Source organism: Perognathus longimembris, chromosome 22 (assembly GCF_023159225.1).
Source record: "Perognathus longimembris pacificus isolate PPM17 chromosome 22, ASM2315922v1, whole genome shotgun sequence".
In the NCBI taxonomy this organism is placed as follows: domain Eukaryota; kingdom Metazoa; phylum Chordata; class Mammalia; order Rodentia; family Heteromyidae; genus Perognathus; species Perognathus longimembris.
This window is the reverse complement of record NC_063182.1, coordinates 30,943,807-31,232,164: the sequence shown is the minus strand read 5'-3', so window position 1 is coordinate 31,232,164 and position 288,358 is coordinate 30,943,807. Positions and strand designations below refer to the sequence as shown.

Here is a 288,358-nt window from a genome sequence, read left to right as displayed (position 1 = left end):
GGTACATTATAATATGATTATATAACCCTACAAATCTGCCATATCTTATAGTGACTTTGGTTAGTCTCTATTACAGTACTACCTTTTTCACTGACATTTACATTATAAAAAATCAAGCAACAGTAAGAAAATTTATAGTTAAAAGTGTATGCTATAATCTATAAATTGTCCAATTTTCAAATATAATTTTAAAACTTTTTCCTGTATCCTGTATGTATAGGAAAATATTACTTACCTAATTGTCTAACTTTAATGGCTCTTAATGTCCTGGTATATTTTTTTTCCTCCTTTAGGAATGTAGATGCAGAAAATTATAAACAGATGAAAATTGTCAGCATATTCAAACTCACAAATAATGGAAACCATTTATTTCCTATTTACAACACAAAAAGACAAAGAATGGTACTTTTATGAGCTGTTGGTTTTAAATCTAATTTTCATTTTTTCTTTCAAGGAACAAATCAATAAACACACATTATGAAACAGAGTATAATTTCCCAAAAGTATTGGTTAGACAATAAAAAAAGAGCAAATCAGACACAAAGCTTCTAAACCAGCTACTCACTTAACTATGCTCTTATTTAAATATAACTATGATAGACTTGTTAATTGAATTAATCCTAAAATAGGTCACATGTGTACAGTTTCTTTGACTGGTATGTATATGTGATGCTGAATTAAACATGAAATCTTCTCTGTATAATATTTTAGAAAAGGAGACAAAGAAAGTCACTTAATTTTGCAGTAAATTCGATAATGAATATTTATTTCTTTTTTAGAAACATTTCCAGAAAAAATAGTTTTAAATAGCCCAATTTTGTATTTTCAATTTGAGATCTTCACTATTTACTCATTATAGATCATATATGAAAGCTATAAAATTTGTGACCATTTCTATTATTCCAGTTTTAGGGAGAATAGACCTCAGTAAATTTACTATGAAATTGTCTTGGAATACACTCTACATTGTCAAGACCTCTCATACTGATGCTGCTAGAATTTTCATGCATCTGTAGGCTACCTATTTTATCTCAGGGAAGCCACAAAAAATCTTTTTCATAACCCAATACCTTGTCTGGGAATTACAAAGAGAGTCTGGAAGCAGCTATAAAATACACCCAGAAAGTACAATGATAGCATTATGTCCATTGATTTTATTTGATCTTCTCACCATCACTTTTGGATTATCATAAATGTGACAGTATAATCTCAAAAGCTTATTACATTAGTACTGACGTGAAGTAGAAGCTGTGTATCTTTTTGGTGAATGTTAAATAGTTACTTTCAAGTTACACACTATATTTCCCCCCCAAAAATTTGGCCAAAGCTATAGACATTTGAGATATAAAATTGCTGAGATTAAATCAATTTCATCAAATTTTTTTATTACCTAACACAGTATAAGGAGTCCATTGAGAAGTGATGGAAGAAATGCCTTACAAATATATTTCTACTATTATATTTGAGTTAACTGAGCAAAAGTACTGGTGGTGTAGTTTAAAAATCATAAAATTTAAACTATTCTATTTCCTAATATATTTAAGAATTTGTCGATTATTTGTACTGGACACACAAATCTTTCTTTATAACCACTATACATGCATAGAAGACATGCAGGTACATGAACATATGTCTGAGCATGTAGAAATGTGTGCATGTACATATATATCTTATGTTTACTTGTATCTAACCATGAAAACATTTCAATATCTGTATAGTATACTGACATCCAAAATACAGTGAATTGATTGTATACTTCTTGGTATTATGTGATTGATAAATGGTAATTCTTCCATGTTTATTCATTGGCTCATAAAATGATAATTCGGGTATCCTTGTGCCTATTCAAAGTAGATCTGTCAAAAATAATTTTGATTATATTATAAGTGATAACATCACAGCTAAACAGCTGTTGTGAACAGTTTGGAATCAGAAAACTTAACTGTTCACTTAAGTATTTATTCATCACCAGCATCAAGAAAATTACTCAACTTTGTGTTTAAGATAGCTTGTGGACACACAGACTATGATAGTCACAGAAAGATGAAGCTTCAGAAAATTTCTAAGTCGTTGTTGAAAGGATACCCTTATGGAAATCAACAATCAGAACAGAATATTATAGCTCTCGAAGGAGTGATTGTCCTTTATTTACAGTTATTTTTCACTCTCTCACTGCAAGGAAAGAATGTATTATTTCTATGGCTATCCCTGACTTGCATATAGGCATACACAACATTCAAAGGGACAGAAATATATAAAAATATTCTGATTTCAAGGAAATATGTAAAATCTGTATTTATTTAAGTAATTATTTGTATTGAGAATAGCTTTCAGGTTAAGAAAAAAATGTGCTAATAGTGAATCCAAAGATACAATAGCAAGAATGGACATCAGCATGTCACATGTGTGTGCTAAAAATACAATGCAAACCACTTATTACTCAGGCATATCTCTATGTTTTCTTTGATACATTCCTAGGAAATAAAAATGTAAAAATCTCTTGATGGGTTGTATGGTCATTTCTTCATTGTTTACTCCAACACCGGCTGGGGAATACATGATGTTATAAGAAAATGCTCAAATTTATACTTTTAGACTCATTCAGCTGATAAGTTTTGTGCCAAAGGCTTAGAAAATGAAGTATTAATAGTTGACCAGTGCCTAAGTATTTCTCAGATTGATTCCTTTTGTAGAGCTGAATGCTTATCAGTAGATATAAAATTGGTGAGTCTATCCTCAAATTTTTTTTGTCTTTTCCAGGCTTGAAAGTGAGTGTATGACTGATTTTTACCAATTGAGTTTCCTGCTCTTTATGAATCTAAATCTTACACAAAAACAAAACAAAAAAGCCTCAATATGTACATTATCAAGAAATCTAATAACGACAGGTGCTGGCATGGATGGGGTCAAAAGGGAATGCTACTACAAGTTGCTGGGAGTGTAAACTTGTTCAACCTTTCTGGAAAGCAGTATGGAGTTTCCTTTAAAGACTAAACATAGTACGTCCCTGTGATCCAGCAGCCCCACTTCCGAGCATTTTGCCAGAGGATCATAAATAAAGCTGTACTAAAGCTATCAGCACCACCATGATCATTGCATTGTTATTAATGATAATAATAACTATTATTATTATTACCAGTCCTGGAGCTTGGACTCAGGGCCAGAGCACTGCCCCTGGCTTCCTTTTTTCTCACTCTACCTCTTGAGCCACAGCTTTGCTTCTGGCCTTTTCAGTTTATGTGGTGCTGAGGAATTGAACCCAGGGCCTTGTGGATGCTACACAAGCACTTTACCGCTAGGGAAGCACTCTACCACTAAGCCACATTCCCAGATCCTCATTGAAGCATTATTTACCATAGCTAAAATATGGAACCAATCCAAATGCCCCTCAGTAGATGAATGGATCAAGAGACTTTTGTGTATATGCACAATGGAATTCTATGCTTCTATCAGGAAGAATAAACTTGCCCCATTTGTTAAAAAAAAAAAAAAGGAAAGACATGGAAAAAAATTTTATTAAGTAAAGTGAGCCAGACCCAAAGAAATATAGATTCCATGTCTTCCCTCATTGGTAAAAATTAGTATATGTCTAGGATAGTACTAGCAGAGGATCACAATAGCTCAATAGCTATGTACATATATGATCATATAAGATGATGCGAAGGGAAATTAACCCCGAGATATAAACAAGATGTTTTTCTCTGTTGCTTTTAGTTTCAATGCACTATGTGAAATGATTACATTTTGCATTCATTTCTCTTTTCTGTTGTCACTGTATTTGATTTTGGTACCCTATTATGGTATGTAAGTTTATCTGTATTAGGGAATTGAAGGGGAACAGCAACTTGGTGAGACACAGAATAAAGAACCAGCCAATGCAACTGTGATACTTACAAGATAATATGTTGGAAATTAATTGCAGAACTCAAGGAGGGGAAGGATCGCAGGGAAGAGAAAGTGGCAGAAAAATAGGTAGGGGTTATAATTATGACAACAAATGTACTCAGTATCTTATAGAGGTAACTGCAACCCCTAGGTACATGATCTGACAATAAAATTAAATTTGAAAAAGCATGGCTACAAACCAATCCAACGAAATGGCTTACTCATATTCCCTTTTTTCCACATTTAATAACTTATTTCATTTAATTAAAACTTTATATAACATAAACTATGAATTTCTGTATCTGAATACTAGGGTAGGAGGAATGCAGAATAATTACCCTCCTTCGACTAGGATTGATTTTTCTATGTATATTCTTGTTAATGTATAATTTTTCTTAAGATTAAACAACTTCCAAAATTATAACTATTTATAGATTGCCTAGCACAAGGCCTTTGATCCAATGAGTAAGATGAAAAAGAGTTGGCATATTCAGGAGAGGGAAGCATGAGGCAGTTTCAACTGGCATAAATATTTAGAAGGGTTTGGATTAGGAGTAAGACATCTGAGTAGATCATCTAGCCAAAAAATCATCAAAGACATCTCACGCCTAAGCACCTGCAATGACCAACGGATTTAACAGACATCTACACACTATTTCACCCAACAGCATCAGAATATACATTCTTCTCAGTACCGATCACACATTTTCAAAATATACCATACATATGTTAGATCACAAAGCAAACCTGTGTAAATTTTTTTTAAAAAGTTGAACAAGAAAGGTACTCACTGCCTAACATATGAATCTGTAACGTCTCTGTACCACACTTTTGACAACAAAAGGTTAATAAAAAAATTAAATTAAATTTCCCCCTGCATCCTATCAGACCACAACCAAAAAAATTTAGAGCTCAACAGCAAAAGTCATCACAGAAAACTCTCTACCTGGAGACTGAACTACACATTGCCAAATCATCAGTGGGTCATGGAGGAGATTAGAAGGCAAATCAACTCTTTACGGAATTTAACAAAAACAAACACACAAAATACCAGCTTCTCCAGCGTATGGCAAAGGCAGCATTCAGTGAAAAATTTATAGTTCTGGTTGCTTACATCAATAAATTGGAGAAAACTCAAATCAACACTTTAATGATGCATGTCATGCTCCTTGAAAAACAGGAACAAACTAAACCCCAAATCAATAGAAGGAAATGAGTAAAGAAAATTAAATGAGAAATAAATTGACTGGAAAATGAAAAAGAATACAAAAATTATGAAAAGCTGATTCTTTGAAAAATTAACAAATTTGACAGAACATCAGCAAATCTGACCAAAAAAGAAGAGAGCGCACCCAAGTTAATAAAAATTATAGATGAAATGGGAACATCACAACAGAAATATTCAAGATTCAGAATATTATTAGGGAATACTTTGGAAAACTTTATGTCAGTAAATTTGAGAATATGAGATAAATGGAAGCATTCGTAGAGAATACTGATATTCCCAAACAGAAGCATGAAGACTTAACTCAAATAAGCAGATGCATAACAAGTAATGAAATTGAAATGGCAATAGAGGATCTACCATCCAAGAACAGCCCTATAAGGTCTTCAAAGAAGACCTCGCTCTTACACTCTTCAACTCTTCAGAAAAAGAGAAAGGGAAAGATCACTACCAAGCATAAAACCAGCATAATACTTATCCCCAAACTAGATAGGGATACACCAAAGAGAGAGAACAATAGACCCACTCTTTGATGAACATTGATGCAGAACTTCTCAGTAAAATTCTGGCTAATCTAATTTAGCAATTAACCAGAAAAGTTATATACTATGTTCTTGCCAGATTCATTACAGGGTCGCAAAGCCGGATAAATATATGCAAGTCAATTAATATAATTCAACACATCAACAGGACCAAGGAGAAGAACGCCAGTATCATCTCAGTAGCTGCAGACAAAGCATTTGACAAAATTCAACACCCCTTTCTAACAATAGCTGTGGAGAATCTAGGAATCCACAGAACATTCCTCAATATAATAAAAAAGTTGTATGTGACAAACATAGCCAACATTATCCTTAATGTGGAGAAGTTAAAGCCATTGCCTCTAAAGTCAGGAAAGAGACAAGGATGCCTACTATCTCTAGTATAGTGCTGAAATTCCTACAAAGAGCAATATGCAAGAGAAACACATAAAGTGCATCCTAATAGCGAAAAGAGGTAAAGATATCCTCTTTGCAGAAGAAATGATAGTACATTTAAAGACCCCTATAGATTCCTCTCCCAAGCAATTTGAGTTGATTTGAAACTTTGGCAAAGTAGCAGGATATAAAAATCAATCCACAAAAATCAGTAGCTTTCCTGTATGTGAAAAATGAGAAGAGCGAGTTTGAAATCAAGAAAGCAACTCCATTTGGAATAGCTTCAAAAACAACAACAACAATAACAACAACCTAGGAATTTACTTAACCAAAGTTGTGAAGGTCCTCTATTGTTAAAAGTTTGAAATATTGAAAGAAGAATTTGAAGCAGACTTAAGGACATGGAAAAAACTCTTATACTCCTGGTTGGAGAGAATTAGCATAGAGAAAATGGCAATTTTGCATAGAGCAATACACAAATTCAATGCAATACCCATCAAAATCCAAAAAACGTTCTTCAAAGAAATAATGAAATCAATGAAAAATTCATATGGAGTCAAAAAGTAGCCAGAATAGCAGAAACAATTTCAATTAGGAAGAACAGCTCTGGGGGAATATCAATACCAAACTTCAAGCTTTACTACAAAGCCACAGTAATAATTAAAATAAAATAAAACCTTTGTACTGGCAGAAGTATAGGCTTCAGGACCAATGGAACAGAAAAGGAGACCCAGAGATAATTCCACAAACATATAGCCACCTAATATTTGACAAGGGAGCCAAAAATACAGGATGGAAGAAAGACAGTCTCTTCAACAAATGGTTCTGGCAAAATTTTCTATCTACATGCAGAAAGTTGAAGCTAGATATTCATTTATCATCTTATACAAGAATCAACTCTAAATGGACCAAAGACTTCAATGTAAAGCCAGATACTGTGAAAACAAGAAGGGTAGTAGAAACCCTAGGTCTTTTAGGCATGGGATGAAACTTCATAAATAAAGATCTAGAATTACAGCAAATCAAAGAAAGAATGGATAAATGGGATTATATCAAACTGAAGAGGTTCTGTGTAGCAAAGGAAATATCTAACAAGATAAATACAAAGCCCACAGGATGGGTGAAAACTTTCACTAGCTAAGAAACAGACAAAAGCCTCTTGATAACTAAAGTATTCTTAGAGCTCAAAAAATATTAAAAACCCCCTAAAACAAATCCTCAAAGAAACAATCACCTCATTAATAAGTGTGCTAAATAATTAAAAAGGAAGTTCTCTGGAGAAGAGATAAGAATGGCCAATAGACACATGAAGAAGTGTTCAACATCTCTGGCCATGAAAGAAATGTAAATCGAAACAACATTGAGATTCCATCTCACTCCAATTAGAATGGCCATTTGTCAGGAAAGCTAACAATTACAAATTCTGGCTGGGATGTGTCCAAAAGAGAACTCTATTATGCTCTTGGGGAGAATGTAAACTTGTTCTACCCCTCTGGAAAACAGTAAGGCGCTTCCATAAATGACTAAGCACAGAGCTTCCCTAAGATCCAACAGTCCTACTCCTAGTCATTTATCCAATGGACCAAAACCAGGCCACACTAAAGCTACCAGTTCAACAATGTTTATTGCAGCGTTCTTTACTATAACCCAGATATGGAATCAACCTAAGTGCCTGTCGGAGGGTGAATGGATCAAGAAAATGTGGTACAGATACACAATGGAATTCTCTTCATCCATCAGACATGATATTGTACCATTTGTGTGGAAATGAAAAGACTTGGAAAAGATTATATTAAGTGAATTAAGGCAGGACCCTCCTACCCCCAAAAAGGCTGTATGGTTTCCCCTCCTTGTGGTAACTAGAATGTCTTTGTAAATCTACAAGTAAACACATTGAATGAAAAAAAAAATAAATTAACTCTTAAACTCTTAAACTGTAGTGCATTTAGTATTTTAAATCACATATATAAGTTAATAAGGTCAATAGTAGATATTATAAATTTTTTACCCTATGACATTTGATCTCCTAAAACACAGAAGAACCTAAAACACAGAAACTATGTCACTCTACTTCAGGGATGAGAGAAGGGTGGTTTGGGAGTTGTTAATTTGCTCTGAATCACATAGTATTCGAGTGGCTTAAGAAAAACATTTGATTGAAAACCATCTGTCACTTAGATTTATGTCTAACCTGCTTAAAAAAGGCAATCAGATGCAAGAGACCAGTGGCTCATGCCTATAATCCTACTGTTTAGGAGTAGTGTTCAAATCTAGCCCCAAGAAGAAAGTCTTAGGGAATCCTACCTCCAGTTTACCAAAGAAAAACTGGAAGTGGAGCTGAGAACGGAAGCTCAGGAACAGCACCCAAGCCATTATTTCAATCCACAGAACATGTGAGTGTACACACACACACACACACACACACACACACACACTCACACGCGGAGAACATTCAAAAAGTTACCATGAAATAAGATTTTCAAGTTACCCTTGATATTATTTTAAAAATTCAAATAAAACAATAGTTTTACATTTTTGTAAATTATGCCAATGTGCATATCGCTTAAAATTTGTTAAATTAATAAGTACATAATATAACGTTTATATTTAAAGTAATAATTTGCGTAAGTACTACAAATGAATAATGGAACAGATAATGTAACTCTAAATAAATGTATCTTCTCCCACAAACATTGATTTGACGCTTTTCACAATTCCTAGTATTTTCCACTTTATTTCTTAATATTTTTTTCATTTTAGTGCTAATACATTACTCAATACAATACTTACTGTTCTCTCATGATTGAAACCTAACAGACTGAGACATAAATCAATCAGACCATATGTAAAGGGCTTTTGTGTATGAAGGATGATTACTGTGTCGCTGTATGATGGAGTGCAATTACATGCAAAGGCACAGCTACTCATGGAGCTACAATAGAGAACTGTCTGATATAGCAGGACAGCAAGACTAATTTTATACTTGAAATGACATATTATCTTCCTGTTTATATAGATTTCTGCATACTAAACAGATGGTTTTTGGAATAATACACCTTGAAATTTGTTATTATAGTAAGAATTTGTGTGGAAAATGAACTGTAGTTTTATTTCTGCTATGTATTACCTAATAAAGATTAAACAAACTGTTTTTTTCTTATTTCTTAGTCCTCCATCTATGAAATAAATTGATGTTTTTCAAGTCTACAGAGTTCCTTCTAACTCAAAATATCTATAAATAAATTTCTCCTCAGGTAATTTGTAATTTATAATTTTCACTTGGTATTTTCCCTGAGAATTGCTGCAAGTTGTGACAAGAATTGACACCACTTTCAGCTTAACAGGGTTTAAACAGCCAAATATTTGGAAGGATCAGTAGCCCTTGGAGTGTGCAGGCTGGAAATCATTACAGATGGGGTTTGAAAACCTCCCCAACTTACAATACCATTCAAATGTATAGAGCATGCCTCATATCATGTCACTTTAATACAGAATTAAGGGTTTAAGCACAAGTCAAATGGTCAAAGAATGGTCAGATTTTTATTTCAGAATACAGTAATACAAATATTTATTTAAAATACTTTAACAGGTTATCTACCAGTACAATCCTTGCACTGGAATAACCATTATTTGTCCTTAAAGACTCTGTCTTTGTTTTGATTCTGGACCAGATTTACTCATTTTGAAAACAGACATTTCTTAATATGAACCAGGCAATGCTCTCAATTCGGTATTGCTTTATGAAGCCCAATAAAGTAAAAAATTCTACTTATTTATTATGCATTTTGGTCACCATTATGCTAATTTATATTTATACAGGTTTGAATAATCTTGCAAATCCTTCTGTAAAACTACAAATGTCTTAAAAATAGATTTTTTAATGCTATTGGCTTGTGGGATATATTATCATCACTTTGCAAACTTTTTGGCACTATACATCTCAGATTTTCATTTTTATTTTTACAGATATTTTGAAAGCTGCTTAGCCATTAATTACCATTTAATTTCAAGTAATTTATTTACAAGTAATAGTAGAGTCAAATTTCACAAACTTAAATTGTTCCATTACATGAGTAGCTTACAGTGAACAAAAGCCAAAGAAATGTTTGAAAATGTGCAATCATTGATAATGTCAAAATTGTATATCAATTCTTTGAACTGTGACCAAAGAATCAGATACCTTTCTTCTTCCAACTTTCTTTTTAAATTGAAGTGTGAACCTTAATTTGTTGCTTTCTAAAATAAAATCATGGGCTACTCCTAGTATATTTATCTGAGACAGTTAATATATTTAGTTCTGCTGGGAAAGACTGGATTTTCATAAACCCTTAAAGTTTCTACGTAATCAAATCTACAACATAAATCATATCCAGATACTATGACAAAAGACAGAGATAAATCTTATAGTAAGAGGAAATAGAACAAGAGAAAGAAGGAAATAGACTATTTAAGAGGACTAACTCACACATTTCTTGTATTTTTTGTCTCTGGAACAGGAAAGTGCTTTATGATAGACCAAACATCAACCATACAACTGAAAGCCAGACAGTAGAAATAAGAAAACCCTTCGGTGTCATTTCCCTTTTGCTTTTCTGTCTTTTCCTTTCCAAATTTTCTGTCCAAGATTGAGACTCAAACTGAGCCACACCCCAAACCCCATTTAAAATATTTTGTTGATTTATTTTTTATGCTGTGAAAGATTTAACCCATGGCCACGGTATTTCTAACTCCTACTTGAGTCACATACCTATTCGAATTTGTTGGCGTTTCAAGATCTCAAATAACGAAGAAACACATTGGGGATAGCTTAAAAATAAAGACCTTTCCACCTTTCCACTTCATTTACTTCAACAGGTTTATTATTCAAAAAGCCACTGAAATCTCAGTCAAGTATTAACATAACCGTGAGCATCAAAGTTTTAAGCTGAACCTAAGAAATAACACCCTTTAATATCTGAAGTAAATAAAATACTTTGATTAACAAAGAGGGAGAATAATCAAATTACCATTACCTTGAGCAACCTTAAAATGTGCTATCTCATAGCACATTGCCTTAAGATAATTCTTACCTCAAACTATGAAAACAAAAAGACATTACTTTGTTAAGCGTACCTAAACTTATCACGTGGAGTTCATATTGTTATTTGAAGATAGTTCTCTATGTAAATAAAATCCTCTGAAATATTGCCAGAAATAATAAGAATTATAAAAGTGATTTTCTAAAGAATAAATCTTTTATTTTTCAAGTAACCATTAATATATTTTAAATGTTTTACTGTCAGAGCTCAGTTACTTAATATGAAAACTGTATTTGTAACTCATCTGAACATCTCTAAAAATTCTATGGGATATTTTTATAATTGATATTAAATTGCTTATTAATTAAAAAGCAATGGCATAAAATTATAGAAAATGATAGCAAGTTACATGTTCATAAATAATGTTGTTCCGGTTGAAGTATAAACTCTCCACAGCATTGATGCTATCTCTGAACAAATAACTCATCACAAAATAGTGCACACTTGCCAGGACTGTTTTCATAGCCTTTAGATATAGTGTGCTTAATAACCAGACTCATTAATGCTAATGGTGAATCAGTGAGATTAAATATTTCTATAAATCATTTCATTAATAATGTGGAGTGCCCATTAAAGAACTATTGAACTGTTAAGCTATAATATTTCAGAGTCAGCATTTTATAAATATTTCAATTAGCACAGGTTGACAATAGCCATAAAAGGCAATGAGCACCACCACCACAGAATAAGAAAGAATCCAGTGATCAAATGGATAAAATCAGAAAGAAGCCAAATGTTCATGGCTCTAATTCTAGCAACTTAGGAGCCTGAAGTCTGAGAATCAGGGGTTCAAAGACAACTATCCAGGAAAGTGTGTGGGACTCTTATTTCCAATTAACCATTAAAAAGATGCAAGTGATGTTATACCTCAAGTGGTAAACCATGAGCATTGAGAGACAAAAGTTAAGGAACAGAGTCTTGGCCCTAAGTTCAAGCTCCATTACTGGCACACAAAAATTAAATTAACATAAGCATAATGTATGAAATGACCTTTAGGATGTTAGAATATTATTTACAAATATAACGGTTAAGTGTATATGCAAAATATGCATATATTTACGGATATATGTATATATACAAATACATGTATATATGTGTGCACAAACATACATGTAAACTAATACATACATATGTGTGTGTATACCTCAAACTGTATAATTTCTTTTATAGCTTTTCAAGACCACCTAGATGTTTACATGTATGATGTGACTGAAAAGCCTTCTCTGTCATTCTGCTTAAATGATCATGAACAAAATGAATTATATTTGAACAGTTGAACAGGTAAAGGAAGGAAAACACATAATCTCAAACAATATAATAGCTTTCTATAAGAATTCAATAAAATGTTCAACATATTTAAAATACAAAATTAACAGATAACAGAATGTATTACAAAATGATAAGAGGGAACAAAATACAAGGACTAAGTTGCACATGAAAATCGAAAGAACTTAGGGCCTCCCATAGGGAAAATTTTACTTTTTACTTGGCTCTTATTATGCCATTTTTACGTAAAGCCAAGTTCACACATACACACACACACACACACACACACACACACACAACTTGTTTTTTAAGACTCTTGTATATCTTGATGAACATAGGAAACTACTCAGCTGGTTGCATTGATTTTACCCTTTAGCTCAAACTTCTGCTCCAGCATTGACCACTTGTAATTTGCCAACAAGTGTATATTTGCCTAGGAGAAGTGGGGACCCAAAGTGTAAGAACAAATCCAAGCTCCTGTCAGAGAACCAAAACAAAAGGGATCTCAAGAAAGAGAAAAGCTGGGTAAATATCTAAACTCAAATCCCATGTTTACTATGATGTTTTATGAATTGGGAAAACAAGTCCGTGCAGCCTGAGTTTTGTGTATTAGAAAGAGAAATTCAGGTGACTTTTTGCCAATGAGTATTTGTGTTAGCCTTTGAGCGACGTGTGTTTCGAATCTTTTTCATTAGAAAATGCACAATGAGCTGTTTGTTAATACCACAGTATTCCAAAATATGGAACTATAACCCAAGAAACAAAATAATATTGGAAATCATAAGTTGCTTTAAGTACATTGAATCTCTTCCTGAAAAGAGCTGAGTCTATTTTCCCCTCCCTAGAGATCCATGTAGCAGGGGGATTGCTGTCACTACTAGAAGGTGGTAGAGCAACAGTATTACTGACATAGGCAAGCTAAATGCCGATATCAAATATGAGAAGATAAAATTTGTACATTTTATACCTTAATTTGTAAATCATGATATCTAAGATAATCTGGCTAAGAGTTATTTGTGAAAATTTATTTGAAATAGACAAATCCTGGTGTCTCACACGAGCTTCTCAGAACGCTGGATCTAAGGATCATGGATTGAAGCAAGCCTGGGGCAGGAAATTCACTTATCGCCAATAAACTGCTCAAAAAAAAAAAAAAAAGTAGGAAGTGGTGCTATGACTAAAGTGGTAGATTTCTAGCCTTGAGGCAAAGAATCTAAGGAACTGTACCCAGGCTTTGAGTTCAAGCCCTAGAACTGGAAAAATAATAAAATAAAATAAAATAAAATTCTTAGAACAGTTTTCAGTTAACATTTATTACTAAGATTTTGTTTTGTAAGGTCAGAAATTTACATATATATATACATATGTATGATATGTATACACATTTATGCAAATACCTATTTCTCTATCTATGGAAGCTATATATACATAATATATTTGGTATTTAACTGTAAAAGCCTACATTCTTATCAATAGTTTATAATACTGAAAAATTCATTCAAAACTGAGTGTAAAAAGAAAATGATTTCAATTGTATTGTATTGTTTTAGTAAGCAGTGTTTATTAAGCTTGGAGATATTGGCAACAGTTTTCCTCAGTTCAAATCCTTCTTAGTTGTGAAATTTCAGGTGAGTCATTTTCAATATCTCAATTTTCTAACCTAGATTAATCGTAGTTTCTTGTGAGAATTAAGCAAGTTAAAGTTTTCAAAGCTCTAGAAGGAGTCCCGGAAAAACAACAACACTCTAAATATTAGCCATTGTCATTTTCCTCATTGAAGTTGTTTTTGCTTAGAGGAGAGAGTCAGAGCACAGAGAGATTCCCTTGTCTCAGACCTTAATAACTCATTCGCACATATTTGGGCTGCATTTCAAATTCATTTCTGAAATTCCTAAAATTCATTCAATATTAATAAAGGCACATATTCTGATACCTCAGAATTTCAACACAATCTTGTAAGGTAAAAATCAAAAGTTCTAAGTATACCCCCAGGAGGAAAGGACAGGAAAAGGAACAAGGACATGACATGACACTCTGTTGACCCATTTTTTTTATCCTTGGTCTTACTATTGTCATCTTCTCCAAAGACTTCAAAATCCATTTTAATTCTATCTCCAGTGGCATTGTATCAACACAGAAAACACAGGTGGGTTAGTTTCCACGGTTAAATGTTAATTTACTTAAATAGTAATTGAGTACTAGGATAGGTTTATTGAATGAATGTGTTAGCACCCAATAGGAAGACTTAAATAACTGTTAGCACCTTACATGACTCACAGTATTTTCACTTACACTATACAAAACTCGACATAGTTCATTCACTATACATACATTTTTATGTACAAACTAATGTTTTTCCCTCCAAAACCTGAACTGTTGAGAAATCTTTCCTCTGTTTGTATAAGGAAATCAATACATAAAACATTAGTAAACTCTTCAAATTTAGTGAAAGACCAGAGCTGAAAATGGACAAAGTTATTCTGGGTCTAGAGTTGACACCTTAAGAGAATGAACTCCACTGCTTGACAATACTATTATTTTCCTCAAGTATTAAGTTTTTATTTACAGCTATTATTAATTTGTTTCCCCACAAATGAGTCTTTTATTCACTACTATGGTAAATCAGTGTATTATTTCATTCTATTTAACTATCTCAATAATCATGCAGTACTTTTGGACAATGATTCAGAAAACAAATATTCATCCTGGTAATTAAATAAAATCTTAGCTGCTTAGGAAGCAGAGATATGAGGATTTCAATTCAAAGCCAGTTGGGGCAGAAAATGAGACTGTTATCTTTATTTAACGATTCAAAAACTTGATGTGGTGCTGTGGCTAAAGTTAGAGAGCACTATCCTTGAGCAAAAAGAGGCTCAGGGACAGCGCCAAAGGCCTGAGTTCCAGCCACATGACTGAAAACAAAGAAAAAAGAAAAAAGATACCAGTGAACATTCAATTTTACAGGGTGACATTAAAAAAAAAGAAAGATGTAACCATAGTCCTCAAAAATATTCCAAGAAGAGAGCTACACATTTACAATGCTACAATAATGTAAAACAAATAATAATATAATTATAAATAAAATACTGTAGACGAACCAAAAGCATAGCAATAAAGTAGTTAGAAGCTGGTTGGGAAGACTGGAGACAATGAGAACTTTGAGCTAACTATAAACTAAGTATGATCCAAAGTAGAATCATTTAAGATGAAATTTCTACCAATTCATTGGACAACATCTTTAAGAACTGTCTATTTAACTGAATGCCAAAAAACCAATACAACTTTTTCAAGCATCATTTTTATATTACAAATTGCATTGTTCACTCAATCAAAAAAGAACTTAAAATCCAGTGAATGCAGTGACTGTGAATGTTATTTTTAAAACTTTTGCTCCTCAAGTATTCAATATCATGAAATAAACCTATATTTAGTAACTGCTATAAATATGTTATTGAAAAGCCTTACACAGAAAAGATAAAACTTTTTCAAGACCTAATAAGTCCATCAACTAAGCACACACATACACAGTAACCACAATAAAAAAATAACGTGCTCATAGTTCCCTTGACAAAGCCTTGAAAAAGCACTGCATGAGATTAGAGAAGGAAGAAATTATTCTACATATATGTTTAGTTGAAGCACAATAATTCCATGTAGGGGACATACCAGTAGGTAAGATTTTATCAAGTGTTCATCCTCTAAGAACCTATTTAATCTTCGTAACGCTACATTGTAGTGTTTTTCCCCCAAATTCTCTATTTTACAGATGATTAAAAGTGTAACACAGATGCTTTGGCACTTTATATAAAGTCCTCAGAGTATCTGTAGTCCAGGAACCATTGTTATAGTGTCTCACCTGAACTTCTTGCTGTCTTCTTTCACTGCTGCAATGATAGGAAGATACATACAGAAGCCAGTTGACTCATCAGGAATAGAATGATGATAATGGATTTAGTAATAATGATAAGCAATAAAAGTGATTGTGATAGAGTCCATTACTACAGTACATTAATAAGGAATGAGCACATAAAATACATTTTTAATCAAGGTTATTAAGAGGTAGCAATATGGGTTTGTATGGTGCTCATTATGTTCATTTGCTGGTCAGACAAGAGTTGCCTAATCAGAATATTCCACACTATTAACTAAGGTACTAGAAGATCCGAGAACAGTATGAGGGAGAGATAGTCGATCGTTTTTACTATCATGATCCAAACAGAGATTTAAGATATCTCAGTTTTATCTCAAGGGACTCATTTTTGTATAAGTAAGAGCCAGAGGAAATTAAAATAACTCCTAATTAGGAATAAGGTAGAACACTATTAATTTTATGTAACTCTAACTGATTGAGAGCTCTCAGATTGAGCTGCACAGGTATTTAGGCAGATGAAATGACTGGCATTTTGTGGAGGAGAATAATTGCATAGGGAAGAAAAAGATGAATAGACACTTACCTATTGAGAAGATCCAAGAAATTCCAAATAGTTTCTTTTTCCTAAAAAATATGGTTGAAACATAATAACATAGTGTTTTCACAAACTGCTAATGTTATCCATTTTATATGCCAACTTCAATTCTTTAAGGAATGCTATCTCAGATGAAAATTAACATATGCATAAACTTATGAATTATAACAATATTGACAATGTATTTCTTTGCTCTTTTGCCAAGTCTTTGCTTCCAAGGAAAATGTCTTTAACTAAAGAAGTTGATTTTGATTCCTTGAATCAAAATAAGATAGTGAAAATAGTGGATATGTTGCCATTTATCTTGGCTATCCCATATATATATATATATATATATATACAAACATATATATATATATATATGTTTGTATATATATGTATATATTTGGAATCCAGACTCTGTTTTTAAGCAAGATGTCCAAAATAGAGCAGAGACAGGAGTGTTATATGTCAGAATGTTCTCTTCACTGAGAAATCTCTTTCTCTTATATTCTGCCTAGAGCAGAGATGCCAATTCATGGGCTTCAATTTGAATGATGAAGGTAAAATTCATGCATGTCCGCAAGAATATTGTGCTGCAAATCTGCAAGTCAGGACCAGATTGTGTGTCTAAGTGTTGAATTGAAACACAAATAAGCTTCAAATCTCTTTCATCCACTGTTATTTTGAGTCTCTTTTGTTGTTTGATAAAATCTAGTTTATAGCAGAGTGAGCTGTTACTATGGAAATATTGAAAGGGTTAATCACTACCATTTCAGAAGAATTTTGATTGCTAAACTTGCATTTCCAATGTATTTTTACAGTTGAGCTGCCTAAAATACAGAATAGACAGAAGTAAAACTACATGGTGTAAATGCTTTGAACAATGAACTGCTTCACAAAATGACTGTCAGGAAGCTGAAACATGTTAAGAATGGGGGTGTCAATGGAAGGGGAGCAAAGTGGCAAACAGAATGATAGAGGAACATAGTCGTAACAGTCGATATATGTATGCAAAAAAGGAAGTGTAAGGGTTAGGTTGGGGAGGAAGAATGATGGACTGCAGACAATGATCCAGACCCATTATAAACATGAAACATTATATTAAAGTGTGTCCCTCTTGTACAACCATTTGACGATATAAAAATCTAATAAAAATTAAAATTAGCTTTTCTTGTGTAAATTGGATTCATTTCGATAGTGCTATGCAAGCATATAAATCAGACTGATCAAATTATTCCTGATTACACTTCTTTACCCATTCTACTCACTTCAAAAGAAATTTTAATGTATTTCTTATTCCATTTTTGTACAAGTTTTTGCACAACTTGGATCATACCCACCTATTCATCGTCTCATTTGTCTGCATTTTCCCCAAGATACTAAGATTGATTCGTTTGGATATTGTTAACAGTGATATGATAAATATGGATATGTAGCTATCACTCTTGTATGTTGTGATCATGTGTTTTTTTTTGTTGTTTCTTTGGTTCACACACTCTATTATTTTCCACTTAGTAATATGTTCAACTAGCCTTACATCTCTAGAATGATGAAAACTAGATCAGGATGAATGCTTCTTATTTATTTCTTTTCTATTTCTTCTTAAATTATCATTATTGTAAAGGGGTTACAGTTACATAAATCAGGTATTGAGTACATTTCTTTTTAGACAGTGTCACCTCTTCCTTTATTTTCTCCAGTTTTTCCTTTCCAACTCCCTTGCCCTTAGTTCATTTTCAACTTATTATTTATTGTCACTGCTGCATTTACTCGCCTTTTGTCTCATTTCTTTGTTCTTCTTTACCCTCCCCCAAGCAGATAAACTTACAAACAAGAAAAAAGGTACAGAAATCAAAAACAGCAACAAAGGAGAAAAAGAAAAACAAAAAGGAAAATAAAACTTCTTCCTTTCATTCATCGGAGCTCTTTTCGATAAACATTGTATTATATGATCCTATGCACATAGCAATGGAACCTCTGTGATCTTCTCCTAAGAATATCCTCCTTTGGTCTCACTATGAGAATGTGTAGAGTCTTGTACAGTTTACTATTTCCAAGTGTCATTTTTTCATCCGTTGTTCTTATTTGTACATTTATAGGCACATTCTAATTACTACAAATGATGGAATCTGTGCAACCTATCTTTCTTTGTGTCTGGCTTTTAATACATTTTTTCAAGTCTTTCCATTTCCTTACAAATAATGCAATCATTCTTTCTGATGGAAGGGTAGAAGTCCTTTGGGTGGTACTGGTGTGGAGTGAGGTGGACTCTCAATGTTGGTTCAATTTGCATTTCTTTTATGGCCAGAGATGTAAAATGTCCTCAAGAGTTTGTTGGCCATACTTACTTTTTCTGAGAATGCTCTCTTTAAGTCTTTAGCTTATTTATTTATTAACTGTGTTGTTGTTTATTTGAAGGTTTGTTTGGGGGAGGTTTAATTTTTGAAGTATATTTTAGATATGAAGCCCTTGTCTGACGCATACCTGTTGGAGACCTTCTTCCATTCTATGGGCTTCCCATTTATCTTGCTATCTATGACTTTGCCATGAAGAAGCCCTTCAGTTTGATGCAATCCCATGCCTAGGGCCCCTCATGTTTCTCTTACCCTTCATGTAATATTTTCACTGTGTGCGGCATTACATTGAGGTCTTTCATCCATTTGGGATTAATGCTGGTTCAGTTTGATACAAAAGGTCTAGGTGAGTTTTCTGAATGTGTGTAGCCAGTTTTGTCAGCACCGTTTACTGAAGAGGCTATCTTTCTTCCAGCATGTGCTCCCTTATCAAATATTGGTCTATACAACTGTGGGTTCATTTCTCAGTCTTCTAATTGACTTGCATATGTTGAACTAGCTTTGCAGTGATCTTTCCCTTTCAATTTCATTGAAGATCTTGAGGAGTATGGGAGGGAGTTCTCCTTTGAAGGCCTTATAGAATTCAGCTTTGAATCTATTAGGTCCTGGGCTTTTCTTGGATGGTAGATCATTTATTGCCATTTCTGTTCGTTTTATTTCATTACTTTGATGCGATTTTTCTTAATCACCAATACTCTAAAAATAATCCCTTTAAAGTCACATAGAAAAGAACTATCTTTTTCTCAGACTTTTCAAGTCAGTGACCAATATTTCAAAAACATTCTTGTTAAACTCTCTCATGGTGCTAGATCTGTGGGAGAGTGAAAAACAATAGTTGTGTGTATACAGGGTTAGTGAATCATGTACATATTTAAATACATAATGCTACACTTAAAATTCAAGTTTTGTGAGTTGAGACTACTTCACAAAGTGTAGAAAAGAGGGGTTAGTTTTGTTTCCAGAACACTTGGGAGTTTATGTTATCTGAGTACCTTGAGGTATACCTATAATAAGAATAATTGTTATTCTTTAGATTATAAATATATAGACTTAAAATGCATTTCCATGTAAAATGTTTGTCAAAATATTTATTTTCTACTTATTAAGTATATAACAAAGAGGATATTATGCCTGTTTTATTCTAAAGTTACTCTTTCATAATTTTAAATGAATTGATGTCTATTACTAGGTCAATAATTTTCTTGTTAATAATTTGCTTTGCACTTAATCTACTAAGTGCCATATATATTAAGCACAGTGTTAAGAATTATGAAAAATTCTGACATGGCTCATGCCAGTTTCTCAAGAAATAGAAGAGTTTTTGAACTTTAGGCCCTCTGGGGGTGCATATAAACATGAGGAGCATGTTGCACTATGATATTGCTATAGCTTGAACATCACTAGATGATGGAAACTTCTCCAATATATTATTATTTTTTCTAGACTACCATCCTTTAATCTATCAAAATTAGCTTTAATTTATCAAAATATTACACAATACACCACTGAAAATAGAAAACATTAAATTCCAGAGTAGACCTGGGAAACATTCTAAAATACTCCCTTTTTTTTTAACTACCCCACCTCCAAATTCAGTCTTAGCTTATTAGTTTCTATATACTTGAAATCTTTGGAGTTTCCTAAAAAGGATCCATAAACTATATTTCAGTTGTGTTTTTTGTAACTCCAGTTATCCGTTCTGCATTCTACTGAACTGAAGTCCCAACCAGTCTCTCTCAGTGATATCAAATTGACCGCTGTATAGCTAAAGCATTTACGTATTCCCTTGTTGTTATGCTATAAAATGTAAAACTTCCAAATTTCATTTAAAAACATAAAAATATGCTTTCCTAAACTTGGTTCCTTTCTTTCTGCAATGCCTTAATTCCATTGGGATCCCATCTATTTTATGGTCTTGTGATTAATATATGTAAGTACCCTTCAAAAAATGTTTAATCCTTGAATGGAAGCACCTGCCTGCCTGAAGTCCCAGAACTCAGGAAATCAAGTCAGGAGAATCATGAATTCAGGACACTTTTGCCTATTATTGTTGCTTATTTTAATATACACACTATTTCTATAATTTTCTTTAAGGATTTAGTTCCTTCTCAGCATCTTCTACGTTCAGTATACTACTTTCTACCAAATGATATCATAATTAATCCATAATACATTTATTTAAGTGATAAACAAAAACTACTTGTTTAGTATTAAGAAGGAGCCAAATCTGATACATATTACTGTCACTACCACTAACATGATAGGTTTTGAATAACTCCTATGGATGGATGAATGGACAATGGGATGAAAGGTGTGTGAAAAATGTACGAGGATAAGAAAGAATTATGAGTCATGTGGCAAGGAAACTTCTATAATTAATACTTTGTAGAATATGAGAAAGAATGAAATTTCAGAGAGTTTGTAAGAATAATATAGAAAAACAAGAAGACTAATGGAGTAGTATATCACATATAAAGATGAATATATTTTTAAGAAGAAAATTATCAGCAGCTTAGATTGTTTCACAGAGAGCATAAGAGACACTAAAGAGCTTTTCTAAACAAATTAATGTAGTAAATTAATATATATTCTGAACCAATAAACATGTGAATATGTGGGTACAATAAGAGATTTTTTTAATAAATTGCCTCATTATGGATAATAAAGGAAATCTTCCAACATCTACCAAAAAAGCACAAACTAAAACCAGAACAAACCTAGAATTTGTCCTGAATAAATACAGACAAGGGGCTTGGAAATCTCTGCATTGTATGCCATTGTTTCCATAAAACTAAATTTCTCTGAAAATGTCATCTCTTATTATTTAAAAAAAAATCTCCTGCTTATGTCTCCTGTATTTTGTCTCTTCCATCAGTTTTTGTCTTTTTGTTAATGCAGAACTCCCATTTTCTAGAAAAATATTCAATAGTAGCTTGAATAATACTCTGTTTTAAGAATTTAGAAATGTTTTACATTTTCTAGTTATCACAGTGGTTTTTATAAGTCTAATATTTCCACTATCAAAGTTGTTGGTATGTAAGATTCAATTCTATTGTTGCTAATTAATGTTTTGAGATAATAAGCAGTGAATCTCTTTTTTTTTTTTTTTTTTTTGCCAGTCCTGGGCCTTGGACTCAGGGTCTGAGCACTGTCCCTGGCTTCTCTTTGCTCAAGGCTAGCACTCTGCCACCTGAGCCACAGCACCACTTCTGGTTGTTTTCTATGTATGTGGTTCTGGGGAATCGAACCCATGGCTTCATGTATACAAGTCAGGCACTCTTGCCACTAGGGCATATTCCCTGCCCCAAATCTCTTGTACTTAAACTTTGAGCCACTAAGACATGCTTATTTCTGGATGCCACCTAACGATGTTCCTGGTAACAAGTGTTTATGGATTATTCAACAAATCAGTACTGCATTAAAATTTGAAGAAATGACATTATTCTGCTTATTCCTACCTTGTGACAATTATAAATGTTAAAAGTCACAATATTACCAAGTCACGGGTAAGTTTGACGGTGAAAATTGCCTCAAGGTGCCATCAAATTATGTCAGGCTAGGCTATCAAGTTTTCATTCTTAGTGTCTGAGGGGTCAATAGCATCCCCTTCATTGACACAGTTGCAAGTCATAATAGAGTTGTTATATTGCTGCAGGCTTAGTCAAAGCATTATTCTTAAATGCCTAGGCAAATGGAAACGAATGGAAATGTGTGTTGTCTCTGATATGGAATATTTCCCCTGTGTTTCTGCAGGGAAGCCTCAGTTTCTCTAAATTTCCCACCAGTGGCCTTGGTTTTACTTTTTGAAAACTACAAGTTCCTAGACTATCTGGAGAATGGGAACCTTAGTTAGGCAGATATTGACTTACACTTTTGGATTCATTAACACTGACAAAGGTCAAAAACACGTGTGATTCATATAAGCCAAAGTATACATTCGTTTGCTTCCTTTGTTCTAAGTGACCCACATTATATCAACCTGGACTATGTTTCTTTGAAGAAGAAATGGAATGTGATAATCAGCATGCCTTGAAACCAAGTCAACCAACTGAAACCTATCTATTCCCTTTTGAACTGTTAAGGCCTGATGCCGTTTCAAGTTTCCATTCTCTCCGTGAATCCACTTGGTGAGCTAAATTATCAGATTTTTCACGTTATTTGCTGAAGGCAAGGTATACCTTTTCTAAAGACAAGTTCCTTGAATTCTATGGGGAACTGAGAGCCAAAAGTCACCTTACATTCCAGTCACCATATATTACACTGTGACTTGAAATGTCAGTTGTTATTTGGGTTATTCAGACATGACAAAACACATTAGGCTTAACAGAGCACAATAACCAAATAGACATTATATATTTAAAACTTCTTGGTTCTAGCCCCACCAGTCTTCCACAAAACCTACAAGGTACATGAATGAATGACTATCATATTAGAAAAGACTGAGTGACCAAAGGACATGAATGTTTTGTACCTCTAGTGGCTTCCTAAAAGTCAAGATTAATAAGGAGGTTAGACAAACTTATTGGTGGTGGTACATGTATATCATCCCAACATTCAGGAAGCAAAGGTGACTCTACAGAGTAGTGGTGGTCATGAATCCCTTTCATGGGATCCTACAGTGATAACGGATATTAACAAGGACTATCAGACTGCTGTTCCCTCTTGTTGGACCAGGAACATTCAATTCCTGTAATTCATTTCTTCTAATTCTTCATGGATCGGATACCTAAAGGTAAAATGGTTGCTACTTGCCTGTAGAGGTTGTAACTCATGACTGGGAGAGATACCGTGAATGTATTAATACCTATAAGAGATTGTACCGCTTCCTCCAAGGCATAAATATGACAACAATAAGTATCTGAAACAAGAAGAATTGGTATGATCTTTTTCTGTACAGAATGGCTTGCTGGTGCCTAGACTAACAACTCATTGTTGACCAGGAGTATTATCCATTAGTGGTCTGAGATAGAGCTTTCTCATGTATTTAAATTATTTCTTCACATAGTCTGTAAAACCCAAAATTAAGTTTGAACAATACCCACAGTGGACCTTTAGGATACTTAATATATGATGTGTGAAGACCCAAAAATCATGGACAGATTTATACATGTACTCTTTCATTACTGATCATCTATATTTCTTAAAAACCATCTTCTCTATATAAGAAAAAAACATGACAAGAAGGCAAAAGAGGAGAATTCTAACATTTTTCTGGGGGATGTCCTACTGCAATCACAGCGCCTTGTATTATTAATGATTCTACTACTTTTAAATACTATTCAATTAAATATATGCTTCAGGCAAATCTTGTTTTACCTGACTGAAGTTCTATAGTCATTAATTTTCTATTGATTCCCAATCCTGTACAAGAAAAGATTAAAATTATACAAATAATACATTTAAGTAATTTTAATTGGAAACTGCCAGTATATTTCAGTATTTTACTAAGTAGTTTTAAACTAATTTGAAAGAGAAACACTACTTTTAATTGGAAATGTAATTCTCTAGATAATTATATATTTAAGCATTTGCATATCCACTTATTTATTTTGAGCACTAAAATAAAATTCTGAGAGTAGTATTTAAAGGGTATATTCTTCTATAATAGTTTACAGACTAATAATTTTTCTTTGAAAATCAATGCAGTTCTTATTTCACAGATTCTCATTTATGTTTGGGAAATAAGGTCTTACCATTCATGGTAACCAAGTTAAGTAATAAATAGAATATGTTCCTAAACAGAGTATATACGTATATGCATGTGTACTTTGCACAAGCAAGATTTTTGACAGTAGTCATAAGACAAGGATTTCACAGCCTACATCATTGATTTCCAAATATTTAACCTTTTTAAGTTAAACTGTAAGTATAGCAAAATGTAATCTGTTCGGCTGCAATTATTTTATATGTGAAAAAGGAATACAAAAAATCAAATTATTTTAATCACTTTATTTTGGTTGTTTCCTCTAGCAATAGGTAAGATCTTCCACTATGAAATTCTTTAAATGCTCTGGGTTAGCAAATATATTCCTACTGAGGGGATAAAGGGATTTGGTATGCACTGCGCTTGTTTCTGCTTACCTCTGGACTTACATACCATTGTCACTCTAATTGTAATATCACAACAAATTTTCATCTTCTGGCTCTTAGATTCCATTTTCCTCTCCACTCTTCTGACATGTTAAAATGTTATTAGAAAAATAAAAGATGATAAGAGAAATAGTGAGAGGAAAAATGTCAACAGAATCTCTCATATAATTTTTAACTGTCCAAATGTCACTCTCTCTCTCTCTCTCTCTCTCTCTCTCTCTCTCTCTCTCACACACACACACACACACACACACACATTTAGGCTTCATTTAATGAAAGTTACACATTATTGGAAATGTGTTGTTAGCTGATTTCATCCTTCTCTGAGCATCCTAGATTTGACTTAAACACAAACCCTGACACTATTGGTGAAACACTCAAAAGGTTCCTTAATACAATCAACTCTATTAATACAATGGATTACGTGCAAGAGGTATAGGCCTGTTGCCTGTATACCATGACATATGGTTTTAGAGTAAACCTTTTTAAATAAGTAAAAAGAGTTCACTGTAAAATTATGACTCAAAGAATAGTGAAGTAGATATTTGAATAAACAACATAATAAAAACTATTATCTGTGCATACATGTATGTGCTATACATTTAAAAGACTGTAAATTCAGTAGGTTTACTTATCCCAACCTCACCACAAACATGACTATGCCATTGACTATAATGATGAGATGACTACCACATGGATAGATGGTAAGAATCTTTAAGCTATATTATATAGCTATGAAGTCATTATTGTATATGCAGTGTATTATTGGACAAATGATTATCAATTACAATATGACTCCATGCATCCCTTGAACTTTTCTGCTAACATCTAAACATTGAAATCTAAAGTACCTTGGTATCATCCATATATAACCTTCCTTCCTTCTCTCAGACAGAAAGCAGCTATACATATACATTTTTCTAGTGAACCTCTATTGTTTCTCTCCATTTCTAACATGCTTACTTTCAAATAATGTACACAGTAAATCCTGACCAGAAAATTTTTGTATACTAAATTAATATTCAAACATTGAACTCTATAATGTCAATGAAATAGAGTAGGAATCACTTTAGTTTAATTTTTGTTAAACTATTTTATAGTGCTGCTACTACACATAGGGTTGTGTGTGTATGTGTGTTTGTTCTGCTTATTTAAAATTGCTTTGCAGGCAAATAGAGAAGTCCATTAGATCTAGAGTAATACTGATTATCTGAAGTAGCAAAGCTGGAAAGAACCAATGAGTTATAGCACTTGATTGCTTATATTTGCCATCCAACCAAATATTTGTGTGCCTTATAACAATTGAGTATCTAGTAGAGATTTTTTTAATATAAAACTTTCTCAGGAGTTTCCCTATCTCAGTCTCTTCGGTTTAGTAATAAGTTAATTAGCTAACCAAACAGTGTGAAGATGAAAGAAAGAATGTTCAATGTCAGAGATACAGGAAAGACAATTTCCATTTTACCCCTATTTTAAACCTGGTAATAACTGTGAGGCAAATAACTTTTGTATTTGTAGAATAGGAGATTAAATTTAAAATCCTAAAATGGCACTATGTTACCACACCAAGCTTCACATGGCAGGAGAGAAGGAGCAATCAAATGTCAAAGCTAGGTAATTATGAATCAGGTCTTCTAAGTAAAGCAGAGGACTCTACTATATAGAACACTACCACATTCTGTAATAAACCTTACCACCTACAAGCTCTCCATTTGTCAACCAAAATAACCCTCTCATTAACCCTGATTTCTCCTCTTTCCAACATAACTACAACTAAAACCAGCATGGAATAATGACTTTAAGCTCTTGATTCTAAAATGCATGCATTGTCATGTCATGTCTCCTGGCACTTAGAGCCTCACAATTTAAAGCAGAAAAGGCAAGTTCCTCACCTTCATCTTTTAAAACCATATGCTAAAGAATCTAATATGCTTCATAAGGTTTCTATATGTCTGAAATTATTCATCAGCTTTCCTGTAGAGTAAAAGAAAGACTATAAACTTTCAAAACACACAAGGGAAGGCACCTCAGTGGCAGGTTTGTCTTTTATTTGTTTGTTTGTAAACATTACTGATTGTGATTGCTTATAGGCATGTGACACATTACCTTCCCCATCTTAACAGCAGCAGAGAAAATTAGAGTCTTTCAACAACTCTTGTCCTTTTGTTTTGTTAGGTAGAGAATAAATCTTTCAACAGTGATTCATCTCAGCAAAGCAAACAATACCTCCTGACTTCTAGGGAAGTAATATAAACTTTCTATTAAGCCTAAGTAGATTATGCCAATACATTCAAACAAATGAAGCATATACATTTAAAGTTATTTTCATTTTATTTCATGTAATGAATAATTTGGAGGAAATTTATAATTAATAGTGATTAAATATTCTAGCAGAAATTTAACATTTTTGTCTCAAACTAATTTGTATATTTTATGTATAAAATTAGGCCATCATTATTCTTGTTTTACGCATGTGTACTTATTAAAAATAAAGTATTGCATGACTCTTTTTATCTGTATTTACTCATACAAAGCTCTCTCTCAAAAAAGGCAAGATAAATACTAATTAGAAATAGTGCAATGTAAGGATTTATATTTCCGAAACAACATAAGGTATCTTGTAGATATTAATGTTGGTTTTTGTGTAGAAAACACTATTCAATCAAACTCACAGAAAGGCACTGGCCTGAAAGCACATTACATTGAAATATGATATTTGTTATATTTTCTAAGATTGTTATATATAAAATTAGATAGAAAATTCTATGAAAGTACACCAAAAGGAGTTTGAGGTGTTTCAAGGATAGTTGGATCATTAAACCAAGAAGTAAATTAATATAACCATTAATACTTTATTTTCTCCTCTTGTACATTTTATCCTGGATTATTTTTAACAACATGGAAAATTAGTCTTGTACTATTAACATTAGGCTTCTATTTATATTATCCCAAATTAAACTTCAAAGTAAACATTTTAATGACGGCATGTGATTGTGGCATATAATGTATTTATTCTTTTCTATTCACTTTGAATAAAAGATTTTTTTTGTAGTTAAATTTTTATTGTCAAACTGAGGTACAGCGAGATTACACTTTCATACATTAGGCATTGGATACATTTCTTGTACTGTTTGTTACCTCCTCCCTCATTTACCCCTTCCCCCTCTCTCTTTCCCTTCCCCCCCATGAGTTGTTCAGTTCATTTATACCAAACAGTTTTGCAAGTATTGCTTTTGTAGTCGTTTGTCTTTTTTTACCCTGTGTCTCTCAAATTTGGTATCCCATTTCTATTTCCTAGTTCTAATCAAAGAATACACGGTTTCCAATGTACTCAGATAAGATACAGAGATAGTGCAGGTACAACCACAGGAAGGGGATACAAGAGGATCATCACTGATAGAAGCTACGGTTTCACATCGCATGTTGAAACTAATTACAACAGTGATCTAACAGTCGTTTCCATAACATGGAGTTCATTTCACTTAGCATCATCTTTTTAAGTCTTTAGCCCACTTGATGAGGGGGGCTATTGGTTCTTTGTTTTGGAGGAAGGTAATTTTTTTAGTTCTGCATATATTTTGGAGATGAGGCCTTTGTCCGTTGAATGGCCGGTAAAGATCTTCTCCCAATCTGTGGGCTTTCGTTTTTCTTGCGAGCTCTGTCCTTTGCCGTGCAGAAGCTCTGCAGTTTGATGCAGTCCCATTTGTCCAACCTTTCTTTGATTTGTAGCCATTCTGGGTCTTTGTTGAGGAAGTTCCGCCCTGCGCCAAGGAGCCCAAGTGTTTCTCCTACTCCTTCCTTTAGTGTTTTCAGGGTGTCTGTTTTGATTTCCAGGTCTTTGATCCATTTGGAATTGATTTTGGTGCAGGGTGATATATAAGGATCTAGTTTTAGTTTGTTGCATGTGTTGAACCAGTTTTGCCAGCACCATTTGTTAAAGAGGCTATGGTTTGGGGTTCTAAATGCTTCTAGTATCTGTATAGAACTATCCTTCTGGATATTTGGGAAGTTCTCAGCTAATATTCTGTTAAATAGGTTGCCTATTCCATTAACTTCCTTCTCCAGGTTTGCCTCAATACCTATTAGCCTTAAATAGGGCTTCCTGATTGTGTCTTGGAGCTCCTGGAGTGATCTGTTTTGTCAATTGTGTTGGGTTTGTATTGATTTTTGATCTTTCTCCATAGATTCTAGGGAATCTTCTGGTCCTGAGATTCGATCCTCTGCTTCAGCTAGTCAGGACTGTAGGCTAGCTACTTGATTTTGAATCTCTTTTGCTTCTGACTGGTCTTTCCTGATGATTTCCATGCCATCTCTTAGATCCTGCATGGACTTCTTTACTTCATTAACTTTATTAATTTGGTTTTGAGTGCTGTCTCTCAAATCTTTTAGCTGGGTAGCTATCTTTTCATTTGACTCTTGAATTTCATTTATCTTTCTATTTGTCAAGGCCCTGAAATTGCCTATTACTTTATGGAAGGATTGCTGTATTGATTCAATCTTTTCATTTATCATGTTTATCAGTAGACTTCGTAGAGCATTTTGAGTGTTCTCTTCTATGTCTTTGATTGACTGCTCTGTTTCCTGCTTATTTTGAGTGGGAGATAAGACTCCATTTTTTGCCATTTTTCTTGTGTTTCTTCTGCCCATTAATATTGGGAATGCCAATCTATAAGCACCTGTGAGCACTGTTTAAGATCCAAAGCAGACCTTACCAAGCACTGTTGTGTAAATCTTAGAAGTTCACAATTATATACAGATACCTTGTATACCTGTATATAAAATTAGATTTGGTGTTACTAAAGAATACAATCTCAATATGACAACCAATCCTGAGCCCTGTATTCAGTAGTTACTTATTTACCCTATGAGCAATTCTTGTTTTTATATTAAGTTCTTTCAGGACTGGCTTTCTCTATGAACCCTTTTGATTCAATCTGATTAAGCAGTGATACCCTCTATCCAATAACCAGGAGTCAATGGAATGTGGAGGTCCTGGAAGTAAGTCAGGAGGGTAAGTTAGAGGTAGTAAAGAGAATAGAGTAAAATGTATGGGGGGGTGATGATTTTGGTTTAGTTTCAGTGACATAGAAATGTGGAAAAAGTAGAATCAGTAGAAAGAAGGTTAAAATGATAAACAATGGGAGAGTTAGCAGAAAGAGTGGAGGTGTTATTCATAGAAAAGTAATTTTTAAAGAAAGAGAATGTAAAGAGAGAAATAAAGTCCAAATACTGGAAGACAGTTGCACAAAACAGAGAAAAATTATTTTTTTTAAAAAAAGGGGGAAAATCCAGAAAAACAAACAACCAAAAAGAAAAAAAATTTGATAAAACAAACAGGTAAAAATGGAAAACCAAAAAAAAGCAATGACATCTCAGATTTGAAAAAAAAAAAAAAAAAACGCTTAAAAAATGTTTTGAAAAAAAATGGAGTCCTCCTTGTTTGAGTGGGCTTTCTCCAGTCTCTGGTTTCCTTGCCATGGTCTGCAGTCTATTTGCTGCTTGGCTGGTTTGACTTGCTTTCAGTTCACAGGGGGTGGATCTGCTCTGACCCTCTTCCCCTGTCAGTGTAATCCTGGGGCTCTGTGGTTTGCACAGCTTGCAGGTAGGCTTTGGGCATCCTCTGTAGATGGGGACGGAAATAGATTTGGGAACTGTGGCTCCTCCATCTGCTGTGGGGCCTCTGCCTTTAACGCCTCAGGACGAGCCTCCCGCCTGAGCGGGGGTCGTTCTCCTGGGCAGAGCTGGCTCTCACTGGTTGGTCCCTCTTGCCCTTCTCAAAGATGGCTCCTTTGTCCTCGCTTTCCCCAGGTGGGCTTTAGTTCCAGTGTGGTCTGACCCTATGCCAGTGTCAAAGATGGCGCTTTGCTCTGGCGGTGGGGGAAGGACTACCTTCAAGGAGCTGCTCTGTGGGCGCGAGTGAGAATGTCTTTCGTGGGGTCCTCACACTTTCTCTGCGGTTTCGGCCCATCTGTGTTCAGCCTGCGATCCACATGTGGCCGCTGCCATCTGGAGGATTTCTCCCCTGTCGCTGTTGAGTGCTATAGCTGCTGGGAGTGTGGGGCACTGTGCCGGCACCGGCACTGGCATGATGGTGGGACACCACCCAGAGTTCAACTCTGTGTTTTCGGACCAGCAAAGTCGATTTTTGCTTCCTGGCTGGAACCCCTGTACTGTTAGAACTCACTTGGACTGTCTATCTAGGGGTAAAAGTTTCACTGGGGTGGGAAAACTGCGATGTCAGAGGGAGCTCCGCTAGGGCTCTGCTGCTCCTCTGCTGTCTTCCCAGAAGTCCCTGAATAAAAGTTTTATGATGTTTTATAACTATAAGCTTTCTGAAAGAAGTATATTTAAATAAATAATCATCTGTATTTCTTTTGATTTTTAGTATTGCTATAGTACACTATGTGGAATACTCATGTCTGTATATGAATCATATGTAAATATGTTAAAGCCTGAAAAATGTAAATTATGTTTCTGAAAACAAAAGTTAAAGCATTGATTTCAACACATTTACAAACACAATTTAAAGTGATTGAATTATTTATTATGATTAGAAATATAAGAAGTACAAGGTATTTTACTGCAATATTTCTGTACATGAGCAAATTATACTTTGCTTAAATCCACCAACTCATTACTGTTTCTTTTCTTCCCACCCTATCTTCATGCCCCATTTTTGTTCCATTTTCAGTGAGTTTTATTATATACTTTTCATACATTTTCTATTCAGAAAATGCTTCATTTCTACTTAATATATTTTTAAAATAAAATTTGAATTCATTCAAAATAATTGTCTACATATATAAATGGATCATGAGTTGTTTTCAATAAAGATTTTTTCTTTTTTCTTTTCATCCAAATAGGATAATTATAATGTTCTGAGTTTCTCATTTTGCAGAATCCTAGCAAATAATCAAATATGCTCACATTTGCAAGTTCTCCATGTTCAAATGCTTAAAAAAAATCTTACTTTAAAATATTAAATGTTGGAAGTAGGGCTGTGGCTCAAGTGGTAGAGCACTAGCCTTGAACAAAAGAAGCTCAAGTACAATACCCAGGTCCTGAGTTTAAGCCCCACAACCAAAAAACGAAACAAAACAAATAAAATATTAAATGTCAATGGGCTCAGCTCACCAATCAAAAAAGTAGAAAAATATTGGATTTAAAAAATCCAATCACTTCTTGAAGGGAAGAAATATATCACACTGACAAAGACAAACAGAAGCTTGGGATGAATAGATGGCAAAAAAAATTCTGAATATAAGGATGAAGTAGACATATCAGATAAAACAAATTTCAACCTAAAAGAAATCAGAAGAGAGAAAGTTGGTCATTTCATATTAGCAAACTGAAAGATCAATGAAGTAGAAATGGTACTTGTTGATATATATGCATCAAATAGCAGTCTATCTAGGTTCATTAGATGAACACTTTCATACTTGCATGAAAAGTTTGTCCCCAGTAAAATAATAGTGACATCTTCAATGTCCTACTTTCATCAGTTGCTAAGTTACTCACATAAAAAATCTCTACAAGAAATGTCAGAGTTAAAGGTCAGTACAGACCAAATATAACTAAACAGATATGTATAGAGTAGTTCTCCCAGTAACTGTACAATACATAGTCTTTTCAACAGCCCATGGAACTTTTTCAATATAGTTTTTAATGTGTTTCCCTGTTGAATTGGTTCACTTTTTCCCACCGTTTCTGTGCTTCACTTACTCCTCTAGAAATCAGATAAACTTACATATAAGACAACACAAAAATCAAAAGCAGGGACAGAAGAGAATATAAAAAAAAGAAATATAATCATAAACACTGCAATAAAAATCTTGTTGCCTCCATTTCTTAGAATTCATTATATTATATAAAGTATTCTTATTTTATATAATCATATACACATTACTATTGAGTCTTCAAACTGAAGAGTTTCTGTATGGTGAAGGACATAGCGAACAAAATAAACAGAAACCCAAAGAATGGGAAAAGATCTCTACTAGCTATGCATCAGACCAGAGCCTCATATCTAAAATATATTCAGAGAAAATAAAATAAAACCCTCCCCAAAACAAATCATGAAAGAAAGAACAACCCAATTAATAAGTGAGAAAAAAAGCACTTAAATTTCTCCAAAGATAAATAAGTATGGCCAACAGATGAAGAGATGTTCAACATATATGGCCATAAAAGAAATGCAAATAAAAACAACAATGAGATTCTACCTCACCCCAGTTAGAATGGCCATTATCCAGAAAACTAACACTAAGAGATACAGGCTACTACATTGTTAGTAGGAGTGTAAACTTGTCCATCCACTTTGGAAAGCAGTACAGTATGGATATCTTTCAAAAGTTTACATATAGAGCTTCCCTATGACCCATAAACCCTACTGCTGGGCATCAATCCAATTGATCACAAACCAGGATACACTAAATCCAACAGCAAAACCATGTTCATTGGAGCATTTTGACCATAGCCAAGATATATGAAATCAACACAAATCCCTCTCAGTGGACTATTGGACCAATAAATCATGGTATATATACACAGTGGGAGTCTATACTTCCATCAGAAAGGATCGGTGACTTCTTAATGAACTTTAAGCAAATATAATTCAACAATATGTCACAAAATTCATACCTCATGATCTAGTTGATCTCATTGTAAATGTGTTAAAGAGTTGTAAAGCAATAATTGTAATACGTAAGGACCTAAAGATTTAAAGACAGACTTCTCTGAAGAAGAAAGAATGGCCAATAGATACGACCAATAAACAGGATCAAGAAGAAAACTCCCCTGGTCATCTAAAACACGGTCATCTCAATCAATACAGAGAAAATATTTGATATAATTTAAGTCCTTTCATAATAAATGTTCTGAAGAAACTAGGAATAGAGAAATATACATCGACTATATAAGGAAAAGAAAATATATATGTATACCCCCATACACATATACATATATGGCAAACCTATAGCCATCACATCAACTGAGAAAAACTCGAGTGATTCCCTCTAAAAAAAGAACGAGACTCAAATGTCCACTCCATCTACTTGTATTCAACAGTTTACTACAAGTCCAATTAAAATAATAAGGCAGGATAAAAAATAAAATGGATTTAAGTAGGGAAAAAAGAAATTAAATGATGAAGGGGTTCACATTGATCAAGATACTTTATATCCATAAGCTACTTTATTAAATGGCAACTACTTTGTATAACTAAAGATATTTTAAAAAATAATTTACAAACATCCAAATAGCAAAAGTAATTCTAAGCAAAAAGAACATCACTGAGATAACACAATACCAGATTTGAAATTATAATACAGAGCCTTAGTAAAAAACACAATTTAGAACTGGTGTGAAAAGTGACCTGTATACAATTAATCATAACATTATACAAATTAAAGAATAAAATGACATTGCTATAGACAACTAATTTTTAACATAGAAGTCAAAATGGGGAGGAAAAAAGCTCTTCTACAAAGGGTATTATGAAAATCAGAAATATTTGCATATTTGGTAAATACATTTTGATATTTGTCTGCGCATTTTGATTTATACATTTCTACATCAATAGTTTTATGTTTTGTCTATACCATATGGTTTGTGAGTGTTTTGGTACTTATACATATTTTTTTCTTTGGTGAGATTATGGCTGTAGTATAAGAACACCTGGGTAGCATGAGGGCAGGAGTGTAAATTCCAGGATCACCAAATTTAAATGTTAGGCCATTGTTGCTTAAATAGAAAGCTTGCCTCTTTGGTATGCATGTGACATGTGTAATTTCACCATATGTTTTTATTTCTTAATTAGACAAATAATCTCATTTTTTGTGTTTTCTGTATTACATATATATCTATATCTCTATATCTATCTATCTATCTATCTATCTATCTATCTATCTATACTTTTACCATTCCGTTTTTAAGTAGGAATAAAACTTGTATTGTGTTCCAAATATATATGCATAAATTTATTTTACTATATATGATTATAAATTGCCATAAAATATCATTTGCCTTTTCCACCTATGTTGAGCTTTTCATGATTTTGCTTACTTTGAAGGATATATGTTCACTTATTTTACATTCATCAATTTTAAAGTTGAAATATTGGCCTTACTTTTATTTACACATTATTTATATTTCATTGTAATCTGTTAGGATTCGAAGAAAATATCTTACTTTTAGTTACTTTGATGAATATAGACAGCATCTATTTCTTCATGAGTGCAGTAGTTTGCTTACACAGCCTTGACTAGGTGCTAAAGTTGCATGGTGTTTGTCAAAAAGAGCTGATGAATGCTAACCTTCTTCTGCACTTGCATTATGGGAAAATCTTCATGTTATTTCTACATAAATATAGCTGCATCAAAATACCTAAAATGTGTGAGCTTTGGGTTTTTATTTCTCAAAACTTAAGTGTACTTGTTTATGGGCAATATTAGCATTACTACAAACGAATAGGACAGCAAATTTTACCAGTATTTTCTTTTCTAGGAAATGTATAAAAAAGAATATTTATTTTTATTTAATAAGAATAACTATTTGTAGGTAAAACTCATTGACTTTTCCTGAAAGCTTTCTGACTTCGAAATCCCAAGAACATTCAATGTATACAGCTCCAGCTCCTGTTCAGTTTTCTACCTTGTCCTTTCTTTTGTCTATTATAACTTTACTTTATCCTTAGGAAGAAATCCTTATTTACTTTAGTACTTACTCTTTTAAATATAAAGGAAAAATACTGTATTCTCAATTTATTATAAATAGACATCCCTTGTCATAATTCATTCAAGAACTAGTACAACTTGCAATATGTATTTATAGTTGAGCAACTCTTTGCATCTTTTCCTTCTGTTCCCATATCTACAAGTCAGATGTTCCAATGCTGTTATCAATGCCCAGAGTATTGGTGAAATCAGCACCAAAAGAGAGACATTACTAGAGAATAAGGAAATTAGTATCAAATATCATTAAAAGAAAGACACTATTAGAGAATAGGGATTGGGAAATGTTACTGTTTTAGGCAACAAATGAATGTAGTATGGGTTGACTCAGTAATTATGAAAGAAAAGTGTTCTCAGAGCAGTACCTTGAGTGGTAATGAAATTGCCTCCTGCTTTTTCCTTTAAAGCTATATTGTTCAAATAGAGTGCTGTTAGTGCATCCATTGGAGAATCCACTAAATTGATCTTAGGACCTAAAGTATTGTCAACTAGTATTCCTACCTTTCAGTAGCTTTGAAGCTTGAAGATATATTGCTTAGTGTCATGAATTTTTAGGTGCGAATACAAGTGAGCACAACTGGGAAGCAGTTAGAAAAGCTCTTCACTTGAAATCAACCTGTGTAATGCCAAATAACCTTTATGATTTCTAATATCAAGATAGATTACCAGATTATTAATTAATTAAGATTTTTCTTTATTTACAGTGTCTTTTAGTAGTTGTACAAGAGGTTTTAATTGAACAATTCAGTGTATAATAAAATTCATCTTGATCAATGTTTTCTCTCATCATTCTCTCTTCCTTATCTCTCTAAACCCTCAAGCTACTTTTTATCAAAGAGAGGAGATGTAAAGGGGAATGAGATAGGCAAATGGAGAGGGAAGTGCTGGGTGGATGTGGCCATATTCTCCAATGATTATATATGAAAATGGAATCCATTATTTTAACATTGTAAGCTTTTTACACAAAACAATAGTTCTATATAATTTACAAGTACATCCTTTTGCGTCCTTTTCTTGTATGCCTTATAGGGACTGTAATTTGGACTAATGGTACAATGACACTATTAATAGATTGTCACTATATATCAATTACAGCTAACAGGAAAGATGTTTCAGACTCAATTATTTAAAGTCACCAACTAATAATGCTTCCTCTCAGCTGTTCATGTAACTAGTTCTACACTACATTTACTACATTTAGTCTAGTCCAAATAATGAGATAATAATTTTTGCACTTGGAGTCTGGGCATTGTGCCTAAGCTCTTTGCTCAAGGCTAGAGCTCTACCACTTAGAGCCACAGCACTACTTCCCATTTTCTGGTGATTAAATGGAGATAAGAATCACATGCATTTTCCTGCCTGGGATGGCTTTGAACTGTGATTTTCACATTTCAGCGTCCTGAATAGCTAGTATTACAGTCATGAGCGATCAGTGTTTGGCTAATAATAATGCCTTAATACTAAATAAATAATGCTATAAAACTAAGACATTTTCATGGAATATATATATACATATATATGCATATATTATTGCTACTAATTATAATGCTCCAAATCAGTTTTTAAATTTATTCTTTTTAAATATCATCTCCAAATGTTCATACTATTCTAGCTTTATGGGTAATATACTATAACTGCTGATTAACAGAATTTACTTTTGAAAAGCCGATGAATGAAGCTACAGTTCTGTGTAGCATGAAAACTGGCTGTGTACTATAAGGCAAAATAACACCAAAAAATGCATTTTAAACTATACACAATGCCAAGGTAAGCCTAAAGGGTATTTTCCATTACAACTGAAATTTTGTGGAGTTAGACTAGTTTTAAATATTATTGATGGAATTTTGTGAATTAACTTTTTCTAGAACTTCAAAAGAAAATTTATATGATAGAAACTTGAAGGAGAATTTAGGAAAGAAAATCTGGATATGTGGAAACCAAATTAAATGTACTTAAAATTTTCAAAATTCAAGTAATTTGGATCCCCAAAATAATCAGTGGTTCATATCCGGTTCCAAATGAAAAGTCTTCCTTTCAGCCAATTGCTTCTGTGATATTCAGTGAGCTCACTGTCACGCCAGCATGTATATTTTTGCCATAACTTAAATAGGTTTAGCTTATGAGCATAACAGCAGAGGAAAATTATATGAAGAGGGAAAAAAATAAGCGCTTACAAATTTGAAGCATGCAACTCACTTGGGGTGAAATCTAGTACTGTCTTTACTAACTCAGTGTTCCTATAAAAACTGATTCTTCTCTGTCTTAAGTTTTTCATATACAAAGTGGTGATTACAAAAACCATTCAGAATTGTTGGGATAATTAAATGGTATACTTTGTAGGAAGCATTTAATGTCATTCTAGGCAAACAGTGAAGCTGTGTTCATGTTAAATCAGACAACTACTATGCTATACAGGATGCAGATAGAGCAGGATGGTTAGTCCTCCACAGCCCAGGAGAAGAACCGTGGATGCATGATGCTTACTTAGGTTCAGTTGTACCATGTCTACAGTTGAAACAGCATTTTTAACGTATTGTAAAAAATCAGTAGTGATTAAATACTTGTGAGAAACTCAGTGTGAAGAAATTTGATCTTCTTTGATTCTCACTTTCAGTCTTTACATAGTGTTCATTTTCCTCTTCATTTTCAGCAACAAGTTCTCCTCAGATCATTATGGCAGGTGGAGGGGGTAATTTGAGAAACTTGTACTTCTTCCATTCCCTTCCCATTCACTGAGCATGTGGCAGTTTTCTGGGAATCCATTATCTGTGCATAAAGGCTTTACATTTCAGCAATTCTTCTGATCATTCTGTTCTCGGGATTGTCCATACATAGCATTAAAAGATAAGTATTATCTCCATCTGGAATAGAGATCAGAATTGCTTACTACACAAGATATCAAAAGTAATGTCTTCTTTCTAGATCAAATGCTTGAAAACCTACATAAAGACTGGGACTCTTGAAATCTGACAGTCCTTGGTATAACATAAGCTAATTGTGTACACAGTATAGACCTGGCCTCTCTCATTGTCATATGTGTGTCTGAGGGGCAAGGAAAGGATATTACTTGAAGATCATGTTGGCAATTGTGTAGCATGTTGCAAAGTAATTAGTTACAGACTTAGAACTACCCTTAGAACTATTCTGCTAGAATCTACAAACCTGTGGCAGGTTAAGAATCTTGAAGACTGAGCATAACATTGGAGCTGCCCAAATACTGACATGTTATGACAACCTGATAAGCAGAAAAATAAGATGATGCCCCATGGAAAGTTGTCAAGTTCAGAAATTTTTCACCACCTTAACAGCAACTGTGTAGACCCACAGTAATACTGTTTCACCTTACAGACAATGCTTTTGAATTATCCTTGGACTTTTTACCATCGATGCACGTTTTTGTTTAATTTAGTACAATTATGATATTACTCTTTACTAATACTAAGGCATTGCTCATTTGCATGCTGTTATTTTCATTTATACCTCCATAGATTAAATTCTAACATTTCAGAAAGATAAGCACATGGTTGATTACGGGAGTGTTGTTTGATGTATTCAAACTGCAACTTTTATACTCTGAATGTGTGTGTGTGTGTGTGTGTGTGTGTGTGTGTGTGTGTGTACTGTGGTTTGAACTCAGGGCTTCACAATCTTGCTCAGTTTTCTTGCTCACAAGTGACATACCATGACATAGTAACACTTCATCATGAATGTTTCTCAAAGATTATGCTAAATGGAATAATATAAACCTATAATCCACATATGGTATATTTCTTTTTATATGAAATATCTTGAATAGAAAAAAACAATGAGATAGATAAATAGTTGTTACTACGTACCTATCTGCAAGAAAAATTGGCACTCCTAGACTAGTCCTAGCAGAAGAACACAATAGCTCACTAGCTATGTACATATGAACACATACGATGATACCAAATGAAATGATCTCCAAGTTATGGGAATAAGTGGTTTACCATTGTTGTTGTTATTTTCAATGTACCATGTGAAATTATGCTATTTTCTCTTGTTTTTCTTTGTCAGGGTTTTAACCTTGATGTCACTGTTACTGGTTTTGGTACCCTGGGTATTGTATATATGTTTACTGGAACTAGAGAAGGGAAGGGGAACATCAAAATGGAGAGACAAAGGGTAAAAGGAAAACAAATGCAAAACCAATACTTACAAAACTGAATGCTGTAATCCAACTGTGCAACTCATGGGGAGGGGGAGGGGGAGGGAGGAAGGAGGGAAAAATGAGGGAGAAGGTAACCAGTTTGATAAGAAATGTACTCACTGCCTTACATATGAAACTGTAACCCTCTGTACATCACTTTGACAATAAATTAAAAAAGAAAGAAGAAAAACGAAAATTGGCAAGGCCTACCAATAGTCACAAGATTATTTTTCATAATGATGAAAGTGCTCTGAAATTAACTTGTGGTGATGTTTGCACAAGTTTATGAATTCAGAGAAACACTACATTTATACTTTAAATGCATGGGGTTCATATAATACGAGCTATAACTATCAAAATGATTTGACATAAAAATAATAATTGATATAATTACAGAAGTATAGAACTTGGAAAGAATTTAATAACTGATTGGGTTTCTATCGAATATCTTGAGATACTAAAGAACAAGAACTCTCTAAACTATAATCTACCTAATTTGGCTTTAGATAAAGACAGTGACTCAGTGCATTGCAGGCGTCTAACAGATTAAAACCAGGACATTGGAAACATCTTCAAGGCTTCCTATTTCACTGTGCAAATAAATATTTATGAGGATAGCTTCCTTGTGTCATGCTTTTTCCTAAAGAGAGAATCGATACTGTCACACACCCTTCAACACTTCATCACACCCAGCAGGTAAGTGACAAAAGTGCCAGCACACTGTTTACAGATGTATTCTACTGTTACCTATAATACTTCAATGCTACATGCAGATATGGAGCAAATACTGTGCAGTAGCTTATAGAAACAAAGCAGAGTGATTTTAATGCTACTATAGATGAGAACTAAATTTACCAAGACAAAATATTTAAAAGTCACTACAGACACTAAGGAACATCAAAAGTAACAAAAAGAATGAATGGTTTCAAATGTTGAAACCATTTTTACTTTCATCTTAGGCAATGAAATTACATATACAAGTAGAATAATAGTTCTCCACCTCACTTCTATAAACAAGAAGTAGTAAATAGCTTAAAATAATAAGCAGAGCTATAAGTTCTATCAGTTCTACAGATGAAGAATTTAAAATTTAGTTGTTTTCAGAATAGAAAGGTTGCTAAACACCTTGGAGCCTCACAAACCTACTGGGGCCAAGCAGGGCTCAAGCTCATAAGTAGAACTACTGCCATGCCACTCGCGTCATCGTAGCTTTTAAGATTGGTTCTAGTTAATTTTTCCCAAGACACCCTCAGACTTGCAATCCACCAGACTTCATTAGAATATGGTGCACTGTTGAGTGGTCCTCTCTGGAAAACTTGACTTGATCTATCAGTCAACAATGGCTTAGTGGTAGAGCGCTTGCCTAGCATGCATGAAGCTCTGGGTTGGATTCCCCAGTAGCACATAAATAGTACAAATCAGCAGTGGCCCTGTGGTTCCTGTGGAAGAGTGCTAGCCTTGAGGAAAAGAAACTCATGGACGGTGCCTAGGCCCTGAGTTCAACCCCATGACTGGTGAAAAGAAAAAAGAGGTAGCATATTCTTCTCTCACTTTATTCCTTTTTATCTACTTTTTAAGAAAGCAGCATTTTGGTCTTCATCTATCACTTTTTTCTGTTTTTATTTTTCCTTTTTATCTAGTTTTCTGTCATGTTTTGAAGCACTGTTTCTTGCATCCATTTTTAGGATTTGCATGTCTTGGCAACTTGATTCCTTTAGCTTTGAGAAATGCTACTTTTTTATTTTAATTTTTATATTGCTACCAACATTTGAATTCATGCTTTCCAGACAGGTGCTCTCACACTTGAGCTGTATAGACCCATTCTTTTTTGTTTTACTTATTTCTCAAATAAGTTCTTGGGGTTTTGCTTATGGCTGGCCTCAGATTGCATTCTTCCTACTTACTACACTTCCCAACTTGCTAAGATTATAGTCGTTACAGTCACACAAATCTTGTGGACTGATGACGTTGTCTCTTTTTTTTTTTTTTCTTTCTGGTGGGATTGGTGCTTGAATTCATAACCATGAACTTGCCAGGTAAGCACATTACCACGTACACTATTTGTTCAGGCCATTTGGTTTTGTTATAATTTTGACCTTTTTTTTTTTTTTTTTTTTGCTTTGTTTACGAGCCAAACTTTGACCACAGTCTCCCTATTTATGTTTCCCACCTGGCTGGGATGACAAGCATACACATCCAGATTTTTCTTAATTGAAAGGAGAGTTTCAGTGATATTTTGTTCAGGCTAGCCTCAAAACTCAACCTTCCTGATCTTGATTTTCCAAGAACTGTGATTACAAGTGTGAGTAACTATACAAGGCATGAAATGTGATCTCTCAATCTTTAGTACTATACTGTATCCTGAAAGGAAACTCTTTTGGGAATGAACCAGTTTCTCATTATTAGGGTTGTTTACTACATATGGCTTCCTACTCCCCTGCAGACACCGCAACTCTGATACTAGCTGTTTTCAATAAGATTCTGTGTCTGTCAAGTTTCCTGAAAAATCTCCCAGGTCCTAAAGTTTCTTTGGAATCTGAACTTATTTGGGAATAGAACTTCTTTTCCCATTGATGCTGTGAATAATTCATTGTTTCCTTTGCTATTCATTTGTACCAAAATATATCATGTGTCAGATCTTTACAGATAATTTCATTTAAGGGTCCAATCAAGTGGCAGGATATTCCATGATATTCAGTATATAACTGAAAGTGAGATGACTTACATTTAAGACCTGTTTTCATGACTTTTATTAATAACCTTAAGAAAGACATTTAGCACTTAAATGACTCAGATATTCAGCAAAGGAAATGGAAACAATAATACTTCCTGATTTGACCTCTAAGAGACTTTTTTAGGGTCACAAATTAGCTATCTGGAGTGAGAATACTATAAAGTATTACAAAAATATTTCCTTTGCTTATTCATTTATTTTGAGCATTCTAACAAATGCCTTGTAGTGCACCAGCCAACTTGAGCACTAGCATTTTGATACTATTATCATAAACGGAGGTATATAATAATAATATGGTTATAATGAAAAGCCTATTTCTACAACCCATGAAATTGGAAGCCAGTTCTTAATTTTTCCTTACAAAAATTGTGTCAAAATAAAGTATTAATAGAGATTTTCCTCCATAGTTTCACTGAAGTATTTTGATGTACTTGCCTCTTTCATGATGATACATACAACTTATAATTTGACATTGATGAGCAGTACTACAACTGGAAAGCAGCATGGGTATATTCTGTCAGTCAGATCATTTAGTCTTTTCTCACACACCAGACTAACCCAGCCATTTGAAACCTCTCTGTAAGAGTCTCCCACCTTCTTTTCTGTAATAAGCAAGTTCCTTGAGAATCCTTGTCATTATACAGTCTTTAATCTCTGAAAGGAATATGACCCACTATATGGTTTCCCTTTTAGCAATTCAAGTGTTCTTTAAATGTTTTGAATTTAATTCTGTCGGTCAATTCCAGGGGATGGCATTCAGTTCAAATGAGAATGTTATGACAAGTCTTTCTTTAACTATTGCATTATAATCTCCCAGACATGAAATACTCTAGAGACGCAGGTACACAAAATGTCCCTCAGATATGAAGGTGTTGAATTCATTACAAGTATATTTTAACTGGGAACATATCTAAGATGTATTGAAAGAATATCCTTGTCCTTGGGGTATTTGATAACTTGAGCTATTGTTGAAACTCTTAGAATGGTGCTACATCAATAGAAAGTAAAAACAAGAATTCATCGTTGTAATGTTGACCGTGCACACATATGTGCTCACACTTAAAGGGAATAAATTATATTATAATATCTTTCTTTTTGGAATGAGTTAGGAAAAATCAAAATGTGTATACACAATAAATTAATAATATGTAAAAATTACATTATTTGAAAATTAGCTAATAAGTTTAAAAGTTAGTGTTTACCTGGGATAGCATTACTAACTCACTTTATTATGCACTCAATCTTTAACAGAAGTTTGCAGACAACATACATTATTAATTAATGTTTTCTGCATCATAAGCCTATAAGTTTGACAAGAAATGTACTTACATATGTAACTGTAACCCCTTTGCACATCACCTTAACAATAAAAAATCCTATAATAAAAATGATGCACATTTTTCCACCTATACTTGAAAAGTTTTCTCAAGATCCCAAATCATTCATCTAAAATTATATGTGTTTTGCTGTCTGTTTTACATCTTGCTCCAATCTGAATCAGTGGCAAATGTACATCATGCACTAATCAACAGTTTCCACAGTAGAATCCACATTTCAGAAATAACAACAAAAGGTGACATGGTGATGTGTTCTCATTCCATGGAATCATAACGAAGTTTACTTGTGAGACCAATGCAGCACCGATTTGTGTAGTTTGAGATTAGTGCATTTCTCAGACTCATCCTCCCACCCTACTCCCACAAGAAATGCTTGTCCTCTAAATTAACTGCTTGAGTCAGGATGAAAGAAAGAAGAAAGTGCACAAGCCATCCCAGTGAAGGTATTAATTGGCTCCTGTACATTCTATTTTTTCTTTGATGGCTTAATTTAAAACCATTTTTGCTAAGAAGTCTTTTGAAAGGGAACAGGCAATTTTCAAAGAAAAGTCGTGAAACATGCTGATCAAAGTGCCCATCAGCTAGAACAACACTTAACTGTGGGTGACCCAAAAATCCTCATAATGGAGCTTAATCACACAAAATGGAAAAACAAAGTGAGCAGCTAGCAGGGACTTGCTGGGACAACTCTGCTTTGCCAATCAAGGAAGAAGCACGTCAGTGTTCCCCAGAAAGAACAAAATGAGCACACAAGGGAAAGTCCAACCTCCTGCTGCTGCTGACCTCTTCGTGCCTTGCAGAGGAGGGGGTGATAATGAAGGATAGAAATTAAAAAAAAAAAATCATAGCATCAAGGATCCCTTCATGTTGAGTGTTAGTCATGCATGTAGGCACAAACCATAGAGACATTACCATAGGTTTAAACAAAGACTGAGGAGGGGCAAAAAGTATTTCATCATATAAAGCAAAAGTTCCAATGAGACTCAAAGTTTTATCAGTACATGTTAATTACATACTGTAATGGACTTCATTGTGGACATTTTTGGTAGAATAGTTTGGTTCCCATTTCTAAGAGAACTCAGCAGTTGTGGACTTTGTTTTCTATATTTTGCCCCTTGGTGTCTTATACAGATTTTTTTAAAACTTAATTTTATTGTCAAGGTGATGTACAGAGGGCTTATAGTTATATACGTAAGGTAGTGAGGACATTTCTTGTCAAACTTGTTACCTCCTCCCTCATTTTTCTCCCACCTTCCCTCCTCCCCAATCCCTCCTTCCCCAACTTGTACAGTTAGTTTACAACATATTGTCTTGTAAGTATCACTGTTGCATTGATGTTTTAAAATTAAAGTTATCTTTTTTAAAAAAATTTATTCTTTTGAGTATACTCCATTGGAAATTCCTGCCATAATGACTTTTACAAAGTTATCATCTAATGGCCATAAATTCAATAAAATAAGTGGAATATGGTAGTGTTTCCCCCTTAGTTGTCACTCTTTTGAAAAATTTGGTTTTTAATTTTTTTAACATTTTTCTCTCATTTTTATGAGCAGATATGAATCGTACAATGGGTCTTCCTCATGATTTTTCATATAGTCATAAAACATTCTTTCATCTCCCTTTATGGAACTCTTTCATATTCCTTCTCATCCTATTTATTAAAAATTAATCTATTTCATTATTCAATTTTTGATAGGTAGATGAAATATTTTACCTTCTCCTTTACCCTCCCGTTCTACCAGATTCCACCTTCAGACATTTTTTTGTAAGATTTCTGTGTCTTATATGCATGATATTGCAGTCAAATGCATCAAGGAAACATAGCTGCCTGATTCAATCTATTAGACATAATGTCTTTTGCACAAATTGCCTGAATACTGTCCAAATGTTCTTACCTTCTGGCATATTCAAAATAGCTCAAGCATTTTTAAAAAATATATTTCATTAAGGTTTGATATATTACAAAGAATGATATGTACACAAGTTGGTTTGTGCCTAGAAGTTAGGCTTTATTGAATATAAAAGTAAAATTGCAATACTTTTCATAGACTTGACTGTGAGAATCAAGGGGTTTGCTGTGTCTTGATTGGAATGTTGTGTTACCTTCCTGGTACATTTGTCACATTCTAGGTCGAAATCTGGGGATATCGAGAGTGAAAATTCTGACTATTTAGCAGTATAGCAATTGTTTAAAAAAGAAAGGTAGGGGAATATATAGTCAGAATATTCAACAAATATCCAATAAAGTTAAGAAAGTTGAGGGGACGAGTAGGAGTATGAGGTGTAGAGGAAAATGATAAAAACAGTAACACTTACCAAGATGCGTTTTATTTATAAACTGATTTGTTGAACTCCTATTTCAACTACTTAAACATCAAAAAAATATAATTTAAAAAGGATTCAAAACCAGAACTGGAAAATAGTCTGAGAGACTATATGTTCAAGAAACTGAAACCTTTAAAATAAAATTAAGCAGATACAACAACAAACATGGATGGAACTTTAATCCTTTGTACAATTTGGTGAAAATAAGAACTACTAAATTACATACTTTAAATGGGTGAATCATGGTCTGTTAACTCCACAGCTGAATGAATATGTTACCAAAAAGTACTACCAGTTGTAATTTGTGTCATGATGATTAAGATATGTTAGATTAAATTAGATTTTGAAGGCTGCACTATTTGATTAGACATCCTTCACAGTAATTATCATCAAATTTTATTAATTCATAAAAATATGGTTGTAAGGAGCTAGTTGTAAATAAACTAAGAATTCTGGAGATCTATATATTTGTAATATTGGTTTAGTTTTTAATAGAGACAAAAATACGATATGAGCAATGTTTAAATCATCACACATGATGAAGAAAACTTGTTACTCTTTTCAAAGTGGAAAAATAGTAAAATAATATCCAAACACATGACTAACTTGAGCATTCTTCCTTATAGTTGTAGGCCATGAGAGGTAAAGTTTCTAAACCACAATGCTTTCTTTTGAGCCGGATTTCCCTTTTTTTTGATGGGTTGTTCACATTTGATACTCATGGACTACAGAGTGCATACTTGTGGTAAATCCATGGCAGTGGGAAGTAGTTTAGATTCTGCACTTATTGAGGACAACAAATCAAAACCAGACATATGTTTGGTTACAAAAGTAAAGTTTTGTTATAAAAGATTTACCTAATGTTTGAAATATAGACATGATATTATCCTGAGGTTTGGATAAGAATAGAGAAAAGTTAACAGTATACGTACATATATTTCAAAGTATTGATTTATATTCCACTGGAAGCCCTTTCTGTGTATTATATTTGTTTTACATTCATAGTAACAGATATCTTTACTCAGCGTAAACATCAATTCCTAAGACAAATGATAAATGGGAAGCACTGACACTCTAAATTTTTAAGAAAACTCGAATTTAATTCCATACTGAGACCAAGATACTCTTGCACTATTGCTCTACAGATTTAGTCTATGATTGACTGAAATTTACATCTAGCTGAAAAATTCTCCTTTGTACTTTATATCAAAATCAAGATGGCTAGAATTCTGATGGAAATACAGAATTGATGTTACTGATTGCTAAGCAAAATAAAACCCAGAATAATGTTTTCCTTTGTAAATTACAAATGGCACAATTCTGAGAAAACATTTTGTCTATGCTATTAATATTAACAATGATCAGACATAAACCATACCTTTTTCTTGGTATCTCCCCTATTCTTCCTTAAAATGGTTTTTAAATAAATTAAGAACAATAATATTCTTGAAACTTTTCAACAATAAATTCTATTTTAGATTATTTTTAGCATGAATCCTGCATTGTCTAACCTGTTTTTCATATAATAGAATCATGTGAGAATTACAACTCTCCATATGACTCAAGATGAAATGAATTGATCAGAATAATGAGCTATTTTCGACTCAATGAGAAATGTTGTAATCACATCTTACTTTTGCATGGACCATTTCTTGATATGGCACCAACAATTGTATTCACAATTAAAGATTAATAAGTTAACTTGTGTAGAAGAGATCTCAGCTATAACTTCATAAAATACTTAAATTATTTTATATTATGTACATCTCACCTAGCTACAGTTCACTTGTAAATTGTTTCATCTTACTGTGTTATGTCTTAAATTATTTTACTACCTCTGAAATATTTAACTAAATATATGTTTTCCAAATAAACATACTTGGGAAACAGTACAAAAGTGATGTTTGAAGACCAACTAGAGAATTAGTAGTAGCTTATTTTCAGAAACCAAATTAAGAAGCAAACTTGTTTTAAGTACTCAGAATCCTTATTTATAATAATGGATAATTACGTATGAACAAGGTGACTTTAGCTATACAGCAAACATTATTTAAAGTTTAATACTTACATGTGCTCTTTACAAATTACTCAGCAGTGCCAGGAGATATATGATTAAGATACATGATCAATATTAGTATGTAATATTTAAGATAAAAACATGAAGTGAAATGGTTGGGAAACTTCGTGCAGCGATAACCTAAGCTCTAATTAAAGCCATGATTGATGGCAAGCTCTACTTGCGATGTGACCTTCAGGAAGACCTACTGCTCTGCAGGCAATTGCGAGGCTGATCTCTCTACTGTTTTCCAAGTAAAGAACAAGGAAGACAACTTATATTTAGAAGTATTAATCACGTGACTATTATCCTAATAATTTACAAATGTGAAGATTCTAACAAAGTAGTCCTAAGAACTGAATTAAATATGCAGAGCAGAATTCTGGGGAAGCCTTGTTTGGGAAGCTATCATTTCCAGATTATTAATTTAACCATTTTTAAAAAGAACTCTTCACTACATTAAACTCATTTAAATTTAAGATGAATGGAGATGAAGCTCTATTAGCTCCACAATGTGAATCAAATGGAACTACAGACTAGTAGGAAGACAAAAGAGGTATGATAAACAGACTCAAATGATATCTTTAGCCAATAAACATCCCACTAGCTAGACTTTGGTAGTGGAGGATTTAATTGAAAGAAAGCAAGTGATTCTGGTATGTGTATTGGAACTAGCGAAGGGAAACAGAATATTAAAGTTGAGAGACAGGATAAAAACCAATGCAACAGCAGTACTTACAAAACTATATGGTGTAAACCAACTGCACAACTCATGGGGAGGGAGGGGATGGGGAGGAGGGAAGATGGGGGAAAAACAAGGGAGAAGATAACAAGTTGGATAAGGAATGTATGCATTGCCCTACATATGTAAGTGTAACCCCTCTATACATCACTTTGACAAGAAAGAAATGAATTTTAAAAAATGGATGAGACTCACTAAAAGGATGTGTTCTTTGCATTTCCACATTGTTGATGAAGACCATTGGACAGTAGTGGAGTTGTTTCACATTATTATTATTATTTTGTGCCATCCTGGATCTTTTTTTTTTTTTTTTTTTTTTTTTTTTTTTTTTGGCCAGTCCTGGGCCTTGGACTCAGGGCCTGAGCACTGTCCCTGGCTTCTTCCCGCTCAAGGCTAGCACTCTGCCACTTGAGCCACAGCGCCGCTTCTGGCCGTTTTCTGCATATGTGGCGCTGGGGAATCGAACCTAGGGCCTCGTGTATCCGAGGCAGGCACTCTTGCCACTAGGCTATATCCCCAGCCCATCCATCCTGGATCTTGAACTCAAGGCCTGGGCACATCCCTGAGCTCTGTCGCCCAAAACTAATCTCTCCCACTTCAGCCCCAGTTCCCTTTGGGCTTTATTTTCTTTGTTTTCAAAGGTGGTCAATTGGTCTTAAGGACTTTCTCACCCAGTCTGGATTTGAACCACAATCCTCAGATCTCAGCCTCCTAAGTAGCTAGGATTCTAGGCATGAGCCACCAGTGCCCAGCCTAGTGGCTTATGACTGTAATTTTTATGGAATTTAAGTAAAAGTTTTCCCATGGGTCTAGAAAAAAAACATAATCAAATCCACTGCCAAAATGGCTTGATCTAGTTCATTCACAAAAAATAAAGAAGACAAAGAAATTCAATGCCAAGAAGAAAACTTACTGCTAACCATGTTATTGAAAAATTACTGCTTTCTTAGGTTAAATGCATGCTAATTGTATACCTTGAAGATGAACACTTTCAGTATCTCTATTTAAGAATTTTTTGTTATTTACACATTACTATGTGCATTACTATGTGTTTTCAATACACCAAGCACAAGGGAACAAGCTTAAACATGATCGAATGGGATTTATTTAAAAAAAATAGCAGATGAGATTTCCTATATTGGGGGGTTGTTAAATCCAAGAATAAGGGACAGAAGGCAGATGCATTTTCCTTTGATGGAGGAGAGAAATAAGGCTGCCTCTCATCTGTCAGGAAAGTTTAAGGCAGGGTGAATGGATTAGGTGACCCTTCAAAATTACTTCCATCCCAAGGATTTATGATGTCAACGTATACCAGCAGCCTCAAACGGACATATGAGCCGAAACCACTAACCCTTGTACTAGTTTCTGTTCTTCCTTGAACACGGACACAGTTGGCGTCTTCCTGGAGGTGTCTTGGAACTCAACATCACACACTTGGGCGTCAGATAGCGCTACTTCCCAAGCTCTGTCCCTTCCAGCTTCACATGTCACAAAGATAGACACTGAGCACATGAATGCTGGATTGTTTAGAAAGGAAAGGAAATCATATGTGAAGTAAACTGACATCACTATTCTCACTAATTGCTATTCTGCTGCAACATCAAATATTATACAAATATAACAAGGCAACATGCCATATGACATCACATAGCCATCTTTCTTCTTTCCCTGGGTTCTATTTTTGAAGCCATTAGAGCAATCAACTTTCACAGACAAACCTCAGAGTAAGGTAAAGGGATTCATGAAGTAAACCTTCCCTTGTTGGAATGGATAGATCTTGATTCTCACCACTCAAGCAAAGCACAACTTGGACTTGAGGTTCATTTATTCTATAGTGTAGATATATCTATCACATGCATCACCGTTATATTGTATATTATTTGTTCATCATGTGTAATGATTTTTCTGTCCTAAATAACTCAGCTTACTTGTCTACTAATCTACTGCTGCTCATGCTACTATTTTTCACTCCTCTTAAAAGGAAAGTGAATTTTGTCAAGACAAACTTTTAAGTGCCAAAATTTACTAGTATATACACACACTACAGATTCTGTTGATATGTGAGGAGTAAAAAATGTGTTCAGGCATACCAGAACAACAAAGAAATGAAACATTAGAAATGTGTCAAGTATTACTGTGTTTTATTCTGAGTGAAAGTTGGGTTATCTATTGTTATGCATTACCAAAATATTTAGGGACCAGATGAAAAGGTAAAGTTTGTTTCAAAGGTAAAATGTTGTAGAAAATAAAATACATAAAAATACTGAAGCATTGAACTCTTTCTATGGAAGTTATTTGAATTTTCTTCTAAAGTTTATTTATTATATTACATGTTAAATTATCAGAATATTTTCATTTGTTATCTACTTTTATGATTCTTTTTCTGCTACTCTTTGATAGCAAAAACCTATCAGTTACTAGTTCTGATCATTCTTCCAAGGAAGAATTAGACTTTATTTTTTTTTAAGATTGTGTAAGGATATCTACACATACGGATACAAGTATCACCTACAGAATCTACAACAAGAATCTTAGTGAAAAATAAACCACAAATCTGACATTTGTCCTTAACAGATATTATTATAGTACAGTTAGAAAAATAAAACTTCATTTCCTTCTTCATGTATCTTTTGGCTAAAATTTACCTTGCAATTAATTAAGGATAATGATAGCCAGGAATATGTTATCAAATTATTGAATAGAATATAAATATCTCATGTAGAAATTCTACTAAAATTAAGCAATTTTAAAATTCTGAGTATCCTATGGATGATGCTTAGAATGCACTAATTAATTTGCTTTGTGCATGCTTATTTGTACGAGTCAACATTTGTTTTTATGTATTTTATTTCAGTATATAAGCTTAGTAAGAGCAATTTATACATCAATTGATGATTCTGAATCACAAAAATTTCTCACCTTTCACTCTTAAAGCCTCAGTCTAAGACATTTCAGAAACGATTGTAATGATCATACTCATAAGTGGTTATTTGATCATATAGAAGAAATCAGCTACTGTCACAAGAAAATCTTATTTTAACCTTAATATTACCACTGCTTATTTACTTTTTTTTTTTTTTTTTTTTTGGGGGGGCCAGTCCTGGGCCTTGGACTCAGGGCCTGAGCACTGTCCCTGGCTTCTTCCCGCTCAAGGCTAGCACTCTGCCACTTGAGCCACTGCGCCGCTTCTGGCCGTTTTCTGTATATGTGGTGCTGGGGAATCGAACCTAGGGCCTCGTGTATCCGAGGCAGGCACTCTTGCCACTAGGCTATATCCCCAGCCCGCTTATTTACTTTTCTCTGCACTCTAGGCAACATACTGAGAAGCAATGCAAGCACGATGTTTACAATTCCATGTGATATTATGTTCTTAGTATTTCCATGTACTATTAGACGCAATGATATTTCTTTCATAGGTAGAGGTGTGGTTGCTTTGGTAGATCCAGGCTAACAAGCAAAGGGCCCTGAGTACAAATATCACACACTCACAACATACACACAGAGACTTACACGCAAACAGATAGGTAAATTATATTTGTCCCAAACACACTGCAAGCTAGGGAAAGACAAAAGATGTGAAGATTATTTTTATCTTTGAATTTCTAGTATCTGACATAATTTTATCTTTTTAGTAAATCAGAGAATAATTAGACATCTAAAAGAGTTTGTCTTCTAAGATAATTATCCTCTAAGATAATAGATACAAGAATTTAGGTTCAGTATCTCATTCTCTGCAGAATGACCTAAACGTATTTTTTTTAGTCATTGCCTACAACCTTAAAAATGTAATTACCCATAAATGAAACAAAATCAGTTACCACGTATTTAACTTTCATTGATGAGTTAATCATAACTTTTAAGCCAAACTGGAAGAATGACAATATTATTTTTCCAAGTAATGTTGTCCTTGCTTTAACTATATTCTGAGTATTATATTAGTGTATAAATAATATGGTATATATTATATCATATATTTTAATATATTACTTTATAGCACATATGTAATATTAATCATCTTTGTATGCACAGCTCTTCTGATTGTTAATTGAAAAGAAACTTATTCTTTTTGCAAGACAGAGACAATTTGTCAAGCACTCCTTGGATATTTCTCAGTCCCTTATTCTCCATATAATATTTCCTTGTTACTGTTTGCACAATGAAATCTAACATGGGAGAAGTCACATGAATACAACTGAATGATGAAAACATCTGACAACAAAAATAAAACAAAAAATTCTGCAAGTCCCCTTAAGAAATGTTATCCTCAGGAAAAGGAAACTGAGTAGTCAACCCGTACAGCATATATCTGCCTATATCCCTTGGGTCAAAAAAAAAAAAATCTTGTTTATGCCTTTCGCAACTCTAGCTTACTGATCTTCTCTGGACCTCTTGACTGTCAATATTTTTGTTTGGGGGAATACGTTTTCTCTTTGTAAGCTAAAAGAAAATACAAGACTTTTTTTTCCCTCCCTGTAGGCTATAAAAGAAGAAAAACAACAGTTAAAAAAAATTCTTAAAAAGTGACTGCCACGAATAAGGAAGTAGACAAATAACATGGATTGCTTATTAAATGGCAAAGCTAAGATGCCCCCAATGAACAATTACTATATTTATTATAAAGGAAGGTTTTAAAAAAAACAATCTTAACACATTATGTGAAATGTAATGGTCTTTTTATGTCGTCATAAGAGCGTGTGCCCAAATTCCAATAACAGATAGATGATAGTAGCTTGTTGGGAACTGACTCTCAGGGACACCATTACTTGACATCAGCATTAGCTGTGCTTTTTTAACTCTCTTTTTCACACCAACTACTGTTGCAGAATTGCTAGGCACATCTGCAGCAACTGGGAAAATCACACTGTCTTACTGATACTCCAATTCCACAAACAAAGATACTTTTGGTGCGTGTGCATGCTCACACACACACTTTTTAAATATATTTATCCATGATATATCAATGTATTTTTCTCCCCCTAACTGTAGTTTAATAATCTCGTGACAGATGTCATATAAGATATTGAATCTGTGCACTCAGTTGCCTACAGCCAACTAGCTACCTGAAATAAATGTAATTTCTATGTTGTTTTTTTCTTTAATAGCAAGTTCTAGAAGCTCAAAGAATTCCAGACACTTATCTAGGAACCTGCCACACAACATGAGACGCACACCAGGCCTCTAGTGCTTGCACGCGGCACATTCTGTCAGTCAACAAGAAGTCCCATGTTATACTTGCATGCCCACACAGTCTCATTTGACAGCACTGAGTGGAAGCTAGGGATGTTTTCCCACGAATCTCACAGTGATAGCTAGTGAGAATGCTGGGCTGTGATATAGCATACCAAGGCTTTGTGTATCCTCCTTTTTAAAAAAATATTTAACTGTTCACACAGTGCTGGTGCTTGAGTATGTTCTCATCATATGCATATGTGGAAGATTTTGGCTCAAAAACCTACCACGTAAGCGGTCCCACTCCCAGCTTCCCTGTGGAAAGAGACATCAGGCCGAAGAGTTCAAGGCCTGCCCAAGGCAAGCTTTCAAGACCCTCTTAAAAGCACTAGGAATGTAGTTCAGATGCCAGACTGCTTGTCTAAGAAAGTTAAGGCTCTGGGTTCAATCACAAAATTATGCCTTATCCTGGAAATAAAAGAAGAAAGAGAAAAACGAGGTAACAGTAAAAATGTGGTTTAAATTTTACAATGTGAGCAGTAGTAAGGAGTTTTTAAAATTATCATGATGATCTTTGAATCCCACTTTGAACTTGCTAATCAATGTTAGTCTAAATTCTCCTGAAAGGCAGCTTGCGCAAGAAAATCTGAAGCTTACAATTCAATTTTTAATTGAATAATGTGGTTTTAATGAGGTAAACTTGGCATTTAGCTGTCCATACCTTTTCAAATATCGATGTAGAAATTTCAGAAATAAGTTTAAGTCACAGGAAAACAATGGGATCTGAATTAGAACCCAGCACCTATTAGAGTTATTCCTAGAGTTTAATGGCATCTCAAAATAAACAGCTTCCATGGTACAAAAGGAAGAACTGTGCCAGAAGTCCAATTAGCTTAAACAGATTCTTAGGTGCTCAGAAAAGCCCATAGAACATCTGGCTCTGGTTGTTAAAATAATGGCCCGAGGAGTTTTCTAAGTGTTCTATTAAAAATAAAAAAAAATACATCTATTACAACAGATAACAGCAGGAGCTATAGTAACGGATATGCGAGATGTAAAGGGAGAATATTTTCCTCAGTTTAGATTTCAGGTAATATTCCTGGTTTCATTTTTAAAAGCTGTCTTGGAAAAATAGACAAAAATCAACAGATAAATGAATAAATAAAATAGACAAGGCAGCCTGATAATACTTAGCCACTGATAGCTTAAATTTAAACCCATTAGTCAGTTCAATAATATCTTTTTAAAACTATCATTTGGGACAGAATTACAAAGCAAGACAACAAAGATAAAAAATGACACAAACCAAAAGTATTTACTGAGTGCACATTTGAAGAAAGACTCCATTTGGAGTACTTATTTGGAAAATTGAGTGAGATAAAGAAAACATCTTCTCTTGCCATCTCCACTATTATTTCTAGTTCTCTGAAATGGCTGTTGGGTTCACATCTCATTAAACAATCCACACAAACCCATTAGACCTGGAAGGCTAATAGATGCTTCTTTGCCTGACAATTCTTAGTAAAGCAATCCTCATATATCTAACGCAGTACAATTTTGTATTAATATTTTAAGGTCAGTCTGTCACATTGTGGACAATTGGGCTATTGTCAAGCCTGTCAGTATGTGCATAGGTGTCAGTAAAATCTGTTTATAAGCCTGTTTTAAGCTCAGTTGTAGGCTACATAGACTAGAGAAATAAGTATCTCATCCATTCAGAAAAAAATTGCAAAAATTTTACAATAATGTATTATACATAGAACTTATGGAAATGCATAGAATGAAAGTAAATGTATTCACTTCAGCATCCATTTTTCCCTTCATCATAGAGCCAAAAAGATTTAATAGAAATATAGTCACATTACAATTGTATAGTTAATTGTATATGCAATTTAACAAAATAGGTCAAAATCAGTATTGTAATAGATAACTTTCTGAATGTATCACTCAATATATTTTAATAAACTTTTTTCTGTCAAGGTATATAATCACAAGTGCTACAAGAAAAAGGTAAACCCACATGTAGCTGTCAATTCAAGTTTCATAACTTAAAACAAACCAACTGCCAGAAAGAGCAATTACAGTGTTAAAATTACCATAAACTAACAGAATATAGTGATTATCAAAACAAGTTTGGGGGGCTGGGGATATGGCCTAGTGGCAAGAGTGCCTGCCTCGGATACACGCGGCCCTAGGTTCGCTTCCCCAGCCACATATACAGAAAACGGCCAGAAGCGGCGCTGTGGCTCAAGTGGCAGAGTGCTAGCCTTGAGCGGGAAGAAGCCAGGGACAGTGCTCAGGCCCTGAGTCCAAGGCCCAGGACTGGCAAAAAAAAAAAAAAAAAACAAGTTTGGAAAAAAGGTAGAAAGTCTACATCACATAAATCTATTGTCTTTTGACAATCTGTGGTTGTGATCATCTATACAAAAAGCAGCAACAAAAACCAAAATCTGTAAACAGATTTCGGGAAGCAGCCAATACTTTTCTTATATAGTTAAGTACCTTATTTCCATGTAAAATAAGTAAAAAGGTTGTCATTTCAGTGTGTCTTTTGCAAAATGACAGACGTGTGATAAGAAACAAGCGTTACTTTGCACGCACACACACACACAGAGTATTTTTTTGTGTAGCAACACAAAAATTACTTAACCATATTGCCCTTAGGGCCAGTGATGGCTCTCACATGAAAAACCAGCAATTTCGGAAGCAGAGGAAAAGATCATGATCGGAGGAAGATTATGGCCTGAGTTCTGCACTGACAGAAGAGAACTGAGTAACTCCAAGAATAAAATAAATAATTGAAAATCGTTATGCTGAATTTTGTTTTGTTTTTCCTCAGGTTTATTCTACTAAATTCATGATGTGTTTATGCTTGTATTATCTCCTAAGTCATGGTCCATAATGTACAATTTTTCTTTTTATCATTTTTATTAGACTGCAAGCTCTTTATCACAGCCCTTTGCATACCGAAATTTAAAAACAATTTATATAATCTACATTGATTCGGAGAATGGAGTATGGTTGCTGCAGTGAGAGTATATTAATGAAGAAAAATAAAAGGAATTAAAACAAGTATACATAATATCCCTGAGCATCTATGTCTACATTCAGAATCACTTTAAAATAATATTTAAATCACTTTAAAATAAAATGAATAGCAACAATATTAAACCATGTTTGATGTAAAAGGAATTGACAAGATTGAATTAAATTAAAAAGTATATGCAGCTAAAGAAGCATGTTCTGTAGTGTAAAGACATGCTAGAGAACTGGAGAAAGTTTTTGTTAGTTTTCCTTCTTCAATCAGGGGAGTTTTATCCAGAATACACAAAGAATTACACAAAATCAAGCATCAAAAAAAACAACAATCCTATCAATAAATAACGGATTCATAGAACAAGTTATGCATAAAAAAGTTAAAGACATGAAGAAAATTTCAACAACTTTAGCCATCGGGGAATTGCAAGTTAACATCATATTGAGATTCCACCTTGCTTTAATTAGAATGGCTAGTGTCTGGGAATCACAAAAAACAAATCCTATCATGATTTCCAGGAAGAAAGGAACCTTTTTACAACATTGGTAGAAATGCAACTGGTAGAAATACATAAAGTGGAACAGTAGTTCCTCCAAAAGGTAAATATAAGTACAGTGCAATCCTGCTCTAGTACTTCTGGGTACATAACTGAAGAATCAGAGACAGCTTACATCAGAGATGTTTTCAGTCTGTGATTCTTACCTCATTGTTCACAATGTCCAAGACATGCAACCAACGTAGGTGTCCTTCAACACATAACCGGATTATGAAAACATGGTATATATATATATATATACATATATATATTGCAGAAGATTAACAAGAGATCTTTTTTTTAGCTTCAATATACTTGAGTTACATGGCAAACATCACACATTTCTCTCATATGTGGAATGTTTGGGGAGGGGAAGGAAGAAAGGAACTAAAAATTAAAGGGAAACCTTATGATTGTGGGCTGTAAAAGGGAGATGGAATTAGAGTGAGCATCACGGCATCTCTCATCGGTAGAGAAGTTGAGTTGGAAGGAATGAGGAGAATGACTAAAGGGCTGACACTGATGATTTGTTGAATCATAACTCCTTTTTACAATGATTTAAAGATAATAAAAACATTATTAAATAGAGAAACCAATCATTTTAGTATGTAGTGTTGAAAACTTTCCCAAATCCTAGAGGAAATCCAGTGCCAGTGCATAAATTTGACACAAAAATAAATGATTTAACCTTTATAACTGGCAAGGAAACAATATTGGAAATCATAAAATAACAATATAAGCTTAAACTAATTCTCAGATTAAAAAAAAGAATTCACAATTACATTGTGCATATCAACTATTAACAAATGGATATCTCAAAATGGCTGGATACAAAAATAATATATGTAACTGGAATATATGCAGAAGTGCACATATATGTGCATGTTTGTGTAATGTTTTGTGTAAACTGTATATGGTTCACTTAATTAAAATTCTGTTTCCAGTGGCTTCTACTAAATGGGGGTATTCTTCTGTTCTATAAGATATTCCTGACCCTTTATTTCTCTGAGTTTGTGGAGATTACAGTCCCCTTCATTTAGATATTATGATATGAATGGGCCAAACATTTGTTCAGCATTTGTGCTGAATAATCTCTCCAATTCCTGGAGTAAAAGTTAGTTGCTTGGGAGTTCTTAACCTACATTGCTATCTATATGCATAGACACAATTAACTCACTATTCTCACTTTCACCTCAAACCTTTCTCTGCAGAGAGAAAAGGATATTTTAAAAATAGACCCAGAAAATTATTATCCAGCAAATGGGTGTCTAGCCACATGTGGACCCAGATAGAAACTTAACAAAGATAACAGCCTCTGTAGCCATGGAACTGGCATTCACCGCATTGGGAATGATAGATTCCGAATAGTAGCACTGCAGTAGGAATTCTGATCTCACGGGGATGGGTTAGAGAAAACCAGTCTTTCGTGTGGTTCTACAATTTCATGATTTATATTCTAAATGTTTAGACGATTTTATTTGCTCATTGAACTGATAGATATATTGTAGCTCATTCATGATGATTCCAAATAGAGATTCTACACATTGATATTACCCTTACTGATCAAAGTCCTGAGGACAATGAGCTCATCGCAGAAATTAAACATAAACTTTAATTTGACATTCCACATGGTACTCTTTCTCTTCTATTTTGCAATCCTTCCATAAGTCAATTCCAAAAGTGGATACATTACTAAATAAATCCCAACTTCTTCATGTTCATTCTGTGGTTTCTCAAACAACATTCTGATGTTTCCTCTGGACAGACTATCTTGTGAGGAATGGAATGAGGCCGGGGCCTCTTTCAGTATAACTACATTTTTTTCTTTCCTATGTTCACTTGTGTGCACCACCAGCTTAAATTTTAATTTAAATTTCTCCACAGTAAGGCGTTATTACTCCAGAGTCTGACAATCTCAGGTAGATGAAAAAAATGAATTTAGAAGTATGCAAATGTAAAGAATTGACCCTGGACGTTGATGAATCACTTAAAATACCCCACATCCCTAAGGCCATTATTGCAAGAATAGACTGAATGCTCAAGGTCAGTGTTACCAATTATGGGGTCACATTCTTATCAAGTATCTAGTCAAATATTCCAAGGTGTTCTTTGAAAAGTTTACTTGACTTTTCTTGTTAAAATCGTTGAATATTAGAAATATTTTTATCTTCTTCAACTTAAGAGGATTCTAAGAAAATACTTCTTAGATTTTTTTTATATTAGATTATAGAAGCCTAAACATTCATTTTTTGAAGTCACTTGGGATGTGCACATGCACAGATGGTAGGATAGGCTCCATGCATGCATCTCTGGTCTTATATTACAAACGTGCACAGTATAACGAAAAGTTGCACAATGATGGAGGTAGGATGTGTTCAACGCTGCATTAGAAAGAACAGAGTTCTTAGGAAAATGTAATGTACTGTATGTTTTTCTTTCTGGTGTACAGCATTATGATTTTAAGGCCTCAGGTGTGTAGGCTGGTGGCACTCTACCACGGAGCCAAGCCTCCAGGAGTGTTTTGAGTGTCCCCTTCTGAGATAGGGTCTCACTTTCTACTGATTCCACACCTGGACTGTGGTCAGTATCTTTTAGGCTTCTGGGTGTAGTGGGATGACAGGTGCACAAGATTGCTACAACCTTCCCTTCATTGACATGGAATTTTGTAGATTTATTTTCCTCTAACTGAAGTAGGAGTGTAATCCTCCAAATCCCATCATCCACCATGGTTTAGGATGGCAGGCATGTCAAATTGCACCCAGCTGTGGGTTAAAAAGGGATCTCATGGGGCTGGGGATATAGCCTAGTGGCAAGAGTGCCTGCCTCGGATACGCGAGGCCCTAGGTTCGATTCCCCAGCACCACATATACAGAAAACGGCCAGAAGCGGCGCTGTGGCTCAAGTGGCAGAGTGCTAGCCTTGAGCAGGAAGAAGCCAGGGACAGTGCTCAGGCCCTGAGTCCAAGGCCCAGGACTGGCAAAAAAAAAAAAAAAAAAAAAAAAGGGATCTCATATTTTCCTTACTAGTATTGACTGAAACCGTAATCTCCCTGTTCTCACCTTCCAAGTAGCTAAGATTATAGGAATGGGTAACAGCATGCTGATAGGGAATAAAAGGAGTTTTCTATTCTTACTGCATTTTACGGAAGAAGGAAAGTTGAGAAAACATGCCAAAATTTAAGATTGCAAAATTTCTTCACAAATGAAAATCAGGGCCTGGAGCAGGTGGCTTGTGCCTCTACTCCTACCTACTCGAGGGGCTGAGATGTGAAGACCAGAGTTCAAGGCCAGTCCAGAAAGAAAAGTCCATGAGACATTCATCTCCAATTAATCACAAGAAAAAAAAAACACAGAAGCGGTGCTATATCTCAAGTGGTAGAATAACAGCCTTGAGCAAAAGTAGCTCACAGACAGAAGCTTGGCCCAGAGTTCAAGACCCAAGAACAGGGGGAAAAAAAAGTGAAGACAAGCAACAGAAATTGTGAAGTATAAAGCAAAATGAATCACCATATTCAATGTTCTTTTCAAGTTTTATTTTTAAAAACCCAGAAAGATGTGGAAATTTCAAAAGAAATAATAACCTTATGTTTATAAATTAATTGCTAGGGTCAGAACATCTTGTACTCAAATATCCATTTCTCAGTCAAGAGGGAGTCTTCAGAAAATAGGATGTAACATGCAAATATTCTTTCATGTTTATCTTTTTTATATAAAACTAAAATTATGAATTGAAATTTAAAAAAAAACCCTGCAAGATAGTGCTAATAACTTTCAGCTATGCTCTGTCCCTGAGCATTTTTCTCCAAGGCTAGCACAATACCAATTGAGACACAATATCGATTCTGGATTTTTTTTTTTTGTAGTTAATAGGAGCATAGAGTCTGTGAATGGTGATGCTCATATCTTTGTCTCCTGAGTAACTAGGATTATAGGCATTAGAGAGCCACTGGTACCCAGCTTATATTGTTGTTATCTCCAAATAGTCATAAAACGGCATGTTAATTCAACATACTTGGTTAAGAGTGCAATCTTGATCAGTGTTACCTGCTTTTTCACTTACTCAATCTCAATCACAATCACCCCTTCAATCTTCTGAGTTTCTTTTACACATATATACATTGAATATTATCACTCCATCCATACCTCGCTTCTCTCCATTTTACTACTGCCCTCTCTTGACCTCACCCCACTGACACCACTTGCAATTTTTTATTTTTGGGCCAGTCCAGGGGCTTGAATTCAGGGCCTGGGAGCCGTCTCTGAGCTTCTTTTGCTCAAGGCTAGCACTCTACTACTTGAGCCACAGCACCACTTCCAGCTTTTTCTGTGCATGTGGAACTGAGGAAACAAACCCAGGGCTTTGTGCATGCTGGGCAAGCACTCTACCCATTAAGCCACATTCCCAGCCCTGCAAAACTTTTAATAGAATTTTTAAGTCATCTTCAAACCAATTTTTTTCTGTGAAGTATAAGAACATTCTAGATTCTTAGGGCTCCTGAGGCCAAAAACTTCAAGCAAGTTTACTTCCTTATCAAGAATGTTATTTTTCTTTTTATCTCTGGCTAGAACTCAGACACTACAACTATTCAAGTGTTAGCTCATTGTGCTTTCAGAATTTTTATTATTTTCTAACAAACTGAATTGGTATTTGTTTGCACGCTGTTTCCCTCTAATATGTGTAATGTTTGATTGACGGTAAGTTTATTCCACATCTGAACTTGAATGGCACTGAATAGTTCAAATGCTCTTGTCTTGCCCAGTTTTTTTTTGTCTTGGAAGACAGGAAACTCTGTTGGTTGAAAGAGAAGAGTTTTCTATGCGCATGACATTTTTAGTCGGGGAACTGTATGACAAATGTTGAATAAATATGACATGCAGATACAATTGTGCATTTGTTCAATGGACACAGAATCTCAACCCTCTAATATCACTATGGTTCTTGAACATGTTTATGGACAAATGAAGTAGACTCAATCAATCACAGACAACTGATTATTCAGCCTCAAAAGCTTCCTACAACCAATAAAAGCAAGGTAATTTTTGGTAAAGGATGAATGTCTAACCTGACACTTCTATTCATTCTATGGCATCAGACTTTAATTTTTTCATTTCACTTTTTAAGGTAGAGTTATATTCAGGCTTGAACATTTAAAAGCCCGCCGCAGACAGCAGCTTTAAAATAGCCAGAATACAATACACAAGAAATTTAAATAACTGCACTAGAGGACGGGGAAGGCAGTAAGTGAAAGATGAACACAATCTGACAGTTCGTAGCTGCTTATTTTGCTTTACAGCAATAGTACTTGGAGTTGGTGATCTTTTTAGTGCCTTTTCTTCAGAAATACCTTTGGGTTTTGCAATACTTTATCAAGAAGTGGAAACACTAACTGAGTTTTAAAAAGAGACTTTATGTATTCCTTAGACTACACAGAACTATGACTATTCACATAGAGCATTTCATGGGAGGTATTTACCAGACATATTTACAGACAGAATCCTTTTCTCTTGGAGAATCAGTGGAGACATTAATCTGAGTACACATTGTGAAAGAGCATGCTAACTAATGCTGAAAAAGCATCTCTCTCTCCACTTTATGTGTTTATATATCTCACTTCTACATTTTATTGCCGTTCTCTGAATTTCAATAACTTCACTAGTACCTTAGAGACTTTATAGAGAAATGGTCTTCGAAAGAGCTTGCTAATATTTTTTAATTTGTGCTTGTAAAGTGTCATTCTATATTTCTGAATCAATAGTGGCTAAACATTCTTAAATTAGAAATAAAATGTACACAGATACTTGTTTCTTTGAAACTTATTTCCCAAGTTACTGTTCAGCTTCATTTTCTGTTCATAAAATGTGACATTACTACAATGAGACTTAAAGATTAAAGGCATGGACAAGCAGTACAGAATTTTAGATGGCCTTTCAAGTGCCAGAAGGAGCGAACACATTGATTTTTAACAATTTACTACATATTCTCACCTCAAAATGGGATACTAAAACTTCTTTGTTCTAACATATACAATAGTAGTAGAGACCAATTTGTGACTTAAAAAATATCTTGAAAAAATAAATAATCCTTCAACAGCTTTCCCAATCCAGTAAAGACTGTGTTCCGTTTAAATGCTCTCTGAAGGTCCTGTTTAATTCCATACTATACTTTCATAGCAATAGGACAATGGTTTATGTTTCCTCTATGTAAACCACCATAACTTTTTTTCCCCAGCTTATTAGTTAAGGTAGGTTAATTGACAGGAATTGGGAGGGATCACAAATGACTTCAATTCAAGTTTAATTACTTCTAAGATAGATAGATAGATATAGATAGATAGATAAATAGATAGATTAGTGATTTTAAATATTGATAACCACTTCACATAACATTTACGTGGTAGCATATCAGTTATTTTAATTTCAGTGATTAATAGCTAGCATATATTTATTGAATTTCAGATGCACATTGGTAGATATTAATTAATTAATTAATAAAGATTTCTTCACCTCAAGCGTGTTGCTGGTGGATCACATCTATAATCCTAGCTACTCAGGAGGCTATGATTTGAGAATGAAGGTTCAATGGCCAACCCAGGCAGGAAAGTCCTTGAGGCTCTTATCTCCAATTAGCCACCAGAAAACTGGAACTGTGGCTTAAAGTGGTGTTGTGGCAGCCTTGAACACAAAAAGCTCAGGGTTAGCAATCAGGCCCCTAGTTCAAGTCCTGCAAACAATACCACCACCACCACCAACGACTTAGTTTCACTCATTCTGGATTCTATACATCATAAGAAAGACCGTAATTTAACAGGGTATAAGTATATAATTAAGAACCAGTACAAAGAATTGGAACAAGTTTTGATGTGAGAATGGTGGTAAGGGAAGGGTGTGACCTACGTATACAGTAAAGTGTTGAAGCAATTATTCTATCAGTAATCTCAAAGTGAGAATTGAATGGAAATTAGATTTGTGACAATTTAGCCTCCATTGTCCACGTAGTAACAGTGAGAAGCAAAATGAATAGGAGACTGAATAAGATAAAGAGGAGAATGTAGATAACGGGGAAAAGGATGAGAAAGAAGGTAAACTAGAGATGAGAAATAAGAAACTTTATGTTGTTTCCTACATATCCTGGTACACATAATAAAAACCAGTTGAACAAGAAATGTACTCACTGCCTTACTTACATATGAAACTGTAACCCCTCTGTAGTTCATTTGACAATAAAGGAAGAGAAAGAAAAGAAAAATAAAAATTTCAAAAAAAAAGGATGAGATAATAGCAAACATTTTATATATTTCATGCTGGCAAATTAGTTCTTTTTTTCCTCCAGTTTCCATAGTGTAAAATATCTCTCTAAAATAAGTTGCAATTTCCCTAAAAGATAAAAAGAAGTCCTAATGCATGTGCAGTGTAGCTTAACATAAAGCACACCATCTGGTGCTTGCTTTTTATTTGGCAATGATCTATAATGACATATTATAACAGATTTTATCTGTTAATTACTAAGTAGCAAAAATGATTCCACTCTCAAACTCAACAGAGCAAAATAAGACAGCTACAGAAATAAGAAGAGTGTTTCTTAAGAATTAAAACTTACCAGAAAATCCATCCCCATTTCTGTAGTATCATTAGACAAAATAGGAAAATAAATTTGAATTGTGACTATTTCTCTTAACCTACAAAAATGTGAAGATAAGTTGAAAATTAAATTAGAAGTAAATGACATATAAGGACAGATGAACAAAATGGACAATTTTTAAAGAAATCATTTGATCAAATAAATCTCAAGGTTCCCTGGAAGTGTTTTCTTTCATTTGTTTTTTTTTTTTTAAATCAGAAGTAATAGAGAGATTGGAGATACATTTTTCACATGAAGCTGGATGGCTTGAGGACCATTTTTAGAATATTTTTGCAATTTTAAATGATCCCAACGTCACTGATGTGCATATACCTTGTATGACAGAACTTGTCACTCGTTGGTTCAAGGAAAATAATTTTGTGGCCATGCACCTTTCAGTTTAAAGTTTGAACCCAAATCACAAAGCTACATTGACAAATAATGGCAGGTTTTCAAAGGTGAGATCTCCAAGGAAGTTTAATTAAGTACTAGATCTAGATTGTATTGTAGTGATAGTCTATAGATTACAATTAGAAACATTCCGAGTATTTTACCTTAGAGCTGAGAGACGTTAGCACTTTCACAGGGCTATGAACCAAATAGGGACTTGGATAAGTTAAGAGATTTTACTACTTGGTCTGATAGTGGTGGATATGATTTCAATTTGCTTTAGCTGTTCGCTAGCAGAAGGTATTTACAAAATTTGCCTACTTATATATTTCTTTTTTGTTATTTAATTTTATTGTCAGGTAACATACAGAGGGTTTGCAGTTACATATATAAGGTACTGAGTACATTCTTGTCAAACTTGTTAACCCTCCCTCATTTTTCTCCCATTTTCCCTCCTCTCCCAAGTTATTTTATATTTCTTATTCATTGAAATCATGAAATTCAACACGGTACACACATGCCTATAATACCTTCCCTTGCAGCTTCCTGTGGACAGACAAGAAAATGGAAAATAAGCACAGCTACAAAATAACTCTTTGTTTTGTTTACATAATATATTTCTTATTAAACACACATTAACACTATGCGTGTATACTATAAATGCATTCTATACTATAATATGCATTCTATACTATAAAATTAGTTAATTATAATCAAAATGAAGAAGGCATCCAAAGTGAATATAGCAATATTATCATTATACCAAAATGGTTGACCTTTATTAGTGTCAGTTAAGATAACTGCATCTGAAATTGCTGTTCTGGTATGGTTTTTATTCACAACAACCACTCAACCACCAAAAATTGTTAAATTATGTATTTTTATTATAAGTACAACAAAAATTACATTTTTTTCTGTTCAAAGTAAACATTCCCCTTGAATCCCAGTTCCATTTCTGGCCTTTTTGGTTAATTAGAGATAAATGTCTCAGACTTTAATTATTGGTCTGGATCTAAACCTTAGCTCTCAGATCTCATCTCCTGAGTAGCTAGGATTATAGGTGTCAGCCACCTTTTTCCGCTGTAAAATACTTTCTTACATCAAACCTGCCCTCATATCAGTACTAAGCTCTGCCCTCAGATTTGATTTATCTTTAAACATCTTGTCTTTTTATTGTCTCTTATGCAGTGAATTTATAAGTCTTGGTATGTAAATGAAAAATAAATCCTTTCTGGTTGGCTAGTAAAACCCGTTCACATTTATATATGATTGATACATTTGTTCCCAACACATTATATTATTCTACACTTACTGATACTGTATCCATTTTTATCTCTTTATTTCTATGATATATTCTTTAATCTTCCCTTTGAGTCATTGGTTCTGAGGAAAGTCCCTTTCTCTCGGTTGCCATTTTAATTATTTCCCTGGGATTTTTAATGTAAATATTTGCTACCCATAACATTCTAGAGCTAACCTTTATTTGTCAACCACTGTGACGCTATTCTGTTTAGTCTTTTGTCATTCTTCACTTGTTTAATTTCTGCTTTCTCAAATTAGTCAACCCATATCCTATAATATGGGATAAAACATGGTTCCAACTTTGCTCTCAGGAGTTTTCTTGAATCTCAGTATACACTGTTAGTTCCACACGTTAAATGATCTTCCCATCTGTGTCGTCCTTGGGAAGTTTTGCTAGATTGCTTGTTTCCTTGGCTTCTTTTGTTTTAACTCACATGTAATTTGAGGCTTGAAATGTTTCCTCTAATTATGATGTCACTGTGGGTTTTACGTAACTGAAATTGTTCTTATGTATTGCTGTGTTTGAGGAAGTTGTATAATTGAGTTGAAACTCCATCCCTGCCTCAGCTACTGAGAACTCCAGCCACCTTCCCAGGTTCAGTGGCTCTCAGAGTGCTGAGGAGCGAATGTGGAAGACAGGAAAGGCAGAAAGAAAGAAATGTAAGTTCCATTCTTCCTTTTCATTTTGTCAGTCATGGGATTGAACTCTGGACCTGGATGCTGTCCCTGAGCCTTTTAGCTCAAGGCTAGCACTCTAAAAATTTAAGTCTCCCTGTCTCTTGGAGACAAGAGTCCCAAGGACTTTCCTACCTAGGCGGCTCAGCCTCCTGAATAGCTAAAATTACAGACTTGAACCATTGGTGCCCAGACTATGTTCCATTTTTCATCAAATAATCCCTTCTTTTCTATGTTCAAGCTCCTAGCCTAAGGAAATGTATTAATCTCCTATGGATAGAAGAATAACTTCTTTGGATTGGTTATGAAAACTTTCTCATACCAAAAAACAGAACAAATAAAAATTAAAATACAAATGCTTTATTTGGCATTAAGATATAAACGTTCATAAAGACAGTTTATATGTGTGTCTTGATAAAGCTGTCCCATTTTGTTCCCTTCTTTACTAGATTTCTCTGAATATTTTAAAAAGATGAAATACTATATGTAATTTAATCCTTTAATTTTCCCTTAAAAGCATTGATATCGTGATTTCAATTACTTGATAATCCTTAAAACAAATTAGAAACACATTCCATTGTACTATGTTGTTGCATAAAGCAAATCCCAGGTCATAACAAAATAAACCAAGAGACTATGCATTGAAACTGTGTATTTCTAAGAGTATCCAGAAATATTTGCCTGTGGGAAGGGCAAAAGAGACCTATCAAAGGCAGTACAGTACTCCAGAGAATGACAGGAAGAGGAAACCTCCACAACCAATAAACAAACTGAATCTTTGTGGAAACGCATTGTCAGACACTAACTATGAATTTTACTGCAGGTAAATAATCCAAAACATACATGACCTACAAGAGAGAAAGCCAGAAAAATGATCACCTATATCTAGTTTTCTCCCTCTTCCTCACATTATACAATCTGAACCAATACCCAGAAGACAAAGCTGAATATTAATGTTCATACAATGTCTTAAAAAAAGTTTATGTTGGAAAAATGAAAAAAATAAGAAAAGAAAGAAAGAAAAACATCCAGGACATCTCACAGATTTCATTGTTAGGGAAAAGTTTACTGTGTAGAACTCCCAACATCAAATATGGTAAAAAGTATTTGTCAGAGTAAAATGTGTCAGTTAAGCAAAATCTGTATTTTCCCCTGTTGTCCCAACAAATATTGCCATCAGATCTACTTTACATATTCATTCTTTCTGTTTTGCATGGCTTCTAATAACATTTCCTTAAATTTATGACTGGAGATAGTATACTTATTTGCAAGCTAATAGGACTGTAACAGGCAGTCAATGGATAGAAATAGAAAATGAAATTCTTGTAAAAACAACACACAAAAAACATTTCCAAATTTCCTACTTTCTTTTAAAGAGAGTAGCTTCAAAGGCATAAATATATTTTAGATTTTGTTTTGCCAGTTAGTCCAGCACATAAGGAAAAACATTGCTTTCTAACTAACATTTACACTGAAAATAAAGTGGAAAATATGGTATTTTATGGCATATATCACCCATGTAAGTCCTATATTATCTTACTTCATAATTTCTAATTATTTGTAACAATTTGCCATCCACCAGTGATTACGAATATAGTTCAAACATTATCAGTAAGACTTGAAAAATAATTGACAAAAATTGTGCTTATTGTCTGGATTTAAGCTCTTGCATTTTTCTATTACATAAGGAGATCTAACAATTAACATGTCTGATGTAGTTAGACAACTTCTAATTATTTGGTGTTCCTATATTATTTGCTTTCGTTTACTTTTATGTTTCTAATATTTGTATGTATTACACTTATTTGTGACAGAGATACTTGTGTTCTCATAAACATTTTAGAGTTAGATAGGCAATTGTCTAACAGAGAATAAACTTACTTAAAACCTGGTGATTAATGTGTATATCCTGAAATTGAGAGAAAATTTAATGATTGAGAGACAATTTAATAGGGTCCTTGGAATGCTCAAACAGAGTGTGCTTGGGGTAAATTCAGACTTCTTTGCTCTTTTGTGGCCTAGTGTATCTCAGGTCACAGTAGACATGTTTCTTCTCGTTAGATCTGAACCATGAAAGCTAAAGATTTTATTCTGTTCTGAAAAACCGCAAGAGAGAATCACACTTATTTTGGATGTTGTGAAACTGGGAATCTGAGGCAGTGTTGCAGAATTATAAAATAAATCAGTGCTTAACACATTCCGGTAATAAAAAACTTTATAGTTCCAAAATTAAAAAAAAAAAAACAACAAAGAAAGATATCAAGAGCAAGAAAAATGTGATGATTACTAAGAGAATGGTATGGAGATGACACCCAACAACCACTCATGGAAACAGGAAAACAAATAAAAGGTGCACAAAAGTAATGTTGTCTTGCTTAGTATTTGTACAATACTGATAAGACAATATAACGTCTCTCCATCATTGTACCCTTAAAGAGAACAGAGTTTGGTCAGACGATAACCTGGCTGCTCTGTATCTCAATTATTCTGTATACTGTATGTCTTCATAAGGCTCCTATTCACTCTCCGACATCCCTAAATATATGCATCCCTTTGAAAAATAAATATAAAAGTGTGACTATAATGGAAAAAGAAAAGTTCAGACTGTTATTTGTCTAGTGAATCTATTTGAACTGCATTAAGTCACGAATAACTGTTATATCATGTTAAGCAACTGATAAAATTCTTATCCATGGATCAAATCTTAGAATGTCATTCCATTTAAAGAGTGCTGTAACTATGCAAAAACTGAAAGGCTTTTTTCACTGTCAAAATTGGATATTGTGTGCATATTTGTGTGTGTGTGTGTGTGTATCAAGTGCCCTAGTCATCAAGAATTTTGAATCCTTCCCTCATCCTTCAAGATTTTCAAATGTAAGAAGAGTAATTTAACTTTATATCTCCCATATTTTATTACAAATTTGCATTCTCTTCATCATGTAGAGAGACATCATATCTAATCTAATTTTACTATGCAACCAAAATAGGCATGTAGAAAAGCTGGAGAGAGTGTATAAATGTATGTGTTATGTGCTTATATTTGATGATGATGATGATGATGATGATGATGATGATGATGATGATAGGCAGATAGATGACTGAAGGTGAGATAGAAAGAAAGACAGAGCGAGAGTCCAGACTTGTTTTCCCTTTATGTGAGGAAATCTATTCAGATATGGCAAACTGTGCTACGGCAGTAGGGTGGTGTGGTAATAGGCACATATGCTCGTTTCTGCCATATTCTCATTTTTGTGGTCATAGGCAACTCTGAACTGCTGCCTCTGGTTTTCTTCTTTTTTTTTCCTGCCAGTCCTGGGGCTTGAACTCGGAGCCTGAGCATTGCCCCTGGCTCCCTTTTGCTCAAGGCTAACACTCTTGAGCCAGAGCAGAGTGCCACTTCCAGCGTTTTTTGCTTATGTGGTACGGAGGAATAGAACCTAGCTCTTCCTACATGCTAGGCAAGCACTTCACCACCAAGCCACATTCCCAACCCCTGCTTTCCTTTTAATGTTGGCCAGAAGTGAAGCAGAACCCATGTCCTGTCAACAGCTCTAGGAGATCTCACAATTGTAGACATCTAAACTTCCTCAGGCTTTGCACCAGGGAATAGTATGATTCAAGGTAATCCCTTTGAATATTTCCTGACTTCTCATTAGTCATCAGAACCTGAGAGCTCATTGTTCTCTTCCAAAGGGTTTCTAAGGAATTCAAAATAGTCGAGGTTATGGATTGATCACTAGGAAACCAAAGCATAATTTTCAAGTAAGAATCCTATTTTGAGAGGCAGACAGTTGGAGAGTGGTGAGAATATCCCAGCCTTGGCCCTGAGAAGGCCTAGTATGACAAGTATCTCACTGACATAGATTTAAGGTCCAATGAAGACTTGAATTACCCTAACGTTCATGGAGTCTTTCTAAGTTCCAAATCTCCACACACACACACACCCCAACCCACCCCCACTTGAGGGAAACAATCTAATGAGACTGTGAGCATGTAAGACAGGAACCAAGACTGAGCTACTGATTTAATTAACCTGCAACATGACATGCATCAATTTTACCAGGTAGCTAGTTTGAGTTAAGTCAACAACCAGCTCATAGCTAAGAAACAACAACAAATAAGATCACCCAGCAGACATTAGAAACATCAAAGAATAAAAATTGTAGGTATACAGGGGCTCGGGATATAGCCTAGTGGCAAGAGTGCCTGCCTCGGATACACGCGGCCCTAGGTTCGATTCCCCAGCACCACATATACAGAAAACGGCCAGAAGCGGCGCTGTGGCTCAAGTGGCAGAGTGCTAGCCTTGAGCGGGAAGAAGCCAGGGACAGTGCTCAGGCCCTGAGTCCAAGGCCCAGGACTGGCAAAAAAAAAAAAAAAAAAAAAAAAAATTGTAGGTATTGGAAAAATTAAAGGACTTTGGGAGAAATGAGCCATAAATACAATATGAGAAAGAGCTAGAACAAAGTATATAAGTTGACAATATTAGAAATGAAAAAGTCAAGTTGTTGATTGTCAAGTTAAAAAAAAGTATTCAAATAAAGGAAAATGGACTTCTTTCTAAGTAAGAAATATTTCAGTAGTGGCTTCGTTTATTAAAATACAGGCTTAAATTGTACACCATGAACAAAAGAAGATATTGTTAGCCAAGGATCACAATGGCTGAATAGCTACGTGCATATGACCATATAAAATGATGCTTATCAAAATGAATGCCAAGACATGGAAACAAAAGGTTTGGGTTTTTTCTTAATTATTGTCAAAATTATGTACACAGAGGTTACAGTTTCATATGTTAGGCATTAAATACATTTCTTTTTTTTTACTCTTTGGTGATTCTGAAGTATGAATTTGGAGTCTTGCACTTACTTTTAAGCAGCCTTTGTGAACTTTAGTTATTTTTTTCCTGTAATATCTTACATATTTTGCCCCAATTAGCCTGAGGCCACAATCTTCTTAGCTATGTCTCTTGCATAGTTTGGAAAATGGAAATGTACCACAGTGTTTAGCTCTTTGGATGAGATGAGGTTTCACTAACGTTTTGCCTGGGGGCCACTCACCTAAATACTTCCAACCTTTGCTTCTCACATAGCTGTGATTTCAGGCCATCGCACCTCTCTAGATTTTTTAAAATTTGCTTGTTATTTTACTTTAAAGAATGAAGAAACTAAATTTAACAATAAGCTAAACGCAAGAAAGGACATATATTGCACTAGTTTCCAGTGGTTCATGTCTGTAATCATGGCTGCTCAGGTAGCTAAGACCTGAAAGACTGAGATTTGAGGCCAGCCTGAAAAAACCATTGAGACTTTACTTAAAATTAACCAGCAAAATGCTCTAGTTCGGGCAAGGCTCAATTAGTGTAGCACCAGCCCTGAGTAATGAGAAATCAAGGTGAGCAGAAGTATAAGAGATGGAGTTTGAGTTTCGGAACCAGAAGAAAGAGAGCAACAGAAAAAAGGAGACCTTGGATAGGATGGAGGCAGGAAGGGAGGGAGAGATAGAGAGAGGATTGCATATGTAATTTCCGAAATTTAATCTAAGTTATAAAGAAAGCCATGATGAGGACCATTTTGATGGGAATGAAACGGAATTTTAATGGTTTTTATTTTCTCTGTTTTTTCTTTTTTTAGTATTGATGCTAAGGATTGAAGTCAGGGCTTAAGCACTGTTTCTAGATAGTGCTCTATCACTTGAGCCAGAGCTGCACTCATGAGTCTCTTTGTGCTTATTGGAAATAAGAGTCTCACTGGCATGATGGAAGAGTGGTTCAAGAGGTAAAGCACCAAACATCACCTCATGAGTGAAAGCAAAGTTCAGGTACTGAGTTTCTGTCCTGGTCTGTGCCACCAAATAAATAAATAAAACATCTCAGCCTCCTGAGCAATGAGGATTACAGGTGAAGAATATCACTGGTGCCCAGTGATTTACTCTTTCTATTTATTTTATTTTATCATGTACAGAGGGGTTACAGTTACATAACTGAGGTAATGAGTACTCTTCTTTTTGAACAGTGTTACTCCCTCCCTCAATTTCTCCCACCTTGGACTCATTGTCTATGGCCTATATCTTGATGTGCTTTTCTTATTTTTTCCTCTAGTAGTTTCAGAGTTTCAAGTCTTAAATTACTGTCTTTGATCCAATATGAACTGACTTTTTTAAAATAAGGTGACAGATAAGAATCTAGTTTTAGTCTACTTGTGATACCCAGCTTTTCAAGCACCACTTGTTAAAGAGGCTGTTGTTTTTCCAGTTTATGATTTTTTTGTGCCTTTGTTGAGAATCAAATGGCTAGACTCCTTTCTGAATCTTGTGTTCTGTTGTTCTGTTTCAGCAATCTGCACATATGTTTTCATGACAGTACCATGCCAGGTTTTTGTTTTGTTTTTTTACTTTGGTTGAGTCCTTTAAAAAATGATTTTTCCCTCTTTACAAATAAAATGTACTAAAATAAATAAAATAAAGAACTCCTTTTTCCTCAAAATTGTTCTTGCTACATGTGAACTTTTGTGTTTTTATGCAAATTTTAGAATTATTTTATCTCTTTAGTCAATTGTTCTTTCTCTTCTTTAATTGTTCTTTCTCTTCTTATTCCTTCTCCTGAGCCTATCTAACCCCACTGAAAAAATACTCTGTAAGTTCTGTCTTTCAAAAGTTACATCATTTCCTTTTAGTCATTTCCAACATTTGAAACAAATATCTCCATCAGTTTCTCTCTGTTTGTTTTATCTTCTCAATTCTTTCACTCCAGCTCAAAAATTTTAGTAGAATTAATGAACGTCTGTACTGAAATTCCTCATCAAGGCTATCCAGTTCCTAAGGTTGTGATATTTTCCTCCTCCTTAGACAGAAATCTTCATTCTTCATATACTTTTTAACCCATCAATTTTTGTAAACATTTCATCTCTCCTGTTCTTTATATATACAATATAAGTAATATTTTATATTATATTTTTATAAAATGTTCTATATTCCTAATCTCTTCTAAAATTTTATGTCATTTACATAAAGATTATATAGTTTTATATATTTAATATAATTCATATACTATTTCTCACATTTTGTAAGCATATAGTATTTTATGTAAGATTTCTATTCCTTTTTAAAATTCTGAATTTTTCTTTTATTTCCAAATTAGTCTTCCTATACCTTAAACTTTGTTGTTCCCATGTTATCTTCATATGCTGTTCTAAATTTTTTTAAATTTGCTGATCAGAATTGCATAAATAACCTGATTTTAGCTGTCAACAAGGTCGGAACATTTAAAGCTTTATTCTCTGTCATACTCTTTTTTAAATTTCTTGAAATGTCCTGACTATCTTAAAAACAAATTTGCATTTCTTGGATTCCATATGATTGGGAGTGATATTGTGTAAGACATTTTGAAATGCATGTTTCCATTGTAACTGACAGTTGTGAACTTTGCTCCTGGTGCAGCAACCTAGCAAGTTCACTGAACAGAGACTTGGGAAATATGGCAGCACCTCAGTAATCTCCCTCTTTACTGGGTCTCAGGTCTCATCCAAAGTTCTAATTTAAAAAGGAAAAAAAAACAGAAAGAATATATTTAAACTACTTAGAAATTTTAGAATTCTTAAGCGTTAGTTTGTTACAAACGTTTTCTCCTTAGAATCTTTTTACGATACCTAAGTGCATCACCAACCATCAAATAAATGCAGATAGAGAATTGCCTGGTCTGTAGCGTTCATTCATCATTCCAAGTACAAGCGTAACTGCTCACTACATCTTGTTAATACTTTCCTCTTAACCTTCTAATTTCAACCAGATTTTAATACAAAATTGCTTATATATACCATCAAACACCTTTCAGCTTTCTTCCTTGTGACCATGCCTTTATGACTATATGTCAGATTTTTCAAAAATGTCCTTATCAAAATACTAACACTAGGGGCTGGGGATATGGCCTAGTGCTAAAGTGCTTGCCTCTTATACATGAAGCCCTGGGTTCGATTCCTCAGCACCACATATATAGAAAATGGCCAGAAGTGGCGCTGTGGCTCAAGTGGCAGAGTGCTAGCCTTGAGCATATAAAGAAGCCAGGGACAGTGCTCAGGCCCTGAGTCCAAGACTCAGGAGTGGCAAAAAAAAAAATAAATAAAAATACTATATACAGTGTTTCATGCCTGTAATCACAACTATTGGAAAATGAAGATTAGGAGTATTGCAACTGAAGGCCAACCCAGGTATAAAGATCATGGTGTCTGTGACCCCAGCTACAATGAAAGACTACATAAACCAACACATTATAAGCTTAACTCAGATCTAAAATAGATCTGAAAGTAACCAAAACAAAACCTTTAGGGGCTTAGAGGGGGCTGTAGATTGTATGACCCACAAATAGAAGACTGAAATTTCTAGCACTCTGTCCCCCACCAAAAAGGAATTACATTCAGATGTCTTCGTTGTTCGTTATGCCTCCTAACTCCTTATGCAAATGATACATATATGTTTAGTCCAAGCAAGGTTAAGAAGTACTTGAAGAGCCGATGTACAACTTTTCCCACATTTTCAGAAAGCCTCACTTTTCTAATTTCCTTAGAAACTAGTTTTACTGTTGCTATAAGGTTTTTGCTTACAGTGATGTATTATAATTATTATTGTGTATTACCAATACAATTGTGTATTACCTATATATATATATACACATAATGAGAACCATCTTTGTAGATACGTTTATTATTTTTCTTATGCACAATAATATGTTGGCTACACATACTAATTTTATCAAGGCGCTTGTGGTTCATACTTTTAATCATATCTACTCAAGAGACCAAGATCTGGAGAATCATAGAAGCCAGAATAGGCAGAAAAGTCCATGAAAGCCCAGCTGCAAAATAATCAGCATAAGACCAATGTGGAGGCATGGCCAACACGGGGACTGCCAAACAGGCAACAACCAACTGAGCAGCCCTGAGCCATGACTTTAAACTCTGGTGCTAGCAAAGCAATCAATGAATCGACCAGCCAGATAAATTGAATTTGGGCTATCCTTATGGTGGCTTGGAAATACTACTCAAGAGAAGAATTAAAGATCTTTGTGAAGAGAAGGAAATTCTAGACCCAGAGACCAGGTGGGAAGCTACTGGAAAGAACTTCTGGCAAAAGTTCTTGAACAAGCATCAAAAGCTATGAATCTCATATCATCAACCATATTTTACTGTTTTTTTCCTGCTTAAAAAGAAATATTCTTATCATAAATCCTCTCATAAATTTAAAGGAATGATATCATTATCTTTGGGAAATTGGCTCTAGTAAATTACATTGTCCTACTTGTCATTCTGTGGTAGCCTTAACTTCTGAGAAAATACCATATTTTCTGATGTGATATATCTTAGCAACCAAATGAATGCTGTGGGAAGAAATCATCGCTCCTGTCAGAGGTCTGACTCATCTTTTTTTCATTGCACAGCAGGTAGGAAAAGGTTGGGCTGACAATTGCTGTGTCATAATCATTAAGAAGAAACAAGGCAAGCTCTTCATCCAAGGAACAACGGGAAGGAAATGCTTGGGGTTTAAAATGTTCAATACTGAGAGCCTAAATCACATAGCAATTTTACAGTAGTCTATTCTTGAAATTTTATTGTGTAATAATTAATACATCCAGGCATAAGGCTACTGGATTGGCAAAAGAAAATGTAACTGTGTGATGTGCCTGAGTTCTCTCCTGTATTTCCTCACTTTGCTCGCAAGGCCTTCACATGCATTAAATATTCTAGTTATAGTATGCCAGGCATCTGGTTCAATTGCATTAGGTATGTCAGATTTAAATGTCACATAACAGCAGACGTGCTACATGCAAATAAATACTAAGTTTCTAAATAAAATGGTAGCTAGTGCTTGGCTTGTTTTTGTTTTTTTACCTAGCCATACCACTTTTTATGCATGCAATTAGTAAGTGCAGAGCCAAATTAACATTTCCTCCATTTAAATAAATAAGTATCCCTTTTATATTTAGTATATTATACATCAGCTCATTTAAATGTGAATATCAGTTACTTAAAATCAATACACTAGGTCACTGAATTCATTTATGTATAGAAAAATTATGACCAGGAGAGTAATTTCTCCCTATTTCCCTAATGTTTTTCAAACAAACTCAAGAAAAGTTTTATCAGGTTTCACAGGTAACAGCAGGCATGTGTTAATTGTTCATTTAATTTCGCCATTGACAGCTAAGGAACTTAGGATGTTTCTTTTTACTTTTATTTTTCTCTTATGTTCATTGCCTTAATCTGCTCAAAACACTCCCCAAGATACTATTTTATAGTGTATATTGAATCAATAGTGTTTTTACATTTACTTCATTTTAGTCCGATGTTTAGACTTACTTTCATGAGAATCCCATGATTAGTCTGTATTTTTACAAATACTTTCCTATTTCTTTTCATTTTTATTGTTCTAAAGATGACATACAGAGGGGTTGCAGTTACATAAGTCAGGTAAAGAGTACGCTGCATTTATTTTTGGATAATGTCATCAGTTCCCTTTCTCTACTTTCCTATTTTTTAGTTATTTTCAGCATTCTCTGAGGGAACTTGTATAGCTTTCTCTATTTTGCTTATAGACAAGTACATTGTTTTCTGATTTTTAAAATAATTATAGAAAATCATACTAAGTGAAGTGAGCCAGAACCAAAGAAACATGGACGCTATGGTTCCCCTCATAGGGAGTAATTAGTACATCTCTAGGATAGACATAGCAGAAGATCACAATAGCTCAATAGCTATGCCTGTATGAACACATAAGATAATGCTAAGTAAAATGATCTCCATGTTATGGAAATAAGTGGTATATCATTGTTGTAGTTAATCTCAACATGCCATGTGAAACCATACCTTTTTTTTCTTTCATATTCCCTTCCAGTGCTTTTCTCCTGCTATTATTGTAACTGTTCTTAGTACCCAGGATACTGTATATATGTGCATTGGAACTAGGGAAGGGAAAGGGAATACCAAAATTGAGAGACAAAGGATAAAAAGAGAAACCATTCCCAAAGCAATACTTACAAAACCTTTTGGTGTCATCCAACTGCACAACTTATAGGGCGGAGAAGAAGAGGAGGAGAGGGAAGGCAAGGGAAAAATGAGGGAGGAGGTAACAGGTTGGATAAGAAATGTCCTCACTGCCTTACATATGAAACTGTAACCCCTCTGTACATCACTTTGACAATAAAGAAAAAAAGATTTCTTTTATATTTACATGATTTCTTTTATATCCTTCTGTTGCTTTCCCAGGTAATATTCTGGCCGGGTGTAGACCTCTTTAGTGATTAACATGAAAACTAACATTTTACAACAACTATGAACAGTGAGCTATCATCTCAAAGGTTTAATGATTTAAAAACAAAAATATGTAACATTCATTGAACTTGAGTCATTAACAAAAGATTTTATTTTTCTGGAAGGCCTTACTTATTTCTAAGCTCTTTATCTCTTACTATTTATACAATTTATATGTGTAAGAAAAGGAGCCCTTTTGTGTCTTCTTTTCATTATATACCCTAGATGCATTACTAGTTATTACTTATACCTAGAGATATAAAAGAAGAGTTATAGAGGTGGGATTTAAACACAATAAAGAGAAATGGCAATGCACCCTTTGTTCTCTTAGGGAGTGATGTAAGGGACTAATGGCCTTGAACATCAAGCAGGACCCTGGCACATAAAAAGCATCGGTTGAATTTTCATCTGGCCTTCATGCTGCCTGGTCTCTCCTTACTCAAGACCTGAAAATTATGTGTGAAACTTATGTTTTACTGGGAGCAGCAGGGAATGAGGACTTACAAGTATGGACTTACGTAAAGCCTACTGCCATTTCTAGGAAAACCAAGCAATGCTATTTCATTTGTCTGGCAGTGAACTTACTTTAGGTTGGAGAAATAAATAATATCCTCTTTTCATTTCAGAATGTTTAGTCAATAAGTATTGGCCATTTATATTATTACTATTTTATTATTATTTTGTTATCAGCAGCATTATAATGATAATTGATTGCTTTTTAAATTGAAGTCTGTTGCTGTATTTAGTAAAGACTTGATCCATAGATTAGTTATCAGCCCAGTATTTTGTTATCAATTACTTTTAATTGATATCTCAGTGATTATTGATATAATAGTTCTTTTCTTAAAACAAATGTCAGTTTTATCCATTTTGTTCAGATTTGTTTCTTCAAAATTTTGATTTTTTAATCACAAAATCTACTAACAAATGAACGTTATTGTCTTTTCCCATGGAAATTAGGTGCTATATATTCTCTTTTATTTTCTTTCAGATTTATGCTTTACAAATAACATTTTACTTCGGAAACATTCATGTTCTTTCCAAAAGTGTCTTGAAGTATCCTGAAAAATACCACTCCTAGCCTTTATTATATAATTTTTAACAGTGTGTAGAATAATTTTTGAACTGTCTATGAACTTCCTGAATGAGCAGTGGGAAGATGCCCAACTGATTTGTGCAGAGTCAAAATATCCGTCTGGTTTATACACTGACTACCATATCTGCCACCATTTCCATTATCACCCCTATCGAATTTCTAGTCTGTTGCTGTAGCATTCCATCTGGTTTACCAACTCCCAATGTAGTTTTGTGGACAGCATGTTTCACATCTATGTCTTACTCTTTTCTATAGATTATGACTCGATGAATAGGGTTAAATACTACATTTTTTAATATTTCTAGGTGTATCTACATAAATACTAGACTACGAATTTTTATATTCAGCAGAACAGACAATACCAATTTGGTGATATGATAGCAATTTTGTAAATACCTTACACATTATTTCTAGAATTCAGTCCAACAAATAATTGTAAAAGTATTGGTGAGCAAATTAAGATACCGAGAAGTCTGGTTGCTTATGCAACTAAGAAACTACAAATCTAAGATACATTTGGGTTTTCATTCCAAATGCAGATCTTCTGTCCATATTATAAACTCATTATGAGACTACCAATCCTACATTTATTGAATTTAAATGATTTGCTTTTATTCCAAATTGAGCAAATGAAGCAGTATATCACATTAGTGCCCCCAGAATTAGAACCCAGGACTTTAAATATCCCACATTTTTTCTTAAGATATTCTACTACAAAAAAGTATTACCAGTTTGGGGCTGGGAATATAGCATAGTGGTAGAGTGCTTGCCTTGCATACATGAGGCCCTGGGTTTGATTCCTCAGTACCACATATATAAAAAAAATCCAGAAGTGGCGCTGTGGCTCAAGTGGAAGAGTGCTAACCTTTAGCAAAAGGAAGCCAGGGACAATGTTCAGGCCCTGAGACCAAGCACCAGAACTGGCAATAAATAAATAAAATAAACAAAACCATTAGAGAAAGAAAGTTATTACCAGTTTTATGTAACTTTAAGGTGATTAACTTCAAAAAGAATCAATAAGACTTTTTTTTTAGATAAATACCATCCCACAACAAGTGTCTTCTAGTCTCATTGCTTAAGTGTAGCATTATCTTTTCAGCCTAGAAAAGATAGTAAACTGTTGATTGAAAACAGGCCATTGACTTCTCTTCCTACTTTCTGCTTCATGACTACTACATAATTCTCTCTTCTTCAGCAAATTTAAATTCGGAGCAAATTTAAACTCAAAACAGCTAATACAAACATTTACAATTTGAATTTTTAGTGGGCAAATGTCTAGAGGATATATTTCAATTATTTGTTAAAATAATGCTTATTAATTTCCTGGGACATTTTAATGTGCTATATCTGCTATTGATACAGTTAAGTGGCAATTAATTCCACATTTTGTATCAAAAATTAAGTCTGTATTTTTATTGTCCTTCCAATAGAAAATATTGTTTATTTTTTTGAATGGATATTTTCATGATTAAGCAACAAGTAAGTGTCAAATGCTCTATAAATAATCGTTATGTTTTAACACCAAAACCTACTAGTCTGAAAGTTGTGTTGAACTCTATTCTTTTTCCTAGTTATATCGTTTTATTTTAAAAGGCTGTTTTACCAAGGATATCTTATAATAAAATAAATATTACCTAATGGCACATCTCAGTATATATAAAATTTTCATTAAGATTGTTGCATGATTTATACTCTACATATAATAACATGAATTAAACACAAGAAAGAATGGGAAAATTGATTAAGAAACTTCCAAGGATTGTATTTATGATATATACAATGAATCCACCACTCAAAAATAATAAATATATTGATAAATTGATAAAATAAATTGATAAAATAAAATGAATAAATAGATAGTTCTAATACACATGCTTAGATTTTATTTCTTTCTACTGGAATTTCTTTGCACCAATATAAACTGATCATCTTTATCTTTTCTGACTTATTTTGGTTTGATGTCTGCATTGTTTCATATGAGTGTAAGTGTTCCTCTTTCTTTGATCAGAAACTCCCAAAGACTCCGTTTGCTTGGAAAATCAACTTTAAATTCTTTCACCTTAAACACTTGTCTTTGCTTATGAGGCCTATTCTCTTAAAGGCAACAAATAGGCATCTTAAAAAATGTGCTGGTCCTGAGGCTTGAACACGGGGCCTACATGCTGTTCCTAGCTTTTTTTGCTGAGGCTAGAGCTCTATTACGAGAGCCACAACTCCACATCTGGCTTTTTGGTTTTTAATTGGAGATATGAATGAATTTTCCTGCCCAATCTGGCTTGGAATCACAACACTTAGACCTCAGCCTTCTGAGTAGCTAGGATTATAGGCATAAGACACCAGCACTTTGCCCCCTGTTTTTTTTTTTTTAATCAATATTAAAATATTCCAAACCACTAAATGTGTTCATTTATCTGGACAATTAGGAACATTCAATGATTTTATGGATTATTTTTCTGTCTTTCTTTTGGGCATTTAATTATTCCTTACTCCTCATTTGCTTAACTACTCCTTTAGTAAGACATACTCTTGCACATATTTTCGTGTTTGGATTTGTGTACTTCTATTTCTGAAATTCCTTTAAGTATCTACTCTAGCACTGCTTAAGTGACTATTCATTGATTTGATTTTTGTCTTGAAAGGTTTTAATTGCAAAGTTTATCTTTGCTGTATAACAATCCAAGTTTGCAATTATTTACTTCTGGGTTTGAAAAACATAACTCCATGCCCTTTTTTTATTTTAAATTTTCTTTTGAGAAATCTACTGTTACCCTGATGGGTTTTACATTTATAAGTGATGGCATTATTTTCTTGTAGTTTTTTTCTATTCTTTTCTTGATCTATATTACTATTGTTTTAACTGTAAAATAATATAGGAATGTGTGTGGGGTTTTTTCTAATCTTGTCTATTTGGAGTCCCAAAACACGTATGCATATGACCAACTCTTTCTTTCATAAAATTAGACCTTTCCCATAATTGAAAATAAACTACACAACTTGTGAGGAAAAGATGGGGTCAGGAAGGGAAAATTGGTAGGAAACTAAAGAAGAGATGATAAAATTCAAAAAGAAATGTACCTCATTACCTGGCTTATATAACTAGAATTCCACTGTACATCACCTTTAAAACAATAACAAAATAACTTTAGCTACCCACGAGTTAGGTGAAAAAATTGAGCAAATTTGTAAGATATCAGTATAAATTAATACTAAGAGCTTGAAAATATGTTAGATGTTTAATACTATTGCCTTACTGAATATATTTTCTGCTTGCAGCTGTCACCCTTCTTTTATATCAGTCATTTGTAATTTCTATCTTTCAATGGTGTCCCACTTGCTTTGAAGATCAAGTCATATTTCTTTCTTTTTTCCTCTATCTTTATACATATATTCTCATTCATCTAGCTTGTCTTCAAGCCCTGCACTCTGTATTTGCTTTGATCCAGTCTACTGAAGTAGATTTCACTTGCTTCTTTTACCCTACCAAACTTTCATTTCTGGAATTCCTATTTGATTTTTCCCCTGATTTTCTCTATCATTATTGGGTTCATCTCTAATGTCCTCAACTATATATTCTTTATTTTGTTCATCTTTGGACTTTCTCTGAAAGCATCCAGCTGATTTTTATCTCTTTTTATTTCATTGTTCATTTGTTTTTTTGAGTTATTTTTCTGAGTTTTCATCGGTTTCTCTATCATTAGTATTACCGTGGAGTTGTTGAGTTTTGAGGAATCATATTAACTTTTCTTCATATTTCTTGTCTTTCTACATTAGGAATTTGTTGGAATTTTTCATCACAGGTGGTCTTTCATTTTAAATGTTACTAATGCTCAAATCGGTTACTACAGTGGCTGAGTTGAATTGCTAATTCTCAGCACTAGACTAGGAGTTTGGCTCCACAGCGCACCATTTGATCAGTGATCCATCAGGGAACTGGACCTTGTCCCTAGCACTGCTCAGAGTCAGGAAAACCAACCAGCATCTTGTGTAGAGGGTAGGCTGTCCATATTAGGTTTGATTTTTACCACAGGGGATTCCTTTTATTCTTTTGTGTATTCAAAGCTGATGTGTAACTTCAAGGAGTGCTACAGCCTGTTAGATGAACACGTTCCTACTTGCTCCAAAAATTGCCCCTAGTTTATATCCAGGTGGGAAGCAAACATTCTGCTCTCAGTGTATCCAAATGCATCAGAAAGTGATAGTTCTGCACTGGCTAGGGGAGAAATGAGGTACCTAAGCACACTGCCTGCTGCTCTCAGTGCTTCCACATAGGATCCAGCAGTTCCATCTCTTTGTAGAGAAAAGGGTTTGCAAATCATTATTCCGAGGATCTGGGCATGGGGATCTCTGCCCTGCTTGACAGTTATTTTATGCCAGAATGCACTTCCCAGTACTTTCAGATCCTGCCCAACAGTTTGCCTCCCTTTGGAATGATTATCTGGCTTCTTTCCCATCATACAGAGCTGGGGATGGAATTCGGAAGTGCTCTCTCTCCCTCTCCTTCCTTCTCCTCTCTCTTCTCTCTCTCTCTCTCTCTCTCTCTCTCTCTCTCTCTATTTATCTCTCTCCCTCCCTCCCTCCCCCCTCAGTCTCTATCTTTCTAAATATTTCTCTACTTGTCTTCTGCTGGCCACCACTTTGATGATAATAAATGATTTTCCAGCCTTTCTTTCTTCATCATGTAGTACACTGTGCATTGTCTGACTCAGTCAAAAAAGTCAAACTGGTAGATATTTTGAACATACCATCTTGTCTTTTATCTTACAATTATTTTGTGTAAAAAGAATTTTGGATGTAATCTTGACACTTTAGAGTTCATGATCTAAGCTAAGAGCTGTAAAGATAACAGTGAAATAATGGACCACCAAATATAAACACAACTATAACTTTGGAAAAAAGAAATTGAAAAATGTCCTCAAATATCTGCTGAGTAACTTGAAAACTCAGGTTGTAGCCAGGTGATAATGTTGAACAAAAAGGAAGGAATTAAAGGTAGTAGATTCAAGTCATATTTTTGGCGGGGAATAAATCTATCTTTGGGGGACAAGTAATAAAATTGAGTTATTAAAATTGAGTTGATAAAATTCAATTATTATTACTTTTATTTATTTTTAGTCTTTGGTCGGTTGTGGGGCTTGAACTCTGGGTCTGGTTGTGTTCCTGAGCTCTTCAGCTCAAGGCCAATGTTGTACTTGAGCCATAGCTCCACTTCTGGTTTTCTGGTAGTTAATTGGAGATGAATCTCATGGACATTCTGCACAAGCTGGCTTTAAACCACGATCCTCAGATCTCAACCTCCTGAGTAGCTGGGATTACAGGCATAAACTACAGGCACCGGCTGAAAATAAATTAAAGGCATGTTTTTATTTTATTTCATTTTATATTTTGCTGCCAGTCATGGGGCCTGAACTCAGGGCCTAGTAGCTGTCCCTGAGCCACTTTGTGATCAAGACTAGCACTCTACCACTTTAGCCACAGCTATATTTCCCTGACTTATTTTTAAAAGAAAAATACTTTCCTGTTCTTTTACTCTTTTTTCTTATAGTATTTCTACTTTTCTTTTTTTTAAGATTGCACCCTTTGAATATTTATAAAATGACCTGTGCTCATTTTCATCTCTTTTAGTTGTCTCTTTTGTCTTCTTCCCCTTCGCTGCTTTTTCTCCCTGTTTTGTAATCCCTTCTTTCCTTCCCTGAAAATACTTCCTATTCTCCATTGCTAGGTCTCTAAAAAAATAGATCACTACTTTTGAATGCATAGACATATTGGCTTTATGGTCTGCCATACAGGTATCAAGAATCTGGTTTATTATTTTAACATCTTAAAATTTATGAAGATGACTACTGGAAAAATCTTACATTTAAGATCTACATCTTACTTCATTGTTTCCATTGAAATCTTGGCTATTTTTACACAAACTTTCACACCTTCACCTTGCTTCACCACTCATGCATGTGTTTTAATTGTCCCTAATGTAAATTTTGGCACAGTAACTTTGTTAGAAATCTTAAATATAAATTTATAGAATTCATTCTACCAAAGCCTTTTCACATCCAGAATAATCTAATTAAAACAATATATATATATATATAATTAGATTCTAACTGACATGATTTTATGTTGTTCACAGGAGGTGAAATCTTTGGTATGGTTCCAAAATAAATATATTAAATACCTCCTAGAAAAAAAATATTCCCTTTTTTGGCATGTTTCAATGTATATCATTTGGAATTGTTGTATATATTTCATTAGGGTTGCTAATTGATCTCAGCAAATCATTTATGGAAAACACCTTTAACCTACAATTTTCCATTGTAATTACTTACTAAGGTGTTACTTGTATTTTCCCTAGCATTTTAACTGGAACAAACAAAATTAGAACTCTAATTTACTTTTCCACAAATCTTCAAAGTCTCACTGATTTGTGTGTGTGTGTGTGTGTGTGTGTCCTAGAAAGAAAACTCACAAACTTATATAAGTGAGGCAAATGTCCAACTACTGACATATCATATATCTAAGTTTCTTAATGCTTAATTTCTACAACAGTATTTTAATATTCTGGGCCAAAAATAATTTTCTAAAATATTACACAATGCCATCCTTTTTCTGTTGTTGTAATTGTTGGACTCATCACATTTCTGTCAGAACCATTTAAAAATTTCAGAGTATAATTGATTTTATTGTCAAAAGATGTATTCAGGGAAATTGACAAAAATATATCTCAGGGTCAAAAAAAATGATACACGCTTTCAAAAATCAGAAGGATCTGACTCTAATCATATAGCTGTTTAGATGTAAGTTGTCAGATTCACGATGTGATTTTAGGAGGTATTTACTTCTCAGTTTCACATCAATAATAGCAGGAGACATGAGGAATGACATGATATTTGTTAGCAGTAGCAAGCTCTGCTAATGTTAAGAATTTGGTGGTATTAGAACCAGGTTTGTGCACAGTTCTTATACTTTGTAGGTCTATGATTACGGAAAAATAATTTTGTGATCTACTCTCAGGTTTTGTTATTCAAAATAATCTCTAATACCCTACATCTGTTAAGGAATGTACTCAGTGTTATATAAATAGTATCCTTAAACATTGTAAATGTCTGACATATGATATAGCTATTATTAGTTGTTATTATATAACTTCAATAAAACCATAAAACCCAAAAATATTATTAACTTATCTGTCTTAGATCTTTAAAAAAGTTCAACAATATTACAATATACACTGAAATATTTAACATGACCATAAATTCCAAACTTTATGAAACTGGAATACTTTCAGAATCCTTCTTTGCAAGATTTAGGTTAAAAGCTTAATGCATAGTTATTTGTGATAGACTAAAAGGAATTTGAGGTACCTCTTTATGGGTGGGATAAGACCAGAAATTTACTTGTGCAGTGTTTAAACCTGGCTACCATAGTAGCTTTCTCTAGTAATGGTTCAAAGTTTTCCTCATGAGGTCTTTCGGATTATACCATTGTTCTCATAGCATCATTTTCATTTTTGTAGAGTGAAAATTGGAGTAGTTACTAAATAATGAGCAATCTTTCAAAAACAGACTGGGAGACATTTTAGTCTTAAACTACATTTGGTTTTGAAAGTTATTAACAAAGCCTAATTGATGTTTTTAAATCAAACACAACAGAAAATAACTGCAATTTGTATCTTGGAATTTATGTTTGAATAAAACAAAGCTCAATGAAAAAAATAATGAATAAAGTGAAAGCTATTACCATTACAGATATTCCAGAAGTTATGAAAAGTTATACACCAGAAAGTTATACAGCAACATGTTAAAACTGGGGATATGAGTCAGGACTGTTGAATTTTAACCCCAATTACACAAACCAACATAAAATTATAATTAATGTAGTGAGCATCTGTTTGCTTCCATTTCTTTTTTTTTCTTTTTTTTATGAAGTTTATTTTAGTAAGATGGTTTTCAGTTTCTGAATGCATGAACGGATTTTCTCCTTTTGCCAGTCCTGGGTCTTGGACTCAGGGCCTGAGCACTGTCCCTGGCTTCTTTCTGCTCAAGGCTAGCACTCTGCCACTTGAGCCACAGCGCCACTTCCGGCTTTTTTCTATATATGTGGTGCTGAGGAATTGAACCCAGGGCTTCATGTATGCGAGGCGAGCACTTTACCACTAGGCCATATTCCCAGCCCCTGTTTGCTTCCATTTCTATATCTCTCATATGATTGGGGAAGATAATGTTCACAAAGAAGGTCAGGAATTTCCTGGGCCTTGCTGTATGTTAAGAAAAAAAGGACCTATGAATGGAGAAGTACAAAAAGTAAATTGAAGCCAAAATCAATGCTGGAGCTGAAGATTACATTAACTAACATTAAAAAAAATGACATGGCTAGGGCAAATCAAGGGAAAAATTGAACAGACGAATAAAAGGATAGAGTTTGAAAATAAAACAACTGAAACAATTGGTCCTAAGAAATAGAATATGAAAATAATTTTTAAAAGTAAACAGAACCTGTGTGACTCGTTGGACACCATCATTCTGAAAAAACAACCTGTGATCATAGCTCTCAGAGAAATGGAAAAGAAAGAAGAAAATCAGAGAAGGGATCATAGCTGAAGATTTTCAAAACTGATGGAAGAACTGAACATTAATATTCGAGAAATCAGACAACACCAAGTAAGATAACCTCAAACAGCCATAGGGGACATACTAAAAGCAAGCTTTCCAAAGCAGAGTAAAATTGAAAAATATTGAAAGCAGCAAGGAAAAGGCAACTCAAGAGGTTTTGTTGTTTTGTTTTGTTTTTCCAGAAGTTTTGGAGTATAGGAAACAACAAAATTTGGCTTAAATATTCAAAATAAAGATGAAGTAAGCCAATAGCCTTTATCCAGGATATCTTCCCTTCTAAATAAAAGAGAACTCACAACATAAGTTTCTAGATAAATGAATACTAAATTAGCTCAGTATTATTGCTCCACCCAGACAGAAATTCTTTTTATTCTTCAGGAAACCAAATCTGTGAAAATCTAGAAATAGAAAATTGATATTAAGAAGTCTATCTTATACAATGCCCTTCACATGCAGTCAAGATGTCAAGAGGACATCTTCATCTGCTTGTTACTATACTGTGATAAAATCAGTACCCACATACGCACAAAGCACTAAAAAAATTCAATGGAATATAATAATAATGAAATGGATATTACATTGTATATACAGTGTATTCTCCAGTTTACTTATATATAATATTTATCTAATTAAACTCGACAGATTTAAAAAGCAATCTCTGAGCTATTTGATAGAACAAAATATAATGCATGGTGTTTTCTTTCCAGGCTGGCTTGGAACTGTGATCCTCAGACCTCAGCCTCCTGAGTTGCTAAGATTACAGGTGTGAGCCACCAGCGCCTGGCCTATAGTTCTCTTTTAATGAAGTAGTTATCTCTTGAGAAAGAGAATGAACCTCCAAATTAGTGTACTTAATATATACTTTTTTTGGTGGTCATGGGGTTTGAATTCTGGGGCCTGGGCACTGTCTCTGTGCTCTTCAGCCAATGCCTGGGTGCTGTCCCTGAGCTCTTCAGCTAAAGGCCAGAGCTCTACCACTTTATCCATAGTGCCACTGTGGCTAATTGGAGATAAGAGTTTCAGGGATATTCCTAGCTAGGCTGGCTTTGAACCATGATCCTCAGATCAGCCTCCTGAGTATTTAGGATTACAGATGTGAGCCACCAGTGCCTGGTCTAATAATTTATACTTTAAGGTCGAAAAATTGTGAAGAATTATGTCAAATGCTATAATAATTACCTACCAATTATTGTACTTAATACTGAATAATGTGCAACAGATTATGCAGAATTGTCATTATCATAAAGTTTACAGTCTCCATGAAATATAAAGATATTTTTGTAGCTTAGTTATTACTCCATAGAAGAAATATCACCGTGGTCTTGGTAGAAGAAAGGCCGATACAAGAAATATATATATACGTATATATATATATATATTTTTTTTACCAAATTGTTCTTAGAAAATGTTACACCAAGTTATAGCAAAGTTGAGATAACTTCCCCTTATAAAGCTGGATGGTTCTCACTCTTCTGGAGCTACACTGACTGATATATGTTTTGTATGGTACATTTTTCTTTAGTGACAGCAATATCTTGTCATAAAGCCCAATTCTAAAGACTCCATTTTATGAACAAATGGTCTTCTATTATTCTGAGCCTCTCAGATAAATAGAAGTGATTTACTTTATTCTGAATGAACTAGTCTTATTCAGGTAGATTAAATAGAGAAAGGAGAGTAGAATTTGGACAGAATCTGGAGACAATGATTAAAGGAATAGAAATTCTTATTTTGATAAGTCCATTCCATCATTTCCTCTTGCCTTAAACTCAGATAGTGTTTTGGTGTACAGATGAATCTTGCAATAGACCACAATTGGAATTATTATGCATTAGACAATCAATCATATCCTTTCCAATGAAAAAGCTTTCAACAATCTGTTAGTATGTTATAACGTATCATGTTTTTGTCAAACAGTACATTTTTATCAGAACCATAATAAGTTTTTAAAGCCCATGTTTATATCATTATGTAAATATTAATCAATGCTAAACCCTCAACAGGAAGAGATGTTTATCCCAACACTAATTGAGTAACTTCATTTTACCTGAACTAATTTAAAGCAAAACCTTTATTTTTATCAGCAAGTTAGAATTGTACTACAAATTTAATGTAATTGATCTACATGAAAATTACACTTTGAGGTTCTCTTTAATTGGCCACACAGGATATTTATTGTCAATTTCCACTAGGGGATCAAGTTTTACTACCAATATTAAATCCAAGCTATGTGTAGAAATAAAATAGTCCATAAAATAAGCCATATATTAATTTTCATTTAATTGATGCAATTTTGAAAATCTAGTCACAATTCACTTCCGAGGTACAGATGCTATTATAAAAAAAGCACATACATCAGAAATAATTCATTGTTTTTTGATAACTGGCAAAACATGTGAAAAATTATCCCATTATCTCTCAACAAGCTCATTTGGCAGGGGTACTAGAAGTTCAGTATTTTATTCCTAGATAACCCCTTAAAATAATTATTGAATTATGAGTGTAAATTAAAGATAATTTCTTCTGTTCCTCATAATTACAAAATATGCTTCTGCATTTCAGTTTATATTTAGAAAGAATTATTTAAACAAATAAGGGAAATATTGTCAAAATAAATCATGTACAAGTGTGTAAATGGGCAACGAAACTTGTTGAGATTGATTTGGGAATCATGTTTGGGGATTAGGCAGAGGGCAGTCTGATGATGGTGTATCATATGTATGCATGGAAATGTCAGAATGCTCTCCTTTTTTTAGAATGAAATAATGCTAATATGGAGAGAAGAATTAACTTCCTAAACATCGACTTATTTTCTACAAAATCATTAATTCTAAGTAAATAGAGCGAGAGTATGTTCTATTGTGTGTTACCAGTTGTCTTCTTTTGAAAGAGATGGATGTTTTATATCACCTAGCTATTTTAAAATGATGAAAAATAAAAGTAAGTTGTAGAAACTCTGTAATTCCTGAGGTATATATCAATTCAGATTTTAAATTAATTATTATGGTATTTTTATATTGACTTCCTGTTACTGGGTGATGGTACGTAGATAAAACAGGACAGGAACTCTATATTTAGTGTGCTTTGGAGGCTGTGACAGAAGCATAACATGACCATCAGGTCAGGGAGTTATTCAAATATCTCCTTGTTTATTTTTACTTCCTTAATTTAACATGTCTGAAACATCTCTATGTTTCAGATAGGTTTTTGAAACTTTGAAATTATGTTAGCTGATACATTTCTCTTCAAGAACTATTAAGTAAATATTTCTGTCAGATAATTCAATACAATATTATATACTTTCTGTCAATAATTTTACTTCCTGGCACACAAGACCTATTAGTGTTTCATGTAAATTCATATTTCAAGTGACTTTATATCATTTTTAATATTACTAATGACTTAGTTTATGATTCCCTAAAACACACTATAATTGACATTTGAACCAAAATCCTATTGGAAACAGAAGATAATTCTAATTTCCCTGGATTGATTTGAGCATTGTTAAAATAGACATCCCTAGAGACTTTTCTGGGTATTTACTTTTCCTAGGAAGGCACTTATTCAGGTTATAAATACGTATACCTATCAATCTAGACTTTTCAATTGAATCACATAGCATTAGAAGTAGTAAAATGAAGTATAATTTAAAATATAATCATATGATGATAAATACATGAAAGCAGACTTAATGGCTTCAGGCCAGCAACAACTGACTATTATCTTGACTTTCACATAACATAAGTGAGAAGTCACAAGGAAGGGATTAAAAACATCAATAACATGAAATTTAATACTGACAGACATGCCAAAAACTTGTCAGAACTGAAAATAAATTATAGGGTTGATGAAATTTGATTGAAGGAGGAAAAAAAAGGATAGCTATTCAGACTTAAAGTCCATTAGGCAATGATATAGTCAACTTCACAGAACTGGACTATATCATCAAGAAAATAATGATGGAAGCCATCCCTTCAACTTGTCTTCTGACATAAAGAATACACACCCTAAAATCTATGTGCAGTGATTTCTCTTTAGAGTGTTTCAGTATTATTATTTGAAGATACAGACACAATATATGCATGTGTCATACTCTATTAACATATAAACATTCCACTTTTCTCAATATGTTATAATTAATAATGGTGAAAGTAAAAGTAGTAGTTCATTGGGTCATTACAGTTTACTCTCTGATGATTTTTTTTCAAGAAAGTTCACAGTAATTCAAAGAAAGGATAAAGTTTATAATTTTCAGTATAATTTTATTAGTAAACAAAATGATACTTGTAGAAGTTCAACATTTACAAAATACAGGTAAATATAAGAAACAAGTCTAGCCTTAGATGAACGTATCGACTTGGTTTTAATATGCATTTGCTTGCTAATAATCTTAGAAGAAATAATAATTACATGCACCTGTAAGAAATATCATTTCATTTCACTGAAATATGAGTATTTAAGGAAAAATTTATAACACCACTTAAGCGTTAAGACAGAGAAGGTAGGGTTAAAGGAATCACATACTTTATTAAACAACCTATGGTGGAATGCTGATGAAAGGCCTCAAATTACACCATTTTACAAAGATTGCAATAATTTAAATGTATAAGAGTTTCAAATTTATAGATTTAAAATGGTTGCGTAGGATAAGATCATCCTAGACTACCTCTTGTTTTCTTTTTCCTTATGAATATAGACAGATATATGCTTCCAAAATTACAAGTGATTTGGAGTTATATCTTTTATTTACAATTCTTCTCCTTGCTAACTTTCAGTTTTTGACAAGTATTTGAAAGCTTCCTTTCTACTTAATTATCACTGTCTTCATTTTAAAAAAGTAGCCATGCATTATAATAAAATAGCGCAGTTGTCTGTAGAAGCCAGACAAATGCTGTTGAACTTATTTTCCATTTGCTGTGAACTTCTATGGAGTAGCAGCTATAGGGAAGAATTTAATAATGCACAAATAAAAATACATATAAAAATAAAAAATACAGCAGATATTTGGCTAATTTATATGAAATAGTAAAAAGAATGATAGAATCATGGAAACAAGAACCCACCATTTTCATAATATACTTTCTTCTTTTTCTTACACTATTTTTCCAGGACTAGACATGAATTATGGGCCCTGTACTGTTGTTAGGGCTACTTGTTCATTCTGGGGTGAAGGGCTCCTTGAGCAACACCTCCATCCCAGAAGTTTTTTTTAGCTAATTTTTTGCTGATCCATTGTTAATCTTCCAGATCTCTCTTCTTGGTTTTGGCTTTGAGCATGGTTCTTCAAACCCCAGTCTCTCAGATAATCCTGATTTCAGGCATAAGCTATTGGTATCCAGTAGGACACATTCATTTTATGCTTGAATTACAAAACATTAAACTGGGAATTCATATTAGATACAGATGGTAAAGCATAAATTTAACCCTAACCTTTGATCAGTTCAAGTGTAGCTCATGTTACTTATACCAGCTACTTGAGCAGTAGTGAACAGAGAGTCCAGATTGGTTTAGGCACAAAAGTTTAAAAGATCTCAACTCAATAGAAATGATGGACTGTGCATGATATTCTACTTAAAGCAGGGAGCACAAATAAGAAGCAGATCAGCTCAGGAAAAAGGAAGAACTATCCTTCAAAATAAGCAGAAAGTATAAATCTTCACATGCTTGTCTACTGTGAGTTAAAACCCTAGTCCCAGAAAATAAGTAAAGAAAACAACCAGAAACAAAATGACTAGAAATATGTTCAAGTGATAGAGTACCTGGGTAATAATCATAAAGTCCCTAGTTCAAAACCCAGCAATGGAAAAAGAATCGAATCCATAATTATATAGTATCCTTGTGAGAAATAGCTTCTAAAAGGGATTTAAATTATTTCTCCCTTAAGTAATTTCAGCCTCTTTGTGGAATTTTCTTCTCTTGAGTACAGTCAGGGACTTAGACCCACATCCAAAGAGTGACAAAAATTATAAAAGTGTCAAATCCTTGATAAGGTTACACAAGGAATTCTTGTCTACACTGCCTTTACATGTTGTCCTTTGATAACCTTGATGGAGTCAATGGCCACTTTAGTCAGATGACAAGAAACTGAGGACGGTTACCTGTAGGCCTGAGTAAACAAGGAAATGAAACCTTTCATCTTCATCTCCTGAGAAATATGTCCTCAACTAAACTATATATAAATTACCTTAGTAGTGGATGATTTCATAACCAACTACTCAGATGAGATCTGAGTAGTTTAGCACTTGAAGACAAATTTTTTATGGGATGTAAGCATTTGATTGAGGTAAACTATATTCGGACTTCTGAGTCACAGAAAATGTGAGCCAGTAAATGTGTGATGCTTTATGTAGCATGCTGTAATCGACAGTTAAGAAAAAATACCAATATTAAAATGTGTGAATGAATAAATACATTTTAGAACACTGTGAGTTTTGTGCATCCCAATAAATCATTTCAATCATACTAAGTGGTCTACAAAAACAGATTTGCTCATAAAACTTAGAGTAACTGAAAATAACTTCCCTAAGTGACAAAAGTAAACATGGAAAACACAAAGAAATGTGGCGCATATCTAAGAACATATTATTATTAACCTTTTGTTTACAAATCAGAAATAAACGGAAAGGGACTTGCTGAATTTTTAGAGGTAATCTACCATAGAATGGGCTTATGCTCAGAAAGTCAAATTCGTTCCAGTGGAGGCTAGGGGTCTTCAAGCTTCCGATTGGAGAAGAGAGAATCAAGCTGAGAAAATTACATAAAGGAAGGAAATTTTCCATTGACAATTTAAATGTGATATGATTGAAGAAGACAATAAAATAGGAAACTTAAGACAGATTAGGGATTGGAAATTATCACATTGGAGTAGAATTGAGGCATAATTTTGAAACTTTCCTTTCCTCAGTGCAGTCTTCTGAGCTCAGCCAAGCAGGATTTACGTACTACAAGACTAACAGCTGCTGATACTTTCAATCCTCACTGGTCAAAACAAAACTTTTTTACTGTAGATATACCATTTGGCTACTTTGCATTGGAGAACCAGAGAAGAGAACTTCTTTTATGTTTACGTAAGTCAAAAGGTTGGGCTTGGCACCAAGGCTACTGCATATCCCATTACAATACTGCATTTTGAGATTAAAGCTGGGGATAGATGAGAAAATTTGACTGTTTCTCTTGAGAAAATACAGCTATGCACATACAAGTTATAAGCAATGATAAATACTTAAGCCAAATAGTTAACCTGCTTTTTTTCAGATGACTGATGGTTTCTGACTTCCTTGTCAATAAAATCACACCTAGTTCTATGATTTATTTTTGTCAAGGAAATGTAAGAATAAGTGGCATGAGTCATGTCCTCACTAGAGCTACGAACATTAGTTCCCAGTTTTCATACCTCTATGAAATATGAAATCATAGAAGACTAGGGAGATTGAAAAATCTATCCTGAATCTCTTTGTACTTAGAAAACAAAGATTTCAAGCATCCGGTGCTAGAACAGCATGAGCTGCTATGTTAAGAAATCAAGTTAAAGGAATACTTATTCATGTAGTGTCATACTAGCCAATCCTGAAATAAGCAATTTTTTTAAATTTTTTGCAAAATAACTTTAGAACTAAATTTGTCTTTCTTTTTTATGATACAAAATGATTTAGAAGAAAGAGCACAGACTTTGAAGATATAGTAGTTTTATTTCTAGAAGTCATATTCTTATTTCCAAAAAGAAAATCAGAACTGAAGATTTCAGTTTTTCTGCAAGGCTGGTATAATACCCAAAATGTTTTAAGAAATAAGCGATGACAAGTTATGACAGCATATATGATATGTAAAAGATGGCATGTATCTTATAACTTCTATTTCCTCTTATTTCTACAAAATGCATTTTTGACACTTAGACTAGTGATGAATAGAGGCCAGAAATAAAGTTCTATATTAAATGTAAGATATTGGGACATAAACATTAGAATTTAACTTATGAATTATTTAGAAAAAAATAGGAGGCAAAGTCAATCTAATTGAATGGATTTTAAGCATAATTGAGTCAATTTTGACATAACTAAAGAATTATGATTGATAATAACTCATTAGAATGTCTTTCATTGCTTCATTCATAATCAAATATTAGAGACGCTATGTTCACAGACTTCATTGGCAATATAATTTTTACTGAATTGTAAATTCCTCAGAAAATCAAGAGTTTTGATTTGGATCTTTAACTTAAGGAAACCTAAATGATAACTTGTAAATAACATTCAGTATCTAACACATATTAAAGAGAAGCAAAACTGGGTTTGTTGTATAAAATATATATGTAATGTAGAATATCATGTGCAGAACATTATAGGAGAGATTCTCTAAAGCTTTGTAGTACTTTTCTGGTACTCATACAAAGACTCATTACCAGACATTTTCATCACACCACAGTTCTTTTGGTTCTCCATTTCCTGCCATTTATTGTTGATGGAGAATTCCAATGATTTTGTTGATTTAATTGATTTAAAAGGTTTTAAATTGATTTCATTGATTTTAAGTGACTTTTCACAAAGGAAATAAAAATGTAGCTGAAATACAAAGCAATTCTAAAGTTATCTAGTGAAAGACTATAACTTCTCTCTGACATCACTCTAATAGCATCTTCTCTCTGCACACAATGAGGGCTACACATAGACTTCGGATAATACTTCAATTTTGATCTCATTTTATTAGCTTTTTCTTTCCTTTTTCTCCAGTTTCATATTATTTCTGCCTAAAGCACTCTGCCAAGATGAATCATCATAGAATGTTTGCCTAAAAATAAAAGATTACCAATTGGTTGGCTTCAAATGCCAGCTTATTTTTAGAATAAAAAATATTTTTGATAAATTTGTAGGAAAAAATGTCTATCAATTTTTCACAAGGATGGAATTGCACCAGGTGTTTTTACTTTTACTATTTAGAAATTAAAAATTGTTGCAACAGTGTAGACCAGCAAAGACCAAGACCACTTTTCAGGGGGGATTAATGAGCTTATTGTCTTTGACCTAAACCAAACTAGTGCCACCTAGAAGTTCAGTCTCAGGGAAGGGCAAACCCTGGATTTTCAACAAGCTGCTTACACAAAGAGTAAGCGTTAATCAGATACAAATAGTTAGGTGGGCTGACATCAACTACCGATTAGTTGGGCACCTCCTTTCTAGTTGGGCAGAAATCATGGTTTCCTGTCACTACCCCTTCTGTATTGTTATTAAAGAAATGCCTTGTGGGCTCCCTCCTATTGATTCAGAGAGCCCCACCTAGTCTGCCCCCCCCCCCCACCGCCCACATTTCAGCAACAGTCCCACCAGGCCACATTTCTCTCAACTGGGTTAGGGCCACACCGTAGCCACTGGATAGAAGTTTCTTTGCCTGGGAGGGTAAATTTATCTACTTCAAACTCCTCAGTGGGTTGCCACTTCTGTCTTTTCCTTTCTTTTTCTTTTTCTTTTTTTTTTTTCATTTTGCAGATCCCTTTTATTTATTTAGTTATTTTGATAGGAGGATTCTACCAAAGAAGGGATAGGAAAGCTACAAATACAAAACTGGATGTTGAAAAAAAGTATTTCAAATGAGAAAAGAAATAACAAATAGCACATCGGAAAAAGCTTTTATAAAGTACAAAAGTAGAATTTTTTTGCAAGTCTTTTCTTTTCTCTACAAAAGGTACAACATCATTCTTTCTAATGGATCAGCAGAATTCCACTGTGCATACATACTCTATGTTCTTGATTCATTAGTCTACTGGAGATCATCTGGGTTTGTATCATGGCTATACCACAGCTTGGCTATGGTAAACATGGTGCTCTGGTGAACATGGTTGTGCTGGTAGTGTTAGTGTGGCCTTGTTTCTTAAAAAAATATATATATATATGTATATATATATACATATATATATATATTAAGCAAAGTAAGCCAGACCCAAAGAAACAGAAATTGCATGGATTCCCTCATTTGTGGTATCTAGAATGTGCTAAAAATCTACAAGTCAACACACTACAAACAACAACAACAACACTGGGCCATGATAAATTATGCATTCACATAGTATGACATCTGTTCTTAGGGAGGACCACAAAGATAAAACAGCTTTGTGCATATGATCATAGCGAATAATATTTATCAAAATGAATTCCGAGACATGGAAACAAGAGGCCTTTCTTTATTGCTGTTTTTTTTTTCTTTTCCTTTTGTCTTCCGTGTTTGCTTATCTGCCTTTAGGAGGGAGAGGGAGCACAGAAATGAAAGGGCAAAGAGTGAACACATGAAGCAGTGGTACTCACTTTAGACACCCTATTGCAAATGAACTACACAGCTTGCCAGTGGGGAAGAGAGGGAAATTGGGAGAGAGCGAGGGAAGGGGTGATAGTGTTCAAAAAAACCTACTCTTTATCTGACTTATGTGACTGTAACCCCTCTGTATATCACCTGTACAATACAAAAAGAAAGAATCCGCAAAAATATCACAATCATGACAAAAGCCTCCTTTCTTTATTTCTAAGACACTTTTTGATTTTTCTTTTTGCCTGATGACTCTTCAATCACTTTTTCAAACAAATTCAAAGAATCAGCATCAGAGCAAATCCAAGCCATTTCCATCCAAGTGTTTGACATGGAAGCAGAAGCAAGGCTTTCCTCTTTCCACTTGGGAAATGTATTCTTACAGTCCTGCAGAGATTCCTCTTCTGGCCGCCACATTTATTAGGAGTACCCAAAACTCTGAAAATCCTGAAGAGTTGATCATGTTTTGAATCCCCAATTAAAACCAGCTTCTTAGTGGCCAGCTCTGAAAATACGGCGCCTAGACACCAAAGGCTAGCTGGAGTGTTGTAACCGGCTGACCCCGGCAATACTCCTGGAGATCTATACCAGAGTGCCACTACCTCATGTGCATATACCATATATTGATTGTTCCTTTATCATCAACAAATGGATTGTCACATCGCAATCCCCTGAAGGATTTGGTGCAAATAACTCTTATCAAGTGAAGAATCTATTAATGACCAGGTGGATAGAATCTAAGTATTTCTTGAGACCCATGGAAAGGAATTCCAAGAGGATATACATCCTAGAATCCTGCATAAACACATCTTGAAGTCCTCTCCCTTTTTTTTTTTTTTCTGTTTCGACATAGTCTCCCTTAGTTACTCAGTAGGTTTAACAGATCCTGTATTAGGTTAAGCCTTCTCAGTGGTATTTACTGGCCTAGCTTGATAAATGCCAGAATTATTATGTAAAATATTTAATGATAGATTATACCATATCTGATCCTTCTTGCTTATGAGTATGATAAATAATGGAAGGGGATAAGACTATTGATTCCACTGGGTGAGATTGTGTACTATTCCAACGTTCTTGATGGTTCAATTTATAGTGATGTGGAGAAAGACTATGCATTTCAACAGCTCTTTTGCCTAGATCAAGAGTATCTTTCAGAGAGCAAAATATATTTGTTGTCTCTGCGGAATAGTGAATATGTAGACTTGGTTTTAGTGTCCATAGGGGTCTGAAATTGCTCAGGTATTGGTTCATCCAGCTGGTAATGAAGCAGCCAGTATCTCATTTCTGGAGTGGAATAGGCAATTATTCTAGTTTGAAACTCTCCCTTCACAAATTAAATGTGGCAACAATTCACATTGCTGTCATTATAAAGAACCTCAAAACTTGGTAGCTCTCCATATCAGTTTAGAAGAAACAATCAGGATACAAAACAAGTATGCTTTAACACCCAATGTATTATTATACTTTGATAATATGGATATTCAAACTGCTTTCTAAAAGATCTTTTTTTATGGTTTCATTCTCTAGTCTGCAAGTTGATCCAGGTAAACTAAAGTCACATAGGATATGTCTATAATTTCACATTAGCCCCACCAATCTTGCAATACATGCAGGAGAGAAAACATTTTGCCCTTTTTTCAACTTACATTTTAGTCCTATTATAATCCATCAAGGCAAAAGAGAAGTTTCCTGAGAATATGACTCTTGGTTTCACAGGCAACAAGACTAAACTTGTGGCGCCCATACCTGGTCAATGTGTGCATCTTCTGTGTTTTTCAAATTATCCAGCACTCTGGCCTTACAAAAGTTACATTTTATTTTTGTTAAAGAAGCACAAATAATCGTAGCATGCTTAAGCAATGGGTAACTAAAAACAATCTACTAATATAAAATAACAGTGTCTTCTTTGCACATCTCATGCATTTTGTTTACCAGGCCCTAAAAAGCAATTGCTATAACTAGAGTTAATATTGATTTTATCTCCTTCTCAAATTTTCCCTCTAGATTTTATAGTAATCTCCTCAAATATTGTTAATAGTCACAAAATGGATATATGTGTGTACTTTCTTTATTAAATAGCTACGGTATTCACACTGGTTTAAGAAATGATTTTGTTCTATCAGGAACTTACTGTACATAGTTTAAACCCTGTCTACAGAAAGCTGATCAAATACCAGATCTTAGAGTATAGTTAGCTCCCTGATAAGTATATGAGTTTTCAGCTCTATAAGCTAAGAAACTTTGATTGCAAAGATACAGGTATCTCAAATGTAATGAAAGGAAGGAAGGCAAGAAAATGGAAAGAGAAAGAACAAAAGAAGAAAAAGAAAAGAAAAGAAAGGCAAAAACAAGAGATTAAAAGGAAAGAAAAAATGAAGGAAAGAAAAAAAAGAAAAGAAAAAAACATAAAAGTTCTAAAAAGTTCCCAGAAACTGTGTGCCAATGTTTCATGCCTGTAATCCTAGCTACGTAGGAGGGCAAGTTCTGAAAGACATAGTTCAAGAGCAGCCCAAGCAGGAAAAACTTCAAACCAAAAAGGAAGTGGCACTAGGGCTCATGTGGTAGTGAGCTATCCTTGAGCTGAAGACCTCAGGGACAAGTCCCAGGACCTGAGTTCAAGCCCCAAAACAACTGATAAAAAAAAAGGGGGGGAGGAGGAGGTAGAGGACGTGGAGGAAGAGGAGGGAAGAGAAGAAGAAGGGTGGGAGAAGAAGAAGGGGCTAGAGATGCAGCTCAAGTTATAGAGCAAGTTTAAAGTCCTGAGTTCAAAAAACTCAGGCAGTATAAAAAATTATAACAATTAAAACAATCACAGAATGCAGAAATACTCTTGTTTTAACACAAATTCTAAAGAGAAATACTAGAATTTTTAAGGCTTATGAATAGAAGTGAATAAAGTTATGTTAGATAAGCAAACTGAACAAGTATGTGCATGGATTCAAACAGCAAATGACAGATGAACTGTCTAGAAAAAGAACTTTGTAATTGCAGCATGCTGTATGAGTTCACTACTGTATGGTCCATATTCTTAATGCAAAATCAACAGAAATTTGGAGATATCCATTGGTCTTGTGTTTTAGAAAAAGTCACAGCCAATAAAAACATCTAAATATTTTTAAGTTCCAGAATAAACATGAATGTTAAAAAACCATTTTTTTTATTTGCTTGAAAAATGTAGGATTTTTTCCAAATGAAAACCCACATTTCTATCATCTCTAGGTTACTTAACAGACTTCTATAGGGGGAAGAAATAAAGGAAACTTTTAGTGAGGATGTGAACAACATAAATATTCTTAGAGCACAGGTTGAATACACCATTATCAGAAAAGAAAAAAAAACACGTATATTGTTCTGTTATGTGCAATTCTGGCTACTCAGGGGATGAAGATAAAGAGAATGGCTTGAGGTATGAAACAAAAAGCACAAAACACTATCTGAAAAAATAAATACAAATTTAAAAAGGGGTGGTGCAGAGGTCCTTCCTAACCAATACAAGACTCTACGAGACTCTAAGTTTAAACACAAGTACTACAAAAAGAATATTGTTTTGCAAAAAGGTAATAAATATTCCATGTTAAGTGTAGATTTATAATTTGATCAAATCTAAGGCCATGACATCATTTAGTATAATTTGATAAAATTAAAAGAATTATAGAGAACTTTGATATAAATCGAACAATGAAATATGTGTTACTTAGCTGAAATTAAAATAAAAATATTATAAAGCTTTACAATTTCCCAGACAGTAGTTTCTCACTTGTAATATCTTTCAATTGCTCTGTTTACTTTACTTTTGTTTTTACACTGAAATTTGTAAATGCATTTTTTTCCTTTTTCTCAGATATAAAAATTTTAAAATATTTTCTAAGAATTATTTTCTTTAGGCCTTTTACCCAGTTACTTTCAAATGGCTCCTTTCTACATTGATATCCTGAATGTCTACCTGAGATTGTCAGAACGCCAGGTAAAGTAGATAGTAGTTTGAAAACTTATGAAGTTTCATGCTTCATGTATAAATTTCATGTAAAATGCATCCATAGAGCAAAGCACATTAATGTTAAATATGAAATAATTATTTCACGTTTATTTTAAATGAAATACGTAATTCAATAATATATGCTTGGTATGACTATGCCTCATCAATACAACCATGTATATTGAAGGGAATCTTTTAAAATCTAAACTTGGAAAAACAATTTTAAGTCCACCATACATTTGTACACAAAACCATGCTCCCTTCCTTTTGTGATTCATGCTTTCCTTTTTGTAGCTCATGCTTGTTAAGGATGAAATGGTTATGAATTTGATCTCTAGCACCCTTTACACAATGACCAAACATAGCATAATGTAACCAAAATAACTGAACATAATATTTTTGTCTCTGAAAATCTTTCTCTCTCTTACATGCGCCCATTTAAGACACATGAAAGTTCAGAAAATATTTCTGCATTCATGAAATTTAAAGTTGAAAACTAGATATAAAATTCAAATGTGAGTGATTGAAAACAACACACAATACATGACATGTTATATGACGAATAATGTAAAATTTAAACATGGGAAAGGGCCATAATATCTCCTAAGTACAATTAGGAAAATCCAAAAAGATAGTATTTAATTTGATTATTTTAAAGGTATTCAGTATCAGTGTGTAGAATTAGAATACTATGTGAAATGAACTCCATGTTATGGAAACGATTGCTGTAACTACTTTCAACGTGCCATATGTATTTTTAGCCTCTATTATTGATGATCTTCTTGTATCACCTTCCTGTGGTTGTACCTACACTTTCTCTGTATCTTATCTGAGTATATTGGAAACCAGGTATACTGGTATTAGAACTAGGAAGTGAATATATGAAAAAGTACAGATGCATGTAAAAAGCCATTAGCATGAAGAAAACAATGACTTAAAATTAATTTTCAGAGAGAATATATATTATTCATGTAGTATATGTATACATATATATGTATTCACTATATTAATCAAACATGTACAACTATGTGTGTGTGTATCCACATACATAAATGTAGTATAGACTAACAGTGGAAAGCCAGATTAGTTCTGTGTTTTGTTTCAGAATTTGGAGTAATATAACCATAATTTCTCTGTAAAAAGCAATTTTATTTATGAAATATCATATGCTAGGAAACTTTGGGAATTTAATAACAATAATCCATATTTTATGCATTCGATATCATAGGATAGCTTTCAAGATAGTTTCCAAGAAAACTGAGAGGATATATATTTTTAAATAATATTGTTATTTGTCTTTTTAAACATAAAATCAGTTTTAAAGGAATTTCTTTATGAGAAAACGTGGCACATAAACACAATGAGCCACAAAGGAGAATAAAATCATGTTTGTTCAGGAAAATATATGGAACATTATGTTAAATAAAACAAGCCAGACACAGAAAGGTATGTATCATATACTTCCCTCATACTTGCAATCTTAGAAATATGACCTGAAAGTAGAAGGCAATGATTCAAAAGAGGATGGGGTTGGAAGGAGAAGGAGAGGGACAAGGGTGTTGAGGATCAAATCTCAATGTATGAATTTATTAAAAATCATAACAAAACCTATTAATTTTTAAATTAATAAATGATCATGGCAACCATATACTTAAATATCAAAAACATGATATTTGTAGAATGTAACACATATTTTTTCAAAGCACAAAGAAAAATTATTGTTCCTAATTAGATAATGACCTTGTAATTCAGATTGATCTCTCGACTAAGGAATAATGAAAACATGGAAGACAATTTAAAATTTTTAAATATACTGGATTGATAAATAAGTGGCAGATATTATAAATTTCATCATTACTTGTATAACAAAACCTAGCTATAAGAGTTTTATAACTAAAGACTAAAGGGTCTCATATTATAATAAATTTGACTATGGGGATACTAAGCTAAAATATAGTTGATTCAAGGTAGAACTCAAATAATGTAATTCCCTAAAAAGGGAAAGTCAAAGTTCAACACAATAAAAACCAAAAAAACTGTTACTAGAAAGAAGTGGAATAGGATAAAGGAGAAGGGATAAGTGAATGAAGAGAAGAGAAGAAAAATGCAGTCAAGAATTGAATATAAGTCAGATGAAATTAAGAAGAATGTGTAGGGGAGGGGTAGTGGTGAGGTGGTGACAATGTTGGAGATGACATTGATCATGCTTTGCTAAGTGGCAATTTCTTTCTTCCAACTATTAATGATAATTTTTAAAAATGAATAGGGCCTTGAAAATATTCACAAGACTTGAAAAACAAAGGAGTGTGGGTGCCAGTGATGGAGATCTTGGCTCACTTGGAATGATTTGTCCAGGTTTTCATCCTGGGTTTAAGAATAAAATAGAAAGAGGGGGCTGGGGATATGGCCTAGTGGCAAGAGAGCTTGCCTCCCATACATGAGGCCTTGGGTTCAATTCCCCAGCACCACATATATAGAAAATGGCCAGAAGTGGCGCTGTGGCTCAAGTGGCAGAGTGCTAGCCTTGAGCAAAAGGAAGCCAGGGACAGTGCTCAGGCCCTGAGTCCAAGCCCCAGGACTGGCCAAAAAAAAAAAAAAAAGAAAGAGCTTTTGAAAGAACTGGCTTAGTGGGGCCAATAAGAAAGGGTTATAACCACTGAAAGAGAGAGGGAGAAAGAGAGAGAGAAACAGAGACAGAGACAAAGAGTAATATTCAGTTTATCTCATTGATTACTTCTGAAATGTGTCCTGCTACAGAATGTATGCATTCATGAAGTCATAACTATAATTTCTTTAAAAATAAGCAGACACAATTGGAAAAAAGTACATAACTCAAAACAACAACAACAAAAAATACCTGAAGAGAAAGAACAGAAACATTCCTGTGTAACACTTAGAAAATGGAGATTATCAGACATGGATATTAAGAAATAGATTTTAATATCAATCTGCCAATAAGTTTCAGAAAATAAAAGAATAAAATTTTCAGAAGAGCAGTGAAAAATCACAGAAAATGTGTGAAGGGAAATTCCAGAATGAAAAAAAATTGTTTAAAAATTACACAGTTGGATAACTGATATAATAGAAAATTATATTCATCTGAAGAGATTTTATAGGTGAAAAGATCTAGAAAAACTCACAAAAAGAAGATGAAGTTCTGTGGATGAGAAATGGGAAAATTCTGAGGTACAATTAATTTCAGTTTCAATTTTTAAATAGGAAAAAAATTACTGATCAAAGAAAATGGTTTTTCCTGGATGAAGCTTATAAAAGACAACAAAATGCAGACTCAAGAATCACAAGTCAGAATGCATTATGACAGAGGATGACTCAAAATTGTTGGGACTTAAAGACAAAGAAAAACCTTAAAGGTAATTGGACAGTTAAAAAAGAGAAAAAAAGAAAGATGATATAATGATGAAACAGAGCTCTAAGAAAATAATGCCAGCAGACAACATAATTGTATTTCTGCAGTGTGGAAGGGATATTACAATAACACATAACATTATGTCTCTGGAAATGTAGTTCAAAAACAAAATTGAATATTTTGTGTGAAACAATCAACAGTAAAACCAAACATATGAATACTTAAATTTAGAAAAGCATCACCAAGGAAACTTGAATAATAGTTATTTGATAGACACATAAAAAATATGTAATGAATCTCATTATCAACTCCTAAGCTGATTTAATGTATTTATGGATGCAATTGATAAATATAGTTGATCAGATGGAGAATTAACACAATATCCTTAAAATTCTTGCTCCATTGTAAACCATAATGATGTCTCATTCTTAACTTTAATAGGTAGGCAAAAGAATGACACAACTAAATAATGATTGATAATAAATAATCGGGACTGAAATGCAGTAAGTTATTGAGAAATGTTAGAGAGAGTTGTTTTTCCACTGCTATTGCCAAAGAACTGAAGTGGATTGAATCACAACTGAGGTCCTGGACTAGAATTAAATTATTCCCTCTTCTATTCTAAAATAATTTTCCTTCCTCTTTATTACCCTTAAACTCAGTCATAATCTTCCTATGAATGACACAAAATTGAACTTTCTTAACCAAAATCTCTGCAAAGACAGAGCTCAGTTCCTAATACTCAAAAACCACAGACTCACAGACTCAATCTCCATATTCCATTTTAGAGCATATTTCTGACTGAACCCATCATTTTCAGAGAAAACAGGGATGTCTGTGTGACTATATTTGAGTATTTGGAATTAGATGTCTAAGTTGGTTTTTCTTAAACCAGAAAGGATAAGATGTGAATAATTTAACTCTTCTATTAAAAAAAAAAGCTTTTTCCAATTTTAAAACCATTACACATTAGACAATTTTTAAATAAAAGAATAATATTTCTTGATATTCTATCTTAGAGAAATGAATATTAATTATGTTAAGAAACTGTGAAAACAAGAATATCTATGTCATACATTTTGGTGATGTAGGAGAATATAAAAATTGGTAGGGCTGGAAATATGGCCTAGTGTCAAGAGTGCTTGCCTCCTATACGTGAAGCCCTGCGTTCGACTCCTCAGCACCACATAAATGGCCAGAAGTGGCGCTGTGGCTCAAGAGGGAGAGTGCTAGCCTTGAGCAAAAAGAAGCCAGGGACAGTGCTCAGGCCCTGAGTCCAAGCCCCAGGACTGGTGGAAAACAAACAAACAATAAAAATTGGGAGGTAAAATTTGTGGGAGAGGGGCTGGGAATGTGGATTAGTGGTAGAGTGATTGCCTAGCATGCATGTGGCCCTGAGTTCAATTCCTCAGTGCCACATAAATGGTGCCCCTACAATATACGTTTTTATGAGAAAAAAAATCTATAAATTACAAGACTTCAGGCAAAAAATGGTTGACTATTTATGAATTTCTATGCTAGACCTAAATAAAACAGCATTTTAAGATGTCTGTTTTCAGGTTAGAGTACATAAAATGTTTAAAGACAAAGCAAAATCATATAAACTAAATAGTGACAAAGTCAATGCCTGAAGGAATTAACTTCAAATATTATAGCACTAAAACCTAAACTTTAGTACTTCAAATTCTTTAAATTTGTCATCATCTCCAACATGAAGTGTGATTTTAGTAATCTATTTTATTAAGTGAATTAAATGCATAGAAAATTGTCATAAAAACACAAAGTAATTTTTTTCAACCACACAAAGGAAATTACCCAGCAAGCCATTCTCTGGACATATCAGAAACAGGAAATGCTGGTTAGAATCTTTACATATTTGCAATTATCTTACAGAATACCATTAGTTATAAAAGTGAAAAGGTTATTCAGCCAACATGTGAATATGTAATAAAGACAAAACGGTAATGCTACTGAATAATCTCTACAGTTTTCAAATTCAGGTATCCTGAAATCTGAAATAATTAGGATAAGAACAATTTAAATTAACTTAGTAAGCCTACTTCACAAAACTGAAAACCTTCTTCTGTATGGAAATATTTAACCACTGCTAACTGTTTTGAGTATAAGATTTGGTGGGACACATATGAGTTGGTTGCTTGTATTACATATGAAAAAGAGATACTGTAATGAATTCTAAAGCTAATGCTAGAGTGATAAATTCTATAGCATTATAGACATATTCTTCATTGGGGCTTTCTGCATCTTTAATTTTAATACCTAATTGGAAGCAGGTTCTTAGATATATTTCTTTTTCTTGGTTTTCAAAATGAAAACAGCTTTCAGAGTTCAAGCCATCTACTGACTTTTTAAACTAAACTGTGTAGGATCAGTGCTCAATATCTGACACTTTCAAAGTTATTTTTAGGACAAATCAGTTAATGAGCATGTACAAACTTAAGCTTAAATGAACAGCAGGGCAAACACAGCCAAATGCCAGGGAGAGCCTCAGATGGTAGGACAAATTGTAATTATTCCATCCAGCTACAGATAGTGGTGAATAAAAATGAACCATTGCCAACTGCTACCCAATCAAAAGGTTTAACTGTTTTGTGCAGAAAGAGAAAAGGCACAGAAAACATAAACACATAATACATGTCAAAATAGTTTACTCTTGCTGTCCTTCATATGAACAGAAAGCATAGATTCTTTTCCCCCCATTGGTTCCTGTCTTCTATCCTGTTAGTTCTAATACTTGCATTACAACTATAATGAATAGTACATCTCTGTTTTGTACTAGCTTATTTGTAATGACAAGGCGTTGTGTAATCTTTCAATGTGTTACCAAAGGCTGCAAGAAATCAGGATGGTCATAATTCATTCTCTCAGCCACCATCAAATTACTATCCTCCAGGCCTCGACTCCACCAAAAATTAATAGTTAAGTGTCAAGGAAAAGCTCAACAAAATCAGTTAATTTGCACTGAACAAATATATTAGGATATGTCAAGCTTCATGGGAAGGACTACACGTGTGGACAGGAAAGCAAATTTTGCCAATACTATGGCATAGGAGCTCTCAAGACTCTTGTTTGCTATTCTGTCGAGTCTTCACAACAAGTATAGTAAGGAAAAGGTCACATTCAATGTACATATATAAAAATGGAGCTAGGTAAAATGATGGCATGGTTGGGTTGAGTGTCATGGGGGGAAATGATGAAAGGAGCAACATTGATCAAGATGTACTGTACTTACAGACTGATAGGCTGATTTGAAACACCTTCGTACAACTACATAAGGATACAAAAGTAAATAAATACATAATATTTTAAACAGGAAAAACATAAATAAAAGGAAACATAATGCTAATTCTTTAAAATGAAAGACAAAAAAGAAACAGAATTGGTTAGCTTGGGTGAGGTAATTTTATTATTTTCAAAATTTCGTAGAAAACATGATATTGGTACAAAACTTCTAAAAAAAATTTCAGGTGGTTCTTACTTTGGTGAAAAAGTATCTACTAAAATGACATTCAAAAAAAATCTTCCTGTAACAGAGGGTTTGCATTCTGAACAGTTGGGAATAACAAAGGATGTTTTTCTTCTCCAGAGAAAATAAAATAAAGGAGAAGTCTTCTGTGAAGACAAGGGTGTTCTTCTCATAGTTAAGACACAGTGAGGATGGTTATGTAATCAACTCAAGGTTCCTCAAAAACCTCTCTCTCCGAATTTGACTTATAACAAAATGACAGAAGGAAAATAAATAGTTGGAAATCATTCTTCCACTACTTACTCATGCAGATAGAGCCTAACAATCAGTATCACAGGCTTAGCATATTACTGGTGCTATCTCTTTTGAGTCCGGTTCTTTTCCTTTTCCTCTAATGCATGTGAGCTACCTATAGTCCTTTCACTAGACCCATAATAGAGTAATTTGACGAGAGTTAGCTGGTAATACTTGGACTGAAAGTGCTTTGCAACCTGAGCTAGTGCTTTTGGGGAAAACAATAAATGGTTTTATGGGGCTTTCAATCAAGGAGAAAGACAGTTTAATTCTGGAAGAAATTCCTAATCAAGTGATAACTACGAGTACTATGTTTATAAAATTAATACCTTAGTAAATCTAAGTGCAGCCAATTATGAAGATTAAGAAGGCCATGTGATGGCAATCAATAGATCAAACTCTTATCAAAAACCTTTTTTTCATAGTGGCACTTCAAATTTATTCAGTGGGGACATTGGATGAAATCTACAGATAGAAAGAACAATGGATTTTTGCTTGCTATTGGATAATAAATAATCCTAGGTCAGTCACCTAGAGTCCTAAAGCAAAAAGATCATTTAAATTGAGGATTATCCAGATAATGCAGCAATCAGAACTATGAACATGGTTTATAAACAAATCATGATTTCTCTCCTGGCCAAGAACAAATACTAGCTAACTTACTATTGTCTGCAAGGTTGATATCTTTTCTCTTTTCCCAAAGACTGCTAGCATCCTTGCCTCTTCAGTCATTAATTGAATTTTTAATTTGAATGATAGAAATGATTTTTTGGCTCCTTTATGAGTGGATGAAACTATTTCTACAGTTCTGACCAATGAGCTGCAAGAATGAAGAGGCACAAGTGATTTCCCTGACAATTATATGACTGATGTAAAAAAGAGAAAATAGTTTTTCCTGACTGGAAAAAATATGATGCAGCAACAAAACATATATGCTCACACACATCATTCAGGCAAACACACATATTTACTCACATGTACACATAAATACACCTACACAAACATATAGGGATAAACCTCATTAAGTGTCTGGCTACAGGCCCAGTTAACAAGTAAAGAAGAAACTGATTTGGGACCTTGGAAATGGGCAAGTACGTTAAACGTGAAAAACCTTTACTTAGTGAGATTATAACTTGAAAGGCAAAGATTGAAAACAAAACAGTATCAGAACGTGCTGGTTAAACTTGTCAAGTTAGTGCAAGGAGGATCCTGATTGGGAAAGAACTCATTTCTAGGAGAAATTCTTGCAATTCTCTTTCTAAGAGAAATGTGGCTGGGGATATGGCCTAGTGGCAAGAGTGCTTGCCTCGTATACATGAAGCCCTGGGTTCAATTCCTCAGCACCACATATGTAGAATATGGCCAGAAGTGGCGCTGTGGCTCAAGTGGCAGAGTGCTAGCCTTGAGCAAAAGGAAGCCAGGGACAGTGCTCAGGACCGGGGTCCAGCAACTCTAAGAGAAATGCTCAGAGGTAGAGCAGTTGCTCAGAGATAGAGCACTCACAAGGGGCTGGGTTTGATTTCCAGCACACACAAGAAAATGTTTTTTGTAAGGCCTACAAATAAAAGGAAATCAAGAGAGTTATGGGACTTAAGAATTTCTATTGTTGAAAGAGGAAAATGTGTTTCAAGGTCTATTAAAATATTTAGCGGAAAAAAATTGACTATAAATGGCCTTTAGGATTTAGGACTATAAAATGAATCATGTCACAAGCATAGAAGATACATGCGTTATTAAAACCACCCAATACATCTAATTCGCATATGAACAATGATTGCCTCAAAACTATTGTTGTGAATTACTTTGAATTGAACATCAGAGATATGAGACAAATATTTGAATTATCTACATACATAAAAGATGCAATTAATTTTGGAAAAAGAATTGCAATTAAAAAAAAGAATTGCAATTAATTTTGGAAAAAGAATTAAGCAGTAAAGCATTGATAATGCAAGAGCTGTATCTAGAAAAGAAATGAAGATTTGGCTATTTTTACCACAGAGTTAACTACACCAAATGGGTTAGCTTCTTACCAGAAGTTTCCTAAGTCACTTAGGGCCACTGTAGAAACACCAGTCTGGATTAAAAGACACAGTGAATGCTCAATACAAAGCAAACTTTAAGATCACATCTTACATTGCCAAAAAGTATTCTAGAAATCTATTTAATCCTAAAAAAAAAAAGTCAATTTCAGATGTCATCAAAAGATAGTGATAATGCAAGAGAAGGATCCAGGGGGCCTCAAAAATCCTAAGAGCAGGGCAGATAAAATCAAGACCTAATCCTATCTCCATCATTGAGGTAGGAAGCCTTTAAAATGTAGTTTTCAATTTGCTACAGACAAGATATATTCTCAATGGGATGTTAAAAGGAATGACCTGTTATTCCACCCCTTTCTACAGTTGTATTTTGTGTATATGGGTAGCAAGAAGTTTGTCTTTCTTTGTAATCCTCCAAGCAAGAGCAAACACATCAGGCCTGATTTAGATATAGGAGTTCATCAATGGAACTGGGGCATGGCATATGTTGATCTGTAAAGAAGTATACTATTTTAATTGTGTTTGTGTGTGTTTGTGTGTTCACTGAGAAGTACAGTTTAGTGATGCTTACCAAATATTTCTTGCATTCAGTCCTTGATAAATGTGGTAGCATTGCTCTTTTGAGAATAGTGTAATTGGCTGGGCCACAGAACTAGTATTAGATAAGATACGCGTAATGCTGTGGGTGTTGATGGTTTCTACATGTTGGACAAGCTTTGTGAAGTTACCACTTAATCTAGGTCCCCAAGTGAATTCAGTAAGGGATTACTTCTTGTCACCATAGAAAGGGCATACGACATGAATAGCAATAACTTTAATTTTAAAGCCAAAGCGATTTAGGATTTGTTTGTTTTGCAACATATTCTGGCCGATACATGAAGTTCCTGGCTCCTTACAATTTAAAGAATGAGAATGGGAAAGGAATATGTACACTTCTTCCTTGATTTTATCACACCGTGTGTAAGGGTGAACTTTCTCTTGTGAGTATTCCAGTTGATTCTTCGGAATCTCAGCTGTTGTACTCCTTTTCCACCTTAGTGCTTTCCACACCTACATCAGTGGGGTGTTTTGAAAAGGTCTGACCTACAGCCTTTCCCTGTCAAGGCCTGGAGCACTCCAAGAAAGGGCACTGTGCACAAACCTCATCTGATCAACATCTACAATCCTATTTTTGCACAGCTCCTCTCTGGAGGTGTTGTAATGTACTTTCATGTTCTCTTAGAAAGTTGGTATCTGGTTTCCGGACACAGCAATAACTCTTTGTAAATTCTGACCTCTGATTGCTGCAACCTGTAGATCTCTCATAGGTGCACTGAGAACCCTGTCAGCCTTCTCTCCCAATGCCTGGGCACACACTAAGCCGTCAGTGCTTGGAAGGAGTCTACCTGTGGATTAAATGTAGTAGGGACTGCCCCACGTACTTTGAACAGGTGTGACAGTCAAAGCATCTCAGCAGTTATATCCACAGAAGTCTTTAAAACTCTCCCTTCCCTTGACTTTTCACATTCTAACGGAGGAGCATTTCTTAATGGCCTCAATCATCTTAGTCTCTGTAATACTAATACTGGGACTTTTATTTAGGGTATTCTCCTTGCTATGCAGGCACGCAACCATTGGAAACATATACTCACACCCCAAACCCATTTTTTTTTTCTGTGACTCAGTACTGCAACTCAGACTTTTCTGCCATGCCTAGCTTTGAACTAAAATCTTCACCTCTCAGCCTCTTAACAAGGAAGAATTAGAAACATAAGCTACTGTCACTCCGCTTTTTCTCTTTATTACTATTATTTATTTACTATTATTATTACTATTAGTATTATTTTGAGCATTGCCTACTTTATTTGCCTGGGGTCAGTCTCTACCTTAAATCCTCCCACTTGTACCTCCAACAGAACTGTGCTTATAGTCAGAACTGTGATTATAGTTTTGCACCACCAGACTAGCTTGGTTGGTGAGAGGGGTTTTGCTAACTCTTTGTTCTGGCTAGCCTGGAATCATGATTTTCTCAATCTCCTTGGCTCCCAAATAGCTGGAGTTGCAGGCATAAAGACACAATGTCAAACCCTGTAAATGCTTTAACTTTTAGAACTTGACATTTAAGCTCAAATCGTTATTATAACATATCCTTATTTAATGATAATATCTATCATTTATTGATCACATGACCTGTACTAATAATTCCATCAAATAGTTTAACTTTGTACCTAGCATTTATTTCATTAAACCACACAGGAACTTTGAGAAAGTAATTTTTTTATTCCAAATTTCAGACGTGAACATTCAATCATGAATTGGTTTAGGATTCAACTGCTAAGTGATTTTGTTCTACTTACTGTCACTGTTGTTGTTTTGAAGTCCCATGCTACATTAACTCTCATTAATGTTACTTACTGAAAATAAATATAGACAAGTAATTTGCTTCATTCATCTGTTTTTTATTTATTTAGGCATACTGTGAATATGACAGAAAAGAAGACAGTCAATTTTATTTAACTTATTCAAAGTGCCATAGTTAATATTATTTTACAATTTTAACATATGCCTTATAAATAATATTTATAAGAATTGTATTTTATTTCTTGTGATTTTCTTCTAAAAAGTAGAAGACATATCTACATCAAGAAAATAATGCACATGACATTATTATGATGGCATCTCACTCATAATCTAATAATACATTTTTTTAAGTATACATCCAAATATTCTCAATACTTTTTCAAATATGAGAACAGCAGGAGTATTTCACAATTCCAATAGAGATTTATCTCTTGGTTTTGTCTGTCACTACTCACTCTTCTTTGGCCTTCTTTGTTTTCTGCAAGCTTGTTCTGCCCATGACCTTGTTACAGAACTTGGCTATTAATAAAGAGGTCTTTATATATCACCTGCCACCTCTAATCAGGCTTGAGAGCCATACAACAAAGGATTCTGCAAGACGGAAGTTCTAACTTGAATATGTGAGGGATTCAGTATAGTAGCGTTTTTCACCACTTTATTTATTATTAGGATGGCTGTAATCCAGCTGGGCTCCCTCACTGAGCTTGTTTGTCATACACACACCAACTAGCCCTTGAAAATGCTCTGAACTCTCTAAATGTGAGCCATTCAGTCTCAAGCCATCACCTTACTCTGCAATGAACAGCTCTGCTGATTTGTCCCTAGGCATGACTCAAGTAGAGACATTTTGAAGCGTGCAAGCGTTGCTGTAGATGCTTTTGCTAGGCTCAACACTAGCTTTTACAAGCCTTGCCCTTAAAGCTGCTTGAAACGACTGTGGCTAGATCACCTGCATTTTGAGGATTGTTTTTCTTTGTTCTTAAAATGTATTTTTTATTTAATTTTATGGTAAAGCTGTACTTATGTAACTGTCACCCCTCTGTACATCACTTCTACAATAAAATTAAATAAAATGCCTTGCAGCATTACCCCCTCATTTGTCTGCTTTTCCTTTTGTGAAACTTAAAAATATACATTCATAATAATTCCTGTAAAGAGAATGTGGTATATGTACAAACTATATTTCCACAGATTTAAGTAACTTCGATTATAGAAATGTATTTTCATTAATGGTATTTTGGGAATTGTGTGTTAGAATATGGCATAAAATCGCTAAGCATATCTACATTTTCTTTTATCAGTTGTTTTATATTTTGAAGGTACATTCAAGGTCAGAGTCTTAGAAAAATACTCAATTTATGATACTTTCTTCTGGGTGCGAGAGACTCTAGAAATGAATTCGTGTCTAAGAATAATGTTTAAATAGCATTCTGAGCATTCCACCCAACTTTTTCTAATTTAATAAACCTTATCAGACATCCATCTTTTACTTTTACATAAATTACTTCTAAGTATATAGTTAAGCGGAGAAATTTTTAATTAAAATCTTTGAAATGCACACACACACACACACACACACACATCACATACCTTAGTATGAAAAAAATACATAGAGTTTTGGATTACCCAGCATGAAGAGAAAGAAAATTTTGCAGAACTCACAATTGGAGGGCTAGTGTTGAGAATGAAAACAGGCTTTCATAATCAAAACTTGCTTCTCATCCTCAGAAAAGGTTGTCTTTTATATATATATATATATATATATATATATATATATATATATACTTATTTATTGCCAAAGTGATGTACAAAGAGGTTACAGTTTCATACATTAGGCCTTGGGTACATTTCTTGTACTGTTACCTCCATTTAAAATAATGTTAGGAATTCTGTTGTTTTACAAAATAAGGTTATATCAATAGAAATATATTCCATTAACTACTAAGATTAATTTGAGGTTAAAAGAATCACCCTCTCTTGGAAAGGGGAGCTAGCTTTTTTTTTTATGCTTAGCAGATTATCGGGAAAAATTACCTATTAAAAATTACCTAACTTTGTGTGATTTAAGCCTTCAAAAATAATATGAATGCTATAGATGATGTGTTTTTTCACTCAAAATCTCATTTTGTAGTAATGAACAAGCATATGCTATCCTCAGGAAGCCCAAATATTTGTACAGACACATCATGAAAGACTTACAAGGATCTAAGTATTGGCGACAGTAAGTGTATAACATGAAACCATTTGTATTAGAATAAAAAGACACAAAGCCAAGGAGAACTGGAAATACAAAAAATATGAAAGGATTATTAGCCACAAAACCAGTGTACAAATATATACTGGCATCCAAAACCTTGGCAAAGAATAGGGGTATTTCAAATAGTCAACTCCTGCAGGCTTTTGGTAATAAGGTATTTGCCTAGCATCTATCATAGCAGATCTACAAAAAGAATAGCAATAAAAATAGCATTATTTTTTCTTTATAGTTATACTTGATGTTGACAGTGCAATTTTGTGGTTCTGATTCTTTACAGTTTCTTCTTCCCAGAGAAATGTGTGTGGAAATGTAATGTGTGCTCCTGAACAATTTTTTTAAAAATAGTTCCAAACAAGATAATAAATACTGTCTGCCATTATAACTTCTATTCAATGAATACCTTGTATTATCTTAAACATAGTGGATAGGGAAAAATATATATGTATATTAAAATATATACCACTTTCTCTTGAAATTGCCTTACATATAGTCAAGGAAATTTGTAACCTTATGAGAAAGATGCTTTTTACACACATATTTAGATCTTAGAATTCATTGTTCATTGCAGCAAGCCACAAAAAGTCATCTGCCCCATTACATGTTTTCAGAACAAACAATGTGATAGTTAAGAATAGACTTAAAAATAAGCTTCAGTACTTAGAAGTGATTAAATTCATTTATAGTTAAACAAAAATATTCTCATTCATTCATACTATATGTGTTAAAGACTACCACCAAAAACTATGAGTTCAGTAGTAAACAATGTAAACAGTAGCAGTTTTAATCCTGAAACTGTTTACAGTTGAAAGGAGACAATAATCAGGAAAAATAAATAAAACATACACTTTCCAAACAATAAATACTATTTTTAGAGAAGTTTAAGTTCATGACAAAATTGAGCAGATGACAAAGAATTTCCTTCATACACATATCCATATCTTCCACATCAAAGTGGTACTTTTCATTTGTTGACAAACTGAAATTGACATATCTTTATCATCCCAAATCCACAATTTCCATTGTAATCTCTCTGAATTATGTGCATTACGATGGATTAGACCAATTTATGGTCACATATTTAAAGTGTACTTTTATTCTATTAAAAAGCCACTGTGCTACACCTATTTCTAATACTCACTTCTATCACCTATTATCAATGGATTTTCTGTGTTCTTTACATTTTTCACAAATAATTTTTCTAAGATTATAAATCAACTTTTCATTCTCCTGACAGTGACTTCACAGAAAACCATTTGTTTTTAATAAATCCTAACTTTCAGCTAAGTATTTTTATTCATTTTAATTTTTCACCTAACAAATCAACAACGCACATAATGCCATCCAGGGTGGTCAACTAGAACTTTGGTATTTTGCATTTAACACTGTAAAGTTGTGATAAAACTACAGCCTTTATTCCTTTGTCAAAGTTCCATTGGTTAGCTTCATATTGTTTTATTGCTAAATCATGTTTTGGTTCATTTGATTTGTAAATTTTTGTGCCAATACTACATATACTAACTTGGCTACTCTAGTTTTATTTGAAATCTTGAATTTGAATATTTCAATTTTGCTTTTTATTCTTTTTTTAATTTTATTTTTACAAAGGAGATGCCATTTAACATAGGATATCAGTACAGTAAATTTTGTTCCATGTCACTCCCTTCAACTTTCTACTTTCATCCCTCCTAGCCCCCTCTTCTCTCATTTAAAAATAATGTAGAATATGCATTTGAGTTCTGTGACTTTATTTCCCCCTACTTCCTCTCCTCGTTTGGTTATCCCTCTCTCCTCTGTCCCATCTCCAGAGAGTTTATCCCATCCCCTTCCAAGTACTTACTTCCTGATGTTTATTAAGTTGGACTATGAGTTAGCCTATCGAAGGAATTACATCGAGTTCTCCCCCTACATCTACCATATTTGTGTATATTTGGATACCACACATTGTGTATATTTATGTATTTATAGATTATTTCTAGCTTCTACATATTAGAGAAAGTGTACACCTTGTGTCTCTCTGGGCTAGACTTACTTCACTTAACATGATTATTTCCAGATCCTCTCATTTCTTTGTAAAAGATATACAGTATTATTCTAATGATGAGTAAAATTATATTGTGTATATATTTTGCAATTTCTTGATCTATTCAAACACTGACAGGAATCTGACATGATTCCACATGTTGGTTATGTGAATGGTGTTTTAAAAAGTATGGTTATGCTGGTGGCTTTACTGTATACTGTTTGTATCATTTGTGTAAATGCCCAAGAGTGGAATTGCTGGATGGTAGGGGAGTTCTATCTTTAACTTGTTTGTTGAAGAATCTCCATACTGCTTTCCAGAGTGGTTGAACAAGTTTACATTCCCACCAACAGTTTATTAGGGTTCCTTTTGCCCACCACGGTGGCAGCATCTGTTATTGCTTGTTTTCTTGATAATGACAATTTCCACTGGATGGGAAGAAAGCTCACTTTTGTCTTGGTTTGCATTTCCCTTACAGAAAAGATGTTGAGGATTTCTTCATTTGTCTGTTGTTGTTTTAAATATTGTACTGGTCAATCTCTTTTTTGTCTTTCTATACAAGTTTTAGAATCAGCTTTTGGATATTCAAATATTGTAGTTCTTTAGATTTATATTTCTGTCTGTCCAATAGGGGAATGTTATTTTACCCTGTGAACACATTTCTCTTACAAATATATGAGGATTTATTGATTTCTAGGTTGTTCAGCTCTTGTTGGAATGGAATGACAGCTTCTGACTTCTTTTTATCAGTCCTGGGGCTTGAACTCTAGGCCTGGGAGTTATTCCTGAGCTCTTCAGATCAAGGCTAGTGCTCCACTTGAGCTACAGCGCCACTTCCAATTCTGGCTTCTTAAAAGCAAGAATGAAAGCCAGAAATACATGAGTCAGAGAATCACTGTTTAGGTTTTGTGCTGTTGTCCCATTACTGGAGATTCATCTTTGTGCTGTATCTTTTTTTTTTCTTCACACAAAGCTAGCACTGTAACAATTGAACCATTTCTGAATTTTCGTTAGATAATTGGAGATATGAGTTTCTTGAAATTGTCTGTTCAGGCTAGCTCCAAATCATAACCCTCCTCTCAGCCTCTGAGCATCTAGTATTATAAGCATCTGCCACTTGCAACCAGCAATGAACAGTAGTGCTAAAGATGAAGAGAATAAAAGATGAATACAGAATATGTTCTGAATGTCACCCAGGCCCACCTAAATGAGTAAGGACCTGGAAGAAGGCAGGTAAGGAGTCATGAAGGTGCTCATCCAAGGGATTTCAAAGAGTAAACGAAACAAGTGCCAAATGAGGAGTTCAGGAGCCAGAGGGAATGAGGTGAGTAAAGAAGGCGAAGGAAGGGGAAATGAAAAGACACACTTGCATGAGCTTGGGATATTTCCAAGGAATTTTTTTTAACTAGATGAGAAATAAAAGGATTGTCATTTCAGATGCATTATGAGTTTTGTCTTTGTTCTGTTTTTCATTTCAGTCAGATCATCATAATGTTACATTGAAATCAGACAGGAAGATAGGATGAAGAGGAACCATTGGGAGGCATATCAGTAACTCCTTCAATCTTTACGAGATGAATTTCCAAATGTCTCCGCTCTTTTCTGAGCCTTGTAAACCTGACCTGTATGGACTACCACAGATCTCCTAAAAGTTCAAACAGACACAAAAGGATGGCAGTACTAACTGATTTGCTTTTAGTTCATGTGCTTTTCCAAGGTAACCTGTATTTTTCTATGGAAGATCATTTATTTTATCAAATCTGATAGATCATTAAGTTCTCTAACCTTCTAGTTTCTTCTCATTCTCTTCACTTGCATTATATTCCAAGGCCTGCAATTAAACAGAGCATAAAAATAACAGCTTAAATAACAGAAATTAATTGCATTATAGTTCTGGGGACCAAGGGTTTAACGTAAACATGTCAGCTGGGCTTTGTTCTTTCTCAGGGTTGTGAGGAAAACAGGTGATAAATATCTCACTGTTGTAGTCCTTTGCTTTAAATGGTGTTATTATCTCATTTTATTCCTCTACCTTTTATTCCTGTCTCTACCTCCAATTTCTTCTATCTATGAAGAAAAGAAGTCATATTAAATTAGATCCCACCCTAATAATTTCATCTTAACTTTGTCATCTGCAAAGATCAGATTTCAAAAGTACATCATGTTAACCATTATGGGACTTGAACATCTTTTTCAGTTCAATCAACACATCATTTTTCCAGGATCAGGACTGTAAAATCCTTGTTTCTGCTAACTCTGGATCACGTTTCATTGCACGCATATCTTCTTCAAATGTCTTCATACATAAACTTTGTAATGATCCTATTTGTGTGTGCCATCTGTTCACATTGACCATCTAAATGTAATAAAATCTATTAAATGAACTACTTGAGAAACAATGGTAATTTATACCATAGAGAAAAATAATCATTATGATTTGTAATCACTATTCTGAATGTAGGTTTAAAAAAGATATTGTTAATGAGTGTTCAACAGAGAAACAAATCCAATAGAGTAGATACATGTCGGTTAATAGGTAAAATATAAAGACAATTTATGTATACAAATTGCACTTATAATATGCAAATAAATCTATAGTACATATATAAATAGATTTATGCATGCATATATATCTACAGATTCACATATCTGTGCATGTACATATATATATTATAAATATACACAATCTTGGATAATGATTTTTAAATACAAATATCTACTCATTTGTATGTACATGTATATCTAAATATCATATAAGCAGACAATTAGTCTTATGCTAATGAATGAATGTTTGTGACAAATTTTAAGTACAAATCCAAAGGCCAGAGAAACTGACAACTCTAAGTCTGTGACAAAACTTGGCATATCTTTGGTGTAAGTCCTAAAGACTTATATTTTATTGTAAGTCTAGAGAGGCTAAACCTTTACTAGCTGAGGGCAAAGAAAATAAATGATATACCTTAGGGGGGGGAAGTTGCCATGCACTAGCAACTTGTGACTATAATCCTAACTGTTTAGGAGGCTGAGATCAGAGGATCTCAGTTCAAAGCTTGGGAAAAACCTTTAAGACTCTTAACTACCTCCAATTACCAACAACAGCAAAATCACCAGAAGTAGCACTGTGGCTCAAGTGGTAGACTGACAACATTGAGGGGGAAAGAAAAGGTTAGATGCATCACACAGACCCAGAGTTCAAGCCCCAGCACACAAATAGAGAGAGAGAGAGAGAGAGAGAGAGAGAGAGAGAGAGAGAGAGAGAGAGAGAGAGAGAGAGGGAGAGAGCATAATTTGCCCTTCTGTCTTTTTCCTCTATTTGTTTCTCCAAAATATTGGATCCATATTATTAGGTGACATCTTGTTGACTTGGTATATCAGTTAAAATACTAATCTAATGTGAAAATTCCCTCAAAACACATCACGAAATATTGTTTTTCCAGCTATCCAGGCATTTCTTAGATGTGTCAAGTTGATTAACTATCACACTGAGGCAACATGATTTCTTGAATAATTGAATAGTACAGAGAAGTCCATAATTCTTGACCAAAGTAACTAGAACTCTAGTATGTCATTTACAATGATGAAGAAAGCTGTAATAAAATACATTTAGAAGAAGTATGCATAAGGAAATTTTAAAAATGGTATTAACAAGTGAGAGTAGATATCTTGGATATCTTGAAAAAATTAGCAAAGAATTAGAAATCGATATAAAATTGGTGACTTGAAGATCTTAGTCTTTGGCTGTAAAGCTTATAGGACAGGAAAATTAAGAGCAAACAGTAAAGTGAAGTCAGAAATATCTGTAAAAGATGCAAAGAAAATCAGGTTTAAGAGCCAAAAGAAATATGCAATGGTGATTTCAGGAAGAGAACTTCTAGAAGTACTTCTATTGGAGCAGATGTAGTTACTAATGAATAATTATAGTTTCAAAGATAAGTCCTAAGAGGAAATGGCATTATGTGGCCCAAATATACGTAGAAATATGATTTTTTTTTAAAGACAAGCATCTAGTAGGTGAAACAACACCTGACCCATTATTTCAACACAGCAGGAAAGGGGCATCCAGTAGATAAGCCTGCTCTCCCTCTGATACTTGCCGGGCTTTCTCCCTGGGAAAAGCAAGTCTTCGGATTTTCATATCCTGATCTCAGGTGCCTCATGTTGAGGTTAGTTTCCTGGGCTAGAGCATTTAGGAAGAATAGTTTGGTGAACTGCGGTATTCTTATGAAAGATAACCACTTTCACTTTAAGTCTGTGGAAAAAAAAGTATTGATTTGCTCTGTTCATTTTCCTCAAAAGACAGAAGATTATAATCTTATAATGGAATGCACAAGTGTTAAAAGCTGAACTAGACAATTGAACAAGAACATGTTCTCATGAATGAATAATGCACAGTGAATATGATTCAATAGGATATACTTTATATCACAATGTTACTATGACTACATCGGTAGTGTTGTAAATGGAAAATTCATTTTAAAAACAAAGTACTAGCCTTTTTCAGAAAATCAATGAGTATAATACATTTAGGATAAAATTTAAAATTGTATGTTTTTCAAACTACATTCTGGAGTCCATTTTCCATAGTATAAATATTACAGACTATCTGTCTTAACTATCCTTCTGCATGTTAAGCAATATAATGTACCCATTTATGTGTATATTACACAAAATGCTCCTCTTATAATGTCTAAGAATTGATGATGCCTCCACAAGTTGGAAGGAAATTTTAAAATCTGGAAGCTAGCTCTCAAGTCTCAGAAATAAAGATCTGATTATCTTTTACTGTTGTGCATTAACCACTTATTATTTTTCTTGTTGAAGTATATGGCCTGATCTAAAACCTAAATCAATGGACACAGCATTGTTCTACATAGAAAAATGCATTTTGGATTTAGTATAGAGAACTAACAAATGAGGTTCAGGGGACAATTACTTTGGGGACTTCAGAGATTTTGTGGAGAATAATATGAAATATGAACAAAATATAAAAGTATCTAGATAAAATTACACACAAGTTGAATGAATCTTGAATTTATTTTATGTTTTGTGCCATTCCTGTGGCTTAAAACTTAATGCCTTGTTGTTGTCTCTGAGATTATTTTTGTTTGTTTTTTACTCAAGGCTAGCACGATACTATGTAAGCCACATCTCCACTTCCAGCTTTTTTGGTAGTTAATTGAAGATAAGAATTGGAGAATTCCTTACCAAATCTGGCTTCAAACCCTGATCCTCAGATCTGTCTCTGGAGTAGCTAGGATTACAGGCGTGAGTCTCCAGTTCCTGGCTCTAGGATACCACTTTTTAAAAGCACATTAAAAAAAAAAAAACAGTGTCTTTCTAAACCATTTATCACTAATTACCAGTTACAAAAACTTTAATTAAACTATTTAAGTTTGGATTTATTCGTAGTACCAAGTATATTTACTAGATCTCCTTCAACAATTATTTATTAAGAGCCACTTTGCCTTTGAAATTACCTATGGTTCTTCCTCTACATTTTACTATGTGTTATGCCCAGTTGTCTTTAAATAACTTTCTCAGATAATAATTTTGATTATCTTGAAGCTGTCTATTTGAAATAGCAATCTTTTATTTTTCAAATGAGAAGTTTTAACTGGAATAAACAACCATTACCTATTAGAAATAATAGTGTACCTTTAAAAGAACGCTTTCAAGTTTTGACTATTTCTTAGAATACAAGTTGAGCATGCCTATTATTGATTGACAATAGTTCAAAATGTTTCCATATTTTATTTTAGAATATATACATCAGTGTATCTTTAGATTTTAGTAATCAACTAAAATCTGCATTTTCCTAATTTATGTTAATTTTACAGATTATTTGTAAGTGATGTTCAATCAATAGTTATGAGACTATTCTCATTTTCCATAAATATATACTTTTACTTCTCTATCTTCTAAAGAGTATAGAGCACTTTTCTAAGATTTGCTAATCTAAATATATTGTCAGAGATGATAAGAATTTAAAAATTATTCTGATTTACTTTATGAATATACTGAAACAGAAGTTGAAGAAAATAAAATTAGTCTAGTTGCTCCTGGTAGGTCCTACCTACCTGGTAGGTCCATGCCTGCAGATCTAGCATTTAGGATATTAGAGAGAACTTGAAAGTGGCCTGGGCTGGTGTCAGATGGATGAGTAAGAGGTCAGATTTTTTTTTGTTTTAGTCACAATAAGATAATAATAATAATAACAACAATTAACAATGCCCAGAATCAGTGGCTCATGCCTGTTATCCTAACTACTCACAAGGCTGAGTGTCTTCATGAGGCTCCAAAAATCTGAAACAAGAACTGGGGCTCAAATGGTAGAGTGCTAGCCTTGAGTCAACAAACTAAAAGGCAGCTGTCAGACCCTGAATTCAAGCCCTAGATCTGGCAAACACACTCAAATAATAACTACTAACGACAATAATAGTATCAGAATGGGAACAATAAAGTTGCCTTCTGAGTAAACAATTTTTCAATATAACCAGACATATTAGTGAAACTTCCAAATTTTTCTTTGAAACATTTTCAAAAGTTTTCTTTAAGCCCTGGAAATGTTTTAAAAGTAATTCTTCTCATGCATTTTTAAACTTATAGGAAATTTGCAGTTTTCTTTTTTTTTTTCCAATCCCACGAAGCAAATGGATGTTTTAAAGCTACTTCGTGTGCATACACACACACACACAATGATACTGATAGCATATAAACTAATCCATTTATACTGATGAATGCACAGGGATGTATAGTTTAAGGGAGTGTGTTCATCCTCAAGCTAGAAAGAACAAAGGAAAACTGCAGTTGGTATGGACTTTCATTTCTTTCCATCTGGAATGATTTGTGACCTGTCATTCTTGGGCAGGTTGAAGGAAGGCAGCGACATCCTGACAGTCTCCTTATCTCTCTGTAAAAAGACACACCTGTATGGAGGAGAGCAGTGCATGTCCCTGTAGCTTGAAGCTCTCTGGAAAGCAGATGTCAATCATGAAAAACATGACATAAGCTTCTTTAATCATTTTCTCCTCTTCTGATCAATTGGTTATCATGCATATTTTAGAGATGTCCACAGTTTCCACAAATCAGAGCTCATAGCGAGTTGACTGTTTTCCCTTTGCTCAGATTTGCATTGTACTTCACTGTGCCTCTAAAAATGAAGTCATCACAAAGAAAGAGGGGGCAATATAACCTTGTAATGAAATTAAGTGTATGTGTTATGTTAATGCATGTTATATTTTTATTAAATATTAATTTCTTTAGAAGTAGGCAATATGTTACTTCTTCACAGTCCTTGTATATATATCTAAAGCTAATCATTTAGGAATTATTTACAGAAGAAAAAATAAATGATTCAAGCACTTGGGTGTCTGACGCAGGAAGCTTAAGACATCAAGGCAAACATGGGCTACATAATGAGCAAGAGGCCAACCTGGGCCTCATAACAAGAATACATAGTCAATGAATGAATGAATGAGTGAGCAAGAAAGCAAGGCATTCTAGCTCTTGTTTCTAATGAAAGTCAACTAAAGCCCTTGATCACCTAGGGCTTTCATTTAACTCTGATCAATATATTTTACCAACATATTTTGAGTCTGTCATATAGAAATGAATCTGATTTTAATAAATTTAGTTTTCTTCTGAAACTATGTCCTTTTCATGAAAAATACAAACCATTACCTTTCCTGAAATATGAATATGCATGTTATGTTTTACAGATCAGTGATATACACTGCAGAGCCTGATTTTATGTAGATTATATAAACACATCATCTCTTGTTTAAAAGAACATGCACTTCTCCAGTAGCATTAAACTAGGGTAGGGAATTATCCAAGATAAGAATCCATGGCTCCTGTGTCAGAGATGGCCTTCTTCCATTCTTCCACCATGGAGCATATAGCTTACAGCTTACAGCTGCTACTTCTGAATGTGTTCCTGATTTGTACATTTAAACTTAAAGATTTTTTAAGTGTGATTAATTCATGAAAGGAAAGTCTTCATGCATAGGGTAAGTGACTTTATAGAAAGTAGTCAGTTTATCTCTGAAGGAGAAAGCAACAAGCACTGACTTGCAAACAGAAATCAGCTCTTCTCAGAGGCCAAACATGTTGCCATTATCACCAAAGACTCTTATTTTAGGAACTGTGAGAAATAATGTCGTGCAAGCTATCTATCCTCAGACAGGGAAGCACAAATGGACTGAGGCAAGGCTCCTTTGAAACAAAGTCCAATGAGGTGTGAAGAAAAGAATTCCTACCGTGAGTAAGAAAGCATGAATCCCCTTTTATTCTCTTCCTGTGAATTAAAACAAATATATCTCTACAATTCTGTTCTTCCTTTACAAATCAGTTCCTGGATAGTAATCTTATTCTTTTATTTTTTAAATTACTATTATTATTATTTTTTATTTATTTATTTATTTATTTATTTATTTATTTATTTATTTTGCCAGTCTTTGGCTTGGACTCAGGGCCTGAGCACTGTCCCTGGCTTCTTTTTGCTCAAGGCTAGCACTCTGCCACTTGAGCCACAGCGCCACTTCTGGCTGTTTTCTATATATGTGGTGCTGACGAGTCGAACCCAGGGCTTCATGTATAGGAGGCAAGCACTCTTGCCACTAAGCCATATTCCCAGCCCCAGTAATCTTACTATTAAAGAAAACATTAAATTTAAAACTCTTTTCTAAGGAAAAGATTCAGAGCTGGAAAATCCATGTAGTGGAGAGACACCCTATCGTCCAGACATTAATCTAATATAAACTGAAAAATGTACTTTGTGTCATTGTACTTTGTAACACCCTCGCTATAGCAAATTATTCCCTTATTTTGATATTAAAAAATCTTTAAGACAGAAGTAAGAGATTTATTTCTTGGGCTTCTTCAAAAGCAGATTTCAGGCCAAGGACCTAGCTTTGCCAATTATACACATTGACATCAAAGGAGCACCTCTGATTCAGAAGCTAGTCATACAAAGAATCATGTTCTATACAAAGTCTATTCTAATCACATTATTGTATACATGTTTGAAAATATCTGGTTGACTGATTAAATATGTACATATATAGCCAGGTAATTTGGAATTTGTTTAATTTTATGCTTAGTGTGGTTTGAAATAGTCATATTCATACTGAATATCAGAATCATTGTGTTATCACATATTGGAAATGAAAAACAATATTTATAAAATTCTGGCAGGATACAGTTTAATAAATAATGATAAAATTTTGTTTTGCTGGTACTTCGGTAAATTTTATTACAAATAAATATAGAAGTAGTTAAAACAACATATTTAATTAAAACAAAAAAATTCTGACATAAGTATCTGATGGCCAGAGACAGCTCAGAGTGTCTTTAAGACTTTGCTACGGGCTGGGAATGTGGCCTAGTGGCAAGAGAGCTTGCCTCATATACATGAAGCCCTGGGTTCGATTTCCCAGCACCACATATATATAAAAGGCCAGAAGTAGCACTGTGGCTCAAGTGGCAGAGTGCTAGCCTTGAGCAAAGGAAGCCAGGGACAGTGCTCAGGCCCTGAGTTCAAGGGCCAGGACTGGCAAAAAAAAAAAAAAAGAAAGAAAAGAAAAAAGACTTTAAGTTACATATCTGTCTTGAGGATTGCTAAGGAAGATGCCTGTGTTTTGGAATTCTTAATTGCAAATGAATGAATTCCAGTTTCCAACTCGAAAGCCCAATGGACTTATCACCATGAAAGGTACTTTGTAAGAGATATTATGTAGAATAGAGGTATTTTAGAAAGCAATAGAAGTGCTGTAACAGCATTTTTCTCATATTGGAGGCAAATTTGCAACTTCCACAGGGAACACAGCTCCTTCAAATGTAATATGTGCCACCTAATATTACTTTTCATCTTTATAGTCAAAGATATGACATTTCATGTTTCACTTTCAAAAAATAGTAGAACCTCACAGTACTACACTAAGTTTTCTCAATTCCTTTATGCTTCACATGTGTTCTATGCACATAAAATAAATTCAGTGTTAGAATGTAGAAAGCAAAATCTTTATTAATGTTGGTTAATTGTGTATGTTTGCTATTTGGCAATCGGGCAATTATAAATGAACAAAATTCAATAATGTGGAATAAAACTTGACATAACAAAATTAAAGATAAGCGTAACAAAACTATAAGTGGAGTAACTCAATTTACACAAAACCATTATTAACAAGACATTTCTCTATAATAAGCATGGGATCTCAAATAGTGTATTAACTATTCTCTGACAATTTTAATCATTTAGGTATTATCTTCGCTCAGATAACAATCTTCATTCATTTAACTTAAGGTAATTAATATGTGAAACAAAGAAGTACACAAAACTAGAATATGATGAAGTAAGTACTTTTAGCACTTAAAATGTGTACTAACTAGAGAGGTTGATTTTTTTCATTAATGAAACAAATTCAGTTTTCTGAATGTTTAGACTACAGAACTACAAGTTTTATTCTAATGTCATTAATCCTCCATTCTTTAGCTGAAGATTATGCCACTTTTTCTTTGTTTTGTCCTCAACCAACCTTATCTAAACGTGAAGATATTTAGAGAATGTAAATATTAAATTATTTCCTTGAAATCGATAAAGATAAACAATATCACTTCATATCTGCTGTATAGTTTTCTTCCTCTTTATTTGCAGGCAATTCCTATTTTCTTCTAATTTCTTAAGGGATATTATTTCCCAGTATCTGTTTTCTCACATTGAAGGTGGAAATTCTTTCATATTTTTCTGAGATTAAGGAAAAGACTTTCAACACATGATATTAAATTTTATATGATATATTTTATATTTAAAAAGAATATGACATCAAATACATAGTAAAGCATACAGCTTCATTTTCTACTAACCTCTGTGTGTGTGTGTGTGTGTGTGTGTGTGTGTGTGTGTGTGTGTGTGCCAACCTGGGACTTGGGGACTTGAAATCAGGGCCTACGTGCTGCTTTGAGCTTTTATCCTCCATGCTATTACTCTTCCACTTGAGACAGAACTCCACTTAATGGATTCTTTTGATAATTAATTACAGATAAGAGTTTCATAAGCTTTCCTGGCCCAGGTAACTGAACCTGACCTTCAGATCTCAGCTTCCTTGAGTGGCCAGGATTTTACGGTGAACCAGGAGTGCTCTGCTTCAAATTTATAGTCTTTTATGGTTAGTTTTGTTCTTCATCCGGAACTAAACGGGAGAAATTCCCTCACAATATTTTCCAGCACTCTATAATGGCTCGAAGATACTAAGTATTTTAGGCCGCATTCCAGCCTGGTGGTACTTATCACCATAAATGTTCCTGCCTCAAATTCTTCAGTGCACAACTATGTGTACGAACATGGATGAAAATGTGAAAGGGAAGAAGACGTGCAAAAAAAAAAGAAAAAAAAAAAGAACTCTGGCCTGAATATGGATTCATCCAAAGCACAACCATAAAGCACAGAGCCACCAGGGCCCAGCTACTTAGGAACTTTCATTTGATTACTGTCTTACCATTCTGTGCTGTTTCCCAATTAAAACTACTTAAAAAAATCCTTTCAAATATTACCCCTAACTATAAATTCATCTCTTTAAAATTTCATCAGCCACTCTACTGGCATCAACAAAACCCTGATGCACAGTTTATTGATTTTTTTTCTCATAACCCTTCCCTTTCAGAATCTTGACAATCTTTGAGGCTGATTATGGCATCCTTCCCCTGAATGGCATCGTATCCTTAGTAAAGTCACAGTATTCTGTCTTTCTATTTTATTTTCTTGTTCTCCCTAGGGGCTTTCATTTTCCTCTTAGTCCATGTTTCCTTTATATAACTTCATTATCTAAGGATCATAGAATTCTTCGCTTATATCTACTCTTTAGGAATTTTTTTATCCCATTTCCTTATCCAAACCTACTAGAAGGTGATCTCCATGAACTTCCACTTCCCAATTTCTTTTAACATCTGAACACTTGGTTCTCAGAGCTCTTCTACGTTTCTACCCACATGTTGAATGCAAGATCTTTCAAAAAACAAACACAATAGGATTTTTCATCTAATCTATTTGTTTTGTCATGCCATTCATATTTTGATGTTAATTGTTACTATCTTATCTTTGTAGATATCCTTATTAATATCAAATAAAACTTCTGGAATTGATTTTCTTTAAAGTCTCAGCAATGCAATAGGTAATTTTAGTTGCTTATATACTGACGACTCATAAAGTCCAACAATTTCCTTTGTGGTGTCCACTATCCTTAAAAAAAAACACAACTATGAGTTGGTGGGCGTAGCTCAGCAGGATAACATTTGTCTATGATGTGCAAGCTCAAAATAAAAAAGAAAGAAAATGACAGAAACAAATAGAAAAGTACAAAGTCTACAGGGACATAAATTAGTTTCTGTCAAGTTAAATTGGCATGTTTTATTTAATTTTTCTTTCAAAAACACAAAAAAATAGGACTTCTTATTCATTTGTCTTTGGAATGAAAAAAAATTCTCTCCACCCAAGTGTAAATGTCATCCAAAGACGGGAAAGAATGAAACAATTTATTGCATTTCTTTGTATAAAACTGATAGTTTTGGTTTCATGAGAAAGCTGCCATTTTTCCAGCAAGTACAGATGCCCTATACTGTGAAGGGTTGCCATTTAAAGAACAACCAGGAAGCAATTCAATGAGAGGGAATTGTTAAGGATAGGTTTCTTGCTGCATTCCAATCATGTTCTTTTCAAAACCTGGCTTTATGGATTTTAAAGAAATCCAGAGGGGGCACTCTTTTCCTTTTGTCCCACTGAAATATCATCATTAAACTTCTCTAAAAATGGTTTCTGATATGATTCCGCTTTCCAGCTGAGGCAACGTTTTCTATAAGTAATAACAAAACAGCTGAACTGAGTAAAAGCAAACTGGGCAGACAGGAATACCAATCCTGATGGGACCAAAGGGAGCCCTGTGTTAACTTCTGAAGTACCTGAACTTTTCTGAACCAGTTGCTTTTGACTGAAATTGGAAATGCTCTTTTACTTTTGAATTCCTGCCAGAGGGGGGATGCTATGGTAGACTTCTCTAGCTATTTTTCTTCTTTTTCAGAAAAATTCAAGACAGGAGATGTCAATGTGTGTGCTTAAGCGTAAAAGTGATCATTTTTTAACCACTGGTGGGAAAGTGGTTCACCAGTGGGGAGCTAAGTGTTGAAATATGGCATGAATCCAGCGGAGTTGGACCAATAGATCACAGATAACTATAGAGTATATGCTGGTGAGTTCCCTGGTTTAAAATGAAAATTTAAAAAATAGAGAGTATTGAGAAGTGAGACAGGAGATTTTTCAAAAGGTGCAGTGTGCTGCTCTATTGACTTAAACCAGCCACAAGGAAATTTTAAAACAATTTAGAGAATAGAGTGCAACTACCTCTATGAAGATCACTCTTCATAACATAGGTGGATGGGGAATATCCCAGTATGAAGTATTGCCTGGCACATGTGTTTACCTTAAGGCTTTAGTGGATACTAAATCACCTTTTCAAAGTTTACTGAATTTAAGCTGAGCAGGCTGTTTATGTCACCCAGAAGCAACAATAATGACACCCCTAGAAGTGGAAGTGGAAGTAAAAATGTCAGGCTTCTTTCTCTGGAGGGAAATTTAGGAAAAGCAGAGCTCCAATCCTTCTACAGGGATCAGAGTGATCTGTGTTTAAGTGTGGCTAAAAGCTCCAGCTGCCTTGTTTCCAAAATGAAGTCACAACATGGAGTACTCATCATACAAAATCACATTTTAAAAATCAGATTATTTTTGCTCATTTATTTTAAGCACAGGGAAGGAACCTATGCCAGGAGGAGAGGCCAAGAGTTAAAAGGGTCAGAGGAGACAAACATAAACGATGAAAATATATGTGGTTCAACACAGTGAGTCACGTTAATGTGTACAATCACTAGTGTTAAAACTATAATAAATAAGTTGTTAGGTAATTTTTAAATAAAACTCCTATTTAAAAAAATCTCATATGAAGAGTATTCAACTTACAAATAGGAAAGGAATTCCAAAACCAATTTTCCTCATCTTTTAAAATATAACCAAGTTATTTAAGTTGAATTTAAAACCTTAACCATTTAATTGTTGAATGAACTTCATTCCAGAATAAGTACTTTGAGATTAATTGTAGCTAAAATATGTTAAAAAGTAAATAAATAACATGAACAGTAATATATGTACATGTATATGCACGCATATATGTTTCTCATAAAACACAGGTTTCTCATAGGTCTCTTCAAATAGAATCAAGAAATTAAAATTATATTATTTTTCTAGTGGGTGGATGTGCTCGCTGGGTTAATTGTGCTGGTCTTGTTGCAAGTACCCATGTATCTGCAGGAATGGGGCTGCAGACACTGAAATCATATTTTACACAGAATTGCTGTCTGTGCAACCTTAGGCTTCTCAGTCTAGGATGATATGTGAAAGTAGAAACTATTTCTATGTTGGAAGATGATATTTGCTCTGAAGGAGATAAGACATGAAGAAGTTACAATCTGTTATTTGAATACATTTTGAAACAAGATGTATACCCAGTATAATGTCTGTCATCATGAATATGTGTATGCAACTCCATTATACACAGTCACAAAAGTATAAGGAATGATATATAAGCATGTTTTTTTTTTTTTCCTAAGATGCATGTTCTTTCCTGTCTGAACTCCAGATCATGGTAGAATTTTCAATTATATATTTATATTATATAATACATGCTTAAAAATGACCTAACTATTATTATTTCTCCAACTGTCTTCATAATGAGAATCAAACATTTTAAGAATTCTCATAAAATGAATCTATTTTAATTTTTAGAATTACATCTGCATTTATGTTATTGTATGATGGCTAGATTTGCCACAGTTTTCTATAATTTTGTATTTCCTAAGTGTAGTTTAGATTCAGAATGAACAAAATTGTATGCATTCATATTTCCTTCTAAAATTCTTAGTATGTTAATATTAGTCATTTGTCTACAGTCTAAATTTCTTAAATTATATTTTCCCTATTAAAATAAAACAATTTTAAATTAAATATGCAAAACAAAGCTGACTGTAGAAGTTCTATGTTTAACATAATAGTAAATCTACCTGGTAATTAAGTAGTTTAAATACCGAAGTCTACATCTTTTATTATGAGACATCATATTTTCTTTTTCAGAAAGGGCTGAAGAAAATAATCTTATATATTCCTTAATAATATTCTTCTTTATTTTTTTCAGTATGTTGCTCAAATATTCCAGCCTGGAGTATTATTACTCCATTTCATTTTGTTTCTTTTGTATGGTTAACATTATATTCTCACACAGATTGACCCAAAAAATATAAAACACTCTATAAAAATACATTTAAACATGAGAGCTTTGTGGTTCATTTCCTAAGGAGCTAGATATACAAAAACAAATATGCCTGTACATTATGTCAGTGATGTATGGCTATATTAAAGGGAGCATTTACTATTCAACAAAAAATGTCCAGACATTTGAATAGTCATATAAGCTAACCAAACACCATAAATAGAGTATCTTTTCACTTAAAATGATTGGGTTTTTTTTGCTTCATCCTGTGGAGACACTGATAATTCAATGAACATTTACTCATTCTTACTTGAAATGAACTTTTCCTCATTGTGTCCACGTAGCATTTTAGGCATGGCACTATCTATGCAACATAGCTAAAGGAAATGGCTTTTGCAAGAATTAGATGGTACTAGGATAGAAGACATTATGTTGCTAACTCTTATTGGAGTGCCAGTTTTTTCAATTGTTCTTGCTGCCAAAGAACTTTTATAAATGTATTATTCCTGTTAGCTTTTCTTTAACACAAAATTCTCCAGTGTGAAGTTTCTTTTTCCATGTAGATTATCTTCTATCCTCCCACAAAGGAAATATTATGTCACCAATATATTACCAATATTAGAACCATAGTACAGATTTTTTCTACTTGCTATTGAAAATTGATAAAGATAATACAAAAAGTAAAACATAATGTAGACAAAATTTTAGTATTGAAGAATACTCAAAATTCCTAAAATTGCCATAAATAGTGATGGATACCACAGAATGGGAGATTAATGATTAATTATGCATCCTATAAGGACCTCATCTTTGAAATATACTTAGAGCCCAGATTAAATTAAACCACTCAAAAGAAAAAAAAAGCACACCAAGAAACAACAACCCAAGTAGTAAATCAGATAAATACCTAAGGAGAAACTTCACAGAAAAAGGTAAAAATGGCTAATAGACACATGAAAATATGTTCCCTATCTCCACCTCACCCCCGTTAGAATGGATATTATCAAGAAAACTACCAATAACTGATGATGTGGGATTAGGGATGTGGACAAGAGGGAATGCTATTACACTGGTGATGGGAATGTAAATGTGTTCAACCACTCTGGAAAGTTGTATGGAGGTTCCTCAAAAGACTAAACATAGAACTTCCCTATGACCCAGCAATTCCACTCCTGGTCATTGATACTATAAACCACAAAGAAAGCTTCACTAAAGCTACCAGCACAGACATAGTTATGGGAGCTTTGTTTACCATACCTAAGACTGGGAATGAACCTGCATGCCCCTCAGTATATGAATGGATCAAGAAAATATGGTATTCATGCACCTTGGAATTCTATACTCTCATCAGAAAGAATAATATTGTACCACTTATAAGGACAAGGAAAGTTTTGGAAAAAAATATTTTAAGTGAAATAAGCCAGATGCAAAGAAAAATAGGTTGCACGGTTTCCATCTTTTTTTTTGTAACTAGGAAGTTCTTATACATCTCCATGTAAACACACTGGATGGTAAAAGACAAAGAAAAATACACTTGGACATAAATTATATAGAAATCTAGATAGTCACACACTGCAATCAAATGAGGATATTCTTAGGAGTTGCACACAAAGGCTCAATAACTATATTATCATAGAAAGTGATGTTGATTCAAATGAACTCCAAGAAATGGAACTAGTTTTCTTGTAATTTTGCTTCCTGTTTTTCTTTGTTTGTTTGCTTTTTCTCTGTCACTTTTTGATTTCTGTACCTTTTATCTTCTATGTCAATTTATCTGTTCGTGGGAGGGCAAGGGGGAGCACAGAAATGGTGGGAAAATGTGTCAAAAAATGCAGCAGTGATACTTGCCAGACTTTGTATTGAAAATGAACTTTACACCTTGTGCAGGAGAGACCCAGAGAGAAAAACAGTGAAAATTGGGGAAGCGGTGACACTGTTCAAAAAGAAATGTACTCATTTCCTGGCTGATGTAAGTGTAACCCCTCTTTAAATCGCCTTCAAAATAACATTTGTCAATAAAGAAAACAGAACTTGAAAAATAATTATAGGCTCCTAATTCCTACAATCAAGTAATAGACTATGAGGAAAATAAATTGAGCGTTCTCAAGGAGAATAATTTAGAAACTCAATAATGTAAAAGAGCTACAATCATTTCCAAAATATGCATAGACAAACATCACCACCAGGGTCTATATTCATGATTCTTCCAGACTCCATGGACAGATAACACAAAGGTGATAATGAGTTCCTCTTTGGAAAGAATCTTCTCCCTTCCAATTCTCTATTTGAGGAGGACAAAACAATAAGGCTTAGTGTCGATAGGAAACAGACAACTATTTTCAATTCAAAAATGGATTTTTTCGCAAACATCTGGAAATTTTTTTCTCAAAGTATATTTACTAAATTGTATATTTTATGAGCATTTACTCTTCTCCTTTCTGTATTACGCAGACCTTCCCAATATGAGGGAGAGACAATGACCAAATAAAAAGAATAAAATTTTTCAAGAATAAAATAATACTAATGGTTAAGGTTTTCACTATAAGATAGCTAAATTCTGCACAGAGGGGACATCATCTTTATGTGTGATTGTGCTTTATTTTCTTTAAAATGTGCCTCGCTGATCAAGCGAAATATTGTTTGATTAATGGGTACCAGCTGTAGGTTAAGCCTAAAGCTTCAGCCAATTTCATGTTTTTTCAGGTTTTCCTGTTCTCTTCAAAATCTTCACTTTAACCTGTCACACAACTTCCTCTGGTAAACCATCCCCTTCTTCCTCATGTCTACTCATGTGAAAAAAATAAAAACACAACCATCAAAGTTCTCAGCAGTCCTCTCTGTGGACTGGGCAAAAGTTGATCAGCTTCTGTCACAAGCAACATTACAAAGTTATCACTGAGTTATAGAAATTTCTGTTTAATATCTTTTAAATGTGTCGATTTCTTTATTTCTTATACATCGTTGCAATATTTTAGTTGTCATTACCATTTCTACGGTGTCTAAAATCCAAATATTACAAATTTTATTGCTGATAAATAGGTTTTAGTAATAGATTGCTACATATATTATGCATAATGTACTTTATAAAAACTTTAGATAAGATAGATGACACCTAATCGTTAACTAGATAGATAGACAGACAAGTAGACGATAAGCAAGTGTAATCTGGATGGCCTGATTAAATACAAATTTTATTCATTTGTTTTTTTGATAGGTATGCCTCATATCTGTTAGTCTTTATAATCTTTATAGTCTTTATAAATTTGGACAAAGCTGAACAGAACTTGTATGGTTAGAAAGCAAGTATAGAAGATACTTGCCAGACTGAAAAGCAAGTTCATATGTATCAAAATGTCTGAAGTAATATTAACTGAATAATTCACTGGACTGATTCTTACAATGTGATTAACATTATATTATCATAATAAAAGCAAGAAGTATATTTGGAGTTCTTATAATGTGCCAGCTAACACATAAGTGCTTTTAAGTTTTATCACACTGAACTTTCAAGCTCATCTAATATAAGATAGGTACTACTATCATTATTCATTTAATAGGTAAGGCCAAAAAAGATGAAGTCATTTCCCAAGGTGACACTTTGGCTAGAAATTGAAGTTTTGTTTTCATTTTATTTTCATGGATGTATTTCCTTGTACCAACCACTGACTGGATTTGGATTTTAACAAAATTATAAGTGTAAAATCAGAGAAAAGACAGAAGTCGTGACTATTAGGAATAGGGCCACGTGTTGAAGGCAGAACTTCCTTGTAGGGAGAAATTCCAGGCCAGTCTTTAAAGGGAAATTTCTGAGGGAGAGTAAATTTGGAGATAAACACCAGGTCGGTGGAATTCCGTGAATAACAGTGAAATTCAGGAAGATCCTGGGAAGCTGGAATGTGGACCAGTAGGCCCATAGGTCCAGAAACCTGGAATGTGGAGAAAAGCCGGGGAATGTGTTCTGGTCAGTTTCAGAAATCGAACAAAGGGAGAGTTTGGAATGTGAACTTTGCTTTGACAGAAATCATAATTACTTTCTGTAATTACCAAGTGATAGCTCTGCTTCTGTAAATCTGCATGCTTTTCCCGTGTGGTTACCTACACCACCGGCTTGGGGGTTTTCCCATTCAAAACCCTGCTGTAGGAGAGCTCACTACTGCACTCTGCTACCCAACTAGTGGAGTGTGTTCCTGCGTGGTAAAAAAGACTCCTTGCCCTGTTATCTGAGTCTGTGGTCATATTTACAGGAATTGGGGAAACATCAGTAAAGTTTGACCTTTTTAAGATATTTATCAGAGGGCTGAAAATATGGCCTAGTGGCAAGAGTGCTTGCCTCATATACATGAAGCCCTGGGTTCGATTCCCCAGCACCACATATGTAGAAAACGGCCAGAAGTGGCGCTGTGGCTCAAGTGGTAAAGTGCTAGCCTTGAGCAAAGAGAAGCCAGGGACAGTGCTCAGGCCCTGAGTCCAAGGCCCAGGACTGGCAAAAAAAAAAAAAAAAAAAAAAAAAGATATTTATCAGAGGATTTGAAAAAGGGATACAAATCCTAAATTGTCCTTATTAGGTGAAGCATACAATAATATACTACCTAATCCTTCCTGGGGATAGAGGGAGAGAGGTGGAATAATAGTTGTTTTGTTCCCAGGATGAATAGGAGCAGATCTACCCAATGATGAACTGTTGACATGTCTGCAACCAGGGGCCAACACATATGTTCTTCTGTGATGCTGCAAAATTAAAAAGTGAGAGGGAGTTCTTTGTCCAACAGCTGTTCACTTTTTATTCAGCATTGGGAACTTTTATTAAGTTAACTATATGTTATAATATATCATTTATAAAATATATTTACTATAGTTCCATAATGAACAATCTCTTTTTTCCCCACTTACAAGTCAGCATATATAAAATGAAGGGACATTCTTAAAATTCCCTTAGATTTTGGTAAAGAGACTCCACTTTCAAGTGAGTAAATAGAATGGTAGAGATACAGTGCAATTCATTTCTCTTATATCTACATAAAAATAAGAAAATTCTCTGTGTATAAGTAGGTAAAAAATGTCAGAAATAGCTCTCATTTTTATATACAAAGGGAATTGAACCCACACCATAAAATTTTCTCACGCATTGTTTCAGAGAACTGGAAAATGATTTTATCTACGAGGTGTTTTTATTGTTTACAATTTATAGATGAAAAACTAAAACTGAAATTTTGTTATCTTCAGGACCATCCAGTACCTTTTCAGTGTTGGGCAGTGATTTCAAATCGAGTTTTATGACTGCAAATTTATCAGTTTTTCTTTTATTTTGTGATTTTTCATCTTTCTAGCCTGTATTATAGGGCATAGAGTAAAAAGTTGCATAACCAAAAAAGTACAAGAAAATAGACTCACTGTGATTATTGTTACTATTTCTTAGTACCCAGAATATTTTTTTAAATAGAAAATAGGTAAGTGGACTTGGCTAGACGCTGTATAAATCTGTTCATAGTAAGCACTATTTACTACTTTGAAGAACTGAATCTTCCCATGTATAGGATAACATGTTCAGTCCTTGAATGTTATCTTCTAGCAGAAAGTTGTTATTTTCACAATAATACGTAGGATACACGTTTGTAAGCAGTTAATATTCAGCTGAAAGCTATGTTGTAACTGCCACCTGCTACTTCTAACCAGCTGTTCATGAAAGCGTTGACATCATCACATTGCCTTTTCGCGACACTGCCACCGCATAAGGGGCCCCATCCTCAAATCAGAAATCCTTTTTGTTTTGTTGTGTTCTGAATATTTTTTGTCAAAATCCTTCTTCTGCAATACAAAGCACAGTCTTACAGATAAAAAGCTAACTTGACCTTTTCTAAACTTTCTTTTTCTTTATTTGGTGTGTAAAAAAAAAATCTCATTGACATATCTTAAAAGAAAAACTCAAAGTAGATGTTTTCACATGAACTCACTCTTTTGGCATTTCCCAAACAAGATCTACAATCAAACATCAGTCAACTAGTTGACCTATATCCTCATAAGATTTGCTTTCTAATCTGTGAAAATTCTTTCACTCAACTGCTCTGGGAAATGTTTTTGAAGGACATTTTGACATGGAAATACAACTTTCCCTGCTTTCTTTAAGTTTATTGGATGTGTATAAAATCTATTCCTGGCCCTCTAAGATAAATGGGGAATATTCTCAATCTGAGGAGAGAGGTGAGTTTACTTTTAAAAAGACTCTATTCAATTTTAAGAACAACCCAAAATAACCTGCATTGATTTGGGGCAAAAAAATATAGATGGACTCAACTAACGCAAAATCTGTTAATAATAAACCTATAGAATTTACTCCCTAATAATTGTTAAAATGCTACTGAGGACAAGAAACTGTCATTGATAAGTTTATCATTTGGTAGTATAAATATTTCTCATATAATAACAGCACTGACATTTGATTAAATCCAGTAAAAAAAAAATGTGTTCTCCAGTTTGCGATTTAAATACATTGGATTCCCTTCAACTTCATTTTCCTATGGAAGTACCAATAATGTTTTGGCATGGAAATGCCTATGACAAAGAAGTGTATTTACAGTGGGGGTCTTTTGCTTCTTGATGCCATGTTTTATCAATCAGTCTTCAAAGTTTCAGATGCCAGCATGTGATGTGTGTGTGTGTGTGTGTGTGTGTGTGTGTGTTTCTCAAATATCACTTTCATGTTTCCAGAAGGTTCACATGCACATTGTAAAGATGATGGTTGGCTAGGAATGTGGCTTAGTGGTAGAGTGCTTGCCTAGCATGCATGAAGCCCTGGGTTCCATTCCTCAGCACCACATACACAGAAAAAGTTGGAAGTGGCACTGTGACTCAAGAGGTAGTGTGCTAGCCTTGAGCAAAAAGAAGCCAGGGACAGTGCTCAGGCCCTGAGTCCAAGCCCTTCGACTGAGCAAGAGAGAGGTGGGGGGAGAGGTAGTCTCAATTGACAAATACGTATTTAAAATATATCTCGTCTGTTGTATGGCCAATAAAGATCTCCCAGTCTGTGGGCTTTCTATTTATCTTGCAAGCTATGTCTTTTGCCATGCTCTGTAATTTCACACAAGCCCATTTGTCCAACCTTTCTTTGATGTGTTGTGCTTCTGGGACTTTATTAAGAAAGTTGTGTCCTGTGCCAAGGAACCCAGTGTTTCTCCTATTCCTTCTTGTAGTGTTTTCAGGGTATCTGATTTTACTTTGAGGTCTTTGACCCATTTTGGTGCAGGGTGATAAATAAGGATCTAGTTTTAGTTTGTTATAGGTGTTGAATCAGTTTTTTCCAGCACCATTTGCTGAAAAGGTGTCTTTCTTCCATCCTAACTTTTAGCTCCTTTGTAAAAGATTAAGTAGATATAGGTCTGCAGGTTCATTTCTGGATCTTCAGTTCTGTTTTATTGGTGTGCAGGCCTGCTCTTTTGCCAATACAAAGTTGTTTTTAATACTATACCTTTGTAATACAGCTTGAAGTTTGGTATTAAAATTCCTCCAGCACTGTTTTTTCTGCTTAGGATTGTTTTTGCTATTCAGGATTTTATTTTTCCATATGAATGTTTGGATTGCTTCCTCTTTTTCCTGGGATATTGATGGGTATTGCATTGAATTTGTAGATAGCCTTTGGCAATATTGCCATTTTCACAATGTTAATCTTCCCAATCCAGGAGCATGGGAGGTTTTTCCATTTCCTTAGTTCTGCTTGAATTTCCTTTTTCAAAAATTTTTAAGTTCTCATTGTAGAGGTCTTTCACTTCTTTGGGTAAGTTTCTATTTCATTTCTGGATATGGGTCATTTTAGTAGGTTTACATCTTCTTGGTTAAGTTTGGGCATATCAATTTTTACTAGGAATTCGTCCATTTCTTCCAAATTCTCAAATTTACTAGCATATGGGTTTGCAAAATATTCCCTTATTATATTCTGAATCTTGGTTTTTTTCTGTGGTGATGTTTCCAGTTTCATCTCTGATTTTGTTTATTTGGGTGTGCGTCTTCATTTTTTGGTCAGATTTGCTACAAATCTGTCAGTTTTGTTAATTTTTTGAAGAACCAACTCTTTGCTTTGTTTCTTATTTCTGTGGTTTTCTTTGGACTCTAAGTCATTTAATTCTGATTTAATTTTAATTATTTGCTTCCATCTATTGGCTTGGGGTTTGGCTTCTTGTTCTCTTTCAAGGAACTTAACGTGCTTCATTAAATTGATGAATTGAGATTTCTCCAGTTTGTTGATGTAGGCACTGATGTCTATAAATTTTCCTCTACCTTTGTTGTGTCCCAAAGGAGCTGGTATTTTGTGTGTTCATCTTGGTTAAATGCCACAAACATTTGAATTTCTGTTCTGATTTCTTCAATAACCCATATCTAAAATATACGTAGAACTCAAAAAAATTAAATTTCTCCAAAGTGAATCCTCAAAGAACCAACTGGTCCCTCAATAAAAGGGCTAAAGATCTAAAAAGAGACTTCCTGAAGAGGAAATGTGAATGGCCAAGAGACAGATGATGATGAGCTCTGTGCCACTGGCCATAGGGGAAATGCAAATCAAAACATCACTGAGATTCCACCTCACCCCAGTAAGAATGTCCATTATCAGGAAAATTAATAATAACAAATGCTGGAGGGGATATGGCCAAAAGGGAACCCTACTACATTGCTGGTGAGAGTGTAAACTTGTTCAACTACTCTGGAAAGCAGTATGGAGGTTCTTCAGAAGGGTAAACACAAAGCTTCCCTGTAACCCAGCAGCCCCACTTCTGAGCATCTACCTGAAAGATTACAAGCAAGACCAGCACAAGTATGTTCATCATAGCACAATTTGCCATAGCTAAAATATGGAACCAACTCAGATGCCCCTCAGTAGATGAGTGGATCAAGAAAATGTGGTACATATCCACAATGGAATTCTACTTGGAAAAAATTATACTAAGTGAAGTGAGCCAGATCCAAAGGAATATGGATGCTATGGTTTCCCTCATAGGGATAAATAATGTACTCACTGCCTTACGTATGAAGTTGTAATACCTCTATACATCACTTTGACAATAAAGAAATATATATGTATGTATATGTACATATATACATACATATATATGCCTCTACACATACATAAGTGAAAATTCCACTGCAACAATCAAACTGATTAAATTTGAATTCATTTGCTACTCATTTTTCAACCATTCAGAATTCTCTGTCCTTAACATACAACATCCTTAATACCGAAGGGCTATACTGCGTTAAAGCATCTTTTAGTTACAAGTCGACAATTATTTAATTCAATTTTCTTGTGCATACTAGTTCATTAATCATTTTAACCATCACAACCAAGGTGTGAAGGAAAGGTTTTCATATAACATATTACAGGTTAATTGACGAAGGAGATTTAACTGAATTTCCAACGTCATACAGCTATACCAAATCACATCTGAGGCCGCACTGGCTCCAGATTGGAGGAGCAGACTTTTATTACAATAAAATGCCTACCTAGAGTCTTTCAGGCACACCTGTAAGAGGGTAGGCCAGATGGGTTATCTACCTTCCATTGCCTTTGCTTCCGGACAGAAATAAATTGAAGTAATTTTATTTGTGTTCTGGAAGTTATGGCTAGACAGAATGGGAGAAATTGAAGGAAATATTCATGATCAAACATGACTTTTTATTGGGTGCAACATTTGAAGGCTTATAGTGTCCAATTTTTTACATTTTCATTGTGAAGTTGTTGTACAGAGGGGTTACAGTTATAATATGTAAGAGAGTGAGGACATTGCTTGTCAACTTTGTTACCTCCTCCTTTATTGTGTCCCACCTTCCCTCCTCCCCAATTCCCTCCACACACACACACCTGAATTGTACAGTAAGTGTCTTGTAAGTATTGCTACTGCATTGGTTTGCCTTCTACCCTTTGCTTTATTTTTGCTGTTACTATGCATAGTGGGGAAGTCAATTCAAATTCAGAAAGTACTTCTCTAGATAAATATCAAAGTTTTTCAAGGCTATTCAGCAAATTTAGGTAAGAATTCTGTCTCATTCATGGAGCACCTCAGTGTCCAAACAATAAGAGACACAGATTCACTGTTTACTAATGTATACGCTATGGACTGAGCATTTTTATTCCCCCCAGTACAAAGAATCAATATGGTGAATACTTGCTCAAAAATCTTGTGTAATTCACTGTTTCTATCAGTATGATAAGGGAAATAAATGCAAAAACATAAATTTACAAACATAAAATTTCCTACTGACTGTGAGCTGTAATATTATAATCACACAAAAATAAGCCATTTGTCTTCTCTATATTGGGTGAATCAGTTATAAAGAGGCACGTATATTTTTGTGCTTTTTGTAATGTAATTTTATGGTACAATATAATATTTCATTTATATTTTTCCTGAACTCTATAACTTACATGATTTCCTTCATTTTATTCATGGCAGTAGGGACTATTATAACAATTAGTAAATAGCACCTCAAAAGCCATTTTTTGTTGTATAGGTGGTGGGCAGAGGCATTAGAGTGAAATAAGTCAGGTAATGAATACATTTCTATTTGAACAGCAGTGTCAACCCCTCCTTCATTTTCCCCCAGACTCTCCTCTCCTGACCCTCCTTCTCTCTAAGATATATAGTTCATTTTCAACATAGTGTCCAGTGACTTGGTTCGCTCTTTGATGCACCATTTTTGTGCTTCCACTTCTCCTCCCTAAATCAGATAACCTTATATACAAGACAAAGGGCAGAGAAATCCAAAACAACTACAAAGGGGTAGGGAGGAAGAAGAAGAGGAGGAGGAGGAGGAGGAGGAGGAGGGGGAGGGGGAGGAGGAGGGGGAGGAGGGGGAGGAGGGGGAGGGGGAGGGGGAGGAGGAGGAGGAGGAGGAGAGGAAATGGAAGGAAGGAAGGAAGGAAGGAAGGAAGGAAGGAAGGAAGGAAGGAAGGAAGGAAGGAAGGAAGGAAGGAAGGAAGGAAGGAAGGAAGGAAGGAAGACAAACAGTCCGATTTTTTAAATGCAGATAAATGTTGTTACTGAACATTTTCTTCTGACAGTATATAATCTGATAGAGCCAGATTCTCATATTTTCAAACTCAAAGGTATATCCTCAGTTGAAACTATACACTACAGAGAAGTATTCCGGCATCTAAAAAGAGCTGCCTTTGAGGTTTTTTTTTTTTTTTTTTTTTTTTGGCCAGTCCTGGGGCTTGGACTCAAGGCCTGAGCACTGTCCCTGGCTTCTTCTTGCTCAAGGCTAGCACTCTGCCACTTGAGCCACAGCGCCCCTTCCGGCCATTTTCTGTATATGTGGTGCTGGGGAATCGAACCCAGGGCCTCATGTATACGAGGCAAGTACTCTTGCCACTAGGCCATATCCCCAGCCCCGCCTTTGAGGTTCTTAATAATATTAAAAAAAACTATGAAAACATTATTTTTTTCAGTATCTTGAGTTTTAAAATTCAGGATCTTTTTTCTCTTTCATATGATGGTATTGGTTTTACTAGACATAATGATGTCTCTGAGCCTGAAAAGTGAAATTTAACTTGGGAGTAGTTTCTCTTACTTCATCTTAAGAGCGGTTACATAATACCTAAAATATTTGGCTTTGCCTTTCCAACAGGAACAGTTGAGAATTGTAGTTAGTGACATGTGTTTCACAGGTACCACATTCTCGTGGGAGAAGCACATATGCTTGTGGACATTGCTCTCAGAAAGCCTCTCAGTACAGAATTACAAGCTCCATGGACATTTTAGGAGGAAAATGAAGGCAATTTATTCTCTCTTTTTTTTTTCTTGCAGCCTAGACTGATGGTTAAAATGAACCCTGCCAAGCATGGCAATTGTGTGGTGTTTCCTTAATGAAGGTGTTACTGGACCAAAAGCACTGCTGAAACATTTAGATTTATTTTATGGTAGTCTTGAGAAATTACCTATTTCTAATCAGAATAGCTGCCCAGATGACTGTGCTACAGCCCAGAAAAGCAAATCTAAAATTCTTAATGTCTTCCAAACTAAGAAACCTGATGTTTGTATTCAATAACTTTATAAATGCAGATATCAACTATGTATATATTAACAAAAATTATATTAGTCTGCCTAATATGGCAAATAAAACTTTTTCTTGGATTTTTATTTTGATCTAGTCTTAGGCATCTTAATATTAGTTAATATTCTTATGGCCAAAATGCATACATTGCATACTTCCTCCATATTTAAACTGCATTTTCTCAGTGGGAACCAAGGTCATGTTTATCATCAAATTTTAAAAGAACAAAGTAACAATTTTGTTTAAAACAAGTCAAAAATTATGATAAACAAAAGGTATTTGTACATTCCAATATGCACACAAAAAGATGCAATATTTCTCTGAGTTGAAAATAAGAATAAATTTTACCTGACAATTTTAGTGGCAAATGATGCATTAATAATTCTTTACTAGTGTGCTATAGTTATATACTATAAAATTACGATCATTTTATAACATTTAATAAATTAACTAGTAGTTTTATTTTTATTTTCAAATATCCGACATATGCAATTTGTTAAATTAGAAAACAAATTGTTAATTTTTGGCAATCTTTTGTATAGTCTAGTTTTAATATGAAAGAGTTAATGAGCCATTTAGGCACATGATCAGACAATGTAATGCTCAATAGGTATAATGAATAATGCTGTATTTTTTTTAACCAGGAGGTTTTCCAGCATAGCACTTTACAATGAACTGACATTTGGCAGTGAACAACCTTTTAAAAGTTCAGGAACTGTATTAAAAAGAGAATTATAAAGGCCATCATTAGAATTTAGGTAGAAAACTGTTACTGAGCATTTCAATTACAGGTTACATGACTGGCAGTAAGAAATAATAGACACAAATTAGTGCTATTGACTGTTTCTTAACATCTACTCAGCTATCCTGAAGAGTAACTGCCTTGGATAGTGTCATAAATTCTCCAAGGTACAAATATCTTTCTTGTCTGATTATCATTGCATTCTCACTGTGATCCTTTTTTAAAAAAGAAAGAAAGGAAGAACTTTAGTTGGTGCCAAAAGTAGAGACCCCAAACATAGACCTTATTAGCCTGACTGCTGTTCTATTTACCATCTTCTTTGCCTTTCTCTCTGCGGTAGACATACCTCATTTATTTAAATTTTACACAGTACTTAGAGACCAGACAAATAAAGAAGAAGCTTATTCCATAAAATGTGATACTTCTAATTAGTCTGTTGAGACTTTTAGAATATGCATAAAGCTGCGGATGTGGTACTAAATCACATTTTATTGCCCAGAAATTAATGTTTACCATGTGTATGCAAAGCTGTTAAAGATCTGAAGAGTCAATTTCAGAAATACTAATAGTTATTTGTTTCTACAATATAATTCACATAGAGATATTTTTTTTAAAAAATGGAATAATGCATTTTGCCTTTCTCAATTTCTTTAGCCTGATTTTAAATTTGATATTTGCTGTCTGCTCAAAAAATATTTACTCTTGATTGTGCCATTGTTTCTACTGTCTGGATCACATTCTACTTGAATAAAGTAGAATGTTGCTTCAAATAGCTTAAGTAAGTCAGGAGAAAAACAGAACAAACAACAAATAAATCTCTGAAAGCCAAATGATATCACTGACGGCACCATTGTTTAGCAACTAACAGAGAGATAGCCTCAGATTTAAACTGCATTTGGCTGCCACATTTACTTATAAGAACTGATAAATATATAACAGATGACAGGCAGGAATTGATTTATGAGTTTGTGAGAATGAAAAGGAGCCTATGGAAATACCCTTATTAAAAATCTGCAATTTTTCACTCAGTCCAAGTTGCCATAATAAATGTGAGAATCAGTTTGATTTCATTCAGAATTAATTTAGTTTGAAATTAAAATGAGCGTCACTTCCTGCATCCAGCTGACATTACGAGGACAGCTTCCAGCTTGCACATGTGTAAATTGGAATGCATGTACATAAGTGTGTACACAGGTATTCATTGTTTCCGCCTCAAGAAACATCAATAAAGAATGTTTTTACAAAGAATAGAATATTAATTATGAACAAAAAAAATCATTGTATAAAAATGCTCACATTAAGAATACTAACAGCTATTATGTCTCTTACAGGTGATAAACTAAAGAAATACTTCATAATCCAATTATTGTAAAGCTTTCACTCTTGCTCTTAATGTTTAACTATATATCAGATGTGATCAATATCCCATTCATGTTACTTAGAAAATCATTTTATTCCACAGTATGGGTCATACAAAAAAATGAAATCATGTCTATTATTACTAACAACATTGTAGTCAGATTTAACCAGTTTAAAACTCACAGAGAGAATTCAATCCAAAGACAAAAATAAATCCGAGTAAAATCATCACCTTTTGGGTGTGTGTTTCACTTTAAAAATAAATTTGACTTTTTATTCTGACAAACTATACCTTTGCTATAGTAGAGTTCCTAGTCTTACATTCCAAGGAGCATATACCAAGACAAAACGTGGTCTGTAACATGAGGGGAAGCTATTTTTATATAGCAAGTGGTGGTGATTTTTCCAACCCCGTCCCCACCACTTAACAATATCCAGGGATGTTTTAAAAGGCCATCTGGCTTAATTTCAGCCTAATTTAAATAGATAAACTAAGCTGTTGGTGCATCTCTCTGCAGAAATGTATCTGGTTGCAAGATCATATGTTGACAGACACAATCATTCCATTCAGGATATACTCTTACTCTTAGACTGGGATTAGTTATGTTCATGAAAATGGCATATCTTTCTTTCCTACTTAAAAAATGTCTGATTTTCATTGCATGAGAACCCTGTTTCTAGCACTGATTGCTGAAACATACATGACTATATATATATATTTTTTTCTAATGAATGCAAAGAAATTCTCAGGTACTAAGTCCAGTCTAAAATAAAATGTCCATATTTTAATCTGAACAAGTGCTTATACAAAATAAAATTAAAATTTCAGCTTTCCTTACTAGCTTTATGAATTTGGGGAGATATATTTAACTTCATTGTGACTCTGTTTCTATATGCATAATCCTAGAATGGAATTACTGATTTATGATAAATGTTGTATATAAGCCAGCTTTAAAAACTTCTCTTGTCTAAATAAAATTTTATGAAGCTGTAAAAAAATAAATAAAATTATTTAAGAAAAAATCAAAGAAAATATAACATTATTCTCAAAAACTACATGTTCTGTTAAAATGATTATGGGTCAGATTAAACTCTAAGGACAATTCCACAAAATAAAATGGAACCGACAAGCATATATATACAAACCAATTTGTAAGTAAGTATTTTGACCCTAGACATGAATAAAATATATAGCAGAGTATTCAGAGAGAAGAATAATCAGAGGAAATAATTATTTTTATCAATTGGAGATAATATATATAATGATACTAGGACTACATGAAAGAAAGTAAATCATATTTAATTTCAGAGAACAAGGGTCAATTTATATTAATTCTTTGCTTTTATTATTCCAAACAACTTTTATCCAATAAACAATTTACTTTAAAAATACTTTTATAAGGTCATATTTGGGGCCTTAAAGATGTCTAAAATCTGCTTTACAACAAAAGCCAGATGAGATACATATTTGGTTGAATAACTACCAAAGGTTTGTGTACCATGGAACTGAAATCTTGAGGGTCCTCTGTGTGTGCGTGTGTGTGTGTGTGTGTGTGTGTGTCTGTCTGTCTGTCTGTCTGTCTCTCTGTTGGTTTTCCTGTGTATTGAATACAAAGCCCTGTGCATACTAGGCAATTGATCTACTAAATTATACCCCCAATCCCAGGTCTCCTAATATCCTGATTAATGTAATCTGCCTTCAAGTCCCCAGAAAATTGGTACTATCTCACATGAAAAGCAGACTTGACCCTTTCCTGGCCTTCTCAAAAAATTCCTTCCATACTACACCAATTTAAGATTAACGCGTAAATTTAGATTTCATTTTGTAAATGATCTAAATGAGAACTGATCCAACTTCTACTTGTAATTTTTCCTGGGTCATAATTCCTTTCTCTCTGGACCTATGAAACTGAAGATGAAGTTATGTGCCCAAATTAGGGGCACAAATAAACTGAAATAGTGGAATTGGCAGGGGACAAAAGTTATAAGCTTCCATTTCAAAAGTGTGGTTTGGGGGAAGGAATTACTTTGCAAATATGAGTCATTGGACCAATATGTTTTGAAATCAATTGGGGAAAATAGTGGCTTACAAAAGTGGCCTTGATCAGAATTCTCTAATTAAAGATAGTCTCTGGCTTGATTCTAAACTTCATTCTCTGAGCTCTTGGATTCCCTTTGTGAGACATTTTAGGTATTAATAGCATTGAATATTGCTGCTCTTTAGTTTTAGTAACCAGCCTTCCAGCAGTAAAATTTGGGGAGTGTAACCACATCTTTTTAAGTTATTCTCTCTGTCCTTATAAATTGACCTTGGAAGTGTGGCTACGGATAAAGTTTCCTCAAACATATTGATCTGATGGAAAATGAACTAGGTTTCACTCCATTAGCCAAATCTACAGCTACATACCATATTTTGTGCTCCCCCAAGGATGGTCAGGGATCAACTCTATTTTTTCAGAAGTCCTTTAGTTGTTTATGAAAATGTGTGGAGGACATTTTTGTTGTTGTTGTTTAATGGAGGCTCTACCATTTAACCATACCACCCACCTATTACTGTTGGTTATTATGGAGATGGAAGCTGCATAAGCCAGCTTCGAAATTAAAGCATTCAGAGCATGCACATTTTAGAATTAGAGGAATGAGATAGCAACCATGAGCTATTGCGCATTTGCTCTTCCATCACAGACATGGTGCAAAGACTTTAACCTTTATTTTATTGCCACCATCTTTTTCACTGCCTTGAAAGTGGTTCAGTGAAGAAAAGAAATTCTATTGTTTCTTTTGCTTTAAATTTATAGCCTTCAAATGTTCAACATAGCATGACGTTATTTTCTCCCAGAATTTATTCTTTGTCACCAGGTCTCTTGATGAACATTCTCGTGTTTTGTTCACTTTGCTCCTGTGCTTGATTCTACCTTCTTTAGCATCCGTAGAGCAAATTGTCTTCCACCCCACAGTAAAGTAAGAAACCACGTTTCCCATTCCTTTTGAAATCTTACAGATTTTATATCTGTACAAATTCGTTCTATTCTTTCATACTCTCTAAGCAAGAGAGTTATTGCTTGATCTGCCAGAAGAACGGGGCTTTATTAATCATCCTGTCTAGTTCAGCATTATCCTATTATTTTACTCTTTCCTCCAGGATAAAAGCACTTGCTAACTTCTTCCAATTTATAAATATCAAAAACTTCAATAGTGGTTGTTCATACCTATAACCCTAGCCACACAGGAGGCTGAGATCTGAGGATCACAGTTCAAATCCAGACCAGACAGGAGAAGGAGGGGGTTTCAAGATGGACAAGAAATATACCCACTACCTAATGCATGTAACTGTAACCCCTCTGTACTTCACCATGACCATAAAAAACAAATAAATAAAGAGGAAGAGAAAGAATTTAAAAAGTATCTGTTTTGTTTCTATGTATTTCTCATTTAACCTGCCTTTCATTTATTCAGTCTTCTAATAGAAGCCATAAATAAAAACATGTAAGTAATTTAAAATTTCAATTACTTTGTAGTTACACATGGCAGAATCAAATTATAAATATATTTAAAACATATCTTAATGAATCACAAATTTAATTGCTACCTCTTTTGTAGCTTATCATTAAATATTACTTCCCAAATTTTGGGAAGTGTGGTTTAATTGATCTGATATATTCATAACAATTTCTAAAACATTAATTGGATGGATGTTTTGTAAATGTTTTCCTATAATTGTAAGATGTTTTACAGGTATCAAAGTGTATTCTAGTAAATATAGGCCGGAATAAGTATATTACTCAATAAATTTGTCTTTACCTTTCCTGAAAACGTCACTAAAGCATATTTACAAATTTTAACAAGTTTTTTTTTTTTTTTTTTTTGCCAGTCCTGGGCCTTGGACTCAGGGCCTGAGCACTGTCCCTGGCTTCTTCCCGCTCAAGGCTAGCACTCTGCCACTTGAACCACAGCGCCGCTTCTGGCCGTTTTCTATATATGTGGTGCTGGGGAATCGAACCTAGGGCCTCGTGTATCCGAGGCAGGCACTCTTGCCACTAGGCTATATCCCCAGCCCCAACAAGTTTTTTTTTTTATAAACAATGATTGTGCACTAATGGTTCATGTGACATGTTTCTCTTTTAAAAAATAATTACTGTCAAGGTGATTTGCTTAGGGGTTACCGTTACATATATAAGGTAGTGAGGACATTCCTGTCAAACTTGCTACCTCCTCCCTCATTTTTCTGCCACCTTCCATCCTCCACAATTCTCCCCACTCCAAGTTGTATGGTTGGTTTACAACATATTGTCTTCTAAGTATTGATGTGGAACTGGTTCACCTTTTACTCTTCGTCTCGCCATTTTGATGTTCCCCTTGCCTTCCCTAGATACTTCTTTATACATATGATGTATTTTGCTTATTTTACCCCATTGCCCTCACTTGCTCACATTTCCTCTATCCCCTTTTTCTTTTATTCTTCTTAAATATAGCCCTTCTACTTCCATGTCTATTCTTTAATCTAGATTCTACAAAGGAACACACACACGTTATGTTTATATTTCTGAATCTGGCTGTTTTTACTTAACATGAAAATCTGTAGTCCTATTCATTTTCCAGAAAGTCACATGATTTTCTTTTCTTTTTTACATCTATTTCTCCTTTTTGGATATATACCACATATAAGGGCATCATTCGGAAGAATTGCTATGAGGAATGTTGTATGCAGAGGTATATTGGATTCTACATCTGTAGACCAGAAAAATAAAATAAAGAGACATGCATGTCAATTTATTCAAATAGTATATCTTTTGATCTAGTATTTTTCCCAAAAGAAAATAATAAGTCCAATAAGAGGTAACAATGTGGTTTCGTAAGTGCTAAATTACAAAAATAAGTGAAGACCAAAAAAAAAGAATACTGCGGAGAAAAATTACAGGTGCTGGAACATAAGATACATATGATATTAAACTTTCCCTGAAGCAGGGTAAAAGCATTCACCAGGCACTATTGAGTAACTGTTCATATTAAAGATAGGCCTTTATGTAGGTGACCCTTTTAATGTTTATTGTTGTTGTTTTTTAAGTAAGTCAAGACATCCAGGACCAGAAAGATGTGACCCCCCTAATTCACAGCTGTTACTTCTGCCCTGGTGCCCAGCTACTGTACATGGCTTACCAGCTAGTCCAACTGCCATCATGCCAGAACCAGCTGCTTTGGACAGTCAACAACAGCCTTAAGGAAGCTATTTGGCAACCACAACTGCTTGCTGCCAAAGCCCAGCTCTGCCTCCTGAGGGCACTGTTTCGGTAACAACTGCTTCAAATGGCTCACTCTGAATATTTTGCCATTGAAAGCATTTGTGAACTCCATATAACCTGACTGCCATTTCAACCCAGGCCAGAGAAGAACACTTCCTCGGTGTCCCAGCAAAAGTTATGGCACTGGTGCAAATGTAGGTCTTCTGCATAAGGGGCTGCTCTGGTTTTTGTGACTATTCCATGATTGGTGCAGACATAGCCTTTCTAGATCCCACTTTCAGCTCACTTTGTGCCATAGCAGAAGATACGGTCTCTAGCTGTTCTTTGCTATTGCAGCACTTGACTCAATAAAACGGTTCTCCTGAACGGCTCCATTCCCCTTATATGTGACCTGTAGTATTAATACAGTGAGCTCAGCTGGCAACATGAAGAGAGGATGGGTTGAAGTGGAAGCAGAGCGATATTGGTAGCCAAGGTAGTGGCGGCAGCAGAAGGGTTGACAGAGATAGTGGTGGCAGAAGGAGTAGAGAGGGTAACAGACTGTCTGGGAACTCGTCTGCCATACTATCAGTAGCAAGGAGAGAAGGTTGAGAGATCAAGGGCGAGAACATGGCAGAAATGATCAGAGACAGTGATACCTGTGAAAAGTTGCAGGTGAGGAAGCCCGGGCTCTGTCCCTGGAATGATTTCAGACAATTTCTAACCTGTAAGGGTCAAGGTCTCTCACACACAAGCCCAACAACTATAGCACCATCACTGTCAAGAAAGAGTAGAGGTGTCACCATCTGAGTCTGACAGCAGTAGCACTTGTTAGGGGCTGAGCTTGTAATTCTCTGCAGCTGGAATGCCTGAGATGTAGCACCTGTCTGTGTGGGACTCAAGGTACCAACACCCGAGGCCTCTGTGAAATGGAAACTCTAAAAGGCCCTACCTCTTATCACTTTTTGTCGCTTGAAATAGCCCATTGTTGCTGGAAGCCTAGATTATAATCACTACCAAGTACTGAAGCTGTTAGAGACTAAAGCCCAGAGCAATCAGATTCCATCTGAGTGCCTGGAGCCACGTGCCTCTGGCTTGGGAAGCCCAGAGCAACAGTCCACTTGCTCTCAGGATTTGGAGCTCAAAGCTCAGGGTCTTCCGGTCGTGCTAGGCCAAGGGCAGGCAAAAGCTTGGGTTTGCCAAGCTGGCAAAGCTCCTTATGGACTCAACATATCTGCCTCCCAAAAGAAAACACCTCAGCCAGCTGAACTGAACAATATGATAAAAAATAATTTAGGGCCATATTATTCACAGCTTCTAAATCTTCAGAAGTGCTTTAAACATCGAATAATGGGATTTTAAGAATAGGCAAACGTCTCAACATGACTCACCCACTCATTCCTAAACTAACTAGCAAAATCACTTTATTCTTGTCTTTATTAAGCTTCAGAGTCACAACTCAGACTGTTATTCATTGAAGCTCTCAAACAATAGGGTTTGTTTTTTTTTTCCTCACAAAACAAGTTTTAAGACTAACTTTAATTGCACTTCTATGAGTGTGTACCAGAAATCAATTTGCTGTGTATTATCTACTCAAAGTTCTGTGGATTTTGCTCTCATAACAAATATAGTCACTTCCAAAGGGATAATGTTATAGGTTTTAATAAGAGCCTATCTGATTTTATAGAATATTTAAGATTATTGTGTTCTTTCTTATTTTCCCAGAAACAGGTAATTCACAAACCGAATAGCAGCAAATGAATATTTAGATATTGAACTTGTTGGACCTGACTTTGACTCATAGACATACTATTTTTCAATTCTTTGATGTTGTAAAATGTCATACATTTATTAATGTACATTTAAAACCCTTTGTCCTAAAGTTTACAGAATGGTATCAAAATATTGTGTTATAAATTCAATATTTTGTCCAGAATCTTCTTTTTCTTCTTTTCCTTTCTAGTTCCTCATAGAAGTTTCAACTCGTTTTTACTGATTTCCTGAAAAATGTATGAATTACTATTTTACCCTTAAAAATGTTCTATGGAAAATTTTATTTCCAATTTTTGTGTTAAGATTAACATGTTATCATTTATCAATGAACTTATTGTCTTTAAAAAGTGCTGTAAATCCCACTAAATTTAAGCATACATTCTTAAAACAAAGAGCCTAGAAGGTGAAATTATTTTTATAAAACTATTTAATTTTGTGCAAATAAAACTACATTTCTCAGTGGCATTATTTGGCTGAAAATGAGAGGTACCTGGAAGGAGGTATTACAGTTCTTTCTTATATTTTACTACTATAATAAAAAGCATTTCTTAAATCCTTACACTTCAGTTTGGCTAAAATTAGCATGCTCACTCATGCCTCAGAAATTCTCTGTGTAGTCCCTTGGGGTGAAAGAGATAGAATTATGTGATATGTGTAAACAGGGATTAATTTAATCTTAGGCAAATCCACACTTTGTAGGAGAAGTGAGGTTTGCAGAGGATTAGAAATACAATGAAGTTAGATACAGTTTGACATCTTGTTTCTTGAGCCTCAAATTTTCTAAATGCCTTTAAAATCACTTATTAATTTTTTGTATGCAAACTCACACAGGAAAAGAAATCAATTGAGCGAGAAGTCAAGTTTACTTTAGACTGAGTGTTAAAAATGGCTCTTGCCTATCAGAAAAGGAATTAGGTTTGATGTGACTTTAAAATGTATCTCTAACTTCTGTACAAAATGACAATTGTCTTGCCCAGAGACATATGTTGCAACAGTCCTCGTAACTTGGGATTTCTTGTTCATTTTGATTGCCTGCATTGTTCATCACTCCACTGTATTGCATTTCTATTTAGGGGCAGCCTATGAACTCTAAAGTAATGAGGGTGGTTGCAAGGTTGAGTAGCAGGAGACTGGGAAGTGGAACATATATCATGTGGCTAGAAATTATATAACAGGAAATCACAAGCCATCATATTCATCCTAGGCTTAAGCTATAACTATTTCTGTGGTTACGGGGAGAAAAAAAAACAGTTTGGAGAGATTGGATTTTATCCAAAATCAATTTACAACTATCCAATTTTTAAAGCCCTCATAGCAAGAAACATGGATTTGACACCTCTATTAGAGTTAAACTTCTGAAAATATCAGAGATCGACACATCAGTTTAATAAAGAATAAGAAAAAAAATACAATCCAATAAATGTGACATCAAGGTCAAGTTTTGTTATACAGCATGTTGGAGATTTATTTCATAAAAATACAAGCCAAGTAGTGTCAACTCATGGGAAATTAATAGGAATTAGACACTGGAGGAAGAAGGTGGAGAGGTGAGTTTGAGCAAGATACATTGTATGGATGGAAACAACACATAGCCTTGTGAGAGGAATACATGCTAGTAAAAATATTCAACTTGAATATTTTTAATGTCTCTGTGGTAAAAGAAATAAGCATTTGAACTTATGAATGGTCCTGACTAGTGAAAGAATGAGAGAAAACCCCTGGGTGATAAAGGGTCATAGCGTCCTGACAATCAGAGAAGCAGTGCACATGTGCAGTAGAAGTAGATTCCCTTGTCTGTGACTTAGACCATAAGCTCTCTGTGATTAGAATTAGAGCTGTTTTGTCACAGCTGGAGCCATTGCAATGGTCCTGGTGGGATTTAGTATGAGAAGAAAATCTACGTTTGAATCTCAAGACAGTCTTTTAAATTACCAAATGTCCTTAGAGGCTTGCTTCCAAAATAAAGTTGCACAAAGTAGGAAAGAAAACATAAATTTAACTACAGGTGTCCTGGAAAGATAACATTCACTAAATCAGTATTATGCTCAATTTTAAGGGAACAAATGAAACCGTTTTTGAATGGTTAAAGATCCAAACAGGCAAAGTGTTTTATGAAAAAGTTTCAGGATAAAAACTCTTCCGGGTTTATATTTTTTTTACAAAAGATAAATAAGAAAGATACTGGGTGCAGGGGGAAAACAAAAAGCATTAAAACTATATCATGAATGTAAAAAGTATTCTGATTTTAGTAATTAAAATAGATTCTCTATAGAGTTTGTTAAGAACACTTTTCTCAATTAGTTACTACTCAACCTTCACTATATCCTAAGTATCTCATTCCTTAGATCTATAAAAATTTATATCATACTTACCAAGCTCTTTTCGCTGTAGTCTAAATGGACTGTCCCTTTTATTTTATAGCTGTCTTAATTTGAGACCATTATTTTATTAATTCCATTATGTTAGCAGGCGTGATGGCCAGGTTTTGGCTATTTGGCTCTGAATAGAAAAAAATTTTAGAAGTAGGAGAGAAAAGTAATAGAATGTATAAAATAAAGACTGTGCATAATGTAATAAAGCCAGTGGAATAAATCAGTCCAGGGTGCGCGTCAGTTTTGTGTCCTTGGTTATATGCAGAATATAGAACACAACTTCAGACACATTTACCAGTCTGTGGATTTCAAAAACACTCTTGTTCTCTTCTGTCATGTGCCACAATGCTGATACCATAACTGGAGAGTCATAGAGTTGTTATGGGATGGGCACGCATGGGGTGGGAAATGGGCCTGTTAGCCTTGCAGAGTTTTGGAATGGGGCATGGTGAGACCTGGTATTACTCATCCACCAGATGGGTAACATCATGATAACAACTACTTAACAAGTCAGATTTCAAGCACTCTTCATGTTGGGTGTCTACCTAGATTGTGGGCTGACTTTACTTTTGATGAAGTACAGTGTGTTTTTCCAGTAGGAGGCAGGAGGGATCACATAGCTGCTAGTAGGGCCTGTGTACTCACTAATCTCAAACTGTGTGTGCTTAGTAGCCTGAGAGCTTCTTTTACAGCCATACAGGTAATTCCAAGTACAGAGAAAAAGGATGGTAAATAACAAAATAAAAACATATAAATCAGTCTCAAAGCATACCAACGAAGAAAAAAGATGCTTTATATCTCTGTACCTTCACCAGCCTTAGTAGACTACTATTTGTTGACTCTTCACCTGAGAATTTAGCCATTCAAATAGATTATTAGAGTCTGCAGAAGATTCATAATGCCTCAATCTTCTTCCAGAAGAAATGCCCTCTTCACAGAGATATATTTCTACATCTCCATCTGTGACAACAGTGCTAGAGAGTAGAAACCATATAAGGTGTAACAGTGACAAATTGAGTAACTTACATATCATAAATTTGTATTTTTTAACCTGAAATAAATAATCCAAAAGAGGACAGAGATCTCCAGTGGGTATATACAATCCCATTTTTCTTAAATTGCATTTCATTCCCTCAACCCAACAAGCACCATCTTAAGTGGTGAGATATCTTCTTCAAATATCTACTTATGATCATCTAAAAGTAAACAGATTTTGAATCTGTCTCAGATAGTGTGTTTGGATTGACTACCTCATGTAAAGGAAAACTGCAGTTTTGTAATGTCCATAGCAATGGACTTTGGTAGTTTGTGGCTTTCTTACGGAAACATAGTGCAGTTTACATTGATAGGGTAGTTACATACAGGCTGTTGAAAAAAATCCTTGATTTGTGAATTTTAAGAGATTTTAAAAATCCTTTGGAATTTAGAAAGGTGATATCAGCACATGATATTAAAATTTTATTGATCATTTCAAATAAGGCTTTGTGCTATTTCAATAGATGTTCTTCACTATTTTCCCATCATTAATACAGTATAATTAATAGATAAAAATCATACCTATTCAATGTGACAAGGTGAGTGATATATGTGTGCTCATTGTACAATAATGCCCACAATCAAATTAACACATTTATTGATTTCCATAACTTAGTGTGTATGTGTGTGTGTTTAAAAAAATTTCAAATTCTAAATATGCAAAGCTGAAGAGATAGGTCGTTGGTATACCCTTGATTAGCATGCATAAGGTTCTGGGTTCAAGCTCAGAGTCGAAATTTTCAAGCAAATACTAAATATTATTCACAGTCTCCATGCCGTATGTCAGATACCTGTTGTTTATTCACCTTACGACTAGAAGTCTATATACCATCCTGAGATTATGTAATACTGCTTAGTTTTTACACTCAGAATGAAGCTTTTGGTCCCACCTTAAAATGATCAACTAACACATTTCAAAGGGAACTAAGTACGTTTCAAAGAGAATTTTGGTCACTACACACTTGCAAAATTTCATTTATAGAATTTTTTTTCTCCATAAAATATTCTAATATACATTTTGAGCAAACATATCAAGTGAGAATGTCGCTTTAGCTTTTTCTGCTACAACATGAAAGTTATACTTTAGGGCATTTCTGTTGACATATACTAGTTGTACAAGAGAATTTCTTTCTGATATTTCCATGCCTGCATACAATGTTTCTTGATCAAATTCACATCCTCTATCAATCTCCCTCTTTCTTCCTTTTAAAAACCATTTCATTATCGTTGTTCTACTTTCATATATGCATATAAAGTTATTCAACCATATTCTTTTTAAAGAAAAGGCATCTGTATTATATGGAATCAGCCTGTGCCCACCAGTAGATGAATGGAGAAAGAAAATGTGACCAAAAGTATAACAGGTATTGTTTGGCCGAAAGAAAGGAGAAATTCTGCCTCTGCAGCAAAGTCTATGGAACAAGAGAACATTATATTAAATAAATTAAACAAGATATAGGAAGGGAAGTACCATGCTTTCTCTGGCATGTGAACTCTGATAACATTGACATAGAAATTAAATAGTGATTACGTGACATTTGAGAAGGGAAGCAGACAAGGTAGTCTGGATTTATTGAATGCATCTTACCTGCACATATGGATATATTAACTGGATCTTGAATCTATCCAGTTAATATGTGAATACAATTATTTTCAAATTATTCTATTTATAATTCTTAGTAATATGATGAGAACAGTAAACAAAATTTGGAGACATGTACAGTTGGTGCAAGCCTTGAATACTAGCTACTTAGGAAGTGAAGGATGAGAGGCTAGCAATTCAGGGACAGCCCAGGAAGAAATGTTCATGAGTCCGTTTCCCAACATATGGTACAGCAGTGTTTCCTTGTCGTCATAAGCTCGTAGAAGCCTGATTTGGAGGATTATGGTTTCAGGATATCCTGGAGAGCAATGTCCAAGTAACTCCCTCTCAGCAGATGGAAACGTCAACAGGCAGACGACAGTGCAGAAGTATGCCCACGAAGGAGAGAGACCCTATCTCAAAAGGAGCAGTGCAAACAGGGCTAGAGGCTCAGCTTAGTGGTAGAATGCCTGCTCCTGATACAGAGGACTCTAGGTTCAAGTCAGTAGCCAGGACAGGAAAGAAAGAAGTAAGGAAAGGAAAGGGTTTGCTCTAATTTAAATAAAACAAGCGACCATTTTATTCAGAGATATTAAAAACTCAGATTTAGATAATATATTGAGATTTCAACTATTTGGGGAAATAACTAAAATGTTTAGGAAACTGCTGGTTGGTGTCCTTGTGTTTTCTTTGAGGACCCTTAATATATTTAAAGCAACTTAGAAAAAAAATCAAAACACCTCATCACTAAATACAATCCAACATAATTTTTAGAACTTTGCTATATAAAGTGGGAGGGGGAAAGAATCTCTGAAAAAAATTGTCTCTAGAATTTTATTGTTGGTTCACTCTAAGGACTATGCTTTCACATCAAGAAAGGATAAAGTCTTAAGAGGTAATTGCTGAAGCAGAGAGACCATTTAGATAAAAGAGATTTTGTTTAAGAGGCTAACGATAAAATATGTTTTTATTGTAGCTTTTAACTTGCCTCCAGATCTATTCCCTTTGCAGTTGAAAAAACACTCCAAAGGGTGCAATTCCAGATGCAGACATTATCCTCTACTGATACTGTCTTTTCCTATCCTCCCATAAGTGGTTTTCTGTCACTGATATATTCCAGACCAAATTGTATACCTTTCCCAATGAATAATGAAAGCAGGCACACACACAAGAAATAGAAGACTGCTGTAAACAGATACTTCTGTTTCATTACTACTGTTTTATTAACAAATTACTTCCATTAAAGAGATTATGAGTTTGCAAAAAGCTATTGGGAATGAAATAGTCAAGTCCTAAATTTCATTTTGTAATGAATTGCAGAGTCTTGCCTGCAGTAGGTGCAGTAGTTTGTGATTTCGTGACTGTACTAGTCCATTTTTTCTTTTTTTTTTTTTTTTAATTTTGAATTGTGAGCCTGCCTTCTCCAATAGGGAATCAAGGACCATATTCTCTAGAGAAAAGGGATTTTTTTAAAACTAGGTGAAGATACATCTATCTCACCTCCTAATGCAGAGAGGCATGGTGGTGTATTTTAGATGTCCTACACTGTAATAATGCGCCCAAACCTCCACATTGCCCTCTGTAGTCCTTCTGCCATAACTTGTAACCAAAAACAGCATTGGTATGCAGAACTCATGATTCTAAAACCAGTAGTTAATATTTGAAAGACTGACATTTCAATTGTCACAATTTGTGGGGAGGTCTCAAAAGCTTTCTTCAGATGATATCGAGTGTAGTGAACACAATGTGGGAAACAGCTCTTGTGTATTGATATGAGACCTTTGGTTTGCAATGTTGATTTTTTTTTAAGTGTATGGACTCAGAATATGAGGGAAGATGAAATAAAATTGAATTGCATTACGTGAGTGGTAGGTTTACAGGTGAAAAACTCTTGAATTTATGAAATGTATTTGATATGACAACTGTCTACATTGCTCTAAAGTTCCTGTACTACTAAACATGCTTTAAATGGTATATATTTTTTTAAAAAATTGAAAAATGAATCATAGTTAATTATGGAATCTCAACTAGATGGGAGGCAGATAGCTGGGAGATGTTGGTCCCAATCTCAATTTAAAAAAAAAAAAACAAAAAACAGCATAGTGATGACATCTGTGGTCTCTAGGCTGTTCTATGTCTAAAGCCATTCCCAGAAAAAATATAAAACCATATTTACAAAACCAACCAAAAGAAAACAGTCTGAGGTCTAGAAAACAATGACAGAATACCTGTGCAGGATGCATAAGATCTTAACTAAGTTCAAAATAAAGCACTTCCAGGATGAGAAAAGTCTAGTCAAGCTACCAATTAAGTCAATATTTTACTTGGTAAGTTAAAAGTGTAGAAAAATTATATAAAATAAAATATTATTTTGAAAAGCACACAAGCTATATACTTTTGGACATGACAGTAAAGTTTCATCATTTGAACATTTATAAATTTAATATTTCAAATTAATTAGAAAATCAGAATAATAAAATAATAAATTTAGAAAAAGATCAACTGCCAAATAAATCAAGTTATTCTTTCAAAATTATTTTCTAAATATGTATTTCTGTCAGAAAGCATAGTTTATGTTGCTTATATGCTTGAGTCCTGTTACTCAAATGTATCATTTTAAAAGGAAATATCTAGACAATAAGAAGACAGAAAATATTCTTTCAAATTAGAAAAAAATGAAAAAAAATAAGCAAAAATATTCAAAAGCCATTAGCAACTTCCCTGTACATTAGTATTTTCCTAGATTTTATTTACTTTTAAATTTTAGTATTAAATCATTGTTTTCCATTTTAGTTAGTATTATATTTCACGTGTTTCACTTTACTTCTGCTTTCTCATTTTACTTCTTATGTGTAGACTAATTTATCCAGCTACATTTTATTCAACTTAATTTTTAGTTTTATTACTTTGTTACATGAGAATATAAATCCAATTTGAATTCTACAATAGGGAATATTTTCTGTTATACTGTTTTGGATAATGGATCTTACTGCTTTTTCTTTTTCATAATTATGAATTTTGCTGTCTTAACATAAGTTTATTATTTTTCATTATGTTATAATGGTTTACTTACTATGTTGATTTTCTAGTAGCTATTATGCTAGAAAACTTTTACTCCTTTAGAAAAATGGAGTATTTCCCCAAATATTTGTCCATTTCCATGAAATTTTCAAAGACGAACCCATGAAACCATTAAATTCATAATCATCTGAGTATGCACACTTTTATACTTAGTGTATTTGAATATATTCTGTCTACTTGCTTTGTTTTTGAGGTATGTATATGAACACGTGTATGTATGTACCTATGAAGGTATGTGTATAATAAGGTAGAACTGTTTATTTTATTTTTCTATTTCTTAATGTACTGATTTCTGTTTTTAATCTTTATTTTTTCAGAGTATTTTAAATAACATAACTATATTACTTTATATACCTGGATTTTTTCTAATTAATAATATGAATCATTCAGTATATTTGACTAGTTTTTAAATGTGATGTTGACATGTAGCATTTATTGAACAGATTGGAATAATGTTTCCATAGTTTCCTTAAGCCATGTGTTATTGTTAAAGAACTAAATATTTATATGATTGAATAAGTTAACTCCCTTAGTCTGTAATATATTACCATTAGCCCTTTTATTTACTTTTTTACCCTAGGATAATACAATGACCATATGAGACTCCATGTGTGGGACTATCTAACTCTGTGTTAGATTGTCCCACTGTTTATTGCCTTCTTAGCATCTTTGCCAATCCATATATGTGTTTGTTTTCTTGTGGCTATTTACATGTAAGCAAAGAACATATTCTCATAAATTACTTTATATTAAACTCTACATATCATACTGTTATGACTTTTTCCAATACTATTGCAACATTTGCACATATTGTTGCACATTTAGTTTTCTAGATGGTTATTTCATGATTATAATATTTCATATGATTATAATATTTTATATCTGCCTACGTTGAGATTTATAAAGTACCAGAGTTTTATCCAAGTCAAAAAGAATGCTCCCTAAATCTCCATTGTTTATACTTCTTCATGCAACTTTGGGCAAATTTCTATTAAACAAAGATGTAGGAATTGAATTATTGGGTAAGAAGAGAAACAAAAGTTCATTAAAGAAATTTATCCTTGGGCTGGGATGTAGCTCAGTGGCAAAGTGCTTGCCTAGCAAGAGCAATGTCTTAGGTTCAATCCCCAGTACAAAAAAAAAAGAAAGAAAAGAAAGTTATCCTTATGAATGGACTCAATTTATGCTCCTGCCTGCATAGATGATCTCATGTATCCACATCATCTGTAAATCTCAGCAGATTTCATTTTCACCTGTGGAATAGCTCTAAACGTCAACCTCCTAGATAGACTGAATTACACATCCATTGTGAAGTTCTGCCCAACTTGGCACAGATTTATTGACTCTTGTGTTACTTTCCTTGCTAAATTCTTGTTTTCTGTTAATATTTTTCCATTCTTTTTTTCTTGTTCATCAATTATTCTGCAGTAGCACGCAAATGTCTAGAAGTGAATGTTTTATTGTAAACCTATGTTGAAAATATTTATCATTGTTTGTTCTGCCATTTTACTTGTTCTATTGTGTATTCTCATGTACTAACATTCTGAAATGTATATGATGATATTTGGCCATCTTTCCTTTATGTTTTATTTGGTACTATATTTTACGAATCAATATTTTTCAATTTTATTATCACTGTTATTCCTTTGTTCAATAACTGCCCATGCCACTCTGTCCTTAAACCATATTCTTCATACAGTGAGGTAGGCTTTATATATTTCCATTCTCTCTTACTGATAATTGACTATGCCTACATTACTGTCACACTATGCAGTCTAATACTTTTGTGTTACAAAGTTTTAAATCAATTTCTCTTCATTTTCCTGGAGAGGATTGAGTGTTCTTGGCCTTTTGGTCTTTTATGTAAATTTTAGAAACAGCTTAGTAGTTTAAGAAGCTTGTTTGAGTAATCTTAAATCTAGATTTCAGTAGCTTTACACACATAAAATATTAAGTATTCCAGTGCATGAACATTCAATAGCTTTCCAATTATGAAGATTTTATGTAGGTATTACTCTGTGTGATAAGACTTGAATAATAAAATTGCTATTTAAAATTTGTGTTAATTTACAGTTATTTAGTGTCAGTGACATAAACACATCATATCTAAATTTTGAAGTTACTAATCTTTTGTCTGTCATTTTGGATAATGTGAAGGAATTTTCTCTCTTAAACATAGTTTTGTAGAGATTATATACATAAAAACTTGTCATAAAATTGCTTGTATTAAAAAATAGCTAACATATTTTCTTAACTTTTAACTCAAATGAGTATGATTTTCAAACATTGGTATTGTTATTTTAAAGAATACTATCAGTATTACTTCTTGTATTTGAATGAGTACATCACTCATATGTGTCATGAATCTATCTTATTTTTGAGGTTTAATTGGAGGTAAAGAGTCTCATGGACTTTCCTGCCTGCATTTTCTTTGAACCATAATTCTCAGATCTCTACCTCCCAAGTAGCTAGAAGAGGTATGTTCCTATACCAGCAGATCCTGGCACAGTATTGATATTTCTTAAATTTTCATCAAAAAATTATGGTCATTTCTTACAGAAACTATAGTGACAGTTAACCATTTTATCCTTTAAATTCTCCTTCCTCCTGACAGAATGCAAAACCCTTTCTTAATTTTAATAATGGTAACCCACATCTTTCCCAGATCTTTTAAATAGTTGAGACTGTTTATTTTACAAATAACATGTGTCTGGGTCATCATTACAAGTTCAAATTTCAGTTCGTACCTAGATTTTTACCTTCTGGAATGGAAGAGCTGTGTGGTACGTGTTTTCTATCCCTCCCAGCAGTACCCGCGTTATTTTTACATAGGGAAAACCATGTGGGCTTTTATTTATCAATTCTTATATGCAATCTTTTCTGAATTATGAATATGAAAAAAATGTAATTTAACAATGTAGATGAGGGGCTGGGTATTTAGCTCAGTAGAAGAGCACCTGCCTCGCAAGCGCAAGGCCCTGAGTTCAGTCCTCAGATATTGAAGAAAAAAAGAAAATCTATAATAGACTAAAAATGTAGATACTTTGGGGGGTTATATTTGCTTCAACGATGCCATTCCACTTTTTCTTAATGACTTTAGCTCTAAAAGGGCGTATATCCGGCAAACAGTGAGAGGAGATTGGAGTAAAAGGACTTAGAAAAATGCTTGCTACAATAATGTCTTCCCTAATAATTAGCACAGGTGCTACCAATTTTTCACAAAATGAATTTATCCCCTGAGCCTAGACACGACTTATTCACCATAAAGGTCACAGTTTAAACTTCCACAGAAGCAGTGTAAAAGCTTCACATAATTCAAGTCCAACCAGGAACCAGAGAAGTGAACTAATTGGTTAAGTCTGCTCAAGGTGACAACCAGCCGGCTGGCAGACAAAACATTTAGGAACCAGGCTTAAAATGCTACATCTAATTTTACTCAGGCGGTAAGAAGAGATTCAGGAGACTGTTCCACATACTGGCAATGAAGCCATAGCCTCGTGCTTATTTTAGATCCTCTGGGAGATGGGGGAGCAATTGGAGAAGAGTGCTCTTTTCTGTGAATCTTCACCGAATCATTAGGTTACCTATATGGTATCATACCATACATACAGAAATTTTGTCACAAATGTAAGCATCATTACTTAAACTTATTCTTAAACTAAGTTCAAAGGTAAAGAAAGTAATTACTTAGCTCTCTAAATGATCATACTGTGCCTTGTTTCCTAGCGGAAAATTCATAAGGTTCGGTGATTTTTCTCTTTTCTTTTAAAAGCATATGCTCTATGCAAGTATACTTCATGCATTCTGAGGTGGAATAAGAATATAATGCAGACAGAGAAGCAAAAAATTAACAAGTGTTTATGGCTTCACAGGGTCACCTAAACTCTCCTAGGAAAACCCCTGAATGTAGTGTTGTTCTGCAGACACCATGAATCTTGCCACTTAACTGCCTGCTTCCCTTTATGTTTTGATTAACCGTCTGTGTAATCATTCCTTTTTGGAGTCGTGTGGCCTCTAGTGGTATACAGAAAAATCATGGAATTAAAAACAACAGAAACCTTTACATGTCTGATTCCCATGACTGAGAATTCTGAAAGATTCTAAATATTATTTTAATTTAAAGTCATAAAATGTATACTACCTTGACTTATTATACTGCTCTTGTTTGATAGTTTAAAATTTTGATCTCCTGGTGGGTCCAAAGGTATAGCTACCTTTACAGATGTATTTAAAGTAAAACTGTATATAAACAGCTCATCAGAATTCAATGTGAATATTATGGATTTTATAGTGTCTTCCTCAAATTAATACATATTTTCCAAAACAGTGTAACAAAATTTTAATAATTTACTTAACAGTATTCTTGGCATTTTTAGCCTAGTCAAAATTTAAAATGTATACTTTCTAAATTACCTAAGTTTACACATAAATCTGAGAGCGTTACACATAGTAACAATAGATTTAGCAAAATAAATGAGTTAATCAATATATACAAACATAATATGCATTTATTGATGTTACTATATATTGTTTGAAATAGAAAACTGTCTTTTTTTTTTTTTTTTTTTTTTTGGCCAGTCCTAGGCCGTGAACTCAGGGCCTGAGCACTGTCCCTGAGCTTCTTTTTGCTCAAGGCTAGCACTCTGCCACTTGAGCCACAGCGCCACTTCTGGCCATTTTCTGTATATGTGGTACTGAGGAATCGAACCCAGGGCCTCATGTATACGAGGCAAGCGCTCTTACCACTAGGCCATATTCCCAGACGGAAAACTGTCATTTTCATTGATCATGATCAAAGTATATTAAGAGCCTTAAATGACAGAAAATTAAGCTTATAAAACAATTTACTAATGAGTTCTTCAAAACAGTGGGTTAGCTAGTTCTGACATATCTCTAAAATGTAATACTATTTCAACTTAATCTCATATTTTCTCATTTGGTTTGATTCTCTGTTCAGACAAAGAAAAAATAATTTTGATTCTAAAAGGGACTTGAACAGACAGGAAAAATAATACAAATTGTCACAATAGCCATTTGGCATTATATGTAGTTCTAAATGCAATTCATCAATTGCAACTAAGACAGTCAATGATTTTTTTTCTGTGAAATTCTTTTCTCCTAATTTAAAACCTTATAGATAGCAAACCTAAAGGACCATTAAAGCAGATAGTATTGTGTTCTAGATTAAATTATTTTCAAATTCATTATGAAGGAATTACCTACTAGGACTACAGGTTTCAAAGCCATTTTCTAACTCATCATGTTTACAAGAATAACTCCCCTGGTTTTAATGAAGGAGTTTGTAACTACAGATTAAAAGAGAAAAGCAATATTTAAGTAAGAAAGAATGAGTGATGAGAAATACAAGCTTGGGTGTGCACTGGTGTCCCTTGCAAGAAAAACCTATTAGACACCTTTATCACTCCTGCATTTTATAGGATAGTTGAAGGAAATGTAGTATAGAAATAGGTGAGCTATGTACTGGCAGAAATTGGAAATAGGTTTTTGATTTAGTTGTGGACTGAGAATTCAGAAGCAAAGCAAAGCCCTTTGGTGGCTATTGGCAAATAAGACTTTCTAAATAAGAATAAGGAATATTTTCTATGCAAATGACTCCAATGTGAATTCATCCAAGATCTTTCAAAGTCAGACCAACATTATTTTAACAGAATTCCGATGGCTGAATATCCAACATTGAAACATTATGTATAAATTTTAATTTAAATTTCTTCTATTAATCAATATTTCTGAATCATGATAATTTCTAGTGTCTTTATACTTTTATGTTAAAATTTGGATAAAATGTATACATTGGTTTGATGATTCTTCACATATGTTCATCTATTTTCATAGTAATATTTCATGTTCTTTACTAGTTAGAGTCAAGATACACAGTTTGGTTAAATGAAGATAATATAAGACCATTATCAGAAATCACTAGGTCATGTTATAGGAATTCTTAGCATTCAAAATATATCCCTCAAGTAAAAGAAGAGAGAGTAGTCAGATAAAATTTGTTGATTTGTGTTCTAAAATGACTGAAAACATGCAGGTTATTTATCAAGTCAAACAAAAGCAGTTGAGATGTTTGGTCTTGTTTCAGCTGCTACTATATAACACACTTCTCATATTTCCTTCTTCCCACAGGCATTTATACATATACATACACACATATGTATGTGTGCATGAATATATGTGCTTTGATAAACAGACCCTTAAACATACAAATATCAATGAATAGATACATTTATTTATACTGGTACAAGTGTCTTTTTATTACAACAGTTGGTAAAAGTTTTGAAAATTATAAACTCTTACTCAGGAGGCTGAGATCTGAAGATTACAGTTTGGAAGCTAAGCCAGGAAGGAAAATCTGAGAAAATCTTTTAATAAATCACAGATAAACCAGAAGTGGCACTTGGTTTTAATACGATTGAGTAGGCTAATAGCTCCTTAGAGCTTCTGGCATGTTAGTAATTCTTATATATTCTATTAATAATTATACTGGCTTGAAATGCTTACCAAGTTTAAGGTATTATCTTTTAAGTATTTTGGGATATTTGCTCTATTGTTTTTTATATTTTTTCTTTATTATCGAAGTGAAGTACAAAAGGGTTATAGTTTCATATGTAAGGCAGTGAGTACATTTCTTATCCAATTTGTTACCTCCTCCCTCATCCCCCCACACCTCCCCTGCCCCTTTTCCTCTCCACCCCCCCCCCATGAGTTGTACAGTTGTTTTGTAAGTGTTGCTTTTGGAATGGTTTGTCTTTCAATCTTTTGTCTCTCAATTTTGGTATTTACTTTCCCTTCCCTAGTTCTAATTCACACATATACAGTATCCAGGGTACTAAGATCAGATACAGTAATAGCAAGAGTAAAACCAAGGAAGGGAAAATGAGGGGAAAGAACTGAAAAAGAAAAAAAAGGTACTGTTTCACATGGCATGTTGAAAATAATTACAACAATGATATTCCACTTATTTCCATAACATGGAGTTCATTTCATTTAGCATCACCTTATGTGTTCATCAGGGCATAGATATTGGGCTCTTGTGATCTTCTGATGTGACTAGCCTAAACCTGCACTAATTATTCGGGAAACGATAGAATCCATGTTTCCTTGGGTCTGGCTCTCTTCACTTAGTATAACTTTTTCCAAGTCCTTCCATTTCCTTACAAATGGGGCAGTGCCATTCTTCCTGATAGAGGCATAGAATTCCATTGTGTATATGTACCACGCTTTCCTGAACCACTCGTCTACTGAGGGACATCTGGGTTGGTTCCATATTTTAGGAATGACAAATTGTGGTGTGATGAACATTGATATGCTGGTGGCTTTGGTGTGATCTTGCTTGTAATCTTTTGGGTAGATGCCCAAAAGTGGGGCTGCTGGGTAGTAGGGGAGCTCTATGTTTAGCCTTCTCAGGAAACTCCATACCGCTTTCCAGAGTGGTTGAACAAGTTTAAATTCCCACCAACAACATGAAACTTCCTTAATAAAGGCCCAGAATCGCAACAAATCAAAGAAAGTTTGGACAAATGAGTCTACATCCCTGTAAAGCTTCTGCACGGCAAAGGACATAGCTTACAAGATAAACAGAAAGCCCACAGATTGAGAGAAGAACTTTACCCAGACATGCAATAGACAAAGGCCTCATATCTAAAATATATGTAGAAGTCAGAAAATTATATTCCTCTAAGACAAATTCTCAAAGAACCAACTGCCTCCTCAACAAATGGGCTAAAGGACCTAAAAAGAGACTTTGCTGAAGTGGAAACGAGAATGGCCAAGCGACATATGAAGAAGTGCTTTACATCAATGCAAATCAAAACAACACTGAGATTCCACCTCACCCCAGTAAGAATGTCCATTATCAGGAATAATAATAATAATAACAAATGCTGGAGGGGATGTGGCCAAAGTGAAACCCTACTACATAGCTCTATTATTTTATTTGGATTTTTCACCTTTTTGACATAGAGGTGTCACAAATAGAAGAGTTAATGGAACGTGTTTGCTCCAATGAATGTGAAGCAATAGGATCAAAGGACAAAGTCTTCATTATAAATGATCAAATATTCTACCTCCTCTATGGGGAAAATTCTAAGAGGGAGCTTTGTGTTTGTATACTATATACATAGCATTGAAGTAAACTTTTTTCCTTACACCTTTCTTCTTTGACAAAGTTCAGCTTGACTTTCTAAATAAGATTAATGCTTATGGTCGACACAGATTATTCTGATGTCAGTCAATGTGGAGCTCTCTCCTTAGTTACTAAAACAATATTAGTACTGGCAGGTATAAAACAGGTTTTCCAACACAGTCAGACAGTAAATTCAGTATAGCACCTGAATCCAAATTAGGTCCCATATTAATTGCAAATGGTAAAAACATTTGCCTTCATTTTCTAATTGAGATTAATGATGGTGGTTTGAGGAGCTGAAACCTAGACCCAGCGATACACAACAATCATTTTTCAGCTGTGGCAAACATGCTTTTGCTTTGAAGTACTTTCTAGTCCAAAATAGAACTGGCAAGGAGGTGGCATTGAGAGGTGTAGAGGATGTTCATGGGGCATTTTTAAAGATTAAACCACAAAGATATTGAACATACAAAAATCCCAGTAAGAAACTTTCATTCAGCCAACACACAGCCAGCCAAAGCCTACCCTCCACCCCTCCACACACACCCCAAAACCAAGGGACTCCATGCTTTTGAATGAGATTCTATAAAAGTTACAAGTAACTTGTAATAGTAAATGCTCTCATTTAAAGTGCTGCTTGATATCTGTTGATTGTGAGTGAGATGATTTACATGGAGAACACAGCAAGTGCACAGGCTCACCATCTGGAATTACTAACTGAAAAACCCATAAAATCATCGATGTATTACATGACTTACTGTCAGGTCTCCGTGGAGTTAAGTATCATCAGATTCTGAAGCTTTGCATTTAGAACACTTTAGAACTTGCTTAAGACAGAGCATGTTTCATTCAGAACAGCTTTCCCTTTTGGATTGTGTGCTGTGTGCACTGAAAAAGAATTCTTCTGAGCTAGATGAAAGAAGATTCTGGGAAACAGCCACCAGTAAGGTTTTTTTTTTCTCTTTCCACCCAGCTGCTTTGTCACTTTTAGACAACCGCAGAAATTATACAGTAGATTTTGTTCCACAATCAGTAACACACGTCATGTCTGAAAATATAGACCTCTTTGGAAAGATGATTGCATGGTGCCCTGAGGATTTGAGTGGTTACATATTTTCTATTTTATTTTATTTTTCTTCCTTTTTCTTTTTTGTTCATTTCTTTCTTCTTTTTTGAACAGTTATATGAACACAAGAGAGCAGTTGTGGGCCAATGCATACATGTTCTTTAAGCAAACAAAAGTGGAAACATTTTAGCACATTCTGCATTAATAGAAACAGAATTGAATTTGCCAAGTCTTGTTCATGAGTGGCATTATTTATACAGCTGTGAATTGTATTAAGACACAACAATGGGAGGAAAAAAAACATATTCACTGAATTATCCAGCTGACTTCTGTTTTTTAAATACATATTCATCACAAAACCTAAAGCATCAATTAAAAATATTGGATATTTTTAGAGAACATGTGAAATTTATTTCTCTGTGGTACAACTACTTTCGAAATTGAATTTGATCTGTAGAAATGGATTATATGCACATTTACCTTATTTAACAAATGTTCCTCCCTCCCAAAGGTGAGGACTTTATTAGTCTCAAGCCCTAAATAAATGAAGTATGGTATTCTTCAACTCCGTAGTCCTTCCTAATTAGTTATATAGAATAGTTACATTATGTCTTATAAATCTACCAAGACTTTCTAGAAAATCTTTCCATAACAGGTAAAATAAACTTGCAGAAAATCTTAATTCTCTGTAAAGTAGAAATGGTTGCAGTTTTCAATAACTAAATATTAAAATGCAATGATTTAAATTCACTTTATAATATCTGACTATGCTGATCTTTGTTACATAGCATACTCAGTGGTCTTCTTCAGTGTTTTGTGCTTAAAAATATAAACTGGCATAGTGTGTAACATTAAGAGCAGCAGGAATAAGCACAGAAGGTTTTGTGTCAGGTCACCAGAGTTGAGGTCAGTGAGTCTTGAATACTTATAAACTCTAAATACTTTTTCCTTCCTAATTACTGTCATATTCCATGAATGCAAACAAAACGAATGGTACTGAATTTCTTTATAACATCAAAATTTCCATAGATAAATTATTGATCTTAGTTAACTAATTTGGCGAAACTGATCATTATTGCATTTTTTAGCCAACTTTTTTCTCCACTATGGTGGTTTTGTTTGCTTGTTTGTTTGTTTTCGCTGGTCCTAGGCCTTGAACTCTAGGCCCGGGCACTGTCCCTGAGCTTCTTTTGTGCTGAAGGCTAGTGCTCTACCACTTGAATCACAGCACCAGTTTCAGCTTTTTCTGAATAATTTATTGGAGACAAGAGTCTCACAGACTTTTCTGCCTGGGCTGGCTTCAAACTGTGATATTCAGATCTCAGCCTTCTGGATAGCAAGGATTACAGGCACAGGCCATCAGTACCTGATTATGGTGTTTTTCTTAATTGAAATTTGTCCTTACCAAGTTGGTTTCCAGATAGATCCATATTTTTGTTACATTTTATTTCTTTAGCCAAAGAAGTATAAGCTCTGTACTGTGAGAGTCGCATTGAGTTCCAAGTAATGCTGCCACAAATGTCTACAACACACATGCATGTATCTTCAAACAACACACGTTTACCATTAGTTACTATCATTTAAATTCAACATGGGTTCTACCAGAATACAATTAAAGATTGGGAAAACTATATTTTTCTGCCATTGACTTTCAGGTAGAATTTGTTTCCTAGCTTTCTCCTGCTTGCCCGGTAGCCTGATTCCTCCATGGAGAAAGTCAGAAATCTCTTTCACCTTTTCTTCTTTTATCACCACTTTCTCTCCCCAAGAAGTTTCTCTGCTCACAACTACACATGAATAGACTGGACCTACTTACGGATCCAGGATAATCTCCTAATCCCCAAACCTTAGCTATGCATTTTATTTACAAAATCCCCTTATCATGCAGATTATACATGCACAGATTCCAGAAGCAAGATGTGGACATCTTTGAGAAGGATATTCTTCTGATCCAATTTCCTTTAGTATGATTTGGCTACCTTGTCCTACCATCCCTAAAAATACAATCATAAATTCTGGGTAGAAGAATTGGAAGATACTTGAGAAATGGTAGCATATAGAGATATACATTGCCTAATTTCTCAAGAAAAGAAGCCTGTTGCTATGTCTTCGGTGCCATCCGTATTTTACCTTCCAGCCAGAAGCCTATGCTCCATGGATCTGCAATCCCTGTGTTCAATGAGCCCGAGGTGATCTGTATAATGCTCAGGGCCTGGCTTTTCATTCATGTCTCCTATCTGTTCATGTGCACTCTTTCTCAATATTGTTTCCTGGAAGTTTCAAGGAAATTTATAGCTACCAACCTCTTCTCTATTCTCTAATTCCTATTCTCTTTTGGGTTCTGACACTACATGTCCGAACATTGCCCTTTAGGAAGTAGCTGCATGTACTGTGCTTCACCGTGCCCAGAGATGTTCAAATTCTATTATTACTATTCTACTTAAATTGTGTCTTCATAATAAATGGATGCCTTCCTCATACAAAGATAATTTGAAGAAGTTTTCATAAAGAAATTATTTGAAAAACATTTTACCTCACACCACAAGAGACACAATTTAAAGACTCATTGCTTATTTACTTCGATAGGACATTAGTCTCCTAAGAAATCTTGTTGCCTAATTCTGGATGCAGGTAATATCTTTATGTGAAAATTAAAGAATTTAGAAGCTTTCAATAAATAAATATGTTTAAAACATATTCATCTCTATGGAGACATTTATCTTAAAATTGGTTTGTGAAATTTTCTGAAGCAAATATCAATTTCTGAATTTGTTGTAATTTTCCCATAGCAGAAACTAGAGTTCATTCATTCATTCTTGAGCTCCTAGTAACTACCAGAAACAGTGCCATGCAGGCAGATAATGTCCATAAAAATGTTATTTAAACAAACAAGTTTTGCTGTGCATATATAGCATGTCTACAAGTAGAACTGACTTCTCTATTGGGCATAGATATTGATTTCATAAATCTACCATTGGAATGGTTCACTAATTTATTCAAATTGATTCAAAATGATTTAATTCAGAGTTTTTGTCTTTCACAAAGTCTACAGTCACAAGTCTACAGAGCACAAGTGTATAGATTCAACAAAGACCAAAATATGTAACTGCTGATTCGGGTCTATAACCTTGAAAGCAAAATTCTGGTCTAGAGTACACCATTTCATTTGGAAAAAAGAAAAAGATCATTCTGTCATGGACTCCAAGGCCATCCATACTTTATCTGACATTATAAAGTTTAGAAACACAATCGGCATTCCTATCCCTACATATTGCATAAACCTGTTAAACTCGATCATTTGCCATTTCCCAAAGCACACCCATGGTTACCTGCCTTGGTGCTTTCTTTTTTTTTTTGGCCAGTCCTGGGCTTGGTCTCAGGGCCTGAGCACTGTCCCTGGCTTCTTTTTGCTCAAGGCTAGCACTCTGTCACTTGAGCCACAGCGCCACTTCTGGCCATTTTCTATATATGTGGTGCTGGGGAATTGAACCTAGGGCTTCATGTATGGGAGGCAAGCACTCTTGCCACTAGGCCATATTCCCAGCCCTGCCTTGGTGCTTTCATTCAAGTTTTTTCTACTTGGGCATGTGGTAATTCTCAAATTTTCCTCAGTCTGTGTCTCTCTCAGGTAGTTAACCTGTATTTTCTGTGTGCCTGTGTCACAATTCATCTGCCTAATAATAAGGTAGCACAAAAAAATAAATGTTTCTCATCAATGAAATAATATCTCACTTCCCTACCCCCACCCCATATGTTCATTATAATCACTTCACTCATGAACTCGAACAAACTTTTGATGGTATTTTTTGGTAATTTTTCTACTATGGTAACATTTATTTTCTCTGTGATTAAACTAGACGACATTGACTTAAAATTTGGTTACCTAGAACACTACCTAGCCTTGTCACCTAAGAGAATGTATTAAATTTATACTGGATTATTCATTATCTGCCCTGTCTTTACCTGGTGTGTTATGACTACAACTGGGTAGGTCTATGTTGACAAAGCTGAATGTGTTTCCTTTTCTTCTACATCTTTTTTTTCTTATTTATTGTCAAAGTGATGTACACAGAGGTTACAGTTTCATACGTTAGGCATTGGATACATTTCTTGTACTGTTGAGTTACATAAGAGATGGCATCTTTTTGCCAGTGTTCATAACAAACATAAAGATAGTTTCTTTAAAGGAAAAGAAAACCAAGGGTGTAAGATATCACAAGAAATGTACTCACTGCCTTATTATGTAACAACACCTTGTCAACACCTTGTCAACAAAATTTAATTAATTAAACACATAGAGAGAGGGAAAAAAAAAGGTAGTGTCTTCTAAACGTGGCAACTGCACCACAGAGATAAAAAGGTATAATTGCATATCTTTGCTCTTTTTCCATCTGTTTCCTTTTTGCTTGTTGTTTTTGTTGGTCATGGGGCTTGAACTCAGGGCCTGGGCACTGTCTCTCAGCACTTCTGAAGGCCAGTGCTCTACCAATTGAGTCCCTGTGCTTTTTTCTGGTTTTCTGATAGTTAATTGGAAATAAGTGCCTTGCCCAGGCAGGCTTTGAATCGCCATCCTCAAATCTCATCATCACGAGTTGCTAGGATTACAGGAGTGAGCCACCAGCGGGCACTTTGTTTCTTATTTATTGCTTTCTTTAATTGTTGTATATTTTCACCAATTGATGAAGACTACATGTTAATAATTTTTATTTCTACTTAATGTCCCATGACATCATGACTCAGACAGATACATCAACCTCTTCAATGTCTTCTTTCTATTCGTCTTGGCAACGTCCTTTGTACCTTATTATGTATATCCACTTTGGCATAGAGGTGATTAATCCAAATCATTTTAATGCTACTTCTGTTGATGGATGTACCATTAAATTCAAGATATAATCTGTATGTAAAAACGGATGCTATATCCATAAAGAAAAAATAAACAGGCTTACTTGGGAGTATAAGTAAAATATTTAAATAAAATTATTTCATATACTCAAACAAAAAAAATCTAGGAATTTCGAAAGAAATGTATTGAACTCTTAAATCACTTTTTCACAATTGGTACAATTAGGAGAGAAATCAGGTTATAACTGTTAGAAGAGAAAATAGGAAATGAAAACACATAATATTTTATTAGTTTTAATGAGGAAAATAATGGGTTATTACAGAAGATGAAATGTGAGAAAAAGCAAAGAATTAATGAGCACAGATAAAGTATATTTCACTGCTGATTAGAAGTTGAACATATATATAACTATGAGCCTGATTCTTCAGGAAAGTCATTTAGAAGCAATTAATGACCACGGTCTTCCTTTATCACCTACCAAAGGCAAGAAATGTTTGTCCACATGATACATGAACAAATTTCTTCATCTGATATTTCTGACACCACATTTTCCTCTTTATTTCAGTGGCATTGTTGTGGTATTTAATATAAGGTGATACAGTAGAACTTCTCATCCAAATTTGTAAATCAGGATCTGACTATTCTGCAAGCAAGAACCTCAGGATTTTTATATGTCATTAGTCTTAAGACCAAAGTATACCTGGTTCTCGTGTGTGTGTGTGTGTGTGTGTGTGTGTGTGTGTGTGTGTGTGTGTGTGATTTCTGGGACTTGAGGTTAATCATTGGGTGCTGTCTCTGAACTTTTGTGCTCAATGCTAGCACTGTAGCACGTGAGCTATAGCTTTTCTTGGTGCTTACTTGGGGAGAAGACAATTGCAAGTTTTGCTCCACCGGCTGGCTTGGAACCACAATCTCATTCTCCTGAGTAGCTAGGATTACAGGTGTGAGCTACACCAGCCCCCACCTGCTCCTTGCTTTTTTTTTTATTATACAATATTTACTCCTAGGCATTCTCCCACAAGCAAGGGCTTTAGAGAATAACTTCATCCACTCAGAATGATATTCAGTGTAGGTTTTTCATGTATTGCCTGTTGAAATGCATCCCTTCCATATCTATTTTATTAGGCCTTTTAAATCATAAATATTTAAGTATGCCCAGTGCTTTCTCTATTTCTTTAGAAATTATCATATGCATTTTGTTCACCTATTTATGCTTATCCTTTTTTATATTGCTATTTACATATGATACAAAGAAAAACAAAGTAAATTTTGGTGGTTTTTTTGTTTTGTTTTGGCCAATCCTGGGGCTTGGACTCAGGGCCTGAGCACTGTCCCTAGATTCTTTTTGCTCAAGGCTAGCACTCTACCACTTGAGCCACAGCGCCACTTCTGGCCATTTTTTGTATATGTGGTGCTGGGGAATTGAACCCAGGGCTTCACGTATACGAGGCAAGCACTCTTGTCACTGGGCCATATTCCCAGCCCTGAAAGTAAATTTTGGCAATACTGTGAAGTGAGAACACTGACACATTACTGTTGATATTGTGAATTAGTAACATCATTGTATAAATCAGTGCAAAAGTACCTGAAATAACTGAACTATCACCTCATCTAGTAATCTCACTACTGAAAGTGTATCCAAACAACTTAAGTGAGATATTGAGGTGTCTGTACTTCCATATTCATTCTATACTCATAAGGCTATAATACAGAAATAACCCATGTGTTTATTAATGGACGGGTAAATGTTTAAAATATGATATAAATACATGATGCAGAATTATTCAGCCATCAAAAAATAATAATTTATGATAAACATATCAATAAACACAGATTGATGAACATTGATAACATTGATTAACACAAATGTAGTCTGGTCTCAGTTGTTATGTAGATTCTAAAAGTGTTGAACTCATCAAACTAGAAAGTAGAAAGTATTCAAAGTGAGAGAGAGAAAAGGGTCATACTGGTCAGCATTTACTGTTAGATAGAAATAATAGATAGAATAGAATAGAAAGAATAGATAGAAAGTCACTATAGATCATAATAATGTATTTTCTATCCCACAATTGCTTGAAGAAATTATTTGAAATGTTCTTATGATAGAGCAAGGATTTGAAGTGATAAATACACTAATTACTCTGATTTAATTATTATACCATATGAATGTATAATGAAAAAAATCACACTGTACCCCATAACTGCATACAATTAGCATCTATCAACTAAAGACAGAAGGAAGCCTCTCTAATTAAAAAAAAAAAGTACTATTTGATTACTGTTTTCAATGAGGAAATTCTGATCTTAATGAAAGATAAATTTTTTGGTTTTCTGCTCTAAACCATTAGCTATAATCTTCAAATATCTTCCGCTTCAGTATTTCCTACATTCCTAGATAATGGTGGCTCTTATCCATTGCTTAACCGGAATGAAAGACACAATCAGGCCATCGGCACACCTCTAGTTCTATTGATATTCCTTTCCATGTCTCTGTAGCTCTAGTGTCCTTCTCCAAGTTCAGTCATCGTAGTACATTAGTCACACTTTTGGCAGAACCTGGCCTCTGTCCACCTCCCCAATGGCCCTGTAGGTTCCATTCTTCCCACAAGAGTGAGAATTGTACTTTATGTAAGTAAATTAGACCATGCAATTTAACAGCCTTTCATGGACCACGCTCTGACTGGAAGGCTTAATTTAGGTTTCAGCCTGTGTTTCTGAAATCCTTTTAAAATCTTTCCTCCCTACAGCTCTGTTTGCAACTACATTGACCTCCTTTCTCTTCTTTGAATTTACCATTCCAGGCTTTTTCCATCTCAGGTCTTTGGCAGTTTGTGCTGACAGATTGCTTCCCCCTTTCCCTGACCTGCCAGGATGCTTTCCGAAAAGCTTTAAAGACATTTAATTCCTTACTTAACCCTCTGTTTTCAATTCGGATGATAGGATGTTCTCAGAGACACACTCTCTCCAGCAGCTGTATTGAAAAACAGTACCCACCTCCACCTGTATCACAGCTACTCCCTCCCACAATGCAATAGTCATCACTTATCCCAACCTAGCAGTATGTTTCTATGTTCCACCTGAGTACACCACTGAATCCAAGTGTGAGCTCTCGCATACCAGGGCCCCCCCCAATGTTGAATTTGATTATTCTTTTACGTGTGCATATATAGATCTGATGTTTGAATGTATACTGTCTGGGGTCCAGGACCTTCTTTGCCAAGGAGTTTTCAATACCTAAATCATAGCAATTAAGAAAATGCCTGCAATATTTTAGAGCAACAAACTATTTGTAACATTTCACTCAATCAATCACTAACAAATATTGCATTAAGTATAAATTCGATTCCAGAGTATATGAGCCAAGGAAAGAAATAACAATAGAGACCTCAGTTCTGCTGTTATGGACTGTAGTCTACTGTGTGAGACTTACAGAAAAAATATAATTGCTCTAATAATTACTTGACTTAATCAGATTTCATCTTAAGAAAATCAAAATATTATAAGAAATAACTGCAAGTGAAGAAAATTTTGGAACACATACAAACAGTTGTAAAGTAACTGAAAGTTAGATGGATAGATATGTATAACATGCAAATGTACAAAATATATACATATATGTACACATACACACATTATGTATAGTACATTATATTTTGCATGTATGCAAAGTATATACATTATTATATGGGTGTATGAAATGTAGTTCATAAGTATAAATACATATTCTTTGTTCTCACTGTCTCAATGTTTAGATTGCTATTTAGTTAATCATGTCCAGGTATAATTATTTGTCTTTTGCTGTCCATTGGATTTACTTTTAGACTTATAGGCACATTCTAGTTATTACAAATGAGGGAACAGTTTCCATTGTTACTTCAGGTCTAGCTTACTTCACTTTGTATAATTTTCTCCAAGCCTTTCCATTTCCTTATGATGGAGCAAAGTTCTTCTTTCTGATGGAAGCTTTTTCTTGATCTATTTGTCCACAGAGGAGCATCTGGGTGGATCCCAGGTCTTGGCTATGGTAAACAATGCTGCTATGAACCTCGCTGTGCTGGTGGCTTTATTGTAGCCCAGTTTGTCTCTCATCAATTGGATAGATGACCAGAAAGGTACAGATTTCTGTACCCTTTGTCTTGTATGTAAGTTTATCTGCTATGAGAAGGGGAAAGGGAAGCACAGAAATGGTGGGGAAAAGCATGAACCAATTAAGCAGTGAAATCCACTAGACATTATATTGGAAATGAACTATACAACTTTGGGGGCGTGGGGAGGGAAGACGGGAGAGGAAAAACTGAGAGCGAGGGAGGGAGGGGATGACACTTCAAAAGGAAATGTACCCATGATCTGAACCATGCAACTGTCACCTGTCCATCACCGTTACAATAAAATTTAAAATGAAAAGGTAAACACGTATTCTCTATTCATTGTTTTGACATTACATATTATTTATTATGAGGGGAGTGAAGAAGTTATGAGCTGTGAGGCAATGCTTATGAAAATTGAGGAATAGTAGCATGCCTGTGACTCAGGCCAGTGATCCTATTGAGAAGTGGAAAATAAAAAATAAGAAGAGAATTCCAGTACCTAAAATTTAATCAACATGATTTTTCCATCAAATTTTTCTTAGTCCATCTACAACTCATTTCTGGAACATACTGAGCAAAAATCTCTCACTACAAATTGACACAACTCTTTTTCTAGCAGAAATACCCTTTGGAAGAAAAAATAATTCTCCAATTTTAAATCATTTGGAAGCTAGCAGGATAAAATCTTCAAATAAGTCACATGAAGTTAATTTCTTTTTCTTTTCTTCCTTCCCTTCCTTCCTTCCTTTCTTTCTTTTTATCTTTCTTTCCTTTTTCTCTTCTTTCTTTCACATTGACCATTTTAATTGAACCACTCCCATGTGGCTATTGCATATTCAATTAAGTTCATTCTTTTCTGCCTCTCCCATTCATCTCTGATTCCTGTACATACATTAATTTTAATCCTTAGAGTTACTTACATGGTTTGTGGACAAGTGCTACTCAGTGAGTTGGGATTGGAGAAAATTATTTAACATCTGTGCTTCATTTTCTACTTCCATCTATAAAACTTGATGTCATAATATTTATCCAATGCTGCAAAGAAGTGTCATAAGAATTTATTCATGTTGGTAAGGAACATTGAGATGCAGGGCACTGTAGAAGTATAAAATTCTATAACTCCCTGACAGTCTGGCCAAGCTCTATAAATAACATGGTCAGGCCCTGAGAACCATATGATGGTTTATAATGACTTGCATGTGGACCACGGTCAAGAGGTATGGAGGATCTCCTAAAATATCTTGTCACAGAAGCAGTGTAAATGTCATCATGAACATGTTGTGGTGGTAGCCTTTCAACTCCTTACTTCTGAAAATTAAGCTCCTACTTTTCAGTTTGCATGTTGGTGACCTGTAATTTGAGCTATGATCAGATTTGGAGGACCAGCCAAAAAATTTAGTGAGGCATTATCTCAACTAATAAACCAGACCTAGTGACATGTATCTATAATTCCAGCTAAACAAAGGAGGATCATATTCCAGGCCAGTCTAACCAAAAAAACACCAAGAATGTGAAACTCAACCTGAAAAACAACCAAATTCAAAATGGCTAGAAGAATGTCGGACACAGGAGAGTGGCTGTATTACAAGGCTCTGAGTTTAAACCGCAATGCAATTCAAAAGAAGAAACAAAGGAGGAGGAAAAGGAAGTAGGAAGAGGAGGAAAAAAAGAAGGAGGAGGAGAAAGAAAAGAAAGAGAAAGAGGAGGAGGAGGAGGAGGAGGAGGGGGAGGAGAAGAAGAAGAAAAGGAGGAGGGGGAAGAGGAAAAGGAAGAAGAAGAAAAAGAAAAAGAAGACTTTACATTTTCCAACACCAAGATGATTGTACTATGGTGAATACACAATTCTGTTTCATGGTATGATTTGATCACATTGCTTCAGAAGTTAGCTACTTAATCATTACTTTACTCTTCTGTTATTAGAAAAAAAGAAAAGAACAACCTCACAGGAACATTGCTTTTTGTGAGGTATAGCGATCACAAAAATATTATGGTAGTATGCTGAGTTCTATAGTGACTCAGAGAAATGGCCCTAATATTTGTAGAGTGAAAGAACATTCTAGTGTATTTGGTAGGCACCACATAGAAAAACTACCCTCTGGAACCCAGTTCCCTTCATTCCTCTTTATATTCCTGTACATGTTTGCAACCATATAAATATATATGCCTTCCCAAACCTCCTTACTCCCCCATACCACAAACTCCTGCCCATTTTATCAAACTAAGAGGGATAAAACTGATTATTGGAGAAACATGAAAGTTATACAAGCATGGTATCTTTATGAAAATTAAGTATGGCTGCATAGATATATTATTTGTATTAAAAACCAAATCCTTAACCAACTGTACTTGCAGAAGTCTAAGTTCTTCCATTTACATTAGCTGGTGATTATTGAACACAAGTTTTACGTTATTCATGAAGGTATCTATAAAAATTTTTTTGCCTTCATAATACTGAACTGACATTTGCATGCTAGGTCACAGAAAGAATTTTACACTGTACCCACAATTCTTAGAAAAGGCGAATTGGGAAAATTTGGAATCTGGAAAACACTGGAAGTGCTATGTAGAAACTTTCAAATGCAGCGATTATTTATGTATTTATTCCTTACCTTAGAATGTCTCCAGAGGATGTGGTAGCTTACTAAAATGCATTTTAAAATAAAGAAATATTCAGAAGCATCCCAATAAAATTATGTGTTTTCTGGAAACTATTTTTGTATTATATTAAGCAAGTGAGATTACAGTGATCAGTGTACTATAGCCGTGAGCACACGTTAAATGTTGACAGCAGCCACTGAAAGAGGTAGCACGCATGTATCTTCCATCAGCCTGCGATTTTTAATAACAATGCATGAATATTGGATTTCATGTAAAGCAATTTTCCACAATTTTTCCAATGGTATTCATATCTAGGGACTTGTCTAGTATAGAAATGGGCAAACTTCTATTATCTAAGAAAAAAAAAACAGTATATTTTATGCTTCACAAAATTAAAAAAATCTGAAAAATCAATGATCATCATATAAAAAATTAGAATTAGATTGAAGGCTGAAAAAAATGAGTGAAAATTACAAAAGAGGGCCAAAGAAATGTAAAGTGGCATAAATGATAAAACTGTAATATGTTGAACTTTACAGTAAGGATAAAGAGAAGTATAATCAGGAATATTGATTAACAACATTGAGTTGAAATATTATAAATAAATATGAGAGTGTAAAAATTAAGACACAGACTTGAAAATAATGACATGAAATCCTAACCAAATAAAAATACTGTTATCACACATATCTTTGTTCATTTCCTCTATCTCTGAAAATGAACTCAATATAATTTCATATTTTTTTCCCTCTGTAGTTGAAAATTCCTATCCTGTGCATCAATTCATCTGACTCTTCACTCTTCCCTTTACTTTCTTCTCAACTCTGGGTCAAGATGAATCCTGACGAAAACAGCTACAATTCCAATATGGAAAGGTTAGATAAGTCAAGAGGAATATTTGCCTTTCAGAGAGATAGTAGATACTGAGAGAGTACAGTGGAAATCTTCATGGTTTCCCTCTTCTCTCAGAGACTATGCAATGTTGGCCTTCCTGTGAAGTAAGTATCTTCCCATTTTGTTCTCTTCTCAGTGAAAACATTCTTAACTAGGATGTGAACTTGATGAGGGGCTTGGCTCTGCTCTGTGCTGAAGTCTCTGAACTGTAAACAATAGACAACATTGTTCAATAACACTCCTTGGGTGAAACAAATCTTTAGGACAATGTGTTTTCACCACACCTTTCCTGAATTGCTTGGCTCTCACAATACTTCAACTTCTTCCCTCTCCTCTTTCTGTCATGTTGACATCCTTTTTTTATTCCGCAAAACATATATATGTGCACATATTTTAAAGCACACTCAATCTGCACTTGATTTCCACATTTCATATCATGTAGCAACCTGTTTGTTAGCATGTGTGTTTGTCAGATAGCTGCTTGAATTTGTGCTTTGACTGGTTATTTCCCAATTTGATATTCCACTATAATATCTCATGTAGAAGATACGTCATGAAGGCACTAATCCATTACTGAACATTTATCAATCTGAATGTCCTGATAGAGTAACCCCTTTTAGGGAACCTTACTTATGACTTTTATAACAACAGCCATTATGAGATTACCTGTAACTCAACCTTTTAAGCCAACATTGAATGCCTGGAAAATACTAATGACTTGAGGGCAGAGGCTATATACTTTTATGTGCTCATGAAACAAAGCTACAGTGACCTGTCCGACTTTCCTCTGTAGTTGGCAAATAACCACACTCATCTCCTTCAAAAAACTACAAAATAACGGTTCCAGAGAGACTGATGAGTCAAGAAGGAACCTCTCATTGTGGAAAGCATTAAGCAAAGCCTATCAGCTTTCTGTTAAACAGAAAAATTACACAGCTGTTAGCATCCCTCTACTGGCATTACCCACCGGCATTGAAACAAGAGTTGATCGCAGAACGATTATCCCATCCTACCTGACTCCTTCTATTCTTTCTGCACTAACCCCAGGTCCCACACTAACTTGTGCCACTGCTCAAGTCTTCAGTGGCCTTTTCCCAGATTCGAATCCAGTTTTGTACCGTGAAAAAAATTATCTAATGAACTAACTCAGAAGTAAAAAGAGATCTTACATTGCTGAAGGTTATTCTTGATTTGATTAAATACTAACAATGGATGAGATCCTAAGCATGTAAATGCTATTTCTGAAGTATTTTTACTAAAAGCTAACACCATCTAAATACTGAAACACACAACACAATGCTAGGCTAAAAAGACATATTAATTCCCCCTAAGAAGCTAATTACCCAAAATAAGCTATGGGAACTTCTCACAAAATGCCCCATAACAAAAGACACAATAATCTCAAAACTGTTTTATGATTCTATTTTTGGAGCTGAATCAGAGAACATCAGGAAGCCTAACCTAAATGTGAAGAGAAGAAATAAGAGGTAAGAGTTAAGTGGATAAAGTATCTTCAGTAATACAAAGTTGTTTACAGGGAAGTTCAGAGCATAAAACAACATTCTACCTTGTGAGATTGCATCTTCAATGTGACCACCATGGAGAGTCATACATCAAACCAAGCATGAGTCCCTACTAATAATCACATTCACAGAGGAAAATGTACCACGTAAACAAAAACCATTCATCCTATTATTCATGGGTCATGTGAAAGTTTTATACTTTCACCTGAAGATGAAGGAGAGGGTGAGTTTTAAAAGGAGACAGATTGATACATGCATGCTATCAATCATGACTGCACCACAGAGAATAGCTAGGAGGGGATTCTTGTCACTGCCGCACAGGATATGATGGCGGTGTACTTCAGGTTTGGACATTAATGTGAGGAGAGCAATAGTGGAAGATAATGTGGCTCATGGTTTCTTACCACTGGGTAGTTGGTGGTGATGTTTATTAAATAAGAGAAGGACCAGTTTGAAGCTGGTGCCATGGGTTAGTAGACTGCTTAGAACTTAGGGTACTCCAGAGTTTAGCATGACTTTGAAAGAAGAATTCATGTAAAATAGGTTAAAAATAAGTGGTTGCAGAAGAGAAATCAGAGCAAGAGATAAATCTGGGGTTCATTTGCATATCAATTGTAATTGAAATCAGGCTCATGGCTGGGGCCTGGAGAGGGTTGAAATGGAAGAAGAGGAAAGAACTAATGAAGCCCCAGGTACTTTGCCAAGGAGGCAGGAATGGTGGTCTGCAAGGCCACCATTTACTAGCTGGTAACCCTAGCGTGATGCACAGGAACCATTTCTCTCAGTTTTTACATTTGTAAAAGGGGGAGAAGCAAATTACTCTCTCGACTATTTTGAGCAAGGCTCATCAACTTGCATTCCACAGATGTGTGGGGATCAGAATGACCCTTTCAATAGACTTGTCAAGTCAAAACTTCTTTCCTACTAGTGGGGAGACACCAGATGCCATTTTTCACTCTGTCAAAACACTGAATTTAGGATAGCAAGTGTAAGATGTATTATATTGCTGTATTCTTCTCAAAATCCATTTGTGATTTTTAAAAACCTAGTTTTCTGTAAGACTGTTTCAAAAGAGTCAGTAAGTAGCCAAAATACTAATTTCATAATATATTTATCAAGTCATCTTTGCACATTTATAGAATGTATAAACTTTGCCAAGAACTATATTTCTCAGAGAACCAACATTTTCCAAATGACTAAGGCAATATGATACATATTTCTACACTGGTGAAAATGTGTATTTAAAGTGCAAAATAAACCAATGAATTCATCTGTATGCAAATGAATATATATTGATTTAATTTTTGTCTTTGCAACATTCCAAATAATCTTTACTGTTTAAAAATAGTCCTCCATTTTATAACTAGAAATGTAAGTGAGCATGGAATTTCTTTATAGACTGCATGACAAATAACAGCTTGAATGCAAATAAAGATATGAAAATCCAGCTGTTACTGATTGAATTTGATATTAAAACATTTTTTATAAAACACTAAACAATGATACTTTTTCTATACACTACTTTAGTGTTGAAAATAATTCTACTTTTTATAAAAGTATTGTTTGTATTAACATGCAATGTCTCTATTATGCTGGTGTTCATTAGAAAAATATATTTGAACAGGCTTCATTTTTTTTCCTAATAGGAAATCATCAGTCATAAACAAAAGGCCGTCCTAAACCAAAACTTTCACATCTTCAGTATTTTAAGAGCATGTAGAAACTCTGAAACTAATAACTTTGAAAATCACAATTTTAGATGAATAAGTAAGTTAATTTTTTTGCAGAATGAGTGGATTCTTGCACTAAAAACTAGCTTAAAATGATATGTGTGTGACTAAAAAGGTAGAGAAATAAATAATTGTCAGACAGATGCAAAACCACACGGTAAGTTGTTAGGTAGGTGTGTTACATAGGTTGATAGGTAGGTAGTTATTGTGGTAGTTAGGTAGACAAATTATAATGTACAAGAAACATAAAAATATAATCATTCTTTACTAAAAGGTTTTGAGAGAACATTAAGGGAGGTAACCAGATTGAGTATATGTGTGTATATGTATATTTATATACATACATATACACAAATACATATGTGTGTGTGTTTGCAGAGAGACACACGTATAGAGAGAAAGAAGGGAAATTTTTGAAAATATAAATATTATCCACAAGTTATTTTCTGTCTCTTCTAGAGTTTGGTCCAAAATATTGATGTGTTAATCTGTTTGCTATGATGTAGATATATCTTAATACCTTTTGTAAATAAAAAAATAAGAAGAAAATCAATGAGAAATACCTTGATAGGCCACTGTGATTTTCAATGAGAATTCCACAAAATAAGTTAGTGCTTCCTACAAGGAAAACATTCTTGAGAAACAGAGCTCAGACACTTAAATAAATTCTTCTAATCTGATTTTCTCTGTGAGAGAAATTGGCTTCTTCAATTTATCCTAGCAGAGACCTTGAATATATCTTTTTTCTTATAGCCATAAAGCAATTCACATGGACAAAAAGCCTCTTCCGCATATTTGTGAGTCAAAGGTTGATGTTATTTTCATCTGAAAATCAATCAATGCATCCTAAAGAAAATTGAAACCTATAAAAAGAAGATAATTCTTGCTACATGACTTATCTGTATGGCAGGGACTCAGAGATTCTTTATAGTGTGGTAATCTAAAGCCAAGTGCTATAAAATAGTACTTGCAGGTGTTGTTGTTGCTATTAAACTATTTTTGTGATTCTGATATTGCTTACCTAAAGATTCAACCTCTTTATAAAGGCTCACGAAGAGCCTTTGGGTAGAATGTGTACAATGTGTTCATGGAGGCATTATATTCAAGTCATGTTTTTGGTAGCCTGGAACTATAACATATGTCTTCAAAAATAAGGAGAAAAAAAAGTGGTCTCTTCAGAGAAGAGAGTCACTGGTTCTTTTAGTTTTTTTCATCTTATAACTTTCTTTTTCTTATTTATTGTCAAATTTATGTACAGAGAGGTTACAGTTTCATACGTTAGGCATTGGATACATTTCTTGTACTGTTTGTTACCTCCTCTCTCATTCTCCCTTTCCCCTCCCACTTTCCCTCTCCACCCACCCACCCAGTTCATTTACACCAAACGGTTTTGCAAGTATTGCTTTTATAGTCATTTGTCTTTTTATCCTGTGTCTCTCGCTTTTGGTATTCCCTTTCATTTTCCTAGTTCTAATACCAGTATATACAGTTTCCAATGTACTCAGATAAGATACAGTGATAGTGCAGGTACAACCACAGGAAGGGGATACAAGAGGATCATCAACAATAGAAGCTACGGTTTCACATGGCATGTTGAAAGTAATTACAGCAGTGATATAACAGTCATTTCCATAACATGGAGTTGATTTCACTTAGCAATATCTTATACATTCATGGGGGCATAGCTACTGGGCTCTTGTGATCCTCTGCTGTGACTAGCCTAAACCTATGCTAAATAATTATTCCCTATGAGGGAGACCATGGAGTCCATGCTTCTTTGGGTCTGGCTCACTTCATTTAGTATAATTTTTTCCAAGTTCTTCCATTTCCTTACGAAAGGGGCAATGCCATTATTTCTGAAAGAGGCATAAAATTCCATTGTGTATATGTACCACATTTTCCTGATCCATTCGTGTACTGAGGGGCATCTGGATTGGTTCCAGATTTTAGCTATGACAAATTGTGCTGCGATGAACATTGTTCTTTAAGAACATATAGAAAGCAATGGACACTCACCAACAAGAAAATCAAAACAAATTCCCCACACAATTGTTTCATATTTCAAAGTGAAGTCCAATTTCAGAGGATGACTCTTCCTGCCTAAAGGCCATCCATAAGTCTTTTTCTAAAGGATGAGGAATCCCAAGTAGTGAAAAAAAATTTAAGAACAAAACTGTGATCATCAAAACCATTCTTCAATCTGTTGTTCTGGATTAAAATGCTACAATCTGGGGGCTGAGGATATGGCCTGGCCTAGTGGTAGAATGCTTGACTCACATACATGAAGCCCTGGGTTCGATTCCTCAGCACCACATATATAGAAAAAAAAAGTGGCGCTGTGACTCAAGTGGTAGGGTGCTAGCCTAGAGCAAAAAGACAGCAGGGACAGTGCTTAGGCCCTGAGTTCAAGCCCCAGGATTGGCAAAAAAAAAAAAAAAATTCTACAATCTATGAGTTCATGACATGTTGGTTTCCTTTACAAACAGAAATTAACAACTAGACTTGAAGAAAAATTTGCCGAAGGTTATAAAACCAACCACAGAACTGAAAGACCCTCTGAATTCTGATCATTTTCACTCAGCTTTCTTCCAAATAGAAGATTATGGCCCCTAACTGATTGACTCCAAGTCTGACAATGGATATTCTGGAAGGCTATGTAAGTAGGAAAGGGAGCTGTTTCATCTCAAGCAATGTGGAATGTAACTGTAGAATCCAATACAATCAAATAGCATTAATTCCACCACAAATTCTGGAAAACAACAGCTTAAAAAAATAGCCATGTAGTGGAGGTGTATAAGGTTAGCATCAGTGATTCACAATTATACATATTTGTTAATTACAAATAAAATAAAGTTATGGAAGGCAAACAATATCAGATCAAAAGAGGCTTTATACATAACAGCTTATATTTCCAGATGTCGTATCTCTACAGAAATGCACTAAGGAAAAAAACAATTGACTCCACACTTCACATGCAGTTTTACAAATCAGCATAGCCAGCCACCAATGGTTCATGCCTGTAGTTCTAGTACTCAGTAGGCTGAAAACTGGAAGATCATAGTCCAAAGTCCAGGAGACACTGTCTATAAACAATGACAACAAAAACATGGCTGGGGGGCATTATTCAAGTGGTAGACTACCAGCTGAGAAAGTAAGTCCAGAAACTATGATTAGCTGAAATCAAATAGAGGGCCTTGAACACAAGGCCACCAATGGGGGGGGAGGGGAATCATATTAAGTGGATTGTCTGTGGAAGGAATAAAAGGACCTCAGTCTGTGTTTAAAAATTTCATTTCAACAGCAAACCTAGAAGATCCTAATGTGATTCTTACCAGAGCTGCTTCCACAGAGTTTTCATGATTATTGCTGGTTATTTACCAAAGGAACCAAATATTATTCATTCATCAGTCTCTTGGAATAATTTTCTGCTCCTGATTGTTGGGAGTTCAAACCTAATAAGAGAAACTCTCTAAACCAGCTAATAGACCTATCTACCCAGTTCTTATATTAGAAGAATGTTTGTCTCAAAAAAGTTCCACAGACTAAAATCATCCAATAATGCCTAGGGTGAGAGATTGAATCCAAGTAACCATCTTCCTCTGCTGTTGGGGTTAAGCAAGTTCTTCAACCTCGAGGGCATTGTTTGTATTTCTAACCCAGGTCCCCCTTGCCTCTTCTTGAGGATCAAACTAAAGTTCATTGGTAATTTTGCTACATATTATCTCAGGCTAAAGGATAAACATTATTCAAATATCTCATAGGAGAAAGGAAAACAAAATTAGCCTATTGGTAATTTGAAAAACCCCTAAGTAAGTACTGAAATCGACCTCAGGTTACTGGCGATGAGAGGTTTTTTTTAAGGGCTTATATCTCATTTCAATTTGTAGTTCTAACCTAAGGCGAAATAGATTTTGCTATTCAAATTGAGGCAAAATTCCTCATTGCTACTCTTATTCTAAACTTGAAAAACCTTAGTAAATTGTTCAGACAGGTGTTTAACAAAGCTGCATTTACACACACACACACACACACACACACACACACACACACACACCTCACAATAGCAGGGACCCTACTACATTGCTTCTAATTGGAACCAAGTTTTCTGAGCCTGGCTTTTCAGCCTTCTCAAAGCCATATGTTCAGAGTAAATGAAGTCAATCCACCATGCCATCTGTGTTCTCATTATGTAAAATGCGTTGTAGTTTGGACTGAGTGATTGACACAGATTACTCCAGTTTAGCAGAATCTGCCCGCAAGCGTGTATATGTAAACACGTAAGGTAAATTAGAATTGAAGAGCAGGACCAGAGTAGGGCTCATCAAACATGTGCCTTTTCAGAACAAAAAAAACATTTCTCACTATGAAGAGCATAGCTACTTCCGAAAAATTTGATATTGTATTTTACATGAATTCCTCTCCTTTATTTTAATATGTATTAATTCCACAAAATAACTGACTTCATTTATATAATGCACTCTACTCATATTTATCACAAGAAAAAGAAACGGAAAGAGAAGAAAACAAAATTAATGAAATTACACATAAGCAAAGAGTATTACAACAGATACCAATGGAAACCAGGGAATTTTTAACTTGCATAAAAATCAATTAGAAAATTGACAAAAATATAAACAACTTACACAGATTACTAACAAGTATCAAGATAAGAAAAAAATTCAAATGTATACTATATACTATATATTATTATACTTTATATATTATAACTTATAATTCACTGCTGAATTCTATCATATCTTGAAAGAACTAATACCAATGCTCCTCAAAATATCCTACGAAATACAATGGGAATAGATGGTTTCAGACTTAGTCTTTAAAGCTAGTACTATCCTGCTATTAAAATGTGTTAGGAGGGTTGGGAATATGGCCTAGTGGTTAAGTGCTCGCCTCATATACATGAAGCTCTGGGTTCAATTCCTTAGCACCACATATATAGAAAAGGCCAGAAGTGGCGCTGTGGCTCAAGACTTGAGAAAAAAAAAAAAAAGAAAAAGCCAGGGACATTGCTTAAGCCCTGAGTTCAAGCCCCAGGACTGGCAAAAAAACGTGTTAGGAAATAAAATAAGACCATTTCCAGGATTTTACTTAATTTTACAATGTGAATCGCTAGTGATCTCAGAGAGTTAAATTAGAATGTGTTCCAGTTCAACAGTCTGCCTGGGGCTGGGGATATGGCCTAGTGGCAAGAGTGCCTGCCTAATATACATGAGGCCCTGGGTTCGATTCCCCAGCACCACATATACAGAAAATGGCCAGAAGTGGCGCTGTGGCTCAAGTGGCAGAGTGCTAGCTAGCCTTGAGCAAGAAGAAGCCAGGGACAGTGCTCAGGCCCAGAGTCCAAGCCCCAGGACTGGCAAAAAACAACAACAACAACAAAAAAAAACCAGTCAGCCTATGTACATGTTACAGGAAACAAAAAGGAGTAATGACAGTCTGAGATAAAAAAAAAAAAATTTAAATCTCTGTAGGCTTAATTTCAAGATAGTTTAAGTCAGTAGTATTAATATTCAAAGTTCTTCTCTTTATCTCCCTGAATAAAACGTTATATACAACCAGTTGCTGGACTGTGATTCATGGCACCCTTTCTTGTGCTAGTGAAATCAGGTACAAGATTTGTTGAAGGTAATGAAGTGTTACTCTGAGACGTTTTAGAGCCAGGGCTGGAATTGTCGCTTGGTGGTAGAGCACTTAGACAGTGTTAGTTTGAGTTACTCTGAGAAGTGTTAAGAGCTAGGACTGGAGCTACAGCTCAGTGATTGAGGATTTAGACAGTGTATGCAAAGCCATCAGTTCAGCCTCAGCACTAAGAACAAAAATATTTTAAAGGTTAGCATGTTTGTTACCATGTCTGTTCCGTTGCCCTGGAATTCTGTTGTCATCTTCTAGTGCTAGAGGGAAAACTATCAGTCTGAAATATGTACATGATAGAGACAACACTAGAAGACCAGGAATGGATATATGTAAGCTGAGTTATTGTAAACTAGATAACTTTTCAGGCTGTTATGCCTCAGCATAATCTTACCTATCCTATCAAATGTAATAACACATTGGAAAAAGAAAACTCAGAGCAAAAATCAACTTGTAACCTTTCTTAAAAATTTTCCCCTCTGCCACTGACGAGATTTTAAATAGCCTGTACTCTTTATCCTGCTTCTAAACTGGGGAGTGCATCCAATCAAAAGCCTAAAAGAAATTATACCCTCATTCCAAAGACATTTAAAATAATTCACCCATGGAAAATTACATTAAATTGGCTATGGTTGGTGTTGTGTATGTGCTTTATAGTTGCAAGTGATTTCTTACAGAGACTCTACAAAATGTTTACAAAATAGCTAAGCAGGAGAATAAAATGCCCTTCATTTTTAGTGTCACTTAGCACAAGATTCCAAAGAATTACTTAAAGGTCAACATCAAATAAATGTAGAGGAGCTAGGATATTTAAATTTGGCTTTGAATTTCAGCCAATGAACTGAGCTATTGAAAAATGGTAATTATGTACTCCATTATAGATGAACTAAAATACCCAGAACAAAATTGAGATGACAAAATACAAGTTTCTAATCAATATGAATTCATTTGGATTTCAAGAATTAACTAAGTTTAACATATGATATATATACCTGAATAAATGTTTTACAAGGCCTTATCATAGACTTACTAAGATAGATATAGCAGTATAGAAAGGATAAAGAATATGTACGTAGGAGTCAGTTGCAAAGGGGCTGCTTTTCTGACTTGACCTATAACAAACTACATGAACTAGTGAGTTCTCTGTTTTTTTCATCAGTAAAATGGATAAAATTGCTATGCAAACAATTGTTATAAATGTAAAAGTCAAATGTGAAATATAGACTGGGCATGGATGGCTTGTGCCTGCAATCCTAGCTACTTCAAGAAGTTGAGATCAGAGGAGCTCCGTTCAAAGCCAGTCTAAGGATGAAAGTCCATGAGACTCTTATACCCAATTAACCACTAAAACCAGAAGTAGAGCTGTGGCTCAAATGATAAAGCACCACCTTTGGGCAGAAAACACTACAGGAGAGAAAAAGTTCTTGAATTCCAGCCTCAGTACCAACACCATAAAACAAAGAAAAAGTATACAAACATAGGTACAAAATAGATACACTGTATATATGATCATTTTATATTAATTTTTATTCCTATATATAACAATACTTTTATGACAATAGTTATTAATAATATTTGCAGTAACAATTGTATAACACCCTCCCAGTAACAGACAGTTCCAGGTACTTGGAACTTTATTTACATAAGTAAATAAAGCTGAAAAAAGAAATCTCTGGTTGTGTGCAGTATGCATTCCAGTGGAGTAAGACATAATAATAGCATATAGAGTGTTAGAACTGCTCTATACAAAAAGACAATAATAACACGGAGCACGGTTGGAGAATAGAGTCAAGTAAAGCACTTATTCCAAATAAGCTTCATTGAGAAAATGATATTTGAAGAATAACCAAAAAAATCAGCATGTAAAGGCTTTGCATCATGCACTATTTAGCATTCATCATAGGCTAATTTTTTTTTCAAATAGAGAATGAAGAAGATGTATTCATCCAACGTCAAACCTTCTATTTCATAGAGACAAGCTGCAAAATCCAGAATAGACTAACTTCATGGCAGCCTAGAAAGAGGAAATGATATGCTCAGTTAATTTTTAATATAAATTTTCCTTACTGTGAAGATCCAGGAGAATGTGGTAAATATGTCCAGAGAAGGCCACTGGAGCGTACAACATCCTTTTAGTAGGATCCATGTTGGATCCATACTGGAGATAATACAGAAAAAGAAGCAATTGTACAACCTGGGTAGAGGTAATCTTGCATGGCTACCAGTCGAGTCATCTAAGAACCACATAAACATGTATGCGATATACGTAGAAAAGTGTCTGTGGACGCTGAACTCCATTTGAGTTCTACTGAGCATTTCTTTTCATCCTTCAGTTCTTCTGTTTCACCACAAGGGGCTTCATCCAAATCCTAAACTCACTAAAAACAGGGAGCTCACCAAGAGCTAAAGAAATGTCCAGATAACGAAACTTCTCAGACTATCCAGAACTCCCAGAGCCCACTTTCAATCTTATACCTACCTCTCTTGCTGCTGAAATAAATGAATAACTTGATCCCAGCCTCCCATACCATGCACCTCTTGAGAAAACAATATGGCTGAAGGATGTGGCTACCTCTGGATAAGAGAGAAAGTCACAGACTATATATTTTTATACTTTCCTCTGAAATATCTGGCTCAACACAACCACTGAAAAGTCAACGGAGCTGGCACTTCAGAGGCGAAAGGAACAGGCAGTGCAAAACTCAGAATTGATTTGCCCCCTGGGGATCTCCCTCTTCTGCAATGCTCATTAAAATGTAACTTAAAATTTTAAAGGGTTTCAAAAAAATCCCTTTTAAAAACATTTTCCACTGTGACCTCACTCCAAGGGACTGTCCTGCTTGGTTACACTTAGTGGGGAAGGAGTGGAATTTTTTGCTGGGTTGCAAATGATTGTATAGACAAAGGGAATAGTTAAAATGCTTTTACTTGTGATAAAATTGATTGAACAAGCATACAGGTTCCAAATCTCCCTAATTAAGCTCTGAAATGGCTTCTGCATTCTTTTTCAAACCAGAGGGAATTCCCTTGAAATGAACAAATATTTCATATGGTTAAGTATTCATTAAAATGAGCAATAGGGATTGAGCACAGTATCCAATATCAAGAGGAAAACTGTAAAATGGAAATGGATAGGTAAATAAGAAATTAATAATCTAGATTTTGGCAGCCTGACCAAATTGTCACCTGTTGTTCTTGTTTTTCTAATTATTCTCCCTGTAATTTACTCAGCTGTGCCAATAAATCTCAAGTATGTACAAAGTTAATATGGGAGTTAGAGTTGGAAAGGTCAAGCTAACTGTTTATTATATTTACAAGCATTTGAATAAAAGTACATATTTTATAAGAAGTTTAAGGGTGAGGGACCTAGCAATATCTTTTGTCTTACTTAGATTTTAAATTTTATTTACTTAGTTATGCCGGAAGGATTTGATTTTACATGTTACATACTCTATCTCTCTAGCTCACCCCTATCCCAAGACTGAGCACTTTCTAAACCTAAAATAAGTAAATAAACAAACAAACATATAGAGATTTGTACATTGTATTAGGTCATTACATACTAGATACCTGGCCTGTTATTCATGTTAATTTTTCTCCAATAGTATGGATCTTGATATAGTAACTCAAATTCCCCCAAAATATTGATGATATTTATAATTTTAGAAAGTGATGCCTAAAGCAATTAAAAATAATTCTTTGTCAAAAATATATACAAAAATTTTAAGGCTGGGAATATGGCCTAGTGGCAAGAGTGCTTGCCTCCTACACATGAAGCTCTGGGTTAGATTCCCCAGCACCACATATATAGAAAACGGCCAGAAGGAGCGCTGTGGCTCAGGTGGCAGAGTGCTAGCCTTGAGCGGGAAGAAGCCAGGGACAGTGCTCAGGCTCACCTGAGTCCAAGGCCCAGGACTGGCAAAAAAAAAAAAAAAAAAAATTTACAACTTAAATTTACTTTTTATCTACCACCTTATTTACACATTAACACAGTTATCTTGCTATGCAAAAGAAATGTGTAAATAATGGTTAAACACCAAAAAAATAGACATAAGGAACTCAGTTTCTTAACAAAATAACTTATAAAAATTCATTTTCCCTACATGAAAAATCCATGCACAAACACATGAAACAATTCAATTAAAGTTAATTTTAATTTCCTAGCAGGTATGGACATTTTCAACTTGAATATTATTTGTTTAACCCACATGCCTATATTTTGTTTTAGGGAATACATAGAGATAGTAAAATATGGTCTCTAGGGATAGGTAACACCTGGAAGATTTTCCAATTCTTATTATGCAGCAAACACATATGTCAGTAGACTAAAACTCATGCTAAAATGATACAATGATACTCTTTTAGATAAGAAAGCTAATAGATGATATTTCACCAAAGACACTTTGTGGAATAGGAGATACACAACTTTTGGTTCAAGACCAGAAGGAAAAGCTGGGAGAGGGGAAAGGAAGGGCCGGCATAGGTACTGGTACCTGGCAAGACATGATATTTTTATCTGATGATGTTTTCCAGGAACAAAATCACTTCAAATGACATATCAGAGCATTATTTGGAGTTAAAGAAAATTTTATTGTATACAGACCATGTTTCAGACTTTTATTTTATTGTTTCAATTTATGTAATTTTTCTATTTCCTCAAATGCTTCCTGCAATTTAGATAACACCTGATTAACTGAGCACAGATTATAATAAATAGCAGACTATTTGAGTTAGGAAGGTTTTTCTATTGGAGACAGGTGGTAGAGAAAGCAACATCTTACCCAGAGGACACTGGGTAACGTGAAGAACATAGCATATTTGATCATTTCTGTCATAACATCTGTTGGAAGCAAAACTACAACTAGTCCAATTTTTTCCAGCAGTGTATGAAGATGGATTCCTGTGGCAAATAGGTCAACAAGAAGTGTTAGGACTCTAGTAAAACTGTATTTTGGGCAATTTTCTCTAACTTTAGACAAATAAGAAGTTACTTCCAGAAAAAAAGAACAATTCAGTTTTCAGATAATAAAACTGAAGTACATCCCCTAAATAAGCCATCCCCTAAATCATGTGTAGCTTCCATTACTTTTGTTTCTTTACATGGATACCGAAATAAGAAGCATATCCATTCTAATACATTTGAATTTCTTGATAAATATATGGTTTTTAAATGTAAGTATTCTTTGTTTGGACCAGATGTACGATATTGAACTATGCTAAGTCATATGATGCATGAAATGATAGACCTATAATACTCAGAAAACATTGATGCATTGGTAGCCCTGTAATACACAAAAAAACTTTAGTTTCCCCAATTGTCCCATGAACTAAGGCCACAGTTTTACTTGAAGGATTAGTTGTAGAGATTTGCTGGGTCTTAGCTAAGAAAAGCAAACCCTTGCTAGGTCAATGAAAATAATACTAGCAAGTATCAGTGCTAACTCCATAGAAAGGTGATGTATGGAAGTCAGAGAGATTGTTCTAGTCCATTATATACTGGTTAGAACACTAATGGAAGGAGAAAAGAATAACCCTGCAATAGGGAAGATACTGTAGTATTACTCATTAAAAAACAAGAGCAGAGACTTAGAAGTAATAAAATAATAATTGAGAATGGTTTGCTATCCACAACAGGAAAATTTAGGAAATATCTTTCTATGAAATCATTTTCTCATAGACAGCCTTTATTATATTCAGGAATGTTCCCTGGAATCCCAGGTTTTCCAAGGCTTTTATCATAAATGAGTGCTGGATTTTATCAAACACCTTTTCTGCATCTAGGGATATAACCATGTGATTCTTTACCTTGCTCCTGTTGATGTGGTGGATTACATTAATTTGTTTTCATATATTGAGCCAACTTTGCATCCCTGCAAAGAATCCAGTTTCATCATAGTGTATGATTTTTTTTGATGACTTGTTTAAGTCGGTTGGACAGAATTTTGTTGAGAAACTTTGCATTGATGTTCATCAAGTAAATGAGTCTAAAGTTCTCTTTCCTTGATGAATTCCTGTCTGGTTTGGGGATAAGTGTTATACTAGAATCATAGATGTGTTTGGTGGGGCTGGGAATATGGTCTGATGGTAGAGTGCTTGCCTTGCATACATGAAGCCCTGGGTTCTATTCCTCAGCACCACATATACAGAAAAAGCCAGAAGTGGCTCTGTGGGTTGGGAATTAAGAGTGCTAGCCTTCAGCAAAAGGAAGCCAGGGACAGTGTTCAGGCCCTGAGTTCAAGCCCTGGGACTTGCCAAAAAAAAAAAAATAGAAAGAATATGTTTAGTAGTGAACTTTTACTCTCTATTTCATTGAGGAGTTTGAGGCATGCTGGTGTGAGATCTGTTTTGAAGGCCTTATAGAATTCTGCTGTGAATAACCCTATGGTGTCTCTCATAGAGAACAGCTAGTACATGATTATGCTAGTCATAGAAGAAGATCAAAATAGCCCAATAGCTATGCCCTTATGAACACATAAGATGATGCTAAGTGAAATGAACTCTACGTTATGGAAACAAGTGCTATATTATTGTTGTAATTATGTTGAATATTCCATGTGAAATGTACCTTTTGTTTTTTCCTTGTCTGTTTGTTTGCTTTTTTTGTTTTGTTTTGTCTCTGTTGTATCCCCTTCCTGTGGTTGCACCCCCACTATCACTGTACCTCATCTCAGTACTCTGGATACTGTTGATACAGGTATTAGAACTAGGGAAGGGAAAGGGAATATCAAAATCAAGAGACAACGGATAAAAAGACAAACCATTCTAAAAGCAATACTTACAAAACCATTTGGAATAAACCAACTGCACAACTTACAAGGGGAGGGAATGGTGGGAGAGGGGAGGTGGAGGAAAAATGATGGAGGAGGTAACAAGGTGAACAAGAAATGTAGTCACTGCCTTACATATGAATTTGTAACCCTTCTGTACTTCACTTTGACAATAAAGAAAAAAGTTAAATAAAAAATCATTTTCTGTAGAAATAGAAAACTTCTTGCCTCTTCAACAAATGGAGCTATTAAGACTGGATACTGAATTCATCATATACAGAAATCTGAAACTAAATTCTTATATATCATCTTACACCAGCATCAATTCAAAATGGATTGAAGAATTCAAAGGAAGACCTGAGACAGTGAAAATATTACAGAAAAGAGTGGGGAAACACTAGGACTCCTAGGCACAGGTAGAAACTTTCTCAGTAAAGATCCAATAACACATGCTGGCAAGAATCTGGCCAAATTAGAACCACACTGAACTGTTGGTGAGAATGTCAACTTGTTCAATCACTCTGGAAAGCAATCCAGAGGTTCATTTAAAAAATTAAACTTAGAAGTACCCTATGAACTAGCAATTACACTCCTGGAAATTTATCCAATAGATTACAAACCATGATACAGTAAAGCTAGCAACATGCTATATTTATTGTAGCACGGTTCACTACAGTCAAGGTAGAAAATCAGTCCAGATATCCCTCAATGGATGAAGGGATTGAGAAATTTTTGTATATAGACACAATGGAATGTTACTCCATTAGAAATAGAGATACTACACCATTTGTAAATAAATAGAAAGACTTGGAAAAAAAATAATATTAACTGAAGTAAGTCAGGCCCAGAGAGACAAAGAATTCATGTTTTCCCTCATAGGCAGAAGCTAGATTTAGCTTGCAAACTCATATGTAAATATGTTGGGTGGTATGCAAGTATAATGTATACATGTATACATTAGCTGAAATACAGTAGACTAAAGGAAGATCTCGAATATTGTAATTCCTTGGAAACGAGAAATGAAAGTTCAGGCAAATGAAACATAAGGAAGAAATTACTCAAAAGGGATGGGGTGGAGTGAGGAGGAAAGGAATAGAAGAGTAAAATGGTGGTGGTGGGCAGACAATAATTCAATGTAGTAAATTGTGCTGTAGTGAAAATAGTTGTGTTGGTACTTTTTAGTATGGTCTTGCATGTGATTCTTAGGGTAAATGCCAACACGTGGAATTGCTCATAGGGGAGCTCTTGGTTTAGCCTTTCAAGGAACCTCCATATTGCTTTCTTCCAGAGTGTTTCAACAAGTTTACACTCCCACCAACAGTGTAGCAGTGTTCCCTTTTCATCACAGCCCTGCCAGCAAATATTGTTATTAGTTTTCTTTATAATGGCCATTATTACTGGGGTGAAGTGGAATCTCAATTTTTTTTTTATGGAACTAACCCAGATGCCCTCAGTAGATGAATGGATCAAGAGATTGTGATATATATACACAATGGAATTCTATGTTTATATGAGAAAAAAAATGGCATTGTCCCATTCATGAGGAAAAGGAAAGCCTTAGAAAAACCATACTACACGAAGTGAGCCAGACTCAAAGAAACATAGACTCTATGATTTCCCTTGTTGGTAATCAATAGTATATGTCTAGGATAGACCTAGCAGATGATCACAATATTTCAATAGCTATGTACATATATATGATCGCATAATATGATGCTAAGCAAAATGAACTCCAAGGTATGGAAATAAGTGGTATATCATTGTTGTTGTTATTTTAAATGTACAATGGGAAATTATGCCTTTTTCTTTTGTTTTTTCTTTCCTATGGTTTTATCCCTGTTGTCACTGTATTTAATTTTGGTACCCTGGGTATTGTATATATATTTATCTGAACCAGGGAAGGGAAGGGAGCATCAAAATGATGAGAAAAAGGGTACAATTCCAATTTATGTAACAGAAATACTTACAAGGCAATATGCTGTAAGCTAACTGTGCAACTCGGGAGAGAGGGAATTGGGGAGGAGAGAAGGGGGAAGCAAAACTAGGGAGGAGGTAACAAGTTTGGACAAAAAATATACTCACTGTCCCACATATGTAACTGTAACCCATCTGTATATCACCTTGACAATAAAAATAAAATAAAATAAAAAAGAATCCAATGTGCAGCCTACAAAATTAAGAGGAGCAGGCCAAGTTGTAGGCCAGGGAGGGACGAGGGACAAGGAAGAATGTTGAAAGGAGTAATACTGGACAAGATATATTGTATCCATGGACTGCTTTGTGCAAATACTTAAAGATAATTTAAAGAAATAGAAAATTTCATCTCCCTGTTTCACCTTTCCAATAGTTTCAAAGAAAAATAAACACCATGTTTCTCCGCACAAAGTTTGACAGGACTCATAGTTAAATATATCTTTAAAATTACTTTGTTCTATTAGTATATATTAAAATTATGCATTATATAAATTGCATATTGTATTCAAGTTATGAACTTTTAATAACATTCATGATATTATGAAGATAAGGAGTGATTCTGTTTGCCCTTGTTTGTGAAATGATTCCTAAGTAAGATGTAAGCATAATTTGTAATAAATAATGGAATGATACAGCATAACTATTGTCATATAATTTATCAGAGATATATAAGTACCAGACAAGTAATTCAACTTCTGCCATATTTTGTAATATGCATCCTCAATACAGAGTACAGCTGCCTTAATAAACATGTGACAGAGGGCGTGTCAACAAAAGCAACATTGAAATTGTAACAGTAATGTACTGGATGAATGATAAGCTATGCGTAAATGGATGCTAATGTGTAGATTGAAATTAAATATGTACAGGACATAATCTATTTAGTGCCGAGACTCAAAGTTTTTCTATGAATAGTTTTGAAAGCTCTACTTTGAAAGGGTTTCTTGGCACTTGTACTTTACCTGAAGTTCAGTCTAAGCCTCTAAAAGAAAAGTAATGAACTGTAGGACTGGCTTAAATAGTAGACTGTCTGCCCAGCAATCATGAGGCCCTGAGTTCAAACCCTAACATAGATAAAATGGAAATAAAGAGCAATGATAAAATAAAATCTCTACTCCTTGTCACAATTTTATAAAACAAAAGATTTAGGATGGATAGCAAAATGTTTCAAATAGCAAAAAATTAAACTTGCAAAAACAAAGTGCATCTAATTTAACCTAGCACCTGGGCCTGATTTTTTTTATAGTTGGAGAAAAAAAATGTCACTTTATAAAATTATAAGATCTTCTGGTAACATTTGTGAGATTTTTTTTCTGTCCAATTCAGCGCTATCATTACCAGACAGAATTCCCTCTGGGTGCTAGCATAGTCTGCTTAGTTGCAATTCTTCAATTAAGTATCTTAATTGGACATGCAAGGGCACTGGAACTTAGAATATGAAAGCAATGGACCATTTGGGAATAAAATCTCAAAATAACATTTTGCCTAATTATTATCCGTATTTCATTCTGAAAGTTACACTCAAGATACTGCTGCATCACTATGCATAGTTTACTAAAACATGCTTAAGAGCTGCCTGAAAGATTCTCTATCCTTTAAAGCACCAGTTCAAGGTTTTCCATTTCCTAGGATATGATTGATGCGAATCCCAGCTCACAGAGGCAACAATACTCTCCTTCCATCAGGTCATGTGTAAATCTAAATGTTGTCGTGACCTGATTCCCCATTGACAAATTAAGGCTCCATACTTGACCCTTTTACAAGTATCTATGGTTTTAGCACTCCAATATAATTTACATAATGAAAGTATTGTAATCTTTTACATTCTACCTCCCTGTTTTAATATGGTATCTTATAGCCATTCCCAGACACTTCATAGGTAATATGTTATAGAAATACTAGGCTTAATGGTTTTTTTGCAAAACTTATATATTACTACAAAATTGTCAACATGTTTCTTGACAATTCATTATACTCTCTTTTCTTTTCATTAAACTAACTGTTTAGTTCTTGAATCCTAATCTGACCTTAAAAAAGAAAAAAATATGTCATTTCCTTAAAATCTCTTATGCTTTCAGCAGCTTTGTTTCATTTTGGTATTTATAGAAAAGCACATCAAACCACATCTCAAATTATAATTCTCTAAGATTGACTTCTTAGAATAGTATTCCAAAATCAGCTCTCACTTTTGCAATTATGTATATAGATATGAACAGGTTGGCTATGTAGTTCATTTCTTAGAATATTTCAGAGTGCAACCAGTGCAAATGAGGTTTTAGTGGATTAAAAACTTATAAACACAAATAAATCAATAATCACAATAGAATCAACTTTGCAAAAAAATTTTAAACCATCTACAAGAATTTTCAAATGATTTTTCTGTATGCCAACGAAGTGTGAGGCTGAAATCAGGAAAGCAACTCCTTTTGTAATAGCCTAAAAAAATAAATAAATAAAAAATAAACCTAGGAATTCACCTAACCAAAGAAGTGAAGAACATCTATTATGAAAACTTTAAGAACCTGTAAAAGGAAATTAAAGCAGAACTAAGAAATTGAAATAAAACTCCCATGTTCTTTGATTGGGAGGATTAACATCATGAAAATGGCAATACTACCAAAGACTGTCTACAAATTCAATGTAATACCATTCAATATCCCAACTTCATTCTTTATTGAAATAAAGGAAGCAATCCAAAAATTCATATGGAATAATAAAAGACCCTGAATAGCAAAAATAATCCTAAGCAGGAAAAACAGTGATGGAGGAATATTACTACCAAACTTCAAACTCTATTACAAAGCTTTAGTAATTAAAAAAAAGAAAGAAAGAAAAGCTTGGTATTGGCACAAGAACTGGCCTGAGGATCAATGGATTAGAACTGAAGACCCAGAAATAAGCCTGCAGACATGTGGCCAAATAAGGGATAAAGGAGCCAAAAGTAGGATGGAAGAAAGACAGCCTCTTCAACAAGTGGTACTGGAAAAATTGGTTAAACACCTGTAGAAAACTAAAGTTAGGTTCTTATATATGACCTTGCACCAGAATCTATTCGAAATGGATCAAAGACCTTGAGGTAAAGCAGATACCCTGAAAACACTGCAGGAAGGAATAGGAGAAACACTAGGGCTCTTTGGCACAGCTCAAAACTTTCTTAATGAAGACCCAGAAACACAACAAATCAAAGGATGATTGGACAAATGGGATTGTGTGATATTGCAGAGCTTCTGCATGGCAAAGGACATAGCTTGCAAGATAAATAGAAAGCCCACAGACAGGGAGACCATCTTCATTAGCCATACAAGACAAGGGCCTCATATCTAAAATATACTTAGAACTCAAAAAACTTAAGTCCCCCCAAAGCAAATCTTCCTTCTTCATAAATGGGCTAAAGACTTAAAGAGAGACTTCTCGGAAGAGGAAATAAGAATGGAAAATAGACACATGAAGAAATGCTCAACATCTGTGGCCATAAAAGAAATGCAAATCAAATCAAAACAACACTGAGATTTCACCTTACCCCAGTTGAATGACCTTTATCAAGAAATCTAATAACAACCTATCCTGGCAGGGATGTGGCCAAAAGGGAACCCTACTACACTGCTGGTGGAAATGCAAATTTGTCCAACCTCTCTGGAAAGCAGTATGGAGGTTCCTCAAATGACTAAACACAGAGCTCCTTTATGACCTAACAATCCCACTTCTGGGCACTTATCCAAAAGTCCACGAACCAGCTCATACTAAAGCTACCAGCACAACCATGTCAATGCTATTTTTATTTCTATCAGTTTCTTAGCTTTTTAGTTACAGATTTAACCCCCGGCTTTGTCTTTGAGTCAAAGTTTACCTTCCACCAGTCTCTGGTGGGTCACACCTGTAATCCTATTGAAGTAAGAAGGTCAGTTTTGGCCAGTGCCATCTTGGCCATATGTGAATAGTAGGATCTGGCATTTTAACTTCATGGGTGTGTCTGAATTTCTAGAGGAAGGAAAGGCCCACCCGCAGGTGATGGGTATTCCAAAATCTCTGGAGACAGGGGTAGCACTTGGCCTATAGGTTACTGAATCTTTCCTTCCAGTGCTTGGATTGGGAGCTTCCTGTGACCTTCTCCCTGACCTGACTCTATTTAGAGTCAGACCAGCTCAAGCACTATAAGCCATGACACATGTCTCTGTGTTCATGTCTTGTGTCCTGTCTCCTGGCTTGTCTCCATGGTGACCCACTTCAGCTCTCCCTGGGAGCTGAATTGGCTTGTTGGTACTGTTTTTGTTCTTTCTTTCCTCTCTGGCCTGTTTCCTGACAGTGTCAAGTGTATTTGCAGACTGCAGGCCTTTGTAACAAGTGGCTGCCTGCAGGCTGCTAACACTCTAATAAAACCTTCCAGATTCAATCCTTTAGAACGTGGCTTCTCTGATAATTTACCATACAACACTAGCTACTCGGGAGATGATCTGATGATCATGGTTCAAAGAAGGAAAGAACATGAGACTCCAGGTAACACCAGAAAACTGGAAGCAGCACTGTGGCTCAAGTGGTAGAGCGATAGCCTTGAGCTGTAAGACCTCAGGGACTGCACCCAGGGCCAGAATTCAAACCCAAGATTGACAAAATAGTAATAATAATAATAATAAAATAAAGGGCATTTTTCATAGGAAATTTACTTTGCAATATCTATGGAAAAAATTAACAGCAAGTATTGTCCTTTCTTTAAATCTGATCAAGTTCATAAAAGAAAAAATAATCTTTGCAAGAAGGTTCTGGTTATAAGAAACAGAGCAATATGCAATGAAAACTTAGCCAGAATGTTCTACTCTAATGAAACTGCAGACATTTTTGATAGATAAAGCAGGAGGTAGAGTAGGGTTCTGTTTCCTAAATATATTCCAGTATGTCTTCTGAAGTGCATACTTCAAGGTACATCCTGACTATAATTTAATCACTTTTGGTAAATGAGTACCACTTACTGTAAATCTGATCATACTCTGATGTACAGGATTTCTGCAATCCTTTTATTTGCTGTCAAATCCCTTTTGAAAATACATTTCCCCACTATAGCCTAACCTTTAATGTCACAATGATGCTTGCTGGGGTTTTTGTGAAAGAAACATAAACTAATTCAAATAAAATTGGTACAGCTTTTTCATTCACTTCTATAAACTCACAAATTTCATATGTTGTTATCAACTACACATTTTATCTTCAAATAATCATAGAAATTTAAAATAATTATTGTTTTTCTGAACTGTTTTAGGTTTCTAAAATTTAGTAAATGTCAACTATATCAAAGAGTATAAAATCTGAACAAATTTGCACATCTATATTAGGTAATATAAATAACTTTCAACCTATGTTCAAAATGACCATTCCCAAATGATTTTGATATGTAATTTAAGCCTTAAATAAACTGGATATGCCAAATGATAGATTGCTGTTCAAAACAAACATGACCACAATATATTTACTTTTAATTGTTTCCAGTGGTTTGTAAATAATGGATGTCTTGAGTATGTTCACAATTTTTACTATCTCATAAAAAATCTTAGTCATTAAATGTTGTCATTAGTTAGAACCCCAAAGGGGTCCAGATTGTCATTGCTTCTTACATCTTTTTTAACATATATGACTCTACTTCTCTCACATAAACAAGTCTCTTCCCTTTGAAGTTTGTTAAAGAAACTAGATTCCTGTGTATATAATTTCCAAAAGTCTAGATTTTGCTAGTAGCTTCCTTGTAATTCTATAACACATACTGTATCCTCTATATGTCCTGGAAACTAGAAATTATATTCATAAAATTGACCATTCAAATCTATTTGTTTTGGCTTAAATATTCTGTACAAGCTGTTGTGAAGTATTTATCAGTAGTAAAATATTCCCATTTAACGAGAATAGACTTGTAGGAAAAGCTTAATCTCTGGAGATCAAGTACATATGATCTAATTCTGCTTTTGTCCCAATCTAGAAGTCAACCTTTGCCAAAGAATTAATTAGTATTTGTACCTTCTTTGTCTATAAAATAGAGACAACAAAAAAATATAGCAAAAGGAACCTGTGAAAATTAAGTGAAGTCAACCAAAACACTTTAGATGGTGTTTGGTACATACATGCTCAAGAGATACTGGCTATTATAATATTACTAAAGATTCATGATTAATAATGAGTAATATTCTGAAAAACGCAACAATTTGACTCATACAGCATCTGAATGGACATGACTCCTACCGATAGACATTTAATACTTAATGTGAAAGTTGATATGTGAGTGCATGAAAGGATCAAATCTATCTGGAAACTGGTAATGAAAGTTGCAGACTTTTGGTGGTAAGTCAGTGGGTGAACACGTACAGGTTTCTAGAGATGGAAAGCAATTGCTGCTAACCAGCTCTGTGAAAGGCAGTGTGTCTGTACATGCCATTCTTGCCTCAATCTCAAAGAATAACCAGAAGCACACTCACTTTACATTTCATCCTTCCTGAAATATATTTAATAGCATCAAGTGAAGCCAAACAATTCCTTCAAGGAAGTACATTTTTTTTCTTTTTTTCCCCCCCCCACAGCAATGGTATATAAAGAAAGGTTTCACTTTGACAGAGATAGGGCATAAGTGTTTCAAACACTCAATCAGTAGTTTTAGAATTTTAAGTGAACAAAATCACCTCATATTCAATTTTAGACAAAAATAAAAAAATCATGTCGTGTCTGCTAACAAATTATTTAGAAAACAATAATCATAAAATCCACGTGATGAGAAAATCATGAAGATTTGAACTCAGACAAGCAATGGAAAGTCTGGGTGTTTAAGGAAACTGCCTATTAACAAGAACAATTAGGTAATGGAATGGTACTTTTCTTAAGCGCCATAATTGTTAAAAGTAAATTGGAACACACTTTGGAAGAAAATGTTCCATTTACCAGTATAATAATGAATCATTTAACCTCCTTTTTAAAATAAGCTGATCTACACATTAGATATATAAAATTTACCTACTCAGAACCATAAACACTGGAAGTCCAATGGCAGGCTTAGTGTGTGTTTTACTGGGAAAAGTTCCAGATCCAGATCCTCAACAAAAAGCTGAATAATACCGATATGGAAATTTGGAGCAAAATCAATTGTTAAAGTCAGATTATGAGATTTTAACTGCCATTCTGAAACTACTTGTACAGCCATTGAATGTTATTTCCACTTGCCAGGTCAACACCCAAGGGTCATTTTGACATTAAAAAAAAAAGAAACCCAATTATGCATCCTACTGCTGATTTACAAAGCAAAAGGCAACCTGTGATTTTGGCTTGAACATCCAGTTTGCCCTAGGGATAGATGGATGGAAGAAATTCTGGCCCACTGTTTCAGGGCTAATATTCCTGCATTTCCACATCCCATTTCGGGCAGGCAGACTTTAGCACCTCAGCTTCAGCAGTGTCACTTTATAGAAGGTGCCTGAGAGGCGTAGGCAGCAAGCTGGAATGGGGTAATAAATGGTAGGGAGGAAAGAGACTGTTGCTGCAGGTAGCTTCCCGTGCCAATTGACCAAGGAAAATGACCTGCAGAAAGCAAACACGTCTTTGTTTGCATGGGCAAAGGATGAATTTAATAGTCGAACAGCAAATTGAGCTTCTGTCCTCTTACCTCTTGCTAGGATTTCTTTGTTGTCCTTTGCATGGGGAAGGTCAACAGCTCCCCCTAATTCTTCGTGCCAAGCAACCTCACAGCCTGTCATTTGGTGAAGGTCTAACGGGCCTTGCGGGATTTGAGGACTGAATGCGGTGCTCCTTGGAGCCGGCTGCTCCTCAGAGGGCCTGGGAAAGAATGTTTGGGTTGGAGACAAGGCGCGCCTGCTCCAACTGCTTTTCCACCTGCGAAAACAGAACTTTGGGGGACAGTAGCACTGGCGTGGACAGGAGGCTAGACTCAATCACACGGGATCCCAGCAATGAGAAAGGTGTTAAAGGAGCCAGCTCTGCTCTTTGGCCAAGGATTTTCAGGCCTTGCTGTTTTTGGCCAGGTTTGGAAATATCCCACTTTTCTCACCCTGGGCTTTTTTTTTTTTTTTTTCCTTTTCCATTTCTTAGCGATCGTGTTGGGTGTTGGGATGGCTAGTCCAAACAGAAGGAAGGAATGTTAAGAGGATGTGAGATTCACACTCCACGCACTTGGCTGCGGTGCAGAGAGGAGGGAAGGACCCAGAAGCTGTAAAGGGATCAAGTTGCCAATCACCTCAGCCTCAATATTGGAAAAGAACAGCACGGACCCACACCTGACTTAAGCCCATGGAAAAATTCAAAACAGTACGAACTCAAACCACTGTGGCTTTCACTCCACAGACACTGAAAACCCAATTCCTATTCAGCCAGAGAGAACTGGCTTGAAACTCTTGGGCAAAGAATATTTTACAACGGTTTCTTTCCAAAGATGTCCACAGAAGAGCCTGAATCATCTGAAGTCGCCTGTTGTGATACAGTCCGAGCATCCTTTATCCAAAACCTAATGCTTCGAATATGTTAAGGATTATACAAGCATACCTGATTGCACTTCCTATTGTTTGTTTTAAAGTTGCTATCATATTATTTATGTGGCCTAAAGTTTGCTATCTTACAAGAGTCCAATTCAATGACAAGCAGTACGTTTGCAATGTCTTAAGCTCATTACTAGTATTTTCAAAAGGTTTTGTCATTCCCAAATAGAAGCTCTTTAAAAAATAAAGTATGCATGGCCTTCTCTTCTGATGACTTGAATTCTCTCCAACCTCAAAGTCCTCATGACTACCATCCATGCACGCAGGTATGTACCTACAATAAGGAATCAATCAGCTTAAAGTAAGCATTGGAAAAGCATAGAGCCATTGGCAAATGAACACTAAACCTCTGCCTACCCTATACTAAGTTTGATTTATTTAACTCAGGCATTTGTATGAAGTAATATTTCAATTGTTAAGTAAGATCTCTAACCGAGATAGTTATCTTAATGATAAGAACAAATAGCTGAAAAAATATAAATAAAGGCTAAATATGTAAAACTTCATAAATGAATTCACAAGGTCAGAAAAAGCAAGGCATGTTTAAAATAGAGAACTCTAAACTGTTAGCAAAAATCCAAATTAATAATTATACTAAAAAGCAAATTTAGATGCATTTTGAAATAATTTTAAGTGAAGAACCAGAATGCAAGTTTAAGTACAGTATATAGTGTTACTTCAACTGCTGATCAAAATTTCTGTCTTTTAAAAAGTAGAAGTAAAATATGAAATATAGATTTACCAGTTTCAGACACAGCTTGCTTCTCATTTCACTCAATTTTCGCTCATTGATTAGTAAATCCAATCAATGCCAATGACAATTTGAGAAGTAAATCCCTCCATCAAACCTGAAATCTTGCACATTGCATCTCTGAAGTTCACCCCTTCCTTTCCTACTGCACATTTCAATGCCCTGTAAGGTAAGTGCATCATTTATTTTAATCCCGTTGAAATGAATGGATGAACCTAAATAACAAGCCAAGCCCTTTCCCATGGAGTGCCGTAATTCACTTTGAAGTGATAGCACTTTTAGGATTAAGATGTATACATTTTGGTTCTTGGAATACTTGCCCTTTCTTTGTGTACTATATTTATAAGAATTTAAAGGAAGACTGAGCCACAGCTGTTTTCTAATATGTCTTAAGAGTCTTAAACAAAGCTCCACTAGACAGCCAATCAAGATGAATAACTGTTTTGAAGGGAATAAAACTATCATTTAGTAACTATTGACTATGATATTCACTTTAATCACTTGAGCTAAAGAAACTATCAATAAAATCAGTCTAAAAATATTTTCATTTGAATGAAAGAAGGGTGAAGTACTATTGCAAAAGAAATGAATAAACATTAAATTCTTAACTTTTGGGATTGATGTGCACCATGCTGTTAATTTAATTCACCCAACATATCAAAAACTCTATAAAAATGCTCAGAAGAGATATTGACAAAAATAATATTTATTTATTTAGAACATATAGTGTCAATGTAATACACTTTTCCGGAAAAAAGTGGTTTTAGGAATAAGATGTATATAAAATTCAAATATCTAAAAGATTCTGTATAAATACTTTGGAGTATATCTTTCAGTATACATTTAATGTTTATACTTACATTCTTTGCTCCAGACATTTGTAAATGAATTATATTGTTTTCTTAAACCCCTTAATACAACTATTTAAGATAAGTTAAAATGACCAAACTTTATTTCAGAAAATATTGCTCAAGGATAGCACAAAAGATGGATTATCAATAATCTCACTAACAGAAATACATTGAAAAGATTATATATGCTTTATTATTATACATGGAATGCTATGTGCTGCCTTTTTCCTTAAATAACAACAAACTTTTAAAATATAACTTGGAATGCTTCAAAGCACTGCACCAGGTTCCTCTTAAGAAAGTAAAGTCAGAATTCATCTCTAATACCATCAAGACAAGTAATGGTAAATTGTGAAGCTTTATTCTTAGGTCTCATAACCCTGCTTATATAGGAATGGCTGTATCTGCATATCTATCTAACAAACTAGTCCCATCTCCTTTACCCACCTAAAATTACTCTTTTTTACACATTTCTGTTTATACCCTTCTCCATCTTTCTATTTTGTTTCTGTTTTTTTATTACTTTTTTGTGTTGCTGTGTGTGTGAGTGTGTGTGTGTGTGTGTATGTGTGTTGTTCAAACCTTTCAGTCTTATTGGCCTAGACATTTGGACCAAAGGTTTCCCTAAGTTCTTTTTGTGCATCTCACACTGTATTTTCTGGTAGGTATTTTAAGGCATAGATGGAAGCATGGGAGAAAAAAACAAGGAACTAGGTAATCACAACATCTGACCCAATATAAGAAAATAAAGGTAGAGTATCAAACCCCTAGCTAGAACTCCATTACAAGATCAGAAAAGGATCTGTAATATTGCTGACCTTTTCAGGGAAACCGAACTACTGCTTGCAACTATTGCTGGGGGAAAAAAAAATTAACCAGGCCAAGAATGGCCATGCAGCACCAGAATTACAAGTGAAAGGAAACCAGGCAACTGAATGATTTCTGTTAGGGAATAATGCCATAATAAAGTGTGTTTCTAAGATGTTGCAAAAATTAGTTTATGCCATTTGTGTCCAAGGAAAACTGACATAAATTTCCAAATAGAAAACTATGTATTGAAGTCAGAATATTGCTATGGATAAGAAATTACCACAAAATACAGAAGATTTAAGATTATGCACATTTTTATATTTCTTTTTATATTTCTTTAGAAAATGTATGTGTATAATTACATGAGCATACTTGCTAATAGCAACCTTCCTTTGCTGTCCACTTAGAACAAGGAGTCTGTACAAATAAAGGGGGCTAAGCTCAAATTCATTAACTTCCTGGCACAGCTTCCTCTAGTTTTAATTATATATAGAAATTCAGACCATAAAAGCCATATAGTAGAATTTCTTAGTAGGCAAGTGGCTTTTCCTAATTTCCTTGGAGGTTATAGACTTACTTTAGTGTGTTCTATAATAGAACACATGAGACTAGGAAGTATATAATGAAGAAAAAAAATTCTGCCATGCTCTAGAAACTGGTAAGTCTTAGATATGGTAATGGCTTTACCATTACCACATGATTATGATAATGTCTTTCTTGCTCATTACCCAATACCAGTTTTAAAAGCAAATGAAAGAGACAAGAGAAAGGGGCAGAAGAAGTCTGGGATGACCTCCTTCCCATAATTATGACAAAATGCATTAGAAGAATCATTTGAAAATCAGAAAGATTTATTATGGCTCATCATTTTATTGATTTTTAGTCTGTGATTTCTAGACTTTGTTGTTTTTGGCCTAAGACAAAGAATGTGAAAAGTATGATAGTGATTAAAGTATGTAGTAGAGGAAGAGACTCAATTCTTGGAAATTTGGAAAACAAGAAAGAATGAGAGACAGAGAAAAGGGGGAGAGAGAGAGACTGGTATTGAAGAAAAGACAAAATATATTCCATAAAGTAGCACTTTCAGTGATCTACTCCCTCTACCTAGTCCCCATCTTCTACCTGTACCCAATGTTAGGTTCAATTGTGACCACACCAATGAATTAATCCAATGATGAAATCAGAACCATTGTAACCCAGCTACTGCCCAAAGCCTATCAGCTCATGGACTTGGGGAAATATTTTAGATCCAAACAGTAACAGAGGTCAAATGAGTGCTTTATCAAGATATGACTCTTGTAAAAATTGCATTAATTTATGAAAACAGAATGCTTGTGGTTCAATTATGTTACTATCCTACAAATTTGGGGGACATATTCTAGATGCTATATCTACTTGCACAATGATTGATCATGGAATGGAGAGTAAATTAAGAATGAGGGGCTGGAGTAAGGGATGGAGGATGTCCATATATTGGCTTTGAATAATACCTTGGGCTTGAACAGACAACATTCAAGTAGGAAAAAAAGAAACAAGTAGAACACAGCATATCCTAGGAAAACAAAGTATTTAAGGTGAATTTGAGTTATGACAGGTGAAGATTTGCAACGAGGAAGATTAATGGAGACGTAGAAAGCCTCAGGACTTCAGGGGTATCGTGTGTTTTGTTAAGGAGTGTGCCATGAATTCTGAAAGTAACTGCAAAAACAGAATGAAAATGAGCTTTTGAAATATAACCCAGAAAATACTAATGATACTCCAAGGTCTTCCCGGGAATCAGTAGCAAAGCAATCAGAAATTTGCTATCTATTTTTTTATAATTCTTAAGATCAAAATAAAGTAGATTTTACAATTGCGCATGAAGGTAAAAATGGGTATACAGAACTCCCAATGATAAGAACAAAACCATCCTGTGAACTCCTTGTAAAATTACACTTTTTGTAAACAAGAAGTTTACATTAATAAAAAGAGTCCTGCTCAGTGTAGATAAGAATGCAAGTGTTAAAAGGTAGGATTCTTTCTACAGGACAAATAAAATTCCTTAGCTAGGGTGAACAGTGCTGTGATGAATATGCTTGCGCTGGTGGTGCTTTGTAATTTTTGATAAATGCGCAAGTGTAGAATTGTTATGTTTAGCTTTTTCTTGAAGAACCTCCATATTGCTTTCCAGAGTGGTTGAACAAATTTACATTCCCTCCAACATAATAGGGCTTTTGCATACATCCAAATCAGCATACATTATTGTTCAAATATTACAACATTTGCAAAGAAATGGAAGGATCTGGAAAAAATACATTAAGTATGTAAGTCAGTCCTATTGAGACAAAGGGTGCTTGCTAGAGTTTTCTTTTTTTTTTTTCTCATGTGTGAAAGCTGAAATTCACTTGTAACTATACAAGTAAATGCATTGGGTGGTATGCAATTGTACACAAACATATCCACTGAAATATGGTAGATTCAGGGGAAAATTCAGCACATTTCCTTAGAAAAGCAAAAATTATAGTTTAATAAAATAAATACCAGGAAACAGATAATTACAAGAGGTAAGGTGGGGTCAAGGGAAGATTGCTAGTGAAATGAAGAGAAGAATCAGGAGAATACAGTAAAAGAGTTCAATATATATCCTACAAAATTAAGAAAAGTGAGGGGGTGGGTGGTTTAGGAGAAATGGGTGAAAATGTTGAAAAAGTTGACATTGATCAAGATACAATGTATTACTAAATTGCATTTTAAATGCCAGCTCCTTTGTACAACAACTTAAAGATAATAAAAATATTTTTAAAAGAGTTAGATTTGGCGATTGGGAATATGGCCTAGTGGTAGAGTGCTCGCCTTGCATACATGAATCCCTGGGTTCGATTCCTCAGTACCACTTATATAGAAAAAGCCAAAAGTGGTGCTGTGGCTCAAGCAGTAGAGTGCTAGCCTTGAACAAAAAGAAGCCAGGGGCAGTGCTCAGGCCCTGAGTCCAAGGACCAGGACTGGCAAAATAAAAATTAAAAAATTAAATTTTCTGAATTTAAACCTTTCCTTGATTTCTGACTGCATAATTGATTTGAAGGATGCTAAGTTCTGTGTGTCTACTTCATCAATAAACTGGAACTCAAAGTCTTCTTCAATCTGATGTGATAAAGACCCATAGATATAAATTGCAAACTATTAGCTGTCTTAGTTTATGCTGATTATGTCATTAATTGTAGTTTCATTTCCCAGTCCTGGGTCCTAGTGTCATGTAGAATACAGTTAGAACCCTTTTCTTCCTCATATATTCAGCCATTTTTCTCAAATTAATTGAATAAACCACAGTCAATAAACTTTCTAAATGTCGGATCCAATCACATTGCATGCCACAATCTCATATTATTGTATGTAGACTGGTCTCTGATAACCATTCCAGTTCATTTTGCCAGTTCTCCACCTATCATTTTTAAGGTGCAGTTCTAAATTCCAGATCTTCCTGGAGCCTCTAGTGCTCTATAATAATGTACCTGGTCTCCATCTTGCACCATTAGGTCTAGTCCTCCATTCAGATACTTAGCTAATGTTTAAGATGAACCTAGCTGCCTTCCAAGGAGATCCCAGAGCAAGCTCGGCTTTTGTCAGGCACAGCCCTTAGCAAACAATACTGAAATCCTGCTTATAGATCAGAATCCTGTAGAATAAAATTCCTTGGTGGCAAGGACTTGTCTTGTGGACTTCTAGTCACTGCTGCCAGCAAAGCAGCTAACAAAGCTTGGCTTGAATGCCTAATTAAGAGTGAGAGAGGTTGTTATCTCTGGGGAAGAAATGAGTATTGACTAGAAAAGGGCATGAGGAAAACTTCCAGCATGATAGAAATCTATAGCTTGATCAGAATGCTGGTTACACAAGTGTATACATGTGTAAAAATGTATTGAGCTGAGCTGTTAAGATTGTTATATTTTCTTTTTCGCCTTGACAATAATTTAGTTCTTTAGTATGTTTAAATTTTTAAAAAGTGCCTAGGGGATAAAAAACAATGTTATTAGAAGTGAACACAATTGTTACCCTGGAAGGGAGAGTATCACTGGAAGGAAATAAATTAAGCAAGTATAAGGAATGTTTGTAATTGTTTATTTTACTTAGAGTAGGAATAACTACCCTATACATTTATGTAAATATATATATATTTACCTATGCAAATGGAATATATAGAGATATAGATATGCATAGAATATAGATATAGATAGACATAACTTTACCCTTCCTATTTCAAATGGGAAATTAACCCTACTTCTTTGATCTATGTTTCTAGTCGTACATGACAACCAGCTAAAATAAAAGTTCAAAGCTCATGTTTTCTCTCAGCTACATGATCTGTCTGCATAGAAGAATCTTCAAGTACAAGCGTATATTATGGGTACATGCAAGGGAATCGTATATGTTTGCCAGGCGTGAGGCTTGCACTCTGGGCTTGGGCACCGTCTCTGAGCTCTTCGGCTCAAAGCTAGTGCTCTACCACTTGAGCCACAGTGCCACTTCTGAATCATATATTGATTAGTAACTTTTTATACAAAGATGTAATGCAAGTCTCTACCACACAATTTCAGACATAGCTTAAGAGTAATTACCGAGAATTAATATCAATGTGAGAGGTTTTTGAAAAAAAAATACTTTCTTTGACAGATCTTAGAGGCACAAGAATCTTCACACCTTATTTTTTTGCTTCACATGAACTATTCTTTAAAAGGAGACTTCATGAGAAAAGTAACTTAGTTGCTTCTAGTAAAGCTGGTCACAAAACATTCCTAATACTTTTTTTTTTTAAGTTTCACAGACTGCCTAATTTCCCCAAGGAGCATTTATGCATGATTTGGGTTTTATTTGGTATACCTACTCCAACAGCAGGAATTCTTAATATAGGTGTACTTTGAGCAGTCACATTGAGAACAGCATGAATAAAGAATAAACATGACATCCAAGCTAAGTATCAGCACAAGGCCCCTACCCCCTAAGGGTAGAGAAGGGGCCTGGGGCCCAGGCATTAGCACATCATTAGCAGTCTCCTGTCCAGGTCAAGTCTGTGTTGCAAGGAAAGCCCATGAGTTACAAAGACAAGTGCCCAGGAAACAGAAGGAAAATCTAAGACAGTCTACCCTCTAATGCCTGATTATTTGAAGAAACAACTTAAACTGCATTATAAATTGCATTTTTAACTTTTTTAAAGTCGAATTTTATCTTTAAGTAGTTACACGAAGTGGTTGCATTCGACAAAATAGTATGTGAATGCAATGACTTTTGATCCACGTCGCCTATTTCACAATTTTCCACCATCCCTCCCAACACCAGTCCTTCTCACAATGTTCTCAATTTCATAGGATTTGCATTGAATTTTATGACTGAATTTCCTCCCTTTGTCTCTTTATCTTTCTATCTAAATCAAATTTTAATATTATTACTGACTTCAAGACTCATTCTCTTAAGTAAGATGTGATTGTGTAAAATTGTTTTTATTTTTTCATTTTTTAAATTTATTGTAAAAATGATGTACAGAGTGATTACAGTTACATAAGTCAGGTAATAAGTACATTCCTTTCACATTACCATCTCTTCCCTAATTTTCTCCCAGTTGTTCCCTCCCTCACCCCTGCCCAAGTCCTGTCGTTCATTTCTAGCACAGTGTCTAGTGACTATCACAGCTGAATAAGTTCACTGTCTATCACCATTTCTGTGCTTCCCCTTCCCCTCTCCAAATCAAATAAACTGATAAAATACAAGACAAAGGGTATAGACATTAAAAAAAAAACTCAACTAAAGAAGAAGGAGGACGGGGAAGGAGCAGAGGGAGGAAGAGGAAGAGAGGAGGAGGGAGGGAGGAGGAGGAGAAAGAATCACAAACAGTATATGGAAAAATAACCTCTAATTGCCATTTCTTGAAGTTCATTTCACCAAGTATCATTTTACATGAATATATGAATATATGCACATAGCTATTGAGCCCTTGTGATCCTTTCCTAAGAATATCCTCTTTTGGTCTCACTATGTGAATGTTCGGAGTCCTGCCTATTTGGTCATGTCCAAGTATAATTTTTTTGTCTTTTTCTATCCATTAGATTTACTTGAGATTCTACCTCACCCCAGTTAAAATGGCTATTAGCAAGAAAACTAACAATAAAAGATACAGGTAGGAATGTGGTTAAAAGGGAGTACCACTACACTGTTGGTGGGAGTGGAAACTTGTTCAGCCAATTTGGAAAGCAATGTGGAAGTTCTTCAAGAAACTAAACATCAAAATTCCCTATGACCCACTTACTCCTGGGCATTTATCCAAATGACCACAAACCAGGGCACACTAAAGCCATCAGCACAACCACATTCTTTGCAGCATTATTTACTATAGCCAAGCTATGCAATCAACCTAGATACCCCTCAATGGATAAATGGGTCAAGAAAATGTGGTATATATACACAGTGGAGTTCTATGCTTCCATCAGAAAGAATGGCATTGCCTCATTTGTAGGGAAATGGAAAGACTTGGAAAAATTAAGTGCAATAAGTCAGACCCAAACAAGCATAGATTCCATGGTTTCCCTAATTGGTAATAATTAAAAATTCATTTTTATGTATGATTACTTTCCAAAGACATGTTCCAACAAGTAGGAAAGTACAACATATGAGGAAAGATTTAAAGGCAGCCTTTTGGTTGAGCAGAAGATAAGATCTAGAAATGTATCAGTCATTAATGTCAATTTGTGACAGTTCAGATTGTCAAAGATATTTGGTAAACTTTAGTCACTGTGAGAACTGTAAAGCTGTTTGAAGAGCTTTAAAACAAACCAATTACAATAATATTATAAAAGCATGAGAGCAAGTCTGTGGGAAAAAATGTGTGTGTGTATTATGAACAATTTAATCTTCTGGTAACTTAACATTAAGTTCAGTTATATATAGTGGAAACAATAGCAATAATAATAGCAGCAGCAACAGCAAGCAAAGATCACAAATAAGTTGAACATGTATTTACTGTAAGTAATAGATTCTGAATACATATGGCCCCCAGGGTCTTAAAATTAAGGCCTGGACTCTGTCCCTAGGTGTTTTTTTTTGTGCCCAAGGCACTAGTATTCTACCACTTACAATATGGATTTACTTCCAGCTTTTGGGTGATTAGTTGGAGATAAGTGTCTCAAAAACTTTATTACCTGGGCTTGCTTCAAGCCACAATCCACAGAGCTCACCCTTCTGAGTAACTACGATTACAGGTGTGAGACACCAGCAACAGGCCCCTGAACTGTTTCATAGTTTTCTGACACTACAGTTCTTCATGTATTGCCAAATTTCAACAGAAGGTTGCTTGTACTCTGGTTGTGATAGTCATCTCTCAAAAAAGAGAATGGCATAAGAATGGAAATCTCACTTCCTTATGGATATGTCCTGACTATCCGTTCTCATTGGTCTCATTTGATTGTATGGTATAGCTATTGGAGATAGGAATCTCATCTATGAGCTAGGTAATCAGATAAAATTTGGACTTCTGATTATGAGGAAGAAGACAATAATTGATATTTAGAAGAGGAATGTTTTCAACTCCAGAAAACAAAACAAATTCTTTACCTTCCTAGAAAATAAAACAACTAAAAAATCCAATTAAATAATTAAAAAGAAAAAAATTACGTGATGTATTGTAGTATAAGTAATAGTTCATTAACTTTGTACTGGTAAATGGAATTTTGCTGACATTTTTAAATGTGAGTAAACGAATATTTCTACATATCAGAGAACCTTAAAAAACTGTGTAATATTTCATTATACAGTAAAAGAAAATTAATGGGAGGAAAAGAAAAGGGAATTGATTAATTTTTAAGGGAAAAGTTAACTATAATAGAAATAATTTCTTGCCACTCCTAAGTCAGAATTAATGTTCTCAGTTGGGAGTTATACTGTCATATTTGAGAACCACTGATTTGAATATACTATTTCTGGAAATGATTTCTTTTTAGTAATTACTAACAGTTTATGAAAAGATCTGCAATTTTATTTTTCCAAGTGTTCAAGTAATCTTAACTCATCAAAATGCTAAAAATCTTTTATATCAAAGTCATCTAAGACTCACTCATGCAAATGGCCTGCCAGCCTCTACCACCTCCCCCCAACAGCTGGAAGCTCTTCTTTCTGATCCTGAGCATCATACCCACTCTTAGCAATGGAACTGATTTAGCCTCTAAACTGGAATCACTCTTTGTCTAGATGTGAACTCCATTCTGACATTGCAACAGGGTTTTAGTAGCAGAGACCCTGTGACTCAACTGTTTTGAAGTTTGTTTTGTTCTTCCATATAAAACTTCAGTAAGCAGTCCACCACATGGCAGAGAAACTCTGTCAACATTGTCAGTAAACTGCATATTAATATGAGCCTGTTACCTTATCAAACAGGTTTTTCATGCTGCTTGCTTGGACACTGATTCATTAATTTAATACAGCAACACTGAAAGATAGCTATAAGTCAGGCCCCATGCCAGGCAATGGTAACAGGAAGGTCAAAGGCAGAGTTGCCTGCTCTCTAGTGGGAGAGATTGCTTGTTATGAGAATCCTGAGGAAGAGATAGATGTGCTTTTGTATGAATTTCTATTATTGCTTTAAAATTTGTACTCTATGGTCCCATAGAATAAATTATATTCAGATTTTGACATATCTACCCTCTAAACTGGAATATTCTGAAAATTAGTTTCAATAGGTGTCCACTACCTCCTCAATACACCGAGTCCTACAAGTAAATGTTCAGTTACTGGGACATATGGTTTTCTTCTCTGAGATTTTAGAGTCCTGTTAATTATTTATTTAAAGAGTTGCATACAGGAGTTTCAATTCAACATATTCATTTACATGCACAAGGCATCTTGACCAGTGGCATCCTTTCTATTATTCGCAAATTATTTTCAGTTTCTTCACTCTTTTTTAGAACAAATCTCAGTTCATAAAAGTCCTCCTTAAAATTGAATTTGCTGAAAGAATATGCACAAAAAAAGTTGTGGTATGCCATATTTCACAATATCATACAATATGCCATACTTCACAATATCAATGACTATATTTAGAGGAGCAATCCCCCACTCCTGATGAAAAGAAAGAATGCATTGAATTTAAAGAACATTTCAGATTATTTTTGCTCTGGTGTTGGTTTTGCATTCTGCAAATTCAAATGTTGGTGCTATCCTTTAGTATTCTGTCTGTGAGGCGTTCTGGTATCAATCTAAGAATCAGTGCTTGCATACAATTCCTTCCTAATATAAGAATCTGAGAAAATGACATCAATATATTGAACCTTATTTCTTTTATTGTAGAATAATGTAAACAACATTTGCAACATAAGGTTTGTAATAGTGATAACAGCTAGGGTACAGGATGAATGTTTTTCTATCACCAAGTATGGAGTGGACATCAGAGAAAGACCAGAATAAGTAAATAAATAGCTTTTTTCAGTCATGAGCAACAATTCACATACAGCTTAGGAATTAGTCATCCCAAATCAGTATTAGATGGGCATAGTCATGCATGACTTTATCAAACTCTTTCTCAAAAGAAAAACAAATAGACTAATCTTAATGTAATCAGTATAGCTCTGGTAGTGCCATTGGTTACACAACCACAGGGTGTGTTGAGTGTTTTATGTTAGCTGTGGTGACTCAAGGGTAAATTCACGATTTTAAAGCCAAAATGCCCAAAGTGTAATGAAGACCTTGATATACACAAATGTGAAATGGATCTGTGATCACACAACCAGATGTCAGAAGAGCAATACTCCTGCAAGAAGAGCATATTTTCATGAGTCCCAGGGTCTAATCTAGGGCTTCTCACAGGCTTTCCATTGCTTTCATTCATTTAAGTGGTTCTATGAATGGGCATAAGTTCCATATTAAAATGTTCCAGGCAATAATCAAAGTTTTCGACATTAATGACACACAAATTTTTAGCTATGAATTATTTCAGATATGTAGACTTTTATACTTTAGCTGATTCTTGACCTTTAAAGAATAATTTTTAAAATGTTTAAAACACATCCCAGAAGCTATCTCCAGGAAGTTTATGAGATTAAAAAATTATGTTAATAGTCATGTAAATCTTTAAGGATATGGAACTGAAAAAAATCACTTAAAGTATTACTTCAAATATTATAAATAATCTCTGGGTGTTGAGGCCACAAGAGATTTTTTGTTAATTTCCTTTCACTTTTAATACTTTAAAGTATTTGTCACTGAATATGTCATTAAAAGAAAATTATATTGAACTGTAAGCTGGTGCATGATAAAGGCTAAGGAATTCTACTGATGGCAGATCAAGAAACAGCACACAGAGGCTACATATTTGAGAGCCATGAGGGAAATTTTATGATTAGTAGTAAACTATATTACAATGACCTTAAATCAGCTATCTACTCTTTATACTTTGAGAGAGACATTCTTCCAGGCTAGTTATTGAGAACAACCATTGTTCAATAGCATGAACAAAGGAAAACAACACTATCCAGTGTATTCAGAATTTATGTAACCCTATGGAAATTGAATTGCATTGTAACATTTTTAAAATGTGTAAGATTGTTCTCAAACACACTAGTCAAACCTATAGATTCATAAATAAAGTATTGGATTTATAAATATAGTAATACAAGATGGTTACGTTTACTTGAGTCAGTGTACTTATAGAGGCAAAATTAACTAATCTCTTTGTTTATACTATTACATTAAATCCAATTCTCTGAAATCTGATCATGATACATAGATGATCCGTAGATATTTGGCAAGGCTTTACAACTTAAACTAAAAGTATTTTCCAACTGATTTCATCCTCTTCCCAAAATATCAAATCAATATATTCATAATGTAAATTTCACATTTCTTTTACAGTTCAAGGTTTTTGCTGTTTGCTCTATGAGTTCATTTTCTATGCCTTGTTTTTCTATACATCCTCTAAGATCAAAACTAAATTATATAAAACACTGATATTATAAAATTACAGTCAGTAAAATATTCCCTATATTTGTGAAGCCAACCAGCAGTTATTAATTAATAAAATATTTTGCTCATTGTAGAAATCCATATTTCATAGCTTTATCTCTGGGTTTAAATTCTCACTTGCATAGAAAGGAAGTTAATACAGATTCATGACAATTTGCAATTTTGGCCAAAAAGTTGTAGAGAGTGAGAAATTCACAACATATCTCTACCTTATTCATATCAATGCTACTATTTTTTTAAAAAAAATAGAAACTAAATCTAGAAAACAGGTGCATGATGACTTGGCTTGACTGCAGATCTGAATTACTGGGGCAGGGAATTAATTATCCTGGAGCTAAGGATCAGGGATTTTTGAGGACAGTCATTTTCACTCTAAGCTGGAAAGGACTTAATTTTTTTTTCATCATCTTTAAGTAGAACAAAGGAGTTAGCATCCAACAAAGCAGTTTATAAATACAGGGTGTCTTGATCAACGTCTCTCCTTTTAACATTCTCTCCCCTCTCAACCACCTCTTCTCTCACTTTTATTAAGTTTTAGGATATGTATTCAATGTTTTGCCATTTCACAAAGCAGTTATATATATATAGTATATGTATATATATAATGTATATATGTACATATATAGTATATGTATATATATAATGTATTTTGATCTGTCATCCCTTCAACCTTTTTATACCCCTTTGACACACTGCTTCCTTTATTTTTCTTAATTTTGTTGTGTATTAATCTACTCCTCTACCCTTGATCTCAACCTTCCTTTTGCCAAAAAAAGCTCATTGCAATCCTGATATGAATTGGCCATTAATCACAAAATGTCAGAAATGCCAACCCTTACCTATTCTGATCCTTCCTTCTTTCCTTCCTTCCTTCTTTCCTTCCTTCCTTCCTTCCTTCCTTCCTTCCTTCCTTCCTTTCTTTCTTTTTCCTTTCTTTCTTTCTTTCTTTCTTTCTTTCTTTCTTTCTTGTTTTCTCTCTCTCTCTCTGTCTGTCTCTCTCTCTCTTTCAGGGCTTTACTTTTATTTTGTAGTAAAGGTGATGTAAAATAAATAAAATAAGTAAAATAATGAGTAAATTTCTTGTCAAACATTCTTACCTCTCCCTCGTTTTACTCCTACCTTTCTTCCCCTCCCCCACCCCATCTCACCCCAACCTAGTATCTTCTGGATACTGCTGATGCTGTTGCATTGGTTCACCCTTTGTCCTTTGTTCCTCCATTGTGTTACTCCCCTTCCCTCACCCAAATAAAGGAAACATATAAATAACACACAGGGCACTAGAATTAAACATAATGACTACAGGGGATAAACCAAAGGCAGAACAATAAAAAGAAAGAAAGAAAGAAAGAGAGACAGGGAGGAGAGGGAGAGACAGAGAGAGACAGAGGGAGTCAGAGAGAGAGAGAGGGAGAAAGAAATTCATATAGTACATTAAAATCAACAACATCAACAAAAACAAAACAATTGTTATGAATACAAAAGGAATGTTTGCTCTGTTCAACTGAGTTGTGTATTTTAACCCTCTCCACACTCAAAATGAGGGGTGAGATGCACAGAAACATCTCATCCTTCAGAAATAAGTCTGTAGCAAAATTCTTTCTGCTTAAAACCTTTTGACTAGCCGTGTTCTTTTAACAGTGTCATAGTTGATCCACCCAAATAATGTTGCACAAAACCTGATTTTATATTTGTTTTCTTCCCAGAGTAGAAAATTCTCCAGTTGCTTACTGAAGTGCTAAATGCTTTATATTGACAGTCTACCACTGTTCAGCAATCTATTTTTGCTGGCTGCCAAAATTAAAGTCATGGTTGGATCTTCTTTGTTGCTCTCAATATTTTAAATTACAAATGATGTTGATTTTAATCATTCTTGCTCCATTCACTCACAAAGCCGGATGCCTTACAAGTTAGCACTCAGATTCTGTATAAAATATTTTCTATTGGGCTGAACATTTCCACAGCTCTTTATACCTTCAAAATATCTTGTAAACAGTATCCAGTCAATCCTTGCACAAGAAAGAAAATGGAAAACAAATCTTGATGCACTGAATGATATGTGTGAAACAGGTCCAAAGAAAAGTTTGCCTATAGATTAAATTTGAAAGCAAGGTATTTATTTAGCTGCTTACTTTCCAGGTGATCGGTTATATTGCAGGAAATGATTTTCAGTTTTTCACTTTCCATTTTACCTAAATTTAAATTTAGGTATTACTTGAATAAAAGAAGTATTACCATTGTTAATAATCAATAGAGGAAGTCCTATCTATAGTGAATGTTTCTTTGAGAAACATTAGAAAGTACATAAGTGAAGTTCATAGAATGTCCTCATCATAGAGAACTGACATGATGTACAAATTACTTCATCTCCCTCCTAAGAGATAAGTAATAACAAATGTAGTCTTTGTAGATGTAGGTAAGAGTAACTTGATCCAAAATATGAAAGAATCCTTTAGTTCACTTTAAAGATGTGTAAATACCTTGCTTAGCATAGATAAAGCTAATGTGTTATTGAAAAGATGTGCTCTGGATTTTGTTTCAGGTTTTCTGAGTAAAATACAGCTATTGTCATTTTTGTGTCTGCTTTTCTCCCATTTTCTCATTGGCATGCTCTCTCATTTTAACCTGTAATTTTACAATGAAAGTTTGTATAATGACACAAAAATGACCTGACCTGACCATGCAAGAAACACCATGAAAAGTCTCAAATATAATTAATAAAACATATTTTATTAGGTATTAAACAGTTCATTTTATAAAATCAGTTGCTATATAGACAGGTAGCTTTAGGACTATTATTATGTTTACAACAGCAGGGAAGGGGAGCATCAAAATGGGAAGGCAAAGGAGAAAGGGCGAACCACTGCAATAGTGATACCCACAAGACAGTATGATGGAAATTAACTGTACAACTCGGATGGGGGCGGGTAGGGGGAAGGGAAGATGGGAGAAAAATGAAGGAGGAGGTAACAACTTTGACAAGAAATGTACTCACTACCTTACGTATGTAACTGTAACCCCTCCGTACATCACCTTGAAAATAAAATTAAATTAAAAAATTAAAAGCAAAAACAACTCCAAGAGAAGGACGCAGGAGGAGTCTATTGTTGACGTTACATTTAAAGGTCTAGGTGACTTTCCTTTGGCGTACCCTAAGTGGTTACTGTATATGATTTTGGTACACTGGATATTGTATATATGCCTACCTGATCTAGGGAAGGGAAAGAAAAACAAGGGTGTAAGATATCACAAGAAATGTACTCACTGCCTTATTATGTAACTGTATCCCTTTTGCACAACACCTTGTCAATAAAATTTGATTAATAAAAAATAAAAGCTATATGCATACTTTGAGATTACAATTATTAAAAATTTCAAGTTTAATAAATGATTGAGAATTTGGTGGCTAAATTCTTTGAAGGACCTTCATCCAAAGTAGTCAAACCTGAGTTAAATTACTGAGAATTACAATATAAAGCTGCCAACAAACCCCACAATACCAGGCTCCTTATTTTCTGAATAAACATTACATGATTTTCTTCTGATGACCAAATGAAAATATTATACACATCCATCAAAATGTATGAGCATATTTAAGACAATCTTCAAAACAAAGAGAAATCTTCTTAAAATATGTTAATGTTGTAGAATTTTTATATTGAATTGTATGTCTTATTGATGCCTGTGATTAGCCATGATTCTTTTATATATATATTTTTTTTATTATCAAACTGATGTACAGAGAGGTTACAGTTTCATACATTAGGCATTGGATACATTTCTTGTACTGTTTGTTACCGCGTCCCTCATTATGCTTAGATAATACTTGAAAATATTATTTGAAGATGGAGGCTTGGTCATGCATGCATCCAAAAGTATGATGTTACTACAAGAAAACACATTTAATAAAGTTTTGAATTAAAGTGTAATAGATTACATTAACATTCTGGAAACTAGGGTGTTTATGGGAATTTATTATAGAATGTCTAGTAGCAAATATTTTCACGTTTAACTACTCATGCGCACACTTTAACGATTAAATGTATTAATACAATTTTTGTGTTTAATATTATTTTAATATTTCCCAGCTGAATGGCTTACCAGCTACTCTGGAAAGATCTTAATAGATCCATAAATACATATGTAAAGAAATGGAAAATAACAGCATATTTAGGATGTGGTTTCCTCAACACTACAAAGGACTTTTCTATAATTTCAGATAGTTTTATTATGCAGAAACTATTTTAGGAAGAGTAACACTTTGAACCATGGAAGCCAGGTTGCCGTTACTGACTTGACACATTCTGTCTGGTGTCAGCCTGGTGATCACCTAAGGTACAAATGAATCTCATCCCTAATGAACGCTGCTCACTTAAAGTTTGTCATATGTCATAAAACCAGTTGCAGTCATCTCACAATTTCGATTTTATAGCTCCCATATATACCATGATAGAAGCCTGGCGTTAACATAACAAAATCTGAAACAGTCAGAAAATATTATAAGCCAAAATGTAGCCTATTTTAACAACCCACTGTCAGGAAAATTTCCCTCACATCAAACCTAAAGCCCTCCATTGACAGCTAAGTACATTTCTGGCCATTTTCATTTGTTCTAGAGATTGGTTGATTTCCACTTTTTCTTATGGTCAGGACTTTATATTTTCAAAGTGCTTTTCAACCCACATTTACTAGTCTTTCTACACAAATAGGCCTGTATTTTAGTACTTTTTCCATGATTTAACAGATCCCCATATTGAAGCACAGAGATATTAAGAAGCATGTTCAAGCTTACCTATAAAATTAAAAATCCAGCAGGGAATGGGTACCTAAATTTCCAAAGGGCCATGTAACCCAAAGGTCTGCAGAGACGGGTATGGGTCACTTAATGAAGAAAGAAAAAGAGACAAATTATAATATAAGATCATGAAAAATATGAAATGTATTATTAAAAATCACAGTTCTTTTTCCACAGCTATGAATCCATGATAAAATATTTTCCATGGACCTTCTAGACATGATTTTTTAAATTAAATTATTAATTGATTCCTGCTGATCTGCTAACTTTCTCACTCACCCAGAAGTAGAGCGGGATCCAATATCCAACAGCCAAGCTGTGCTATGGTCTATTGCCTAGTTTGGGGGAGAGGGGGCTCATGACTATGGAATTATTTAGAAGTATGTCTGAATTTCTCTGGTCAACTTCTCCTTTTCAGGTCTGTTCTTCCCGAACAATCTTTAAAACTGAGACTATAAAAGAAGGAAAATATGGCACAATCGGCAATTGAGTTTTGAATATCAGACACTAAAATAGAGATGAAAGAACTGTTGAAATCTATCGAGAAACCAGTCTGAAAGGGAAAATCATAGTTATGGGTTTGGATGTACGATGAGGTTGTAAAACAATACAGACCTCAGTAAACCCACAGAAGGAAGTTTCAATCCTTAAGAAATATAATTGGAGCTGGGCAATGGCAGATCATGCCTATAATCCTAGCTACTCAGGAGGCTGAGATCTGACGATTGCAGTTCAAAGCCAGCCTGGATAGGAAAGTATGTGAGACTTTCTCCAATTAACCACCAGAAAAGTGCAAGTGCCGCTGTGTCTCAAGTGGTAGAGTGCTATATTCTTCCTTGAGCTGAAGAGCTCAAGCCCCATGACCAACCAAAAGAAAGAAAGAAAGAGGGAAAGAAAGAACAAAGAAAGAAAGAAAGAGAGAGAGAGAGAGAAAGAGAGAGGGAGGGAGGGAGGGAAGGAGGGAGGGAGGGAGGGAGGGAGGGAGGGAGGGAGGGAGGGAGGGAGGGAGGGAGGAAGGAAGGAAGGAAGGAAGGAAGGAAGGAAGGAAGGAAGGAAGGAAGGAAGGAAGGAAAGAAAGAAGGAAGGTAATCAGAGACTCTTCAGAATTCTAATAGTACATCAGTCAAGAATATTCTTTGAGTGCTTTTCATATATTAATATGTGAGATATGAGGTAGGGTATGCTAGCTAAATGGTTTCTTCAGGATCAACAACATAATTATGTATGGAGGATAAAGGAGTTTCATAAAGAAAAGGTATTTGAGGGGCTGGGAATATGACCTAGTGGTAGAGTGCTCGCCTCATATACATGAAGCCATGGGTTCGATTCCTCAGCACCACAAATATAGAAAAAGCCAGAAGTGGTGCTGTGGCTAAAGTGGCAGAGTGCTAGCCTTGAGCAAAAAAAGAAGCCAGGGACAGTGCTCAAGCCCTGAGTCCAAGCCCCACAACTGGCAAAAAAAAAAAAAAAAAAGATATTTGAACTTGAAGTCTCTGAGAGATGATCCAGATTGAATAATTTAGAGAAGAGTTTAAAAAAGAGGTTTTAGGAATGGGGCATCATTACACACAGAGACACTAAGACAAAAAGGGCCTGAGATACTAAAGGAAAGGAAAAAGCCAAAACAACAAGGAAGACAGAGAGCAGGGATAGACCTAGCAAGAGAGGCATTGGTCACGTGTTATTCTAATGCAACATTAAGTTTGAATGTGATTCAAAAGTGAGGTGATGCAATTCTATTTAGGCTTTTAAGAGATCGATCATTCAGCATTGTAAACATCGTTGCCTACATTCTGTGTTGTTGTGTTGGTGTGTATTGGTTTCCTCTTATTACACATGTGTCTTCTCTCAGGAGGACAGTGAGGAGAACCAAATAATTAAATGATACAAAGTTCCTTGAGTTTCTAGAAGTTCCTGCAAATTTAGCCTCCAACTGAAATAAACCAACTGGTACTCTGGTAAAATTCAAAATTATGCTTTCATCAGCTGTGCTGAATGAAAAGAAATTAGACATGGAAGTAATAGGCAGCCCACTTAAAATGGTATCTTTTATAGAAACATCATTATATGGGACAATTAAAAGAAAGAAATTTGTTTGAACATGCTTTTTAAAACACAGTGCAACAAAATCAACTTTAGCAAAGTAAAAGACAAGAAAAAGTACCCAAATCATTTGATATTCTATAATCAAGTTATCAGATTAAAAGCCAAATAAACTATGAAGCACAGGCTAACATGTAATAGAGATCCAAAACTAAGAGTATCTTGAATAACATCAAAATGTATTCATAATTTTGTATCATGCCTTTTTTCTATTTTATGCCAGTTCTGAGCCTCTTTGTGCTCAAGGCTAGCACTCTACCACTTAAGCTACAGCTCCATTTCCAGCTTTTTCTGAGTAACCCATTAAGTTAAAGTGACTCACAGCCTCTCCTGCGAAGGCTGGCTTCACTCATCATCCTCAGATTTCAGCCTCCTGAGCAGCTAAGATTACACGCTTGAGCCACAGTCTCCCAGTACAAATCACAGCAATTACAGATAAGGAATATTTATTTCTTTAATTATTTACAGGTCCTGGGCCCGAGCTCTGGCCTTGATCTTCTTTGTGCTCAGGGCTAGTGTTTTACCACTGGAGCCACAGCATCATTGCCAGCTTTTTCTGAGTAGTTTAATGGAAACACGAGCCTCATGGACTTTCCTCTCTGAGTAGCGAGGATGACAGATATGAGCCACCAGCACTCAGCCAGGTAAGTATTATTTAATACTCAACAATAAGTAACTGGTGAGTCCTCAGCCCTGGGACATATGACAGCTTTTTATTCAAATTTTTATTTTTTCTTTCACTGAACCCTCAAAAATTAAGATATATAGCACTATGTCAAGATCTTTGTTTCACTTTGTATAGATTTTTACCTACAGGCCTAATAAAATATTCCTGCTCAAGAAAGATTTGTTGGAGAATAAAATAGGAAATTCACAATTTAATGTGATGAATTGATTCAGTGAAAGAAAAAATAAAAATTTAAATAAATCTGAACAATATTGAGGTCCAGATAAATTTTAGACTAATAGAATATACTGTAACTTTAAACAAATAGTAATTCTAACTCAAGAGATATTTACAATTGTTATCTGTAGATCTTTATTTTAATCTTAATATTATAGGTAAAAATCTATTTCCATAGGGACTAATGCTACTGCTATGAATTTGAAGCAAAAGATTATACTTTGATAACTTTAGAATTGTATGAATGTAAAACACTTTATAAATAACATCTGAAAATGCAACTGAGCAAAAAAAATGGGCCTGTAATTTTCTATATAATAACTCAATTTTCAGCCCACACTATTGTAGAACTTTATTGTAGTCAGTGCACTGCCATCTTTACCTGCTCCCTTCCATTATCTTTGGGAGATATTCATAATGAGAAGATCGAAGTGTCCAGGTGTCAATCTGCAGTTTGCCTAGGCCCTAAGTATTTCCCAGCATACACTGAAAATCTTGTTCACTTCTAGCCTTCCCTCTTAGTTTATGTGAATTATGTATCATTTATCTTTCCAAGCCACTGAGTCAAAAGCTGATTTTTTTCTTTACATGTAGCCTTCTTCTTCAGTCTTCAGGTGAATATTCTCCTCTAAAACCCAGGTAATTTTTCCCCACTGACTTGTGTATATCTTTGCTTCTTCCCATGTTACTCCAGACATTCAGAAACTGGCAAGCATTTCTAATACCTGTTCTACTCATAGTTTGTTTCCTGCGTTCATGTTTGCCACCTTACGTGAGCAGGACCAAGAACATAAGGTGAAAATATATTCTAGGAGGATTCATGAATCTGTTCTACCTGGTTCTCTGGTACACTTCCCCGAGGTTCTGGCTTTGAAGTGAGCCAAGAAACTTCTCTTTATTTTCTCAAAAATTTCAAATCTTAATTATGTTTCTGTTAATATCTCTACAATTTGTTAAATGTCCCAATTTCAAGGAAAGGAAGCCTTATTCATTCAATCAGAAAATACTTATTCCTATAAAACTGCATTATAAAAATTGTTTGTTGTACATTCAGCTCCGTAACAGAAATGAAATATCAATCATTTTTGCCTTCTTCATAACTTATCCCAGGGTTAAATGAGGTTCCAGGGGCTGAGCTAGGCTGAGAATAGTACCAACTAAACAGAGACATAAAAATAAACTATCCTTTACTGTGTCAAAACTATGAATATCAGAACAGGGAGACACAACTAAAAGATAAACTTTTTCAACCACAGAGTAATAGCTGTGCACTCAGTAATGTAACTAGGGCAGGATTCATTCTATTATTACGTGCAATGATACTGGAAAGAAGGAAACTTCTTGGCTCTGTTTATCGCTGGCTAGAACACCACACAGACACTATTTGGAGTCCTGATATTATTATTATTGCTTCATCCAGAAATATTTTCAAACTATTTTGAAACATCAGTACTTTAAGACCCATAATAACTTTATTAAGGCATATAATAACTCTTTCTTAGGAATCTGTGTTTTTTGTGACACAGTGACTTTCCTTCTAATTATGTTCTTGCTGCAGTGGAAAAATGTATAGTGGGGCCATAACTATTGAAAAGAATTAAGTATTTTAATATGAAAACTCAAAGATGGATGTGTTTTTTTTCTCTCATTTCTGTAATCTTGTACTTTCCTGGATCAAGAGAACTGAATGCAAAACTGCAGGAAGGACATTTTATTGGGAGAAGGAAACCATTTATAGAGACAGATGATAAATAAATAGATAAGACAAAAAACTTAAGTTACATAATTAACCACCTCATGACTGTATTGTCAACTGTATGGCATACTCAAATTCATTAGTTTCTTTATTTTCATTATGGTCTCTAGTTTGAAGTTTTATATGACCAATATTCTTATTTGTACAAGGCCGCAAAACACATTTTGGGAAATATTAGGCTAAACTAAATAATTTTGTTCTTCCTTTAGTCCTTAAGTATCAAGGAACACACCAAAAGGTTACACTAAAGAATGATTGAGTTTTACCCATTTTGAAATCTAATACAAAGATTACAAGATTGTAATCAAACAAAAACACCTAACAGAAAAGATTGTCAGTTTAAAAAGAAAGTAAATTTAAAGTGGTCCAAACGACTACCTCTGTGTTTATAAATTTTATTTTTCTTTGCGTGCTGTTTGAAACAAAAGTTAGCAGTCATTTTTATCTATGTACCGTTGCTTTCCCAACTTTGTCATAAAATATGTGGATTTATCCATTATTTATGTTGTGATTACTTTGTAATGACATTGTCACCTATGTGATAGTCACACTCAATAGTGTGCCACGTATGCCTTTTAACTCTTGGGGAATTAAGGGCAAAGAGGTAGAGATAGAGCTCATAACCCTCAATTTTCACCAATATCTACAATACTGCAACTAGTTTGAGGACTCGAGTCATTATTTGCTATCCTAGCCTATAACTCAGACAGCTCAGAAGCTTTGATTGAAACTCTGTTTCTGCTTAAAAAACTAAAATTAAAAAAGCAAAAACAAAAATACAACAAACAAGTCAGCAAGAGTGGCTCACAGTATAATCCTAGTTACTTAGGAGACTGACATCTGGGGACAAGTACATGAGGGACAAGGTAACAAACAGTACAAGAAATGTATCCAATGCCTAACGTATGAAACTGTAACCTCTCTGTACATCAGTTTGATAATAAAAATTTGAAGAAAAAATGTGGCCATATTACATGAGAATGTGCTTTTATTTTATCCTAACACTTTTTACTACTTTATCACTTTCATTAAGAAATAAATTCAATGGGGCTGGGAATATGGCCTAGTGGCAAGAGTGCTTGCCTCGTATACATGAAGCCCTGGGTTCAATTCCCCAGCACCACATATATGGAAAATGGCCAGAAGTGGTGCTGTGGCTCAGGTGGCAGAGTGCTAGCCTTGAGCGGGAAGAAGCCAGGGACAGTGCTCAGGCCCTGAGTCCAAGGCCCAGGACTGGCCAAAAAAAACAAAGAAAAAGAAAGAAAGAAAGAAAGAAAGAAAGAAAGAAAGAAAGAAAGAAAGAAAGAAAGAAAGAAAGAAAGAAAGAAAGAAAGAAAGAAAGAAAAGAAAGAAAGAAAGAAAGAAAGAAAGAAAGAAAGAAAGAAAGAAAGAAAGAAAGAAAGAAAGAAAGAGAAAGAAAGAAAGAGAGAGAGAAAAGAAAGAAAGAAATTCAAGCTGAGCACTGGTGGCTCACTCCTGTAATCCTAGATACTTAAGAGTCTGAGATCTGAGGATCAGTATTAGATGTCAACCTGGGGAGGGAAGCACAAGAGACACGTATACCTTGGTAACTATCAAAAACTCAGAATTGGAGATGTAGCTTGAATGAGAGTGCTAGCCTTGAGCAAAACAGCATCTTCAGGACAAAGTTAAAGAAAAGAAAAAGTCAAAGTCCAACTTTCTCTTTTATCATCTTCAGGACCTAAGACATCAGATTCTAACCCAAAGTGATTCTCTTTGTGTAGCTGAAACAAGGGATCTAGCTTTCATAATGACATTAGACCACTTGAATGAATATAGGCCATTCTCCAAGTGTCAAACAGGAGTAAATTGATTCAATACAAAAGCCTGTAAAATATAAACAACATTTCAGAAATAGTAGAATTATTTACAAATGACATTTACTCCTAAGTAAGATCATTGAACCATGATTTATGATCAATTTAAAGCCGCAATTTTAATTGCCTTTAAATTTTAATTTCATTTTTCACTACTAAAAACACTAACTCTTCTTGTAGTGAGAGGATCCTATTTATCCCTCTCTACTTTTTCAGACTTTTTACACCTCATATTGCACACCAACATGCATAGATCTTTTAAATCAATGTTTACATCAATATGTTAAAGAATAGATTGCAATAGACACAATGAAAATACATTTTCAAGACTTTTGAAACTTTCAGATTGGCCTAACTTTACCAGCAAAATGTTAAAAATAAATGAATTAAGTCATTTCATCTTTTCAATCCCTTCCCTATATTGCAAGATGAAAATGCTATACTTAATGAGATACTTATTCAGTAGTTTGCTTTTTGTTATTGAGGATCAACTTCTAATCAGACATTTAGTTATATCATTTAATGCTCTACATTTCCTGGAACGATACTGTGTTCACAATGAGCTTCAGGTCTGACAGTAATTTCATTTTCTGGTTCAATCATGTGATGCCTTCCTATAAGAATACGAGCAAATTATTCAAATCTAATTTAACAGACTCAATAACTCTCTTCAGTTTTATCTTGAGCTTTCTTGCTTTCTTTCTTTTTGTATTCCATCCCCTCCACCTGGTGGCTATATAACAATTCAATTACTGGAGTCCTTCATCCAGAAAGTGTGGTTCATTTCTAGTAATTCTTATTCGGTTTGATTTCTTCCTCCCCCCACCCCCAGTTTAACACATGCCAGTTGGTGTTGACTAAGTTAAAATCTTGAAAGAAGCCTGGAACTGTGTCAGTATAGAGGTTAAGAAATGGGGAAATAATTTAATAAAATACACACTCGAAATGGAAAATAAGATTAGCAGCGACATTTCTTGTCATGAGGGCATTTTTCGTCTATGAACACAAAATAAAACAAGCTCAGTGCAGCTGAAGAAAAGAGGAATGAGAGCGATGATATAAATGGAAAGATGAAAGGGTGAAGGGTGAGGGCTCCAAGTCAGGGAGCTGGCAGGGAAAAGCAGCTCCAAGAACCTTACAAGGTAAACACCTCAATTAGCACATCAAGTGGGAAGAAGCGGGTTTTGAGATAAAAGAGCCATAACGCAGCAACTTCAAGGAAGAGTGAAAGAGCAGGTGGTGAAAATTTTCAAGATTCTGTGCAGCTTATTAGGAATTTCAGGGAATTACAATGACGAGGAACTTGTAAGGAAAAATGGCTCTTATGTATTCTTTGGTGAAAGAAAACCTCCGGCAAAATAAATCTACAAGGACATTAGTATTACATTCTTTTTCTTGCAAAACAAAGTCTGTCTCCTGAATAGACTTGAGTTCATCTGTTCTTCACTTCACTATTTGTTTTATTTCTATGTAAAATAGGAAAGTTTATGTGCACAGCTGTACATAAAACCCTGAAATCAAAATTTCAAATAAGAAAGGTAAGTAGATCTAATAGTTAATTCAATAAAAATTATTACTACCTTGAGAACATATAGAACATTTAAGAATGAAATCCCATAAACCTTTCAACTTCAGTTGTAGTGTCTACCAGTGGTCAATTTATTAAAGATCATCAGCTGAATCTGACCAAATTATGACAAAGGGTAAATTAGATAATAAGATAAATATTTGGAAAAAAGAGTATAAGAAAAATCTCTGTCATATTGTCTGAATGAAATAAATAATAGGTATTGACTGGAAAGTTCCCATAAGCCCACTTAAAGATTCCCTTTAGAGACCTGCAAGTTAAGTAATTGAAATATGAGTTATAATTAAATTTGGGGAATATATAAAGGAAATAGACTTGCTTTTTCTATATCAGATGTTTATGCTCCACAAAACAATTTCAGTAGATCGTTAAAGAAAGAGTAGTGTGCATTTACATGTTGTCAAAGAAAATTAGCAGAAAGAGCTAGTAATTATTCAGACATTACTATGAGCACAATTCCTTTATTGCAGATGAAACATACAAACCTAGCAAATTACCCCAGTCCTCTTCATGTTTAGATTTCAGCTAGGATACACACGCACATACATCCCTTTGAAAAAAATAACTTTATAGAGAAATGGTGAAAATATAATGAGACTGTGACTCTGAAGAGAAATAAATACTTATAAGAATAGTTTTCATTATCAGAAAACAATGAAATAGAAATTAAATTAATATTATATTCAATGTTACTAGGCTTTGACACTTGTCAAAACAAATGCTCACTACCATGCCTTTGATGTAGGGATAACTGCAGCAACATTTTTAAACTTACAAGTGAGCATGACTATGAACCATCAATTTTGGCTCTAAAGATACATTATGAAATGTGGGTGAAGGCTAAGATATATATATAGAGAGAGAGAGAGATAAATATATAGTAAGTTCATTAAGGTACTAGTAGTGGTAAAAATATGAAAAGTTGCAAATAAAATTATAAGTTATCTTTACTATGGAAAACTGAAATAATTTAATAGATCCAGATACACTCTCTGAAAAGAACTTCAATACACATGTTTTGCAGTGTTGAAGCTCAAACCTATGCTGTGTTAAATGCTGGGCAAGCAGTCTATGATTGTTTCATTACAGTGTAGTAAAATTTACTACATAAAAAAGGAGCATCAAGTTTAAAATCATAGAACTTTATGTGTACTTTTTTGTTTCATGCTCATTTATTTTACAAAGGAGTCTTTGTGATACAATATTTAAAAAAAAAATTTTGACATCTGAAAATCCTGGGGTTTTTTTACATTTAAATTATATGTTTTTCATGACCTTTCTTTCCCATAGTTTTATTTATCCTAATCAGACTTCTAAAGCAACTGTAAAATTCACAGTAATTTATAAGGGCCATCTTGCCAACAGCATAACATTTTCTGTAGTGCTATGTCTAGATATAGACCTTGGTTAGTCTGAAACGATAGGAAGAAATTAGAAATGAATCTACCAGTTTTTGGTTTGTTTATTCAGTGTAACTTACTGAGTAGCTCAGAATCCTTTTTATTTAACTGTCTGCATTATAAATATATCAGAAAGTATATGTAAACAAAAATGGCATTGTAAATGCTTCAGATGTCAACACTGAACATTTTTTTGCACTCTTATAGACAAAAATACCTGTGTAAAATAGGAAGGGGTGAGTTTTAATGTTTTGGGGGTTTTCTTGTTCTTATTTTTCTTTTTGTGGGAGGGGCAGCAATCGGGTTTAAACTCAAGTGCTCATACTTATGAGGCAGGTTCTCTCAATGCTGAACTATGTCTCCAGTTCTGATTTGTTGATTATTTTTGAGATTAAGATCTTGCTCCAAGCCCAGGCTTGTGCCCGGCATAATTCACCTATATTAGTATTCCTGTGAAACTCTGATAATAGGTACAGATCACCACACTCTTTATTGAGAAGGAGTCCTTGTGAAATTTTTTTGCCCAGGCTGGCCTTGAACTATAGTTCTCCCAATCTCAACCTCCCAGGTAGCTAAGATTACAGTCAGGAGCCACTGCCATTTGGCTTAACATGCAAGTTTTTACTCACTAAAGATTTTGGATTGAGGGCTGGGGATATGGTCTAGTGGCAAGAGAGCTTGCCTCGTATACATGAGGCCCTGGGTTCGATTCCCCAGCACCACATATACAGAAAACGGCCAGAAGTGGCGCTGTGGCTCAAGTGGCAGAGGGCTAGCCTTGAGCAAAAGGAAGCCAGGGACAGTGCTCAGGCCCTGAGTCCAAGGCCCAGACTAGCCAAAAAAAAAAAAAAAAAAAAGATTTCGGATTGAATATCAGCTTGTCATAAATACTGAAGGTCTGTCCAAAATGGAGGTGATTATACTAGACGGAAACTATAGAGTATTATTTTAGGGGGAAAAAAAAGCCTGTTATTACCACTCACATAATTTGGAAAATATCTTAGTTAAAATTGCTTAAGTTAAAGATCACATTAAATAATCAGAAAACAGAAAACAGATGGGATAACATAAACAGTAGCAGCTAACTAGCTGAATGCATAGATATAGATACATAAAATATGTAAAGATGCAAGTTTATAAATTATTTTATACTCCACAAAACTAAATCCTATTCATTTGTTTAGCTAATATTTATCCAGAAATTTTCACAGAACATAATCTAATTCCCCTCATTATGGCTTGGTAAGTAATGTAAAAGAACAATTTTTGATGCCAGCATGTGAATATTTACTTTAAAAAGTGGCAACTCACTAAGGAGAAAATCTATAAGAAATAAGATAAGAGAAAGGGAAGACACAATAACAAAAAGATTGAGTTGAAGGTTATGTCAGCTGTGCAAATAAAGAAAATGGTGCAATCAACCATTCTTGTCTTTCTCATAGATCATTGAAAGAGCTCTTGTAGAAAATAATGAGATAAAAAAATTCCAGCAAGGAGCTCTGAAGTATACTCTCATAGTCATCCTTTTTCTCCAGATATAGGGCACTGACCACTAGATGTACATATTAAAAAATAAATAACTCAGGATTAATGATTTTCCCAAAATTGACAAGAGATTACAATTCTTAATGGAAAACTGAGTAAAAGATTTAAGATTGATACACACTGTTGCATCATGGGTACTCAGTAAATGATCACCCAATGATGGTCGGAACTTTTGCATCGATATTAAGTTAAATCTCCAAGTGGAGAAAATTCTCTCACCTTAAACATTTTAATAAAATAAGGCATCAAAAGTTAATGGCCTGCCAGCTGTGCACTACAGGGAGTTGATTTCACGGAAATTGGTGGAAGTTAATTTTAAATTTATAGGACTCTCCCACCCCATTTTTCCTTGTTTTTCCCAGGTTGCTTTTCAGTTCTGTCGACTAATGCCAGAAACACCACACTGGGACTCTTTCTGGGCTATGTATCTCTACATTAGAACAAGATTTGTGTAACTTTCCTTATTATAAATTAAATTGTTAGAGAATAGTTATAGGTAACAATAGAATTATCTTAAAATGAATAGCTGCTCTGATAACTTTTGATCATCTTAACAGAAAATGCTGTGAAAGAATTAGTGGAAACATCTTGAAACAGATACTCAAGCTCTAGCATAATAAGAAACAATAGTGTACTGGCTTCTATAGTGTATGCATATTTGTGTGTGTGTGTGTGTGTGTGTTTATATGTGATCTCCTGTAAATGCTTTTGAAAGTGAAATAAAATTGGAAAACTGCACTTTGGTTATCTCTAAGATTATACAAAAGCCCAAAAGTAGGCCTAGAAGCTTGGATGAGTGGTAGAGTGCTTGCGCATGAGGTTTGAGACTCAGTATGATTGCCAGCATCAAAAATGGAGGAGAAAAAGGGGGAGAATGACAAGGAGGACATAAAGAAGGAAGAAGAAAACTGCAGGGGCTGGGGATATGGCCTAGTGGCAAGAGAGCTTGCCTCCCATACATGAAGCCCTAGGTTCGATTCCCCAGCACCACGTATACGGAAAACGGCCAGAAGGGGCGCTGTGGCTCAGGTGGCAGAGTGCTATGCCTTGAGCGGGAAGAAGCCAGGGACAGTGCTTAGTCCCTGAGTGCAAGGCCCAGGACTGGCCAAAAACAAAAAAAAAAAAAAAAGAAAACTGCAAACACCTGGAGGATGAGGACAAGAGTGACGATAAGGAGGTCTAGGAAAAGGAGGAAGAGGAAAAGGAGGAAGAAGAAGAAGAAGAGAAATAAATAATAAGAGGATAAATCCGATTTTTGGAGGAATCTTAGATTGGGAAATTAAGAAGAATCTATGTGTGTGTTTGTCCTGGAAGGGCGTTGAAGTAAGAAGAAGAAAATTGAAAGAAAAGAAGGGAGTTGAGAGCAAAATTGGAATAAAAGCATCCAGCTATTACTCAAATGACAGAGCTATATATGTATTATTAAGTAATGAGTTGAAGATCCTTGAATGTGTAGAATTTTCCACAAATATTAGATTCAGTTTTATTATCCATTACTGAATCCTAAAATTTGAAGTATAAGTAACCCAAAATTTATTAAATTTTAGACTTTCAGATACCAGCTCAGAGAACTTAAATTTTGTTACATTCTCAAGACTTTCCCTCAAGAGAATAGACAATGTGCCAAACATTGCTATAGATTCTCATGAAAAAGAACAATCCTTTCTTTTTCATGTTCAACATTACTAACTGTTCTGCTCTGTCCACATTATACCATGAAGTAGTCATTTCTATAATCTAGCTTTATATCCTTAGTAAAATTAACTTTATTCTTTACTTAAAGGAGGCAGAGGTAGGAAAACAACTTGAGTCCACAAATTGAAAGCCAGTGTTACAACATAGCAAGACCAATTTTAGAACAAAGAGAAGGGAAGGGAAAGAGAGGAGACAGAGAGATAGACAGAGAGAGAGAGAGAGAGAGAGAAACAGAGAGACACACAGAAAGAGAACTCTTAAGAAATTGGAAGGGGACTAGAGGAAGGAGAGAAAGGGAAAAAATATCAGCAATGGAGGACATAAATAAGATCAAAATATCTTATGTGCATGCATAAATATATCATAATGAAACCTACTATTTTTCTTATAGTTAATATATTCTAATAAAAATATATATACAATATCCAGGGTACTAAAATAAGTTACAGTGATGTCAGAGGTAAAACCACAGGAAAGGAATATGAGAGAGAAAAATAAGGTAAGGTTTTACATGGCATGTTGAAAATAACTACAACAATGATATAACACTTGTTTTCATAACTTGAAGTTCATTTTGCTTAGGATCATCTTGTGTGTTCATTCAGGTATAGCTACTGAGCTACTGTGATCTTCTGCTAGGACTATTCTAGTGATGTACTAATTATTCCCTATGAGGGAAACCATAGAGTCCATGTTTCTTTGGGTCTGACTCACTTCACTTAGTATGAATTTTTCCAAGTCCTTCCATTTCCTTATGAATGGGGCAGTGTCATTCTTTCTGATAGAGGCATAGTACCTTGGATATTATCTATACGTGTGTGTATTGGAACTAGGGAAGGGAAAGGGAATACCAAAATCGAGAGACAAAGGATAAAAAGACAAAACAACAGCAATACTTAGAACACCATATGGTGTAAACCAACTGTACAACTCAAGGGGGGAGGGAAGAGGGTGGGAGAGGCGGGGGAAAAATGAGGAGGAGGTAACTAATCAGTTAAGAAATGTATCCACTGCCTTACACATGAAACTGTAATCCCTCTGTACATCACTTTGACAATAAAGAGAAAAAAAATAGAAATTTGACAAAGTCAACATGTATAATTTTAACAAATTAATGTAATATTTTTATTCCTTATTCAGAAACATAAAAATAAAACTTATTTGTAACAGCATTTTAATTTTAGGCTAGGATATTATTTGCACAAATGACACATACAAAACCATTCCCATTCTTAGAACATTCAGGAAGCTCAGATTTGATGGAATAACAAAAATCTGTAGATACTTAAATCACAATTATAATGTAGAGATTAGTAAAGAAGAGGCACAAAGTTTTAAGAGCTGTGAAGCACAATATCCAACTTGTGAAATTTCTCAAAAAAGTATTTTATAATTCATGAAATAAATTTGGACCACAATCACCCCTTAATATTAGTTGTAGGTATTAATTAGCATAGGAGACTTACATCACCATTAATCGCGACAGATCTTTGACAGATCCATATTTTATACATAATAATGGTTCTCATCTTTATAACAACTCTATGAGTAAATATTACCAATGGTGAAGCTAAGTTTGAGAGACATTTAGTACATTAACAGAGCTGTCCAGGTATTTAGTAATAGAATGAGATCTCCAACTAGATTTGTCCATCGCACCCCTGAAGTGCTGACACTAAGCTATGCATTGCACTGTGAGAAATTTCTGCAGAAATCACAAGCAGGGTCTAAAGCTACCTATCCAAAATCAGCCTCCCTTCTGAAATTTTGAGCTTTACCCTCAAAGCCCTGTGGATATTGTCTAGACAATAATAGCACCAACAACAATTGTTTGTAAGAGTAATATTTTGGAATCTTTTTGGAAAAAAAACTGATATAACATGTTCATAAAACGAGATCGCTTTATCCTCGGGCTTTATGTACCTTTATGACTCCAATATGCTTTGAGAAGCTCAGATAAATGATACATGAACAACTAACACATATGATTTTCAATATCAGAAGTCATGCTTAATTGTGGTACTGAAAATCATGTTTTTATTTTTCTCTAAAATGTTATGTATCTGAATATTACATAAAATATTTACCTCCTTAAGCAAAAGACTAGTAAAATTAATACATTTCTACTTCTGTTGAGCACTTTTATAAGTCCAAGTGATACTGAGACTATAGGTATTCATTTAAACTGCACAGCTCTCAATGGGATGGGAGAGTAGAAATGCATGTCTTTTAGTATTCTGCTAATTTGTTAATGTGCCAGGAAGGTATGTAAGCATTTAACTGAGTCTTGCTAAAAGTGCAAAGTTTAAGTTGAACTAAATTTTAAATCAGTAAAGGGTGGTGTGAAAGTTGAAAATGAATATGCTCTTCATATTACCAAACATCTAGGACAATCTGACTCTACAGATGACATATCACAGTATTACATGAATTCTTAAAAAAAAATAGGGAAAATTTATAGGGAGTGGTGGAAAGTAGGAGAGTATTAGAGTACTGCTTTGGTTCAGGGAGATAGATTAATTGAAAGCAGGCTTTTAACTCAGATTGAGCTAATTTGTTTTGGAAGTAGAATTTTTACTTTGTTTTTAAAATTTGTAATAGGCTAAGTGTTTTTTGTTTTGGTTTTTTGGGTGTTTTTTTTTTGCATTCTCTTGTTCTTGCCAATTATAGATTTGCCACATGCAATAACAATACTTTTAGGTAATGGAATAATTGTGATTGGCAGTAGATGACTATGTAGGAGAAACACTGAAAAGTCAAAATGACACCATATGCTTAGTAGTTGTAGAACATGAATTTGGACACAAGATTTTTAGAACGCAATTGATTACACAACTCGCAGCATCCCAAAGATAATAACAGTCAGGACGGTTCTTTCTCTTCCATACTTGATTTCTCATTCAGGCTCAAAGCGCATGGATTCAGCTCTGACATCTCCTTACTTCAGGTCGCATATTTAATCATCAAGTCTCATGTTCCACTGTCATGGATTTCTCAAATCAATTTCTTCCTTTCTATTCTCATTGCCACTACCATATTTCAGACTTACATTACCACAAGCTGGTCTGTCACAATGCAGCCTTCACACTAATCAATCCTGAAAATGCCACCAGGTTAATCTTCATAAAATGCAATTCTGGACATGTCACTCACCTGGCAAAAAAAAAAAAAAAAAATTTCAACAGTTCCCCAATGCCTATTGAAGAAAGTCAATAATTCTTAACAGAATTCAGTGGACCTGTATTTCTATCATTGGTGGGTGTTTAGTTTCTTCTTGGGCAATAGGACCATGGGGTACTCTTGTATATTTAAAGTAACTGGCATAGAGATTTATGCATGTATCAATTTCCATAAATTCCTCCATGACTCAAACTTTTCCCTCTTTCTCAGTTATGTTTACATTTAATTATCAAAGGAATTTGGTTTTTAAATCGTTGTTTCCTCTTTACTATAGGGACCTCCGGAAGTCTGTGATGGGTTTTCTTATTACGTAACAAAGACAACCTATGAGAAGAATCCATTGCTGTTTGTTGCTTCTTCTTCTTCTTCTTCTTCTTCTTCTTCTTCTTCTTCTTCTTCTTCTTCTTCTTCTTCTTCTTCTTATTGTTGTTGTTGTTGCTGCTGTTGTTGTTAGATAAAAACGCTAACACATTATCTTACCTATCTGTGGTGGATGAACCCTGTGAAGTCTGACATTGAATCTGACCCCTAGTTCTCGTCAACCTGCCTTGCATCCATCTCCAGTTCCTCAGTTACTTGATATTAGTTCAATAGACTTGTTTACTAACTGCTGAATATTTAATCACACAAAATGCAAAGGATGTCCATTGATTTTTTTCCAGATTCCGTATTTGTCTGAATTAGTTCTTTTATTTCTTTTTTTTTTTTTACTCCTGAGAGTTTTCAATAATACTTTTGCATTAAAAGTCCTCTAGCTCTGGACTCGTTATTGGTGCTGCCTCTCTTTGCGTAGAGAATGATTAGAGATGAATCTCCGCATGTGTAATTTAGACAGGAGATCACTTATCAGACCACTTACATTCAATTCAGGACTAAAAATACTATCGGGGCCCCCCATAAATGCTAAATAGCACTAAGAAGAATTATAACTAACCTCTTCTTAGTCCATGCATTCCTGAATATACACACTTGAAGCTTTTCCAATTACAATTCAAGAACATTTCAGATCCCTTTGTTCAGACCCATTATTCAGGCTCTTCTGGAAATGTTTTATTCAGATTGCACAGCTCTTCTCCACAGTCTTTGATTTAGAATGTGGCTCTCTAATAATGAGTGGAAATTAGAATCTGAAAGGGAAAAACACTATTTTCTTAAGTGATGAACGCTAGGAGCACAGCACATTGTCTTACCTGAAGGAAAAAAAAGGAAAGAAAGGAACCCTAAAACATTTCCTAAACTACTAAAATGCTTCAGGCTTGAAAACAAAGAGCAGAGGCATACAACAGTGCAAGTCAACTTAAACAAAATATCCGTGATCATATTTGTATAATAGGATTAAGCATTCAAAAGTCGTCTGAGAGCATCGCAGCAGGGCTCTCCAGGTAAATGTACAACCTGACTAGACAAGATGGTATGTAGTACAAATTAGAAAACACCTGTTTTGTGCTAGAGTTGTGGTTATTCTTTTTGCTAGTGATGGTAAAAAGTACAGAAGATTTGATCTGTCCTCGGGACCACAGCTTTGTTCAACCTTACTCTGAGCTGCAGTTTTAGGCTTCTGTTCCTGTGGAAGACAGGTTAGGCATCCTCTTAAAAATGAAAGGAGAACAGAGCAGGAAAGCATTCAAATTAAATCTAGCCCCCAGCTCACAAAGTTGGGACTCACTGTGAAACTTTTCTGCTTCGAACTGTAAAGCAGGAAGCTTTGCTTTGACTCCTTTTCAAACTCACTATGCAGCTTTTCAAATAATATATAGCTACTTGACTACTCTTAGAAAGAATCAAAAGCCAAGTAAATAGCCCGGACTTGGCTTGGCTTAGAGGGTACTACTGAGGTAAAGACTGCACAAGAGCCTTGGTGGGGAGACCTGCCAGGCTGACAATGACTTCCTCAGGAAATGAGAATGTGTTTAGAACTACCTGTTTTTAAATGACCACCAGGACAAGAGCTGCTAAGCACCAAACAGGTGTGTGCAATCCGTGATTACATACGGATCTCCCAACTTAGTGAAGGCAGGAGAACTAATGACTGAGACAGACCAAGTGGCATACTTCCTGCATGGATTAAGATTCCAGAAGCAAGCCAAAATACACGCCTGCACACCTGCCACACTGGAGAAAACAGCCATCCTTCCTGAGATGTTTATCTAAACTTTCCTGCTCTTAAAAATCTCAAGTATGAAACTTCAGAAAGATTTCAGATATTTGCAGGATAAGGAAAAATTACAAAGACTTCCATGGTTGAATATCTGTTTCAAATCTCTTACCCATACTAGCTTCAAAATTACATTTTCTTTGACTCCTGCATGTGCGTTCTGATAAGATCATTGACATATTAATTACTGTGAAAGGAAATAAAGTAAAAATCTAGCATGAGTAAAAGCGGTTTAATAGCCCCACTTTCAATGCATTTACTTGAGTCAAGTAAAATCAAAATATTTATATAAACTGTATTTGATAAATGAAGTAAAATCTTAACTTGGAAAAGTGATTTCAAATTTCCCCTTAAAGTTTTAAGCCAATTTAAAGATAATATCTTTTCTTTCTTTGTTTTACTTTTTCTGAGTAAGTGAGATGGTAAAGGAGAACTTTCTAAAAACATCTCATTTCAATAATTTAATAAATAATCTCAAGGTATTTGCTAAACCAGATATAGTGCAACATGATAAGACACAATGAAGATTATTTTCACATTTATTCTGAGAGTATAAACTATATGTTCATAAAAAGAAATATAAAATGTACCAATAGATAAATGTTATAAGACAGGTACAAAATAAATGGAATGGAAAATCTGTCATTTTTAAGTTCTTAATTAAAGACATTATTAAGATACACTGTGGACTAACTTCAGCAGAAAAAAGAGAAAAACTTTTTCAGAAAAGAAGGGAGTATTTTAAGTGATAAACAAGCTTAGAAGCCGGGAGTCAGTGGCTCACATCTGCAATCCTAGCTACTCAGAAGGCTGAGATCTGAGAATCACGGTTCAAAGCCAGCTTGGGCAGGAAAGTCTGTGAGACTCTTATCTCCAATTAACAACCAGAAAGTTGGAAGTGGCACTGTGGCTCAAGTGGTAGGGTGCTCTAGCCTTGAACTGAAGAGCTCAGGGACAGTGGCCTGGGCCCAGAGTTCAAGCCCCAGGACCAACCAGAAAAAAAAACAAACAGAAAAACAACCAAGCATGGAGGTGCAGGGTGAACACATGCCTCACACCCAAAGATCTGGGGTTCTAACACCAACATTGGAAATAAAACATGGAAGTTACCTTTGTAGATCATAGATGCTTCGCTGGCCTGAAGCAAAATATACACAAGAAGGAAGTGATTCATTACTTGCTAAGTATCAACACTTGCTACACACTATTCATAATCCTTAGTATAAAAGATTAGTTCTACTCCTAGAGAACTTGACATTTGAGTTGTAATCACATCAAAAAAGCCTTTCTTTTATTCCTAATCATTTTTTTCAATATGCAACACATTCTTATTGTCTTATCTGATTACAGTGATCATACAACTTCATAGCCCATTGTTGGAAAAACATACAGTAACTTCTTAGAGATAGGAATTGCACCTGTGAGAAGATTCATTTGGAATAATCCCAGGATCTAGTAAATATCCCTATATTGCCAGTAAAGGTTAAATGGGCTCTAGCGCTGTTAGGTTCTTAGATGAGATATTTTCAAAGCTATTCTGGATTTCACACCGAGGGAAAGAAATTAGATTTTCTGGAAACATAACACAACTATGACCACATTAGGGGCACAGTAACTGATCAATTACTTCTCCTCTTCCTTCTACTCCTTTTTAGCCTTATTCCTCCACCACCACTTCCTCCTCCTTGCATATCGTCTTCTTCTGATAACTTCCAAATTACTTCTCTTGGTGCTTTACTTAAATATTCTCAAAATTTGTTAAAATAGATCGTTATGGAAATAACTCAAATGATTTGTTGCTACTTCGATGGTAACTAAGGAACTTGCTTTTGTTAGGCAGACACTCAACCACTTCAGCCACATCTTAGCCCTGTTTGCTATTATTGTTATTACTACTATTACTAAGTAGTTTGCAAAGTGGCTGCAATTCATAAGTCAGGTGATGCGTATAATTCTCCTTGAGCTATATCATCCCTTCCCTCTTATCCGCTATTTTTCTCCCTCCCATTCCTACCCTCAATGATTTCATTATTTTAATAGGATTTTTCTCTATTTCCCCCCGTATAACCTACACTGTGGTCTTCTTATGTACATTTTCTACTGTACCTTGGATGAAATCTATAACAATTCACCTAGCTTTCTATTAGTTAGGTGGAAGATTTTTGAAACTTTTACTTGAGCTAGCTGCCAATCATAAACTTTCTGATATAAGTCTCCTGATTAGCTACTATTACTAGTGTGTTCCACTGCACCAAGCTGATTGTTTCATAAATATTAAGAATTATCCAGAAACTGTATTGGATAAGAAGAAGACTTTGAAAGGGCACACCTACAACCAATTATGACACGAAGAAACAAAGCAAATTCTCAGGTGTACTGAGAAGCATGTCTGTATCAATTGAATTACTAAAATACATTCTAGCTGAGTTTTTAATTTAAATGCTTAGGAAGCATTTTTAACATCTACCTGCTTAGCATTTATTCTCTAGGATTATAACCATATGACTTAGATACAGAATTTAAATAAACTATCAATTTCAATTTAGAAAGACTTGAAACAGAGCATTACACAAAAAGAAGGCTAGGCAATTCAAGTCATGTGAGAGAAAGCTGTCCTGTAGGATTGATGCTGAAACAAACAAGGTAGCCATCAACAGGAGAAAAGTTGCTAAGAAAGGCAACAAGCTATACAAATACCACAAGTGGGGCTGGGAATATGGCCTAGTGGCAAGAGTGCTTGCCTTGTATACATGAAGCAGCACCACATATATAGAAAATGGCCAGAAGTGGCACTGTGGCTCAAGTGGCAGAGTGCTAGCCTTGAGCAAAGAGAAGCCAGGGACAGTGCCCAGGCCCTGAGTCCAAGGCCCAGGACTAGCAAAAAAAAAAAAAAAAAGAAGAAGAAGAAGAAAGAAATACCACAAGTGAGAGAATATATTGTACTTTCGTAGACAAAACTAAGTGTAGAAAAAACCAGTATGTGGGATTTAAGTGGAAAAAGAAGGAAGGAAATCAGTAAAGTTAGTGAACTGGAGGATAATGCAAGCAAAGTACCCAGGGGTCAGGAAACAAAAGGTGTTTGGACTCTACAAAAAGAGAATCGAAAACCAAGTAAATATTTTAAGTAGAAAGTTTCCTAAATTCACTATTTGTAGAAAGCAAATCCTAACTACAATATACAGAAGACATGAGAACAGGGAAAGATTAGGACCACAGAAATAAATTGATATTTTAAATTGTTCATGTTTACTTCTGAACAAATGTTCAACTATTAAACAACTAGCACTTTCTTAGTAACCATTGATTACTCTGAATTGTCTAGTTAAAACATTGTCTTAATTGTTATACTTAATAATTGCAGTTTCTAATCTAAGTTGTTTTCTATCTGAGGTTTAACACTCAGAGAATTGATTAAATTGGGTACCTTCTCTTTTGGATGGAAGCAATAACCTTCAGTGGAATGCTAACTACCTCTGAGAATTATGTTTAACTTAGACTTTCATTGCCATAGGCAGAAGTAATTGATTTTAGGTTGGGTGAACTGGTTCTTAATACATATGCCCACAGGGAGAATGTCATTTTAATAAGATGCTTCTATAAGCATCTCGCAACTTTTCAAAGGTTTCCCCTTTGTCTTTAAAACAAAAGCTAAAAGAGCCCTGTTTGCCCTCAAGTTCATAGTAAACAACTGTGAAGTAATGTAATACTGAGTTGGCAGACTGCAAAGTCTCCTTTACAATTCAGAGTCCACAGTAACAAATGAAAGTTTATGCTTCTACAAAACAAAAACGAAGAACCCCCCCCCCACCGACCTTTTGTTCTCTTACGTACTTCCATGTTTTATGCTACTAGTTAAAGTTTATGAATTTTCTTCTAGCCAGAACTTTAACAAAACATTCATAGCTATAATTTAGATGCAGAGATATGATCAGATATGTCAAGCATGGTTTCTGAACCCCAATTAATAATGGAACTCCATTGCACATATTACAGTGGTATGTTTAAAATTTGTAATGGTAAACTTCATGCGTCAGTGAGACCAACCCACAGAGTACCTGGACACTAGATCAAACATTACTCTGGGAATGTATGTAATGGTGTTTTAGGATGACGGTAACACTTGAATTGGTCTACATAGTAAAGATTATCTTCCATAAAGTGAATGGGCCTCATTCACTTAATTGAAAATCTGAATGAAAACCAAAAAAAAACAACAACACACTAATCACCCCAGTGTGAAAGATAAGGTGTCCTCTGCCTATTGGTGTTAGAACTGGGACATTAGCCATTTATTTATTTATCTATCTATCTATCCATCCATCCATGCCTTCATTCATTTATTTATTTTCTGTCTTCAGATTTAAGCTGAATCATTTACCCTTCCTGGGCCTTTTTACCTTTAGTTTCCACCCACCCCTCACCCCCGTGCCAGGCATTCTGACTAACAGGAACAGAACTATCAAATCTATGGGTCTCCAGATAGCTGAATCATCTTGCAGATCCTGTTCCAGTCTCCATAATTGTGTCTGCATTTACCTCTGATTAATTCTCTTTCTCTGGGAACCCTGAGGGCACTGTTACAGGAGGACTTATGACAGCACTTCAGCCTATCTTCCAGGACAACATCTGAGGACTAGACCAGCTCAATCTTCATGTATTTTCCAGTGACAGGCACAACATAAATAGATCAATTAGCTTCCAGCACAGCATGAGGACTTTGATAACACCTGCACATGTTGATAAAATACTCACTTAAAAAGATAATTATTACAGAAGCAGCTAAAAGTGAAGTCAGTCTCATAAATAATTGTATTTTTAATGTTCTCCTCCCTAAATGATTTACTTTCATATGCTTCTAGTTAGTCTTGAAAGTGCACTTTAATAGAGCAATAGAGTGTAGTGCTAACAAGAGAGCATGATTGCCATTGTGAAGCAGCATAAAATCAATGGCAGGTACATTGATTTCCATCAATGTACACGCTTCCTCCATTACCATTGCACATGGTACTTTGGTCCCTGGTTCAGTAGATAATCCGATTGTAAACAATGACTCACTGTTAACAACTTGTGGAAATAGGATTAGCATTTTCTAATTTCCAAATAAACCTGTTTCATTTGTGTCCTCTAAATAAAAGCAATGTATCCAGAGAGTTAGTGTTTCAGCTTTTAGAGCTCTATGGAAAGAAAAAAGTAAAAATAAATTTTTCTCCCTGATGCCACCAGTGAAAACATCCATGTTCCTAACAGCTTCTGATTCATTTAGTAGCCCCAAAATTCTGTAATAAAATTGATGATCCATTAGATGAAACTTAAATTTTAAATTGAAAATAAAGTTCAAATGAACATCCAAAAACTAAAAACATTTAAAATATTCTCTAGCCAACATAAACAAGAGAGGGAAACAAAAGGTATTTGTTATTAGAAACTGTACTTCTAAAGCAAAAATTTCAGATGAAAGTTGTAGGAAAATTATTTATCTTACAACAAAAATGGAATCAATAACTTTGTAATTTGTGTGACTTATTTATTGTGGCATTCTAGAAGTAACTTACTTTCCTCTGTCTTATCTGTGAAATCCTACAATGTAATATTGCTGCATTTGAAAATTAGAATCTCATAGCACAATTTGAATATGAAATGTACCCACACAGGATTTTAATCCTTGATCTCCAGCTAATTACACCATGTGGGAAGGTTCTGCTAAATTTACCACGTGGTGGGATCCACTTGGAAGAAGTAGGTACGGGGAATGGGTCCTTGGGAATAATTCATCCCTGTCCCCTTCCTCTCCTTGCTTTCTAGCTTTCTATAAGGGCATCTCCTCTGCCACTCCTTCCCCATCATAATGAACTGAAGACATTTAAAACCTAAAGTCAGAATAGGGCTGGGGATATAGCCTAGTGGCAAGAGTGCCTGCCTCGGATACACGAGGCTCTAGGTTCGATTCCCCAGCACCACATATACAGAAAACGGCCAGAAGCGGCACTGTGGCTCAAGTGGCAGAGTGCTAGCCTTGAGTGGGAAGAAGCCAGGGACAGTGCTCAGGCCCTGAGTCCAAGGCCCAGGACTGGCAAAAAAAAAAAACAAAACCCTAAAGTCAGAATAAATAATGTGTTGGTTTTTCAGCTATTTTGTCACAAGTATGCAACAGACTATGCACTACAAATAAGATTAGTTTATCTATTATTCTTTACTTCTATCTGAGCTATACACAGTAGGCATTAGGCTGGAGTTGCAACTAAGAAAAGATAATAGGCCTTGTCATAAATATCTCTCATTCTTTTAAAATACCTAAAACATACTCATCAGTTAAAATATGCATTTGATAATGTATGTTTAGTTGTATATTAAAATACTGAAAACTAAGTATCAAAAGGTCACAAAAGAATTCCAGTAATGAGTCATTTTGTTGAGGAGAGACTTAAAATGTATCGAGGTTTGTTTTTTTCTTCTTTATTGTCAACGTGAAGTACAGAGGGGTTACAGATTCATATGTAAGGCAGTGAGTACATTTCTTATCCAACTTATTACCTCCTCCCTCATTTTTCCCCCGACTCCCCCTCCCCTTTTCCCTCTCCCCCATGAGTTGTACAGTTGGTTTACACCAAATGATTTTGTAAGTATTGCTTTTGGAATGGCTTGTCTTTTTATTCTTTGTCTCTCAATTTGGGTATTCTCTTTCCCTTCCCTAGTTCTAATATATGTCTATACAGTATCCAGGGCACTAAGGTAAGATACAGTGAGAGCATGAGTGAAACCAAAAGAAGGGAATACAAAAAAAAAAAAAAAAAGAAGAAGGTATGGTTCATATGGCATGTTGAAAATAATTACAACAATGGTATAGCACTTTTTTCTATAACGTGGAGTTCATTTCGTTTAGCATCATCTTATGTCTTCATATGGGCATAGACATTGGGCTCTTGTGATCTTCTGCTATGAATAACCTAAACATGTACTAATTCTTCCCTGTAAGGGAAACCATACAGTCCATGTTTCGTGAGTCTGGCTCATTTCACTTAGTATGATTTTTTTCCAAGTCCTTCCACTTCCTTGCAAATGGGCAATGCTATTTTTTCTGACAGAGGAATAGAATTCCATTGTGTATATGTACCACATTCTTCTGATCCACTCGTCTACTGAGGGGCATCTGGGTTGGTTCTATATTTTAGCTATGACAAATTGTGCTGCGATGAACATTGTTGTGCTGGTAGCTTTAGTGTGGTCTTATGTGTAATCTTTTGTATGGATGCCCAAAAGAGGGACTGCTGGGTCGTAGGGGAGCTTTATGCTTAGCCTTCTAAGGAACCTTCATACCACTTTCCAGGGTGATTGAACAAGTTTACACTTCCACCAACAATGTAGTAGGGTTCCCTTTTGGCCTCATCCCATCCAGCATTTGTTATTGTTATTTTTCCTGATAATGGACATTCTTAGTGGGGCGAGGTGGCATCTCAGTGTTGTTTTGATTTGCATTTCTTTTATGGCCAGTGATGTTGAGCACTTCTTTATGAGTTTCTGGGCCATTCTCATTTCCTCTTCAGAGAAATCTCTTTTTAAGTCTGTAGCCCAATTGTTGAGGAGGCCCATTTGTTGAGGAGAAATATTTCTTTGAAAAAAATTTTTGGAGGAATATAATTTTTTGAGTTCTACATATATTTTTAGATATGAGGCCTTTGTCCATTGTATGGCCAGTAAAGATCTTCTCCCAATCTGTTTGTTAGCTTTCTGTTTATCTTGCAAGCTATGTCCCTTGCCATGCAGAAGCTCTGCAGTTTGATGCAGTCCCATTTGTCCAACCTTTCTTTGATTTGTTGGGTTTCTGGGCATTATTAAGGAAGTTTCGTCCTGTGCCAAGGAACCCAAGTGTTTCTCCTATTCCTTCTTGTAGTGTTTTCAGGGTATCTGATTTCACTTCAAAATCTTTGATCCATTTGGAATTGATTTTGGTGCATGGTGATATAAAAGGATCTAGTTTTAGTTTGTTGCAGGTGTTGAACCAGTTTTGCCAGCACCATTTGTTGAAGAGGCTGTCTTTCTTTCATCCTATATTTTAGCTCCTTTATCAAAGATCAAGATTTTTTTGAGAGATTATCTTTGAAACAATTCTTGAAGCAATGTGAGAAAAGTTATCATAGAGTGAAAGTTCTTTTTACATCACAGATAATTAAAATAAAAACAGCCTTTTAAAATCAACACATCATAGCTTATTGAACTCTGTTATTTTCACTATCATTCACCATAATCTGAATTTGTTTAAATGATCTGAGTTCCCCACCACAGCCCCATTACATTGACTTTGTGGTGTATTTCTTGCTTGCCAAAGTTTTCTCAGAGCCTAACAGCACATCTCCATGTAGTAGTAACTATTTATTGACTTAAAAACATTTTTTTAATGTTAAGCAAAGTAAGTCAGGCCCAGAGAGACAAAGGCTGCATGCTTTCCCTCATATGTGGAAGTTAGAATTAGCTTACAACTAAATACTTTAGGTAGTATGCAAGTGTTTTTCCAAATGTACTAACTGAAATATGGTAGATTTAAGGGAGAACTCAAATAGTGTAATTCCTTAGAAAAGCAAGGTCAAAGTTCAACAAAATGAGCACCAGGAAACAGGTATTTGGTGGATAGGCTCGTGGAAGGTTCAGATGAAAAATGAAAAGAAGGGGGAAGAATGGAATCATGATTTCAGTGTATATCTTACAAAATTAAGAAAAATAATGAAAGGGCTTAGTTGAGAGGAACGGGTGAAAATGTTGAAAGGTGTGATATCAGTCAAGAGGTGTTGTATAATAGCAACTCCTTTGTACAACTACTTAAAGATATTAAAATATTTTTATGTAAAAATATGCATTAGGGTATAGTCATAACAGAAGTTACATGGAAGGAATCACATGGGAAAGCAGAAATAAAACCAATCCAAAAAGTGGAGAGGTTGCTTGAGATACGTTGTATGTATATATTTATGAATGTGTGTGTGTGTGTAAATGTCAAAATGAAACCTCTCTTGTACAACTAAGGATATACTAACCAAAATGTTCATGTGTGTTCTTTTAAGCAAATAACCAAGATAGTCTAAATTCTAATCTGAAGGAAGTAAAAAATAATTTGAAGTTTCAATCCAGTCAAACCTTTGAAATATAAAAATAGAAAAGAATGAAAAGAGCCTTCTTGAGAGATAAAATCATTACTCTTAAGACTTTTAAAGTAGTGCACACGAATATTATTATAAATGGAGCTAAGAGGGAATCTGTGTAAGGAGAAAACAGAATTTACTGATAAAGCATGGAGAAATTTATAAAATTTGGGAAGCAACATAAATGACAGGAACCATTTTCAATTTTGGTGCTTCTTAAACTGAGGGAAAGACTTCTTCTCACTAAGAAAATAGAACACAGAGATTGAAAGCATAAACTTTAGATCAATCTTGCAGAAGTTAAACTTGCAGTTCTACCAGCAATGTCTTAGAATTACTAAAACCATATACTCTGTAGAAGTATATTAAGCCTAAAACATGGATTGTGAAATTATCAGCTTATATTTGCTTGTCATAGCCACAGGCTTTTTAGAAATGTGGCTCCTCTAAGAGCAGATGGATTGCCTCTGTAATTCTAGCTACTCGGGAAATTGAATTTTAAGGATCCTGGTTTGAAACTAATTAGGGTAGGAAAGTCCATGAAACTCTTATCTTCAATTAACCACCAAAATGCCAGAGGTTAAGCTGTGGCTTGAGGTAAAGTAGAAGGCCTGAGTGAAAAAGCTTAATGACACTGCCCAAGCCCTAAGTTCAAGCCCCCGTACTGGCACCAAAAACTTTAAAAAGAATAAATGTGGCTCTCCACTTTTTCTCTCTAATGCAGTAGAGACCAGAGAGCAACACTGAAGTGATTTCAGAATGTGCAGCAATTTTCATGTCTCTCTTGTCAAGTATACATTTTATATTTTATTTTATATTTTATTTTATATTATTTTATATTATTTTATATTTATTTTATATTTTATATATTTTTTATATTTTTATATATATTTTATATTTTATTAGTATATAAAAATTATACAAAATAACAGTTTTTTTTCTGCATGATTCCCATGGCATGTGTTGAGAGAGACAAAGATACAGAAGCACAGAATTTGTAGAGAAAGGACGTATGCAAAAACAGGGCTAAGACAGCTCAGAAGTTAAAAAGATGCTAAGTTTGCACTATGAGTATGAGGCAAAAGTTTCAATTGTCAGTACAGAGAGAGCGGAGGAAGAGAAAGGAAAGAAGAGGAGGAGGATTAATTAATGATCTAGAAGTGCCATCCTATTTAGGCTGTTTTCTCTATAAATTCCAAGGCACAATCAGCTTCAGTGAATTAAGGCGTAAGGATACATAAAGGAACTGGAGTGTATTGTGGTAACCCTGAGTAATAACACATGGAAGAAATAGTTGTTTGATAACCTAAATTGTTTCCAAGATTAAATACCTAGTTGAAATGAGCAGCTATAAATGTATTCTCTACAATACCTCAATACGTATGATTTTCTGTGACAGTGACCAACAGCCAGTACATAGTATGAAGATAAAACTTGCTGATAATTAAGCCATATAAATTCAGGTATCGCAGGGTGCTAGTGGCTGACACCTGTAATGGTAACTACCCAGGAGGCTGAGATCTGAGAATTGTGGTTCAAAGCCAGCCCAGGCAGGAAAATCCATGAGATTTGTCACCAATAAATTACACAGAAAAAAAAAAAAAAACAGAAGTGATGCTATGGCTCATTTGGTAGAGCACTAGCCTTGAGCACAAAGAGTCTTAAGGACAGCACCCAGACTCTGGGTGCAAGCTCTAGGACTGTACAAACAAACAAGAACAACAACAAAATCTGATATAGAGGGCTAGGAATATCGCCTAGAGGTAGAGTGCTTGCCTCGAATACATGAAGCCCTGGGTTCAATTCCTCAGCAACACATATATAGAAAATGGCCAGAAGTGGCGCTGTGGCTCAAGTGGCAGAGTGCTAGCCTTGAGCAAAAGGAAGCCAAGGACAGTGTTCAAGCCCTGAGTCCAAGGCCCACGACTGGCAAAAAAAAAAAAAAAATGTCTGATAAAGAAAAAGTCTTGCAGATACTGTTGAAGATAGTAGGATTAAAAGGATGTCTTGGTTTCAAGGTTAGGTACAGAAGCAAAGGATCCCAGGAAAAAGGCATAGAAGACTTGAGAATCAAATAAATGAAAGTAATACTGAAGATAGAAAAAGTTATACTATCCACTGCCTCTTAAAACCGTATTTTATGTTATAACCTCATTATTCTGCTACCATACCCAGCTAGTATTCAGGAAAGCCTTATTAAATTAAATTTATGCTGAGGTAAATAGTTTAAGGTACTTTTAGAACTGAAGGACAATTCATGTGGTGATTTTTGTTGTAAAGTGCCTTCCTCATCTAGAGATAGCATAAAAAAAAGTCTTAAATCCAAATGAGTAAACCACTCAGAGTAATCGTGAGCACTTAAGCCTTCAATTTCAAGCTAAAACTCAGAGGATGTGATTCAAATACCATGTTTGGGCCAGTGAGATCAATTTTAAAACTCCATGAATCCACCTGTTCCAGGACTATTTTAAGTTAAGTTTGTATTGCACGAAGGAGCTCTCCAAGCACAGTCTCTAATCCAGGCAGTGAAAAAGCAAAACATACTTAATATTCACTTTGTTTATTTTCCACCAAAAAAAATAGATCAGCTACCAAAATTTGACTTCTTTCTAGTAAAGAATCTAGCTCTAGAGAAGCATATGTCGACAATTACTTGTTAAAATATTTACTGGAAAGGAACTCTTACAGATCACTTTATTCAAGCATTTCAATATCCAGAATAAAGTTTAAAGGAGTATACAAAGAAAGTAATCAACTGCACTGTAGCCAAGATCATAGCTCTCTACTAAATTCACTCATCACTAGGAAAAAAATCACTAAACTATTAATAACAAAATTTCTCTTTGACATTATATATACATTACATATACATATCCATATATACATATACATGTACACTATATGTACATATAAATACATATAATATGTGCAAGAGGATGCATGAAATGGCCATGAGTTAAACACAAGCCACTGCTTTCATCTACTGTTTAGCAGAGTACCATGGGTGATAAATACTTTGCATGAATTCACTATTTTTTGTTACAGATGAGCAGCACAAAACTTGAAGTATGCAATTACACATACACACACAAACACACACACATACTACATAGAGAAGAGCAACAAAAAATGTTTAATTCTAAAACAGAAGTTGCTCTCCCTAAATAGTTAGAAAGTGAATATACTTTCTTAACTTCATTTGTTATCTATGATATTTTTACTAAAATGTTCATTAACTATGCTTTCCATTTTATTTATACATATTGCATTTTGTGTGTAGTGCAGTCCCAGTCTCAAGAGGGAAATGAATAATCAGGAGATTGTCTCTTCTCTGTAGAGATTTACTGAGTTGTCTCTAATGTATACTGACAGCTTCTGCATTAAAATTAGAGGAAGGTAGATATCAATATTGTCAAGCTAAAAAATCTCTCTTCTTTCATTTTCATTCTCCTAAAATAAGTCAGGTCCATATTTCTAAATATTTTATTAGAATTGTTCGTTTCTGAAGGTCAAGAGCAAAAGGACTGTACAAAGATTAAAAGATTTCCCAAAAGGTGGCAACTAATTGACAGTCTTCAGACACCAACAAAGATTGGGACCAGAAGTGCAAAGGGCACATTAATTTCCATATTAAAGTTGCAGACATTACTTAACGATACTACAGATCACCAATACATTCTTTCCTTTTCTTTTTTTGCCAGTCCTGGGGCTTGAACTCAGGGCCTGAGCACTGTCCCTGGCTTCTTTTTGCTCAAGGCTAGCACTCTGCCACTTGAGCCACAGCGCCACTACTGGCCGTTTTCTATATATGTGGTGCTGGGGAACTGAACCCAGGGCTTCATGTAAGTGAGGCGAGCACTCTTGCCACTAGGCCATATTCCCAGCCCAACATTCTGTATGAATTACTTGTGTGAGAACAACCAAACTCATTGCAGACAAATTAATGTAAGATTATTTGAAATACCAAGGGAGTTACCAAATGGATGGCTTCATGGAGAAGCAGGATTAGAATCAAAGTAAAGACCAGGCCAGAAATTATGCTTAGGTTCTATAAAACTGAAAACAAAGGAGGTTTGAAATTGCAGAAGATGGAGCTTTTGACAACATTCAGATTTCACGTGTACCTGAAAGTCCCTGGGTATTGTAATGAACACATCCCTCAAGCAGCCCTAAGTCAAAACACAGTACACAATGTTTTTTCATTTCTTTATTGTCAAAGTGTTGTACTGAGGGGTTACAGTTTCATATGTGAGGCAGTGCATACTCCACTTTTCAGAGATGACACAGTCAATTTTGCAAAAGAAAATACAAGTATTAGATAAAAAGAAAATTAGTATATAACAGTCACAATAGAAAAGCTGTGCACCACAATGATTGCTTTTGAAGAAAACATAAAAATGCTATGCTTTAAAAGAGTGTGACTGTTACATGACTATGACTGTCACACATTAAAAAAATGTTGGTGGTGTTTTTCAGTGTCTCCACACCTACATAGCAGAGGGCATGCTGAAAATCTTGAACATACCCCTCCAGCAAGGAGCATTGTTTATGCACACACATGCTACAAACCAAGTGGCTGCATTCATTTGCCTTTCCAGAACCACAGATTGAGCTATACATTTCAGGATGAATGGGTTTCCACAAGCCTAATGTAGAACAAGTGAGTCACTCCTTCATCAAAGAAAGAACAATCACATTCGAAACCATTTAATACATGTAATAGGTTGACAGCAACCTGGAAAGCATCTGACTGCCTAAACACCTGAGAAAATTTGGGAAATTCCAATATGAGAAGCATAAATATTTACAACTAAAAAAAAAAGCAATAATATAGAAGTTTCACACATCTGCATTTGTAAAACTTTCTGGAGAAAAAAATAAACCACCAAAAACAGATTAAAATAGTTTCAATTTAGTATAGGTAATAAGATATTACTTATTGCTACACAGAACTCTAAATTTCACATCGTGGTTGTGGCAATTGTCACATTTTTTGAATCAAACTTTATCTTAAAATAAATACATTTTACATAGTAAGTATATGTTCTTTTATGGGTATTATCTGTTAGAAAAATACAGGTTTTCACTACATATATGTGAATATCAGTGAACAAGTTTGATTAGCTTTTAGAATTTTAAATTATTTTATTTAGGAACGGAAATGGCATTTGAGTACCTTTTCTAAAGGTTATTTCAGAACATTATGAGACATATGACTTTGAAATGTAATTGGAAAGCTTTTTAGTTCAAACAATTTCATGATAATACCAGTGCTCTAGAAGTGCATCATGCATAATTAAAATGAAAGATAAGCCAATATAGAATACAAGAGTAGGTCTGGAAATTTTCCAACATAATCCTGAATATATGAAATACCTTGTTCCAAAGAAATGATACAAAAGCTCATATTGGCTACTTTTGACATTTCGTTCAGGGACAGAAAAAGAAAAGATCATTTTGACTATTAATTCTTGCCCTTATGTTTCCGAAGCCCAAAATTTTAAGCCTCTAATGGAAAATGTGCTGGTACCTGTTGCCTCTCAAATGTGTTTATGAGCTACCATTACATCACCAAATTAGTATAGCTCATCATTGACAGCTAAGCACCAACACAGAATAAGAATATATTTCATGGTTTCCTAAAGAAATATGTTAACTAATTCACAAAATTTGGAATTACATTGAGGGGAAGAGGTTTTCATAAAATATTATCTTAAAATAGATATAATATTTTGGAGAACAACCGTGCTCTTTTTTTTTCTATTTTGTTAGCCACACGTGCAGGACACATATGCAAATGTACAAAACTCCACAAAAATCACAGTCTTTTATAACAGAAGAAACTAGATAGATCAAAAACAATGTGTACAAGTAAAAATAATTACATAGTTTACATATCAGATAAAGTAAATCTGTGTGTCTGTCTGTCTGTCTGTCCATCTGTCTGTTGTTGGCAGACGCATTGCTAGGTTTAAACTCAGGGCCTGGACTCTGTTCCTGAACTATTTTGCTCAAGGCTGTTGCTCTTCCGCTGGAAACAAAGTTCAATTTCTGCCTTTTTTGTTGATGAATTGGAGAAAAGAGTCTCATAGACTTTCCTTCCTGAGCTGGCATCAAAACCACCATTCACAGAATTCAGCCTCCTGAATTGGTAAGATTAAAGGCTTGAGTCACTGTACTCATATTTATAAAAGTCTGTAAATATAAAACTTTTGAAATACCAGATATTCATTGTGAAGTAGTAAATGATTTATTGTGGGTATGGCTTGCTTTGGGTTTTGTTGGGACATTTGTGTTTGTGTATACTTATCAAATATTGTTTTTGAATGTTAAAAATATAGTATTCTTATAACTTTTCTTGAAAACTGTTAGAATAGCAATTATTTTATGCCTCGTAACATCTGTATACACTGTCATATTCTATCTGTTCTACTTATTTAATATCAATCTTCCTATAAGCTAAATATAATTTTTCAGCCAAATGAGTTACCCATAGAGAGCCTGACACTCCCCTTGTATAATCATAATATATGCTATGCCACTAAAGTGCCATTTATTTCATACCGTTATAACTTTCCACTTTTGATGCCATCTCTTCCATTACCATAGCTACTCAACTGCAAATGTCTTACATAATAACAAGAGCGAAAAAGCCAAGATGTTGATGTATTTCCCTACTCCCTCTTCTTATTTACTTATTTTTTTGCCAGACCTTAAACTGTTGGCCCTGTCCTTAAGCTCCTTTTTGTTTTGTTTGTTTTTTTCTTTTGGTGTTTTTGTTTGTTTGTTTGTGGGTTTTTTTGTTTGTTTGTTTGTTTGTTTTTTTGCCTGTCCTAGGCCTTGGACTCAGGGCCTGAGCACTGTCCCTGGCCTCTTCTTGCTCAAGGCTAGCACTCTGCCACTTGAGCCACAGCACCACTTCTGGCCATTTTTTATATATGTGGTGCTGAGGAATCGAACCAAGAGCTTCATGTATATGAGGCAAACACTCTTGCCACTAGGCCATATTCCCAGCCCCTTGGTGTGTTTTTTTTGGCATGCTAAGCAAGCACTCTACTGCTAAGGAACATTCTGGCCCCCTTAAGCTCCATTTTTGCTCAAAGATAGCACTCTACCACTCTACCACTTGAGTTACATCACCACTTCCAGATTTTTCTGTAATTAATTAGAGGTAAGAGTCTCATGGACTTTTCTTCTCCATCTGGCTTCAAACTGCAATCCTCAGATCTCAGCCTCTGAGGAACTAGGACTGTAGGTGTGAGCCACTAGCACCTAGCTTCCTACTTACTCTTTAATATGGAAAAGAACATATCTATCCATCTCCATCTATCTATTGATTTATCTGTCTGTCTATCTATCTATCTATCTGTCTTTCTATCTATCTATGTATCTATCTATCATATATCCCGATTGTATTTGGCAACCTGACAACAATTTTATTTCCAATCTGACAATGATATATGTTGATTTATTTATGTGTATGTAAGTGTGTATACTTTGTACTTTGTGTGTATATGTATACACATATATAGACAGATTTTATATGTATATACACACAAAGACAAATACAGATACACACACACACACACACACCTGAGATAGATGCTCAGTATCTTTTCAGTCTAGCCCCAAATTCCTGAACTCAAGCAGCTTTCCTGCCTCAGCCTACTGAGTCAGTCAGAAAATGTCAGAGCTTCCCTGAAAGTCTACATTCTTTTTTTTTTGCTAGTCCTGGGCCTTGGACTCAGGGCCTGAGCACTGTCCCTGGCTTCTTCCCGCTCAAGGCTAGCACTTCGCCACTTGAGCCACAGCGCCGCTTCTGGCCGTTTTCTGTATATGTGGTGCTGGGGAATCGAACCTAGGGCCTCGTGTATCCGAGGCAGGCACTCTTGCCACTAGGCTATATCCCCAGCCCCTGAAAGTCTACATTCTTAAGCCTCCTCATTTTTGTCTAAAGCTCATCTTTAATTAAAAATAACTGCACAAATTTGTGAATTCTTCAATGTCAGAGTATTTTTCTTATTTATTTACAACTTGCTATTGAACCAAGCACAGTATGCATGGGAAGATGTTTAAGGAAATATGTAATATAGATGTAAATACCAATAAAAATGATAATGACAATAGAAGCATATGGAAAATCATGGACTGAGCTAGACACTGTAGACAGGTTGCCATTTACAATACATGAAGGCCTTTATGGATCTTTTCTGTAAAAGAGGACTGGCTTTGTAGATAAGAGCTTTGTAGTCAGTCTTCAGTTTCGCAGTACCAGCAGCTTGGTAGAAATCAGGCATAGATCAAAAGGTGAAGAGGAAATAATTCCTGCTGTGAGAATTAGAGCTCCTAGTTGAGCCATTCATTTAACAGCAAACGTGTCCTATGTTCCAAAGCCACTGTAATATATGAAGAATAGCACTGAAGCCTGGCACCTGCCTCTAATTCCTGTAACCCTCACTACTCAGGAGACTGTCATCTGAGGGTAGGAAAAACCCTAAGATTTTTGTCTCCAATAAACTACTCAAACAAACCAGAAGTAGAGCTGTGCCTCAAGTGGTAGAGCACTCACCTTCAGCAAAAATAAGCTCAAGAGAAATGCCAGGCCCAGAGTTCAAGCCCCAGGACCTGAAAAAAAAAAAATAAGGTGGGGTCTTAGTGTGTTCCCAGCTGTGAGAGTTCTGTGGGGTTCTGAAATTGCCCTAATTTTATTTCGTCTATATCTTTTACTGAGTCCCATGTCTCTTTCCTCTTTAAGTCCCATTAATTTTGCTTTCCTAAGTAGTGTGTCCTCATATCACATTTTCTGAAAACTATAGAGAAATTCTTTAAACCACGTAAGTCGTGCAACTTCATGATCCAGGCAGGAAACATTGGGTTTATGGAATCATTAGTTGAACTATAACATAAGAACTGTGTCCCTTCACATAGAACGGGCTATTGTGATAGATGGACCACGATGAGTGTTTCCATGAGTCTCTTCCTTCCCAGCCTTTACAACCACTATTGTTTCTAATCAAAAATATAATTTTTCCTGTATGGAAGAGAAGTAACTGGCTTCAGGAGGTACTAGAAAATCAAGTGTTCAGAGCCAACTTCAATGTATAGTATTAGTAAGCCAACATTTCATTTATAAACAGTGAACACTGGGAAGGCATGAACCTTGTTATTGTTATTTTTGTATTCCCATTTCCCAGAACAAACTTAAATTCATTTGTATATAACAGGAATGTGACAAGTATCTGATGAAATAAATAATGAGTTAGACTCATTAGCTCTACTTTTCCACAGAGTAAGGTGGAGCAAAGGCACTTTGGCTGTTCAGGGATTTAAAATGTATAATTTCTGCCACTCTAAAGCCGAGGCACAGAGGATCCGCAGAATCTGCATATCTTGAACTTGAAAAAGTCGCAGTCGACCTCAGAAGTAACCCGGGGATGATCAGTGGATGCTCTCCCTGCCCTCTAAAGCTTGTGTTCAGTTCCCTTGAAAACGAGTCGGAAAATGAAAGAAGAGGCAGGGAGGGACATTGTGAGGTTGCTCGATGATAAGCCAACAACATTATAGAACCAAATTCACGGGATCCTCCCTGAGTGAGTACAGTTCATTTCAGCAGCTAGATAAACGAGTTGTTTCCCAACGTTGATTTCTTTTTGTAAAATGTAAGTGTAAATCTACTATCATCAAAAAGCCAGAAAGTTAAAAATGTATTTCTCAAATTATCCAGCACTTAAATACCAAAGGCAGATAAGATTGATCTGCACTAGGAGAGGGAAGCTTAGGACAAGATCACTTACGAGGAAAGACAACCATACTAGCCCTTCCCATACACACCTCAATACTTTCAGGGTTGCTGCTAATAACTAGGAAAACTTTGAGCCTCTCGCTTATCCCTTCTCATTGTTTGCACCTGATGTCAACTTAGAGCCAGAATGATTTGTTTAAAATAGCTAATTTAGTAGGCACCTCGAGCAGTAATGTGGAATGTATAAACCTAGCCTGCCTAATTTCAAGTGAAATACAAGAGAGAAATGCATAATAATGCAAAGCGACTATAAATCAAAAGCTATTTCATTTTCGAAGGTAGTATAAAAGCCAACCCTGTTTGAAACCATAATTCAGCTGTCATAATCTCTTAGATATACCACTGACCTTCCTTGGAAGTTGCTGCCACATAGAAGTGAACGAATTAGAAGGAGCAACATTCAGTGACATGGCATTACTGAGAGCCAGGCACTTGAAGGTAATTTAGCTTCCTAGAGCAAGTCCTTAACTGCAAGTCACACTTTGCTAGGTTCAAATTCCTCCTGCTATAGGTGGGCATAAAATGACATAAAATGTGTTTCACTATGTAGAAGACACAAAGAAATTCATTGTGTATTCTATGTGTGTGTTTACAGATTTTTTTTCAATCAATATTAAGCTTGATGCTCCAGTGTTTCCAAGGGACAGCTGAAAGATTTTTGTGTTGCAATTCCTGAAGCCACATTGTCTGATTAACTTAAGAATGTATGTTTTCTCTTGGAGTTTTACATTTATTATTAATAAATAGCAGTAGCTAACATGATTGCTTGGCTGCCTAACTCCCCAAAATGAATTATTCTATTAAAGTTGTGACTTTCAGTGTTAAGCCTGAGGTTAAGAAATGGGCTTGAATCTGAAATCATGTTGTTCACAATGTTTATGGTGCCAGGGTTCAGAATAATTCCTTTTGGAAGGAAGGTTGGGGACCAATCTGTTTTTGCAACTTGAGGGAAATTTTAAAAGCAGAAGGAAATGGATGATGTTTGTCAGAATCCGTTTGTAATTTGTTACCAGATTTTCAATGAAGAACTAGTATTGTTCTTCATAAGATGCTTATTTTATCATTATCCACCCTGAGGTATAAAAAGATTACATTGTTACTTTCAGAGCTTTCTAACTAAGTGTGAATGTCTCATGCTTGCACACACAGAGGAAGGTAAGAGTGGGATACTGGGTTTTCTGTCCTGAGCTTCAAAGAGATATCTCAGCACTGCACTACAAAAGAGTGGATTCTAGGTCCAGCCCAGGACTTTTACCAGTGTATATCAGCTAATCGCTAAGAGCTTCCCAGAGATAAGAATGAAATCATTCCATTTACACTTGGAGAATAAATGATTCTTTCAACAGCTTAATTTACCCAATAGGAAAATAAAACATTTTAAGAATTATTTCATTTATCTCCGACAGAAAAACAGAATATCAAATCATTTGTTGCTTTAGAAACTCTACCGATAATTTCCTACGTGAATCCCTGTGTACCTCAATATATTTACTTGTGAGATCTCTATCTTAGATCATTAAAAACTGAAAATGAATAGATTGTAACAAATGCTGAATTTTTAGCTAAACAATGTATGTGAGAATCATTTCTAGTTACCTTGCTAGTCAATAAACAGACCAATAAATACTTTTCAGTTCCATTTATGTGGACAGGCCTCCGTGATACCGTATGAAAACTGTATTTGAAAATAATTCACAGTCCTTAATTTCACAATATTTATAATGGTTTAATTCATGTTTTCAGAGACCTCTACAGACTGATCAGAAACAGTTTTATAATGATATTATAGTAAGCCGAGTCACTTTTAAGGAATCTCAATTTTCAGATTGGCAATTTTTAAAAAATAATGCTATATCAGCTGTGTAGTTTGCTTTTCATAACAGCTCCCCTTCCCACGGCTGGCTGATATCTTCTACATTATTACAGAGAGATGGGCCCAATTAAGAAAATCAATAGTGATGAAATGATTTCCAGGAAACTACTTCCTAGTTGCTAAAGCTGGAAATCTTTCACATCAGTGCTAAACTCGATCATTTATATCATCCCTACCTAGCAATTTTGTTCAGATTATACTCTTAAGAGCCTGTGGTTCCTTCCATCTCTTGCGTTAGATTCACAACAACAACAACAACAATAGTGATTTCTGCCCCTGACATGTTCTCAGGTACTTGTTTTGTTTCCCGTCATATGACCAGGTCTGTAATATTTGACAGAAAGATGCTTATATGGTCATTATGACAGGGAAACAGCATGGCTGAAAGTCTTCTGTGAGCTATCATGGTCTGACATGACAGTGATATTTGTCATTGCTACCCACAATGCTTTATTAGAACTGGCCACCCAGTTATACGGGTGTGAAGTAGGTTCTACCAGTGTTCCCAAAGGAAGAAGAGGAATGGGCCTAATGGTCACTAGCAGTGTCTACAATACACAGCATGATTTCCATATTTTCTTAGCATCATTAGTTGCACAACTGGGGTTGCTTTTGACATGTCCACAGATGCATGCAATGTATCTTGACCACTCTTAGTTCCTTCTTCCTCTATCACTTTCCCTCATTATTTCTTTTCTTTGTAAGCAATCTCAACCAACTTTGTTTCTCCTTGTCATAGATATAAAATGTTCACACTTTAAACTCTCCCTTGGTCTTCTTGCTTTCTTCTAGTACTTCATCCTAGACAAGGTCTATTTTACACGGTCTATTTCTTTCTCTCTCTTTTTTTGAGGGCATGTCTACATGGCAATTTTTAGAGAAAAACAAGCTCCATTTTCCTTTAAGATAAAGGTGTTCAAAGTTTCTTATTTCAAAATTCTTTATGCTTTTAAAAATTAGGGTGGGCCCTAAAATTTGTAATTTATATTATCAGTTCGAATTTAGCATTTGTGGAAATCTTGAAATGTAGTACGGTGATATAATACTCGTACTCCAATGGTAGGACACTCTCTTAGTAGGTATGAGGCCCTGGATTTAAATCCCCAGACACACTGTACACCACACACACACACACACACACACACACACACGTGCGCACACACACACAAACTTGCACACACACATACATATGTGTGTGTAGGTATGATATATAAAACAGAACTTTTAAATATACTCAAATTATCAGGAAAGACTAATAACTATCATACCTTAATATAGCATGATTTAAAGGAAAAATAACATTTTGAAAATTAAGCAAAAAATAATTAGATGACTGCCATTCTTTTATGTTTCCAGAAATCTCTTTCGTATCATTAGTAGATAGAGAACAGTGATACTCACATGTCTTTTTCTACATTCCTTTTGTTGTGGTTTTTTTTTTTTTTGTGCGTTTTTTTGCCATTCCTGGGGCTTGAACTCAGGGCCTACACTGGCTCTGGCTTCTTTTTGCTTAAGGCTAGCACTCTGCCACTTGAGCCACAACGCCACTCCCAGCTTTTTCTATACATGTGGTACTGAGGAATCGAACCCAGGGCTTCATGTATATGAGACAAGCACTTTACCTCTAGACTGTATCCCCAGCCCCCCATCTGTTGTGTTGGCACTGCTTAAACTCCAGTTAAACTGTACACTGTATCCATGACAGAATAAACGTGATCAAGGAAGGCTGACGCAGCTTTGGTATCATTATAAACATTTTTTTAACTCATCTATCTGATCTCAGGAAACACCAATGATCACTCAGAAACTGAGAAACATACGTAGGTGAAATATTTGCCAACTACATAGCCTTGTATTTTATTTTATTTTAGCTCTGAAAACTTTTATTTGTCAGACCATTATACTTTGATTGAAAGTACTCAGTGCTTCAATCCGGGGATAAACTTGTCACTGGTTTTCCCAGAAACTATCTATGAAGAATGTCCCCATTCTCAGAAATAATAGTATTGTTTTCTTCTGCTGATGTGTCTTTGCAGCTTTCTTGGGAAATCGGTCATTTTCTGATCAGTAGATGAATCGGCACATTGCTTCCGTGTCCTCTTTTATTCACCTTCTTTAACCCTCAGGACCCTAACGCTCATAAATACAGGTTTCTATCCTGAGTGTATTGTCTTAGTTCTTGTGGAATACTCTCTTGATTTAAATCCCTGCTATCACAAGGACTCGGGAGCTCTAAATTGACACAGTACTCTTTATTTTTTCTTACTTAAAACATTAAAATCAGAAAATGGTTATTATGCAACCCCAGTATATATAAAAGATCCTACATTTGTATAGATACAGCTTGAACTACAGACTATATTTGAGTGAAGAATATAATAGAAAAAATCAGGGCATTAAAAACAGAAGTGCAGAGCTGGGAATATGGCCTAGTGGTAAAGTGCTCGTCTCATATACATGAAGTTCTGGGTTCGATTCCTCAGCACCACATACATATAAAAAAAGCCAGAAGTGGGGCGGGGAATATGGCCTAGTGGCAAGAGTGCTTGCCTCCTACACATGAAGCTCTCGGTTCGATTCCCAGCACCACATATATGGAAAACGGCCAGAAGGGGCGCTGTGGTTCAGTTGGCAGGGTGCTAGCCTTGAGCGGGAAGAAGCCAGGGATGGTGCTCAGGCCCTGAGTCCAAGGCCCAGGACTGGCCAAAAAAAAAAAAAAAAAGCCAGAAGTGGCGCTGTGGCTCAAGTGGCAGAGTGCTAGCCTTGAGCAAAAAGAAGCCAGTGACAGTGCTCAGGCCCTGAGTTCAAGCCCCAGGACTGGCCAAAAACAAACAAACAAACAAACAAAAAACAAATAAAAACAGAAGTGCTTTAAGATAGCTGTAAAATTTACGTAAAAGGAAAACTACTCTTGTTATTGTTTTCCATCCATATATATATACACACACTTATATATATATATACATATATATATTTATATATGGTAGCATAAACTCTAAGAGACCTGATTTCTCAAAGAATTTAAGAATCTGAAAATTCATTTTCTTCTTAAAAAAAACATGTTTTCTTGCAAGAAGGTATTTCATAGTTTGTGGTCACTAAGTTCATCTTTACTGCTAAGAATAGTAGAGGTTCAGTACTCAACAGAATAATAAAATGAAGTCAAATAACCTTCTAAAATCAGAATCAGCTGAGCTGTTACCACCTCCCTCAACATCTTTTTATTTTACTACAAACATGAATTCTCCTACCATGGACAATTCATAACTGGAAGTAGAAGATATGTTTTATGGTTTATTCAAGAGTTTATTAGTTCATTCATTAGTTTATAATCTACTTTATTTGCAGAAAGAAATTGTTTATTGGGTGTCTGTTTGGAGAGAGACTCCAATGGAACTTGACCATTAATCTCAATAGTTACTGTCATGTGTCTACTTTACAGGACAGGTAAGGCTTGAGGGGACACAGAGATGTTAAGATGCCAACCAAATAGAAACCCTGCCTACGTCTGGCTAGATTCAAATGTGATATCTGCAAATAATATTATTCAACTTCTTCAGAGTTTCAGTTTCGAAACTGGATAAATAGTCTGCCGGTGAGGGAACTCACAGTGGAAAGAGAAGCAAAACCAATGATCTAGTAAAAGCCTGAATGTGGAGGCGGGAAGACTATGTCATGTAAGAAGAAGAAAAAAGATGAATATTGAAAAGGAGTTCAGCAATTTCTTCAAACCCATTCCCTTCTTTCAATCTCAATTTTCCAGTGTGTAAAACAGGACCAACTGAAGTCTGGAACTCTTTTGGCAGTGGCTCAGTGATTTGACTCACCATCCTTCCTTTCTTCACTCTCTCTGGATGGGGATTCTTGAACATTCCAAGACTGGCAAAGGAACTGTCAAACAGGTTACTGACAGCACTTCAGAAATGGCATCTCCCATGGGCTGAGGATATGGCCTAGTGGTAGAGTGCTTGCCTCCCATACATGAAGCCCTGGGTTCAATTCCCCAGCACCACATATACAGAAAACAGCCAGAAGGGGCGCTGTGGCTCAAGTGGCAGAGTGCTAGCCTTGAGCAAAAAGAAGCCAGGGACAGTGCTCAAGCCCTGAGTTCAAGCCCCAGGACTGGAAAAAAAAAAAAAAGAAAAAAAAAAAAGAAACAGCATCTCCGGTCCCCCACTGTTCACATGAAAGGCATTCACTATACCACAAGGACTGTGGCCTAGCAAGGAGCCCATACATGACCATAGAAGACAAGTGTGATCCAGGCTGAGCCTGCTGGTCCTGCCTCTTACTGGAGCATCAGCTATACGGAATTGTTTTCAGCTGCTTGTCTGTACTAGGGTACTCAGGATCCTTTGGCTTCAGTTTCTGCCATTGTTGTAGTAGGTCAGGTCCCAACATTGTTCATAAATTTGGCCATCTACAAATGATTTCAAATTATCATGTCTTGGTCACTTGGTTCAGCACTGACCAGACTAATCTCAGCATAAAGAAGATCTCAAAACATATTAACATATTTTGCCTGAAGTCTTAACTGCAATATTTAAAACATGACTTTTTTGGTTTCCCTTTGTTGCTCATGGGACATGAACTCAGGGCCTGGAAGCTGTCCTTGAGCTCTTCTGCTCAAGGCTAAGGCTCTACCACTTTCAGCCACAGCCTTACTTCTGGTTTTCTGGTACTTAATTGAAGATTAGAGCCTCAAGGGGACTTTTCTACCTGACTGGCTTTGAACTGTGATCCTCAAATCTCAGCACTCTGAGTAGTTAAGAGTATAGGAGTAAGCCACTGGCGTTCGGCAGATATATGATTTTTAAGGACTATAATTACAACCAGCTTTACAGATTAAGTTCTTGATAAGATTCTCAACTTTCAATAAAATAATACTAAAAGTTCTTTTAGCCAGAATATCATTTATGACAGTCACAATAAAACAATTACTTTACCTGCCTTGTATTTATGCTGGAAGAGCAAGGTACACTACTGAAAAATAATGAAACATTAAAAAAAAAAAGATGAGCCATACAAATGAGAAAGCAATGTCTTTTGAAATATTAGAGATGTAAAAGGAATCAGACATTTCATCAGGAGGATTAAAAACAGTTTCCGAAATAATTTTCAACTACACTAAACTACTCGAATTTACTAAACGGTCCTGAAATGGGAGGAATAATTGTGGCTAAGCAAGGCAGGTTCAGAAAGGAAGGGCTGTAATTAGGGAGCCAAAATGCCAAAAGTATGTCTTCTTCACATTCAAACAGTCTCATGACTGAAGTTGAAAATGGAAAAAAAAAAATCCAATGGAGTGTATTTACTAAGTAAATAGTTCCAAGAAAATGATCCTAACTTCGTCAAATCTGAAAATTAATTTGGAGAATAATTGAAGATGAAATATAAAGGAAGTTTGCCTTTAAAAAATAAAATAGATTTGAATATTCTTTCTCACATAATTAACTACATAATACATGCAGCCACTGATATCTTACTTTGTTACATACACACCTGCGTGTAGTAAAGTCCATGATCATGTCCTATAAGAAGCATTTCCTTAACCGCAGGAAATATTCTTTATTTCATTGGAAACATTATTTCATAGCAAATATTCTGCTATTATCTCTACTTGGTGACAGTGCAGGGTATTGCCAAATTATTGTATCCTTGTTTCTAAATGCTTCTATATTTGTATATAAGATTAGGTTTGCTGATATCTGTAACTAGTAAATATTATTGTATCATTTTCTAATCTTCAATTGATCTTTCCAATCAGACAATGCTCATGGAAAGCTTGTCTGAATATAAAGCTTTTTTTTTGTCCATGAAGTTGGTGCCTCCCTAGAAGCAGTCATTTGGATAGTGGTGACAAAGTATGCTTGTTTGACTTAAATTACATCATTTCTGACACAGTTCAAATCCTTAGGAACCTATCTATGCCCAATTCAAACAAATATACACTCAAATAAGAAAAGTAGAATGAAGTCCTGCTGTCATGCATTTCACTTAATAGTTGCTTTGCTGATGTATCTGCGAAGACTATTTGGAAGGACAGTATGCATTTTCCTGTGATGTCAAAGTGTCAATTCAAAATCCATCTATTTTAGCAGAAAAATAATACTTTGTCATAAATCTGAGCTAACAGCCAGTATTCTACCTGGCACCCAGAGGAGATTGAGAAAAATCCTCTATTGTCCCAGCACAATATTAGTTATTATTTATAAGGACTCGTGGAAAAAATTGTCTGACATTCATATAGTTTCCTTAAAAGAAATAGTTCCCGTTCCCAACAGTGCTTAAAACATACCCAAAGCAGCTACAGGCATGGTTATTTACCTTGATATTGAATTTTTTTTCTAAAGATTGTCATTTTAAAGAAAAGATGCTAAATATTGATAATGTATGGTTGGTTCCACAGTTTTCATGCCAAAAAGCAAGAGAAACCAGAAGTCAAAGAAAACCTTTCTCCTACTGTTCTGTAAATACATTTCTTTCAAACGTAAAGTAAGTGTCTCTCAAGTCTGTAGTCCATGAAATTTTAAGACTGAAAGACTATCAGGTCTATCTTGCTAAATTAGTACCAATTTACTTTAATTTAAAGTTGTGTACTATTCTATAAGGAAGCACAAGCTGAGACACTCTTTACTTGCCTCGTGACATTTATGTATATGTATTGCTTCCGCTGTGCAGGTACAGCAAACATCTTCTGAAAGGACCATGCAAGTTTCTGGCTAACATGAGGGGAACAAACCCTATGGAGGGGGCTTGGTAGGCCGGTAGAGACTCATTATTTCAGAATTCCCCACCAAACTTACGGAGATGGCCAGGAAGATCCCTTCATTTTTTAATATACACAAATCTATGGTTCTAGTTATATTTTATCTGAGATATGGTAAAAAAATGTTATCAATAATTCTGTGAAAGGCAGACTTAACCAGAAAAGTGTATTTAACCAGATTTAACCACAGGGGTGTAATGATTCTCAAACTAGATGTTCTTGAACGAATTTGGGTATCTGGACATTGTAGTAAAGAACATAAAACGTGCAGTGATGATAATCAAGAATCTCTAGAAAGGTCAGTCTCATCGGGCCATATACCAACTTACGTAAAATGGAAATATCAGCTAATTTCATTCATTTACTTGTTTAATTCCAGAGATTTGTAAACTCCATATATCATGAGCTAAATTGATGTCCATGAATAAAATGGATAAGGTCACTACATCAATGAAGCTTGAAGCCAATAAAGAAAGACTCAGGTCACACACACGCACGCACACACACACACACACACACACACACACACACAATTTCAGTATCAATTGTAGAAAGTTAAAGGTAAGCATTGAACAAAGAAAATTAACTTTCACAGTCTAATTCGGGACCAAAAGAGCAATTTCCAAAAAGGCACTGGATCAGGAAAGAATAGGTCAAGTATGAGATACCAAAACAAACATGTATTTGTAATATAGAGCGACATGAAAGATAAACAGAATTGGCAAGAAGTCAGACCGGGTAAGACTTTCAAACGGTATTGAGAATTTAAGGTTTTGCTTTTAGAACAAGAAAAAATTTCAAAAGATTTTGAAAAAGGAGTGACATAATTATCCCTGAGGTTGATTCTTACAGAAAATTCTATAGGAATATGTTTCCTAAAATTGAAGTAAATCAAGCTATCTTACTATACAGCTTATGAATTGACATAAGCTCAAAACTCAGACTGATAAAGTATTATGGCTACATTAAATGTCTTTTAGCTCATTAGTCCAAATATTTTAGTTGCCAATGCTGTAGTATTGCAAATCAGAGTGGGTGAGTCATTTCTAGGTAGAATTTGATCTCAGGGAAGATTTGATGAATTCAGATTATTCCTTAGAATCCTTCTAATAATTCCATTCCTATCCACTTTTTCTCTCTTTCCTACTAAAGCATAATTTACATTCCCCAAAGTTACTTGTATTGTTTATCACCGAACCCAAACCTGGTCTTTTCCATATTGTATATTACCCATCTTACACAGTGACACATTGTCCTTGGGGAGATGGTAAAACTTTCTGATGATAACCTTATCCCATAATAACCCAAACCATGTATGTGCTACATATTCCAGTCTAGTATACCTTTTAAAATTATAACCACAAATAGGATTTGACTTTTATTAATATCCACTTCAACAACAGCACCTATTTCCAAACAAAGTAATGGCTAGTTTTTCAAATTATATTGATGGACGATTCAGTTTAAGTCCACTTTTCTTCTGAAGGCAAAAGGAAAAATGACTTTGGAAATGTTAGTCCTTACAAATTTTTGGAAGAATAACACAGCACACATAAAAAATGCTAATGCTGAAAAACTAAATTTCATTGAAGGAGAATGGCATCTTTCAAACAATTTTATATGATGTAATTTCAACTGTACAGATTTCTGGGAAAATAGTTATTAAATTTCATTTTTCATAATTTCTCAAAATTGTAAATATATGTTTTAATGTATATGTATGTGTGTCTCTCTACATATATATGTTCACTAAAAACAATGTGACCTGAACTTTGTTGCTAGTCCATTCATATATATGAAATGTACGTTTGAAGTTTTTAATCACTTACAACTTCTGGAAAACTTAAAAAATGATTATATTTGATTATAGATGAGCATTGTTGAAACTGGATTATATGCCCAAACTAGAGTTCACCGTCCCATGAATGACTGGTCAAATCTTTCAATGACTGGTCAAACACGGAAGATTTGATCAGTCATTTGTGGGACTTGAGAACCCTAACCCGGCAGGATGAACCAATGTTTCATGAATACTCCTGGTTTGGGAAAGTATAATCAATTTTATGTATCCCAGAAATAAAAAAGTTCAAAAAAAATTTCTAGAATTTTCCATTTGCCAAGATGTTAGTAATGGTGTACGAAGATTCTAGGCATGAATAGTGCTCTTCCTGTGAAAATAAAATCAATGTTACATAGCTAAAAATAAATAAAACTCATGATTCATCGTAGAAATTTTCCATAGACTTCAAAAGATTTATAGAGTAATTTCAGTGAGAGTCTGTTCCAGTTCTGAGGTAGTAGTCACAGGAAATACTTTGGACTCATTCTTGTTGTCTTTTGGATGGTTCTGTGTAGTACTTAGAGCCTCTTTTGCTGTTATGCTCAGTCTAATTTCTCCCTCATTAACATTGCTTTCTGTTGTTGTAATTTTGTATTTCTTCAATTTCTACTTTGGATTTTTCTATTCAGTTTCTATATAGAAAAATTGGCTCTTGCATCTTCTGTTTTTCCTTGGTCTATTTTGAGCCTTTATAACCATTCCCCATACCCATGACTGTCCCAAGTGTCATTTCTCTTATGTCATCTCATTTGGTGGACAGTGTCTTGTTCACTTTTTCCTGTAGATATGCTCTGTTAAAGAAACTGGCTTGCATACACTCTATTCCTTAGCAGTTCTATCATTGTCAGTTTTCTCATACAATGACTCCTGTATGTCAGTACCTGGCACCTCCGTTAGTTTAAAATGCAAGGAGATGTTGGTCACTGGTTCATCAACTCCCCCTGAAACCTTCCTTTGAGCTCTGTAGTTGGCTTCACATTGCTTGATGGATATTTTCTTCTTTCTACCTTCTTAAAATCTTATTTGGGTGGTTCATTGTTTAGTTCTACATCGCTCATCACTTGTGACTGAATGTTCTAGAAAGGATGTGTTATGGCCTTCCATGGGTCCGTCATGTAACTCTTTCCTGTTTTGTTGCAGCTGTTCTTGACATTTTTGAGTTTTGCTTGAACAGATATTGTTCTTGCTGCCTACTCTGTCTTACTAATTTATCTTTTAACCTGGGCAGTTTCTGTGGTTTGTAAGCATTTATTTTTGTCTCTATTATTTGGTGATTGTGTGTTACTTCTGGAGGCCTCACTAAGTACATCCTTCGGATCCATGTATTCACATAGATTGCTTGTTCACCTGAACTGACGTTTAAGGCATGTGGACTAGCATGAGGCCTTGGACATTTACTCCCACTGTATCCAGTTTTGGTGAATTCTTGCAGTTTTTCCACTTAGGGATGGATATGACTGAGATCGGTGCCTGTATTTCCAAGACCACACAAGGTCTCGTACCTGCCTTTATCAGCTCTCTGCCATTTTAGTTCTTCAGGATTAACCCTGGTAGGTAGAAGTGTAACTCATCCACCGTGTTGGTGGACCATTTTTGTTGAGTTTTCCGTAAGAGGTCTAATTTGTTTTCAAATTACCCATGGAAGCCAAAAGTCCAAAAGGCTTGGTCTGGGGAATGATGAGATATACAGTTTCTGTGTCTATTGAGGGGCTGGCAAGCTTAACCTCTTGGAATTAGCCCTAGCAGGTAGAGGCCCAGTGGCTCAGCCAGCTACTTTGGGGAGGCTGACAGTCTGATCTACTCTCAGGGGCCTCCCCCAGTTCAGTGTCCTCTGCTGAACTAGTTGCCATTGTCTGATTTTCAACAGCTGTGGCCTCATCTAATTGGGGGCTATCAGTTTTCTTTGGCAGCCTGGGGTCTAGAGGTTCCTCCTCTTGCTTTTTGGAGTTTTGTGGCTCTGTACAGTATTGGTGAAGAGGCAGACATGCACAGGTTCAGCTTCTTGGCTGTATTGCTAGCAGCCAGGTATTTGTGGGTGGATCCTCTGAGGTTTGGGGGACAGGTCAATCCTTATTCTGTTAGTGATCTTTGAGGAGAACCTTCCTAATTTAACATCATCTGCTGATGAACTCACCTTTGCAATGGTGTTTCAAGCAGCTTTGCCTTCAAAGCATTGAGAGTACACAGGTGGTTGGGTTTTGTTTTCTCAAGAGGGAATGTAACATTTTTAAACCTTGCCTATCTGGTATTTGTGTGTTCAAGGTAACAGACATCAAGAATGTCCTGCCTTGTTTTACTTCTTTTCCCACAGAATGAATCATGACTGTGAATTCAGCATAGTTGCCCATCAATGTGCAATGCTTTGCTGTTTAGGGTAAAGAGTGGCCTGGAACAGTTTCATATCCTCTGCTGTCTTCTTACACCTGGCAGCAGGAGGTCCACTAGCTTTTGAGGGACTCGAGTCAAATTGTACAGTCTTTTCTAACCTTTGAGGGCAACTTGCCATTGCCTGGTTCAGTCTCTTTGGCTGCTGACCATTTCCTGGCAGCCAAATTACCAATGTCTCTGCCTGTAAGGAATTGGCCACTGAAAGTGTCTGTGATACTCTTGATGGTCAAAGCAGGCCTGTGTGATTTAACTTCATCAACAGCAGATTTGGCCTTGGCAGACTGGAGTTGTGCTGATAGTTCTCCTTCATGACAAATGGGAGCCACAGGAGATGGTGAAGGTCTTGGGTTTCCTCCCCTCACGTGGGACACCGCGGTACAGGGGTATTCAAGGCCCTGCATAGTTGACTTCCTGATCCTCAACAGAAGTTATCTCTGCAGATGGCCGGTTGGTGGTGGCTTGGTCTTCTGCTATCTGCCCTTCGGGGCATTCTGATCCTCCCCCACACAGGGGAAAAGCCTTATTCTTCCCACATCCTACCTTTAAGGTTGACTTCTAACTACAAAACTCCTAAATTCACAGCTTCCAAGTCTTAGTGTTGAGCTGTGGTGTGCTCTTGGAATTGTTTGGAACTGCTCTTGGAAAGACTTTGTCTTTATACTTTATGTACACTTTAATGGTTTTCGATCCTACTGATGAAAGTTACTTCTCTTGTTTGGCTATCTGGACACTGTGTTGGGATTCTTTCACAAGTAAAATTTAAAGTGTACATAAAGTATAAAGACACAGTCTTTCCAAGAGCTGGAGAGAAAATACCGGGGGAACATCCAGGATCCTACTTGCTGGGCAAAATTAAGACGCTCCCCTATCTTACCTTTCCTTTCATTGGTCCTCAGGGTGCGTTGGCTCTTGGTTTCTTAATCCTACTCCTATAGCTGAGGTCATGGTGTCAGTAAGCTCAATGAGGGACTTTGCTACTAGACCACAGGAACGAGTTTAAAGGGTACCAGCCCTGATCCGCCACATTGAGGCTGGTCTTGTCCTCTGGTCCCCACTCCTCCTCAACCCCATTCCCCACCTGCTGCCCTGCAACCACCCTGGCTGACCTTTCGGCTTGCGACTGCCAACATCCAATAGCCCCTAACCTAGTGTATTGTTATGTGCATGACGTCCTTCCCAATGTTGAGGACGGGATTTGACGAAGTACCATGAGATCTAGTTAGTGTCAGAGGTATTCTCAGCCTTTCTGTTTTTCTCCTACACAAGGGATTGTCCAAAGATAGCTGAAAGGTCATCCACCCCTACTCTTTGGAAGAAAGCCATAGACCCTGCCCGCTCCAAGATTGTCCCAAATGCATCTGTATTTTTATTTATTTTTCAACCCAATCCCCAGTCCTCCCCCACCACCTCCGCTAACCAGGCCTTGACTGCTGGCAGCCTCTATGTTGCAGTCGGGTTCCCTGTGATCTTCCAGCCACTGATCAAACCTGGTGCTATTTGAGTGGCCACACGACTTTCATGTCATTCAGATAGTCTTCCTCAGTCTATAGCTTATTATATAAGCTCTGTGCTCTGAGTGCACAGGTTTTGCTCTTGATATTCAGCGCCCGTCTTTTGGAATTCAAACAAAACAAAACAAAACTGTCCGCTCTGAATAAATTCTATCCATTCCATCTCAAAGAGCTTTGACTTTCAGACATAGACTTTGCAATAGATTTATAAAAGTCTACCTGGGAGCTCAAAAGCCAAGAATTTTATTCTTTGTTCCCTTTACCTTATTTTATGTGCTCCCTTCTGTGGGGAAATATGCCTCAGTCTCTCAAACTAGTTCTGTTGGTAGGAAGGCTTCAGGATGCAAAGAAAAAAGAGATATATAAAAGAAAACAACATCTGATTTTTTTTTCAAATTTTTAACACAGTACTGATTTGGTAAGAAGTATCAATATTGGAAGATTCAAGATTAAACTGCAACCTTCTGTACTAATTTGCAAAGGAATAGAACAAGACACTTCAGCTTTTGCTTCCAGGATGACACTTCCTTTCTCATATACGTTTATCTTGGTAAATATAAAACAACTGCTACAAAAATTCAATTTTCCTGTTGACATTAGGTAGAAAACAAGTTAGCTCTTACCTACAAAAATGAGTATAATGGAAGAACAGATTTTGTTCTTATAGATTCAAATAAGGTAATTAGAATATATTTCCATATAATTCTGGAACTCACAGCAACTATATTCCAATAATAACCACACATATCTTTCACTACACTTAAGATATTTCCATTAAAATAAAACTCATCTCAATGTGCCACTTAAGACTTTGCTACTCAAACTTCAAGAACTACAAACAGAGGCATTTTCATAGGGCTTACTGGAAATTCACAACCATATGTCTTCAGACCTCAGGCTTCAGAGTTCAAAAACTGAAAGGGCACAGTCTTAGTCATTTCTCTTGTTTATCTGCAACTAAAAAACAAACAGGAATTGATATATTAGATGTGACTCTATTTTAATGTTATTTATCTACTAGTCAATGCCTTTATATGAAGTTACCTAGCAAGATGCAGTATTTAGTTGCCAAAGAACCTAGCACAGAATATAAGTGAAATTGCACTATCTATTGTTAATCATTTTTTCCATACCCACACATGATTAAAGCAAGAGGCAGCACGAACAGTGGCATGTTGTAACTGGCTTACTCATTAGCACTTACTTTATATGCTGTCTAAATCATCTGGCTGTAGCCTGAAATTAAGTTATTTTTAAATGTTTCCCCCAAAATTCCTCATGATTCCTCGTGTATGTGTGTATCTGTGTGTGTGTGTGTCTGTGTGTCTGTGTGTCTATAAAGCTGTTCACAAAATTGGAGAGAGGTAACAAGCTGAACAAGAAATGTCCTCACTGCCTTACATATGAATCTGTAACCCCTCTGTACTACACTCTGACAATAAAGAAAAGTAAATAAATAAATTAATTGGAGAGCATTAAAAAATAGGCAAAAACATATTAAACAAAGTACTGTTTACAAAGATTTAAAATATGTATTGTAACAAATCATATTAATTGTCCAGGATTCTTACATATTTAAATAAAGTAATACTTTCATTTGCTCCAACATTCCCTAATGCACCAGTGAATATTGTTTCTCCAAAATCAATGTGAAACTCTGAGTTAAACAATCACATGCTAATCTCTAGTGTCAGTATGGTCTTACTCCTAGCTGATGCTTATAAATGTTGACTGATCACTATGTCTTAGAAAGCTGCCACCCTTTGCTATGAATTATCCAGATTGCCTTATGGAAATTGTTAATTTTCTTGTATTAACTCTTCAACACTGGCATTTCTAGCTTCAGTGTATTTTTTCAAACTGCTGTGAACTATGAAAATTTGAAAACCCAGTGTTGGCATTCTTCTTTCAGATTTCTAATTCTGCCTTTTGAAAGAATGGAGTATTATGCATTGTGAAGACTGGAATCTAATCCGAATTACTTCTCCGGCAGATAGGATGGCTTATTCAAAGCCATCTGTAATGTTTGCTCTTGTGGCCAATGCCACATAAAAGTGAGGCAGCTGGGTGGGATGGATATATAAGTGTAGGAATTTCTACCACCATTTTCACTACCCTTTCATGAAACTTACTGATGTGGAAAGAATTACAGTTCTGCTGACTATTCATGACTGATTGTGCATGAGTGCCATGCTAAGTTCTTTTAGCTTTTTATCTCACTTAATCTTAAAAGTATTCTATGAGGTAAATGCTATTATCACCATTATTCACACTTCACCGATGAAGAGACTAGGAACCTAAGTCAAATAGGTAGTAATTACTATAACCAAGACTCAAAGCCTAGCTGTCCCACCCTAAAGCCTCCTTCTCAGCCTTTCCTTATAATGGTGTTTGCCTAATATAGTTCACTGACCTTGAATATTCTGCTGAAACTTAAATAACACCATTCAGTGTGAATATAATTGGCTTTAATATTCCTGAAATAGAAATCTAGAAGCACATACCTAGTCACAAATAGAGGCTTAAAATAGAGCTGTTTCTGAAGCTCAATTCCTACATATATTTTACTAGTAATTATATACATATAAGTACTATATATATATATACACATACATAAACTCTAAATGAAATGAGAATTATTTTGCTATTCCTCCTGGATAGTATCTAATCTCACAAATATCAATTCACATGGACAAATATACATAAAAGTGAGAGCCTAAAATGACCCAATAGGACACACATACATTGGACATTCCAATCTGTACCAATACCTATAGACATATCCAGTTAAGACAAAGCAAAGGACTATTTTCTTGCCTAAGAAACTTCTTGCAACCCTCTCAATACAGATACCCATTGCAGGAATTTGTTCATTCCATGTGCATGAACATCATTATGGACTGAAAAGCTTATTAACTATAATCAAAAAGGTCCCTTTGGAATTATCTTCCTCCTTTTCCTATTTCCAAGGGAAATTATTTGCAGGTTTCTTCAGGGCCATGGTTATCAACCAAGTGCTCAGGCTCATCTTCAAATGTTCTGGACCAAATTTACTATAATAATAATAACTATACTTTCAGTATCCTGATCTTTTTTAACTGCTGTACATCTTTTCATCTATTTCCATTTCCCTTAGGTAGAGTGCAGGCTAAGAAATCATCAGACCAATTTTTCAATACTATATATCATCAGAAACAATTTTGATAATCATATTATTAGTGTGCATAACCCCTTCCTTCAGAACTCTGCTAAAAAGAGTCTCCTAAATGTCCTGCTCTTGTTCACATACTCTATTTATATCTGCAAATGTCAAAAATTCTAAATGAAGCATATGCCTTCCTTAATAAAAAGGAGATGGCTCTCCTTTGTAGCAAGAAAAAAAAATAAAATCCCAACACCTGCTTTAAATTGATCTTTAAGAGTCTTTAAAAACATTCTTTAGTTAATTCAGGTGACGCACATTTGTATCCTGGTTCAGAAATGACTTTTAATATATGATTATTTGGGAGAGCATATTAGATTTATTACCTCTGCTAATGAACACTTAGATAAAAGTGGTATCCTCCAGATAAGTATTCTCACAAGATGAAGTCTGATTACCATATATTAATTTTCATTTCAGTTCAGAATTACATAAAGAGTGAACTTGGTGGCTTTTACATATAGAAAAGGGGACCCATCCAAAGTCCACTCTGTCATAATTCTCAAATGTCCCTGTCACTTTTACAATGTACTACATAAGTATCTCCAGCTATCATTAACTTCTAAGAAATTTCTGGGCTTTAAAAAATTGAAGGGTGAACTGGAATTGTAGTTTTCAGTAACATTTCAGTTAGATATAAATGGGACTGGGAACACTGATTTAAAGATGGCCAGTGACATGGCCGAGATGTTACCTTCCCCTATATTCCATATCCCACAGAGAATGTGCTTATTTGCCCCTTTTTACACCAAAGAATTTAACACAGGCACAAGGCAACAAAATCGGCAAGTTTTAGATGAATCTAGGGTACTGAGTAGAGATGTTCTACAACTGCCTTTTTGAGAAAACACCACAACTTTTCAATACCAGAAAGTCCCTCCAGGAATGAAGAACTCATTCTCTGAAAAATATGACCTTTTTCTCAGGAACCTTGGATAAGTTACAGATATCAGAGAGTGAGCAAAAATTTAAAATTTTTTTTCTTTGAGGTACTAGGATTTGAACTTGAGACCAACTACTTGCTAGACTAGCAATGCCTACTTGAGTCCTAACTCATAAATATATATATATAATATACATATATTATAACTAACTGGAATTAAGCATGAGAAAATCAAATAGATTTGTGAGGTCAAACCTGTATTGATTTTATTGTCCACAATATGCTGTACAAAACAGTCACACGGGATTTGATGTTGAAGTGGACCTAGAAACTCAGTATACAACATTTGCTACAGCAGAGAAATGAAATTTACATGATTAATTAGTCTGTTTACACTTTACAATATTTTATCCTGTGTATCTTTTTTAAAGTAGCTCTTCAAATGGCTTAATTTTTAATACAAGATGATCAAAATTATCATTAAATATTTTAACTTTTTGTAGTATAACACACAGACCAAAGTTGATGGAAGTGGAGATCACAGTAAATTACAAGAGAAATAACAATGTAAGAAACCAAACATTCACAATGTCTCTCTTTCAACATTTCTTCCCAACTACTAGCACCTCTTATTTTGCCAAAGGTACTGCCAATGCCACTAAAATCCTATGGCCTCCTACCAAAAGCCATGGTAGTGTGCCAGACTGGAATATTTTCACCTGTTTCACTCCAGTTTTCAGTTGACATTAAAGCTCTAGCTGGCATTCAAAATAATAATATTTATGTGGTACTCAGAGCTATAAATAGCCAACTTCAGAATTCTTAATTCCCACAAATTGTCATAATAAATGTTTACTTTTTTTAAAGTCATTTTTCAAACGTTAGTAAATACAAACAGCAACCATTCTTCTGGCAATGGATACCACAACAGATACCACAGTTTACTATGTTTCTGAATCTGTTATTTTTTGAAATATCATAACTTATTTTTTCTGTACTAAATTTACATTACTTAATATTATGACAAGGTCAGTACTTCCTTATTATACATATCTATGATCCATGGATTCAGGGCCATGATGGGTTGACCGTTGTTCCAAGAAAGTGCCACATGGTGATAGACCTGTCTAAGGAAACCTTCAACTGGTGGGCTTGGAAGACAAAGGTCACTAGGTTTCCATGCTTTTCTTACAATCATGCATGGATGACTTCAGACCTTGTACTTGTCCCTGTATCTGATGTATTCTACTGCCTCCTCAAAGCAGCTATATGGTGACCATGCACATATATGCATATGAGACTTTGGCATATGAGGACATTCTAAACTCAATTTTAAGAAAGATAGGGAAGTGATTGGAACACCTCAGGGGGGGAAAGGGAAAGGGGAGGAGAGAGGGGGTGTATGAGGGACAAGCTAACAAACAGTGCAAGAAATGTATCCAATGCCTAACGTATGAAACTGTAACCACTCTGTACATCAGTTTGATAATAAAAATTTGAAAAAAAAAAGAAAGATAGGGAAAACGATGAGAGGAAAAACTGTCTTACACTAGTGGAGGAAAAAATGTGTAGAGATAAAACTTGAGCTGAGATGTGGGAATAGAAAGAAAGCTGTAAAGATGAGCGACAACAAAGGTTTAAAGATGAAAATTTCATACTGAGCCAAACACAAACGAAGGAATTCAGCAAGATATATGCCTTCATCATTTTTGATAAACTGCTAGAAAATTAGTTTATGTGGGTCTGAGAATACTATGGACAGCAATGAAGGTGGTGAAATATCCAAGGGTCCGACTATGATGGACATGTTATACTGGATTAAAGTTGGGGATATTATGAGTAAGTGTGGCAGCAGATCACTGGTGTTTCTAGTGAGAACAGACTTACTCCTAGAGCACAATAGAGTAGGAGAAAGGGTGAGAATTAAAGGTCCAAAGGCAGTCGGGGCTATTACAGAAATGAGACGCTGATAGTTTTATTAAAACAGTAGGAGACAAGGGAGATAGGACTTATCATGGGTCTGAGGCTGTAACAATTTGGAGAGTGAAGAAAAAGAAATATTCTAAAGTGATTCCAAAGTTCTGGTGCTTAGTAAGTAACTGAGGAAAATTTTACTGATGAGAAAAAAGTACAGAGGGAAACAGATATCAAAGGAAATTAAACGTCTGACTTGAGATAGGGCCTGATAGCTCAAGCCTGGAATCTTACTCCTCGGTAGGCTGACTGCTTGAGGAGCTTGAAGACCACCAGGCAGAAGATTTATTTAGACTCTATCTAAAAAGTAACCAGAAAAAGAGAAGAAATCAGGGAGAATGAGAGACAGAGTACAGAAATGTGGTTCAAATGGTCGAAACGTGAGCCTGGTAAGCACAAGGCTCTGAGTCTGTATTCCAGTACCAAAAGAAGAAAAGTTTGCTTGGAGCTGTTGTAGAGGTCAATTAGACATCAAAGTACAAGTATTTTGAGAAAATATAGATGCAGAAGAAGTAAGTAAGCAAGCAAGAGAAAAAAATGAAGGCAAGAAAATGGAAAGAAAGGGGAAGGAAGGGAAGGAAGAGAAAGAAAAATAGGGAAAGAAAGAGAGGGGAAAAAGAGGGGGGTAGGAAGGAGAGAGAGGGCGTGAAGAAGGAAGAAGGATGGTAGGAGAGAGAGAATTTGTTCTGCTTCTGTTTCATAACAGTATACACATATTGTTTTAAGCAATTGATAATAATATAAATTAAAGTATCTTTTTCAGTTTATTTTCAACTGAAGCATAAAATGGAGCATTTCCTAGTGCTTGCATTTTCAGCGAACACTGAACAATGACAAACCATTTCCATTAACATGGCCGCATTAATTATGCATTGAAAGAATGAGTAGGGGATTGTGTAAGGGGTCCCTCCTCTACTGTCATTGCTTTTCACCTGCACTGTGCCTTAGTGTTTGGCAGCTTCGCAGAGAATAATTGAGGATTATGTTTATCCTTTCTGTTGACATCTGGGAAGAACCCCAGGCAAAAGTCAGCAACCATTAATTCAAATAAGTGTAGATCCTTTGACAACTGCAATTGAATATCTTACTTTTTTAAATCATATAAAATTCCTTCCTTCTCCATCACATTTTAGCATATCTGAGCTTTGTCATATAACTCATTTATTAGGAAATGGTATAAATAACATGTCTAA

At 34.7% G+C, this 288,358-nt stretch overlaps 1 pseudogene; it reads right to left on the bottom strand.

Annotated features, from left to right (window-relative positions):
- Positions 1-99,667: 99,667 nt before the first annotated feature.
- LOC125339959 lies at positions 99,668-279,996 on the bottom strand (annotated as a pseudogene).
- Between the last annotated feature and the right edge of the window lie 8,362 nt (positions 279,997-288,358).